We start from the raw sequence: 213682 nt of genomic DNA on the forward strand, positions 1-213682 counted from the left end.
CTGGAGTGCTGTGTCCAGTTCTGGGCTCCTCAGTGCAAGACAAGGAGCTATTGGAGAGGGCTCAGAAGGGTCATAGTGAGGGGTCCGTAGCATTTCTCTTACGAGGAGACACTGTGGGAGCTGGGCCTGTTTAGTCTGGAAAATTATATATTTATATAATTATATAATATATTTATATCTATGAATATAAATATATGGTGAGTCCTCTTGTGTTTATGGCTATAAATACCTTGGTGAGTGCCAAGACGATGGTGCCAGACTCTTTTTGGTGGTGCCCAGTGACAGGGTGAGAAGCAAATGGCCATAAACTGAAACACAAGAAGTTGCACCTCAGCATGAGGAAGAATTTCTTCACACTGAGGGTGGCAGAGCTGGGCTGGTTGGATCTGCCCAGAGAGATCATGGAGTCTCCCCTCTGGAGACATTCAAAACCCAACTGGACGCATTCCTGTGTAATGTGCTCCAGGTGACACTGCCTTGCCAGGGGAGTTGCTCTAGATGATCCCCAGTGGTCCTTTCCAAGATTAACAATTCTGTGATTCTGTGTTTTTTTTTCAAATCTTTTATCAAGTTCAAGAAAGATTTACTTCCCCAGACAACTGTTCATTTCTATTAGAAGAACGAGAGTTACAGAAGATGCTTTATGGATCCAAGCCACATACTGAATGTTTATGCCAGATCTGTTTAACTAAGACTTTTCTTTATAGGCATAATATTGTTTATTACACTCCCCAAAGCTCTTGCTAGAAAGATTTGTTCCTATTAATTTCTCAAATTATTTAGTAGAAATATGATATTGAGTTTAAAGAAAATCTGATGAGTTTTTGCTTTCCATTAAAAGCTAACTTTTTCATTGATTTAGTCTTATTTTCTTCATCTGAGCTGAAAAATGGAAGTTTACAACACCTCTTCTCTTAAATTCTGTCTTCCTTCAGTTTTTATTTAGACAGATAGTTTCCACAGTTCTTTCTCCCTCCTGACAATTTTTTTCCTACATTCTTTACTCAGATCACTCTAAGCAAGATACTTTTCAATGGCCAAAGCTTTCCACTAATTTAATTTTTTTTTCTGTCTCTCCCTTATCTATGACAGCGAAACTGCTGATGGTTCTTCAATCTGATGTGTACACAGAACTGAATTTCAGGATCTGCCAGATGCTTTGCAGCTTTTCTGCGTGAGCAAAAATATTTTAAGTCGAGCTTTGTGGTTCTGCAATCTGTCTTCAAGCCTCTCCTCAGGCATACAATTAGTTTAAATGTAATTTTAAATTCTTCCTCAGTTCTCTTCATAATTTCTCTAAGATGGTTTCAGATACTCTTTTAGGTTTTTCTCCTTTGGGAAGATTTTATCAATATTTGGACAGTTTTAGAATTATGAAATCTTATCTCTTTTATAAATGGAGTAGGAGCTTCACAGTACCTTCCACATGAACACTCTCCCTCCAACTAGATGAAAGCAGTCACAAACTTACTTTTCTATAATTAAGGAAAACTAGGTGCCAGAGGCTTTGCATTACTTTTCAATTTTAAATTATCTGTACAAATCACTCAGTAAAGCAGGTCACAAAAGAACACGTAATCCAAAGTCTGCTCAGGAATGTAAGCAGATGTGGGCTTAAATGAGGACATGGCATGTTTCCTCGCACCATAACATAAGAATTTGTTGACATTTCAGCATGAGACATATTATGTTCTTTATGCTCCTTCCATTTTCTACCAAGAGAATAAGAAATAATGCAGAACAAAACACTTCAGAATTCATAATCTGATGATACATGTGGCTGAACTTCCCTTTGGACTGTAAAACTTTAAAATTGAACTATGAGTAATTCAAATAGTTTGTTAGACCAAATCACCATTTCTAATGAAGTTCCAGTTTGAGAAGAAGGGACATGGAGAAATAGAACTAATTTCCAGGCTGCAAGTTTCTCCAAACAAATTGCATCCTTCAAATTAATCTTGAAATATGTTCAAGTTCACTGAATAGTGAAAGCTAATGAGACAAGGAATAATTTTGTCCCATAGAAATAGTTTGTTAGAATAAATTAAGGCTGGCCTTTTCAGCTCATACTTAGAAGACAGATATTATTCTATGAAAAAAAGGGGAATCTGGACCATCTCTTATGAATTAATCAGATTAAAAATTTGGATTTTTCGGCTCTGAAATAAATTTAAACACTTCAGCATTTACTTTTGTCCTAAATAATATTGAATTTTGTCATTGTTCACAGAATTCCAAAAATATAAGCATCAAGTGTTGAGATGTCCATTATAACATAAACATACAAAGCCAGATATGTATTTTTTTTTAATTTCTGGGATATGAAAATATGTTTGTCTTTACTTAATGCACTGAACTTTTTCTACCAATGATAAGATAAATTTAGGGATGCCATTTTGTATGTTTCTTTTTCCTCAGGAGATGAGGCTACCTGATGAAAATTCCACAAATTAACATTTAGATCAACCGAAGGGGAGACCAGTGTGTCAGAGAAAATACATTTCAAATGTAAATATTGGCTTAGAGAAGAGCCTGGAAACATGAGACAGAAGCTGGGGTGCTGTGACATTCAGGGGTTCACTGGCAGATTTCCATTTGATCAACTCTAGCAGATTTAAATTAACTAATAAAATATCTTAAAGAAAGTTAACCATATCAAAAATTAAAGAAAGTTAAAGACTGAAGAGGGGAAGAAAAAGTATTAAAAGAAGGTAGTAAAGCTTTCAGAAGTTATTTTCTAAGACTGGAGCAAGTCAAAACGTAGGATAAAAAGATAATTTTACTTTTTGATTTTCAACTGAGTTTACTTTTTCACTGAGTTCAAATGACTCTTTAACATAAACTTCGTACTGCTTCAAGTTAATTAACTGAATCTTATTGCAAGTGAAGTCAACATTTCAATGCAATGTTATTGACTGATTACCCTTCTAAGGAAAACTGACATTCTCTGCACAACTGGAAGCAGCTCAGCTCTCAAACAGAAAGCAAATTCTAGGTTTCTTAATATTGCTTAAAGTAATCAACAGTACAGATAGGAATATAGAGCACCTCCCTACCCCAAACAATGTCCATTAAAAAAAAAAGAATACTGATACATCATTTGCATTGTATAAAAAGTACAAACTGATATAGAATGCATTCAAATTCAATTTTTGGACTGCATGTTGCATACCACATGATTTTCCTTATTATCCATAACAATTTTGGGGGATAGCTGTAGTCCATGCCTAAAAAGTGATCCTGTTCATATTTTCATGTCAGCCCCAAATTTTCCCATGCCTTCTTCTTGTTCAGATGCAGAAGGTTCTGAATTTTGCCATTTGACCAGCCTAAGAATTAAAATTCTGGATTAAACTGTAAATAGTAAATTTATAGATATGTTAATTTGGAGTCCAGAGTGCTTTTGTCCTACTGTTCATTGATACACTTATATTATAACTTTCTAGTGGATGGTCAGAACCATAACCTTAGATGTAATGCATAATTCCATCAAAACCTACTTTTGTATTGACTACTTGCATTGATGATTGCTTGGGTTGTATGCAATTAAATGGGTGAATAAACCTTTACAGAAGCAAGACTGCAGAAGGAATGCTGAAGTAAGCATGATCTGAATTTAATAACCACAGTAACCCAGAGATTGTTAAACAGAGGACCACACCTCTGCCCTTCTAAAGTATTTACAAATAGAAATCACAGTTTTTTTTATTAAAATAATATTAGAACAATATTTCTTTGGATTTGTTTTCCCCATGGACATTTAGAGGGAATAAAGGTCCTTTAGAAAACTAACTTCTTAACAAAGTGTTAGCTTTCTCTTTCCAACACAGACATGTTGACATGAGTACATCAAGATAATTAGTAAGAATACTAATGAAGTGTATTAAAACCATTGATTGTATTCAAAGAGAAGAGGACAATGAATTTTGTGGCTTGATGACTGGGGTAAAGGTTTCCCATACTTTTACAAAAGCTCCAGTATTTACCTAGTACTTAAATTACAATATATCATGATTGATTAATCATGTTGTTATAAACCTATCATAACAGATTTTGAATTCTAATTTTGTCTTAGTTACAGAAAACCAGTTTAATGAAGTTATACTTTATGCTTAATTTAGCAATATTTTCATCTTACAGTCTTTCAGTTGATAGAATAACATAGAGGGAAAAAATGCAATGACTGAACATAGTTTGCAACAATAATAATTTATTAATTTCAACTTTTTTTCTTCTCTTCACTCATGACTTTGTTAGAGCATTACAGATCATGTAACAGTCTCCATAGATTTTTCTATCAATATTAATGCTACCTATCCAAACCACAAAAAAATGTTTTCTCTCTTCAAATTAACATTTTAAAAAATTTCTAATTTGAAAATTTTAATATAAGTAAATCAGAGATCTAAAGTCCTTTGACCTCACTGCTTAAAACTTACTATGCTAGAGAGTGCAGAACTTCAAGTATTGTAAAGAAAAGAAATTCTTGTATATTGTAAATTCTTTAGTTGCTTGTGATTACAAGGGTATTCACAAGTTGTTCAAGGAGGAGTAAATAATACAGGCCCTTGCTCCTTGTGGAATAAGAAAACGACATGCTATGTGGCAAATATTAGTAAACATTTAATCCTTATATTGGGCTTCCTGTTCTCTTCAGAAGGAAGTTACTTAAGAGAGTGACCCATTTAATTTTCTTTATGGGAGCAGTTTTGACACAATACATAGGCCAACTTAACCTCGGTGATACCTCCATGCTAAACGAACCATCAATCCTTTGGTTCCCCTTGCAGAGCCACATACCTACAACGTGAGGGCACCTGAGTGGTCACTGAAGAGCTACACAAGCTGTGGCAGGAGGGAACTATTTGCTAATTTGTCACCATTGCCCCTGTGATGGGAAGGAACTTGTCACCATTGCCTCCTGTCTCTTCAGGCGCTCACTGTGTTCAGTCAGGCAGGGTTACAGCAGCAAATCTTCCATGTCATGCATCCAGCTTGCCTCTGGGACCCATCCCAGGGAAAGCAGGACATGGTTTCAGAAGTCTCTCTGGCTCTCACTCCTTGATAGTGCTCGTTGTACTCATCCTTGACTCCTACAGCCAGCTGAGTCTCTCCCCGACAGGTTATTCTATGTTTTATTGCTACCCATTATCTACTTCCTAATCCATACTTAAAAAATCAACCTGATGGCTCCCAGAAAATCTGTGAGTAGGAGTTGACTGGTGCATGGTCATAAGTTTTCCTGTCAATTTCTCTCATATCTTAAAAAAACCTTTGGGGATAACATTTCCAATATTGGGAAAATAACAAATTCATTGCAGAGGTCAGGTTTTCAATCTTTGCTTAGGGTTTATCAACAAAGTGAACCAAGTCTAATATTGTCACTCTGAGAAGTAAAATGTTGAATAAATTTTATTTTCCTTTTTTCAATTATTGATTATTTTCAGTTCCTGAGTTCCTTTCTGTAATCTTTGAAATGAGGATTCATTATTTTAATGTGTCCACCTCTTAAACAATTTTCTATTTTTCAATAAAGAAAAAAATTATATAATGCAGGAGCAAGGTTTTTGAACTAGTGTAAAGCAACATAAACCTTTTCAACATACCTTTTTTGGAGGAAAAATAGAAAAAGTTTGTTCTAAACAAATTTTTTAAAGTGTAATTAATATTTTGTGTACCTAGAAGAATTTTTTTGGTTTTGGGTTTGGGTTTTTTTGGTGTTTTTGTTAATTTTTTGAGGTTTTTGGTGGGGTTTTTTGGTATTTTAGTTTGTTTGTTGGTTTGGGTTTTTTTGCAGATAGAAGAGGAAAATATTCTGGTCTAATTATAATGAATATATACTGTAGGCTGGAAAATAACCAGAATTATGTGCTTTACTTTGTCTTGGTATTATATCCAAAGAAAAATAGACTGGCATTAAAGGTTTTGTGTGATTTTTTTTTGTTCTAGTTTTACTTTTAAATATTCAGTAATTGAGCAGAATACTGTTTGAGACTGAACTCTTAAGGATTTTCAAATATATACATAAACTTTCTGCTATTGGCACTGAAAACTGAGAGGACATTGTTCTTCCCCTTTATGAAATTCAGTGACTGTGATTTTCGGAACAGAATGGAGGTGAGGAAACTGTGTGTTTGTGAAACTAAATTCTTTAATTTATTAGTTATCTAATACTTAACTTTTATTCTGCCAATGTGCTCTTCACATTGGTCCTGCCTCTCAAATTTCCTGTTTGCCATCAGCTAAATCGTGCTGCATATAGACAACTCTGAAATGTTGAGAGTCATGTAATGAATGTTATTTCAGTCCAAAATCAGGTCTTCCTACAGCAAAAAATATATTTTATAATAAAGAACTAGGCACCAAACCTTATGATGACCAGAAGATGGCTGTCTTTTGTATAACCCTAGGAATCAAACATTGTAATGAGCTCAGTTGGCCTCTGGATGGCATGATACTGTCACACTAAAAAGGACAAAAATCTTTTCCCAATCGGTTAAAAAATGGTTTAAAGGATATCTACTGAGAATGAATTGTAAGTTGGGTGGGCACGTTATCTTTTACATGATACCAGGGAATATTACACACATATTCTATATTTTTCAATTATTTCATAATTGGAAATGCTAAATATCTTTTATTTTTGTAGACCAGAAAGAGCCACTAGTCACTAATGCTTATGGGCTTAGATTCAATCCATGCAAAATATTGCTTTTCTTTTATATACTGTCGGCCAACATTGCAATACACTGGGTTTTCAAGCTAGTCCTGCATAACATTGCAGTGTATCTAAACCCAGGAAAATAATTTAAGGATCCTAGTACTCTGCTCTATGGACATAGTCCATTGATGATATGACTGGAGAATATTTTACTTTAACAAAGGACACTTCTCCATGAGAATACTAGACCCTTAAATGTTTTTCTTTTTTTCATATCCAATATTTAAAATACATATTTCCTCCTAACTCTGTTTCTAGGTGAATTAATGTCATATATTGCTCCAAATAAATCCAGTTTCTGCATCTCCATGGAAATGTGCATTTGCAAAAGCAACATCAGGTGATTTACTTAGGTTCTTTGTATCATATTTAGATTACAGTATGTTGCTATTATTAATTCAGTGCAGCTGTTTTAAAGGCAGAAGACCTGCCTCTCACATCGGGTAATAAATAAATGTTTTACTGCTCTGGTAAAGGTGTACAACTATTTTGCCTTCTAAAGATATATAAGCTTGAGGTAGAGAAAAGCTGTGGGCTATTATGAAAATGAGTTGGATGCTTTAATTTCATGCAATGCATATAACTTGGATGTCAGGAACTGGAAGGATTTTAGTAGCTCTACAATTTGTAGTCTCTGATATAAATCTGGATAACTATTGCTCTGTTATTTAGGTTTGCCTTGTAAATCTTACTGTAAATCTTTCAAAACTTGCTTTTATTTGTGATTTATAAATTTGGGAAGAGGTGCTTTAACTACACAGCAGACACTGTCTCAAGTTCCTATGGGCTGTACTAGCAAGCAAGACTAGAAATGTGTGACCTCTGTTCTAAGTACCACATAGGTAGTGAATGATCTGGTAATATTTCTGTAGCAGGCAGAGCACTAGTGAAAGGTATAAAGTCACCAGGAAAGTATATATAATCTCTACTTCTTATGTAGGGCTTCTGAAACTTGTTCCTTTATGTAGGACTTCTGAAACTAGGGAGAAATTAGGCAAGGGCACAGTGATATTGCTTTCTAAGTTTACAGAACTATGCAAGCACAGAGGAAACACCAGTTATTTTTCTTCTTGTCAGGTGACTAGAGGACTGGGGTATCTGCCTATATTTTAGTCACTCCTCCCTTTTGCCTTGTCCACCTCTTTGCCTGGTTTCTATTTAGCCTGGCCCTCTTCCTGTATCTGCTGTGAATGCAAGACAGCCACAGTATTGCAGACCATAAGAAGCGTTTCTTCTCTATGGAAATTATGATTCTTCACATAATCAGTTAGAAATTCTCCCACAAGATCTGTACTGCTCTCACTGTGGAGTGCTCTGGTTGTCCAAGGGCTTTGACATGTATCTCCAAAAGCAAGCTGAGTTGCTTTTCAGCAGGATACCTACTTCAGACACTTAGGTGTGTCCTTGTCAGCCAGCAATCACATCATCATCTTGCTAAAGTTTCTTGTGGATCCATTTATGTGCCAAACTGAAATTTTATAGCTTTGGATGATGTGTCAACTTCATAAATTGTAGTTAAGAGTATTTATTACTCTGCATACCTCACTGGTTCTGCATGTTTTCTTATAAATTAGGGCAACGGCAAGTGAACTTAAATGAAACATGCCTTATTCCAGTGAATGTTATAGACATAGGATATTAGATCACAACACTATAATATAATCAATCTTCATGCAAAGTGCATGAAAAGATTTGATGTATTAAAAAGATAGTGGGTATATAGGTATTGAACAGTTAGACACTGAAAAATCAATTCAATTTTTTTTCTTTAAAGAGAGAAACTTTTTTGCAAATTAAATATTAAACTAATCAGAAAAATTACAGAAATTTTGTATTTTTATATATGATACCTATAATCTGTAAATGCCTTATAATAATTCTACTGTTGGTCTGGTCCTATCTTTTGTGTTGTCCTTTTGAAAAGTCTGACAGACTTTCATTTATAATACTAATTTTTTGCCATAATTTAAAAAGAAGATAAAGATAATAATACAGTCAGGTGGAAACAAACTGGACTTTCTGGTTGTGCTCTGCTCAGCAAGAGTAGAGTAAAACACACTTGCTTACTCTTTTGCTTTAGTTCTTCTGTAGTCAATCCTGTGGCACTGACCACAACAAATGAATCAGTTCCACAATGTGACTTTGGCAGAGTAAAATGAAAAGTGTGTATGAAATTCATGCTTTGTGTTCACACTGTTCAGTGCCTCTAGTGACCTCTAGAACTGATTTATTGTGCCCATAATTGTTGCTCAGTTTGCCCCAGATCTCATTTGAGCACAATGCAGTTACCCTGTGCTCTAATTACTGTTTCTATTTTTTACATTTTGTACTTGGTGTTTTCAACAAATATCTAAGGTGGCCCGTTGTTTATATTTGTGTTCAAGAAACTGCTGACAGAATTTTTCCTCTCTCCCATTATAAGAGTTTATTTTCTTCTTCATCTTTGCCAGTGTGTGATATCTACATTGCCATCATGTTTCAAAAGGTTCTTGTCTGTTTGAAGCTCACCTTGTTACTAGTACCTTCTAATAGCATCATCAGTATAGAACCAAAATTCCAGTGAGTATGAACATTCATTAAAATGGGCTTCAAGCAATTTTTTACTAGCAAAAAGTAGAATTAGTAAAAAGTCTCTTAACCATATTCAAAACTGTCTGAAGGTGATTTGGATCAGATGTATATTACAATACTTACATTCTCTTAAAAATAATCCCAGGAGGTGAAGAAACCATTTATCAAAACATCAGTGAAAATATCTTCACCAGTCAGGATCCAAGGTTAGGAGGTTAATTACAAAGCATGGGAAACTAATAAATTAAAAGAAACAAAGATTTATAACTTAGTTGGACAGGTCGAAGCTTCCCACTAAAAAGAAGAGGAACAACAAGGAAACAGGCTTTGATGTTGTGCAAAAGCATTTGCTGATGGAGACAATTTTTCACTTAAATTAATTGCAGTGGGATCAATGTTTGATGTGTGGCACATGGTGATAACCTTTGTCTGTGTTATCACTGATAAGGCATTCAGCATTCACTTACTCTAAATACTCATCAGATGTGCTATTGATGCTATTATCCTGAAACATATTTAGCAGCATTTGAGATTGTTTTTTTCTCTCACAAATACAGCCTGTCTCACCACTTTTTTTGCAGCTGTGGAAGAATTGCCTGAATGAGTTTCTCATCACAATAACTATGAGGATCAAAACCGACCAGATGGTTCTTTCAGGCTCCTTAGGCAAATAAGATACACCATACTAGGGATATCCATTCTATAAATTCAGTTTTACAGATAGACATGAGACAGCTTTGCTCTCATTCAGAGCTGCCTAGGAGCCACTTACTTTGGTTAACCTAACACTGACAAGGTCTGGAAATTCCACATTCACAGCCAGCCTGTGGACAAGGGCCTATAGGTGAACCTGGAGCTAAAGAATTTTCACAAATATGTCTATTCTTGAAATAAATGCTTCTGAAGCACCATCCAGGTCCTTGCTGGAACTAGAGAGGAAGCTGACTGACAGTGTCAGGGAAATATAATGACAGTTTTATTATCTCCTTGGAGAGGCTCAAAATTCTGTTGCTTGAGGGGCTGAACAACCTGATCTAACTTTCTAACCAGATCCAGCATCTAAATTGGTTGTTAGCTCATACCCTGGTTACCAGAAATCATACACTAACACTCTCCTGTTGTAAGATAGTTCAGATTATATTAACCAAGCATAGAATTTTGTCCCAGTTCTGTTGTAAAAGACATCCTTTCTTTCCTTCAGCATTGTACAAATTCTAGTAAATTTCTTCACTCTGGAGGCAACTTTCATTCTGTTAGCTACTTTGATCTGTGTCTAAGAACAAAGACTTTGTAAAGGTAAAGATCAGGAGAGTTTACTACAGTTTTCTGAGACCAAATGGAGTTATATTGTTGCTCTAGTGACTTGTTGCTGGGAATTGATTGTCCTCAATGATCATGAATAGCAAACTTTTTCCCATACTCAGTTAAACACCAGATTTTGAGTTTGTGAGGAAAAATTTGTCAGACCACTTTTCTCAGAAAATGTCAATTTATTACAGTCAAATTCAGTGACACTGATGTCATCCAGCTAAATGCAAAAAAGAAAAAAACACTTTAATTTTGATATCTTCAGATTAATTCCACTCTAGTTTTTGAGTTGAAAAACATTATCCCCTGATACGTACTTAATAACCCATCTTCGTTAAATTAAAATAGTATTTTAGGTAATTTTTTATAAAAAAACAAACTTGATCTCTATTTCTGTTGTTTCAACAAATGCTTCAATTTATTGCTGGGTGGATAATTTGCAAATTTTAAGAGAATAAAATTTATCCGCTTAATCTTTTCTCTTAAATAGTTAGCTTTAATGCCTTAAATTGTAGTAAATGTCTTAAATATCTTGCAATATTAACAATTCCCAGCTTCTTTAATCTAAATAAAGAATAGTTTAATACTAAGAATGCATGAATCCACTTCTTAAAAATGTCACCAAGATGAATTTTTCCCATTAAAATGTTTCAGGCATGCCTGAAAAGAAATAATTGGCAACATTAAGTTCTTTCACAAGGACAAAAATAATCTTTAATTCAAGGAAGTGAAATCAATTTCTTCAAAAATTTGAAAGGATCACAGACATTAAAAATAAGGAAATTTGCTTTGCTATTCTTGTCTAATTTGCTGGTTAAACCAAAAAGCTGTGAAGCAAAATATTTCTGCTATTTTTGACTGGCTTCTTTTTGTGCATTGTAATGAAATCAGCGAGCAAATGTGAATCAGCTTTCTGCTTCAAGTTCTACACAAATAGAACACCAATGATTATTTAGGGCTTTGTTCCTGCAGAGTGCTCAGTTTCTTCTTAAATCCCAGGAGCCACTGATAACATTTATGTACTGTATATAAAGTATACAAGCCTTAAATCCACAGCTCAGCTGGAATGACTATGGGTAGCTCTCAGGTTCTTCTCTGGCTGGCTGTAACAATGATGGATGACTTACAGGAGCAGGATAGATATGCCCATGTCGACTTCTGGTTTTAGGACTGAGACTGAGAGACACCTTTGGAATTTTACTAACAGTTCAGTTGTTGTACATATAATCAATAATTCTCCTAGTCTTCACTGACCATAACATTCTGTTAGTTCTCTAGTGCAGCAACATGAACTCTATCTCCTTTATTTTTATCAAGCCACTTTCTGTCAAAATATGTAATTTATAATGTCAGCAAAGTGTTTTTTCTTATTTCTTGACATTTTTTTCTTGGAACAGTGGCCTCTTGCTTTTTTCTCGGTATGTCCCATTATTCTTAGGTGTTATGACTATTACCAGTGTAGCTCAGTATATCATCATTTATTGACATGAGCTGCATAGCTGCTGCTAGAATACAGATTGGGTTTTGATGCTTTGATTTGTTTTAATTTTTTTAAAAGATGATGTAGTATTTTTTTCCTTCAGTGATTTCCACTGTCATCACTACTGTAACTGATGAGCTGACTTCAGAACTAATGAAAGCTCATCTTGCCAGTGAGCAATTAACTCCGTGATTGCCTAATCTGAATGAAGAGCAAGAATGTTCTAATACTCTACAGCGTGAACTGCTTTCTAATGAGGTAATAATCTATTCCTAAAAATGGTCTGTTCTACATGCTCCCTGGTACTTATTTCTTGTTTGTAAAAGATAAAAATAGCAAGAACATTAGTTTTGATGGATCCATAATTGCTTAGAGGCAATTCACTTTGTAGTATTACTGTGAATTCAAGAACACAGTAATAAAAAATTTATAAACATGGCACGAATCTGGCCTTATCCATGGAGGTCAAATGCTTCTTTGTAGTCTTCTAATTGAACTTGAATAATTCCTTCCAAAAATGGCAAGTGAACGGACAAAAACAAGCTGGCATAGTCTGGAAAAATAGATGGCAGAAGTTTAGGGACCTGGTCACCTCTGCTGATTGCATCACACTAATGGCAGTACCACAGCAGACTAACCAGTGATGGCATGAATGACAGAGCAGAACACACCTGGCGCAAAAAGGAATAAGCAGCAAGGGGTAACTGTTTCCATGTAACACATTCTGCTCTCCTCTGTTGTAGGCTGATACACTGAATTAACAGAGATGTTGTTAGGTGCTTAGCTTTTCATCTTCTGCTTTTAGAAATTAGGTTAAAAATTGTTCTGGGATATTTTTTTGGGGGTTTCTTTTTGTTTGTTTTCTTTTGTTGTTGTTTTTTTTTGTAAGTCATTTGAAACAATAAATCAACAAACGAAAACAAATAGGAGAAACATCTGTGCTTGAATACATGGATTCTAAGTGCGGGAGTTGGGTAGAGTTTCTTTGCATTTGACATTATAGTAGACCTCATCTAGAGAGCCTGAGGATCCAGAACTGAGAACAAGGCTTGGAGAGCTCTTTATAAAGCACAATGACCTTGCTGCTCAACCTCAGCAAGCTGGAGCAGAAACAAATGTAGGGAGTCATTAACACAAGCCATATCTTTCAACAGAAGGATTAGAAGTTAAAGTGGGCATGATATTAGACAGTGTAAGTCCAGGAAGGCACAGGTGAGCAGCTAAGACTGCAGGTAGGGTGAAGGACAATTGGGATGCCTCGATAAAGGCAAGAGAGGTCTGGTTTAGATTTTGTTAGAGGGTTATAGGGTGGTGTTAGAGAGTTTGTGGTGGTGAGGAAGAAGGGAAAGACAGCACTGAAGGAAGTGAGGGGAAGGAGAGAAGGGAAATGGATAATAGATTTCTTGGAGAAAATTCACCCAAAGTCTACAGCTTTGCAACACTTGTGAGTACAACCTTATTGTAGGTAGAAACACCCCTTCCTAGAGAAATTCAGAGAAAATAAAAGGTTAGAGCTGGTCCCAGCCTCTCATCAGAAATGAGATGACTGCAGCCCAAAAATATTAGGGAACAACAGATAAAGAGCTGGGGTAGACTACTTGGGCATCCCATAGTAACCATGTTGTTAGAAAGTCTGCTGTTTGAAGCGCTCTTAAAATGCCAGCCAGAGCATAAAATAAGTATATGTAGGGGTCACCAAAAAAACATTAAAAAATAAAATAGCATTTCTGTTTGCTTGAATATTGTCTGCTGTATTCTGTAGAAGGTATGAACCAGACTGATACCGAGTATGTATGACAGTGTGTTTTCACACATATATGATAACTATGTTCATAGAATAAAAAATATAAAACTAAGTTTAAGGTTTAATTGTCACCAGGGACAAAAATGTTAAAGTACATGGAGAATACTACTCTTTCTTAGCCCAAATTTAATTGAAAAAGGAGAGTGAGGAAAGCAATGGTTGAAAGCATCAAAAGGACCTCATGCCTGGTCTCCAGATTGTCTTGCCACAGACAAGGTTAAATGGTAATGAAGGATCACAGAGGCGTCAGTTATGTTCTAGCAATTTAAGGAATGACACATTTTCTATAGTTGTGATTTTTAGTCTTTATTGGAAAGAAGTACATTATGGTGACTACTTTTTTCAAATAAAAAAATTACTATTTGTGCATATGCATCACATATCTGTTTAAAAATACAGTTAATTTCTGTGTGACACTTTAAATGTAATGTGTTTACTTTTGAGAAAGATGTTTTATGCTGTTTAACTCAGTTTAATTCTCTGTTTATTCAGATGTTATTGTGAAATTGTTGAAGCATCTCAGAATCTTTTCAGGAGAAATTCACTATTTCAACTCAATTTTTAAGGTGAAATAACACCTAGTTTTTTATCCAGAGTTCTGAAAATGTTCCATTTAGCAGTGTAAATTCAGCAAGATGACATAACCGCCAGACTTTTTTCTGTGATGTATGAGTTTTCTGTTTGATGCTGCCAAATAAACATAATGAGCAAAGTGGCTCATTAGAATTTTCGTCACCACCTAGCATCAAAATAGAGTGAATTCTGTTCAGTGGAAATGCAGTTGGTTTTATTGCACTTTTCAGCGTCGAGGAAGCGGAGAGAGGAACAAAAGATTCCTATTAAGGGCACACAGATAATCTGCAGTTCTATTAAGAGATTAGACTCCGTGAAACTCAGCAAAATTGCTTCTGAAACTCTGCAACACAGTGCTTTACATATAGTGCCATCTGGCTCAGCACTGTAAGCACAGGGAGAACTGAAGTAGTGTGTTCTCATACAATGATAGGGATTTGTGCTTCTTCATGTAGCATTTATTTTCTGTCTTAAAGTTAGTGGTTGAAAACAAGAAGTTCAGTTTAAAAACATAGTCGCTTTAATGGGTTATCAAAATCCCACACTTGAGACTTGATTCAAAGACCATTAAAATCAATACAAGGGCTGATTCTCACTGACATCGGTAGGCTTCACAGCTCATCTTTTTATGTAAAATCAGCTTCAAAATGTTCCTAAAGGAAGAGTTTTTTCTTTCTTCTTATGTTTTTGGACAGGTACTGAAGCTACATGTTTTTCCAGAAGCTTCTTTGCAAAGAAACTTTTATGTAATAAGTTCTATAGAAATGTATTTGTCGGTAATTATATTACATTCACAAATTGTGGCATTTTTGAAATTAACAGAAGTGGTTGGTCCCCATTAAATGCTGAGATAGTATTGAATATCTTTGGTACCCTTTGCTAGTAAACAGTATTGAAATATTATTGTATTACTGTTGTATGTTGGTGGACAATCATCTGTTAATACAATTATACTATACTATAAGAAACATGTTGGTATTCATATATATTCATATGTATTCCTGCTTCCAGTGTGAGAACTCTTTAGACAGTCTGTCATTTTCATAAGAAGATGACAGGCCATATCAGAGTGTCAGACTTCCTACAAAGTTCAGCCTTGACTGTCTGAGAATTTTATGGGAGAATAGGTGACTTAAAGCTATTTCAGTCTGTGACTATTCCTCTTAGGCCAGAAATGGGTAATTTTATGGGGTTGCTTTTTAGAGTTAACCTGCATCATCTTTGTGAGAAACTAGCAGGGAAAGATTTTGACAGTATATGATTAATGTCATGGGCTGAAGAAACAAATCAAAACGTGATTTTGCCACTGCTCATTGTGCCACATTTTTGAACGAAGAGTGCCAAGTGTAATAAACTATTATTTTGTTGCTGGATGAAGGTTGCAGAAGGCCACTGTGTCATCACTATTAAATTTATCAACCAGGGTTCTGCAGGTGGACGCTAAATCTCTTGTAATGTCAGCGTGAAACATCCATGATCTAATTGGCTTGACTGCAGACACTCCATGTAGCCGCAGCTTGGAAAGAAAGGTCAGAATTCAAAGAACAGATGGCAACTGGCTAAAGTAATTAAGTGCTGAAAATCCAACGCTTATTTACACACTTTGCACAGAATGTTTAATTGGAAGTTTGACCAATGAAAGCAGGAACTCAGCATTTTTTCCTCTTTTCTGACTCCAGGAATTCAATTTCTACTAGAAATTCAGTATTCAATGGAAATGAATATAAATTTATAGCATTAAAAAACATTGAATATATTTAGAAAAACTCTTGAATAGGACAAGAATCTTGATCTGCAAAAAACAACCATTTTAATTTAGAATGTTTTTTTCATTATGCAAAATATTCCTGCAGGGAATAGCAGAGCTGGAAAATGAATTTTCTCTTATCATTTGTCCTTAGCACCTTATTCCTCAGTTCAGATACAATAGATTATGGTTCTAGTTATAGCCACATGGTCAGCAAAATGAACTGTCAAATTACTGAGAGAGGAACTAAGTCAGGATAATTTAAATCAACGCATCTATGACCACTATATATCCTAAAACACCAGGGAAAACTGGTCATGTTAGCACATTGCTTTGGGCAAAATGGCCTTATTTTGAGTAAATTTACTTAATCTAATTTACTGACAATTAATGCAATGTTTCTTTATTGATTCAGAGATAAAATTACTTAGTCTGTTCAGTAAATATTTAGGAAGCCTCTTTCATCCCCATTTCCCCAGGTTCAGCTCCCATTGTTTTTGCTGCATTTTATACTTAAACCCCACCCAGGACTCACCCATTCAGGTGCATTTCTGTCCCAGTGTGGGTTATCCACAGCCAAGGTGGGCAGATATTAGACATAATATAGTGCCTTCCACTATGACTTTGAGAAAGACCATTTTCCACAAGAGGTTTTCAAATAACATTTTTTATTAAAAAAAAAAAAAAGAATGTTGGAAGGGCAGCTTACTGCACAATTTTGAGCAGAAGCAGAAAATTTACTCCTTGTAGTTTAGATGCTCCCATCACGCAGCCCCTGGCCTACCACTGTCCTGTGATTAATGAAGTGGAAGGCAGAGAGAACAGTGTGAGACAGCAATTAATGGCTGCTAAAAAATGCAGGCATGCAGGTTTGACTTCATAACACCAAATAAACAAAGCTGTTCAGACTGCACAAATTTGCATTTAAAGTTTTGAGGTAGACTTTTACCAGAGATCAAGGTATGACTTTTCTGCTATGACAAATATGTATTTGTCATATGTATATCAAGGCAGTGTATAGTCACAGTCAAACAAGCCTGACTCACAAAAAACTCAGCAACAGGAAAATTTCGAACTTAGATTGGTTTTGTGAAGTCGTAACAAAGGGTATCAGATATTCTGATGACTAATCACTTTGTGTAAATCTGTTAGAGTTGCACAAATATGCTAGACATCTTTTTTCATGCTTGAGGCTTATAAACCTATGTTCTGTAATGAGTTCTGTATTTTCTATATTTGTTTTGGATTTGATAATGAATTAAAAAACTAACTTAATTTTTTAAACCCTGAACTGTAGCACAAAAGTTGATCAAATAGTTGCAACTTCAAAACCTTTGAGTGCTTTCTTTATAGCTATTGCTCCCTATGGAGAAAGGGAGCATGCATGAACCAAATTCTCAACCCTTTTCTTCCTTGTTTCTGCTCCTGAAATGAAAAAAAAAGAGAGAAGAGGATGGGAGAAGGTGTGCATGCAGGAATTTGAAAATTTATATTAGTTTATACCACATAAATGGATTTATATTTCTTTATTGCTCACACTCAGCTGAGAGTGATTCCTGATTACCTTATGCCTAATGGGTGCAGTTCTTGCTTTTTTTACACTAGTGGATGTCATTGCTTGATCAAAAAAATTACTATGCATCAAATACTGATTCATCATAGTTGATCTGTAGATAACTTTTTGTTATCTATACTTCAGCTGATTCTTTTGGTTTACTGTGGCTTCACTTACTTATAAAAGATATAAACCACCACAGTCTTGCCAAAACATTGCTGAAACCTTGGAGAACTCTACAAAACTGACCTCTCTCAAAACTACAAGGAGAAAAGAAGTCATCTTGCTTCATACTAAGAAACCAATCAGTAACCTCTTACAACACCTAAACTGTGAACTACAGACTTTGACAGACAATTCTTATGGTTCATTCACAGTTTTTGCTCTTCTTGACATAATCATACTCAACTCTTTTAGGTGAGAAATGAGAATTGTTTACTCTTGGAATCTGAGTGAAGCTTAACAGTTTAAAAATAACAAAACCTTCTTTACTTTTGTATTAAATTAGAAAAAGAAAACTAAGCAGTAACATTTTGTCTTTTCAATCTGTTGCTCTGTCTCTGGCACATTTTGCATGAACACTCTTCACACTTCTTTTATTATTTGACTGTTTCTGTGCTTTCCAAAGTTATGTTTTCTTGGCAGTGAACACAATCTATCAGTATTATAAACATCATCCAGAATATGAGAATCATTATTTGAATAAAATACATAGGAAAATCAGTCTTCAAATAAAGTTTACAAAGATGCCAGTTCCATGTAAAACCAGTCTACAATTAGAATCTTTAGTATTCTCTCCAGGTCATAGAATCAGTTTAGTCCTTTTCTGGTTATATTTATTATTATCTTAGTCCTTTGAGCCTGATCTTGTAATGAAGCACTTTTAGGACACACTGACAGTTCTGTAAAACAGAATTATCTGGAAGGAGAGAAAATAAAAAACTTGTCAATATGTAACAGAGGAAAGACTCAGCAGCTGCACTTATCTAATTCTGTGGTTCAGAATCTACTGTGAACTGTCCAAGTGGCATGATAAATATGAAATAGTAAAATTGATTGGAACGACCAATTATTTGGTTCCTCAGTACACAGGCTCTTATATTACTCCACTGATCACCATTTCCTCAAAGCCATGTGGCCCACAAGGTGGGTGCAACAGGTGGCAAATTTCTTTTGTGGGACACTGATCTTTGATGTAAGTTAATTAAATTTATTTCTAGGACAGGACATTTTCAAAATGCATAAATCAGTATAGTTCCACTGAAATCAAGAGAATAATGCTGCTTTGCAAAATTTGTCTCTCCCTAATCTTATTTGTTTCTATGGGTTTCTTCATGTTGAATGTATGAGACACACATTTTACTCATCAGACTTTTTTATGTTGAAACCCAAGCATATGTAAGCAGACAGAAAGACTGTCAATGACATTCATTGTCTTTGAAAGAAATCCTAGATTAAAGGATAAAATAAATCATAAATATGCATTTTTAATAGGAACACATGTACTGGTGTTTTGGTTTTGCTTGATACTGTAGATAAAGTACTTCTGAAGAAGGATTATAGACCAAATTGTTGGAATCCTGATACAAAGAGATTACCAAATGGTCTTGCACTGTCAGACAGGTATGGAGAAGAGACAGAGTTAAATGAGATTGGAGAGCAGAGGTAGAGATGAGTCTGGGCAAAGAAAAACATCATGAATAGTAGAAGTGTAATGTGAGAAAATGTAAAAAGAAGAAAAAGAGGAAGAAAAGTCATTATATTATAATTTTAGACTATAGGATGGGAACACTCTTCACATCCCACTGCTGAAGGAATGAATTAGGAATGATCACAGAATCACAGAATCAGCTAAGTTGGAAAAGATTTTTTGAGATCATTGAGATCTTTAAGTCCATCACATTTTCGACTCCAGGGCTCTCCTGGACTGCCTAATCAGAGGAAGCTGACATTCCAGATCTCCTTGAGCAAAATAACACCAATCATTTAAAAGCTTTTATTTATGGCACAATGGTTGAAACCTTTTGATACATTAAACAACCTTTGGCAGCAACAATTTAATAATTTTTGGGCAGCCCATGGAGTAAACCTCCTGAACAGCACACAGTAACAGGGATTTCTGAACTGCCCCTGGCAGGAGCAAATTAAACTTTTAAGAAAAGGAAGAAAGAAAGAAGAAAATATAGGAAAATGGAAGCAGAATAAATATCCAGGTCACCACCCAGGGTTCCAGAGGCATCCCTGGTCCAGTTCCTCCAGATGCTGGGTACGTCCACAGCCCTTATCAGCTGTTCTATTTACAGACTCGTGAAGGCGAGTCTTCTTATTCTTAAACTTTACAGAAGAGGCTTGGTGGGAGTCTCATGATTTCAGTTCCTCTCCCAAAAAGCAGACCCAAATGCACTGCTGTCTCAAACTTGTTTTTAGCTACAGTCACCCAAGATAAGGAAGTTGGTCCCAGAAAAACGCCATCCTGCCTCGCCAGACGCTCTTTTCTAACCGCACCTTATCTGGTTGGCATGGTAACATTCTCTTCTGCCAGTGTTTGAGACATTAAGGGTTTCAGGTTTACGTTAACTCTTTCAGGCTTCTATTCTCTCACACCACCCCAGGGCTCAAGCAGTCATCTGAATCCTATTAATATTTCCATAAAACACTCATTTTAGAAAATGTTCAGTTTGAATTTTGATCAGCCTTGTAAAGGAACATATTCCTGTATACAATCCATAATAAATGAGAGAGTATTAGACCTGGCAGTGAAATGCAATGACATGTCTTCTAGGGGGTTTTGTAACAGACCTTATGAAGAAATGTAGTTATTATTTTCAGCATGTATAAATACTTCAGGTTTCTGTATAGATGTCAAATACTATTTCTATAGGGTATTACTTTTGAACTTTGTAATGAACTGGAGGCAGTTTCACCTTTAATGATTTATGAACTGATGGTATTGTTGCCTTAAATGTTCTCTTGTCTGCACCTATAAACACTTAAATTACTGCTTTGTCTTGAACTTTTTAGTGACTTGTGAATGCTGCTGTAAAATCGCCCTTATAGCACAATATATCACAGGAAGGTTACACTGTAACTGCTTCTGTGATTTGTTCTCCACTTCTGAAGAGCTCCAAACTGTCTGTGGATCACAGGCAAAGAAATCCTACATCAGAGACAAACTCATTTTGGGCTCAGGTGCATTGCAACCAGGAGTTACCTTTACACAGCTTACTATGTTTCCTTAGAGGCATTGGGAACGATTTTCCAAACTGCTGTCTGACTGATGCCCCTCACACAAACCAGAGTTTGAGTCAGGAAAGATTAAAGCAAACCCCTTGTGTTCAGGGCTGCTACGAAAGGAAACTCAGCACACCACTTCAGGTAGCTGGACCAGCATGTGGTCTGAGAGCAGGGAAGAGAAAACACATGCATCCATGTGCTCCAGAGAAATGCAGATACTTAATAATGGAAAATGCATTAAATACCTTTAGAAAGTTATTTTGCATTATGAAGATTTGCCTAAAGTTCCTGTGAAGGAGTATCTTTTTTCCTTTTCAACCTTGTGTGAAATTCTTTTTCTACATAAATGCTACATTACATAAACATTAAAAAGACTGATGGCAGAAACCCAGAAAAACAGATCTTTGCATAGAGCAATTGTTTTTCTATTGCTGAGGTAGAAAATCAATAGTGCATCAAATCTGCTTTGTTCTTGAATCATTAAGGGCTTCGGTTCCAGATGGGTACATAAAAAAATTACTTACCTCAGCCTGCATGTGTATATTACAAAGAAAAAAAAGCCCAGCCAGATAAACAAGCCTGCACTTTAAAGTATGTTCATTTTAAAATATTTTATTCATCTTCTACATTATACAGATCTAATCTAACCCCAGAAACACAGCTTCATTTTCCACCAGGAAAATGTCCATTTAACAGTGGCATATAATCTGGTGGTTATGTTTGAAGCACTATTTTCTCTGTCATTATTACATATTTCAACATTTAGCATGATTACTATAGAAATGCTAAGAAAGCCATCCTTAATTTTTTCCAGTGCTTCTATGAATACTGCCCTTCATAAATATGTCAGCTGGAGGGACAGAAAATTTAATAAAGAGCCTGGTGTGTTGTAAAACTGAAACTTGATTTTAAATTCATGAGTCTGTGTCCAATTGCTAAAAGCAGCTATTTTTATCACCTTGGTTAATGCACAACTGATTTGAAACACCTAACTACATTTGAATTGTCAGAAGTTATGTAGCTGATCTTTAATGGATATGCCAGTTCACTGTCCTAAACTGGGAACTCTACTGAAAGGACAAATATTTCCATTCACCACTGTAAGTCTGACCCTAATGAAAAAGCTTCAGTCTTGAAAAATAGCCTAAGTGTTTGGCTTCTTGTGAATATTTTATGCTTAAAAATGCTTTCAATCCCAAAGAATGTAACCATAAGGTTGATTTCATGTAGGAAACACAAATTTCTAGGAAAATCAGCAATCTAATAAGCAAGAGACAAATAGCAAATATAAAAATAATTTAGGAATGAAAACTATAGCTCCAATATTTACAGTGAATAGAGTTGTCTGGGATTTTTGTCTTAATTTTATCTATGATCTGACCTACTTTTCATGAATGTCAATGAAAGTAATTTGTCTTTAATTCAAAAAAGTTTGCACTTCAAGCAAGAAGAACTTGGACTTCTACCTAATGAATTGGCAAGTACGTGTTTATATGCTGGAGAAGGAAGAACCTAGATCTTTTTACAAACTCAGAGTAAATGCAATTAATACCCCTAGGTGAAACCAGTGTCCTATTGTTGGAAACCAAAAAATAGAAACTTCTACAGATGCTGAAGGGTTCAGTCTGCAGCCTTGGAAAGAGCTTGGATTGATGTAGTGATGAAGGTACATAGACACTGGGAAAAGAAACTATAAACTTATGTTCCTATAATTATAAGTAAGAATATGCCTAGAGTAGGTATGAAATTATATTAGGTAAAATAGTTTGAAGTTTAAGCTGTAAGAGTGTGAGTTATAGAGTAGGTTATAGAACTAGAAACTGTAACAGAGGTGTGTGTATGAGTACATGACTTGTCAGCTTAGTGGCTCATAGAGAGATGCAGTGCAGCAAAATTAAGCAAAGGTGATAGGTTAATAAGTGAAAACAAGCTTTGTGGCAACTGCCTGTTGGACCAAAATGTTATATATTGCTGTGGGAAGAAGAAACCTGTGTCTTCCTTGAGCTATGGCTGACTTGTCGCTCCTCTAAATCTCACTCCTTGAGACTGACACCTTATCTGGCTACTTGAGCAATAAATCATCCCAAAGCAAGGTGGTCCCGTCCCTTGTTCTTCATCTCAACACTATGAACACCTTTGGGATTTTCATTCTATCAACTTCTGTATATGTTTACTTTTTTTTTTTTCTTTCCACAGCTTTCTTTTCCAGCTAACAGTTATTTCCATTGAAACTTAAGTGCCATTCTCACCAGTGCTTCTGGTAGAGTTTTTCAACACCCCCAAGCAAATTTGCTGAAGGAATGTACCTCCTGGATGAGGAGGCAGCAGGTTTTTTTTATCTCATTAGCTGTAGCAAGGGCAACAAGATGGGATCTACTTCTTGTCTTTTCCACCTGAGATATAAATTTCATTTTCTTACAGACATTCTGTGTGTACTGTTACTCTGCAGTAACAAAATCAGATGTACACTCTTAGGTCACACAGCTCTATTTATACACTAGTTGCAATAATAGATAACACAGTTAGAATTGACTTACCTCTAACATAATCTGCCCAACAAATGAACTTCCTGCTGGTACTCTATCTTTCAGATTTCCCATGATTTAGTGTACAGCAAAGAGAATCATGGTTAGGTTTGTATTTAGACTTCACACTATAAATTCCAAGGGGGAAAAGGGTTATTGCCCAACAGGGAAGTAAGAAATTAGAAATCTGATATTTTATTTTGTGTGCTTTGGTCATCTCTTGCTTCCCAAAAACTCCCTTATCCCATTTTCAAAATCTATTTTTACAGAAATCCATATGCTTATTCATAATACTTTACTGCATCTTAAAGCCTAACATTTGCACACACAATAGTTAATAATGAATAATTAAAAAAGCCAATCTGCGTGGGAAAATACAAACACACTTGCAAAAAGGTGAACAAACACACGGGGAGGAGAGGATGGGTCACCACAGCATTATGTGAAGGAAGGGAAAGCCTGAGGAGAGGACTATAAAATCCTTCTGCTGAGATCATAGCAGAGAGAGGAATTTTTATGTTTATGTTTATGAAACATTAATGTTTATATTTATGAAACACCTTCCCCTCAAATATACACATCTTGACATGGTTTCTGACTCCCACTTAATTCTTTCTGCTCACTAAGGTACACTAGACTTTTCAGACACACTTCAGACACTGTTTTCTTTCTTCCCATCCCTAAGACCTCTCCAATGCTGGCAAATCCAGCCTGCTTTTAATGATTTTATCAGGATTAAAAACAATTAGATAAAGGAATAGAAATTACGAAGGGACATATTTGGTTAATGTTCCAGAGAATAGTGCTGGGGGGTGTGCAGTTAGGTCTGCTTTTAGCATTTGGATAAATGGCTGTGTTGACAAACATCGCAAATTTTCACGAACATCTCATCTTTACTTATTTTCTAGCAATAAATTTATGGAATAAAATGGAAATTACCAGTTTAAGGACACTCAGAACAAGAGATCTTGATAAATATGCAAATATTGCAGCAATTAAAAACAAAGGGAAAAGGGTATCAGAGAATTATAGAAACAGAATAGACTTCTGGACTTGCAGATAAAAATGTATTTGTATATATTAGTGAATATATGTCAGCTGGTACATAGACATAGAAGAGGATTACACATGTGCATGTGACGAAGACTTGAGGTTGGGCCTTCAGAGTAACTCAGAATAAATTCTCATGAATCACTGCCATGTCTGACACAGAAGAATTGTCATGTCTGTGAAAATACTGTCAGCAATTGCATCTGAAACATGGGCATGACTAATACAATCATAAGATAAATACTTCACCCTTAGAAAATGAAACAATACTAAGATTTTTTTTGTCTGATAACTCACTTTTTGCTAGAGTTGAGAACTCATTAACTTGGTGGATAGTGAAAAAATCCTGTGATTAAAGATAAATTAAAAAATTTGAATTCAATTTTTAATAGAAAGACAGAGACTTAACGCAGGTGTCATGCATCCAAGTTAAAGAGGACAGTTGATTTCTCCATTAGAGGGAATGAAAATTGAATATCAATGATTCAGCACAAGGAACGGAGGTAGAACTGAAGCAATTTGGACCACAGGAGAAAGACAGACGAAATTATAATGTAGAGGAAAAAAATTTAGCAACAGGAATATTTATTTCCCTATGCTGTAAGTACAGCAGGAAAATCTAAACAGACTCAATACTTGCACAGATGGAGGATGCAGAAATTTCCAGTGAATGAGAAGATATTTGTAGCATGTTTTCAATCTCTCTCATGACCCCCAAGGTAGGTAAAGGACTCTTTCATTACTCTCAAGGAAAGTAAACTGCATTTATTCAACTGTTGTTATTCCAACTGGGTGCATGTAGTCTTTCAGTAAGAAGGACAGGAAACAAGAGTTGTTATCCCTTTGTGTAGCAATTAACACACAGCAGTACCACACACTGCTGACAATACTTAATTGTCATACAGGGCCAGAATATTCTCAGTGCAAGGGGAAAAGATGATCAATAGTAATTCAGCTTTGCAACGTGGTGCCTTGAAGGGCAATTCAGGTGTGAATGATACGATGGCATCAGCTCTTAGGAGGAGCAATGCTTATAGTGAAAACATAATTAATTTCCACACTCTCTGCAGTGCCTGATCGCCTAATCATAATTACGATCACAAGGTACATGCACTCCAGACATGCAGACAAGCCATTGGAATGAGGATGGAACTGTGCATGGAAATGACTGCACCACTTGATTCTGAGAGTCCAGTGAAGCTGTGGCATGAGATATAGGTGAGGAATGACTGCTTACAGGTCCATCATGTCGGTAGCTTTCAGTCTAGCATCTCCTTAGGAGAAAGACATCTTTATGGACAAGTTAAGAACCAAAAAGAATAAAGAGTAGTCACATTTTGAATAATTTTTTCTTGAAATAACAAAGACCAATGTCATTGGAACTCATACTTTTTTACAAGAAATCAAATGAACTGCAAATGAAATTCAATGATTCCCTTTAATAGTTTTGCAAACCTAGGATGTGGTAAGTATTTTCACCACATCTGAAGAAGTGTGCTGGGCTGAGACATGCAATGGCTGTTCAAGAATTTATGTCATGTTCAACCATATATATGAATAATGAAATTAATAAGTGTTTAACAATAGAAGACAGTTTCATTGCAGTATTTAATATTCATATGTTTTGAAAATACAGGTTTTCTAAGGAAACAGATCAAAAATTTTTTTGTACACATACATGTGTGTTTTTGTAAGTATTGTGATGAGGCAAATTGTTAAAGAAATAGTTTCAGAAATTATGCTGGAGGAATTAATATTTTCACAGCAATAGAGAACACTGCATAAGAACTCAGAAATAAATATCAATGGGCCAGAATGAAACATAGCCTGCTCTGAGTTCTAGCTGCTGTTTAACTAGGAAAAGATCTCAATTCTATTAGTGAAGGAGAAAGGGCAGGCAAGGTACAGATATTTCTGGACTGGACAATCTTTCTAATGAGAATCTAAAACTTTCATGACTCCTTGACTAATAAGCACACCCAAGTTGTATATTAATAACCTTTATTGCTCAGAAGAAAAATTTGGTTCTTCATGGAAGACTGGCCACTTCGAAAATGCTCGACAGACTTTTTTAACTATACTCCAGTTGACTTTCATTTCTATGAGTAATATAAATGACATTGAAAAGTAAAACTTGCTGCTTAACAAGCTAAAGCAAGAATATCACGTCTTCATAATGCACTTAGTTCCATTTCAAATCCATTCAGTTAATTTGGAAAATTTATGGATTTGAATGTTTTTGCAAATGGTGGCAAGATTTCCTCAAAAAATGTTTTTGTTATCCAAAACAATTGAGCAGTTTTGCTTATTTTGCAGCACAGAAACCAATTTCAGAAGAATGCTTTCACAGTAATTGTGAGTTGTGCTAAGGAAAATAATTGCCATAGAAAGGAGTTAGGTTAGAATTAAACCTTGAAAATAAGCAATTTGATCTGCTGAGCAGCTTCATGGGATCAGAGAAGCAACTGCAACATTTGCATGGAGGAAATGCTCCAATCTTGCTGATACTGTTGTACACTCTGGGCTCTGTATTGTAACCTCAGATTTCAAAGTGGTGGATGCCACCTCCATTGCTCCATAGCACTGCATGTAATGCTGCTTATACACCCATACAGAGGTGGTATTAGATTTCAAAAAGTACTACTCTGCTTAGAGCTGGAATGAAAGTAATAAAATACCCTCTTGGGAAGAAGAAGTAAATGGAAAGATACGGACATACTGCGTGCTTTTAGGACTAAAGCTCAGGAGCCAGCAAAAAGGAACATAATGACATGGAAAACGTCTATTCAAAAAGAGGTTCCAAAGACATTATACTTATTCATTATTGTGCATTCCAAGGAGTTATCTATTTTGTATGCACAAATCATAATTTACTTGCATTGATGGTATGATTTGTGTTTGGTGTTTCCCCAGCCTCATTAATTACTTCACTTACTTAAACATGACTTAGATGAACAGCAATTGAATACAAATGTAATTTGTTAACAACATTCATTTTCATCCCTTCCTTTCAAGAAGATTATTTTACAATTTGACATCATCAGCAAGGTACTCTCAGAGCCTGTGAAAATGTTGTTTTGTGAAACATCCACTTTTGAATTGGATCCAGTTATCCTCTTGTACTTTGCTTAGAACTATAGGCTTAGGTTCTTTCCATGAGGTAGTACTCTTACTCTAGTAATATTATAGATTTGAAAGGGAGGACCTTTTAATTTTTCATAGATCTGTATCATCCTCTTTAATTGATGCAAGACCTCTTCTTTGTGATTTCTTTTCCTATTAAAATCATAACTGCCCAGACAGCTACATTTTACCAAGTGTCCAGTGTTTTTTCCAGGAACATTCCTTTGTTTTTGCTTTATTTCAAGTGTTGTACATTTACATGTTTAATTTCACTTCTTTGGCCTTCAAGTCAAGTATTTTGGCTAAGTGATTTCTTCTCTATCTCTAAGCCTTTCAGCTGAACTGAAATAAAAAACCAAAAGCTAAATAAGTACTCCCAAACAACGCAAACCAAATATTTTTTTAAGTCTTTAAAAAAAAAATCCCAAACTTTTTTCACTTCTGTTCATTTATTTTTTATTGGATATTTGTTTCATTAGTATCAAACCACTCTCTAATCCTCTTTTAATTTTCTTTTTCAATATTTATCAATTAATTAACAAAATAATTTCTATGTAAGATTTACATTGTTAGTCTCTAATTTCATAGAATGATAGAATTGCTTGGGTTGGAAGGGACCTTGAAGAACATCCATGGGCAGGGACATCTCCCATTAGACCAGTTTCTCAATATCCCATTGAACCTGGCACTGAGCACTGAGTGAGATGAAGAACCAACAACTTTTCTGGGCAAGATTTTCCAGTGCCTCACCATCCTCATAGAAAATATTTTCTTCCTAACAACTAATTTACCTTTCCCCACTTTCAATTTGTACCCATTACTCCTTGTCCTAGCACACAAGTCCTGATGAACAGTCCCTCTCTGGCTTACCTGTAAACCCCTTCAGATACTGGAAGGTTTCTATGAGCTCTCCATGTAACCATGGCTGAACATCCCCAACTTTCTTAGACCATGTTCTTAGGGAAGGTGCTCCTGTTCTCGTACCAACCTGGGGTCCCTCCTCTGAAGTTGCTGCAACAGTTCTGTGTCCTTCTTCTGCTGGAGACACCAGACCTGTACCTGCTACTCCCAGTGGGGTCTCACAAGAGCAGAGGAGGAGAGTCACACAACCTTCTCTTCTCCCGAAAATAAATTTAGAGAAATTTAATTTAACTTTTCTATTCACTCACATTCAGTCTTACATTGTCTATTCAGTATCTGTTCTCATGGGATATTTGCTTGTTCTGTTTTCAAGACTCCATCAAGAAAGGAAAGCAAAATTGAATGATTAAGATGCAAAAAAATATTGCCTCAAGTAGCAAAATTTAGAGTTTCATTGACACCTCCTTAAAGCAGTGGAGAGAATCACTGTTATCAAAAGTCTCTAAACTGAGTAACAAGTGGCGGGGGCAGTGCTCCTCTGTCTCAATATCATCACTTACCTGTGTGCTTTTGGCAGTCATTGATATATAACCTGTGGGTTCATCTCATTTTGGAGAATGAAGGGAGAATATAGCTGAGTTTCATCACCCACTTCATTGCCAGAAAGATGCATTACTGGAATTTATTCTCTGTTTCTCAGCCTGAAGTAGGCTTGTGATCCCTGCCTGAGGCAGGAGACCTGCCCAGTCTCATTTACCTGGGCTCCCCTACTTTGAAGGTAGTAGCAGGGATGTGAGCTCTGCCATCACAGCTGAGTTGCATTCAGATTCAGAGCTTTGGTTTCTTCTTGATTTGATACCTTTGAACTTTTCAGTCATGTATTTGCTAGGTATCTAAATTGCCTTCGCTAAATAAGCTTGCTCCCATCACTTCCAATGAAGCTGTCATATCACAGAATCCTGTCATTTCTATGCCGTTCAATTACATTCCAATTAATGTCCACACATTCAAACAAAATTTTTCTACTCTCTTTTTTTATTATTTAACAATCATGTCACACTTCTCCTGTTGCATTTTTTTCTGTTGCTCCATGTTTCCTTTCCCTACTCTTTTAAATTATTTTCATCTGTGTGGCCTTTTTTTCTTCTTGTCCTTGCCATGAAAGGTATCTTAAAATTAAAAGCAATATTAGAAAAGATGGGATTCATTATCATTATCTCCTCTTCTTATTTTCAGCTTTGTTTTACCCTACCAAGGCATTTTAGTCTTAAAGTCTGATGAGCCCTGGACTGCCGTCTAGAAGATGACACAGTGTTCTGACACTAGCATTCTGATTTTTGCCCTACTCCTTAAATTCAATCATTAATTCCTTGTAGTTCTGAAAACTAGTTCCCAACAAGCTAAGGGGTGAAGTTCTTTCATCTAATCAGTTTGAGTAGATGCTTTGCTGAGTTACCTCCAAGCACAGAAAGAAATGGAAAAAGGAGTGGGGGGAATGCTAGCGTTACTTTGTCTGATTATGTGTTTATCTGGAGTACCAGCAACAAAGTGTATTGGAAATAGTCCACCTAGGGTCAGCTGTCAGTGTAAGATAATTTTAGTAAGCCCCAAATCTACAAATTAGCCAGCCAAACTGGCCATTCTTATTTATCTTCTCTCTCCATTTTTATTGAGCTCAATAGCTTCCCTTCTGTATTTCAGATGATGTTTAACCCAGATGAGTAACCTATTGCACATAAACAGCACTTCCCTTTTCTTCCCATGCAATTGATTTTATGATTAAGAGAAGTATGATAACTGAGCACATGGCTATGTGCTTTCACTACAGTTCTCTGTATCAATGTTAGGACCAAAATGATAATCTAGTTTGTATACTTGTTAATATTTCTAATGAGGTGTTCATTAATATTACAAAGTCATTACCTAACACTTTAACCATTTTGACATTAATTAGATTTATAACCACATAAAGCCTGTGGCATCCTGTACTTTTCATAGTCAATCTTCATCTCAGATTGCATAGCAAATGGGAAACAAGAAGATGCTACACAGTCTGTAAAATCACTGATATAAAAGGTAGCATACTGAATTCTGAAGCACTGAAATAATGTTTTAATTATGATGAAACACTAATAACTTTCTCTTCTTGGTAGTGTTAATACATACATTTAATTTCTGTCTTTGACAAATGATAATGGATTTTCTCTGTAGGATAATTAGCATTTAACAACAATTAACAATAGGTGAAAAAGATATGTAATGATCCTGATGGAATGAAAACACTTGTTACAAACAATTCATGGGACAAAATGATATATGCCTGTTTGAAAATGTTAAAAAAAATGTCCAGCTCCTCTCTTTCTCACCCAAACATATTTTAATTTCAAATACTTATTTTGATAGTGATTGGCATAATTTCACAAATTTATATCATACACAAAAATTACATACACAGCACAGGAGCAGTCTTTTGTTTTTTTCAAAGTCCAGCTGTTTTTAACTGAGTACACAGGTTATTAGACAGGGTAATAAATCCCAGTCTGTTCTTTTTTTCCTTTTTTTAATTCCTCAAAGTAACAAATCATGTAGAATTTTTATTTATCAATTGTTGATGACAAACCACAAGTGCAAAGAACATGTAACTTAAATTGGGAGAGTTCAGGTGTAGCATTTTTGTGGGTATTATATATGGAGGCTTATTTCTTGCCAATATACCTGTAAGATTATAAATGTTTGATAAAGTTGAAGGTCATTTTTAAGACAAGTGAGATGTTGTGTCTGCTAATTACTCTGAGCTGCTCATATGCATGTCTTTTTAAAAAGAGTAAAAGTCAGGTCACTGTGAAGAGCTCTGAAATTCCACTCCTCTCTTATTTGCATTGGATGTCTGCTAGACATTTATAGGATTTAATCAATAAACTTTCAATTCCATTTTGTTCACATCACAGGTCATAATGACATTTACAGTAGCTAAAAGGTCACTTGATTTCTCTTCGTATTTTGAAGAGAAAAATGTTGAATTATGAGGGAATGTTTTTCCAGAGATGGGAAAATAGGAAATGCCTAAAGTATAAAAAACAAATAAACTTTTCTAGCAGCCTTTTAGTGATAGCTTTCATGCATTATTCTAAATATATTTTACTTACGTTTTTAACAATCCTATAGTTTGGCATACAAGATGAAATGTCAATGAAAATCACAACTATTTTTTTATATGTGCATATGGAGACTCTGTTAAATTAGCTAATTGGCCACCGAGTACCAAAATCTGACTTCTAATCTTCTGTAACAATTGTTTTCATTGCCTTCAATATTCTTTTCATTTTTGCTGGCTTTTATTCTTAATTCAGCAAGGATTTGTATGAGTAGCTCCCAAGAATGTTATTAGGAATTGCAAGAATTATTCTCATGCAACAGGATGAATACATATCCTTAAAAGTCATTATCCTCCAAAATAAACAAGCTGAAATAGTCTGTTAATAGCAGGTATAATAATGACAGGTTGTCTTTGAATGGTAGGAGTAAAATTTTATGAATACTAAGAAGCAAGTTTTAAAGTACCACTCTGTGTTAATCATAGCCAGATGTTTAAGTAGCTATCCTAAATTGTATATTCAGCTGAAAATTGTTCATTTCTGCTAAACTAAATATTTAAATCAAGTATAATTCAGGTCAAATTATTTTTGGCCTGATGAAAACATAGCACAATAATTCCCTGATAAGTTTGTATTTTTTGGACCTTATATGATCTTTCTACAATATATAGTAACTGATAAAAACACACTTTGATATGGATAAATGGCATTATTAAACCACCAGGCCCTCCTATGCTCAAACGTCAAATTTAGATTTTATTATTATGCAAATAAAAAAATTATTTATTGATTTATTTAATTAATTAATTAATTTCTTATATAAAGAACCAAATACCTGCACTATCTATTTGAATGATAACCATCATAATGTTAAGATTACAGTGTGTAAGTTTTCAATATGTATGTGTTGATAAGAGGCATATTTCATTAAATACGGTCATTAAAAATGCTCCAACATACCTGGCATGATAATTCTTTTTCATTTGTTTCTTTGTTTTGTTTAAGACAGAAGAATCAGAAGTCTGAAAGCAAACTGAATTCCAATATTTACCTGCTAATAGAAAAATTCTGATTCTCCATTACAGATAAAGACAAATGACAGATGGAAAATTTTCAGATGGCAACCAGTTAAGGGCAAAGAAAGTTCCTTTACTTAAGGATACTCATTTCAGTGAGAAAAAAATGAAAGTTCAAATCTCTTGTGAGGGGTAACAGCTCAGACAGACATTCAGCAATGGTAAAGATCCTGTTGTGGTCATTGCAGCAGTGTAAACTGAGGTGACATAAAAAGACTGAGGCACAAAATGTGCATCAGGCTACTGAGTCCACCAGGCTGAATTAATTTTCACTTTTTGTTTCTCCAGCATTTATGGCACCTTGAGAGTCATCCTGAATTCCCCAATGATATCAGACACTGATCAAAACATCTGTGGTATCATTTGCTTTTCCATACGTGTATGCAGGTATGTATGTATGTATGTATATTCTTTCTATTTGGAACAAGGATATGTGAAATGACAGAGGTTAAATGTTCTTCCATCAGTAATTAATGTTTTCCTACAGGCTGGGCTGTAAAATGAGCATTATTACAACAACTGTTTGATTAACTGCTACATTAATATTATTCAGCCTAGAAAGGAAAAAGCAGAAACAAAATCTTAATCTTTTGACTTTAGAAGGAAATGAGAGTCTTTCTCAGAAGGGCTGGGCAAGATGTGATATGATCTTCACATCTCACAATGTATCAAAATGATACATTTCTGTACTCTGGAGGATGTTTCATGTGAACAAATGAGTGGGGACAGAGACTGCTAGTCTGTATCTGTGGGATCTGGTGTAAGGAGTAAATAATCTGATGAATGAACAATATAAACATATACGGTATTTATCTTTCAACTTACTGTACACAATGTTGCCACTCTCTTACCTACAACTACTTGACTGCTTGTTGAATTAAGGCTTATGCTGTCCATACAGCAGCAATTGAAGTACTTGCCTCCCATGTAGCTGCTTCTTAAACATTAAATGAACTACATTTGCATCTGTGAAGAAAAAAACCCTTATATCAGGAAATGTTCAAAGAAACATAACACCATCGAGAATGGGAAAGTATGTGAATGAATTTTTATGATAGGATTAGATTTATGGGGAAATGTCATTAATTTTAAAGCTATGGGTTTATCTGTTTTTTTCCGATTTTAATAACTATTTTTCAGTCATAGTTCTTTTTTCCTAGCGTTAGCAACAGCTCAAATTGAGCTTCAAGCATTTTAATATATTGTCACATAGCTGAAGTATGAAACATTTAGATCAGAAAGACTGCTAACAATGGGATGAATATAGTGTTGATAAAGAGCGCTAATTTTCCCATCACTGATGCAATGTCAGTGACTAATACTTTGAGACAAATTCAATTATCAGTTCTAAACCAAACTCCACTAAAAGGACATATGGAAAATTAGAGTTGAAAACCTGGGAAAAACCTTAAGATCTCCTTTATAACTAAAAAGGTAAGTGACTTCTCTTTAACAGTTAATCATACAATTTTTTTTTGTAATTTATTACTGCAAGAGCAGCAGCTGAGGTTAAATATATTTATAGTGTGTGGTACCAGAAGAATAGGACTTTTTCACCTCTTCTGAAGAAGCCAGTTAATATTAACATTGTGCCAAATTAGAAATTTGTATTGCCGTTGTAAATCAGATCTAAAACAGATTTAACAGAATTTTAATTCTAGTAAGGAGAAGAATCATTTCAGTGGTCAATTTTTTTCACATACTTCTTAATTCTTCCCTGCATAAAAAAACCCTAAAAACAACTTTATGAGGACAGAAGAAAGACATCTTTCTAACCTCTTGTTCTAGTTTGGTTAAAACCAAGAACATTAATATATCTCTATTAGCTGGTCTGTAGCTAGGTATGGAAAGCAGCCAAGCAGGAAAGGACCCAGGAGTGCTGGTTGTCAGCTGGGCTGAGCATGAGCCAGAAGGCCAGTGGCACCCAGGCTTGGATCAGCAATAGTGTGGCCAGCAGAACTATGGAAGTGAGAGTTCCCCTGATGTCAGCACTGGTGAGGCCACAGCCCAAATCCTGTGCTCAGTTTTGGGCCACTCAGTTCAGGAATGGCATTGCTGGAGCAGGCCTAGAGAAAGGCAATGAAACTGGTGGAACGTCTAGAGGGCAAGTTCTGTGAGGAGCAGCTGAGGGAGCTGGGCTTAGGACAGCTTAGAAAAGGTAGTTGGATGCTTCAAAAGTTTTGATGGAAAATGAGATTTCATCTTAAAATGTGTTAAAGAAGTAGATTTTTTGCTAAAAGCACTACTGTAAGACATTACTAGCTCCACTGAGCTGCTTGGTATGAATGTGAGCAATACTACCATGATGATAATCAAACAAGAAAGAATGGAAATTACTTTAGTACTTTGGATATATAGACACAACTTAACCCTAGGAAGGTTGTAAATCTGAGGGCTGGGTATTCATCTGCTCATTCTATGAAATAATTATTGCCATTTCCAACTCGACCAATGTTTTACCAATTGCTGCTCATTTATCGAACTCCTTTCTAGGTCAATCATCATAAACATAGTATTTAGCACTAGGAGCTATACCCATTGTATGGGTCTGTGACATTCCTTTAGTGAGCATTGTGCTGGAAAATAAGTATTTCAGAGCCTTCACAGTTTATTATGAAGCTGTGATAAATTTTCATTCATATTTCCCAGCAGGGATCAGCAGGAAGATCGGGGAAGGCATTAGCATCAGCAGGGACTGCTTCGGAGTCACACTTACAGAGGTGTTTGCAATAGTGGGTGTTGTGTTTCCAGGTTTTATAGTAGTTTGCCAGCTCTGTCCTGGAAATTCTTAAATCCAGTATTTTTTTCAAGCACAGCCTTCTAACTTGAAAAAGAATAACTAAATTTAGACTCCTCTATTATATTCAGCTCTGCAATATTTAATTTTTCCTTATCACAGTCTGGTGCATGGAGCAAACACTTCCATTATATTGATAGGAAAGGAAAACACTGCCAGTTTCCTGTGAGCTGCTGGCTGGAAAAGAACCATTGTGACTTGTTTACAGTGGTCAATCTTTTTGGAGTTTGTAGGTCTCCTTGAAGTCACGGAGACCTACAAGCCTTTAAGTGGGAAAAAAATTATTGTCTCTGGACATCCAATATAAAACCTGTCTTCATCTAAGATGAAGCCAGGCTCTGAAATTTGGATCCAGATTTCAGCCATTTGCTCTCAATTACAAGGAGGACAAAACAGAAACAAAAAGAGTGCAAAGAAAGCATGGATCAATTTTGTTGGTCTCATTCAGATACAAGAAAAAAAATATCCAGAGAAATCAAAACCAGTATCTTTTGAAGAAGTGGATCTTTTGAAGTAGTATTCAATAAAACAGCATTTTTTCAATGAAAATTTATTTTGTTGAAAACTTTTTAAAAGCTCCAATTATTTTATTTACAGTGTTTTATGATGTGATTTTATGTGGCATTTCATTATAAATTCTATGCAGCAGAAGTATATTCTTACCTTTTTCACTGTTAAATATATATTCAAAGGCATTTATATAGGAAAATAAAGGTGGTTTAGAAAGCAATTGCTTTCTAAATATCAAAAAATAAAAATTAAACATATGTTTAAAAAGGCTTAAAATATGCATGTGAACAGATAACCACACATGTGTAGTAGGAATTAAAACTGACTTCAGTCCTAGATAAATGTGGATCTATTTATCATGTACCATAAGACTGATTCTGGGATGCAACATCCATGAGCTCCTTAGGCTAAGGTGATGATAATATCCTGCTGCACATCCAGAGTTATATTAACAAAAATAAGGCCAAGGAAATCAGGAGGAAACCTTAGTGCCAAGACTTTTTGGGAGTGTTAGGATGCTGAACTGCAGACCAGTGTACCCTAGGCTAGTAAAGTTTGACTTTTCCAGACTAAGCTTGGGATGCAAGAACATGTGAATTTGAATGTAAATTTCTAGGTAGTAAATGGGAAGAAAGACACTTAATATAAATGATGAGAGAGAATGTAGACAGATATTGCAATGAGCAATCTGCTCACTTCAGTATAAAGATGCAAATAAGTGGGCTAAAGGGAATGCAAGAAAGCTTTTTTGGGAAAAATAAAGAGGAGAGCTTATTGTTTTGTGCTTTCATGCTGTGGGATATTTATTGTGAAAACAATACATTAGTAGTCTATTCAGAACCTGTCTACTCGTAACTTTAATTACTCTGTTGTTCGTGAGGTAGTGGAGAGGAGAAAAAATGTAATGTTTGTGGTAAGAGAGTCTAATACATGTCCTCATTTACTTAATGTAAAGCTATGCAGTTCCAGATTTAAGGGAAATGAAGGCAGTCAGATATACAGCATACAGGCTTAAGATATATTTGAAGGAGTCTAACACCTGTGAAAGATAAAAATATATAGCTAGTCATCTGCAGCTCATGTCTTGTTCAACTTTTCAACAGAGTCAGGACAGTTTTTCTCTTGTGAGCAAAGATGGTGTTTTGAAGAGTTTTGAAGAGTGATCTAGGGACTGCTGCTATTACTGTCATTAGTGTTGTCATGACATGTGCTTCATGCTGTCCACAGACAGTGGAACTGGAACCTAAATTGCACTCTTCTGTGTTTTTGTAGTTCAGACAAGACCATCTTAAGCCTATCAGAAAAAAAAATTGATGAAGTAAAAGGCAGCAACAATAACCTGTTTTATTGGATGTTTTCTTCTAATACTACAAATCCAGAAGACATTCCAAATGAAGCAATGTAACCTTATAGAAAACTAAATTTCCTGCCTATTCATCCAAAATCCTATTGGAATTCAGGCTGAAAACCAATTTGCAGATACCTACTAAATAGGTATGCAGAGTCGATTGGCTCTTTAAGATTTGTTTTCACACCATGGCATAGTTCCTGTGGTTAATTCTTAACAAACATTTTTTTCATCAGTGCTTTATAAACTAAAATAAATAGAAATGTATTTATATAGCTGCATATATTAAATTTTTCTGTACCAACATTTTATCACATCACAACAGTGAAAATATCTACAAAAAGAAACAGCTGTATATAAAGGAGAAATTCAAAGGGGAAAAAAAAACCCCAACCCTGATTTCTTCAAGGCATTGTGTAAACTATACAAAACATTGGATAGGAAAGGTAAACTTCAACTTTGTCCTACAAGTGAAAGCTCAGCAGTTCTGTCAAGACAGTACATAAGGAGGAAGTAGATCAAGGGAATTTGTCTATTTGCATTTACATCAGCTCTTTAGAATCTGTTGTTTTTGTTAAAGTTAGTTGTAGTATCTGACTGAACAAATTAATTCATTATTTCTAGTTCTGCTGAAAAATTTTGAGGCCCTTATGACCTTATGGTGGTGCAAAAAGTGTTGTATGTGTCTACAGATCTCTGTCTTGATTTCTGCTTCAGTGTTTCCTTTCTCTCAGTTCCAACTTAAATTTAAAATTTCCGGTCTTGGAGTAACAAGTACTTTTTGAGTGCCACCAAATAGGATAAGAGGGGAGGGGAGGGAATGGCAAGGGAAGAGAGAGGAGGTAAGGAAAGGATGCCAAACTTATATACCTGACAGTAATTTATGAGGATAAGGGGCTTTACCTGCTGTTTATAATTAAATTAATATGCTGTTTATAATTAATTTACCTGTTGTTTATAATTAAAAACATTAAGGAAGTTGCAAAACAAATCTGGAAGTGGAAAAAACAGTGGAAAAAACACACTTAATCATATCATGAGCATGGTACCCACCCTCAATGAACTCAAAACATACCATTGGCTGTAGGCAGTACTGGTGCCCACTGTGAATCACACCAGTCTGTTCTTGTGTAGAGATCAGTATACATGGGAATGCTTTCTTCTTCCTATTCAGAAGCTCTTCTTCAAGGCATAAGGAAGAAAATTCTGTATCTCAACAATATAAAGTAAGCCTCAAGGCCAAAATGTCACCTTCAGCCTTTTAAAACTTTCTTTGAGAACTTAAGAAAAAATAATGTTTGATTTGTGGCCAAGTGTTCTGACACTGCTCAGTAGCACTGAGATGAACTGCAGGATGTTCAGTCGGTGTTCAGAACAGGGTCAGGAGTTCAAAAAGGTACTGGTGCTAGGGGATGCAAAGATTACTGGAATATATTTGTGTATATTTATTTTTATATGTTTATATATACACATACTTACATGTGTAGGCATATATAGTGTTTTAAAAATAAACAACCCGTCAACACTTATTGAGATTACTTACTGTAAGGAATAAAAATATAATCTGATTCTAAAATATGGATGATTAGAAAAAATGCATACAGATTTTTCTGTATGAATTAGAGTTACCCAAATGGTAAATGCAAGGAAGTCCCTTATGGTAATCACAAGGAGATAAAAAGCAGCTCTATAGCTCACAAGTCATGGCACATTAAATTTTGAGACAGCTTCTCAAGAGGTTCAAGGTACAGAATTGTACTTTTACAATCTCTGGTGAACAATAGCTCTGTATTTCATAGAATATGCTGAGTTGGAAGGGAACAATCAGGACCATCGAGTCCAACTCCTGGACTGCAGAGGACACCCCAAGAGTCACACCATGTGCCTGAGAGCATTTTCCAAATGCTTGTTGACCTCTGTCAGGCTGGTGCTGTGACCACTTCCCTAGGGAGCCTGTCCCAGTGCCACCCTCTGGATGGAAAACCTTTTCCTCATATTCAACCTAATTCTCCTCCAAGTCACCTTCATGCCATTTCCTCAGGTCCTGTCACCAGTCACAAGACCAAAGAGATGAGTAGCTGCTTCTCCTCTTCCCCTTCTGCGGAATTTGTAGACTGCAATGAGGTCTCCCCTCAGTTTCCTCTTCTCCAGACCAAACAGCACAAGTGACTGCAGCAGCTCCTCATGTGGCTTCCCCTCCAGAGCCCTCACCACCCTCACGGGCCTCCTTTGGATGCTCTCTGGTACCTTAATGTCTTTCTGACGTTGTGGTGCCCAAAACTGCACCCAGGACTCAACAGAACATTTACTCTACGTTCCTTTAAAATGGGAGAAACTTGTTTGGTAAAACTGTCTAAAAAGGAGGAGCTTTAACCTTTCATCCTTTCCTGGAAGAAAATGAATAAACTCAGACTTTCAGACAGCAGATTTTGAGACAGGAAGACCTAATGCAAGGAGTTGGAAGTTTTCAGCACAAAGAGAAATTGCTGAGGAGAGCACACAGCAGCTAGGAAAATCTCACAAGTGGCAGCAGGGGCTTTCTAAAGAATTTGTTGAAGTTTTTGCTAGAAAAGTTCATCAAAATTTTCTATTATTTCTTCCCTTACTTTTATTTTTCATGTTTTAATTTAAATTCTGATAGAGACTGTATCCATTGCTTAATTATGTAATTTCATCTTGGGGATCTCAGTATGAGGAAGAAGTTAGAACACATTCATCCCAAAACACCGGCTGACCTTAGTTTAGTCAGCACGCACCTTAAGGATTTTCATGAACCTGTGACTGCCAAAAAACAAGTTTTAAATTTTCTTATCTCCCCTATGCTATCTTTCTAGCCATATTCTTGTACCAAGAACCATCAGTAGTATCTTTGCCCCTCTCCCTGTTCTTGCTGTATAATGGTATGTATATAATATAAGAAGGCCTCAGAAATATTCAGAAACAGCATTTACTTTGGGTACTTGAAATTAAGAAAGAAAAAGTACTTGCAGTTAAACCATGACGTGCCCCTTTGAGTTTATATAAAAAATAACCTTTTTCATTTCACTAATGATTGATTCTGGCTTGGATGAAAGATTCTGATATTCCAGGATGGCAAGTGGCTTACAAAACAGCTAACAAAGGTGCTAAAACACTTAATTCCTGAGGCTATATTTTGCTTACACTGGACATTGCTCAATAAATCTAGAATATAATTTGCATAGGAATATAATATTTTTAAATCCTAAAATTTAAAAATTGGAAAAATAAAATGTGGGTCATTAGGTAAGAATAAACAACATGAATTGCATGATAATACTGTATACAATACAATTTTTCTCCAGTCACAAGTATGTTAGCTCTCACTTTAAAATTTAACATTTACAGATGGAAGGAAAATATCCCCACCATTGTTTTCTAGGCTAGAATAAGACAAACAGGATTAAAAGGCTTATAGGGAATAAAGATCTTTCAGGTGAGTCTGTTCTTTGACCACTGGGACAAAAAGTCAATATTAATGAAACAAAATTATATTCCTTTTCAAAATTAATGGCACTGGACTTGGAGAAGTTAACACTTTAAAGTGGACATTGAGGGTTTAATGATTACATCATTTTTCTTAAGCAGTAGTGCAACAGTCTTGCTCTAGGGACTAGAGTGGAGCTGAAAGCAAGAAAGGAAAAATGTTAGAGCTTGCAGTTTTCTAATACTTTATGCTATTTATTTGTTTTATGTTTAAGTCTGGCTTCCTGCCACATGAAAAAAAGAAATATGGTAGTTATCAGTAGCTTGAGAGCTATGAGAGTACACACCATCTATTGCAGGGCAGTCAAAGTGACAAGAATGTGGTAGCCTGCCAGAGGGTGAAAGGAAAGGAAGGAGACACTAAGAAGATAGTGAATTAAAGAACATATAAGGGGAGAAAAATGGTAGAATGGTTAATGTAGGTTCAGCGCAGTGTCAGAAATCAAGTCAAAAGGCTAAACAGTGAGTTCACTACCAAAAAATGAAATCCAGTAGCAAGCTATGAAATAAAATGGAACCTAGTTTTTAGAAACCAAGAGATATTGTGCTACTCAAAACGTCTGGGGAGAGATCCACCACTGGAGCTGGATAGCCAGATAACCAGTGCTATTTTAGCTGATCAGTCAGCCATAGTACAGTCCAATATTAAAAGGAAGATGAGAAATACATGAGGCATCAGTGATCCGTAGAACAGGTCCTACCAGACTGGCAGACCTGGTAGTCACCTAGGAAAGGAAAATATCAAGGGCAGCAAATATTCTAGTGACCATGTATTATGCCAGCGGAGATTCACTTGCGTGAACCTCCTCCAGATCACCCGTGGCAACAAAATTATGAGGTAGGTGCCCCTGGTTTCAATCAGAGATCATTACTAAAATCAGGGATGGCTTTTTCTGAAATGAAGGGAAACATGCTTAAATGACTCATAAAAAGTGAAAATGAGAATCATAGGAATTATTCCCCCAAATCCATCTAGTATGTCACAGCTGTAGCTGCCACTGCGCGTACACGTGTGCTCGAACATGCGTGTGTGTGTGTGCGCACATCCCTGGTTTTGGTTTGTGTGGTTAGTTATTTTTTTACAACAGCTACTCTGATGCCAGATCCTTGCTCCTGGAAAGGCTTATGTTTGTCTGAGTCCTATGCTCTTTCAGAAGTGCAGCCATCCTTAGCACTTTTCAAACCTTTCAGTGACCTTGGAATCAGATCAATACAGGCTGAATTAAAGCATTTAGGTTTTTGCATCACACTATTAAGTGTAAAAACCCCTGCTGTTTCATTATGCTGCAGCTTTGGAATTTGGAATTTTTATATGCAATGATTATGTTCAGAAAGGTTTTGGGTTCTAATTCTTTCCTATGTATTCCTATATATTTCTTATTTTCAAGGCTCAATGTGAGAAATTGCCTTTACGCTTGAAAATGAGTTTCTAATATTTTATTTCCACTTTTTTGCTGCCTTATTTTATTTTCTTCCAAGTCCAATATTAAGACTTTTGCATTATTTCAGATCAGAGACAGAATTTCTCGCTTTCTGAAACAGACTTGAACTGTTTATGAAATAATTTGCTGAAGATCATTGCAATAATTTTAAGTTTCAGTCTCAAAGATTATAGAAAAAAATACTTAATATTCCCTTTATCTTATACTCTGTCTTAAACAGAAGCAAACTAGCCAGCAATACATAGAGGCATCTGTTATAATGACATTTGTTTGTCAAATGACAGCTACATTGATCATGTTCATCAAATGGTTTCTCCTCACCAAGCTTTTGAAGACTTTTGTGAATAATTACAGCTTTAGGCCACATCTGCTTTCCTGTCCAATTCTATAGTTTGCACAATTTAATTAAGTAAACATGATAGACAATTGCTCAAAAGAAAAAAAAAACACCATTATTTTGAGAAAGAAGTTGGAAGAAACAACAGCTCTTATCTGTCATCAAAACTGTCAGTTTGATGCCCAAAGAGAAAGCAAAAGCTTCAGTGCTGCAGTAATGACCTTAAACATTATTTCTTTGAACTGTGAGTACTGCCTTTCTGAAACACTGTCCTTTGGTTCTCATGCAGTAGAGAAAAAGAAAAGATAAATAATGTGTGAATACTTAACTAATGTATGTTCAAAATTGATAAGGCAAATAAATACAAATTTGTTTTTCCTCTTTTCTTGCGCTGTGCACATTTAAGGTCACTTCAGCAAAGGGGAAGCTTTTTCTTTCCTTAGAGAACAGTGATATTCTATAAAAACATATAATTTAGAAGGATAAAAAATTATGTAAAATTTAAATACAGCAATCAATTAAGGATAGAAAAAGAAGTATAGGGAGTGGATACTTGACGAAAGGAATTGGTAAGATCTATCTTTTATATACAAGGCAACAAAGTATAAGAGCAATAACTGAGAATAAAGTAAGAATATTAAGTACAAACACTAGAAAACCATAATATTCTATGAAGAGAACATTGGGGTTTGTTTTCCTACCTCTTTTTTTATTTTTTTCAAACTAGATTGCTGTGTGCTGGAGCATATTTCATGCAGAGAATGTTTTCTAAATTATGTGATTTTTGTAAGCATTGATGTGCATAATGTGTTAATATTTGCTGTCATGGAAAGAAAAATCCAACTCTCCTATTTTTCCCCATCTGCCAGATTGATGAATGAATTGAATGAATGAAACATCACTGTGTTTCATTATATAAGAAGAGATTTCTCAGAGTAAGAAAAAGCATATGAAACCTATCTTTAGTGGTACAAATATATCTGTTTTATTCTTTTCTTATGAAAGATTAATTCATTTTAATACAATTTTCCCTCCACTCTTTTGAGTTCTTCACCATTGGCAAATCCTTGTTGGATCAACGGGAATTCATTTCTAATTTATTGCAGTTTGTCCTATTCAAGGAAGAGCTTTTAATCAGAAATTATATAAAAGATCCTATCACAGGTGCTGTTAACAAGCCTTATGAGTTTGTTACATCCTAGAGGCTGTTCTAAATAGTGCTGGGTCCTGAAAAAGCCTTTCTGATGAGATGAACACTGGCCAGACTCCCTGTGAAACAAGCTGGAGTGATTCTGCTGATTTAGTGAGCTAGAACATTGTTGGAGATTGTAAACAGCAATTTGCTGATTTTGCAAAAGTTTTCTGCTTTGTCTGCTTTTTTGGGAGTTAATGAGAATGTCTCTGCTAACATCCATGTAACTAGGCTAATAGTCCCTGGGTTGGGAAACATAACCCAACAGAATATGGATTATAGCAAACCCAGCAAAAATCTTGTGGAAGAAGTATTGCCAACTGCAATATATAATGGTTAACAAGCAAAAATATGGGCCAAAGCAAGATAATTTATCTGAAACCTCGAAGAAATCATTAAAGAACTCTAGAAATCAGACATAAAATAGGTCCTGTCTGAAATTCATGGGCCTAGAAATGACATCAAGCAAAAAAAATAAGAAGTTAGAACCAAAATGCAAATCAAAACATGTCTTATTGAAAGCACAAATAAAAACATAGAAGTCAAAATCAACAGTGAGATCCACACACATATTTGAAGCCCAAATTCTCATTAACAGGACAGAGGGCATCATTCTCAGCAGGTGCAGGATTGGAAAATATCTATGGTATACTTTTAATGAAATTTGTCCCCCTGGAAAGTTATCAAAATGACTTCAAGACCAATATCATATCTGGAAGAAAAAGGTCTAACTAAACAGAGAAAATAATAGCACTGATGTTCTTTAATTATCAAGAAGTGTCATACCAGATTTGAAGCAATTTTGAGCAGACTGTCAGTTCTGCTGGTCAAAAGACATGTGTGTAGTTACCTAATAAACCAGGACAATATATCAAAGACTGAAGGAAGGATCTTATCTGTGCCTCTTCGTGTTGTCATTTGAATTAATTTAATACTATTTTACAAGCAATTCAGCTCATATGCAATATTTAAATTCTTGTGTAATAATGAATTAGCAGTTTTGTTGCTGCTATTCCCATTCTGCCTTAATTAACTACAAGCCCAGCTCAATGCTTTCCATCTCTTTTATGGCCTGTCTCCTTTGAAAACAGTGGGTGGGTCTGCACCTTTAAGTGAAACCAGATCAAGTTATGAAATCCGTGGAGCTTCTTAAATGATGATAATTTAAATGTAAGTTTTTATAGACAAACATTTTTTAATAACAGTAATCTCATTCTGATTTGTGTGTCTAAAAGTCCAAAAAGACAAACTATCAAACCAATATATTTTTTCATAATTATTATATATTTCAGAATGTTTCTTATTTATTCCAGACTAATCCTTTGAAATGTGAAAACAAAGGAACATGAATCTTTGGGTAGTATCATGAAACTTCAAATATTTGCCATTAGACAAGGAAGCTGAAGGAAAACCATAGTTTCTACAAATCATTATCCCTTTTTTTCTTTTTTTTTTTTTGGTGATAGAGCATATATAAAATATGCAGCAAAGAAAAGAAAAACCTCCACAGACTTAGCAACATTTAGGTTTATTTCCTTGATGAACGTATTATTATCCCCAAAATTCACTTTTGTGTCTCTCCTTGCAATCTTTGCATCCTAATTCTATTTATCAAACAATACAGTTGACTAAAACTTCATCAGCAAGAACATGTTTTTTTTTTATTAAATCTCAAATCAAATTTTTATTAAATGTTAGCCTGTTATTTCTTTCACAGGTATTTGTAAAAACTTGCAATTTTGCGGTCTAATATAATGGCAGCATATTTTATTTTCCTTCATGTGGGAAAGGATTTTATTAGGTTTATGGTTTTTTGTTTTATTTAGGTTGAATTTGTACCCTCTGAGGATTGTATTTTCTTTGGAATAATGATATAGTTGCACACAAATCTCAGCATTAGCTGACAGACATAAAAACTGTACATCTACCACAGACTCAGCCTCAATCAGTAATTCTGTCACTGATCACTATATATTCTTTGAGACTGAAAATCAACCCAAGTTTTATATTGAAGATCTGATAAGGATTTGTTTGAAGACCTCAACAGAAAATCCATGGAATATTTCAGGATACCATGAAGAAAAGTTAACACAAGCTCCTGGCAAAAACTCAGCTGTGAGATACAGGCTAACATTAGAAGCAATAGCTCTTTTCAGGTGCTCTCTTTCATTCTAGGCTTGTTCAGCTTCAGAAGGCAACAAATCTTTCTGGATTTCTTACCAGAAAAACTATTGTGCTGTTGCCTTTTTCCCAACCTGGAAATTAAACTCAAGATAATTTTAGTAAGGAGGTAATATAAAAGGGGAATCTTTATTTGAATGCATTCAGAGACAGTTACGGAAAGATGTCCACAAAAACCCACCTTCCCAGGGGTGAGTACATTTTATAAGTTTTAGAAAATTAACATAATTGATAAAAAGCACCAGTTAGGAGGACAAGTGGTGATGAAATTCCCCCCCAGATCAAGCCACTTCTCTGGAACAGAGAAGTCCCTTGAGCACTTTGTATTTGTATTTTGTCCATGAAAATGTACCTCAAAGAATTGTTCTAAGCCTTGGTTCCCAGGAAGATCCAAGATAGCATGGAATCTTATACCTCCTGGGGCTTGCAGCTCTAGAATTTATTTTGTCTTTCTGCTCAAGGAACGGCCATGGAAAAATACTGAGAAAACTAGTCACTAATACAACAGACTACAGAGCTACAAATATATGTGTGAAAAATACAGAGAATATATAAAAGAAAAAAGAAAGAGCAAAACCTAAATGGCATCAGTGCATCTCTCAGCTCTGGCACTGAATTATTTATCAGATTTCCCAGTTAGATTTAATTGTATTTCATTCTTTACCAAAGTACTGTGACTACAAATTCAGTCAAACATTTTCCCATTTGTAAGGGTAAACAGAGATACTACTTTTCTTCTTAGTAATAAGAATCTAATTTAGAAAAGCTTTTAAAGAAAATCTTAATCGAGATCCTGGTGAGGATAAAGAGCAATAAGACACACAAAAGCTGAAAATGGATTTCAAGTACTTTAAAACTGTGAGTTTAAAACTCTGTATCACTAGCTACCAAACTTGGGAGATTTACAAATATCTTTAGGGCAACAAGTTTTACCTTACAGTAGACTTCATATTTTATCTTTGCCTGAAGTGAAGAAAGAAGTTCTTCTGCAGGCTGAATTATCTGTCATGTCAGCCTGGGCCATATTTAGGAATTCAGCTCTGAAAATTTATCTTTGAAAGGTGTCCATAGAAGTTGGAAGGAAGGGCCTCCCTTGTGTTTAGAATACCGGTAAACCAGGATTTCTTTCAGCAGGTAACAGCTTACTGGTGCTTTTCTCTTTCTTTCTTAAGCACCTATTATACATGCACACAGACACACATACATAAATGCATACATAGATATGTGTGTTGTACATATAAATATACATATATATATATATATAATATAAATAGATAACATGCAAAACTAATTTTTAAAAATTCTGAATTTAAAAAGTAGGAAATTATTTAAGTACTCCATCTCTTGACATCATATGTGCTACTACTTTAGGCCTTTCTCAGTTGATTTCCAGAGGTTAAGTGTCTCTACTGTGTAAATTTCAGATTGAGGATATGTTTCTTTATGAGGTGTGTTCTTTTTATAATTGTGCTGCTGTATTTTCAGAGCCTTCAATTTCAGAACAAAATATCTTACCATGTTTCTATATGTGCTTATATTTGAGTTCCAGGGTTCCACTCACAATGAATAAACACATGCATGAACAATTCCAAATATAGGTCTCTATAACTCCATATTAATATATATCAGTACTATAAAATTATATTTTTTCTAGGATTATAGGCAATAACTTCCATATCACTCCTGATAGCTTGTGGAGAAACTTGGAAATTAATATCAAATGTATGTACATTTTATAGCAATTGTTTTGCAAAAACTTACCACTATTGGCATCAGTCAAGAGCAAAAACATTCCTGGGGGAAGGAAAAAGCTAGGATAACTGGAGACAAAGACAAGGTTTAATGAGTGCCTTATTTCAGCTGCTGCAAAGTTGCAGGCAATTACTAATATTTACAGCTCCTAGTTTGGGGAATGGTGTATTAAACTAAAACCACTGAGAACAGGGTCCCTGTTCTAGCTGCTTTGCATAGCCTAAACTATCTAGAAAGTTGCCCTAAAACCCCATTCTAGGTTACATCTGAAGTATACAAATATGCTGTACAGACCTTTTGTTCAAGAGGCAGTGACAGCTCTAATGCTTTTTAACTAGGAGGAATTAGGAATTTTTGCAGTAGATGTGTGTGTTTTTGCATGTGTTTGCACATGTGCAGCAAAGAAAATATTTAAAGAAAAGCGATTGCACACAACAATAGTTTAAATCTTCAAAGACAGCCAGCAAGATAAAAATATCAGGTTTTAATAATTTGGAAATTTAAAAAATTAGATAACCATTACCTTTCTGTTTTCTCCCATGCACTTTTTTTTTTTGGTTTAGCCTGAATTGTCATATGTTCATCCCTGACACCTTGGCCATAGCAAGAAAATTCCTGAACAATGGCTACTGTGCAGTCACACAAATGCAAGAACTTTGAAATACATTTACTAATCCTGATTTTTAAGTCTGAAAAACCCAGTTCTTCATGGTTGTCATAAGGAGGCCTGTAGCATACAGCTACATAATGGGCTTGCACCACTCATCCTGTGTACAAAAATTGCAGGGCAGCTTGGATGCTGGAATCTTCTAACTTTCCACTCCATGCTGCTTTCATCCTCATGCTCAGTCATCTCATGCCCTCCTCTGTAACTTTGGCTATAACCAGAACACACTCTCCTGCCCTTAAAATACAACTGTGTAAAGAGGGTGATGGACTCAATGACAGACAGCATGTGCATGCTCTGTGCTCAGCAAGGAGGGAATTAAGGCCCAAGGAGTAGGAGAAGCATGTGTGTTTGTCTGTGTGTGTGTGTGCATGACTCTTACTGTCTTAAGAAGTCAGCCCACACAAACCTCAAGTTCAACAAATCCAGGTGCAAGGTGCTGCATCTAGATTGGGGTAATCCCAGAGTGGGAGAACTCATTGGGACCGGTCCTGTGGAGAAGCACTTAATGGTTCCCATGGATAAAAACATGGACATGAGTCAACAGTGTGCACTCATGGCCCAGAAATCCAAACACTTCTTAGGTTAAAGCAGGGTGGCCAGCAGATCAAGAGATTCTGCCCCTCCACTCTGCTCTCACGAGACCCTGCCTGGAGTTCTGCATCCAGCTCTGGGATACTTAACACAGAATAGATATGGTCCTGTTAGAGCAGGTCCAGAGGAGGCTATGGAGGTGATCAGAGGGCTGGAACACCTGTGCTATGAGACAGGCTGAGAGAGCTGGGGTTGTTCAGTCTGGAGAAGAAAAGGCTTTGGGGAGACCGTATTGAAGCAGTTCAGTACCATAAGGGGGTTTATTAAAAGTGGGGAGATGGACTTTTTATATGGCCAGACAGTGGTGACAGGACAGGGGCAATAGTTTTAAACTGAAAGAGGACAAGTTTAGATTAAATATTAGGTAGAAGTTCTGTGCTCAGAGGGTGGTAAGGCACTGGAATAGGTTGCCCAGAGAAGCTGAGGATGTTCCATCCCTGTCAGTGTTCAAGGCCAGGTTGGATGAGAAACATGAGCAGCCTGATCTGGTGAATGGCATCTCTACCCATGGTAAAAGGGTTGGAACTAGGTGATCTTTAAGGTTCCTTCCAATCCTAACCATTCTATATGTATGATTCTGTGTCTAAAGTAAAAGCTACCCCTCCAAAAAAATTTTGCAGCCTAATGGCCAGATCAACTCATGATATAAACTTGCTGGAATCTTCCACTGGCAAGGATATCTCAATTCCCCAGGAATGTCCCAGCCACTAGACTGTAGCACAGTGAAGGCAAGGTGAAGGAGAGGATTTGTCTTCTTATGAAGAAAAATGGCTCCTATTATTTTATGTGAAATATTTTCTCTCAATTATATCACCCTGAGTGCTCCTGAAGAGGAGGATGAATCATCTAAGAGTTTTATTCTTAAATCTTCCCCAGAAGATATAAGCCAAAGGGTTGAAAATGTGCCTACACAAAGTAGGATGGAGTTCTCTGCAGCTGAGCTTCTAAGTCACTTACATGTCTTGGACAATTTTCTTTAGACCATCTTTCTTTCAGAGTTGTTGACTGTTGAAGAGTATTGATAATCCATAATACTGAGAAATTTAACCCTATGTTTTTAATTTTTCTAATGGTATAATTATTAGGATGTCTTTAAGTATCTGTGCTTTGCAGAGAACATTTTTCTCCTTATATTTAAAGTGTCAAGTATTTGCATAGGGTATAGTTATCAACAAACTAGATATGGGCCAAAATGCTTGCCTTACATAACAGACTAAGGTGACTTACAGATTTATGCAATACATTTTATCTTATGGATAATTATAAAATCGTGTCCTCACTCAGATTTTTATAGTCTTTACCTATTAGGAGTTTTCCCACCTGTGTAATCTTTATGATGAAAGATCATGGTCCACAAAACCATTGTTAATAAAAACACAGTGATTTCAAAACTTCTGTTCATCTCAGTTTTCTCAAAGGTCTTTCTTTCTTTGTAATCAGACATAGGAGATTTAGATAATTGCAATAAAGTAACTGAGAAAGAGCAATACATTGATTAATGTAAATCCCTGTACTTTGGCTGACTAAAAATAACTGCCTGTGTGTCAGAGTATGGCAATTTGCATACTATGCTAAATTACTAAGAACTGTTCTATCATTATGCAAATATAAGTGCAAGAAAATGACTGACTAAGAAATAAGTATACATGCTAAGCTACATGGGTGAATCAATCAAAATTGTAACAGCATTCCTGGATTCTTACTGGCAGAAACATTTCCAATTTTGAAGCAATATGCTGGGAGAGTTAAAATATGCAGAAATATAGAACAGGAAGGGGATGAACAGAGCCTGGAACAGATTTCAGTGACTTTCCTGGAAGATAATTATCTGTCACTGTTCCTATTACAAAATGACAATAACATTTGTTCACCTTATAAAGATGCCTGGGTTGTTAAATTAGTAATGAAGCCAGAGACCCCTAAATGAAAGAGGTAAGCTGGAATTTTGGTGCTGTAACAAAGATTGTTAAAACTAGGAATGTGCTAAAAATTGCTGTTATTTTATTCAACTCGCATTTAAGTTTCTATCTGAGGAAAACTGTATTTTCATGACATTTGGAATTCATGGAATTTTGGCTATGTTTTGAACTTAGACATTAATTCTGGCTATAAATATTATGGTATGGACCAAAATGTATGATAGCAATGAGACTTTTCTTATTCTTTCTTCATATCCTGTTTAAAACATATTAAATGTTATGTTTAAGTGAACCTTCACTATGCAGTCTAGATATTCTAATTGTAAAGCAGGCCCTGGTCTTCTCAGATGAAATCATGTGGTAATTATTGCTCAGAAGATCAAACCTGTTATACATGATATAATGATGGGTTCTGGGAAAGGAATAATTGTGTTGACTTCTGTATGAGATTTTCTTAACATTTAAACAAAATTGTCATAGTATTAGTCTGCTGTTTGAGAATACATCAACAATATTGATCATTAATTAGACTGTATGTTTCAGCATAAAGTTTCCTGGCATCTAGACTGCAGGACTTCAAGGAATCTCTGTCTCTGGGAGATTCTCCCCTAATCTATTTGCTTGTTTCAGCAGCAGAACAAATAGCCAAACCCATAAAATCTCCTCGGACACATTAGCAAACACTAAAGGAACCAGTTATAGAAAACTGCGGAGAAACACTATTTATATCATTAACATCCTATATTTTAAGTCAGGTTTGCTTTGCTTTTCTCTATCCACTTTTCAAAATAACAATCATGATTTCACTGCCAGGAGCTATAAAGTATCACAATTAATTTTTCTTTGCTAGAATTGTTGTCCTATGCCGCACTCTACAGGGACTTCTCACACTTTATATCTGCACAGTTTCAGTTTATAAGCTTCTTATTGTAAAAGGATTTCCTCTTCTGAAGAAGAAACATTGTCTGAGCTCACCAAGAGGAGCTGGAAAGGGATAGAGATCAGGAGAACCAAATGTCTGTACATCATAGCACCCATGAAATGCTATCAGCTGGATCCTGTTGCTGCTGATTGTCATTGTCATGTCTACTGCAGGTCAAAACTGTCAAGTATTTTTCTGTCAACATGGCACTTTCCTGTTGCTTCTTACTTTCCCAGAGAAAATGACAGACCCAAACAAGGCATTACTGCAAGCAGCAGTCACAATGTGAAATGTTGGTGTGTTTTGCTACCAAAGCACTTCAAAAAGCAGCAGCAGAACCTGGAGTCACCAGTGTCTCTTCCTCCAAAGACCTTAGTATACAATTCACATAGTGATGTTAGTGATGCTTGAAACTGTCTTGTTTTTCAGCTGAAGTATTAGCAGGTGGAAATGATAAGGACATTTAGACTTCAAGGCTGATTTTTTCTCATTCTGTGAAGTGAAAAGAAATAGCTAGATGCATAACGATGAGACAAATAATCACTAATAATTTCTGAAAGCAAATGTGTAAGGACATCATGGGAAAGTGAGGATGGCAGTAGATTGCAAGAAAGATTAGAGGATAAAAATATTGAATATGAGAAGTTTAATTCCTCATCATATGTCTGTCTTGTCTATGCTGTTGGCCAGGGTAAGCTACATGAAATAGAGACCATAAAAAATAGAACACTTTAATGATTAACTTCCCATTCTGGAGTTTTGCAATAGCCAACAATGCAATTGCAACATTAAGACACTTGAAAAAAAATTTCTTCTACTGAAATATCTCTTCACAACTTTTTTTTCTAAGTTATACTGGAGGTAGGATTATATGAGAAAAAAACACACCTGCAAACATTGAAATTCAGTGATATTTTAATCTGAATTCCACTGATAATTTAATCTGAATAGCACAGTCATAAATTATGTCTGCTGCAGAAACCTTTAAAGATATGATCCTGGCATGCTGAAGTAACCCAACTTAATTGTTAAATATTAATATTTGAACAATATGATGTTTCAGATTTTCAAGCTTTTTAGTTTGTTTCTTTTTTTATTTGTTATTGAAGAGATATACACCTCTATGAGTATTTTTATAAATATGTATCTGTAAGTAAGAGTATGATAAATAAATGAATTCTAAGTTATCAAAAGCAGGGTTCAGGTCTAAAATACTTATCTTTCAAATTTTTGCTTCTTTTCTTAATTGTCAATATTTTAAAATTCAGTGTTGACCCTGTTCTCTCCTACCCAGTTTTGGACTTGGAAAGCATGGAGAGACAGTATAAGAAGATGCTGTGTTTTCACATATATTTGTCAATTCATCCCTTCAAAACAGCATTCAATGCATGTTGAATAATGTTAGGGCAGTGAACCATTGAAAGCTTTCCTGTGATGGAGACAGCTTTTCCTAACAGTGTATTAGATTCATTCTGACACAAAAGAAAACAAAGCAATTTTGTTGTCCTTTATTCTCACATATCATGGTGAGACTAAAATATTTGGGAGAGAATTGTCATGGGTATATTTCCTTTTTTGATGGCAAGATGAAATAATAATAACAGTAATTAAATAAATAATGATACACAGCATTCTGATCTACATCTCAGTTAACAGCAACACATAGATAGACAACAGGCAATTTTTAGACAAGCAGGTTGAAGATTAGGGAACTGTACTCAGTCCATAGGTTGAACTAGAGGAAAGAGAGAGTAGACAGCAGAGAAATAGTTAGCAGAAATAAAACCAAGGAATTTTCTTTCAGGAGACTGAGCTGGGATAATGGCTAAGGACGTGTGAGAGCAGTCTTCCTCGACACAGCATGGTTGTAAACAGTTTTGAAGCCAGAGACATTATGTTCCTGACAGTGATGTAACTGGAAACTTTCTATGCCGTATTTTTTAGAGCTGCAAGTCAGAGTACAGAAGTCTTCACATAAGTACTGATTGAAGGAAAGAGTTGTTTTGTATTAGCACTTTTGTGAAATGAAAGTTTGCCCCACAGGGCAAAATGTAATTGGCATCTTTCATATAAGCAGGGCCACTCTTTCTCTGCCTAGCACTATCCATCATGCTTGCTATTGATCATTCTTTAAAGCAAGGAATAGCAATAGCAATCTAATGTCCTACCTTACTACATCTAGGAGACAAACTGATGGCTTGATGAAATTAGGACACAATTTTCTGCCTATTTTCTGGCAAAGACTTGCTGGTTTGAAAATGCATTCCCTTTGTTCCTGCAAAAATGCACGTATATTTTTACTATTCCAAGTAGGTAGCATGTTTAATACAGAATTCAGACTCTTTAAACACTCAGCAGGCCATTGACAACTTTCTAGAGGATTGTTAAGAAAACTTTCCTGTGTGACTGTCCAGAAGCCACTCTGGCAGTCACAGTGACACCACCTGAACTGGGACTGAGGCCTCTTTGCCATGGCCAGCTCCACTGAGCCAACCTCACTTGACTCCCTACACACACAAATACACTCACATGGTCAGACCAGGATTCCTTACCAGTTCAACCCCAGGTTTCTCATGGCAGAATCTCAGATGTATTTATCCTTAAAATTATTTAATCATGGTGAGACAGCAGAGTAACAGCTCCGTCTGGGTGCCGCTGAGGAGGGACCCTGAAAAAAAGGAACGCCATGGCTTTTATCGTCTTGCTGTCCAAGTGCATGAAACTCTGGAGGTCCTTGGCTCCTACTGTGTCTCTTCAGTCCTCTGGCTGGCCCACAGGTCCCTGTGACATTTCTTATGCAAAGAGTCAGTGACAGGACTTCTAGTATGGATATCTGTCCAATGGCATTGTCAGAGTATACTTAAAATCCACCAGCATCAGGAATTTCTTTCAAAAGTACTTTCTTTAGAAATATTGCTTGAAATATCAATAAAACTAGTGTTCTTTCCACATTTGCTTATATAATTATTAATAGAGGAGATCATAGAAAATAAATCTTGTGGTCTAGAGGTAGAGGTTGGATACAAGAGGTGACTACATGAGTTGACAAAAGAGTTAAAGATGTTTATCTGGGCTTCTCTAAAAGCTTTGACTCAGCTCTCTCAACACCTTTTTCTCTGAATTAGAGATAAATAGAATTGATGCATGGACTGTTAGATGGAAAAGAAAGTGGTTGGGTGGTCCCATTCTGAGTGTGGTAATCAGTGGCTCAGAGCCATGATGGTTGTCAGTGACAAGTGGTATCCCTCAGGGGTCCATGTGGGACCAGTGCTGTTTCATCTCTTCATTAATGACATAGACAAAGGGATCAAACGCACCTTCACCAAGCTAGCAGACGACACCAAGCTGAGTGGTGCAGTTGACACACCTGAAGGATGGGATGCCATGCAGGGGCACCTGGACAAGCTCAAGAAGTGGGACAATAGGAATCTCCCAGAGACTTGCTGCCCAAAATGTCAAACATGTCCTGCGCTGCATCCAAAGCAGTGTGGGCAGCAGGGTGAGGGAGAGGATTCTTCCCCTCTGCTCTGCTCTGGTGAGACCCCACCTGGACTGCTGCATCCAGCTCTGGGGTGCCCAGCATAGGAAGCTCACTGATCTATCAGAGAAAGTCCAGAGAAGGGACGCCAAGATGATTAGAGTGCCTTGTACACCCCTTGTACAAGGAAAAGCTGAGACAATTTTCTTTGTTTAATCTGGAAAAAAGAAGGCTTTTGGATGGCCTAATTTTAAAATTCCAGTACCTGAAGTAAGCTTACAAGAAAAACAGAGAAACTTTTTACAGGAACATGTCGAGACAGGACAAGGGGAATGGCTTCAAACTGAAAGAGACTAGGCTTAGATTACATACTATGAAGAAATTCTTGACTGTGAGGGTAGTGAGTTACTGGAACAGGTTGCCCAGAGGAGTTGTGGAGGTCCCATCCCTGGAAGTGTTCAAAGCCAGGCTGGATCGGGCTCTGAGAAACCTGGTCTAGTGAAAGGTGTCCCTGCCCATAGCAGGAAGGTTAGAACTATATGGTCCTTAAGGTCCTTTACAACCTACACCACTCTGTTTTCTATGGAATATTTTTAAAAAACCAGTTCATATGGTGTTTTATCATTCTTCAGTTACAACTTATCTCATCATGTCCCTAGGAAAGCTCAAGAGAATTTTTAGTAACTCAAATAATAACTAAGATTTTTACCAAAGATAGATGATGGAAGTTTGCTTGGTATCTCTGTATTGGCATCTTAAGATCAACAGGGAAACAAATATTTTCACGTATATTTTTAGGAGGCAATACAAAATTTTGCTCCTTTGTTCTGTGATGGAAAGGAACAAAAAGATAAGAATTTCTGAAAAAATGGTACTTCTCAATCAAGGAGATATTTTTTGCATGTTAGAAAAAAACAGCCAAACAAAAAACAAACACTACAATTTACTGCATTTTTAAAGCCATTGAAATAAAGACAGAGGATATAAAATGTTCCATTTGTTTATGCCAATAAAAAGCTGGAAGTCCTGGGAGAATTACCTGCAGAGTTTCTGTCAATTTTAAGAGACTTATATGAAAGCAATATGTCATCATTTTTGTACTGAGACATCTATTTCATGCTGCACAAAGTCAATTGTCATAAATGGGAATCCGTATATGAATTCATATCCTCCTGACACTGAGCAAGGTCTGATTTTTTTATCTCTTAACCTCCTGTTGTTCAATGAGTTTTGGAACTGTGGAATTCAGATCATTCAGCTTACTGGGGCTAGGCAAAACTAATTTTATATTTCTATGTAGTCATAACAGAAATAAACAAGACTATGACTTAATTAAATAAATGTCACGGAAGTGATCTGGCATTACATATTTAAGAAAGGTCAGGTTTATAATTGAAATTTATTTGATCATTTTAATAGTTTCAAGGGAATGAAGCAGTCTTCACAATCAGTACAATTTCTACTTAAGAAACAATAAACTGAGGCTTACCAGGGGAGTAGAATCAACTGGCAAATATTGCAGACACTTGTTTTAAGCTTTTTATAAGATTCTTCATGAATATACAGGTTTCACCTGAATACTTTCTAAAAGAAACCCTCGTTATATTGTTTCTGTCAGGAATTGTCATTTTTAACGGTTAAACCTTGCCAGCAGTTTAATTGTGTTTAATTCATGTAGCAGAGACAGAGGAACAGAGCAATGTCTCCTGCTTCCTGCCTTGAAAATGTTATCCCTCTTCATTGGGATATTCAGAAAAGAGTTCATTTACAGGGCAGAGAGGGAAGTATTAAGTTCTGACTCAAGAAACAGGTTTTGAGCATTTTGCATGTTCATGCCAAAAGTGAGGAATATCGATACTGTCTCCTAAGGTCTTGGGAGTTAAAAGAGAATTATATTACAAAACCCTAATGCAAATCAGGCTTCATACAGATTACTGTAATGGAGAAATACTATATTACTGTGGCTGATGACATGTTCCACAAATGAATGTTGCACATGAAATACAAATCAATTTTCCATCTCCCCTTTAAATCCTGGAAGCTTGAGAGTATTTCAGAAATCAATCTAAGATCAGCTCCTTCCCTCTGGAGAGAATTATTTCCTATCAGGGGAACACTGAACTCTAATAGAAGGTGAAAAGGATATAATACTGTCGTTCTCCCTGATTTATGGTTTTATCATTAAATAAAACAGACAACAGTGTAGGATTACTGGCACTTCTATATTGCAGTTTTCAGCATGCTACCAGCAGAGGCTTGGCCAGAGAGATGCTCAGGAAGCTGTGAGATGTTGCCCTGACCCTGACTGGAAGGAAACTGACCACAGATCTGAGAGGTGGTGTAGGCTTCTGGCTGTATGTGATGCCATCTCATTGCCCACAGAATCCTGTGCAAGTTGCCCCTGACCTGATATATTTAGAGATGTTGCATTTTGACTAACAGCCCCCTAGGAAGTGTGTAGCTGCAAGCTGCTGTTCAGCCTGTTGTACCTGCATCCTCACCCTGTGACTGCAGTGAACACCCCACAGGCTGTCCAAACCTGCGGAGCACGAATGGCTTTCCATGGTGGGAACGGCTCCAAATGACAGAGGATGGTTTAGATTGGCTCTTAGGAAGACATTCCTTACTGTGAGCCAGTGAGACGCTGGAAAGGGTTTCCCAGAGAAGGTGTGGATGCCCAATCCCTGGAAGAGTTCAAGGCCAGATTTGCTAGGGCTTTGAGAAACATGGTCTAGTGGAAGGTGTCTCTGCCTATGGCAGGGGGGTTGGAACAAGAGGATCTTTGGGGTCCCTTCCAACCTGAGCCATTCTATGCTTCTATGATTCTATGAAAACCGTGTTCAGCCTTGTTATGGTCTGTGTCATGCCATGCTTACAAACTTAGAGGTCCTGAACTGAGGAAAGTGGGTAATTTTTAAACATGAAAACTGCCCAAATATTTATGATGCATATAATTTTAACTTTTAAAGGATATGCACTCTGCACAATTTTTCATTCTTATGAGCGAGCATCTGGATTTAAAAATTGGACAGTTCTGAGTAATAAACGCAACTTCACCATGTAATATGAAATAAAAAGATGCGATTTGAAATAAACATAATAAGTTTAGGTAATATTAACCAAAGGTTTTTGGATTTATAATAGACGTAATAAAGAAAAAGAAACACCAAGAATATTTTTTTAAAAATAACATTGGTACATTTAAAAAGCTCCCTATTTTCATAGGGTGCTTTACACCTAATTTTAAAGACACCTGCTGTGGTATTTAGAAGCCTAAATTATCCTATATCTAATAGAAGTATAGTTTTTGTAATGAATACAGAGTACAATAAGGAATTTTTTAATACTAAGAGAAACTAAAGCCAAATATTCTGTTTCTAATGTAATTTTATGGATAATTCAATAAAATAAAGCAGTGAAGCATTTCAAAAATGCAGAGAGAGAATATAAAAAATGAAAGGATTTCATAATTTATAAGGAATAATTCTCAAAAGAGCAAAAATTCTGTCTCTTTTTTTTCCAGGTTATACATTGAGGAATAACAGGAGAAATTAAAGTTCTCTTAGTATTTCTACTGTCAATTTGATATCTTTAGCACTAACTTTCAAAAATAAAACCTGACTGAAGTTCAGACTGGACCTCAATGATACCAGACTTACATAGAATATCATAATTCTGCAATGTTTCTTGTACAAGAAAACAGAAATGTCTAATTATCACTATTGTGTGGGACAAGGACTGAAAAGATTTTCTGAGTTTGCTCATCATACATAATCAGCTCTGCAGTACCATTGGAGTATTTAAAACTGTATTCTTTTAATGTCAAAAAGATGGTCCTACAACAACAACAATAAAAGAAGAGTACAAATATGAAAAGATTTTAGAATGCATGAAAAGCACTGATACAAAACAATCATGCTTTTAGAAAAATGTTACAACTAACTACATGTAGAGATTTTCAGGTATTGTAATGTCACAATAAGAGCTAAGCTGTGTCCAAAGAAAACTCCAAGAAAAAAGTCTCTACAATGTTTTTGCCTTGTTCATGTATCTAGAACAAAAATACTTCCCTTCTCTTTTGGTGAACTTTGAGTAAATCACACAGGGTGTTTTAGGACTCAGATTTTGACTGGCACTTGAAGTTACCATCTGGATTGCTATTGATGGAAAAAAAAATTAGCCACCTATATATATATATATATTTAAAGTAAAGCAACGTTTTCCTTACACTGCAATTCTTTGTGTTTTCTTGGTTATGTTCCAAAACCTAATAGACCATAGCTTGCTTTGATATACCAGCTGGATCCAAGTTATTAAGTTTTACAAGACATAGACTTGGCAACTCTATTTGCTGTGAATGAAAATATAAAAAATGTGCAGGTTTCTTCAATGATCATTTGCACTTTCTGCAAACATATTAATGAGGGTGAAATCTGGCTAATAAGTTATTATTTCCACAAGCAATAACTTTATGAACTTAAAGTTAGTTCAAAACTTCAACTACCCAGTACAGAATAAAAAATCTATTATGTAGCTAGCTTGCTGGTATTGATTTGGGCTTGAGATATATTCTCACTCACTTGATTGCGCCTCTACTATGTTATTTATGGTAATCTATACTTTCTGCTTCAGTGATTCCCATTTAATTCTCCAAATTTCTTCTGGTTTCAAAGATTGGCTTCTATTTCAAAAATAGCCTTTTAATGATGAGTTGAGACTACTATTTATACCTTCCTGGAGGAGAATTTACTCCTATTCTGTCAATCTGTAAAAAGACATAAAAATCCCCATCTGCTAAATAGACAGAAAGGGGAACTTATAGCTGGAAACCAAAGCAGGGCTGGTGATACCCAGTAATCTTGTTGCAGGAAATAGTAACCTATGTGGGGACTGTACTTAATTTGTACCTCTGTGAGGCTTACCATAGTTTTGAATATCTGGAGTGATGAGGCTTCCTTGAAATGGAGCCTCAATAGCTAATAAAAGCACACTGCTCAGAATGCATTAAAAAATATCTAGGATTTAAAAATTCATAGTTCTTATAGAAACAAGAACACAAAGAAAAATTAATTTCAAATCACACTATAATCCTTCCACTAGTTTTTATCCTATTAATATTCCACAAATATTAAGTACCTTTCTGTTACTATCTCACAGATTTCACAGGTCCTGTATGTACAAAAGAATAAAACAAGGCCAGATTTGAGATGGCCCCACAATTCTGGTCTATGATTGCACCATGACTGCAGTCTGTTGTGGTTGCTTTCTCAGTCCTTGGTCCTTTATGGCTCTGGCTACTGTCAGGTGGCACTGGGCCCAAACAGAGTTTGGCACAAATATCACATGAGAAGGACCATGTTTTGGTACTTCCCACTTCTTCTGGGGGACAAGAGAGTATAGATTTGTGAATGTGAGCTAGTCTATGTCATTTTGATCTCAGAGCCAGTGAAAAGGTCCTGACATCCTATGCACTTAGCCTCAGGGACCAATGAATGATCTCTGTCTTCACAGAGAAGAGATTTGTTGGCTCCTCAAATGTTAATAAAGCCTTTCTTTCAAGTTTCTGATTGATTAATGAAAATAAAACCATCTACGATTTCACAGATCTTTTGCAGCCTCAATGCCATGTCCTTCTGCTTTTAATACAACTGTTAGTAGCTACATGTTACAGACCCACAAACTGAAAATAAAATGTGACCATATTTACAATAGTGTTATCACATGAAGATCATTTGTGAAAAAATTACTTTTTCTGGGTGTTTTGATAAAGCTTTGGAGTTTGGAAAAGATGTATGATCAGGCTGCACTTCTCAAATATGTAAAGTGAATGCATTATTTTAGAGTCCTGGATGAAAAGGATAATGGCTGGAGCAAGAAAAGTCTGAAAATTAATTTGGATTTTGAATAGAGCAGTAGAACTCCTGTCAAAAAGGAAGGATATATATTTGTACTAATGGTGCCTTAAAAAGTTATGCTATAATGTAATTTATTCTACTGTGATTAATTCCTGTTTGCCTGCTAAGGAACACTGACAAAGAGCACAGTGTTTCTTTCTTCATTTCTTAATTTAAAATAAAGATCATATGAACAATTACCAGATTTGGTAAAAAAAGGACATTCCATTTAATAAAAACTTTTAAATTTAGAAAACAAGTTCTTTTCTGGGGACTGGAGGGAATGAAAGGTGTGCTGAGAAAAGGCCATACAGAGAATATAGCTCATGGCTTGGTGTTTATGGCTATCATCTACTCTGTGGGTGGCTGAGGTCCAGACCTGATTATGTAGGAAACATGCAGAACGTTTCAATGGATAAGCATATATTGAACAACTCCCAGAGGGCACCAAAGTGCCCTGTGTGGTTGTTCCCACACAGAGATCAATTCTCCTGCTGCTGTCTAAGAAGTAAAATGTCAATTTGCTGTTGGGTAAGATAGGGTTGATGATACTTTACAGCTCTGGAATGAAGATACAGAAGACAAAATTATTAATGCAAGTTTTTCTTTTCATCAGCCCTGTTGTTGGAGAGGCAGAATTCAGGTCTCTTGTGTTTCTAGTCACTTAAAAATATATTTGAATATTAAGTATTTAAGTATTATGACAACTTATTTCAACAGAGTGACTGTGTTCTGGATTTACTTGAGTCTGAAACTGTGGGTTATTTTAAAGCACAGAAACACTACACAATAACATACTAGGTTATTATGCAACTTATTAAGTTAAAGAGAAGGACACTGACTCTTTAACAGTTGAGAAAAGCCTCTTCAGCTTCATGAAGTCTCTTCTACCATTGGGAAAGGCAGAAAGCCTCTTCTGCCTCCATGGAATGGAAGGATTTCTTCAGAGTTCCCTCGAGAGCCAGAGAGCAGGGGTAGAGCACACCATTCAGCTCAGCAAGTCACTGCTTGACTTGCTGAGCTGAAGGCTGAGCTGACAGTGGCAGAGCCAGCTGTTTGCTGCATCTGATGATTAATCCTCATCTGAGATTCAGGGACATTTCAAACATGTCAGGAAACCTTTTCTGTTCACTCTACAAACTCAGGTAAACAATTTACTCCTAATATCCCGAAGGACGCAGAATTTCAGAGAGAGTAGATGCAGCATCCTTGTAGTTAATAGGACCATAGTACCACACTTTCCCCTCACTTGTATATAATTTAATATTATCATTATTTCTACATGTTTAGCTATAATATTTCTTAAACATCTTGGAGAACAGGAATCTTGGAACAGCGTGATCAATGCTTGCATTACATTATTGTGGCAGGAAAACAGTGTTACAGCATGCAGCTGGCTTGATGGATTACTGCGGTCATTCAATCACTTCCTATCTTTCCTAATACATCAGACTAAGCGCTCATATTAGACTCCAGAAGGTCTTGCAGTCCACATTTTCATCCCTATTCTAACACTAATTATGTAATACATAATACTTACATTTCGACCGATTTTTTTTTTAATTTTATGAAATCATTGCCTCACTCACCTTGTAACTTACCATGACCCCACAAGAAAGGGCAGATACTTGGTTTTAATTGTGAAGACAAATCTTTCATAGTCAATTGGTGGTCTAATAGAATGATGCTGTCATTCCTGCATGGCCTATATTATTGCTTTTGCCCACATCTAGTGTATTTTTTAGTCCTCCTCAGCTTTCCAAAATAAAATAAAAGGAGACAGTTCTTCTAGTCAAATATACCCACATTCTAATTTATACCCATCTCAGTAGCCCTTGACTGCAAGTGTCCAAATTTGAATTCTATTCTTCTGAATAACCAGAATTCTATGTAGCTTCATTCTGTATCCTCCAGTGCCTCTCATTATTGCTTCTTCTACTTACAGCATAGTACTTCTGAAACCTTATGATGGCTTTCTTTATACTTGAATATCTTTTAAAAATTGTGCTGAAAACTTTGTAACTCAGTCTGTAGTAGCTGAATACTGTTTTGCTAACCGATGTTGAGCCTAAAGATGAGCTTTAGGTAAGGAGAAAACTTGTCTTTTAAGTGATGTGCTTCTATACGCATGCAAACACATTCTCACACACACTGTTCTAAAAGCTTTTACTACATTTCTCATGGATGGAGTCCTCGTATGAGTAAGAACAGAGGCAGACAGGAGTTTTGTGAAGATAACAGATATATTTTGTTACATTTAAGTTCAGATGCATTCAATTATCCTTATGCGGTTCATCAAACCTCCTGCCTTAAATTATGCTAAAAGCATTCAGTATGGGATTGAATGGGACATGCTGGCTGCTGGAGATGATGTTCATTTCAAATATATTTGTGACTCTAGCAAGCCTTTAATTCTTTCTTCCTCACTATAAAAAAACCTCATTCTTTTTGCTAGGACTGCTGCAGTCTTTTGACTCATGAGTTTCCAGATTTTTTCTGTCTTTGGTGCTTGCCCTCCAAGCTAATGTCATGCCTTTGGTCAGGTGGTTTTGATATGCATAGGAAGAAATTTGCATTCCTGTATCACTTTATTACGATCTTTTCTACTTGCATGAAACAACACTTGCTTCTAAAATTCAATGTAAATGTATTACAAGTATAACTTTCAGTGATAAGTTTAGAAAATAATAGTCCTAAATCTAAAAGTTTGGAACAGAGAATATGGAACTTCTATCTTAAGAAGGCAAAACAGTGAACAACACTCTGTGAGATTCCCATTCAGCAAAAAATCTGTCATATCAGTTTCTCCTGGTCACAAAATTTTTGTATTATACCTTTAGCTTGAATAAAAAGTGAAATTAGCAGAATATTTTCATATTAAAACTCCTCAGTTGTTCTGGTTTGATTTTTTTTAAGTGCACAAAAGCTTTCCTAATGTATGATCATGCTGTACATACATTATACGCCCACCAAATCAATACACTGTATTAGTTTGATATGCTTAAACTAATAGCTGAGGTGGTTGCTACATCAAGACCTAAATTGGAAACTAACCTTGAGAAAAATCTATCCTTTGAAAATATTATAGGATCAATATACTTTTGGCCAAATCAAACAAAGGTACCAATTAAACAATGCTTGAAAAAATTGTGCTGTGAAAATAAAAATATTTAGCAAGGAAAGACTATTTTTTTTTTTATTTTTTACTGTGTGAAAATTAGTTAAGAGTAAAAAATAAGTCTTTCCTTGCCTTGTCTCTCCCACAGGGCACCATCTAAGGAAAATGGTTAAATCTTCAGCAGCCAAATATATCTTTTACTATGGGTGAAATGTTTTATTATGGGAAGTCAAGCCTGAAGAAATGGCAATTAAGGAGGACTTTGAGTTATACTGTGCATTAGTTCTAAAGTAAAATGAAGCAATTTTTTTTCCCTTTAGGATCAGCTTCAAGAGGGGGATACCAGTAACAGTAAAAGCTTTTTTTTTCACTAAGTAGTGATAACAGTCTTTAGTCAGCTCTTTTCATGTGACCCTTATGCAATGCTCATGTTTAGAAACTAATTCTTGTAGATATATAAGAAAATGTAACTGACTTAGCCAGGAGTTGATCTTTTTTTTATCTACTGTCCTGAATTGATGACTTTAAAAACAAAAATAAATTGTTTCTACATGACTCAGATTAGTTTGTAAAGAAATGCTTGGTAATGCAATAAAGAGACAGAAAGTTTTCAAGCTTCTAAGAAAAAAATACATGGAAAACTGAATCTGACTTTTCTATCACCTGTGTGGACACAAAGGAAAACTACAATGCCAAGCTTTGAAGGATTAAGCTACATCTTGCTGACAGGGCTGGCAGAGCTGAAATGTGATGCTTCTGTATATATGAAAAATATGTGAACAAATGAAAGAATGGAAAGAAAATTCATAAATAAAATATATCTTTATTATTACTTTTGTGCCAGTGTTGTACCCAAGAATTTTTGGGTTTTTTTTTCCCTGAAAAATGTTGGGTGATATTCTATTTAAAAAGACTATGAAAATTAAGTCTGTTTAAGAATATATTTTCAGTTCTATGAGCAGTATTTTCATAGATAAATAATTACAGAGCAGTCACATTTTTAGTTTCTGTTTATATTTCTTAATGAAAGATATTTTAAACCAAATTTTAAATAGACTTCCAATATCCATCCAGCTTATAAGGTTGCCTCTTTCCCTGAATCCATTAAAAGACTCTCATCGAACACATAGATAATATTTTCTCTTTTCCCTCTCATGTAGGCTGGAATGCAGATTGATGCAAACTGTGAGAATTTTAATGAGTTGAATTAATAAAAGTGGAATGTTTACTCCATTATCATTGAAGAACATGGTGATTTTTAGCTACAAGCTGTCTTGAATCTGACAAGTCGTATGTCTAGTCCTCATTCTCATCGAAGTCCTGGTTATATTCCAAAAACACTCCTTCATTTTCTGAAACATCTGAGCATTTTGTTTAAATTTAACCCAGAATGTGCAAAAAAAGCATGTCTATTAAAAACACAGCTAAGATTTGACTACTGAGATGCCTTTGCCTGAATTAAGGTGCAAAGGAGACCATATGCCAAAGTCAATAATATGGATTTTATTTAACAGTGAATGTGATGTAGAGAGATTGAAAGAAATATTAAAGAGAGCAAAGAGGGAGATCAAGCAGAAGACAGTCATCACTGTGGACTTGGTGATATGCTGTTGCTCCTTCTTCACCCTGGACTTCTTGGTGGTGAGGGTCCTGAGGTCATTCAAAACTTTTCATTCTTTATACATTTTAACAAACAAAGGAATTGATGTTCTTTGGTTGCACCAGTCTCTAATGCCAATAACTCCACCTGCTCAGTCTTTCTCATCTTTTGAGTCAGTGGTTTCTTGGGTCATTGGTCTGGGAGATGGTGGTCGCAGTCTGCCCCTGCCAGAATTAGATTTTGGCCAGTCAAACCTGACTTCAGCACAGCTGATGATCTGGCTTTACTTGCAACCCATAAATTCCACATTCTTTGAGTTCATTTTCAGTGATACACTCTCCTCCAGCTATGTTAAACTATCCCTAGGTCTGAGGCAACATCTGGACAATAGTACCCCTTTATCTTATCTACAGTTCCAGGTATGCACAGAGGAATATTTGCAGGGCATTCCAGTGGCCATTGGTGGTCAGGGATGCCATCTGTCCCATAACTTGTGGTGCTCCTTTTTTGACCAGGGATATGAGTATAAACAGGTGCTTCTTTGCACAGATTCTGTAATTCTGTGATTCTCTGATGTAACCTTTCCATACACCTATATATGGTAACTCAAAACTCACAAAGATGGCTAGAATTGGGATTCTTTGGTCTGGAGAAGAGGCTCTGGTGTGACCTTATTGTGGCCTTTCAGGACATGAGGGGAGCCTAGATGAAATCTGAAGAAGGATGGTTTGCAAAGGCATGTGATGATAGAACAGGGGTAATGGTCTTAAGACTGAGATTAGACTTAGACTGGATATTAAAAAGAAGTTTCTTGTTGTGAGGTTGGCAAGATACTGGTTGTCCAGAGGAGTTTTGGACGTCCCATCTCTGGAAATGTTCAAGGCCAGGTTGGATGGGGTTTTGAGCACCCTGGTCTAGTGTAAAGAATGGCAGGCAATGTTGGGGGGTTGTAACCAGGTTTTTAAGGTGTCTTTTAACCCAAACGGGTCTATGATTCTATGAATGATTCTATGAGTGGTTGTATTTTTATTAACAGAATAGAAACACATGGGATGTTTTTTTGAAAAATATTTTACTTTGCTAACAATAAACAAGGTCAAATTTCCAATGGTTATTAATCAAATTGTGTCATTCTTGTACTCTTTCTTTTACATTGCTAATTAGTGTAATGAATGGCAGTATTGGAAACAACTCATCACCAAAGAGAAGAACATCAAACTTGAACTTTTTGGAACACTTCACTATACTTCTGCATAGCCAGGTTTGTATTGAATAATCATGTATCCTGTTACACTTGTTTATAAGAGATCACAACAACAGAATAATGGTAGATTAAATCTGTTTAATTAAGAAAAAGGCATAAATTTACTCTAAGTTATTCTCTTTACATTGTTCTTGTTACTTCAGAACGAAGTGTTTTACTATTAGAATAAAAACCCTTCTGTTGGGGCTTTGTGGCAAGGTTTTGGTAACAGGGAAGGGGCTATAGAGCTGGCCTCCATGAGAAGATAACAGAAACTGATCCCATGTCAGACAAAGCCGGCTGCAGACAGCTCCTAAGAGATCCTGCCATTGTCAAAACTGTGCCCACCAGCTTCTACCTCCTCACTGATATACTTAAGGATGGGTAAAAATGCTGTTCAGAAGCTGTGACAAAGAAGAATGAGAAAAAGTGAAACAAACAGCTCTGGAGACATCAATGTCACAGAGGAAGGAAGGGAGAAGGTGCACTGAGCACTAGAAGAGAAGTTACCCTTTAGCCCCTTGAAGAGAAGTGTGGTGAGGCAGGCTGTCCTCCTGCAGCCCATGGAGCTCCATGGTGGAGCTGAGGTCTACATGCAGTGCATGGAGGACCCCATACTGGAGCAGGTGGGTGTCAGGAGGAAGGTGTGACACGTGGAGAAACCATGCAGGAGCTGCAGCTCAGAATTCATGCTGGAACAGTCTGTTCCTGGAGGACTGTGTCCCGTGGAAAGGAGTCTCACTGGTCATGAAGGACTGCGTGTTGCAGCAGGGGAACAGTGTGAGAAGGAAGGAGTGGCAGGGAGGAGCTGTTATGGGCTATGTGTTATACACACCCCATTCTCCACCCTCCTGTGTCACTTGAGGAAAAGAGGGATAGAAGTTGGGAGTGAAAGACTGAAGCTTAACCTGGGAAGAAGAGGAAAGGGAAAGTGCTTTTGGTTTAGTTTTTTATTTCTCATCCTCTTATGCTGTTAATAATTAGCAATAATCTGAACTCCCCAAGTCAAATCTCTTTTGCCCATGAAACTAACTTGTAAGAAATCACCATGTTCTTAGCTGGATTCTAAAGTTCTTTAATCTTATTTTCTCTCTCTATCCTATGGAGGAACATCTCAATGGGCACCTGGCAGCCAGCCATGGATAACAATCAACATTGCAAAAAGAGAATATGATTGATGATTATTTATATGTAATTACCTGCAAGCTTTCATAGGGTATTTGATTTGGAAAACGAATTATTTTTCCTTTAGATGTAGTAAAAGCATTTAAACTTCCTATTTCTCAACACAATTTTTTACAAGACACCTGACAATATATAATAGGAATAATGGTGCAGAATTAGTACACAGTAAGGAAAGAAGAAATGATGAAATTAATTATATATTTATATTCTAAGTAAAAAAAAAATTGGATTAATTTCTTTGTTGCTTGTAAAGGGGGATTTTCCAAAAATACATGTCTAAGATACATAAAAGTACATTAAATTAGTTCCTTTTTTTTTCTTGCCTCTAAGTTCAAACACCTAAAAGCTTAATACTTTTCCTTATTCTGAATTGTTTTCTTAGAAAATTACCATTTCACTACCTACTCCATACAGAGGTCTTTTTGTTTTCTCTTTTTTTCAAAGAGAGAGGTGCATGATTTCATTGAGCTGTAGTCAATGACCACAGGACATTAAGAAGCAACTAAGAGTTTCCAGAAATATGTTGCCATTTCAAAACTCCCAAAACTGTGCTTCTTATATTCTATTTGTGGATTTCAATAAAGTCGTGCAATGTGTAATGAGAAGCTGCGTAATATGCCAGCTTTTAAATCCGTTTGTATTTTTATTGATTAACTGACTGGAAGAAAAACATTAATTTGTTAACAGAAATAGAGTCTATTGTATGTACACCATGGCATTTTGTTAAGATGATTAGTAAATCCACTTTTATCTTCTGATGTGTTCATTGATTGATGATACGCTAAAATTTCACTTTAAACTCTCTTACAAAGATAAACTCCAAAGCTTAAATGGTAAATAATAGGGTTTTGTTTGTCCTGTTCTTATCTACATTCTTTTCCTTTCAAATGTTAATAGCTTTGAGAACTATTTTGTCCAATCTTAGCATAAGCAGTCATTCATTGCCCTTTTCTAATTATGATCAATAGATTCCTGAAATGGCATTACCTGGAAAATATTCTATCCGTGATTAAAGGAGGCAATTGAATCACATTTGCAGTCTTACATAGTTATATTTGTTGAACGCATTTTGAATAGCCTTTGAAATCGGTGTTGGACTTTAGGTGATTTTGAGTTAGACTGTACAAAATTATGAATAGACATGTTTTATTTCAATTGACTAAAATTCCCTGTCTTCTTCCTGAAGTCATGCGATAAAAGGCCTGTAATGGCAAAAGGCATCCAAGTATCTTCATGGTTTCTGAGAAATAATTGCTTACTGGCATATTTCAAATACAGCATTTAAGGTTTCTTTCCCTTTAAAGTGGGGAAAATAGGTTATTCTGAGAAAACCTTTCAACTGCAAAAGGCATGGAGACAGGTGGATTGGGTAATACAAGGGTAGAGATTTCAGCAGGAAAAAGTCACCAGTTCTCAATGAAACCCTGATAGCTCCCACCCTAATGAAGAAATAGCTCTGGACTGGTCACAGGCCCACCCAAGTTATTCTCTACTGTTAATCAAATAAACAGTGGAATAAGTGCACACTATTTTGGCATGTATCTTGAAAAGTGTTTCAAAGTACTCTAGAGGGAGAAAGTCCTGTGCAACTAATTTGATAGCTTTATACAATAAAGCCGTCTGCCTGTGTGTGGAGGGAAGGTGGTAGAAGTACTTTTTCTGGGTTTTACTAAGGCTGTTGATACTGTGCCTCACAGCATCCTTCTGGATGGGTTGACAAACTGTGGGATGAGTGTTTTTAGGGTCTGCTGGGTGAAGGACTTAAAGGGTTGTACTGAATGGGGCTACATCCGCCTGGCAACTGACCATCAGTAGTGTTCCTTAGGGCTCAATTTTAGGGCCGGTTCTGTTCAATGTATTTATCAATAATACATCAATATATTTATTAACTCTCTGGATGCAAGAGCTGAATACACTATTAGGAGGTTTGCTAAGATACCAAGCTGGGAGCTGCTGTCGACTCTTTTGAGGCATAGGATACCTTGCCGAGGGATAGATTGGAGCACTAGGTAATGATTAATAGGGTGAAATTTAACAAGAACAAAAAAACATATTTTCTGCTCCTAGGTTGGAATAATTTTGGGGACAGTAATAAACTGGGAGAGGAATGGCTGGAGAGCAGTCTTGGAGAAAGGAAGCTGGAGGTGCTGGTCTGCAGCAGGCTCAGTGTGAGTCAGCAGAGTGCCCTGGAAGTCCTGAGGCCAAATCCCATCCTCGGATGCCTGAAACAGTGTAATCAGCCAGTCAAATGAAGTGATTGTCCTCCTCTGTTCATATAAAGGTCCTTGAATGAATCAAGAGGATGAAAAAACAGGTGAAAAGGCCGGAGGGAATGTCCTTGGAGGAGCAACTAGGGATTTAAGGTTTGTCTAGTTTGGAGAAAAAGAGGTTGAGGGGCAGCCTCATTGCTCTCTGCAGCTTCCTGAGGAGGAAAAGTGGAAAGTGCTGAACCCTTCTCCCCAGTGTTCTGTGACAGCATGCATAACAGTGGTTCAAAGTTGTGCCAAGGGAGGTTTAGATTGGATATTGGGAAGCATTTCTTAACTGAGAGTGTGGTGAAAACTGGAACAGGCTTCCTAGAGAGGTGATCAATGCCTTGAGACTGTCAGTGTTTAAGAAGCATTTAGAAAATACCCTTAATGACATGTTTTAGCATTTGGTCAGCTCTGAAGTGGTCATGCAGTTGGAGTAGATGGTCAGTGTAGGTCTCTTCCAGTTGAGCTATTTTAGTTTATTTTATTCCAAACACAGCACTCCCCACTGTTTCCATATCAACTAGGACAGGACCAAAATACCACGTAAATCATTCTTTCTTATCCTTCTGCACATGTAACAATATTAAATAATGCACGTTTATAGTATTAAACAAGGTTTAATTGAGCGTTGTGAAAATTATTTTCATGTCTTTCTATCATTGTGTTTACAACCAGTTTGTAAAATTGAGCCACATAAAAGGTTCATACTATTTATTATCTTAAAAAGGAAAATAGGAAAGACTATTTTTTCTAGTGGCAAGCCACTGTTTTAGGCACCACTCACCTCAAAAGATAACAAAAACCAGCTCAATTGTTTGTAACCAGATTTAAGGTTCATTTTCTTGGCTTTCCCATAATTACGCTTGGTGACTTTGAGAAAATCATTTCTGCACAAATCTACGTATCTTCACTTCCCACATATAAACTGTGAAGAGGAATAAATGGAAACCTTGGTATATAGCAAATATCATAGGTGAATATTTAAGATCAGGAAACATTCCAGTATTATTATGGAAAGGTCATAAATTAGCATTCTCAAACATTCTCAACTGCAGCCAGGGTAATGATGCATCATCTTATTTTGACTCATTTTCAAGTGACTAATTTATGGGCTAACTTCTTCAGAGAGGCCTCTGAAGTTCCCTGTGTATGTAAAGATGAAATAAATATTTTATTTAGATAATGGAAGTAGCTGAGTTTTCTCTGTCTCAGGGAATAGGAAGAGATTATGAGAAATTAAGGCATCATGTGTGATCTATAAGAGGCAAGAAAGAAAACTTTAAAAGTGCTGTTCAGAAGGTGACTGAAGGTAAAATATGATCAATAAGTGATCAGAAAGATATGTGTGGGATAAATGTCAGTATTAACTATCCCAAAAGAAACTAAAATTTCCTCATGAGAAAGGATACTGTACTGACTTTGTATTTTATTGTCACCATGAGTTTTAGACCAGCCAGGTGCATCCCACCTGCTAGGTAGTATAATACAGTGGTCACATGTGAAAGGGTTTGTAGTAGAGTTAGAGCAGCAGAAACTAGCTTCTGATTTGATTTCCCTCAGTATCCATGTTACACTACCAAGCAGTTAGCACAGAAATGTTCTCCAGCACCAATTAAATGTTATTTGTTTTTCCTACAGATTTAGAAATAGAGACAGGAAAGACAAAATCCCAATTTTCCCAGTAATTCTTAATATCATTTGACTTGATTTTTAGCCACAGTTATTAGTGTGGTCTGAAAAGATACTCTAATCTTATAGGTATTTTGGCCAGTGCTGAAACCATGCTTTATCTCTAAAAGAACTATATTTGCAACCATAATGGCTTGTCAGAGGGAAAAAAAAGAGAAAGATTTTATCTCTAAAGCTTATCTGAATGATACAAGCTTTTATCAGTAAGCTGTTGTGTTGCCAAATTTTCAAGTGCTTCAGTGTAACCATAGAAGTACATTTGGCTGTTACAGCACTTGAAAATCAATGATTATGCACTTTCCATTTCTATTGTGCACATCAACATTTTCAATGCAGCCATTTCACACACTGTGGCGTCTTGAAGATGCTGGCATAAGAAAAGCAGACAGAGTTTTAGAGAAAGTCAGTGTGTCATTTCACAATGCATGGAACAAGACCAGAGATCTTTTGTCTAATACAAAACCTTGAGCCAGTGAGCTAATAAAGGGAAGAAGTTTGAATTACGGAGAAAAGAATTATGAATCTTATTGTCAACTATTGTAAGTTTTACATGTTGAAACTCCATTTAAAAATCAATTCTCTCACAGTATCTCTGTACCTTGTTGATGAATTTGTGAATTGGCTAATGGCAACAAAGACAGAACTCCCTCACTGTAAATCCCTTAGTGTGTCCTGAGGGGCAATGGCTGGGATTAGTTCAGCATTACAAACACGAAAGAGGGTTAAGAATGTATAAAGGTAGACAAAGCACAGATACTTCTGCTCTAGCACCCCATCTCCAGCAGCAACCTAAAGCTCAGAGAGGGTCAGAAGAACATTTTGTTCCCAGCTTCCAAGCGTCTTCAGCTCAGACAATTCCTGAGAAAAATGTGATTCCAATGTAATCAATAATCTTTTATACTTGTCACTTTTTCTATGGTCCTAGGTTGCAAAAGAAATCAAGAGATCTCACAATTCTTTAAATACAACTGGAGCCCTCAGGTAAGTGTTCAATTTATAGGGCTATAAGGAATGAAACAAACCTTGCTGAGCAATTACAGCAATCCTTTTGAAACAGAATCTGCACATACTCATTATCAATTGCACATGGCAAACAAAATTATAATTTATGTCTCATTTGATGGCTGAAAGTTACTGACATTTTTGTAAAGCGTGAATTTTCTAAAATTCTCAAGATCTCCTTTTCCAGTTTATCTTAACATATTTATTTCCTACATGACATTTACAATCTTTTACCTAGACAATTAGTAAAGTAAAATTTAAATAAAAATATGATATGTAAACGATAAGGTAAATGTGAGATGCATTAATTTAATTATATGATGAGTATAAGAAACACATAAGGAAAGGATATTTCTTTGATCTAAATATGTATGTGATACTATTTGGGTTTTTTTTAAAAAAAATATTCTTTTTTTTTTTTTTAATGAAAGAAAATGTAATACACATGTCACCCTGGTAGAACTGGGGGGTCCTCTGATACAGATATTTTTTTCACTGCTTTTACTGAACTTTACTGAAAATAAAACACACCAGCAAAACAAGAAACAAACCACTGACTTCCATTTCAGATTCAATGCCTACCCAGGGCAGAGTGTGAACCTCACTCATATACCATGCACATTCTAAAGTCCTTTTTCCCAAGGTAAAATATGGGACAATTTAATTAAAGTCCACCTTTTGCTTTAAAAGAGAACATTTAGAACAACTGGAAAGGAATGACAATAGCCGACATAACTTCTAAATAGGTGCACCCTGACTCTAACATATTTTCCTTGGCTCTTATAAAAATCAGGAATACACAGAAATAATGCATACAGTATTCCTATATCTATCTAACATGCCCTTCTTCAATGAAATTTTCTTGTGTTTTTTTATGAACAATGTTTGCTTCTCCTCTTTGCTGTTAATCTTGTTGCTGCAGGGCTTTTTTGGTGATCTCCCATATCTTCACTCACTGTCGTGGTAGAATCTCCAACAACAAACAAGGAACTTTGTCTGGTCCCAAATCCCGTGTTCACTTTCTTCCACCTCTTTACTCTGAAATGGAATTTTAAAAAAAGTGTGAACACAACATGAAACAGAAAAGTCAGTTCAAGTTTAAATATTTGCAGATCGAATTTCTTCTAAGAAAAAAGATTTCAATAGGGGACATTAGAATTTAGATGAGAAAATAATTCTGTATTGTACACGTTGGATATTTTTTCAGCTGATTCCTTAATAAGAAATGAAAAAGTGTAAGGTTTCAGAGCAATTACTTGGAATTGTCTTTTACAGTAAGAAGCAAGCTGCACTTTTGATGACTAGGAACCATTATTTACTGATTGGCAGTTCCGAACTTCAGTGCTACTGCTATTCAAGATCCATTTAAAGTACACAGTTTCAACTCAAGAGTCTTTTTATGGCAAGAAGGGAAAGTGGGGAACAGTTTAAAAGGTCAAAAGAGGTCTCAAACTCTTCATTTGACAGAATTCTAGCCACTAGCTTGGCATAACACCTTCATATTAAATTAATAACAATAAGGAGATACTAAAAGCACTATAATATTGCCAATGAACCATGACTATGCTAAAAGTATATATGTTTTTATATTTTTTGAGTTGATAAATCATATTCCTAAAAACAACGTGCAGTAGATCAAGAACATCCACTCAATCTGCATGCCAGAAAATGGTTATTACTCTCTGGAGAACTCAGAGCACAGTGAACAGACTTGCACAGAACAACAGAGATTTATCAAAATTTAGGATCTTAAAGTGCTCCCAAAGTAGCTACACTACAAACTGACTCAAGAAGCCTATATGTAAGAGTGAGGAAATCATGTCAGATCTAAACTGTGTCTGTATGTTACTTGTTTTCATCTCATCCATGATTAATTTATTGTGCTTTAAGCTTAGGGACATACATCTCCAATTCCATTCATATCATCTTTGCACTTTCATTCAAATCCTACCAAAAGTCATGGTGCAATTACTGTGTTTCTTGTCCTCTTTGTGTGTCCAGAATAGGTTTTCAGGAAAGGGAATTCACAAACACATTGGTTTACTCCTGATTCTGAGACCCCAATAGTCTTGTGAGCAAAGTCTGAATAAAACGTCAAGGAACCTGAGATTCTATCAAAATGTGGAGACTTTGTACCACAGGGATGGAACCCAGTTACTTCTTTGCAATTGTAATCCACTTGTTAATCCATTCCCTGGCAAGGTAGACAGTTCAGTTATGCCACTGTGCACACACATCTAATCTAACCTGCCTACTATTCATAAAACAACAATGTTCTTAGAAAAAAGCAGTGTCACTTGTCAAAAGCATTTAAGCTGCCAAAGTGTAAAAGCCTTTGAGCTGGCAGAGCAGTGTAATTGTTTATAGCGTCAGGGACCCCATGATGCTCCTGCCTTCTGATTAACATCCTCACTAATTATTCCAGATACAGACTGATTGCCAAGCCCTACATCAGTAAGAATCAATAAGCTGGCAAGTTCTTCACCCTGCTGGATACACAAGACTAGGCTATGCAGCAGCTTGGTTGCTGTTACTGAATTTTACTGGAATCCTTTTGAAAGAGACGTCTGTTTCCTTTTTAATTACCTTAATTTAATGATTTCCAATAATGACTTTTGCCTTATAAAAAAATCTAGGTAAGTTCTATGAACAACTCCTTATTAAAATACTTGTGCAAAATTACTCATAGTTCTATCCTTTCCCATTCATTTTCTAATCAAAGATATATTAATATAAACTAAAAATAGAATTACTAAAACTAACAACTGAAAAAGTTTTAAATTAAATTTAAAGAAAATAGACTAAAATATATGAAAAAAATATTAGGTGTAACTGATGGCTATGGACTTAAATTCTTGATTTCCTGGGAATACACATGGTAAATTTTCAGGACAAATAAAATAATTTGTTTTTAAAATATTTCTTGTTTAAAAAATTCAGAAAGAATTAGTCTGGCATTGCTAGATATCATGTAAGGTTATTGACATCTATAAAACTTTAGAAGACTTTCATTATGCCTTCTATTTCATATTTAAACTGATGCAGCTGCACATATAATGAGCTGCTACCAAAACTGTTGTATGAATATTAGAACGGTAAGCTTTGAATGTTTGGACAAAAGTACTCACACTTGCCAGAAATTACTAAATCTTATTTAAAAGACTAGCCCTGATATGTAATGACTTTTAAGAGTGTCTATTGACCAGCCTATGTACAACAATGTCCTTCTATTTCCACACTGGTTTAAACAGTCTTCAAACACCTCCAGTAAGAAGCCCTGCCACCACTGCTTTAATGAAGGGAACTTTTTGCCGGTGTATAACTGGAGTAAGGCACGTGTATGTCAAAAGGATTTGGCCCAGTTCTTCTCTGCTACATGATATATTTCCTCTGCCTACTTCTGTAACTTTGATGTGTGTATTCCATGTGATAGAAGCAATGAACAACCTATTTAAAAGTGAACATTTATGAAGACTGGGACATAAAAAATTCAAGAAACCTTTCCCTTTGGTATTCTGCATCTGCCAACCACGTGAGAGCACGTGGTATCCAGGAAATGATATTGCAAGAACTATTTTGTTCCTCATCTGTAAGGGTACAAGGAGCCAAGTGAAATGGGAAACTTCTCTGCCAGCTGGAGCTGGTTGAGGTTTCTTGGGGCAGTCAGGGAAGAGGCCAGTTGCATCAGTGATCAGGTAACAAGAAAAAAGACAAGGGAAAATAGCCTCGAGTTGTGCCAGGATATTGGAAACATTTTCTTCACTCAGAGGGCTGTCAAGCACTGAAACCAGCTGCCCAGGGATGTAGTTATGTCATCATCCCTGGAGCTATTCAAAAGATGTGTAGATATGATGCTTAGGGACAAGGTTTAGTGGTGCTGGGTTAACTGGTGAACCTAATGATCTTGCAGGTCTTTTCCAACCTAAAGACTTCTATAATTCTATGATTCCATGGTTGTACCATCCTGGTTGTGTGGAGCCTGGTGAGCTCTGCAGCTGTTGCTATTGCTTTAGCCATCTGTTTGGCCTGCACTGACAGTGAGTCAAAACCCATCTGCATGTGGAAGGGCTACTCAGCTGTATTCTAAATTACTGCCTGACAGGGACTAAGACTACAGAAAGCTTAAAAATAAAAGTAATAATCAGCTGCTCTTGAAGAAAATTTTAAAATGGAGCATAAATTAATAAACAAAATAAAGTGCATGTATTTCAAAGTCCAGATAAATGAGCAAAACATTTTAAAGCCCTTTTCCTAATAGAAGATAAACAGAAAATGCTATCAAAGTCAGCTAACAAAATCGTGGAAAGACACAAGCATATAAAAAGGCAGCATACCATATGTCCACCAATATCTGGTACAACAGAAACATTAAGAGAGCCATTAAGATAGCGTCCCCATTGCGCCCAGGTATACAATAACATATGGTACATTTCCTGCTTCACAGTGCATTTCCTTGCTTTTGTTGTTTAGCATCACTAATTTAGAGCTCAATTAATATAGTTTGTGCACGCATTTCTCCACAGAATGTTTTTAAAAATTTCACTGCTGTTTAAATTAATCTCTTTTTTAGCGCAAGTACACAATAAGTATTAATGGAAGGTAGGATTCTTTCCAAACCTTAATTAGATGGAAGAGCTAGATATAACTATTTTAAGGCAGCTACACATGATATTTAAATTATTATTGTCATCTTATTTAATCCTCACACAATTTGTTGTAATGATTCTACGGAGAGACATTACAAGGTTGCTGTTTGTTTTAATCAATGAATGACTTCCCAAGGACAGATGTGAGTATTTCTCAGGAGTGTAGATTAGAGGCAAAATCTTAAGGGATTAGTGTAGCAGTGTTAAAGAAAATACAGCAAGAAATATAAAGTGACTATATTCTGATAAATATCTGCCTGTACATATGGAGAGGAGAGGGAAATGAAGATGTATGAAATATTTTTCTCCTTTAAGGACATTTATTCCTGAAAAACTAAAGTTTAAGGAATTCCCGAGTTTCTAGAAACAAGATGAAAGTTATTTGTAAAACACATTGTCTCTCTTTTTGGAATTTACAGATTCTATATGCCTTTTAGATGAGCTGAATCTTGCCACACTACCTCAATACTACCAATGTTTCTATTTGAATTCAGGACTCCTATGGAAACTAAAACCAATTCTCAAATACTCTTAACCACCTCATGTGCCTTTTTGAAAGGAATATATTGTATCATGAGTTTGATATAGAAAATGAAATAAGAATGAAAATGAGCCCTTACCACTAAAATCTCAAATACTTGCATCAGAAATGTTTTGATCAAATAATTTAGATGAAATAAATAATATCTTGGATATGTAATTTTTAAATATAAAATATGAGAATTCACTTAGTAATAATCAATAATAAATTTCAGTTCAGAACCACTCCAATTTGTCACTTACTGTCTCAACAGTGGTGCTATGCTAAGCTATTTCCATGTGTGGATGTAGAAGGAAGGGATCTCTGGTATGAAATCAAATCAGTTAAGGAAGGAAATCACTATAAGCTTGAGCTAGCATCTACTGGTATAAACTAAACTACAATTTTAGACATTTATTTATGAATAAAATAATTAATATTCTGAGTGGAATTTCAGGCTAATGCCCAAGTTACAGAACATGGATTTATGTCAGATTCTGCTTTAATTAAAATATATTTGCCATTTAGCATTAGGGGACTGGGAAAGATCATGAGTGTATATTGAATTAGGTTTCATATTTTTACACTGCAGAAATTACTCAAACCCACTGTAAACTCACCCACTATGTCATTCTAATCTCTAAAAATACTATATGTACTCTCAAACAGCATGACTTTCTCTGTAAATGTTAAATGTTGTGTTTCCTTTGAGATAAACAAGCCATCTTTTTCTATTTTTCATTAAATTATTTTTACTCATTGAACTCATGAAAAATTATGCTTTTATTTTCCTTACAAGAAAATGTTTATGTTTCACTATATAATTATAACCTCTTTTTAACTTCAAAATTTATGTCAGAATAAATTTCTCAAGTACATTTTTGGGTACCGTGTACTACAATAGGTACCACTGAAATTCACTATAGAATTATATGTAATATTTTCCCTAAAATAGAATATGACTAAATTAATATTTTGATCAAACTCTTGCTACTAAACCAAACTCTTTACTTCTGTATCACAGTAGATGTGCTGAAATTTTGAATAAGTTACCCACTTTAAGAACATTTAGAATGGTGGAGGATAAACACAACTCAGTGGCTACTTAATAAGAAAGGACTCCTTTGAACAGTCTTTAATAAATTCAGATCTTGCTAACTGGTTTTCCAAAAGAAGAATCAGTCTCATTTATAACATAATTATTTTGCTGTTCTTGCTTGACATATAATTCTGACATACGCAAAGAATTAAAATGACCTTTAAATAAAGAATTTAATTAAAATAAAAGCTCTCCTTTTCTTAAATTTTTAATTCTCAGATAGTCACTTATTTTTGCTGAAAATAACTTTGAATGATAACATATTTCTTCAATCATAATATTTTAGGATATGACCATGGCAGGCTATGGGATGACCAAATAAGACAACTTTTCCTTTCAACTACATGATAGAAGAAAAATTCAATCTGTTCTCCGCAACAAAATTAAAACAAGAAGTAAAATTTCCACTTTAGGGGAGTGATACTATGAGGGGAGTAGTGGCCTTTCACCTTTGGTTTCAAGAATACTTTGAACCTCCTGGAATAAACCAGAATATCAGTATCATCTGCTTTTACAGTGAAAGTATTGAGAAAAAAGTACATTTTTCAAAGTTTTTCTGAAAATGCTTTTTTTCTCCTATGTCCATCTCCATTTATCACTCATGTAATTTTGTCAGTAAATATTTAATTCCTTGCATATTAGAATGAGATATCAGAAAATTTTGTTATGTTTTAAAAAAAAGCATGTTTCAGCATTTTTGCTTCTGCTAAGCATACATTTAGGCTAAATACAAACTGATTTTGTAATTTTTTTTCATTATTCAAAGCATTTTCTCATATTCAAAGCTTTACATTTGTATTGCAAGCACTCAAAATTTAAATACATTTGAAAGTAAAAACTGAAAGAGAGATATCAAGAAAATTGAAGGATGCAGATATAGGTGGCTGGTTTAGGACTTTTAAGTAGATACAAGAAGTCTCACTTGCATAACATTCTTCAATATTTCTTTTAAATTCTTTTATTATTTCTTTTTTTTTTTAAATGCCTTCTGATTTTGAACACAGGAATAGCTCTTCTGGTCCTACAAAGAAGAAGATATAAATAATGTATACATTCCTTTCTGTTTTGAGAGGTGTGATTTGCATAGAATATTTTCTGTGAGCAATTTTTTTAAGAATTAAATAAAGGCTAAGAAAGTTCACTTGGCACAAACCCTTTTCTCATTCATTTTTTAATACATTAAGATTCACTTGCCACAATAATATCTTCACCTACAGAATCTCCAGGCCAATAAAAATCATGGTCATTTCCCTTCCCAGCAATTACGTGGTTGCCAGCTTCAATTTAGTTCCTTTTACCCTTTCAGAATCTTCAACTTTTACCAGTTGCTCAGCATGCATCTTCATTGCTTTCCTCTCACCAGATAAGAAGGATATACATCTCTGAAGCAGACATTGACTTTCCTCCCCATGTCCCTTATTCACCTTCTATTTTCCATCCAAATGTGTCATGAAACTAAATTAGGTATTTTCAGAATTATATTGGGGAAGTTCTTCGTACTTTTCACAATGAAAACACTAAAGCATGCTAATATTTAGATTGAAAATCAAGTTCTCCTCAAAATAAGGAAAAAAACCCAAAACTATATACAATCAAGAAAATAAATAATTTAATTTCTGAAAAAAAATCTTAGTATATTGTGGTATTATTCAATATTATGCCTCCTATTTATAGTCATTGAATGAAAATTATATGAGAGTTCTGGGAAGCACTGGAAAGTGATGGCATAGACCACGTCCTGTCTTGGATCATTGCCCAAAACACTGCTCATCTTTGGCAGCATTGAAGTCTGGTATCTCTTGAACCGGCTGGAGTAGGAACAAACAGCGTAGACAACTGCTGTGCTGTGATTATGAGCTTTGTAACAGTGAAAGAATTTCTTCTAAAACTTGCAAAGCTAGAGATAGAACGTGAATGTGTGCATTACAATTAGTCATTCTGCTCTCTTCCATTCCTCCCAGCTTCAAATTCTGACATGATAGCAGCTGCTATCTCACCAGCTGTTAAAGATACTATGCAGCTAGAGAATCATAAAACTGGAAGGTGGAACCTCAGCTTTCAAATATCACAAAGCACTAATCTCCAGTTCTGTGGCTGTAAGGTTTTGACTGCTGAAATCATGTGGGAGCTGAAGCGAAAAGCAACAAATGGTAATGGTAATCTGGTGACATGAAGGTTTCGTTATCTTAGGACTTACCATGTCTGATAAAAAATGTACAAGGGCTCTCAGGACCAGTAAAATTATCTATGCAAACAGCAGGGGGAAAGCTCTGATGCCAAAATGGCAGTAAAGCTGACAAAGACAAAAAGCAGTGAAAAAGTAAAGCAGTTAAAGATGAGGTAAAACACAAATAGATAAGACACAGAGCATGCCATTATTTTTTCCCTTGTCCATTTTTTGTAACATTGTTTTATCTATTTACCAATGTGTTAGGGAAACAAATTGGTATTTGCCAAATACTATTCATAGATCTGGTAAAAATTAACAGTAATACTGTACTAAGTCTGAAGGGGATTTGGGTTTTTTTGGTAAGAAAAGATGCCTGAAAATTTCTATATCTCAATTACATTATTTATGTACCTAATTCACAATGCATTTCAGGGTAAGTTGACCTATTAACTACACAGTCCTTTGAAAAGTCTAATTTTAGTGTCTCTGGATTGCAAAAGGGCCAGGACAAAATCCATAATGAAATGATTGAGTTTTTACCATCTATTTTTCTGGTACTCCTTTAGCATCCAGAATCATTGCATCAGGAATGTCCGAGGATATGTTCCTGCTTAATCCTGCTTTCAGGATTCTCTTACTGTCCTGTTGCCCAGCACAGATAATCAATTCTGGATCCAGAGAATGCCCTTATTGTCCTCAGTATGCTTGGAAATGGTTTCCAGATTTAGCTGTTACCTTTTCAGGGGCTGAGGTGAGACTCGAGGTGTCCTTTGGTTTCCCATCTCCACCTTTTGTCCCTTTCTGTGCAAAGGGCTGTGGAAACTGCTGCCTTTGTTTGCTGTTCCTGTCACCTTGCTCTCACCCAGGCTTCAGAGACCCCAGTTTCTCATATTTGCCCAACAGCAGTGCCATGCTCAGCTCATCTCCTGCCTTCATGATTCTGTAAATCTCATTCACACCCCTCTCAGCACTCTGTCAACGAGTGGAACAGTTCAAGACTTTTCCCTTGCCAAAGACCCAATACCTTCACTTGACCCATTCAGCAGCTGGAGCATGCACAACTGTTGGTTCATTGCACATTTATGCTTAAAAGTTAAAAAAAACCCCACCCAAACATATATACATCAGGATGGAATATTGGTAGCTCAAATTGTGTATAATTGAGTTTAATTTCTCATCCTCTGAAATTTTACTTATAACTTCTAACAGTAGAAAGTGTTATATCTCAAACATTCTTTCTTTCAGTAACAATAGAGAAATCTTGTGGTTTTTTTCTTGTTTTTTGCTAAATTAATTTTGTTACTGTTATAATTCTGTCTGTTGCTTTGAAAGTCCTTGTTTTTTTCTGATCTTTAAATTTTTTGCTACTTCCAAAGATTATTCTTCAGGTGTCTGTAAATTGCTATTTTAAAATATATATATATATAAAATAAGTAAAAAGAAAGGTTGTAGTTCTATTTATGTCATTAAAGTCAATAGAATATTGGACTGACACGCTATGAATGTCTTCTCTGACCAGAAACAGAATCCAGATTTCTGCTATTTTTTTAAAACAGGCATAGCTGTTTCAATGTATTCTCTTTAGTTCCTGAAAATTATGAATCACAGCAGGGGACTTAGAGTGAGCATCATTCTACTGGGATCAGAAATATCAAAAACAATTTGAGAATATTGTCTGCATGGTAGATTTTCATAGACTTTAGGAATTTTTACAGCATTTTGTAGAAGATAGAGATGATCCATAGAATATGCAGAATTCAGAGGCACATGCATGGGCTATGCTAAATTTAAAGACCACAAAAAGTTAAACCAAGCAAGTTAGTTGTTTTGTCATGTGATTCTGACTCCTGCTCATATCTTTTATGTGCTGGTTTTGATCGGGTTTGTGCCACTATAGTTACATTAACTGCATAAACTGATGCACAGAGTATTAGAATTATTCAATGTGAAATTGCAATAATGTTTGGCCTTGCCATTTTGGTAACGTAAAGCAGCTCAACTCTTTCAAGTTATATTAGACAGAAAACTGAGCATAATACAATCATACATGAAAATAGAGACATGCTTGTTTCACACACCTGTATGTGTATGAGTTAATTTACCTCTGAATAAAAAGAGGTATGAGCACAACATTTAATTATTCATAAACCTGATGGGAGAAATGTATTTTTCCCCTGAAAATTGTGAAAGAAATACCACTGACAGCTCAATGTATCTCTAACATTTATAGAGCTATATTCACAAAACTAATACAGATCCTGAGCATTCATAAATAATTTCTTTGGAACAATTCTTTTTAGCATTAGTAAGAATTTCTAAGTTTTCTTAAGCCTCTCCTCCTTATAACTTAGAAATTTAGGAACAACATATGAAGAATATGAATAATCTTAGCTCAACTTTAACTTTGCAGTCTTTCAGTTTGGCACAACTATCACTTGAAAATTTTTTATGACAAGTGCAACTGTACTGGGAGGGGAAAGAAGCTCTTTAGTGGCAGTGTCATCTGCAGAATGAAGTACTTAAAGTGCCTCTAAGAGGAATACATTTGCATTCTCCAAGTGTGAGATGCTGTTTTACTTTAAAAATCTTATGTCTGGGGAAAGAACAGACTTCAGCTATGAATCTAAAACTGTAAGAACATTAGAATGCTGGATCTGCTTTTCTCTATTGATTTTCTAAATTTTGGAACACAGTTGAAGCACAACTACAAAAATGAAAAATAAGTGTCAAATATTTTACAGGTAACAGTAAAGAAGCACAAGCCTATAAGCCCCACAAATGCTGACAGACCCATGTTGAAAGACCATCCTTACTTGCTTCTGTCAATTTTGGTAGCAAAATAGATTATCTTCTTTTGTTTTTTAGTAAGGCACACCATGATGGATATAGAAAAATACATTATCATTTCTCTGCCTAAAAAGATAAAAGTTAAAAGTGCAGTATTTGGAGTTATAGGCTCAAGAAACAATTTTGCACAACATCATTCAGGATTTTTAAAGATGGTATTTTGAGATCAGTGAAGTGACAGTGAGATCAATTCAGTGAAAGGAATCATCAGACTGTCAGCATTCAAAAAACAAAGAAAGTCATACAGAAATAACTAATTTCTGGTCTTCTGATTAGTTTTAGACAAGTAGATTATAAATCGATATAATTTATTATAAATATTATTATATTAATATTAACTATATTATATTGTATTAATATTTTAAGACTATAATATAGTATAGTATAGTATTATTACATTATTATATTAGATTGTATATTATGATAATATATTATTAATAGTTATATATTAATTATAAATAGATTATAAATAATTACTACTACTACTACTACTACTAATAATAATAATAATAATAGTAATAAATTATCAGGAGCTGAAGTTGAAAACTTCTGAAATATTCCAGGAATGGCTTTTTTAGTTATCCCATTGTATTCAGTGAGAACATGCTGCTCCCTTCTTTGAAAGAAAAAAGTTGATCATTATGCAGAATTTGGAAAGTGATGGGATACTGTAACAATGCTCTGGAACACTAAAGTACCAAAAAAAAAAAAATAATATTTTGAACTGCTAGAAAATAAGTGAGTCACTCAATAATGCTACTATATTAATCCAATAAAACAACCACATGATGAATATTCAATACAATATTTACTGTACCTGACAAGAAATCTTGCCAAACCAAGGAAAGGTTTGCAGAACCATATAGACAAGTTAACACATATCTGCTCTGGCTTGAACAGCAGAGGTGGCTAAGCAAACTTCAGGATGAATCTGATGGAGTGAATAGGAACAGGTCACCACCTCTATCACCACTGACTGAATTCTAACAGAACACGAGTCCTAAGACCGCTTGTAGCAAACTGCTATAAGAGCTTTACAGGGGAGCAGAAAGCAACTGAGCAATTCAATAGAAGAAAAGGCTTAAAAGATATCTGACTGAGGAGTCCTTGATCTAGATTTTCCTGGAATCTTGTGTGGTGCTCCTGGGACACCTGCTTTGTTCTTAAAGTCTTGCAGAGACCTAACTTTTTCCATCCTAGAAAAAGGACACCAGTTTAGATGGAACTTTGCATGGTGCTGTTCTGTTGCACTCATTAGGCACTGTTGAGCATTCAGAATGACAAATGAAAACAAGTGGGTTTTTTCAGACCCAAACTTAAGGTGGCATCAGAAGAGTTGTAATGTGAAATGAACTCTGCTAGAACTTGGAGGACTTTCTGCTTCTGCTGGTTTTTTTCATCCAACTGAATTTAAGAAACATATCCTCACTGATCAGCGAGAAGCATTCTGATTTATAAGAATGGGTTTCTTTTTTACTTTAAAACACTACCAATGTCTCAAAATGCAACATAAGAAAACAAAAAGTTCAGTCTTTTTGATTTTAGATTGTGATTTCTCTGTGTCCAGTAAAACCCAGTGGATTTTGCCTGTATTATGATTTCAAGGAAAAGGTGAAATTACATTCTTCCTCTCTAGGAAGACTCTGGGCTATTACCACCTTTACACTTCATTGCAATCAGTGTTAAATTTCTTGTTAATGTTGATGAATTTAAGTAATTCAGATTTTAGTAATTTTTAATGTTGATGAATTTAAGTAATTCTACAATTACACTACAGTAATTGTAGTGTATTTCCTTTTTTTTTGAGATAAAAATGGCCTTAAAAAAAATGTTGAATTAACATCTCCATAGTTGTCATTTGAGAATTAAAATTGATTAGTTTAGCCCTGGACCCCAACAAAACTCTGCCTTATTAAAATATATAAAACTGAAAGCATCACAAGTCTTGTAATTTTTTGCTGTATGCTCCAGTTTTACACAGCTTAGCCTATTTGGCACCCATTTTGCAATATTGCTCCTCTTTCTCCACTCTTTCCCATTATCCCATTTGAAGATACTTAATTTTTCATATCTTATGAAACCAGCTTTAGCTGGCCTCCTTAAAAGGGACATGACTCTAAAATATGGAAGTAAATCTTTGAAACACTTACGAAAATAATTTATCATTCAAATGATAGGCTTCCAGGCCCTTCTGCAAAGTGCATTATTGCTTATAAATCCCAGCACCTGGTCATATATATCACTTTCTAATTACTTAATTTATACTACTTTCCACATTCTCTTTTTTCTATTGCATCTGCTTGTTTTGAATATGCAAGCTAATTTTTAAATTATTCTGAAGTCATATATTCTGTAACAAATTGCAAGCTTTTTAGTAGATAGAAGCATTAACTTTTCATTTAGATATCAAACCACAAAAGTTTTAGTGCTTCCGAAGTTTTTAAACATGTCTTTTTAAAACTCCAGTACACTGTGTATATTTGTGAATTGGTTTCTAAAGTGAAAAATACCATATAATCAAAAACTGATCTCTGTGTGTCAAATAAAGAGTTTTGCTTAAATATTGAAAATCTGTACTTCCTCAAATTCTAAATATTGATTTCATGATTTTCTCATGTTTAGTCTCATGATTGCAAATAAACTTCAGTTCATCTGCTACTGTGATGGAATGATGCCGCACCCTGAGGAATTTTCTCAAAAATTGTAGGTTGTGTTGTGTGAGACTTACCATAAAATTTTAATGGTGGTCACAGCAGATCTGTAATGGTGCTATGTTTTTTGTTTGCTTCTATGTTTTTAAACACACCTCCAGTGTGGGAAAGCAGACAAAATCTATTCCTTAAAAGCATCTCAGGAATTTCTTTGAAGAAAAATGAGTAACATGCACTAGTATTTTCTTCAAGTAACAGTAAATGCAAGGCACAGCAGGAGGCTTTCAAGTATGGAACTGATGGATGACAAACATGTTACCCTAAAAAAAGTGTATGAAATGTAAGCTTTAACTTCTTGGAAATGTTGTTGAAAGAATCTATATAATAAAAATTTTTCACATTGTTGTGTGAACACTAAAAGAAAGTGATTCTTCTGGCCCCCAGAATAAAACATAATTGAAATATGTGCTAAGAAGTGATAAGCACAGCTAAAAGATTTAATTAAAGCTCTCAGGAATAAAGAAAAGAGCTGCTGATACAGAAACTGTCAAGAAAAATTATCTTTTGAGCAATCTTAAGAATCAGAAAATGCACAGTTGACTATAGAAAATGTTTTAAAATTCTTGCTGAAGACCATTAGCTAAACTCATCCATGATACACATTTATGTTGTTCAACATAGAGTCATGCATTCAGAAAAGTCAATATTTTAAATGCTGTGTGAAAAAAAAGTGTGTTTCTTTTATAAATGTTTTGCAACTTGTATGGTTCTTTAAACAACTTCTGTAAAATCACATTTCAAGACTATGGTATTTGCCATCTCCAGTAAAGCACTTTGCTGTTTAATTATAAGTTAGTACTATATTTAAGAAAATCATTCAATACTTCAGGTTAGGTTTCAGACAAATATACTGGTTATTGTTACTGTACATATGAATTCAATGATATTGAAAGAAAATATGTTATTGCCATCATTAAGAAGATTAAGAAAAAAAGAACATACATTCACATATTGAAATCTAACATTTTGTTGCCTTAAAAACTATTAGTGATTTAGCCAAACTCTTTCTCCAGTAGTGACCTAATAATTTCTAAATAACAGATTGAAATAGAAAGGATGCATCTTGCCCACATATGTCAAGTTTTCCCTTTTGGAACATTTATAGAATGATATCAAAATGCCAATGCTCACAGAGGTGAATATTTCGTTCAGACATAAAACCCAAAAGAATATAATGTAAGAAAAATAACCTTTCAGATAATTAGATAATAATATATATATATACTGCTGATGCTGAAGGTAATCAGCATAGCATAAAAATATCCCTATATACTGAGCTTTTCCAGGCCTATAAGAAGCAATGTGGTTGATATTGTGGACATAGAACATTGTCAGTCACAATGAAAAAAAATTAAAGAGGACTTGAATGATTGCATTACTAAATCTTTTTTTCTAGCGTTGAAATTTACTTCTGTGCTGACATAAAATCATGAACATAAAGAATTTAGCAACTTTTAATGCTTTAAGTGAAAACCTCCTATGAGAGGGGCTAAATGCAGAGAAGCAGGTTGTAGTTTCAGCAGGTCATTGACCAAAGCCTCTTGTTTGGCTTTCCAATTTAAGAGAGAGAACAAACACTATTATACTGCAGTAAGCAACTCAAATGACATGGTAACTCTCCTTCTGCTATGTTCCTTTAAGTTTTCATAAATATCCACCTTTCACCATCTCCTCACATTTTCTTCTGTGTAAGTTCTATTGAACATGAGAAAACTAAAAAATTAGTGATAAGGAGAACTTTTCAGAGATGTATGCATGTAAACAACACAGTAGTACCTTATTAAATGACCACTCAAAATCAGCCTCCATTTTGAAATTTTAGAAATCTCAGACAAAAACATTTCTCACTAATGTATTTCTCAGTTTGAAAAACCTAAAGGTAAAAGCATTCAAAAGATAAGCAACTGAGAAACTAAGAAATTTTCCAATTAAATTGAAAATATAGAATAATTTGAAGAGAATCAAAAGTTACCATATAATTTCTTTAGCTGATTTTTAAAATAAAGACCTGGGAAAATGGATTTTTTCCATTTGCATGTCACAAAAGATTTCTCATAGACTTTATGAATGAAAACAAGTCATTCAAGGTCTTAACAAATACGTTATCAGATCATTCATTCATCATTCAGCTAAATTCATCACTGATGTCAGTTTAGAAAAAACATTCAATTTGAGAATGAAGGACATAGAAAATATATGTAATTATGAGTTTAAATTATCTGGGATATGGAATTTAAAGCTATAGAGAAACAATATTAGTATTTTCTTATTTTGCAGAAGATAATAGCATCAGGATACTGCACAAAAAATTTGTCTTTTGCCTGGAATTTTTAAACCAGATAGAAGAAGTATACAAGATCTTGTCTTTACAAAACTATTATACATTACTCAATAATCTTTTCCTACATTCATTTTGTATAAGACAACATAATAGCTCATGTTCATTGAAATAGTAGCCTTGTGATTCTTGCCTGCCACTTTGGTATAGCAAAAATGTGAATAATTTAAGCTCTAGATTAGAGGAAGGTTTGCAATGGTGCTAGAAGTTTAGAATTAATCAATCCCCACGAAGTGACTCATTTCCCAAGACCCACTGGTTCAGAGCTCTTTGAAGTGTCAGCTCTGCTATGAAAATTGTGCATATCCATTATAAAAACCAAACAAAAAAAAAAAGACAACCCCAACTTTATATCCTTGCAAGGTACTTAGTATCTCCACTGCAGAGGCAACAGCATCAAATGCAATTCTTCACACTTCTTTACTAAGGGGAAAAAATCTTTTTTGAGACCCAACTTTTAAATGGAAGTTCCACTTTGAATGTGATACAAGCATGAAAGTTTAGCAACGTTCCTGGTGTTGCAATATATTCATTTGTAGCTGTAATTTACTGCTCCTGCAGGATGTAACACTGTAGCATGCACACCAATCATATTTTACATCTTTCAGCTATGCCTGCTCCAAGTCCCAAGTATCTAGCTGTATGTAATTGAAACCTTCACCTTTTGTCACTCCCTGAATCTGCTTAAATACATTTTTATTTAGAAGGATGCATTACTGAAATTATTACTACAATACTTACTCTAAAAGTTTGTTGCTTAATGCTGTTGGTGAATGGATCCATTATAAAATTTTTATTTAAACATTTTTAATTTTTCTGTGTGTGTAAATATTTAAATATGATCTAACTCTCACCAAAAACTTCCATGTATTAAGTACAAAAAATGAAAAAGAAAGCAAACACAGAGTAATTAGTGCCTGAATATTGACTGAATATTTGATGGCTATTTGGGAAGGCAAATTCTCAGTGAAAGAAGGTTAAACTACATCAAAGAACACTGCCCCTGTAAGCATCTGAATAATTCATTTTTCATATCATCAGAAACCTGGAACCTTATTCCCAGATGTCAAATTTAATTTTAAGAAATGAAAATTTTATATATTCTTTTCAAACTGCGCTTCCATAGAGATAACTCATATACTTTCCAGAGAGAACTGAGTTAGACTGGATCGCTGCCTTGTAAGATCACAGACTGGAGGTTAGGAAGTCCCTTGATACAGGAAAAACCACCTACTTTATTTCTTTCAATCCTATATAAAGAAAAAGTTAATTTTATTCAGTAATGATCAGTAAAAATGGAGGTATTGATCAGTTTAGTCAGATACATCATTCTGAATCATTAAGTCTGCCTTCTCCTCCTCCCTTACTCTTAGAAAACATATTGTTACTGACAGAAAGGCAGACATTTTGGGTGCATAGAAGTGGTACAGAACTTCAGAATTTACTATCCACTGAGGAGAAGGAAAAACTGAAATATTCAAATTGTGGAGGAATTGTATGATGGAAAGGTAAGATTTATGGGTAGGGTCTCCTCTTGCCTTTTGCTACAAAATCCTTACAATTTTATAGTTGCAAATCTCATAAGCTGAAAATGAAGAACTGACATTCACAATTTTTTGGTGGACCCAATTTTTATTTAATATAGTCTTACATTCATAGTTGAGAATTGCATCTCTATTCACATCTGCACTGATAATCACCCTTTCTGCTCTTAATCTCCTTCTGTCCCTTCCCAGACTATGTGATACTCTTGTTTGCCCTTCCTATTTTATCTCTGCCCCCAGTTCCTTCGTTTTGCATCATGTCAAGCCCAGTCCTGCTGACCTTCTATCTCAGCATGTGGGTATCAGTGGTGGAGTGCTGCACACACAGAACAGAACCTGCCTCAAAGCACTGCAGATTCCACAGTTTCTCTGCAGCTGGAAGAAGAAGTTCTAGCTAATATTATATTACCTGATGATTCAGGATTGATGTACACCAGGTAAACTGAAAGCTATGAAGCATTTTGCTTCAAAACTCTTAACAAGTCTCCAATGCAGGAAATTGATTTCTGCAGGCTTGATCAGAATATTCCACTTTTTAACAGGGAAGACAAAAGGCATATATCTAACCGCAGAACAATCAATTCACCTGATTTAAAGTCTCTACTCTAAAGCACTCTAAAGTCAAAAAGTTTAAACTCAGGTGTTATTTTAAGCAAATATGTGTGTTTTCATGGAGGCTGCAATTTATACAGTTATATACACACACAGACACACACACACAGCTTCAGGCCTTCCCAGCTCTGCCATGGAAGTTTGTCAAATGTGCAATACAATAAGATGAAGTTTTTAGTTGCTATCATCATCACCATCATTATTGTATCCAGGTACAAAGGTTGCTATAAAAATAAGAGGTTTTCAAGTACAGCCATATAACATGTGGGTTTTTTTTTTATTTTGCTTTTTTTTTATTATTTTTTTGGTACAACTATCGGAGACTGTGAAAATAAGACTGTACTTTATGAGATTCTGACCCATCCAATATTCTGAACACCAAGACTGATGTCTCCTGCTATTTAAAAACTGTACATGCATGCTACTGTGCTGGAGCAGAGTTTTTCAGCATTCATGGGTGCTGGTTTACAGATGTCCATAGTATATTTTTAACCTTCTAAACACAGAAGTAAAGCTATGTTCCTTGCACAGTTGCATTTTGCATTAATTTCAGAGAGCTGCAGGTTTCTTAAGAGCCACCCAGTCCTCCTCTGGCTTATAGTCCAATGTGAATACAGGAGCTAAAAACTCGACATCTTTTCATTGTAAGCCATAGGACACAACATGAAGATATCACGTTCTTTCCAATGTGCAAAACCCCACACTTTAATGTTACACTGTTAAAATTACAGTGGGAAGAACTGAGAGAACAGAAATCTTGATTCATGTATTTCAAAAGAGACTAATTGATTTTGAAGGATAAAGATCAGAATTTTCTTTTAGAACAAATTCTAAATTCAAATGTAAATTATACTATATTCTGAAATATAATATTAAAAAGAAAAAATCCGCATTTTTATTGTATCATAATGTGCCTCTGATTACCATTCCAATTAATTAACAAATAAAATATTAATTAAAATATTTTGCTGTTATTTGATTTCAATCTTTTTTGTCATTGTCTTATGTTTTTAAGTAAATAGGATATATAGTAGATGAACAGTTTAACAAAAGGAATTTCAAAGGACAAGTGAGTAAAGAATTTGAAGTATAAATGAGATGGGGCTGAACAATGTGCTCACACAGCTCTGTAGCATTAATTTGTCCACTGCCCTGTTTTCTGGCTCCAAATCAAAACTCGTTCATTAAAAATGACACCCTGCATTTGAGGAAGAGCAAAAGGGTGGCATAAATGGTTTAAGGGAAAAAGCATAGCATGGTTTGAGTTTCCTTTTCCTCTAAGTTTTATTTGCTAATATTTATGCTTTTGTAGCAACTTAAATTAACAAAGTTCATAGGCTAGATAATATCTCAATCTGTCAAACCAGATAATTGACTAGAAGAAAATACATAAATCTATAGGTACATGAATCTTTTTTTCAGGAAAATTACATGGGTTATTATTCCAAGAATTTGAGAATCATTATACAATTACAAAATTTTTAAAAAATTTTCTACCATTTGTAGTATTTTGTATTTTTCTAAAACTATGTGCCTTATTGTACTTGATATTTTCCCATTATCTTTATATATATTAAAAATATTAACATAACCCCTATATTAAAATTCAATTTCTCAGGTTTGACACCAGCACCATGTCTGTAAAGGGAATCATCAAATAGTATGGATTTAACTGTGTTTCACTTGATTTATCAAAAAAAGTTTAATCTATTAAAAATGAGGGCTTTGAGTACCAGGATCAGTGGGTTCTGCCATCCCCATTAACCTGCTGACTCTTTCCCAGATTTAATTCCTTTTTGAGCTGGGTGCACTTTTACTTATTCTATCCCCACTGCACACAGAAAGAAGCACAGGATAGCACAGGCAGGATCCTGTGGCAGAGCTCAGGAGCCCTCAGGGTGGCAAGGAGGGAAGGGAGAAGTGGGACACTCATCAGCTGAAACATTAGAAACAGCACCGATTTAAAAATGAAATAAAAAGTAAATACACTGAATAAACTCTCCTGTTCAAGAATTCAAATGAAAACTTCAAGTTCTCTAAAGAGTAAATGAATTTAGGAATATCACCTCCCTTGCCATTTCTGGTTTTTGCTACAAATGCAGGTATGACTGCAATACCTGAATAATTTTTACTTTTGATAAAGATATTTTTCAAAAAATTTTGAAAACCTTAATTGAATTCCAGTAATATCCTAAACAGAATGAGTATTTTTCAGATTTTGTGAAACATTTCTTAAATTTTTCAATTTTTCATTACTTAGTATATTACTTAGTGTAAATATTGTGTAAACACAAGGAGCTCCAGTATCAGTATCCTGAAGGAGAAGTAGCCATGTCACTTGTTTTCCTCCAAAATGATTTTGTGTTTGAAAATGCAGCCGTCTTAAGACATGACAAGAAAGAGCTATACCAGATGTCTATGCTGTTCAACCCAAGTTTAATTTTAGTGTGAAGATACCTCACAATCCAGAGACTATCAGCCATTTTATATACATATATACATTCTACTAAAATTTGATTGAAAATAATTGAATAATCTACTTGTTTAAAAAAATATATTTACTTTTTCCTTAATCCTGGATTTAAGAGTATTATACATCCTTTCCACAATTTATTTATGTATGCTGACTGTGCTTTTATCCATGTGAGGCTCCAAAACCTTTTTAGTCTTGCAAATGCATTTGAAATTGTACTCATTAGTAACAGTGGTGCCACAGGCTTGAAAGGCACTTCCTAATGATTTACAATAGAGGTCAGGCAGGATAAAGATACTAAAAACTCAATTCCTATTACAGGTGCTTTGTTTTTGAGAAGATTCTTCATGTTCTTGGTGATACTATTTTCTTCTTATTAATTTTATCCACTGTTAAACAGACACACTATGAAATGTGCTGCCAGTCCATCATATTTCTCCAGCTGCTTCTGGCAGTTCTTATAGTTCAGATATATCAACAGCTCAGGATTACTGTCATTCATGGTTGCTGTGCTGTAAATGACAGTAGCTATCACATAAGTTGATAAAATTACATATAGTAACAAACCTCAAATTTTTATTTTTTTTCTGGATAGAAATGTGGTACCTTCTAAAACTGCTGCCTAAGGTCATTAAAATAACACAGCACTGTTAGAGAACATAGGTTTAAATGTATAATGCGTAACAGAATATTTTTCTATGGCCTCACTACATTGAACTAATATTTTGATATTTCTTTAAGCTTGGCTTTTCCAATTACAAGATTAGGAAAACTCCTTTTCCCTTATAGAGTTTCTTTTCTTTTGCCTCTAATGGGAGGAAGGCAGGACTATTATCTCAGTTTTTCCTCAGGCTAGATCTATAAAGACAATGTGGACATTATTTTGCTGTCACAGATGACAACAATCTGTCTGTAGATTACATAAAATACAAAAGAATCCCATACTAGAGAAGGGAAAATACTGGAGGATATGTAAGAAAGTTTTTCTGAAATACTAGTTGTATTCATAAGTCTATTCATACTGGTTTTGTCCTAAAAGATGGAACCCATTTAGTTTTATACACAAAAAATACTTATGCTATTACTCAGTGGGACATGAAACTTGGAGTCAGTGATCACTCCAGGGAAAGTCAAAACAAAGACAAAAGGAAAAGTAACAAAGCATATAAGAAAAGCTGAGGGCACCTCAGAATGCTTTTAAAGATATGTTTCCAAGCCAAGAAGAAAGTTTGGATAATACAAGGTTTGGACGAGTGCAGCATGCAGCCATACTTTGAATCACTGACCTCTGGGACCATTATAAAGAGATGATTAAGTTATCTGCCAGTTACGGTGTAAATCTCTTCACTACAGACATGAATACAGTCTAATGATGCATACAGTCTGAACAGTATTTTCTTCATTCATATTAATTAGAACAACTTGAGAAAGGTAATACAAAGCAAATCAGAACAAAAGATAAAAAATCAGGGGCTTTAATGTACGAAGAAATCAGTAAGACCACCCCTGGAAAATGCTCCTTGGTACTCTGTATGACAGCAGGAGTCAGTCAGTGCATATCAAAAAGGGATAGGAGGTGGAGAAGGAGCTACTGGTTATGATGCTTTGCATGGACTGTTCCATCAATTTGCCTTTGGCCATACAGCAGATGTGCACTCTGAGCAGTAGCTATTAAAATATATCATGGATATGACCCTACTGAATGTAATGCTCAACTCTCTGCAGAGCCAGCTACTGAGATTCCAGCTCTTCAAGGTGAGAATAGGGCATAGCCCAGGAAAAGCAGAAGTGCTGCCAGATGCAGTAAACCAACTTCAGAGCACCACACAGATGGCACTTTGGAACAGACACTCACATGATGCTGAATCTTTGCTTCTAGGTCTGGGAAGCCCACAGCTGAGACCCAGCTGAGCAGGATGAGATGCTATGGAGAGCAAAATAATTCACGTCCTAGTGCTTGTACAGACCACAAGTAATCAGGTCAAAAATCAGCTGTGAAGAAAAGTTGGAATTGCATTTACAAGAAAGCAAAGATTAATTCTATTATATGACAAAACAAAAAACAAAACCCAAAAACCAAACCAAAACAAACCCAAAGCAAACAAACAAAAAACCAAATGAAAGCCACAAAAAACCCAAAAAAAAAAAACCAACAACAACAACAACAACAAAAAACCGATTATTGAGAAGCTAAACTGCAACCACAGAGAGAATTCAGATCTGCAGACAGAGTGGATGACAACAAAAGACACTTTTTTGTATAAGTACTCAGGAAGTATCCAATAATTCTTCTTTCTGCCCTTCTGGTGCCTAGAAATGTATGAATCAGACAATAATAATATAGAAAGGAAAGACTCTAATACACTGTGTTAGTCCCTTTTGTACTTTGTTTACCAACAATCCCTTTGTGAAAGGAAGCCTTGACCTGGTAGAAAGATTCCACATGAAACACAAAGCTCACAAATCTTGCAATAACATATTTAGGAAATATGTTTCTTGTAATAACATATTTAGGAAAGGAAATTGCAAGAAGGGATTATTCATAAAATTCTAACATGTAAACAGTGATAGTGTATCATCACATCTATTACTTAAAAAAAGATATCAACCAACAAAGTTTATAGATGGCAGGTTTATTCTTCATTATTCTCTGCCTCTGTTATTCTCCTAATAGTTACTCAGTAACACACAATTTTAAATATAATAAACAATTTTTTTCAGAGGATTTTATATGATGAGTTTCAATTTACTGAAACTACTTCTACTGATTTAATTATATGTGGAGTTTCTATATCTTTGTAGAAATGACCAAAATGAAATGTTTTATTAAGAGAAATTATAGGCTTAAGATTAATGAAAGAAATCCTTAATAATAATACCCCTCATTTCATCAGGTTCCCCTCTTCAGCTAGAGTGTTATTGATTTAGAATACTGGTGTTATGGTTTTTCCCATGTATTGCCATGGAAGACTTGGAATAGTTAATGTCACAATTAGAGGAATACAAAAATGTTCTGATAATTTGAAGAGAAATATTGTTGGAAAACGACCGGCAGTGTGATGGCCAAGAATCATTAACAATCTGGTGCTTATTTTTGAACAGGTGTACAATTTAATTATCAAAGCCAATGGGCAATATTAATGCCAATTTTAGGGATGCAAAATACTGCTGAAGGTTCTGAGCCAACGAGCAAATAAATATCTCATTTCAGTCAGACAATCTAGGATAATCAGGAGTAGTCAACAGTGCTGTGGAAAATACTTCAGGCAAGAAATAAAAATGATACTTCAATTCTTTGTAGCAAAAATAAGCAGTACTTGTCATACAGACACATTCCTGCCAAAGTATTTTGCCCATCATTAGCTCCTGAGACAAATCCAGATCTCACGCAGAATTACAAGGGGCAAGATCTAAATAGATAAGATCGGCATAAGTACTGCATGCTATTATTTGGATTATTTTCCATGTTTATGTAATTGTTCTAAGTCACAAGCTTCTAGAAATTTTGGATAAGAATAATTTATCCAAGAAAAATATATAGGATATAGATGATGGAATTTCCTTAGTGTCTTAAGGAAAAACATTTCTAGATGCTGGAATGAAAGACCTCTTACTTGCAAACCAAGAATTTTTTTTTTTTACGAATACCATTACATTGAAAAGAAAATAATTTTTAGTTAACACTTTTTGAAAATTTTTGGTAAAAATAATATTAGTAGCTTTGGGTATTATTCATACCAAAAAGAGGTGCTACTAATAAGGGAACAACCTGATTAAATTATTTCCTCCAGAAACAAAAATCTTACTCTTACAAATTCTTCCATCTTAATTTTTTAAGATTCTTTCAAATTTCTAACTTACATTGTTCATAATATGTCAAATATTTTTGTACACTTTTTAATAAGTTATTATAAAAAATCACCCTCTCCAGTCTAGTTTCATATAAAAAAGTGAAAAAAAATCATTATTTTTACAGAGTGTTTTTTCTTAATTATATGTCTTTGTCATGTCCAGAGTGTAGAACTACATCTTCATCTAATGTATCTCAAATTCATATTTGAAAGCCTCACTGGAATTCTGGGGATTAAATAACATGAAATGTGTCTCTTTTATATTTCTGCTTAACAAAAAAGATACATCCTCTTGCTTTTATGGGCAAGACACATGGCACTTACAAGGTCCAGTCAAGGCATAATAAATTCAAATGACCAACCATTCAAACCAGACAGCATGGGTCTGGCTCTGAGGTCTGCATGAGCTTTACATAAACAGGGAAAAAGCAGCTGAATTAGGTACTCTGTGCTCTGTAATCTGATTTCCCTGTTGCCACCACAGCTGAAAAACAACCAGTACTGAAGCTGGTGATCCATGGTATCCAAAAATTTAAAAATGAAAAGAGAGAAAGACAGAGTGAGGAAGAGAAAGAAAGAGAGAGTGAGGGGAGGAGAATGATGGGAGGGAAGAGAGCTTGAGGTGAGCTTTGAGAGCTAGGAACGAGCTAATACTTCTCTCTTGGCAGCTTTCTGTTTTTGAATTCTTGCTTTGATCAGGCTGAACTGGGATTTTTCAACTTTCAGGACACACTGAAAAGGAAAATTTCCCCTAAATGTTCAGTCATGAACATTTATGAATCTCTGTTCTGAATTTATATGGCTGGTGTGAAACCTTCCTACATCATTACTATACTTATTTTTCAAAACTAAAAATATTCATAAGTGTATGTAGGTAAATACTTGTTTCTGCATTATTGCACAGTGACCAATTAAACAAATTCTTTCTGTACACGATATTGTCACGAAAATATTCCTAGAAAATATGTTAGAGGACAGCTGTCAGGTTAAAGACCAAATTATTTTTATGAGTTTGTCAAGGGTTTTGCTATCTTAAACAGCTTTGCTAAAGACCTGCAAATTTCTTACATACTTGAAAGATGGTTTCAAAACTGTAGCTAATAAAGTGCACTAACATAATCCTTACCTAAGGAATAGATCTCTTTCAAATCACAAAGAAGGTACATCATAGGATCACAGAGGTAGGAGGAATCTTAAAGATCAAGCAGTTTCAGCTCCCCTGCCCTGTGCAAAGACACCTTCCAGAAAGACCAGATTGTTCAGGGAGCTGAGATTTAGTGACAGGTTATACCTTTGTTCCAGCCAGACAAGCTGGGTCAAAGGGAAGGAATTAAAAGTAAAATGAGAGAAAAAAGTATTATAACAAGGTGATGACCAAAATTAGCCTCCTGTTCTCCCCTGACCACTAGGTTTACATCAAGGAAGGTTAGGGATGGTACTGTCATTGATGTATATTAGTTTTTGTGAATATCTGCTCCTCACGGTCATATACATATCTCAGTTCCTCATATATTCAAATCACCCTTTGTCTGCCATCAAATATTATTTATATAAGGACAGAGGAGATATATTAGTTTTAGGAAACCTGGAGAATATTAGTTTTAGAAAACTTTGAGAGCTATTTCACAATCTAATGTGGCATCTTGCCCTAGGTTTTTGTAAAATTGTGAAATTTCAACCCCAGTTTGCTTGTATATTTCAGAAAATGGACTGTTGTCTTAAATCAATTTTTGAACTACTGAGAAATGCACTTAAAGCAATTATGCTGTGACTGACTAATAAACTTGAGATAGAAAGCCTTTCTAATATTATTCTTTTAAAATAAATGTAATATGCTATAGTTGTGCCACTAATTGCTCTTTATACAAAACTATGTTTTATTTTAAAAAACAGAAAAAAACTCAACGACCAGACATTACAGATAAATCAGTTTGCTTTTATTATTGTTCACTTGCTGTTTTTATGGAAATAGACTACAGCCACTAAGTCTTAAGAGTTCAATCAAAATTTGATCCCAAACCAAGATAACCTGTTTTGTGTTATCTCTGCTATTGATAGCCTTGGCTGTAGTGATCACAGGGACTTGGGGATCCTGCTGAGCACACTGAAGGTTATTTCTAAGACAAAAGTTTCTGGATTTAAAAGAGGAGGCTTCAGCTTGAGCAGAGCTTGGCTGGGAGGGATTCTGCAGGAAGCTTCCGTGGAGAATAAAAGGGTTGCTGAGTACTGGTAGCTTTTCAGGAGCACTCTTCTGGCAGCACAAAAACAGTTCATCCTCTTTAAGGTAAGGGAAAGCAGGTAAAGCAAGAGACTCCCTTGGCTTTACTGAAAGCATCTGAGTCTGCTCAAATGCAAAAAATGAATCATGCCAGACATGGAAAAGTGCAAAAAAACCACATTGAGAACTACAAGGGCATTACTAGGGTATGCAGAGATGGACTTAGAAATGCAAAAGCTCAGCTCAAATTGAAGAAATTGATCAGAGATGTTAAAGAATACAAGAAGGATTCTTCAGGTATGTAAATAACAATCAAAATCAGAAGGAAAACATTAACCTGATGTTAAAAAGGAGATCTGGAAAGGTAGATGTCCTCAACAGTCTCTTTACCTTTGCCTGTTGGTTTCGTGGCCTTGGGAACAAAAATCCAGGTTGATGAAAACACACAGCTACTGTCAGTGAAGGAAGAGTTGCATGTGAATGATTACATGGGAGTGACCTCTAAAAACTGATGAGCCCTGACATTATCTATCCAAAGGTGTTAAGGAAGCTGGCTGACACAATTCCCAGGCTACTCTCCATGATCTTTGAGAGGTCATGGATGTCAGGGGACATCCTAGAAGAACAGAAGGAGGCCAATATCACCCCCATCAACAAGAATGTCTTGAAGGAGGATCCAGGAAATTACAGGCACATCGAGCTTACTTCATCTCAGGGACAGTTGTGGAATGAATGCTCCTGGAGGTCCTCAAAAGTCAGATGAAGCAGGGCATTGGGAAAAGCCAGAACTGATTCACCAAGGCCAAATCATGGTTGTCAAACCTGATCTCCTGCTACAATGAAGTAACCTGTTTAGTTAATATCGGGTGAGTGGTGGATGTTGTCTACTCAGTAATATCCACCTAAACCCTTCAAATAACTTACTCTGTAATTAACCACACAAGTTACTTAACAATAATATTACTTTTGTATGTTTTGTATATTATATTTTGTATATAGAGTGGTTTTAACTATTTTTCATGCTTTTTGTTTCCCTATGTTATATTTTCTCTGTGTGTTACAATGAAGTTCATTCAAAATATTTGAAATCTTGAATAAGATGAGCTTTTTAAGAGATTTTCTTTGTATTTCTATATAACCCTAAATAAAATCTTACTTCAATGGCCTGTCTTAATATGGTTTATATCTAGGTTTAATCTTTGTTCCAGGAATATTTTTCACAAGTCGCATTATTGTTCATGTCAGCACAAAAATTTAAGAAATTTTAAAATTTTAGGGACCATAAGACGTCACTAGAGGATGGCAATAGTGGAAGTTAGTCGAGTAGACTGCAGTATGTTCTCTCATGTTTTTTTAAGATCAAAAACTACAACAAATTCACAAAAGCTTTTCTCATTATGGTATGTAGATATACTTCCATAACCTCAGAAGTGAAGGGAGATGGAGGTTTGTTGCTTTTGGCATTACAGAAAAACCTAACTGACAATAAAAAAATATTAAAAAAAGTCTGCAACCCAGTTATTCCAAAACCATTTGGATCTGAAGAAGCCAAACTCAGCAATAGCAACTTAGACAGTCTGGCAGTTTAATAGATGAGCACAGCTATCATACAAGAAGAAAGGAAAAACAGCAACCCAAAGCCCAACCTTCTCACTCAGCAGGCTGAGTGGTGTCACTCCTGACAGTAATCATACAGTGCTCTGCTACATACAGCACATCATTCTGGGTTTAGTTGACCATTTGGGAATTACAAGAAAGCCAACCAGCAGCTATAGTTTTGAGTCATACATTTTAATCATTGTTTATTTCAAGAATTTTGGATCATATTTATTTTAGATAACTCATGTAAACTATATTCCTAGTCATCAAATGCTTAATTTAAAAAAGAAACTTAGCATATCTTTTTTAATTTTTTTTTTTTTTGTTCAGGCTTTGATGATGAGCTCCAGCTTATAAAAGAATCTCACTCTGAAACTTATACAGTGAGAAATCAAGGATTTAGGCCAATGTTAACTGAAAACTCAAGATGCATAACTGATTTTGCAAGTCACATAAGGCTGTCTAATCCTCACTATATGAGTCTTCAGTAAGCCAACAAAATATCACAATACAAGAAAGATAAAATTTTGACTATTCACAAGGATAGTGATACCCTTATAAAATATTGCCATGGATTTTTCTTAATGTGTCCAAACAATTGGCTACATGAGAATTTCTCAACACTACTAGAAAAAACATTGTTGTATTCTGATGATATTCCCACGTACCTCTTACATAAAAAAAGAACAAAATCCTCTAAATCAGAACTGCCGATTAACACCCTTTTAGCCCTGTGAATGTTTAAGAAAGGTCTTCAGCTTTTGAAAGGGAATTATGGGAAAGTTATTGGATGTTGTAGGTAATTCCTTTACAAATGAATAATTTCAACCTCAAATCAGAAGCCACAGAACATATGACAAGTGTTACATAAAGATTTGTTGATGAAGGTATCAGCTTATGACGAGAAGGTCGGTAGTCAGGAAGGATACACAGTTTTCCAATGTTGTGAAAATTTCATGTTGCCTAAACTTCCTTTTGCAACACAGTTCAGGCAGCCCATGGAGGCAATGCTATACTTTGACTGAAGTAAGTATGAAAGTCTTATTCAAGTCTGTTTTCCTTCATAACTTTATTTCCTACAGATGATACAATAGAAAATGTTCAACTTGTTTGTCCAAACACTAACTGAATCCAAAAACCTTGGACGAATTGGTTCTTGCCTATGTGTTCATCAAAAGAAAAGAGTGAAAAGAATGTGGATAGATTTGATCATTTATATTGTTTGAAAGCATTTGAAATGTATAGTGAGTATTTTGACATATAATCTATTATTTTATCTCAAATGAGTCTATTCATCAGTATTTTTCTAAAGGCTAAAATCAAGGAGGTTTGAAGATGACCTGCTGTAAGTGTGAAACCAAAAGGGACATAATACAGACTGTCATAGTGTGTATTTCTTGTTTTTCTCTTAGTCACCACAATACCTCTTAAACATGCCTCTAGTTAAATCTGCTAGTTAAATTATGAACTACAGCCAAACTTTGATCAGTGCTTGTCATGGAGCACCAGTATATGAAAATGTCTCTGTTTATTTATTCAATTAATTTGCTGGCAAGTAACTCCATTGTAGAAAAGATGAATTCAAAATAAACATGTACTGTTTTGTGATTGAAAAATACGACCAATGGCTGTAGAAGTGAACATTTTTCTATATCTGATGCATTATTACAATCACTAATTGCAAAATAAGTGATTTTCTGTACTTGAATATTCATGCCGAATGTGATTTGACAGACAGAAAATGTTACCATACTGAAACTGGAGAAATGCACTGAAGTAGGAGCTCAAATATTTGGGGGTTATTTTTGAGTTTTACAGCTGGAACAATTAAACTGCTAATCTGATTAGAGCAAAGTAGAAACCAAATCCATCATTTCCTGATGGTGATCCTCATCAATGAGCTATTACAAGGGGATGGGAACACAGGAAATTCCAGGGTACAATACATTTTAAAGGAACAGATATTGTTTAAGAACACTGGATGCAATTAAATTCAAAATTCCAGTTTAAAGCTGCTTTCCAGATAAGGTTATAAACACATAAATCTTATTTAACTAATGATGTGGAGCTGAATGGAAGAAATACAATATATACTAGCACATATATTATATTTATTATGATCCTGTCTGAGGCTGTTAACAGATTACATTTGGTTGTCAGTGTTATTTTTCTGAAATGTTACATGACATTTATTTACCTCTTGACCTTCAGAATCATTTATAACATTTTTGGGGTTCCAGTATTAATTTCCACCTTTATCAGCTCCCAGTTCTCTAAAGGACCTAGCCCTAGGTTACAGTTCCTTTTGAAAACCTAATTCTTGCTTTCTTTGCTTTATGCAGTTTTAAGCTTCATTTTTTGTTCTAATTTTGACATGAATAATTTCTCTGTACTTTTAGCTATAACTGCTATAGTAAAATGAAACATTGTGAAGAAACTGGTTGTTATAACTCCCATTATAAATTCAAGCTGAAAGTCCCTTCATCAATTCTTGCTTCAATTCACATAGAAAAAACCACAGTTTTCAGGTTCATGGCTACTCTAATCAGAGCGGAGCAGGAGCAAGAGAAATAGAACAAGACACAAAAGAAAAGAAAAAAGGTTCCTCTCAACTAGAGAAATGATGTGAGAATGAAAGTGAATTCAGAACAATTTTTCATTAAAAAAACAGAATAATAATAAAAATTATAATTATAATTAATTATAATAATAGAAACTTATAACATCATCTGAAAAATTCCATAGACAATATTTATGTGCATCCTTCTGCACATAAATATGCTTATATGCTTCCAAACTAGATTTCCATACTAGGTAGCTATTTGCTAGCAACCTTTGCAATGACACATCTAAGACTGAGGGATTAAACCTCCCATTGATACATGATGTAGCACTACATCTACTAATATGTCCAATATGTCAGTTTGGTATCTGTTTTTCCCTTCATCATTCTGGTAGTTGGAAGGTACTAGAAGACAGTTTTTCTTTCAAAGTCTTTCAATTTTCTCCACTTTGCAAGTGCAAATATTCAGTATGAATTATTTAGAGGACTGCATAGTTATAAATAAGAAATGCCAGAGCAAAGTAAGGTTATCAAGCTATAAATATGATAGTAGTGTTCAAATATCTAGCTGGATGTAAAATTTGGATGCCAGATCCTTCTCTATAGAAGGTAAGGACTGTTCTAAAATAGCATATTGCTTGCTTGAAACAATGAATAAAGCACTTCTAATTTGTCATTATCATATTCCTTGAATCACCACATAACCCTAACCTTCCTGTTTAGTGTGAGCTCTTATTTAAGTACTACAAAATTAATATCAGTCTAGGTACATGATTAACCAAAGTCTGACTAGATATGGAAAAATACTGACTGATGAAAATCTCCAATTTGCTTTTCCATAACAATTTATTCCATGTTCCCTTTCTCAGCAAAAACATCCATCAGCCCAAGTTTCCCTGCCATTACTTTATGTTCTGTGTAGCCCCCCTGAGCATGATGTATTGTCTGCTAAGCAAAGCAAAAGTTCTGAATATTGTGTCAGAGAAGTGCAGTTAGTAGCAACGAGACCTCAATTAGTCCTTTACCATATCCATCTATTACATTCCTAGAGAAAAGATTTTTGTTCTCCAAAAATCTGTGCTCCCAGTTTTGTTCCAAATGACAAGTGGGTTTTGCAACTGTTGAGAAGCATAAAACTCAGGAAATTAGATTGTTGGGGATTACAGCTTTTGAAATCTCAGTTCAAGGAGGATAACCCTGCTTGAAATCTCCCTCTGCTGAACTGATCAACTGTGTTTTAACAACTGATATCTCCCTACTAGATTGTCTGTTTTCTCAGGCTTACTCCTGAATAAAGATGTCCTTTGCCAGAATGCATATTCCTTCTGTGTAGGGGGAGAGTGGGGGCAATTTTTGTACTGTAGATTTGCATTTAAATTGCTGCTGTGGAATACAGGGAACACATTGTTATTAAATTTTTTATTCTTATTAAAAACTCATACTATCAATATTCATTTGTGCTTCCCTCACGATTAGCACAGCAGTACAGTGAGTTAATTAGTCATTTCAATAAAATGTGACTGTTCCCTAAAAGATAATTATTAAGCAGAAAATTGCAGCTTATCAGCAAAATACTGGCTTTTCTTCCTATAAATTTATTTTTAAAAATTGATTTGTCACTATAAAGATTATTAGATTAACTTTCTCATGCTTTTCCTTTTTTTTATGATAAAATTGAACAACCATCATTTTTCCAATCTACTCTTTATGGTTTATTAAGAATCTTTAATAGAAATAACATTTTTACTCATTAGTTATATATGTTCATTGAATCCTGATGTGAAAATGTTACTTCGGCTTTATGAAATCAGCAGAACTTGACTTTAATTAACATTTCATTGCACATATTAAGTGGGCATTTTTCTGCTTTCCAGTCCTGAAACAAACGTCCATTTGGCACTAGATCAGCCTTCATGTATCCCAATGAATATTGTCAAGAACTAGGAAGCAGCAGCTCTTTAATAATGCATATATAAATTTTGATGAAAATACTGCAGAGTGTTACATTTACACAGGTTTTTATGTATGTGTGTTTTTAAAAAATAACCTTCCTGGTTAAATAACCTTTCTGGAAGGAAAACATTGACAATACATTAAGACTAACCAGAATGTCCACCACAGACATATCCCTTTGCCCAGAATTTCTTACTTCTAGCCTTGCATTTAGATTAAAAAATGCAGATTATCTATGAATAGTTGATGTTGATTTTATGTCTGGTTGAAGCTAGAAACCATTATCAAGTAATAAAATGTACATCCTGCTCTACACAACCAAACTTTTCCCTGTCTATAATCCTATATTCTTTATATTTCCACTTCAATACTCAGAATTTGAGGGTGGAGGGGAGAGAAGGATAAGGCAAAATATAAAACACAGATAAAAATTATATCAAGTACTTGTCTATGTGCTCTTACTTTAACTTCAGGAAAGAAGTCTTTGAATTTTCATTCAATCAGTTTAGTAATATTCTTCTTTTTTCCCCATTTATTTTTCCTCTTTTTTTTTTATTATTTTCTGTGTTCTGTTCTACATTTTCAATGAGGATGTATATACCCACTATATTACTGCAAGCAATGATACAAAAAACCCACAAGAACATTTTGCTATAGAAAGCAGATATAAAATGCAAAATATCACCAGCTCAAATGGATTTGGGAAGCTATTTTGCCAAAGAGGCTGGCCACAAATGTAGGTTTATAAAACCTTCCATCCCTAACCTCATCACTAATTAGGTCACAGACAGAGAATATATCCTAAACTGTAGTGCAGAGGTTATACAGAATCCCGCCTTGCATATTTTGTGACAATAGCAAGAAATTCAACACTAATAAAACACAATTTACTGTTGTTATAAGGATATTTTTTTAAAAAAAAGATGAAATCAAATAATTTTAAGGTTAAAATATGGGTCATTCTCCTCTACAGTGTCTATTAACCATGTCCCAGGATTAATACAGTCTCTCTGAACATATATGGGACTTTTGTAAAAATATAAATGAGATGCACATGTTAAAATGGCCTTATTACAATTCTTTACTTCCTCAAGAGAAAAAATATGTTGACTTAATCATCAATATCCTAAATGTAACCTTATAAACCTAAAAACAGGTTGTCATGATGAAAAAATGTACTAAATTTTACTGATAATGGAATAAATTTGAAGCTTAAGGAAGGCTTCAGTTTATTGCCATCTCACTTTTAGTACACATTTTCTTGTGGAAATTATTGTAAAAGGCTAAAGCAACAGTGAAAATTAGATTTCACATCATAGAATCATAGTCTTTGTGGATTAGTAGATAATAATGTATATAGAAACATACAGTGGGTGGTTTGAGTTGGAAAGAACCTCAAAGATGATGTGGCTCCAAACTCACTGCATTGGGCAGAGACACCTTCCAGTAAGACCAGGTTGTCCAGAGCTGCATCCAGCCTGACCTTGAACATTCCCAGGAATGGGAAATCCATAAGTTTTCTGGGCAACCTTTTCCAATGCCTAGCAATTCTTACAGTAAAGGATTTTCTCCTAATATCTAATCTAAATCTATCCTCTTCCAGTTTAAAGACATTCCTCCTTGTCCTATCACTACATGGCTTTTGCTGTAAGTCCCTGTCCAGCTTTCCAGTAGGCTCTGTTTAGGTACTGGATGGCTGCTGTAAGGTCTCCGTGGACCTTTGTCTTCTTCATATTTCCCAAGATTTAATGTCCTCTATATTTTAAAATTATATTATACCAGCTCTTATTAACTTTATACACAAAAAGTTGGTTTTTTTGCTTAGCAGCAAATATTAAAGAAATTGTAGACACCATTCACAGAGTGAAAGGAAGAAAATTTACAGACAGTATTTCATGACTGCCTGAGAAGAACAGATGGTAGCTGCACACAGATGTTGCTGAAGGCAGATGACTACTCCACTTTCTTGAAGTAAACAATAGTCTAATTACTGACAATGGTTTGTCATTGTAATAGGAGCAAACTGTAAAATAAAATTGAAGCATCATAATTTTCAGGAGCAGATGCGTGCTCTGATCAAACTAAACAATACTAATTATTACATGTAAATTTTAATAGTGTTACTATTGACAAAATATAAGCTGAGCTGATAGAATAGAAACTACAAAGAAATATTTCCTCCCCTTGACTAGCTGACAGCAAAAGATGTTACTTGTTTTAAAAGGACACAAAAATTCATTGCTTACAAAAAGACCCACACCAAGAATGACTTCATGTTGTCATATCATGTAAGCTGTGATTACATATGAAGGAAAAGACAGACTTTTATTAAAGAGAACAGAAATACAGATATCTACTATGGAACATGAGTAGAAAATTAAATTAATTACATTAGGAAATAATATATGAGATCATATCATTCTGGGGATATGTATATTACTCACCAAATAAATCAGAAAGCCTAACAGAGGTATTTTGCACACTGTATTTACTGAAAATACAAATGTACTTGATGTTTGTCCTTTACTCTTTTTTTTCTTTCCACTGTCAGGGGGAAATTTCTAAGTTAAAATATAAGTCCAGTGGTGATATACAAATTGTCTTCTAGCTCACTTAAATTGTACAAGCTCAATGCTCATTTGTTTCTTTTGAAATATGAATTCATTGAATAGTCAATAGTTTGAGTTATTATTAAAAAAGAAAAACCCAAAAAACTGAAAAACCAACAAAACAAACCAAGAAAACCAATAAACAATGAACCCAGACCCTTCCTCCATGATTGTGGAAGTATTATAAAGAAAAAGGACAAGGGAAGGACATTATTTTGTTTGTGCTTCTTGCTTTGAATATTTGTTCTGTTGTATTTTCTCTTTTAGTTTGCCATGCTTTGACTGACAGGAGCAATTGACATAAAAATGTAACTAAGTATTTGATCAATCTGCTCTCAGTGCTCAATTCTCATTTCAAGAGCATCCATACTTATGAAAAATGAGTACTATGACATTCAGCTCTTCACTTTTGGTATCTCAATAATAGATCCTCATATTAATTTTGAATGACAGCCTCTAATGAAGGGCAACTCCATTAAAATGGAATCATAAATGAGTTTACCTATGAAATCCATTTAATCATTTTGCAGATGGAACATTTATTCTTGGACTACAGGGAAAAATGGTACAGTAAGCATCCATGATTCAGACACCTGCAGAAATGTTGTCTGTTTATTTTGATTGCAAGGTAATTTTTTTATTCAGAACACAAACTTCAGAATTTCATTTTTGCATCCTCTGGAAAGACAAATTTACTTTGGCACTGAGAATGTATATTGACCACAGAAAAGTCTAAACAGAGACATTGTATATCTAGCCTCTTGTTCCAGCCCTAGTCCTGATAGGAACAAATATATCTTGCCCTTTCCTTCAAAGAGAAAAATATCCTTCCTCCTGACTGTAACAGAAACAGTATTAACACTAATCTCATTATGTGGTATCAGGTATCTGTCTCTAAATTTGAGAGTTTCTTGTGAAAAAGGGAAGTCATATTTCACTCTTGCATCTTGTGGAAATAATGAAACCACCTCTTTATCAAAGATTTTTCTTCTTATTTTATAACACTGGGCTTGGAAGCCTTACAATGATTCATATTTTCGGTACATTTAATGAACAACAGTTGTCATAATCAGTATGAAACCAGTGCAAAAAAAAATCATCAAAATTATTTATATGAGTTAAGAGGTCTTGAATAAATAAAAAATAACATTAAATGAAGGAATATGTAGATGAAAAAACACAGAACAAAAATAAACTTAGTGTGAGATTACAACTGACAAGGTTTGAAGAAGTTCCTGGGCTGAGATATAAATGTGTTGCTCTGACTAAATCAATGGCATTATACTTGCTTAAAATAGATATGAATTTATTTATTTCATTTACTCTCTGCAAATCTTTGAGAATCCTCTCAAAAACTTTGCTTTATTACTGTAGAACTATTGCAAATATACAGATAGATGGCATCTCAGAAACACTCTGTGCTTGTTTCCTCAGAAAATATTTGCTAATCATTTATTAATCTGTAGTGATATCATATACTGTGATTGGGGGAATAACTCTTGTTGAATGCACACAGGTAAAGCTACAAAAATAGAGCTTGTCTTGATAAGTTGTGGCATCTCTGCTGCCTGAAACATCCAAGCATTGACTGACTCTGAGCAACCATATTTATCCTCAAAGTCAACTCTTTGAGCATAGGGTTGGCTGGATCTCCTCCTTTTCTTAGGTCCTTTCCAACCTAAATTATTCTCTGATTCCAAAATGCTACTGAAACTAAAATATTTATATCTGACTAAAATGTAGAACTTAATTTTTCAATTTTCCTTCTGATGAAAATGTAATGGTTGTTAAGGACTTGGAAAAGTTTTGAAAACACACCACGTTGTTTGATTTTCGTTACCAAATATTTTAATTAGAAATAAGAGATGATACTGGATTCTACAGCAGGGACTCTTAGGAACATTTAGCTACGTTGACTACTTCCCAGAGCATGATTAAGTGTAATAAGCACAAATATATATGAATTAATTTGTTTTAAAGAAATATATTGGATTGATAATAGAAAAAATCTAGATGATTAATGTTTCACAACTCAGTTACTGCTAAAGACTTTAGCTTAGGTACAATGTTTGTAGATTGAAGATAAAACACTATCAGTTTTAAACTCAGATTTGTGTCAGTTGCAATTAATTTGATTTGAAAAATCATAATTTCATTCTCTAATATCTGCATGCATTTCAGACTTCAGTAATCTTCCTTATTAATTTCTGAAAGAGAGAGGATCTAAATTTCCAAAGACACAAGGCATGATTATGGATTTGCTTATGTTAAGAAATATAATTTACTAAGAACAGTCAGATCTTCTGTTGTAAAAACCGAAAATAAATTATTATATGTATCAAATTATATGCTATAAAGTTTACGGTGTCTTTACTTCATATTAAGGAAAAATGGCAATATAAACAAAATTTAAAAAGTATAGAAAAAAGTGTGTAATGCAATTTAAAGTACAAAACCATGATATAAAAATGAAGACTTTTTCTTTTTTTCCTTCCTCAAAACTTTTACTAGAATTGTTATTTAATTCTTAGTCTCTTCTCCTGGATATTCTGAACTGAATTTACTTTTATGCAACAGTCAATTAGCCATTTTAGAGAAATGTATTCACAAAGCTGCCTTCTTTAAACAGACTAATTTTTATTTTTGCCAAGAAGTCTTGCAGACTTCAGTCATTTCTGGAAGTAACAACAAAGAAAGACTGATAAGGCATGATGTGCTTCAATTTCTACTGCAGACTTCACAGAATTTTTGGAGAATCAGAGAACTGTGAAACCTTCTAACAAGTACAGCTTGAAATACTAAACATGCCCACTTTTACCTAAGCAATTTCCAATAGTTATTAGACTAAGCAAAGTCCAATAAGGAAGAAATCTGAAGAAGGAGAAAAACCCACAGCTAATTAACCAAGAACCCACAGCTAATTAACAAAATTAATAAATTTAAAAGCATCTTGATGTTTACTAAATAATAAAAATGAAGAAACACTGGTGACTCATTTTGATCAGTGGATAACTCAGGAATTATTAATAAAGAAAGATATTGGCCAACAAGTAGGATTCTTCTCAGAACAGCAACATATACAGTATACAACAGTGTACCATTTTAATTATCTGTTTCAGAGTAAAATTGCATTTAATATCCTTCATCTATCCATATAATGGCAGCAGTTAAGAATATCCCCTCAAAATTCCTATGTTGCCATTTCTCTATATGTCAAATCTACTGCTAAGAGCATTAGCCCCAGGCTCACTGATGAAATTACCAAAAAAGTCCTACAGAAACAGCAAAATACACCACCACTACCACACACATAAAATAAAATAAACAATTCCAGTCCCAGTTCTATACATTTTACATTACAGTGCAAACATTTTCTGGTGTTATCTTTGTTGCAATAGAGTTCCTTTTTGTTCCTGTAACAAAAATAAGGCAAAAAATGTTAATGGAAATAATCCTCAAATGAAATGAGCAAAGAAATTGGAGTTCTGTATTTTCACTATGAAATAATGGGAATAAACACAGGCTCAGGCAATGATTCACATTTCTGGAGGGAGTGGCACACAGAAATGATGCAGGTAGCACAAAGCCAAGGGAGAAGACTTAAGAAATAGGTTTGTTCTGTCAGTGATTTCATGTACCAGCCTAACCTTGAACCTGCACCCTAAAATGCACTTTCTGATTTTGTTCCAAGCTGGAATTGCTGGAAATGGACTGGGTTTAGTTTGACTATAGAATCAGTGTCTTTTGAAGTGATAGAGTAGGCTCTCAGGAAAAGTATCAATAACCAATACTATTTTATATAACAGCAAAATACAGATGCTCTATCAAACAGAAACAATTAAAATTTTTAATAATAAAGTCCAGCCTTTTATTACATCTACAGGTTCAGGATCTACAGGTTCATACTGCCAAAATTTGAACTTGTAGAGTCATGAAAAAGTGTATTGGAATAGACAAGGCTCTTGAAGCACTCACTGCTTATAACCATTTTATCTTCACAAAAAATACAAACAGTAAAAGAAATCTGTCAGTGAACTAACAAATTGATATTAGAGCAATGAGAATAAAAATGAAATAAATTCCACTCCTTGGAAGCACTGTTCATACGGCCAAAACAAGAAGAAACCATGAATAGTCAAGCTGTACTGCCCAGAACAAATATTGAACTTGAAGATCTTGAACACAAAAGTCAGAGAAGTGTGGATTTGCAGCATTTTGAATAAATTATGTTTCAATTGCTATGCCATAACGTGAAAAGCAACATTGGTTTTATATGCAATGGGCAGATTTACATGAAACTAATGATCTACAAAGAGTGAGGCTTGAAATCTCAGATGGTGTGAAATACAGTTCAGTCTTGGCAACTAAGGCCATGGCATTTAATGCTTTATGAGGGATGTGATAGAAAACAAACAAACCTAGTAATCCCAAAGAAGAAATCACCAGAAAGAAATGGGAACCACCCTCCCTCTCACCCTGATTATTGCATTTATTATACAAGATAATGTGGTAAATGCACAATATGAAGAAATAACAATGATTACTGAGGTCTACAAACCTCAGTCTAAGGACTAGAATTGGAATTTAAAAGCACCCTGAACTATTCTGAATATACTGTAGAACATCATATTATTCTTTTATGCCAAAGAAGGTGTCACTTTAGGAGCAGAAGGTATTGGGAATATGAAAGGCACATGAATTACCACAAATAATCTTGAACTTCTGTTGTTAAACCTTTATATTATTACTTTTATTTGCTTTAAATTGGCATTTTCTGTCATTTACAAGCACCACATCAATTATTTTCTTTCATTATCCGTGTGTTCTGTTTACAAAACATTTCAGTTTTTCCTTAAATTTCACAAAATCAATTTTAAATCTGAAAGTTTTTAGAAATATCATATGCAAACTGAGTTTTTTCAAGGCAGAACACCTCAAAAATCTCTATATCTCATTAGAATTATGCTGCTAAATTATTTTTTATCGATAACAAAAAAGATGAATCATTTGCAGGATCAGACAAAATAAATTATTTCAAATGTAGAAGAACAGTGAATATAAATTTAAACATTACTGAGATAATTCAGCTTGTATAGTTCATGAAAATGCATCAGAGAGCCTAAATCCATAGGTCATAAATTCTTTTTTCTTCATGTAATTCTAAAAAAAATTATGTAAATATTTTGATACATGAAAGATAATAAAATGTTGAAAAGGATTAAAAATGCAACTCATTATCCATATTAGGGAACATGAAACATTATCAGACTGAGAAGTGTTCTGGTAAATGCTGCCTCATTGCAAAAATTATTTCAAATATCTTTGTTATCTTAGAAAAAATCTTAGAAAAAGCAATTAAGATTTAAATTACAACCTGATTATTCATTTATGAAGCTTGATTAAGTTTGATTTTATTTTAATTCCTTTGTGTAACAAAGAACCTAGCCAGCAGATCATGGGGTTTTTCTTTTTGTACTCTTCCCAGCCAACTCAGGCGATAAGGACAGAAAAACAGTTAAAAATTAAAAAAAAATAAAAAAAAAAATAAAGAAGGAAACCCCATCTCAAACACAATTACAAAATGATAGAAAGAAAAGTTTCTTTCCTGTTGACATTTCTGCTAATTGTGTTTCAAAGCCTCAGTCAGTAACAGATCTTTGTCTGCACGTAGAGATTTGTAGCAAACACTAAATAGAACTCCCGTGCACACAACTAAATCTATGCTCACCTACTCTGCCCAGCCACACATTTTGAAGATCAAGTGTATTCAGTGAAAATCTGCTCTATTTTTTAAAATTATTAATCACAAAGAGCTTTGAAATACAGAATATTCCATGCTCTGTCCTCACATTAAATAAACATCCACAGATTCGTAACAGCCTACTGACTGTGCAGAGAGAACTGTATTTGATTAATTTTCAAAGTATTTTGCTTTTTATTATTGTACTCCAGTTCTCAATTGTCTGACTTATTTATGAAAGATCTCAGTATGTCTATGATTTTTCATTTTAATATCACCACTTCATGGCAGCATGTTCCCATCTTTCACCAGAACTTTAATTACAATTGAACAGCAGTTCTAGATTCTAAAGACAATATTATATAAAACTTACAGTAAATTTAAACTTTTTTCTGTTAGGATAAGTCAAATGACATGTAAAAATTTCTTTCCTAAAATTTTACCTGAGAATTATGTCCAGACTGAGCACAGAAGCTAAAGAAAACAGGACCACTCATGCCTTTCTAATGATACAACACATGTTGCTGTTCTATAGTAGTAGAAATAAATTCAGTGTATTCCAATAAACAATCATGTTTATTGAAATACAGCAGTGTGTATTTGAACTCAGCTATTTTCCCCTTGACTTCAAATGCTATAGAAATGTTATCCAAGCAGATGCCACTTAGCATAATGGGAAGAATAAGATACCCAGAAATAAAGGGAAAAATCATTAATTTGAAATAAAGCACTCTACTTTGCACTGAAATATTCCATATTGTCATGGAGGAATTTGTAAAATTTAATTTTCAACTAGCAAAAGAGTTATTTTGGCAGTTTCTGTCTAAATTATTACATATTTTCTATAAAATTATCTAAAATAAATATTGCACATAAAAAGGCCGACATGAAAATACCACCTTCTTACCTGGCTCCACTACAGTCTCAAAGCATCAAAAGTTTGCCATATAAATTGAGCAACTTTAAAATAAACCCCTGTAAATAATGATTTCTTAAGTTTTTCTAGTGAAAATTTCTCTCCATGAAGATATGAATGGTATTTCTAAAGTCTGACTCCGAGTCACAGCTGCCACCTTTGTGAAAAGAATAATAAACTTGGTCCCAACATATATTTCACACAAGTGAATGTGAAATACGGCCAGTTGAACCATTTTTGTATGATTTGCCTAAAAATATTACACAGTTCAAATAGCTGTAATGGCAGGATTTCAAAAGTCAGACTCAAAATATATGAAGATACAGGGGCAACAAGTTACTGAGAGAGTCAGAGTACACCAAACGTCAACATTAAATTATACTGAAGTTCAGAATTATCACAGAGGGAACAGCTTAGCCAGTGCTCACAGATACATTTTCATGGACTCTGACCCTGAGCTCAAGGAAGGAAAATATTTTATATACATGTAAAAATAAATGAACGGTTGGCTATTAAAAAAAGGTTGGCAGAACAGTGCCGTAATGAGAAAATGGGAATAAAAATGTTTCTGGATGATTTACTATCAGAATCCTTTCTAAAATGAGATAAAATGCCTGGAGAGATGCACAGTCTACTCCCTGACCTTGCTGTGATATGTCATATGAACAGCAAAACCACAAAGCCCATTCTCTATGGAGACACATAACTTATTTATGATGTATTTGACTTTATTTAGTAGAAACATGGTCTCTAGGTTATCATCTTACCCTGTGAGTAAAGTACTTAGTAAAAGTAGTAAAACCATAATTTTTATTATTGATAGATGTAATTAATATGTGAGTCAGTATTACAAAGAAGACATCAAGTCAGGGAAAAATATTTAAACATATTTATTTCTCTAATTTTTATTCTAACTAACAGAGATATAGAGCAGAAAGTACACACAGAAAGTTTATATGCACAGACAAACTGAGCCATGATCAATTTGCAATATCACCTAGCTCACCTAGCTCTGAATTTGTACAAGATAGTACAAGATGCTGTACTTGAATAATCTTGAATATTTTTTGAATTTTATTTTGCAAACATATTAAAAATGAATAATTATTGTTAGACTTTATTCTATAGTGCAAGCTTTGGACTCTTTTCTACAGAAAAGTTAATGTTAGCTACAGATAAATACAACTCATACTGAAATGAATAAGTCAAAATATTTTTGGTCCTTGGCACCCTATATATTTATATGTAGCCAGATTATATTGTGTCAAGATGTTGAAATTAAGATAAAATAAGTATAAGATATCAAAAATAAGTATAAGATATTCTTACTAAAAGTATAATTTCTGCCCAGAAGATTGAATATATAAGAACTGCTGTGCTGTAATACTGTAATCACTGAGAACCATAGCAAGATTTGCACAAAATACTTCAAAATTTACCATTCTTTGAATATTTTGTGTGTGGTTTGATTTTTTTTTTTTAAATGAGGAGTTTCTATCTGAATTTTGTAGTTTGCATTTAAATACCAAAATTCTAGTTGACATAAAACATCAAAGTTCAAAAATCAGGACCTTTATTTATGCTTAGCATTACTCCAAATCAAAAATGAAGCAGCTTCCTTCTCACTGTACACTGTGCACGTCGTTACCTGACAGATTCTCATTTCCACCATGTCTAAACAAGTGCAGAGTAAAATATATGGATATTTTGTTTGCATTCTGTTCCCAGTTGGTTGATTTGGAACTCAGAAAACTCATAAAACTGGCAAAAACGTTTGACTTGACAGGGCTTGGTTTTATGCAGCTTAGCATTTCATTTGTTGTATGCACTGGCACAGCTATTCAAAGCCTGGTATCTGAGTGGAGTATTGTGGCATTCTGTACTTTGGAGAACATCAGTTTTACATTATCTAACTTCCAGCAAAGTCAAAATTCCTTTGACCAACAACATTGGTATCAAAAGACATCTCATAGCTTCCTGTCTGTCTTAAAGATAAAAAATAACAAGCCCCACAAAACAAGACTACCAAAAGAGTGAGACTGAAAGAGAGGACAAGGGATTAATACTTGCTGCCAAAACTCCATCAGTAAAGTAGAGGAATCAGTAAGCTACTATGCAAAAAAGAGAGAAGTGATAACAATATTCTTGCTCCTCACAAATAGAAATTTGCATTTGAGAAAGAAAAAAAAAAAAAGAAAACCAAGACAGGGCTAGCAGTGGGGGAGAAGGAGAGAAAGAAAAAGGCTGAAACAGTAGTTGGCTGCAATTTTTTTTTTTTTCACCCCAAGATGACAAATAAGAAAAGCAGATTTGGAGCGTCCTCCAACAATAAAATTAAGAGATGTTCTGAGACAAACTTCACGCTAAATATTTCAGAACTCAGCAGGCTAAATTTTTACAGCATTGACTCAGGAAAGTTATTTTATCTTAAACACTTCATATAATTGTAATTATCACAACCTCAATGATTTTAAAAGTCCTTCAGGAATATTTATATGCTGAAGTGCTAAAATTACAGTGGAATTTAGATCCCAACTGTTCTAGATGTTAGAGAAGTGCATAATAGGGAATATTTCACAGTCTAAAAAGACAAGAAATTAAAATTAAGCGACAAAGAGAGGATGCAAAAAAGAGACGAAGTGATTGATTCAAGAAGTGAGAATCACCAGAGAAGTGACTGATCTGAGATCTACTGCAGAGTCCCCATCAGAGAACAGCATGTCTCAAATCCTTGTCTAATCAGACAACTGATAACCCAGAGCAGCTGCATTCATGTCTCCAACAGAAAATAGTGCTTTCATAACATAATGAAGATATCCTATCCAGTAGACATATATAATTACACATAATAAGAAATGGGAAGAGTATTAGAGGCTTGTTTCACATATAGATTCTTTTCATTTTCTTTTTAACGTCACTACGTTTTAGCTGAATCTTTCAGAGCTATTTGGCTAGGACCCGCCTTTACCTAAAAGTCGCAGCAGATCTAAGGGAAGCTTTTTAATTTTATGCAGATTTTTTTGAGTTCAGACACTCTTCAGTACCATTCCCAATATAAATGTGTCATCATTTTGATGCCAAACCTCAAATTTATCACAGGTAGGCTGTTTTACATCTTTATTGGGAACAAAAATCTGTTTCTCTGAGTAACACTGAAGAGCAAACCGATCTTAAAATATTGACAGACACTAAATTAGACAATTACACAGTCAAGATTCTGACCGTGGAAAGGCTAAAATGCTGACACCTTGTGTCAATAAAAACTGGCTTCAATTGAAAATAAAACCCCCTTCAAATTAAATCAGTGAATATTTACTTAAAATTATAAACTTATTCTAGTTAAGAGCAATGTGCAAGAGTAGTGGTGTGTCAGCTTTGTCCCTTGCAATCTACTTCCTTGAACTGAAGCTATAATTTTACTAAATCAAGTGGGCATTAAAAGATACTTTTTTTTAAATATTCTATTATTTTAAACATAAATCACAAAAAAAATTAAAAATAAAAGGCAAAGTTGGAAATACCTCTGAAGTGTACACAAAGGGTTCTGATTTGCATAAAAAATGAATGACATTTAATCTAAATAATACCTGTATTTCTTATATACTGTAAAGCACCTTTATGATATTAGGTAGAACTATTATTGAAAGACAAAAAAATATTGATGCTGTCATAAAATACTCTTCTGAAGGTGTGAAGATTTTACTTCCAAAATCCATGAAGGCAGTTCACCTGGCTGCCCTTAAGACTGAGAGAGAAGCAGATTAAACATAATATTTTCATTTATGAACATTATCATACTTGTTAGGTTTCTGGACTTCTTTCCGACAAATAATCTTCTCCTTACTATTAATTTAAGATGCTGAGTAATTTTTACTTCACTGCAGGGCAACAACAGGACATTTTCAGTGTGAAAATTGTGGAAAATATCTTGGACTAGTTGGGAGTGTAGGAATACATTTTAAAAAATTGCGTATACAGGAAGATGCAGGCAAGTGTTAAACACAGTGCTTAACTGCAATAATTCTATTTAAGTGCATATTACAGTATAATTCATATCTTACAAATTTATTTTTTTTAGGCAAAATCAGTGCTGTACTATTACACATCTTTGTTTAATATTGTTTCATAGATGTAGCAGTATAAAATAAATAAAGAGCAATATACAAATATTTTTTTCAAAAGGATGTCTTAACATTCAGGGTAACCATGGATACACAAAACAGCTGGTCATTAAAAGCTCATGGAACTGAACAGCTCCAGCAGTAGCCGAAATTTTTATTGCAACCCTGCATTTTCAAACAAAATCTCATCTGCTGACATGAATATAGAGGTCTCCTAGGTGGTTTGGAGCTTTTCCAATATCTGCAGATTCTTTCAAAAGTACACTCAGACCCCACTAAATTGTCTGCCAGTTTTAGTATATTAGTTAACACTTTCTTGGTTTATTAAATACATAGGTATTCAGCTATCCTGAGAAGGTAGCCCCACAAAAGCAGGAAGAATATTACAATTAAGAGTTTAACAACTATTTACTTGTGGTGATCACTTTTTGTAATGCAGCTGGCAGAACTGACATTAGAAAAACCTTAGACAGCCAGCTGATCTGCTTTTTCATAAGGTAGGTCAAATAACTGAAAGGATCTTTAGAAATGGAGTAAATGTTAAATCTTTTGGATCTAACACATTGCTAATTGTCTCCTTCTTTCTTCAAAAACATTTAAGAACAGAATATATAGGTACAATTTGAATTTGCACAATTGGCTGTCCCTCATGAAAGTCCTTCTGCAGGAGCATGAGATTTTTTCCTTTCATCAGCAACACTGATTGCCTGTACTTTGTCTCAACATTGCTACATCCATCTGACCTAAAAACCAACATTTCAGATTTGAAACACAGATGCAGAACAGAGAATTAAAAAAAAAAGGTCACTTTAACTGTTGTTGTGAACTGCAAATCAATATTGTGAAAGCAAATCAATATATAGTGCATCTTCCCTTAATCTACCCATTTGAACACCACTGTTGAGACCCAACTGTTAATGTCATCTAAATATTTTTAAATGCCTAGACTGAATTTGCAGATTTTCTTTGGTGTCTGTTTAATCCAGGCACTGCTGCAGCTTTTGAATCTAATTTAGCAAAACACTATGCTCAAAATAAATAGACTGATTTTTAAATATCCTAAGTACATTTTTACTTTGATGTTGATTATAGTACAAAGTAACATCCAAGAAACTGCTCTCTATATATGTACATGTTTCACTTTTAGAAATGTTAAACTTCAAAGAGCAGCATTCTGCTTCTCATGCTTGAAATAAAAGTTGTCAGATCTTATAGCATGTTTTATTGCATACCATTGTACAGTATGTTCTAGGCTATACATAGAAATCCTGTTGTCTTAGCTACCTTGAAATTCTTCCATTAAAATGTTACATGACAATTTATGGACAACAGGACACAACACACATTTTTCCTTTTAATGAAAGACAAGGACATGTCTTTATCTTAATGTATTTCTCCTGTTTCTGTTTCAGTGACAACAAAACATTCACAAGACTGGAAATGCAATATAGTGCAGAGGTGGTTTAGAAATAGGTCACATATAACTTTCATTACAAGACTTTAATTTGAACCCTATGAAATCTCTCCAATAAAATCTAGTAATGGATGAAATTTTCTTTTTTTTTTGATTTTTTTTTGTTTTGATATGTTAAAAATCAATATATAACCATAATTTATTTTTTTTAAAGGAGTCATCAAAAAATGAACTGAGCCTGAGCTGCTTTCCATGCTCCATAACCCTTTGTACTTTCAGACACTGTTGATGGACTGAAGTAGGTATTCTTAGTCTCAAGAAAAAAAATGACTCTTGAAGGAAAAGTGACTAACATGTGTCAAGTTTCTCAAAGGCATAACCTGGTGGGTCAAAATCTTCCATTTATATTTCTGAAAATAATTTTGAGTGTATTCATGTGTATACATACCCATAATGAAAATATTTAATAAAATACAGGAAAATCTTTTAATGAGAGGGTTGATATTATGGCTCAGAAGCCATTCTGATTCAGAAGATTCTTTGCAACCAGTGGCAAGCTTATTGCAAAGTATTCTGATTCTTTTCTAGACAAAGGCACTAGTAGAAGATGGTGATTGATTGGCATACTGAATTATTTCTGTTTGGTTAACAATATGTCATAGTCTTTGGTTGCAATGCAAGATGTAATCAAAAGTATGTATCCTATTACCATCTGTTAAAACCAGGTGGGGCAGTGTTCTTTATCTCTTCCACAACCCATCCCTCATAACTCCAGGGGGATCTCTTCTGTTAATGTGCATTGAGTCAGTCGCTGCATGGCTGATAAAATGACATCACCCCATTGTGAGATGCTCCACATGGGGGAGGAGCCATGCATTTCTACCTGGATATAATCTGAGATTTGGAGCACTGCAGTCAGCCTTTCTCCACTGGATTCCCTGAGTGAGATTGGACCTATCTACACCATGACTGGATCTTCAAAGGAAAACTACACCCTTCTACAGGATCATTGCTTCAACAGGAACACATCTGTCACTCCAACACCCAAGAGAGTGTCAGGTTGTATTCTGACTCTGTCAGAATTTTTGTCAGACTCAGAATTTTTTTTGTACTACTGCATTTTATTTTAGTTTTCCTATTAAGTTGTAGTTTGGTTTTTGTTTTTGTTTTTTTTTTTAATGCATACTAGTAAAGAACTGTTAATCCTATTCTCATATCTTTGCCTGAGACCCCCTTATTTTCAAAACTATAATAATTCGCAGGGAGGGGATTTACATTTTCCATTCCAAGGGAGGTTCCTGCCTTCCTTAGCAGACACCTGTCTTTCAAACCAATAGTCATTTTCTCCAAGATAATGCAAAAGTCTTTCATAATTTGTCATACTACATAAAATGTCATAAACCACAATTCTTGAAAACATGTTCTACTGAAATCGAAACTGATATACAAAAAAAAAAAAAAGGAAAAGAATCTTAAAAGTTCTCAGAAAAGAATCAAAAGTTCTTAAGAATCAATACCAGTAAACAGGCCGGTTCTGAATGGGAGAGAGAAAGGAAACATTTGAACTATTTTATAGTTTTCTCAGTAAGAATGAAACTTACTTGTTTAAAAGGAAAGCAAATTAAATAAGCATGGGCAACCTAGACTTTAAAGAAAATAAATGTTTTTTTAAGAACCATTCACAGCTGTGTTGGGGAAGTCATCAGTTATCACAGTATGGCATTCACCAGACTCAAAACAGAGGAAGCAGGAAACAAATTGTTTGTTTGACGACCTCCAACTTCTTGTCTAGATGCAATGGACAAGTTTTCAGTTTTAAAGTTCAAATGCTCTTCATTTCTTAAACTAACTCCCAACGAGTAGAATGATTCACCTGCCTGTCCAACCATGCATGAACGTTACTGGCAACAACTGGTGACAGTAGTGACAATGGCTACTGTGCTGGTGGAAAGGGAAACCACATCGTCTTCTCTTTGTACAGTGTACTCTTTTCAGTGTACAAGAGAGTTCCTCCTACACATAATGCAGATGGGAAGTTTCATTTTATACAGAATAGACCAATAGTTTATTTCATCCAAAGGATGCCTGATCCATTTACTGCAAGTTCTATTCACACCAGGATAACATCATGAACTTACCTGGGGGGATCTAACTATTATTACATAAGGATTATTGTGAACAAAAGCCACAAAATGAGGCATGTTAACAAAGTCCCTCAGAAATAATAAAACATGTCTCAGCCAGATGCTTTAGTCACAGTAAAGGACTCCAGAGAATACAACTCTCTAAAAGAGAAGCAATTAAGAAAGCTACAGATATGTAACTGTCTTTCCTAATCATGACCTCTGGAATCCCTGAAGATATCCTGTGAATTTCCGAGCAGTTTCAGATAAATGGGTTCAATGGGAATACAGCATGTAACTTAATTCCTTACTCTAGTGAATCTTCATCTGTAAGGAAAGGAATGTAGTCATTCTTAATATCTCCATGAGCTCATATGTTGAACTCCACAAATTCATATTGTTTGCTTCAACTAAATGCAAATGTTAAACCAGAGGACTTTTGGTGGGTACATACTTCACAATAATTAAGCTAAAATTTGGCACAAATCTGCAGTTTTAAGCAAAAGTTCTTTTTTTTATTTTTATATCAGAGAGTAGAGAAAGAGGAGTGGGAATTTTTCAATGACTGAAAAGGGTGTTTCTAATGTAACATTAACAGGTATTACAACAGGGCCGTCACTAAATCTAGAATTAGGTCTAGTAAGATATGCAATCATTGTAACTACTTTTGGAAGTACTTCGCTTGCCTTTGCTTACATGCATAAACTTTTCATCACAAGAGATATTAATTTTCTGTACATGATTTATTCTGGGTATTGTTTTCCTATTTTTAGGCTAGAACTTGCAGCAGAATTTTTTTTGTTCCACATCTGTTGTTCTTAACCATAATTATGAAAAGAGTGAAGCCAGTCATTAGAAGTGCATTTTGGAACATAACAATACTTTGTTAATAAAAAGTGTTTTGTCTTGTTTTGTTCTCTTTTGGTTTGTTTCATTTCTTTGCTTGTTTGTGTGAGTGGTTTTGTTTGGGGGTTTCAGATTAAATAAATGTTGTTTGACGGCAAAATGATTTATTTATATTACACTACAAAGCACACCATCCTTAATTCAGTTTGCTTGCAGAACTGGAAATGGTGGTTTTTACAGTGGCAATACATTTCACATTATATAAACACAGTTGCCTGGCATACTTTAATATATTAGAGCTGTAACAATCTAAATGGACTCTAAGATTCTCAAAACCTGTATTGTGTTTGTTTCTGTGTAGAAAGATTCTTAGCATACTGCTTTGTTATAAATAAAAAATACTGTTTTAACTATAGAAAAGTATCATCTATGAATCCATAAAAAAATCCAAACAGGTTCCTCAAATATGAAAACTGCTCATCAATGAAGAGGATGAGAAATACTGAACTGAACTGAAACTGTACATAACTCTAGCTATGTAGAATGTAATTACCCAATTTGGAAGGAGGCCAGAGAAAGACAAGACAAATTCTGCCATCTGTTGAAGTCATATCATCTCAGTAAAACCAATGGGCAGAGCTTGGCTCAACACTGATTAAACCCTTTGAGCCATGGGTCATAATCACTGCAACTGGTCAACACCTTGGCCCTGTGCCTCTTTTGGAGGATTAGCCATTCAATAGATTATCTTTAAAAAACTGTCTCTCACAGAAATCCTCCCAGTCTTCTAAACAGTAAGAATCTTGAATTACCACTGAAATGAGTTAAAGCATGACCTGCCATGCTGGAGACGTTGGAAAGTAGAACCTGATATCACATCTGAAATGGACTATATTTTATACTGATAATCGTTATTTGGAGAATTCAAATTCTGAAAGAAAAGGAATCTGTTATTTCTAAGTTGGTTTTGTCCGTCTTTTGTAGTAAATTGAAATGATACATTGTAAAACATGAGTATATCAGAAAAGATCTGACTGGAGACATGCAATTATCTATTTTCAAGGCTGTCAGTTTGAAGTAGAGACAAATGACTCCCTTGACATCATGATGCCTCAATGGCAGAACTAGAATGAGAATTCAAGGTTTCTGAGTCTTAATTAAGTGCTTTATCATCTGTTACATGACAGTGACATCTATAATCTCAACTATCTCTTAGAAGTTTTTATGACATTTATCTAAAACAAAATATAATAAAATATTTGATTAATCTTACTTTTAATATCTTTCTAAAGTTTCTTTTTCAGTTTTAAATTATTTGTCTATTACTCTCTCAAGTGAGAGTATTGTTTTAAAGGAGTGATGGTTCAAGACTAAGACAATAAATTTTAATTCTACACAGACAAAAGTGGCCCTTTTTATGGGAAGGGATTTCACAAGGAGAATAGCCTTGCTTTATCCATGCAACAACTGCTTTGTTTTAAATCTTCATCCACCTTACCATAAAAATGTAACCTAAATTGCAAATGTAGAACAGTGCATTATTCTTGCACACATTTGAATACTGTTTGTTATTGAAATAAAGAGGAAGCTTGATAAACTGTATGCCACACTGACCATACATTTAAACTGTCTACCTTATGGCAATGTTGAACAGAAAATATATAAAATAAGTACATTGAGATTTTTTTTTTCTCTTTTCTTTTGCTAATATTTGTCTTAAAATGTACAGGGTATAAAATTATAATGGCCCTCAAGTCAGTGAAAAATAAAAATATAAATCTGTAAGAGATTTTGCTGTTTGATCCTAGTAGGTTTATTCAGATAACATTGATCTAAATTTGAGAGGTATTATATCTCAGGGCATGAAAGACAATTTTGCTTATTTTCAAGGACAGAAGTTAAAAATCAGAAACAGTGCCAACTTATTTTTTCACCTATAACAATATATGATTCTAGAATGTAGACAATTTATTGGTACTATTCCAGGTATAGACATGTTTTATTTTTTTCTTATTTTGCATGAATAATATTGATCTTAAGAGCTTTGTGAAGTGCCAGATATTAAGACAACAGAGTTAATTATAAAAATTATATCCTCTTAGTAATGTCTAAAATCACACAATCATTTCTTATGTTTAGATATAATATTTTAAATTATTTTCACTCAACTGAAGTCATGCATGTGTGGAGCAAGTTCCTGCTGGGACTTGACTGACTGTCACCTGGAACCTTACAGAAAAAAATTCTGATCTGTTGGGCTGAGAACATTGTTTCCTTTCAAATAAGTGCTAGCATAACACTGTACATTTAACTTCTCCTCAGAATTCATCAGCTCTCCTAACAATATCTGTGTTAGACATAATTTTGAAATACATGGATTTGCTATCATGTCTGTTCTTCACCACAACAGCTCACTTATAAATGGGATGGGTTGAAACTATGCAAGAGTTTGGGACAATTTTCACACATTTACATGGTCTATTAGTGCAGTCCATGATCCTAATAAAAATGAATAAAGAAAATAATTTATTTTTTTTTTAGTGTTATATAATATTTTAATTTTTAAAATATTATTTATTTCATTTTATTCCTTTCATAGACTTTCTCACTTAAAAGCTATCGAAAACTGCATTTTTTCCCAGTGATTAATCTGCATTTTTCGTCTTTGCATGATGCCGGCCAAAATTATTCATCTTTACTATGTCTTTCCTCATTTGGAGCCACAAAATCTAGTAACCAAACAGTAATCAAGACCAAAATCTGAAAATTATGAGTCTTGACTCTGCCTAATAGGAGTTTCATTATCTCATTTGCAATTGAAAGCTTCAAGGCTTCACCTTGAATGACTTCCCAAAAAAATCCTGTAGCACAAAAACCATCAAAAACTGTCCTGAATGAAACACCTACAAGTAAATATTTCTCATGCAATCCACTCTCTTTTCTCAAACATTTTTTATATGAAGATAACCTCACTTGCAATGCATATGCATTGTGTATCTCTCCAATTCAGATCCTAGTATTGATAAAATTAACCCAACAGGTTCAGCAGGTTCTCTCTGCTAGCCAAGCATGTGTTCCTGTTTTAGGGTCCATGCTGATTACACCCAATGAACTTCTTGTTCTTGCCTGGAAGCTATTTGCTCTATCACCTTTCCAGGGACCAAGATGAGGCTGACTGGTGTGTAGTTCTCTGTGTCCTCTTTCTTGCCCTTCCTGAAGAGAGGAGTGCCACTTCCTGAAGACTGGAGATCATCCAGTCCTTGAGCATCTTTCTCAACCACTATTGTTTTACAAAGATAATCAAGTGGCCTTGACAATGGCAACAACCAGCTCCCTCAGCACTTGTGAGAGCATCCCATGAACCCAGAGACTTATGTATGTCATGTTTTCTTATGTATGCCCAGTTTTCTTATGATTAGTTATTGACTGAACGGATCTGCTTCCAGCAAGTGTACATTTTTGTTGTTCCAGACTTTTTCCCTGCTATTTCTGAAAGCTAATCTTGCTAGTAAAGTCTGAGGTGAAGACACCATTCAAGAACATGGCCTTTTCCATATCCTTTGTCACTGGGGCCCCCACCCCATTTAATAGAAGACTGAAATTCTACTTAGTTTTTATTTTGTCTGCTATGCACTTATAGAAGCCCTTTTTTCTGCTCTTGTGATCCCTGGCCTGATTAAATTCCTCTTGGGTCTTGGCTTTCCTGGTTCTATCTTCTCATGCTGAGGCAATGTCTCATGTATGTATGCTTCCCAAATTACCTGCCCTTACTTCCACCCTCTGTGGAATTCCTTTTCACATTGGAGCATTGCCTGGAGCTCCTTGTTCACCCATGCAGGCATCCTAGAATTTTTACTCAGTTTCCTGCCAACTGGGTGGACCACTCTAGAGCTCAGAGAAAATCACTGAATATTAATTAACCAGATCTTGGGGTGATTGAAGTCCTCATAAGGACTAAGATCTGTGAATGGGAGACTGCTTCTAATGTACGTGGAAGTCATTATCCACTTGTTCATCTAGTATCCCCAGAGCAAGATTTTAGCCAATCTCCTTTTCCATCCATGGATTTAATGCTCTTGTTCTGTTGCTTCTTAGTTCTTAGAGTATTCCTTTCTTCACTATTCCCTACCATTCCAACCACCAGTTTTCAAGTGTAAAGAGTCTCATTTTTTGCTGTGATTAAATACAGTAATGATGATAATTAAGCATATTTCTAGTATTTGAAAGACTTAATTCAACTACTTCTGTGAAGCACAAATCTCACTGTATCCGTAAATGCAGACTATTGTCAGAAAGTACAGGAGATAAGCTTAAGATCACTCTTGACGTTTTCAGTCTTAAATTTTTTTGTGTTTGGTTGGGTTTTTTTTGGTTAAAGTGAAAACACAACCTGGTAACACAAGGAGTTTTGGAAATCTAAATACAGTTCTACAGTGACTACTAATGTGAATAAAATACCCCAATTATTTACTCATTCAGGAAACAACAAGACATTTCACAGAGTGGAGCCTAAATGAAAATCCCTACTCACAAGAGAAATAAGTTAATGGGGGAGTATCTTACAATGTCCTAACAGAGATTTTAAAAAATATAAGTGTTTCTGATTTTTTTTTTATTGAGAGAAAAAATTTATTAATCAAAATTCTCTTTGCTTATAGCCACATTATAATCAACGTTATGTTGTTTTGAGGAGAAACATTCTCTTTGTTTATAAATAAAGTATAATACAAATACCTTTATAAATACAAATACTTTTATAAATAAAGGTATTGGTAACACCTTATTGAGCATGCATACTCCAGTTGTATGTGTTTTTATACAGCAAAAGTTTTTGACATAAATCTTTAAAGGAGTATCTTTTTATTGTCTCTTGTGAGAAAAATATTTCTTTCCTAACTCATCGTAAAGAATTTAGTCCAAAACCACATGATAGGATTTAAACATTTACAGCTGTAGGAAAAAAGAAAACACACTCCATTGTACAGGAATATACTATAATAATGAGCTATTACCTCATTAGAAACAAGGAAATATTACTATTTGCAGCAGTGTCTACAGCTGTACACAAACATAATTTCACATACAAAACTCAAGTGCTACATATTTTTAACATGCATTGTAAAATTTATTTCACTTGAGAATAACAAGTCTAAAGGAAATATGAACCTCTTTATCCTTGAAATTGTAGACTTTACTATCAACTCACTGCCAGTAGTGTTTGGAATCACACTTACTTGCCTTGATCACTTCAATGATTCGTGTCCTAAACAGTGCACAAAATAATGAGAAAATCTGACAGCACATCAGATTGTTGCATTAATCTACATAAATCAGGTTGAATATTAACTGCATGTCAAATATATCTTCAAAACCTGCTCAGTTAGGGTACGGCTATATAAACGTACTCCTAAGAGGAGGGGTGAAAATTAATATGTATCATAAAGAAAAATGAAAAGTAGCAGGCTCAGAAAAACGAAGAACTTTTCATTTTCCTATGAGTCTCAGAATACAAATAATCATGTCCCACATTTCATCTGAATACACAAGATAATTTCCTGACAATGAAACAGAAAACAACAAACTACTTTTGTGGTATGTTAAAGACATCCTGCCTGTTCCATTAAATGCAATTCCTTTGTGCAACATATATTAACAGTGAATATGTTGTGGTTAAGTGCTATCTAAAAAAAATTGCATTAGCATTAGTTTTATCCCTTTATTCCTACCACTCAGATTTAAAGTGAAAACAAGATTTTCATGCTTTTGCTAAATCACTGATAAATGACTATGTTAAGGAAAAGAACATAAATAAATGTTCTTTTTAAAATACAAGTTCTCTTTCCTTTTACATGAGGTTTTTTTAAAGCTATATAGGAAAATATATTCTTCCAGTATCGTAGGCATTTTTCCTGTGTTTTACCTATTACTCCAGAAAGATCAGAAAGAAGGGGAATTCAATAGGTGAACAATATTATAGATTTGAAGCCTGCATTTTCACACCATAAGAAAGGTTCCAGATGAGTGGTATTTTTTATAAAAAAAAGTACTTGCAGTACCACAACATGTATATTTTAGAAAAGGAAGTTAAATTATTTTGTAGTTATTCCTTATATAAACCCTTTCCTGACACTTCTAGGAAATGTGCCAATTAATTTCAGAATCAAAAAGTCATAGAAGTGCTGAGGTTGGAAGGTACCTCTGGAGAAGATATACTATAGAGATCTCCAAACACTTTTCATCATGTACCCTTACCAATAAAATATGTTTGAACAGGCATACCAAATATATGTTTATTCATTCATAAAGTACTACTGTGCTTTATTGATGCTGTGCAGACACATAAAAAGATAAAAAGCATAAAGACAGGGCACCTAATGCATTCTGCAACTGGAGTTTTTTTGCTGGAAAGATATCACTACTGACTGTAGTGATCCTTGTTCTCCTACTTGGAGTTTTAAAGATCTTTCAACCTGTGACAGCTGAAGTCATGAGCAGTTGCATTTGTGTACTTAAATGACAAGTAACCTGTTGGGTCACCTCTTGAAGTGGTGGTGAGGTGCACACTAAGGCTAAGGAAAATTGTGAAAAAAGGAAGCTATGAGACAAAGTTTAGTTCTTCCAGCTTAAGTTTGAATTGAGACAGTTAATGTTTTTACACAGGAATATATATAGCAAGAGCTTGGTCTTAAAATAGACAAACAAAAAAGCCAAACTTAACCAAACAAAACACCCAAATCCAAAATACTCAAAACAAGCCTAAAAATCCTATCAGTGCCCACCATCCCAACCTATTTTCCTATTATTACTGCCATTTCCTATCTTTTCTTTGAAATCTCTTTGCTTTGGTTTGGTCTTTGTGTGGATTTGACTGTCAGAAATTCAATCACAGGAAATGAAAAAACCTAACAAAAGCTCAAGGAAAAATAACACTTATTCTTCAGGATAAGGGAAAAACTTGTTATGCACAGTGTTTTTTTACAAAGGTCATATTGTTTGATAAGAAAATGTTTATCCTTACACACTTTATAAGAAAGAAATACTCAAGGTTAATGGTAGTGAGAGGCCTTTACACTGTATCATGACTATGATTACAAAAAGGACTATTACAGGTTTCAAAATACAGCTTGTGATTCACCTCTCCCAGTCCCTTTCCATGAATTCAGAGAAGAGCAAACACAGAACTTCCATACACTTCTAAATGAAGAATGATCCTTGAAATGAAGTGTAATAATGGAAGTCCAGCCATTTTGCAGAGAATGAAAGGCAGCTACTTTCATGGTCTTATTAAGGACACTCTACTCACAACAACAGCAACAACAAGAAGCTTTTACTCTGAGACTGGTGTGAGAGCATTTATAAACCAGATTATTTTCAGAAAGAGGAAAGATGGAGAAGCAGGAAGAATAAATACCTTGCACATACAGATTTAAAGATAAAGATTGATTTCTTTCACATAATGTCTGTTTTGAGAGAATTATAAAATGAAGTATTCATGAGGATCTTATACCCAAATTAAAAAAACCCTTGCTAAGTAATTATTTACAATTAATTAACAAATGTGCATTGCTTCTGCCCAATACCATTTTCTAGAAAACTAACAATAGTTTAATTCCCTTTTTAATAACAATTTTATTTTATAACTCCTTCAGTTCTTCTCAAAGTAAGTATACCTGAGACTTGAGGAAATATCAGCTTCTTCTGATTTACACTAACATGAATGCTGAAACTCGCTTAAATATACTTTGAAAAGCATTAAGATTTTACCTTAAAACCATGCTGTGTTTTACAGATTACCCTGCTGTTTTCAGTGACTTATACAAATACAGACAATTCAAATTTTAAACATACATGCACACAGAGGCAGGAAAGCAAATATGTGTATAGAGGAAGGATATAGAAAGATGAGTATCAGCAATGGATTAGTCTGATCCTTGTGTAAATTCAGAGATAAGCCTTGATTAATTTCCAATAAATATATAAATTTTCCAAACCTTGCCAGCCATGTGCTTTGAAAGAACAGTATACCACTACTAACTTCTACTTTGATGTACCTCAGCTTTTGAATATTTAACTCCCTAAGATTTCCTGAGAATTATTAGTTTTTTAGCTTTGATTTCAAGCAATTCTGTTACTTTCTTTGCACATATCAGTTTTCCTACTTTTTCTTGATCCTCCATTTTTAGCTTGGTGTAAGCATGTTGTAGATTTTGGAGCTACTTTTAACTAAGAACAGAAAACAAACACAACCGGGACCCCAAGATTTTATCAAGTGCTATGCCAACGAATCTAATTACTGCTGGGAAAAAAAGCATTTTAATATTTCCAGTATGTATGGACAAAATATAATTATACATTGGTGGTTTTACTTTTACTTTTTAAGTAAGGTTTTACTTTTTAAGCTGTGTCTGTCCACATTTGCTATGTAGGGCAAGACTTTTAGAGAGAGACTTTTGAAATAATTATTAAAAATATTCTTGCTTTATTTGTACTAATAAAATGCATTTATAATTTCATGTATGTTTTTGTATTTGAAATGTAAGCAATGGCACAGCCTGTTAGGAAAAAAAATATATATATTTAAAAAACCCCACTGTGACATTATCACTATTATATTGTGCTAGCCTACCAATCCTGTGCACAATCTGCTATTTGCTCCTGAACATTAAATTATATATGAACATTGAGACAATACCATCCCTCCCTTATGTTAGCTGTTGGCACTTGGACAGAAATAATATTGTTGTACATGGAAAAATGACAGTATGGTTTATTTAATGTTTTTAGTTTGTAGAGGCAGATGACGGAACCAGCTTTTAAAATTAAAAAAAACCAAACAACAATGTAGCCTATAAATGTGTCAAAGTGACTTAAGAACAAACACTGTGCTTTTAATCACATTGGTTTTTGCTACCATTAGACTAAAAATGTGAGGTATCATTACACTCTGGTAAGAGCAAACAGAAAAAGTGACCATTATCCTAAACAACATAGAACAGAAATAAAATGAAACTTGACTGAAATTAAAATTTGAGGAAATCTGCCCCACCAGCTGCAAAGTTGAACAACTATTATTGACTACGATGTTGTTAATTTTTATCAGTGTAGAAAAAAGCCACATTAGTGATTATATGAAAGAAATGGTCCATATTTCCCATCTCCACCATCTATTACTGCAATTTTCAGCTCCTGTAGTTCAAAAATGGTCAACAATACGTCAGAATGACATTTGTAATGACTGAACAGAATAAAATTTGTTTTGAGTTTCTAAGTGCAGTGAACTAATAATTTCTAGACCTTGAACACTCATACTTCATCCACTATATTGATGTTGCATGTGTGACTTGTTAGATAACATAAATTTTCAGAAACATCCACTTTAGGATGAAATGAGCTGCATCCTAAAATAGCCCATTCTGTTAAATTAAGTTAAATGAGTTTCATTATTTGTATCCAAAGTTACATTTGAAGTCTGAGCTGCATTCATGCAGGCAGGAAAGTTGGAGACTGAAAGAAAGAAAAAATGGATGTTTCTATTCAATTCAAAGTAACTGAGAAATACTACATTTATTATAATACATTATAGTAAATAGTTATTACATAGTAAATGGCTTTTTTTAAATACAGTCTATTTTTCAGCTAATTGCAGTTACCAGCTCACATTCAGAAAATCAAGGTCACACAACCCACTCCCTTTCAGTTAAGGTGTAAAAAAATTCACCCTCTTTTAGAGACTAGACATCTATCAGTAATATTAATTATTTACAAACATAAGTTAGAATTCTTCTGTAATTTAGTATTAACGGTGCTTAATTCCCTCCCTTACCTCACACAGATAAATATATATAGACAATATTGTCAGGAGAAGCGGCTTGGAATACTCTAAGAACCTTGAAATATGTTATTGAGTCTATGACTCTCAAAGTTGACAAGATTTCCTCCAAAAACTTGAAAATACTTACATCTGATTCTTTAACAGAACTAGAGCACTTTAGAGAAAACAGTGTCTTGTAAAAAGCTATGATTAAGTAAAAGCAAAGATTAAAAATTGATTGAGCAAAAAACTAGTATACAAAATTTCAGTCTGTGAATTCTAAACGCTGAAATACGATTTTAAAAATTGTTTTAATTCCCTTACATATCTATAGTTTACCTGCTGCAGATTTCTTCAGCTGCTATAAATGCATGCATTAATATGTCTAAAAGAGTTTTTAGGATTCTCTTTATCAATTCTGCATTCCATAGCAATTGATGTGAGAATATTGTCCAGACGAGGGTAGCTGTCTTTATTTACCTAGGGACCTATAAATTAATGTTACATAGATGAATTGAATGCCACGAGACCTTCAAAGTCACCAGGAATCACTAAAATATCAGTCCCAGAAGATCACTGATTCTCAGAAAAGCAGAAAAATATGCACTAGAGACAAAGAAGAATTTCCTTATTATCTGGAACACAGTGTTTACTTTTGGGGTGACTGAATAAAACTGTATTTTTCTGATGGTGATGTCTCCTTTGCAAGTCCAGTTGATAAGAGAAGAAATGGGCAAAGCTTAATATTGGTATGCAGAGACACCTTTTATCCACACTAGAGTCTTTCAGTACTACAAACACGTGGCAAACTAACCTTAAAATTATAGCTGAAGGAGGAAATAGAAATGATTTCTCAACCTGTGTCTAACTTTCAGTCTAGAAATTACAGCAAGAACACCTTTTGATCTGTTCAAGTTTTGCAAATGTTTCATGCAATGCCAAGTATACTGCGCGGTACAGACTTGCCAAGTAATTGGAGAAACGCTCTTACTGCATTCTTTTGTTTCACAGGTGTGGGATTCAATTACATCAATCTAGACTGTGATAATTAGCCATCATGATAGCCTTAGATCTGTTATCTCCTAACATTTCTGAATGCCTTCTGTCAAACCAAGCTGTCGTTTTATATAAAGTGGTAAAACAGTGAAAAATACTAAGAGTTATATCCTTTTTACCTATCAGATGAGCCAGCACAGAAGGAATTTGACTACAGATAAGTCATGAAATGCTCAGTGCCAATATGCAAAAAGTACAAAACCTTAGAGGAAACATTTGCTTGAAAAAAAAAAATAATGAAAACAACAACAAAACCAACAGGACAGCAGCAGAAAAATTTGACTGCTAATTGCACTTATCTCTACCAAAACTCTTCATGGCACAGCTCAGTGTCACAAAGAACTCCGGGAATCCATGAATGCAAAGATTTGTTTGTGTGTATGTGTGTGTGTCCAGACAGTGAGCAAGAGCAGAAGCTATGTGGGAGTAAACCAGCATGGTCTGTATTACAGTATTCACTCACCAGAATATTGTAATTTCATTTTGAGCTGTGCAGTTCTTTGTAAATGCAAATCTGTACACACATTCTACTGAAATTGAAATCAGTCATTAAAACTTGTCAAAAATCAAGATCAATAGCTCAGCTCTGGTGCATTTAGATGTAATATTTGAAAATATTGTTCTTCAGCTTCACTGAAGAACACAGGTACACTTCCTAATCCTATACAGCATCCACTGTCCCCGTTCCAGTTAAGATCCAGCTGTCTGTCTCAGTCTGTTTGACCTTTTCAATGGTCAGAATATTCATTAAGACATTTTCTTTAAGTGCCTGACCATGAGTGTGATGCTTTTTCTTCTGGCATATTCCATAGCTAGATGATCCCAAAAAGATCTCAAGAAATCTAGTCAGAGGAAAAATAAAAAAGAGTCTGCTTCCTGAAATGGTTCTGCTGGCACATTTTCATAGTTCATTAGTGTGATTTTCACACATTTTCTCAGGATCCCTGTGATGTTTACCACATCTTCTGTGGCCCAGCACTGCTCTCAGAAAGATTTTAGCCATGATTGTTGAAGTCATTTGAAAGGAAGTCTCTTCTTAATTGTCAATCCCCTGAGAAATGTGCAATATCTCAACTTTATGTCTGGAATTCCCTACTAGACCAGCCTCAAGAGTGACAGGATTTTTATTGCATCAATACTACCACACCATACCTTGCCTGGCTTTAAGCATGCCATCAGGGTGATGTTAATTTAAAAGCTTGCTGTTAAATATTTTGTGTTTAGAGGATACAATCTGACATCACAAGAATGTCAGTTCAAATCCAGTACCAACTAGCCTTTGAATTCATACTTATTCTGCCTTAAGTAGCGGCTCTCACCTAAAATGCATTAGTTAGTAAAATATTGGTCACATGTTTGGTTGGATTGCACAAGAAGAAAATATTTCTTTCATCTGTGAAAGAAAAAGATTTTATATGCAGATGAAAAAGAAATGGCTATATTCTCCATCAAATTTACTGTCTCCTTGAGCTACAACAGTGCCAGATTTTGGTGCATTGAGACTGCAGATGAAAAAAAAAAAGTGAAAAAAAATCTTTGACCCTTCAGAAACAGAACAAAATTTCAAGACCTTCCCTCTACTCCAAACACTGGCAAGAACATAAAACTTTTCCAGTTTTTCCTGATAAGCAATATCACTAGTTGCTTTCCAGAAAGTTCTCTGAAAGCCATCACTTACTTTACACCCACTACCTGGTGAATTCTTTAAGAGGTTCAACAAAATGGCTCTAAGGTGACTAGCATGCTTCATGTCTACTTTGCAGGACAGTGTATACTTCTGAAGCCCTAAACAAGACTCCTTAGGGGAAGAACCTGCAGCAGTGTCTGCTTTAACCATCAGCGCTGTGTGGCTGACCTGAAGGGCTCATGTGCTTTAGTACGTAATACCCTGCAAGCTTTGCTGGGCAATGGCTCTATCAAATAATTATTAACTATTAAATAGTGAGGGGCAGGGCCTGGGGTAGGTGGTGCATGGAGCAGTGGTAGTGCAAGATGGGGTGACTCACTGCTAGCTTAAGATAGTGAGGTCAGGCCTAGGAGGTCCTGTGGGGTTTGGAATATAACTCATTTTACTCTCACAGGTAATGTGATAGCAGAGAGTGGGGATTGTGGATATTGGAGACATACCTCTGCCTGTTGATGCCCCAAGCTGGCAAAGAGTCAGCTATTGCTGAATTTCCTAAGTGTCACTGCTGCTACTGTTTCCCAAGGATGGAAAGTATTACCCAGCCAACCACAGATGGCTGAGCATAAAAATCTGATGAACAGGAAATTCCACCTGAAAACAAGGAAGAACTTTACTGTTGGTCAAGCACTGGAACAGATTGCCCAGAGAGGTGTGGAGTCTCCCTCACTGGAGATATTCAAGGCACATCTGGATCCAGTTCTGTGCCATGTGCTCTAGGATGACCCTGGCTGAGAAGGAAAATTTGACCAGATGACCCAACTGTGCTCCCTTCCAACCTAAGCCATTCTGAGATTCTGTTATCTGTTCAAGAGAAAATGCTCAATCCTATTGGCTGTTCCAGCAACCAGTTAGACATTAAGAACCTTTTAATTATAAGTTTTCCATTCTCCACATTTCACTGTTCTCTATGCTTATAAATTCAATATACAAAAAACCTTAATAAAGCTAAGACATTCGAGGTTACTTTTTTTCATTAGCTTCTCTAGCAGTTTGTATCTTACAAAATAGGTATTTGACTTTTAGGATATTTCCATGTTCATTGAGCTGTAATATTTTAAGACACAGGGTTTATTACTTTACTTCCATAAATGATTGTCTAATACCCAAGGAGGCCATACAGAAAGTACCCAAGCTAATATAGTGATAGTTTATAAACACTTTTCTTTTATTGCCTTAAAAACAGATAATAAATGTATTTTCCTATATTAGTATCCTGAGACCATCCTCTATGGACAAAATAAACTATTGATAATAATATTTAAACCACTCAATTTTGCACTTTTAAACTAAATATTTTTCAAGCCTCAATTTGAATTAAATAAATGATCGGTCTAGTTAATCTGAACAGTTTAATTTATGGATTTGATCTTTATGATATTTCACTGAATGTCACAGGAATATGCATATACTTTTTAGAAAATTGTATTTTTTAATTCACCCACCTACCCCCTTTTGATGTTGATGCTAACATGCAGCCTCAACTTTGTACACAATGAACTAATCAGGAAAAAATTCTTCTAACAATAAATGTAAATCAAACATGAAATTTTCCTGTTGAGCTAAAAATTGCCTGAATGCAGAAGACTGAGGAGAGCAGTGAAAAAATTAATATACAGAATCTGTAAACTAAAATATTGATTGATAATAGGAGAAGGATAAGATCTTAAATATCCAAGTAACTTGGTGGAGGTAATGTAAGAAGAAAAAGGAACATAAAAACAGTGACTTTAGTTCAAAATATCAGATGTCAAAGGACGTTTGAGAGTGGAGAAGAACAAAGCTGTATTTCATGGCACCATGTACCTCTGGATAGCAAGCAGGGAAACAGTCTTATGGGATAGGAAATGTGATGATTTGAAGGACCACAGATATTTTATGGGAGACAGAAGAGGAAGAAGATGGTCACTAAACTGGAGGGAAAATGAAATTTTATCATGAGCTCTTGCTTCCATTAAAGACAATAAATTTTACATCTATTGAATCTTATTTTACCACACTAAGGAAAGCTTGAACAGGCATATCCTTTCCCACCATTTGGAAGGCAGGAAAGGTAAGAAATGAGTAGGAGTCACACTGCTTGTGTTAGATTTTTTTGTGGTTTTTGATATTCCTCCCACACTCTGATACCCTGCAGGTAACACTATGGTATGAGGTCAGATCTTTTAGGAGGGCTAATGTAGCAATTGATCACAAAAGCCTTTGTAACCATTTTCTGTCCTTATGTTTGGCTAGTTACAGTACACACACCCATCAAATCACACACATTAATTTTCCTTTAGTTTTCTAAAGCATCACATAAAATATTACACAGTACATTACACATAAAAGTTTAACATAATGTTCGTGGAAGTTCCAAGTGCAGAAAAATTAATGGCTTTAACAAACTAGTTAATACAGAAGATATGTTTGTTTTAGAGGAAAATAAAAGCACAGAAATATTTCCATCACTGTTATAAATTTTCATGAGTTTATAAAATCTTATATTATGCTTAGAGATTCCCCAGCAATCTGAAATGAAACGGCCTACCTCTGAGGTGCTATTAGGATAAGAATAACTTACAGAATAAGCTTTACAAGACACGCAGAATCAATCATTTTTACTATAATAACCAAGACAAATTCCCATTAGAAACTATGCTGCACTTACAAGCATCTATTTTAAATTTTTATATACTTGGTGCACCCGATGTAGCAGCACTGTGTCTCAAATTACTTTTGTAAATCTAATTGATTTAATAAATTCACACTTAAATTGCTATTCAATTACTTACTCTTCTCTCCAGCAATTTTACAATCTTGAGCATATAGCAGAACGAGAACATAATTAAAGGGCTTATTCATTAAAGAAATTCTTCTGTGCTGGCAGATCACCTGGGTTTTTCTCAGGATATTCAAGCTATGGCACTTCTCTGCAAAAAGGTTAGCATGGAAAATTGGAACATTATAAATATTTGGCACTGCACAGAAGGAGACATGCCTTATCATGTAGCGAATATAAAGAATTTTTATGTACCTCATATGACCATATAATACAGAAATATTCATGATGTTTATTAAGTATTTATCTGTTGTCAGTTAGATCTACATATATTTTTCTATTTTTTTAAAAAAAATTACATAAAGTTGCAAAAAGGCACCAGTTTTCATATGTCCTGGGGTGACTTTATGATACTGGTATCCCCAGTCGTCTGGTTTATGTTATATATTAAGTTCTGCACCTTTAAGATTGGCTTTGAGAGCAAGAGAGGGGGAAGAAGAAGCGCACAGTGTGTTAAGGAAAACATCACTCCCACACATCTCACTCCTGGACTGTGGTGTCTGCAGCACGGACAGACAGCGGGACAGAGCTTCTCTCTGGCTTTTAGTTAGTTTTAGCTAGCTGAGGCAGAAGAGTTCCCTGGACCTTTGTTTTTTCCCTTTTTTTCTTAGATCTGTGCAAGCCTGCTCTGGACTGAACACCCAGCCTAACCCCGGGAGCTCAGGCCTGTGGCCCACCGGGGCCTGGGCCTCGGCACTTTCCAGCGCCGGAGGACTGATAAGAACCTGAGTGAGCCAAGCTACACCACATGAAAAGGACTTTTCTTCCTAGATTTGCCATCCCATCGAACAGCAAGAGGTTTTATTATTTAATATTACTCAATTTCTGTTAAATAAACAGCTTTTTCCACTTCTCTCCACGGAATTTTTTTTATTTATTTTTATTTATTTTTTTCCCTTTCCCAGAGCAGTTAGTGAAGAGGGGCATTTCTCATTTGAAGTTTTCCTTCCTGATTTGCCCTAAACTAAGACATCATATAATTACATATACGAATGAAGTACAGCTAAAATCAACTTGAAAACTTCATTTCCATGTATGCACATAGAAATGAAAGGCAAAGGCAATGTCACACCCAATTATGTGACACAGGCAAATTTCTCTAAATCCAAACAAACCAGGCGACAGCCACTTGGCAGAAGTCACAAGATATTAGTATGAAAGTATGTAGTGGTAATGAATATTAGTATTTTAAGTTACTCTCCAGAACTATGGACCCACAATACTAGAGCCCTTATGAGGAAGTATTTTCACTCATGGCAAGCTAAGAAAGTAGGAAAGTATCATCTGTTTTGATTGATGAGAAATTTGAAGCAGGGAACTGCTACCTGTCTTCTTCAAGTCTGTACAAAACCGAACATACAGCACAGATCAATTAATCTTGAGGACAGTGCTTTGATCAAGACAACCGCATCCTCTTTTTTTATATGTATAAAGAAACTGGTTTCAGCTTGAAGCTGCAATAAATCTTGCTAAAGTGAGATGTTACTCCTCTGAGCACAGACAGATTGTCTTTTCCCCACAAGCAAACAGTCTGCTTGCTCTGCATTTCCAACTTCCTGCACAGCATTGCTTAGAGTGGTTTCCCAAAAAGCTCTGCTACCTAGAGTAAATGTGGGCAGGGAATACTGGCACTACTTGTGCCTGAGGGCAAAATGAAGTATTCCAAAGAACAGCTTGACTCTGCTACTACTAGGCAGTGGATAAGGTAATTCAGTGTTCTCCCTTACTTTGCACCTTTCAAGAATGTCTGTGTATTATATGTTGTGCTCTTATAGATGTCCCTATAAAATTAAAGTCAGGGTACTGCTTTCTGCATTTGACTTTCTGTATTTTCTTATGGCACATAAAAAATTCAGTTAAATTCAGAAAGAATGAATCAAAACAGCCCTATATATGAAATATGACTTTTTCCTCTTAATCTACAAAACTTACACTCATAGATTGCCATGTGCCCTAAACTAGAGTGCTCAGCCTTTTAAATATGATCAATAGAAAAGAAAATCAACTAAAAAATAATTATACAAATTTACAATTGTATTCTTTTCAATTTTAATAAGGAAATACAAACCAGTGAAACATTACAGAAGTTTGTTTAGAGCTCTCCAAAGACACTGCAACTCTCTAAGATAGCATATATTAATTCTCTAATTATCATATATCCTAGTTTGCTTCAGCTTGGAAAAATAAAAAGTAAAGCAAATTTAGCTTTTGCTTAAATAAACCTTCTTAAGATTATTAGGACCTCTTTGGTTTTGAATCACTTCACAAACTATACAGACACTTACAAGAAGTCTGGATTTTAGGCTAGTAACAGGTTTAATGGTACAGTATTTAATCTGGGATTTTGGCCAGAATTGTGTGTTTGAATCATACCTGACTTCTGCACAAAGCTTTTATATAATAAATCTACTTTGGAAAATGGTAGGTTCAGGAGTTTCATATGTTATTATGAGGAAAAGGTTTACTTACTTTGATGTTATCAGTTTGAAATTTTGATGTGCCAGCATTTTTTTTACCAGACCAAACAAATGAAACTTTTTTATGTTCTTATCAGACTGTTAGACAAATCTTGCAAAAGCATTACCAAGGCTATTGAGAATGATGGCTCTGTGCTAAAAAATTCAATCTGGATTGCACCCAAGCATCACTTTTATGCATTTGAAGAGCTTGCAATGAAATTTGGTCTACTTGTAGATGGGATGCAGTCTACCAGAATTTTCTTTTTTTTTTTTCTTGAAGTTCTTCATTGATAACACAATAACACAATTGATATAAAACCATATATTTTTAATAAAACTTCAGAGGTGCAGGCAGAAAATCAGAAATATTCTGGCACTTTTGCATGAAAACTTTCTTCCAAAAAAAAAATCCAAAATATTTTGTATCACAATTTAATGCTTTTTAATTTTTTTCAGTTATTTAAGAAAGATGGGTTTGCTATCTGGACTAAAACATGACATCACCTACATTCAAAAATGTGTTTTTGGCATCATTGTCTCCGCAACGCTTTAAATAACAGAAAATTAATATTGCAAAATGTTAAGGACAAAGATCTTGAAAAAATATTCTGAAAACACTAATATCTTCGTTTTATCTAACATATTTCATCCTCTTTGCCTATCTTCATGAACAAAAAGTTATTTAAGTATTGTGAAGATGACAAATTCCTTGTTTGAATAAGTAAAAAAATGGAGAGAATTATAAATCCCTATAAGACCTATTCACAATTTTTCATTTCAAAACAGGGAACTGTAACTTAAATACAGAATAGGAATGCAGTTCCTTATCAAAAAGAGCCATTTAGCTAGGACTCAAACTGCTAAGTCATTTTAGGTCAAAGCAAAACACTTTAATCATCACTCAACAAATTGATTAGCAGTCAGGAGTGACTGAGAAACCCAGTGATCTTTTTGCCTGAAACACCGTTTAGTAATTGGACTCCCTCTTATTTTACAAATCTCATCAATCATGAGAAGCATGATGAAATCTCATTTTCATTTCTTCTCACATAAAAAGTGTTGCACAATTATATTCCACTGAGCTTCTGCCAAGTAAACTTGACCATGTGCAAACATGAATGCATCAGCAGAAAAAAAGCGAGATATAAACCAATAGGCAGAGCCTGAATATCCAACAATCCACATGTCAAGTCATTTTTTAGCCCCTGATTACCCCACTGAAAAAGGACAGATGACCAAATACAAGCAAAAATACCCACTGTTAAGTCTGAGGTTGATCAAGTGCAAAGCTCAGCCTTCCTGAAGTTAATGATTGCTGCTGCAGTTTGCAGTTTTGTCAGCAATATCTCATATTCGATTGTTCCTACGGTAATCATGGAAATGGTGGTGATAGAGCAGCATGGAATCATTTATCTTCTTTCAGGATAGCCATTGTTAGATAATCAGCAGTAGCCCTGCTGCTATTTATCAATAACCAAAAACATTTTTGTGACCAAACTGCCTGAGACACCTGTTAGTAGGGCAATACTTCAAGTTTCCACAACTCTACCAATTTTATCTTTCATTTTTCTTATCAACAGTTTGTTGTATGACTGCTTTGAATGGCACTTGAAAATGCCTGCACTCCGAATTGTATCCAGCCTAAATACCACAGGAAGATGATGTCACTATTCTCTCCACATTTCTTTTTAAATGAGATAGAAAATTAAGTAGAAAAATTACACTTTTAGAGAGAGAGGCTCTCCATATTCTTTGCTTCTAGCAGCTGTACTTTGGTCTGGAATATTCTTAAATATGAACAATATATTCTTAATGCTCACAACAGGTTAGATTAATTTCCAACTTCGGTTTCTTACAATTCATATGAAAGAAAAAAAAAATTTCAGAATGTGGAAAAATTCATTTGCTGATGTTAATTCAAAGACTCGCTTAATTTTTCAGCTTCATTTCCCTTTGTTTAAATTGCAATCTTTGCCACTTTATCAAGCTTTTTATATTCTCAGCATGATCAATATGCAGAAAGCAAATGAACCGTGTATTTCTTACAACTGAAAACCTACAGATTTGCAGCTTTATCAATACTTCAATTATTTTTATATCTCACTTGATGTAAAGATTGTTTTCAAATCAAAACAATGAAAATATGGAGACATCTTTGCAAATAAAATTACTTTAAGAATCGAGATATTGAAAATTGCCTCTCTGCCTAGGAGAACTTTTGGTGGAAACTAGCTGGACAAAACCAAAATACAGTAATTTCATAACCTATTCTATTTGGATAGTAGGGGATTTCCTGCTAATTCTTGTTGTAATATTATTCAGGTAGACTGATTTCTTAAGGAAAAAAAGTAATTGAAAATCTAGAAACTTTAAATCTGAATTTCTATTTTTACATATTTTTTTCTATTGAAATGCAGCAAGCTAAATTAAAGTTTTACTGAATATAACCCAGTATAACTAAAGTACTTAAAGTGAAAATTCTTCCTTTTTTTACTTTGGTAGAACATAAATATATATACATACTTATAGCTGTTACACCAAAAATCCTCTATTCTTTTATCCTATTTGTCTTTGAGTTTTTACAGCAGCACTCACAAAATAAACATGGAGATTAAAAAATTTCCCCATTTTTAAAGCAACTGTAGTAGTGAAACTATCTACACAACCAGAAGTTTAATGCTTAAAAGATCAGTACCTTGCAGAGACCTGCTGATTATTGCAGTTACTGACAGTACAGTATATCAACACCAAAGCAAGCCAAAAATCTTTCTTGCACTTTTATTCATATTTCACTCATAGTCATCTTTTCTTTATAATTTTTTACCTTTGCATGATTTCTCAGCTGCAGTTGACAGATTGAGTAAATATAAATCAATATTAACACCCCTAAAGCACAGAGAACTAAGCATAATCTCACAGATAAGCTTTATTTGTATGGATATTGATTTAAATCTTTATTCATATATTGTACCATGGAGTTAGAGTAGATACTGTAAAATGCAGTAAAATTCTTTAGCACTACTCATACACTAATATTGGCTGTTAATAATCACTGATTAACAATTAATTGAATATTTTATCTTCTACATATTTCTCTTAGGCATATTGCATTCATATGAAAATTTGGGAAGATTGAAATTTTTGACTCTGTAGTTAATTTTATGGGATGCAAATGTCCAATCACCATAATTTGAGGTAAACACAAAATACGAAGTTGTGCCGAATGAATGCTGTGCTAGAGATAGAGCAAGCAGTCTGTGTTGATCCTTCAGGCCATTAATGAACTTTCACAGAAATATGTTTAATTAGGATCTACATGTTGTTCAGGCTTAATCCAGCACTTTTTTCCTAAGTGACCACCTCATTAATGACTGACAAGGAATTGTATTCAAAGCTTTAAGGAGCAATTCCTGCAAGAAGCCCATTAGGTAGGGCAGGCAAAGGAGAAGTACCATTACAGAGCTCACCTAGAAGTTCTCCTCTTTAACTTCTCATAGTTTCAGAATTTTTGAAACATCTCTGCAGTATGGTTATGCCTTTCAAAATTATACACAATATATTATTATTATTATTATTATTATTATTATTAATACATTTATGCCATGAAGACACTTATGGCAAATACTGTTGCAACCTCCCTCTAATTCCCCCTGTTGAGGATTATCATTGTTTTCATGCTTGGTCAGGAGCAAAAAAAAAACAATAGTGAATTTTTAGAGTACTGTAATAAAAAAATTTAAAAAATAAAAGTGCTGCAAATAGTCTATTTATTGATGTAAGTTATGTGCATTTCTCTCACAAAGATTGAAAATTCTCCAGGGCAGGTATAAAAGGCATAAAATACAGTTTACATCCAAATCTTCCATCCTTATTGACTGTCAGTTTGGTAGATGCAGTAAATAAAAATCTCATATCATCATACTATTTACTGCCCTTGAGGCACTGAAAATTTTCTTAAGGTATTATTAATCAATTCCAATAATTACTTCTCCTAATTCCCAGACGTGTTTTCAGCATCATTAACAGATATGTCAAAAAGACCAACAAAAATCACTGAGCAGGAAAACTACTCAGTATAACTGTCTGTCCACAAAGGAGTGTAAGAAATGGATGTTACCACCCTTCTTTGCATAACATAAAATCTCTGAGCAAATCCACATACCTTTAATCTGTGTCAAAAGGCAGTTGCCTGTATTACTTTTATATTAGCAAATACATCTACACGGTGAATGAATTCAAGCTGAGACATTCCTAGTTTACATGTGACTTTTATTAAACAAGGGCAGGTCTCCACAGATTTAAAATGCCAAATAAGAAATTCTGCTTAGCAAGCATGAAGTATACCCTGACAAAAGCATTACACTTCTACCAAATTTACTGATTTACTGCAAACTTATGAGTTCCTTTCCCTTTTAGATGTTACAGAACACACAATTATGTTTCATTTAACTTCTTTAGGTCTGTGGCAGCAATTGTCAGAGGAAGAAACAACAAAAACAACAAAAACTCTTATACAGTCCTCTGACACATAGAAATAGAAAATAAAATTCAACAGCAAATGTAGCTTTGAAAACTTCAGTACAGACATTTATGGTGTACAGTGACCCACACCTGCAAATTTCAACAGGCAGAATCCAACATACATGACCTAAGTTATGTTTGTTGCCTTAGTTTTTCTACCCACAGCAGTTTGATGTATCAAGCACCAAGATTTTCAAGGTAGAAGATTTAGTATCCTCTCTGCTCAGAGGACATAAATAACTGTCAGTTTATTGAATCAAAAAAAAATCTTGAATTTTAATGAATTGGAAAGAGAAACTGGGGAAAGAAATTGCAATTCCTACAACCATTCTGAACAGAAATGGCACAAAAAGGCAATTCAGAGATAAATTTTACACCTAATAGTGCATATACACTGAAATTACATCCTTATTTTCTTATTTTTTCTCATATTTGTCTCTTAAAAACAGTAATTATTGCTCAAAGGTTTACATCCATTCAAATCCATAGGAATAGAGCCAAAATTAGTAGGCAAGACTTCTTCTTAACCATTTTTCTTTGTTTATTTTCCACATTTATCAATGAGCACTCTTAAATTTTCAAGACAAACTTGTTCTTTTGACTTTTTTCTCTAACCTCAGTCACAGCAAATTCAAGCAGTATCTTTGCAATATCTTAGAAAATGAATTAACTGTGTCCAGATGAACCTTTGCTTGTACTCCCAAGTCAATTACTTTCTCTTATGGGTATCAGCTGAACCACTTCACAGCTTTTATCGGTCACTGTGTGATCAGACTCTGCTGGGATGTATTATAAATAGTTAACTATGGGTTTAAGCAAGCTGCCTTCAAAAGAATCCATGGACCTCGGGCCATTCAGTTATAGAGATTTACAGCACTGTAGCAAAATTTTTTTAAGACCCCACGTTCCTCAGGCAGCAGAATTCTGAGAAACAGGAGTGTGGGACAAGGTACATAAAAACAACTAAATGCTAGTACACTCTGAAAGAAAGCATTTTAGACCAAAGGGAGAGATAATTTTTTGTTTGTTTTGTTATTAGGTAGGAGCTGGAAAAGCAAAACGTGAGAGAGGCAAGCTGTTCCACTGAAGCTGTTTAGTTTCATAATATATCTCTGGAGACATCACTTTCCACCACTCTCCTTAAATGAAAAGTTAAGAAAGGAAAAATGGTCATTGAGTAAGGCTGTAGAACATCAAACCTTGCATATTCTAAAGAACAGGAGCATGGATAAATACATAGGGGTCCTTCTGGTATTATATATTGAGTTGTATCTTACTTTCAATTGTTCAAAGATTAAACTTTTATTAGTCCTTTTCTCCCAAACACTTTTAATATATTGACAGCAAATATGATGTCTGATGCAACTTGATTTAGGACATTTCATAGTTTCTTGGAAGAGATCTTTAACATCATCAAATCCAACCCAGCTAAATACATTAAAAATTATAGTGTATCTTAGCTATAGTTACCTGTAAGAGGATCAACAAGTAGCTTTCCAACTAATTTAACTGATCAGCCCTAAAAGCAGAACCACCACCACACCCCACCCCCAAAACCATACTAAAAAACCCTAAGCCAAACAAAAGATAAACCCCCAAATTTAAAAATCTACACAGCAAAGGGTGTCTACATGGAATATATTTCAAATTTTAAATTGAAAATGTGGGGGTGATGCCAGTCCATGTAGTGATTTGACCTTACTCATGGAAGGCCACAGAATTTCCATTAACTTGGCAGTGCAACATCTCATGTCTTGTCTTGACCAGAATTGAGTTTAGCAATGTGAATATAATTTATGGCAAAGGTCTGACAAATCAATAAAGCTGATAAGTAGCAAACATTACCCCTGTTTATTACACTGGGGTTGGAGGAGGCCATCACAGAATGTAAACTAATAATTGCTAACTGCCTTCACAAAGGGGCAAACACAGTTTAGGTAGCAGTCAACAAACAGAAGTCAAACATTGGCAGGGTGTTTGAAAACATTTTTTAAAAAAAATAAAAATCCCATGACAGACTCAAATCTGAGATGAAAACAAATAGTCACCACCAATCATAAAATTCTTCATTTAAAAAAATCAGGACAGATAGCTTCCTGTAATCCTCGCCCTTACTCCATCCCTCCTGAGAATGTGTAACAACCTAAAATACTGGGCTGACATCAGAAAGATGAGCAAAATATCAGAGAAGTGGAAAATTGAGTCATTTATGTACCACAAATTTAACAGTATTTATACTTAAGTTTTTCTTTATCACATAGATATTTCAGTCTGTAAATATCAGTGTAATTGTAACTGAGATAGTAACTACCTATTTGGATTACACAATTAGACTTTAATTAGACTAACCTTTATTTCTACTGGTATTATAACATAATCCAAAGTGTGGATGTACTTCCTGAATTTGAACCAAATTCATAAGATCCTCCTAATTTCAAGATATCCTCATTATGAACTCCTTTAATTATTTTATATTTTCTTTCTTTGTCTTAGTCTGCTACTGTAACTACTCCACAGCATTTAATCAATCACTCAAAAAGAAGAAGCAACAAATCAGGAACAACTTCAAAGTTTACTATGCTTAAAACAATTCTAATAAACTACGATTTACTCACAGTAGTGAAGTCCAAATCTTAAACAGAGTGATAGATAATTTTCAATGAAGAATATGATTGAACAGCATTTAATTAATGGATTCGTCTCTAATGCCTATTACTATGCTAGTAAAATAAAAACCGAAAAGGATCAGGTTTTTGAAGAGACTACTTAATTTTTCATACTGCTTCTAATCCCTCTAAGATGAAAAAGAAAATCAGAGAACCCAGAAAAATTCCTATGAAACATTTATTGCTGTGGCTCAAGAAGTAAATGAAAATTGAAAATTAATGTCTTCACTGGTTTAAACATAAATATCCATTTATGGTGCACAAATAAACAAAAAAAAAACCCAACAATTTTCTTTCTTCACTTTGGATGGATATTCTATTATTAAGCTAATAATTTGGCAAATGGACCGATACTACAGACCTAACCAGATGCTTTCTGCTTTATTCCAGTCTTCTGATCTTGAGATGTGAAAAATAATTTTGCACACCTACAGAAAACTGCATTACATGACAACTGCATGTCCCTCAAAACACAGGAAGAGATGGGGTTTAATGCCTTGCCAGAACTGTTAAGACAAAAAAAGCCCATGAAGTGTTTTGAATGCTCTTGATACGTAGTGAAGTATCAACTGAAATAACAGAGATGAACTCTACTGGCATTTCATAGAATCTCTTTATGTTGATGGTAGACAGACAAAGCATAAAAAGATTTAAAAGAAAAATCTAAAATACCACAAAAGGACAATAATTGGCAGTGTTTTTATTTTTTTCTTCTTAATCCTGACATCAGAAGAAACAACCTTACTTCTAGACATAAGTTCCTGAAAGGAAATGCTGACATTGCAATTAAGACAGAACTATGGCAAACAAAGAAGGAATCATGTTGTAAATGTGAATCTTCAAATATGGTCAAGTAATTAGAGACAACGATAATTTAAAAAAGACAAATCAGAGGAATTGTTAAACAGGAAGGAAACCAATTAAGAGCAAGCCAAGGAGTTCGTAATAAATTACATAGTAAATTCTGTCTTTACCACTCTCAAGTTTGTTAGACTTTCAAAATACAAAATTCAGACAGAAAACAAAAATCTGTAATTTTTACTAAAAAGTAAAAAAAGCTGAAAGTAAAATTTCAGCTCCCTTTCCCTCCTCCCACCCTCAGTATCAGGCTCATTTAATCAGTATTTACAACTTTTGTTGTGCTATATTCTGAACATAAAATACTGAAGTGACAATGGAGATGCCCCACACAATTATTTATTAGGAGCAAGGAATTTTTGGTGTGGTGGAAAGGTGTTCTTGGATGAATCAGGAATCCCATAATAGAATTACTCCTCTAATATATTATAATAAATATGTCAAATATGCATTTTACTATTTAAATAGTAATAAATTCATTTACTAGTCCCTGTTTTCTTTAGCTTGCCCTTACTAAGACTGATTCAACTAGAATTATTATACTAGCTGTTTTCTAATGCAATCTTGCTCAAATCACAAAATTTCTCATGTTACTAAAACACGATCATGATATTACCACAAACACCATAGATACAGACCAAGAAAATATCTATTTTTTGCCTCTGTATCATATTGTAATGGAATGATAGTAACAATCTCACAGTATTATGCAGCGATCCTTAGCTACACAGAGAGATGATACTTTTACCCCTAGGTATTATTACTTTGTTCTTTTCACCATATGTTATGTACAAAAAAAGAGCAGATGGAACATTTATTTTTTAATAAAGATGGGTACAGGAATCCTGGTCCACCTCCAGATTATAGCTAAAAGGTGTTCTAAAGGCTGTGAATCTATATCTGACAAAACTATTAGAAGAAAATGTCCAATTAGAAATGCATAATGATAGTGTTTCTATTAGCATAATTAAATATGTATATGTAATTCACATAGTTTAGTTTCATCCACTCTTTCTGTTTATCGTCTACATTCTACCAGCATAAAGAAGTAAAATAAACTATTGAAAGAAATGCTTCAGACAGACAAATGATGTCTCTTTTTAAGCAAAGTAATACAGCATTAAATCATCCTTAGAAAAGAGATCAGTGTAACCTGAAGGAATCTTTCATAGCTGTACTTATTTTATTGGGATAGAGTTGATTTTCTCCATAGCAGCTCCTACAATGCTGTATTTTGAATTACTGAACAAAGCAGTGTTGGAATATGAGATGTTTCAGCTATTGCTGAGCAGTACCTACACAAAATCCCTGCCTTTTCTACTTGTGTTGCCTTGACAGCGAGGGGACTGGGGATGGGCAAGAGGCTATGAGGGGATGCAGCTCAGACAGCTGAACCCAACTGGACAGAGATATCCCATGCTGTGCTCAGCATGTAAAGCTGGAGGAAGAAGAGACAGCAGGGCATTCAGAGAAGGAAAGCTACATAAAACTGTGGTTTTGTTACCATTTACCTTTCTCAGGTAGACATATTGCCCTAGTGCTCAGCAACACATACAGATATCCTACTTAGCAAACAAGTACAACAAATCATAATTTCCAAGTCAGCTCTATTGAGTATGATATGCACAGATGATAGGAGCACATTCAGGGTAGGCAATACATTTTTCTCATGTCAAATTTACAGTGTGAGGTCAAACCAACAATGCAGAGCGCTGCAATGTGACTTCTGCTTTTCCCAAAATCACGGTACCACTGCTCAATTCTTATGAAGCAGATCTGCATAATGGACCTGCCCTGGATCCTCAGGTTTTCAGTTAGGAAGTTTTGTAATCAATTCAAGATTTGTTTTTTGAACAAGACCACCAAACATCTATGAACAAGACCTCTGAATGCCACTTGAATATAATTTCTGTGGGTGGGGGAGAGAAGAGATATGAACACCTTAACTTAAAACATCACTATGTTTTTTGGTTGCTTGTTTTTTATTGCACCCTTGTACTACATCTTGAGATGGGTGCTATCAATCTGACAAGACCATGTTTTTCCAGTAACAGTCCTTCTGTAAATACAGTCCTTCATATGTCATCATATGTACTTAATGCATACATTAATCTAGCTCAGTTTACCAATTCCACACAGCTGCTGTATATTTAATACATATGGAGAAGTCAAAAGCCACATTCCCATCTAGATTATCTTACTGACTTGCGTAAGCAATTTCATACAGTTGTCCTAAATGCACATTAGCAAGTCATGTTAACACAATATATTCTTATTAAGCTTTTGTTTCCAAAATAAACTTTTCTCTCTTGCTGATCCAAGGGTGAGTTTTTTGTGAACAATAGATCTCTGTAGTAACCACATGGAAATGCTACCTGGCACAAAGGATTAAAAAAACACCCCAATACCATATAATTTTGATTATGTTCCTAAAAGCTATTGAGTTAGCACAGTGTGGTGGAGAGAATTCACAATAAGTAATTTTCAGAGCACATCCAAAGCCACGGTAATGTTTCTATTTCTGATCTTGAAAAGAAAGTATGTAGCACTATTCTTCCCTCAGATCACCCAGAAGGAAACTCTAATATCTGAGCTATGAGAACTGTAAGGCATTTTTGACAAGTCTCCTGAGCAATTTATCTGAGGACTATTCTAAAGCAGCATAATTTTCCTGTCAACATTTGCTTGTGTCATCGGGTGACTTATGCCTGGTTTTGCAGCAGGGGTGAAAAGTAAGAGGACACAATACACAGAAAAAGTGAAAAAGTTTAAAGATGAAACTATCACAGCATTCTTTTTGGCTTGTGAGGACAATGCATAGAAAATAGTACTATATCATAAAAATCTGGATTTAGAAAATATGCTTTCCACCATTTCCCGTATGTTTCTCAAATCAAAAATTCCTGTTTGTCCAATCTAACAAGGCCTAATTTTTCCCTTCTCAGTGGGAATTGTTCAAACACTAAGATGCTGCTCAACCATTTCCTACCATGTTAATGGCATGCTTTCTACCATATATAAAATAGAAATCAATGATGTTGAGAGGCAAAAAAAGTAGATCTGCTTAAAAATATGTTGGGTTTTTTTTTTTAAATCATTTAAATATTAAAGACTCGAAATAAGAAACAGACTATACAACTACATAATTTCAACAACAAAAATTTTGAGTGAAAGGTTATATTTACCTTGGGATGTATTAGAAAAGGCCACCATATCACGGGTGACATTTCTAAATATCAATTTAGCTGATCTTATGAAACAGCACCTCTTTCTCTGCAGCCAAACTGAACAAATACTCCAGTACAAGTTCCTTAGCCCAGCAGCACTGTTTAAAAATAAGAAAAATACAAATTCATATCTTTTGTCCACAGTTCAAAGGTAGATAGGAAATACTGCAGCCTACATGCACATCCAAGCTGGACTGTATCATCCTGCTTTTACTAGTCCAAATCCACAGGTCAGTGGCTTAGACAGCTCATATAATTTAAGATACTGAATATCTTAATTTATAATAATTATTGTGTAAAAAGAAAAATACATCAGGTAGGTAAGAGATCACAGCAGGTAGACAAGTGATTGCATAGTATCTATTTTAGTGTTCATAAATAGCATCTGTAAAGACTTCTGATTCTCTTATGCTGATTTACTGCTTGAAGGTTTAAGAAAGTTGAATTCACATTGATGTGCCCGAGTTTTGGAACATTCCATGAACTGGATGGTCCACGATTTACCTATGATTCTCTACTACTACAAAACATTCTTGTTTCTATTTCTATTATTAGTGTAAAACCAAACTATATTTTCTGTACTGGTCTGTATTGGGACTAGTGTCATTTAATATATTCATGAATGACAAAGATGAAGGAATTGAGTTCACTCTCAGCAAATGTGCAGATGACACCAAGCTGAGCAGTGCAGTTAACCCACTTGAAGGTCGAGATGCCATCCAGAGGGACCTGGACAAGCTCCAATGCAAATGTCAGGAGATTTCACGAGACCGAGCGCAAGGGCTGCACCTGGGTCAGGACAGCCCCTGGCATCAACACAGGCTGGGAGATGAACAGATTGAGAACAGCTCTGCCAGGAAGGACTTGGGGGTGCTGGTGGATGAGAGGCTGGATGTGACCCAGCCATGTGTGTTTGGAACCCAGAAAGCCAGAAGTGTTCTGGGCTGCATCCAAGGCAGCATGGGCAGCACAGCAAGGGAGGGAATTCTGTCCATCTGCTCTGCTCTGGTGAGACCCCACCTGGAACCCTGCATCCAGCTCTGTATGAGAAAGACATGTACCTGCTGGAGTAAGCCCAGAGGAGGCCACCAAGTTAATTAGAGGAAAAGAGCACCTCTCCCATTTCTCCCATGAGGAAAAGCTGGGAGAATTGTGTTTCTTTGACCTGGAAAAAAGGCGGCTTTGGGGTGACCTAACTGTAACCTTCCAGTACCTGAAGGGAGCCTACAAGAAAAATGGAGAGGGCGTTTTACAAGGCTGTCTAGTGACAGGGCAGGAGGGAATGGCTTCAAACTGAAAGAGGGCAGGTTTAGATTAGATATTATGAAGAAATCCTTTACTGTGGCAGTGATGAGCCACTGGAACAGGTTGCCCAGAGAAGTAGTGGAGGTCCCATCCCTGGAAGTGTTCAAAGGCAGGGCAGATGGAGGTCTAATGGTCTATTGGAAATTGCCTCTGCACATGGCAGTGGGGTTGGAACTAAATCATCTTTAAGATCCCTTCTACCATAAACATTCTGTGACTCTCTAATTCTATTATTCCATATATGCTATTTGAGTGTATGTACATAGCTGTGTTTTTTACCACAGCTAAATTTTTTTACAAAAAATTAAATTAAAATTAAATTAAAATTTTAAATTTTAAATTCATATCAACATTTTAGGTTAAAAAAAAAAAAACAAAAAAAAAACCAGCCCTAAAATTTGTTCCCTCCTTGTCTCACCCCTCTTCAGATAAGTTATTACCTTCAATGCAGGAACCCTGTTTCTAACCCTAAAGAAGTTTATTTAAAATACAATGTACATTTACAATACACCAGCTAACAACTCTTTTTTCATAAAAGAGCCCAAAGTGTAATGTGCTTTCGATCCAAAAAAAATTCCAACCATTTTTAGGGCTGTGTGATTTTAAAGGATAATTCCATTTTCTTCTTCTTGGCTCAAAACAAGAAGCCTCAAATAAGTAAAAATTTTTTCTGTGTCTAGTTTTGTATGATCATTTATAGAAATAATGACAAGTGATCCTAACATAATTAATTTAATTTTTATATCCTTTTCAGGACAGAGAAAAGACAAGGTCCTGTATTTGAACATTTAATAATTTAGAGAACATACAAAGAACAAGTGAAGGTTTGCAAGATTGAACACCAATATTTTTAAAAACTCCTTTTTAAAAATCACATTGCTTTGATTATAGATATTTTGGGTCTTTATTTATCAATAGATTCTATTTTATCTTTTCAGTATGTGAACACATATTTATAATGGACAAAACACAAATGCATAGTATAAATATACCTATTCAGAAAATTATAGAAAATTACAAAGAACATACTTTATTATTCCAAAGTATTGTATGCAAGTTAGGGAATCATGTCCAAGATTTCAGAGCCAAGTCATGTTTTCATTACAAAGAAAAAAACCAGAGGTTTTATTCTTTTTTCCATATGAGGAATAAGAATTTGAAACTATTTCTAGACACGTCTCCTCATAAACTCCAGTTTTCACAACTTCTGTTTGATTGGCGTATGACCTTCAGCATTCCAAAGTGTAAAACTTCTGCTTCATGCACACAATCCTGATTGGTTCTTATGAAATTTAATATCCTGAGGCATTTGATTTAACATTTCTGTGTGAGTTGCATCCACTGTTCAGTGAAATTAACTTATCTGCATTTAGAAGCTAGTAAGCACCACACACTTGGAAAAGTCTCCTTGAAAACCTCTTGTGACTTGTCATCATGTATTTGGGTCACTAGTAAAAAATTCTTTATAAATAAGTTACAGGCTAAATTTCATGACCTGAAACATTTCAGAAAAATAAGCACTTGGAAGAAAATAATTTGTTCCTGGATAAGAACTAACTAATACAGTGAAAAAAATTATTAAAAATTAAAAAAATATTTTTTCTAATCCTTCATTACCTAATCAATTAGTAACAGAATACTAAATTGTAGTCACGATGGTATAGGGCATATAATTTCTTTAATATTTCTATCTTCCTATTTCAGGGAATAGATACATTCATCAAAAAAAAACAACCCATAAACATTCAAGGCTTTGTATTTTCTTTACTATCCTTCATTTTTCAGAGTAAGCACTGCAATTTTTTACCATTATTGAAGCTTTTATTACATCTTGATGGAAACAAACTGAGCAGTTTATAAGCTACGAATCTTTTGTGAAGTGTTGTGAAAACAGAAAAGGGTCAAATCTAGTTTCGTTGAGAATTAAAAAATTAAAATATGTCTCATTATTTTAGTCTAGGACCTTATGTTTTTTCTCTTTATAGCACACTTTCTAATTTTTTTTTAATTTTTGGAGTCAATATTTTCTAAATCATAAAGATTATTTTTGTATATAAAATGAAATAATTTATTTATTAGACTTAAGAAGTCCCAGTAAGGTCAATGGAAATAAAGTTTACTCTCAGCACAGCCATCAGTTTCTGAAACAAACAGAAACATCAATAGCTTGCTTCACCTAATCAATGCAGACAGATTGATTTTTCAGAAGGCAGACTATTATATATGTCTGAGTACTATGACCTTTCAGATTTTTCCAACAATATTCTTCATGTAAATTGATCTGCCTTATACCATGGGAGCCAGGGATGCAGAACTGCCAAAAGCATTCACTTCCACTTAGTTAGCTGGAAATATTACTTCTCACGAAAAAGCACTTTCTTCAGTCATGGTGCATTGTGTGATGAGTTGTAAATGTCTAAGACAATTCAAAACTGCAGATACCTTTACACCTAGTAATCATAAAACCACAAGAGTGTGAATGTAGAGTAATTGATTTAAACTTATCAGTTCTAGGCCATTAGATTTGGTAAAAGGTATTTCCACTCAACTATACAGGAGCCCATTATAGTCATTTCCAGTTGAAGGTCAGCAATCACCTTCAACATGACATAAAAGTTATTAATTGATTAGTTTACCAGAACAATAAATAACCACAAAATCATAACAAAAAACCTAAAACACATACAAAAACAAACAAAACCCCCACCAAAATAAAGCAAACAAACTCACAAAACAAAACACAATAAAAAAAAATAAAAACTAGCTCACATTTAATCAATCTGAACAGAAGAAACTTAACATTTTGGTGAAAGGGTGGGCTGAAACTAATCCTGTTCACCAGTTTTATAGCCTCTTAGCCAAGTTTTAATTCAGATACAGCCATTTGATACTAAGTGATGGACAGTGGGGGTCTAAGGGCAGAGATTTGGCTTCCTGGGCTTTGGGCCAATTTAGAGGCAGTATAGCTGAGGGCATGCCCCTGCTCCCCTTTTAGAAAGGACCTTAAATAAAGCTTGCACAAAATGCTCAGCTGGAAACCAAAAGTAAGTGCCGCTCAGCTCCTGGCTTTGCTTCCCTTGGGGAATGGGTGCCTCTCTGACATATTGGGGTAGAGGTTCACATACAGTTTTGATGCCGACACCAAAATAAGAGCAGCACAACGTAAGAGAAATTCTGAATTCTAAATACTTACAGCCATTACGTGCCCATACAACACTGTCAGAAAAAGCAGCCTCCATAGACTAAGCTCTTGCAAAATTACAGGGACCTCTTGCAAACTCTAAGAGAGAAAAATGTTTTCTAAGATAACATCTGTAAGGGTGTCTACAACCTGCTTAAACAAGGTGTACAACAGTGTATTAAATATAGTATACTATCTGGCACTAAGGAAATTGCATCTTCCAACATGGTTGCAACTCATTTGCATTACACATTTGGTAATGTGAAAATAAATGTTCTTGGTAGATGTATGGCTGGAAGTAAGAAATGTAAGTAGTAAGAAGTAAAAATGTCTGGATACCATTTATTATGGTATCTGAGAGATCCTGCTAAATGACCTCACGATTGATATTTCTGCTTGTACATAATAGGTAAAATAATGTTGAAGATTATTTATTTTCCTTTGAAATTATATGTCAACACAGCTTGAGAATGTCTTGAAATTGTTTTTTAACATATTCACTTCCCAACTAAAATTAAACAAAAATACTAGAAATATTAGATGTTATTCCCTTACCAAAAAACCAAAAAGGAATTTATTTGACAATGTTTTGGCAATAAGAAGTGCAGTTTTAGACTACAATAAAAGAACAGATTTAGCATCATCAAGAAAAATAAAATTCTAGTCAAAACATCTTAAAAAGAAAAGAAAAATAAAAATAAAACAGAAAAAAAGGATTTTGCTTTTAGGTAGAGAAATAGCTTTGGTTATCTTACATAAACTATTATTTTCCCTCATCACAAATTTTCTGGAACAGAGAAAGACAGAGGTCAATATTCCTAAACTGAGAAAAGCAAAGCATATGGGAAGGGATGAGGTCAGACAAGAGGTGTTCAGATCCATAGGTAAGTATTTATGCCATTAGGAGACTACATGTCATCAATGTGCACAAATAAGAGCTGTTTTTAAGAAACTGAATCTTGAGAAAATTACCTTAAATAATAACAAAATAAAAGCTGTTATTTCTGTTTTCTTCTTTGGCACAGGACTAAATTTTGATGAAATTCTTAAGCCTCGAAGTATTGTGCTCTTTTTTTTCTTTTTTTTTTTTTAAATAAGGTCTAATGAAGAAATACCAGACTATTTCCAGTTAGACTTAGATTACTCTTACTTAGATTGTTTAAAGAATTGAAATTTCCAAATGTCAAAAATGTTCAAATCCACGAGTATGCATTTTTAAGAGATACTGCTGAGGAATAATTCCTTTTGTTTATTTTCCAAGACTGTTGAAAGATGTCCCAAATTGAAGGCTGAATTAGCCTCTTTTTATCTATTTTTTAAAATTTTTCTTAAAAAGTAATTTGAATCACAGAATATCCTGAGTTAGAAGGCCCCCACAAAGGTAAGTCCAACTCCTTCTCCTGCAACAAGTGAATTTGAAAGTCTGCTACTTCAAAGAAGGTGAAATTTAATCAGAGGTGTTTTAAAATATTCAGAGACGGTAGCAAGTACCTTGCCAACTGAGACAAGCCTTCAGATATTTCATACAGTACCAAAATTTCTATATAATTGAAAAGATTAATCACTGATTACTCAGATTTGACAGGCTGAATTCAAAGGAATGAAACTTGAACAGAGCATTGACACACTTGGACGCAGATTTTCCTCTTTACCAAATGACAACTTAATCATGAGACATAAGAAAAAAAATGAGTAAAATTCCTGACCTTCTATCAACAGCAATAATGTTAAGAAAATACTTTAGGAATTAATAAAATGGGGGAAAAAAGATAATTGAAGATTGGAATTCTATCTTATTACAGATTTTAGGAACAATCTGAAAATGTGTTCAAGTCTGAGAATAGAGAAAAAAAAAGTTAAATCAGTTTCTCATACATATATTCTGGGGTAGGGTCTACAGTGGTTATTTCATAAGGGAACTAGATAAAATATTATATCACATAAATAATGTAACTATCTTTTTACAAGGGGGAAAAATAGATCTTAAAATCTGGCAGTATTTTAAAAAATATAACTAAAAATGCTCAAATAGGATATGAGGAACAACTTTCAGAGATTATAAAAGCTATTATTAATCCTTTTTCTAACAAATTGACAGCAAGAAACCTCATAGTCTATTGACATTTCTGTAAGCAATATCAAAAACTAAAGAAACAAGAAAGTCACTTGAGTTTCCTCTGTATTCACATGGGAGAAGCATGGAAATAATTCTGTGCTCATATTATATATATATATATATATATATTCCATCAGAGGATCTGTCTCAAACTTAACATTGTCATAAATCAAAGAGATAAAATGGGTAATTAGAAAGTCCTGGAACTTTAATGTCTGGAACCAGACATTAAAGAATTCAAAAAAGCCTAGAAAACAGTTAATACAAGGACAATTTTTAAAATCCTTCAAGAGGGTATAAAAAAGCCCAGAAAGAACTAATATTGACATTCTTAATTGCAAATAAGATGAGGCATGGGCAAATATTATTTATTGAAGAAGAATAAAAACAATTTTTATTCAGAAAAATCTTAGGTCTTACTAACTTATGCCAGTTTTCTGATGAGTCAATAAATTGACTCTGTTAGATCAGAGGTCTAGGCAGGACTTCAAATGGCATTTAACAAAGGTCTTCTACCATGATTCTTAGAGAAACTTAGTTGACACAGAAAAAGGCTCTTCCATACTGAAATACCTAGTTACTAAATTAGGAAACAATAAGTAAGAAGGGAAAGAAGAGAGGAATAATTGAGCAGTTTCCATGGTGTTGGAAGATCATATCAATGATGGTGTGAAGAAAGAGGGACCTGAATTAATTTTCTCTTTCAGTATCATGGAAATATAAAAGTAGATGTAAAGCAAACAGTTATAAAAAATTAACATTTATTATATTATTTATTTATTATTTATAACATTTATTATATTATTTATTTATTATAACAGTTATTAAAGCTATACCACTAGTCAGATGCAAATGAGAGATTAATTTTTAAACCTGTCCTTGGACTTTCAGCTTTTCTTGTCAGGAATTCGGAACTAAAAATATTTTTGAAACTGGGAACAAATTGGTGAGAAAAGTACAGTGCTGAGTGTTGATCTATATCAGCTTGTATTCCAGTAATTTTTTCCCTTTCTTTTATTAAACATCAACATAATTTTCTAGAGGAAACATATCTGCAAAACTCTATTAGTTTTAGCTCTACAATTTAATCAATTTTCTAAGGAATTTAGATTATAATTTCACCAGAAAGTAATTAGAAAACAAACATATAAAAACAACTGTACTCTATGTTGTAATTCTGACAAAATATATTGTGTTTTAGAAATCATTAGGGGAGCAAATTGTGCAGCCTGTACTGTTTTATCATTGCAACAACCAGCCCTAGTGGTTTTTGTTGAAACAAATATATTTCTCCACTGGATGAACAGTGCTAGATGAACATCAAAGGGCATAACAATATTACCATAATTACATCTCCTCTCATGTTTTTTCTGATGAAGAGTAAAAAATATATAAAAAATTTAGTCCAAGAGATCCATGACACATAACCAGCAATGAAACACATGGTAATTAATATAAGCCCTCAGTATTTCAATTCCTCTCTTATCATCTAGGCAAATTATAAAACTCCTCCTCTGTACTGTGGTGCCCTCTCAAAACACATCTGGCACTCCCCAGGCATTCAGAGAGCGTGCAGACAGATCACTGCACGCTCTCTGAATGTGCTCACTGTTGACAAGGAAGCAGTTTGCAACTCCTTTTGCATTTGGCCCTACTCACACCCCTAATTCAGCACAGCAGAAGTTTTTAAACAGAACAGAGCAGCAAATGTTGAGCCCCACACACAAACAAACACAGATTTTTTTCCTGCTCCCATGGTCCTTAATCCACATGTGGCATTAGGCCATACCAAAAACTGTCGGTGCTCCAGCCATATCCACTCTCTCAGGGCTTAGGGACTGTTAATACCTGAAGCAGAACTTCCCACATGGTTTACTTTTGAAAGAATTAATGTGCACAAAATCACTCTGAATTAAAGCAATACCAATTCAAGTGGGGATGATGAAAGAATTCGCCTTAAAGCCACAATATGTCTTTTAACCAAAATGTAAAGGTATGTTTATGCAGCTGCAGCAGTTTTCATCTTATCTTGCTCCATTTATTTTTCTTGACCATTTCTTAAATTTGATTTCTCAACTCTACTTGCAAAAGCTGTTCTAATTAATAACTTGTGATATGTTTCTGTGGAGCTCAGATTAATAAGGCTGTTTTTCATCAAATGTGTGCTACTGTAGTGGTCTAACCTTTATTAAAAAAAATCTGGAAGTGAGTATTCCTGTGTCATAACATCTTCTTTCGAGACGTGTAGACAAAGGATTTTTATTTTGGAATTTTTGTTAATTTGATTTTTCTAAATATTAAAAAAAAAAGGGAACATTTGAACTTTGATTTCTTATTCAACTAAAAAGATATATTTAGAGAGCATAAATTTAGTCTTATAGCCTTTACTAGTTTTATTATTTTTTAGTTAAAGTAAGGAAGAATGTCACTCACATTGTACCTACTCCTAAACCAAAACTTCCTATCCATAAAAATTAGAGTTTACACAGTAATACTGTTAAGAAGGAGGACTTCATGACTACAGAAGACTAATTATTTTCTGCATAGAAGCAAACCATCATCAAATACCTCATATAATTAGGAAGAAATACCCCTTTCACTTTTACTAAGGAAGGAAAGGAGAGGGTCTAAGGGAAAGGAGACAGTGGATAATGTTCCTGTATTTTAGAAATACAAAGAAAACCAATCTCATTGAAGTTGCATCATAAAAAGTAACTTTTGCCTGTGAAACGTGAGGAACACACCCACCTCTGACACTATGATGGGATGACCTTGGCTGAATTCCAGATTCCCACCCAGCTGCTCTCTCACACCTCCACAGGACAGGAGTGGAAAGGGAAATAGAAGGTTTTGTGAATTCAGATTTATCTCATAAGAATAAATAGACTTGACAAGGGGAAAATTAAATATATTATCAGTTAAAAATAGAGTAGGATGGTTAAAACCAGACAAAACTAAAATCATCCTCCTTCTCACCCTTCCTCTCAGGCTCAACATCGCTTCTTTACTCATTTTCTCCACTACCTCTTCCCTCTATGCACAGAAGGGCAATGTCAAAATATGGATCAATCTCCAAAATCCTCCACAGCTTCTCTCTGCTTCTCCTTCTTCCTCATGCTGTTCTCCTGTATCAGAGTGAGGAGTATCACTCCCATGGGATACGATCCTTCATGAACTGCTCAAGCATGGCTTCTTCCTGCAGGCCATAGTTCTTCAAGAATTGGTTGAGACTGGGAGCTTTCCATGCAGTTAAATCTTTTAGGAACAAATTGTTCCAGAGTGGGTCCCTCAGGGTCTGAGATTCCTGCCAGGAGCCTGATCCCGCATGTGCTCTCACAGGCTGCACTTTCCTTCAGAGCAAGTCCACTTGCTCCAGCATAGGGGCATCCATGGGCAGTAAGATGGCCATTTGCTCCACCATGGACCTCAATGTGCTGCAGGGGCACAGCTGCCTCACCTTGCTCTGCACCATGGGCTGCAGAGGAGTCCGTGCTCTGGCTCCCAGAGCACCTCCTCCCCTTCCTGTGTCACTGACCTGGGTGTCTGCAGGGTTGTTTCCCTCACACGGGCTCAGCTGTGGCCAGTGGTTTTCTTTTGGAGCCAGTTGGAGCTGCTTGTGTCTGGTATGGGGAAGCTCCTAGGCTCTTCTAACAAAGCCCATGGATATACAGATTTATTTTTTTTTGCTAACAACATGATAACCTTATCTTACTACAGAGAGAAATCAAACTTAAAATAAAAAAGTAGTTTATGCATCCACATGCTCCACAGTTCAATATTCAGGTCCACTACAAAACATATTCCATTATTTAATACTTCATAGCCAGCTGCTTACCATAATCATTAAAGATAACACTAAAGGATAGTTACTATTCCTCAAAATTAATTTATAATTTTGTTTCAAGTTCACAGATGAAAGAGAAAATATTTTTCCATAAACATCATGTTTTGGGTATTTATAACAGCAACAATGTGGTTTTTTCTTCATGTTATAACTTCCTAGATGAACAAGTTAGGTCCATTTAATATTTGTTACCATGATACTAGTCAAATAATAAATCTATTAATTTAAAATGTATTTTCCATTTCAAGAAGTACAATCAGTAAAACTGCACAGTAACAATGTCTGATCTCAATTGTTTCATCAATTCTGCTCATCTTGTACAACAGAAGTTAACCTTTTAAAAACTGCACATGGAAATACTTTAAATCAACATACTCCCAGCTAAGAATAACATTAATGATTCATGCTTTTTGAAATACATAATTAATATTAAATTTTATGTTCAGAACTTCAATCTACATGGTTTATTACTATGAGTGGCAAGAGATTGCACAAATTCTATGTCCTATGGAGGTATGTATACATATTAAAGAGCAAGATAACTCTCAACATGAAATCATTTAGACAAAGCATGTAAGGATTTAATTTTGTGTATTAATACCATGTTTTTAATGCTGCTAAAACTGTTACTAAACAAAAAATGGTGTCATTATTTGCTTATACCCTCTACAAGTATGAATCAGCTATATATATCAATTAAAAACACTGAATATTGTTTTAAACTACAATGGATGCTCCAAATAATCTCACAAATACAGGTTTTGGAAAAAGTAAGATACTAGGCAAATGTGTTTTGCTTGGGATTCATGCTGTAAAAAATTACCTGTATATCTCGTGTCTACTTGCTAAATAAAGCTATAATTATTCAGATCAAGATGCACAAAGACCTTTAATTTTTTTTTTTTTTTTGCTGACCTAGATATCTAACCATCACCCACATTAAAGGAGTTGTTATTTTTTACTCCTCTAACCTTGCATATAATTCTATTTTATTTGAAGTTGAAACTGCTATCCCAGAAAAAAAAGGGTTTTGAACTAGAAGTCAAAGTAATTGTTTTCAGGTTTTTTATAGTATTAGGGAAAATCAGAAATAGTCTGAGAATTTAGTAAGGCTCAACAGTGACATTAGGATGTGCCTACAAAGGAGTAGACAGGTTCTATCTAAATTGAGTTAGGCTGGAATCCTTGAAAAATGAACTATTTTCTTAGCACCTGTTTTGAATTTAATGGCAGCTGCAAGGTTAAAAAATATGCCAGCTAACCACTACCTTCTCCAGATATGGCTGACCAAGTCTCCAATGCCATGACTGACTTGGAGATAACTCATTGAAAGAGTAATTTTTTTCATAAGATTGTTTCCATACTTTTTCCAGCTGTGAAGGGTCCATTTTCTCATTAAGAGTTTGCCACAACACTTCAATTCTTTAATTTTACTCATCTTGTCAATGAGTGTTTGATGTCACAGAAGACTGTTTTTGGTGGTACCACTGCAGCCAGAGGCCAGGAGCCCTGGACATGCTTAGGGTACTGTGACAGACTCCAGCAAGGAGATCTGGCTGGAAATGCTGCTGAAGACTTCAAGACAGCTCAGCCTTGGGGTGGAGGCACCACAGAGCATGGCTCCCAGCCTAATATGGAGAGACACAGCACGTGCTCAATTCACAGCTCTGGAGGCAAACTGCTCCCATCAAGGTCCTGCTGTCTCCTTCCTGAGGATGGGGCAGGCAGAGGCAATAACCTCACCTGTAGATGGGATTTTGTTAAGCTGAAAGAAGGGGCCAACAAAAACCTTGTGAAATTAAGCAATGACAAAGTCCTACACCTGAGAAGGAAGTCCCTTTCAATGACATGGTGATGTTTTTATCTGAAGCAGCTGTTGCTTAGAGACTGGCTAGGCAATCAGTCTGTTGGTGGTGCTGGTGTTGTTTGCTTCTTCATCACGGTTTTTTTTCTCCCCTTCTTTTCCCTTCTCCCCCTTTCCAGTTATTAATCTGTCTTTCTCTCAATCCACAAGTTTTTTTCTCAATTTTGCCCCTCCAATTCTGTCCCCCAACCCATTGCTGGCTAGGTGGGAGCTTAACTGCCAGCTGGGGTCAAGCCATCACAAACCCGCTGCCCAGAGGAGCATGGATGTTTTTGAGACCTCACTGACAAAACCTTGAATAACTCAGGCTGATTTCGGAACTGATCTTGCTTTGAGCAGGAGGTAAAACTGAAGATCTCATGAGGTCCATTCCAGTCTGACTTGTCCTGTGATTCCACATTTTGCAGTTATTGTAAATCAGATATAGGGTTGCTTTATTAAAGGAGAGAGCTGATACTAACAGAGAGTATTGATCACAGATATCTAATAGTCTATGCAACTAATTATTTTTTAAAAGAAAAACCAAACCAACAATAAACAAGCCAGCACAGACATATAAGCAAAAGAGATTTGTCATATAGTAATATGCCTGAGCATATGAGGATGAGTCTCCTTCTGTCCTTCTGAACTTCTGTCCATATCTCCAACCTCAAGTTACTTGCATTACAAATAAATCAAGAAAATACAGATGTGATATGTATGTGTTATCATAAAATAAATAGTAGTAAAGAAAAGTTAAAACCCATTGTTATGTAAGATAGGTTAGAAAGGTAGCCTTATTTGCACGATCTTCCATTTGCTATTTGTCATGATGGAAACAGAAAAATCTTATGATCACATTTAACAGCAGACATCAAGAATAAAACCTCTCTCTGATTCTTTCCCAAGAGAAATTACTAGTTACTAAACCCTAAATCTAGTTACTTAGAATACCATTATTCAACAGCAAATGCACGTAAATTAGATAAAATTATTTGTTATTTAGGCAAATGAAGAAAAGTTACTGTTTCCCGCTACGCAACTCTTAGCATGGGATATGTACATTTAGTGATTGGTTGGTGGATTTGGGGGCCTTTTTGCTTTCTCTTTTTTATACTTTCAGAATCTCAATGAAAGTGGGAGCCTTCTGGAATACTGTTAATTAACAGCACAGGAAACTATAAAATAAAGGCTAAGAGTCTCTGAATAAATTATCAAGTCATTTTTAGCAGTACAATAAATGAACAGATCCTTGGAGAAACAAACAAACAAAAAAGAATGGCCGCTTCCTTCAGTTCTACTTCTCTTAAGAAGAGATTTGATGTTCAACAAGACATAGAAATTATTTCTCAGGTTTTTTTTTTGCTTTGATTTTCATCGGGACTCAGTAGCTCACAAAGCTTCCTTAACCTCTTCTGTTCCTCCTAATCTTCACTTTTGCTTATTATTCTTGTTATACTTGCAATTTCTCCCTGCTCCTTTTAAAAATGAACAGGTATTATTTTTTCTTTCTGTACCCAACAAAAATTCTAAGCCTCTGAGACCCAATTGTTCAGGTCTGGGATGCAGTAAGGGCTTCTTTGTATTGTATAATCTTTGTTTTAGTGATAATTTTTGACATTTTGAAATAGTAATTTTGGATGTGAATGCTCCCTAAATAATCCAACTAAGTAATATTACTGAATTAAGTAAAAAGAAGCCTATTTTTAACCTATAACCTACTTTGTGCATTTTAATGATCACAACTCAGTTTAGATAGTGTTGCTTTATTATTTTTTGTCTCCAGAGGTTCCTGGATTTCTTTTACCTGCATTTTTAGTTTTCTGGTCTCCTCTTCCAAACTTTGTTTTTCTGCTTCTAGTCGCTCTCTCTTTCCCCATTCAGAGGCACTCTCGCACTGCATGCTTTCCAGCTAGGAAGGTTGAGGTTAGGAGGAGGAATAACAAAAAAAAAAAAAAAAAAAAAAAAAAAAAAAAAAAAAGAAAGAGGAATAATCTGATTAAAACCCCCTGGTTTTCAATGGGTGAGGCTAATACCTTCACCTCAGAGTAAGGTGGCCACCTTAGAAATCAGCCCAAGGTGTAAGTTTCCCATGTTTCATGAAGTTAAATATTTGAATTTGAAAAGAAAACAACCAAGACAGTAAATTTTTCATCAAATGTACCTTCAAAAAATAAAGCATAGATAATTTTTTTATACAGTAGCTGGTAACAAAATACTATTCTTTTCCTGCTATTTATGGAAAGATAGTATTAAAAAAATAATGAAATGTTTTAAATAACACTGAGACTGATTTTGGCTTGACCATGTCAAAGTTCTCTTTTTATTCCCCAAAAGAAAAAAAGTCAGCATGATTTTCTATTCACAATTTAGAAAGATAGAAATAAATGGTCATTAAACTGAAGAGATTTTAAAGTATATCTTCAGTGCTACATACAGTTATCCTCATAATCAGAGGAAAGATTTTTAAGTTTTCATGATAATCTTTTTCTTGTGGTTATGATTAATAGTCTTAAGGGAAATATTATCTTTTATGGCTAATGCTGCAATCCTATTTTGGCGTAACTTTATGAATTTGTTCATCAAACCCACATATAGGGTGAATTAAATATATCAACAAAAAGACAAATTACTAAGTCATATAGAGTAATTATCAAAGAACTAATTTATTTTCAGAGACAACCACATAGTATTTTTTGTCACAGCTGCATTAAATACTTCTTAGACTTCAGATGAAAAAATGGTTAAGTGGATTTATGTTTATAACACAAACCAGGTACTTATCAGGAGTACCTGGAAATGGAACATTTATCAGAAGATTATTATAGGCAAGGACTTACTGTTAACAAGTGGTTATTATTAGGTGGTTCTTAACAGGAGATTAAAAAAGACTAAGATAAATTAAAAACTATGAAAATAAAAGGTTCCAGTTTTTTGAGGTGAAAAAAATAAGAGAATTGTTAATATATTAAAAAAGGTCAAAATTTTAAGAACTTTTTACAATTTTCAATTCTGTGGGAACCGAAATCGATTATTTGATAAAAATGGAGACTTAAAACATTGTGAGACACTTCTTCACTGAAAAAACAGGATATCTGTGCCAACAAGGCTTTAGAAAGAGCCATAGGAGTGTTCTTTTTCAGTTCTATTGGTTACTTTTATTCTAAAATCGATTTCTGGCAAATAATGAAAAGGTACTGCATGTAGAGCAAAGAGAATGAGCTGTTGCAGCATAAAAGAAACATAATTCTGATCCTGTGAATAGTAACAATGTCATTATCTAGCTTAATCAAATTGCAAACTTGTCTGTTCCCACACTGTTTCTGAGTAAATAAAAACAATTAGAAACCAAATAAAGTTAAAGAGGCTCATTCAGATTTTCAGAGGACAGTAAAAGTGATTGTTCCTCTCTGCTCTGTATTGGTGTGGCCTCACCTCTAGCACTGTCTGCAGTTCTGGGCACAGGTCATCAAACAACTAGAGAGGCTCCAGTGACAGACTGCAAGTTGCTAACTCCATCACACAAGTAAGTGTTCGATGCTCACGTGTTCCTAATGTGGTCTTTAAAATCTATCCACTGAATTTCTGTACAATACAGAAATTATTTACAGTTGGAAATTAAGGAATCACATACCCCTATTTAGCAGCAAATATTCTTTCTTCCCCAGCAAAGTTATGCAAATTATTTGAACACAGTCCACTGGACTACAATCACAAGCTCCATGTTTTTTCCTAAATAAATATGAAGGCATATTTATTATTACCAGCATCCATGAAAGTTCCAGAACATGAGAAACCTTGTCTTCTTGCAAAGTACCTGCCAAAATATACCGCTGAAATTCTAAGCCTGAAAGTTCACCTTTTCACAGTGTTGACACTAATCAATACAAATTCCTTTTTGTCAGCCATCAAATAGAGAGAAATCACAAAACCATCCAAGATTGAACTTCAGTTAAGAAATTAGGCAGAAGATGACTATCACATGAAGATCTGATGTCAAAGATAAATTTATTTACCGTTGCCTGTAAAAGTTCAATTCATTGCACCCAAGATGCAATTATGATAAATTTACATATTTAACAGTCCTGATTTCAGCTGGGATAGGAGTTTGTTTTCTTCCTAGTAGCTGGTACAATGCTATGTTCTGAATTTAGTATGAGAATAATGTTGATAACAGAGGGAAATTCCCATTGTTACTGAGCACTGTTTACACTAAGTCAAGGCACTTTCAGCTTCTCGTACTTCCCTGCAAGCAAGGAGACTTGGGCTGCACATGAAGCTGGGAGTGGACAGCTAACCCAAAGCAGCCACAGGGAAATTCCATTCTGTATGATGCTGTTGTGTGGAACTCCAGATTCTGATTTATAAAGAAAAATTAAAGCTTATGAAAAAATTTGCAACATGGGAAAAAAACTTGAGATCTTTAATTTTCCCTGAAAATGTGAATATTTTCTCGCCATAAAATATCTGTGCAGACTTACACTGAATTTTACTTTTTATTAGGAAGATCAGAATAATGGTGGAAGCATAGAATGAGGTCAAGGTAGAGTCAATGAAGTGGATAATTGCAAAGGTGAATGGTGGAAATGAAGTACAGAGTACTGACCTTTTGAAACTGGATAATTACATCTTAGAGCTAACCTACACCATTTTATGACTAACATGAAAGGCAGAACCCTGCAAAAAAACAGACACAGAGAAAGGAACTCCACCTTGTACAGTTCATTAGCAGGGAAATCTTAATGCCCTTGTTCAGTTTAAGGCAACAGAACAGCGGTTGAGGTTCCAAAAGTTTTATTTTTAAACAAGATTTTTCTCCTTCCCCTTAATCCAGAAGATAGAGTAGGATAAAGGACAGCAATTAAAGTGTAATGAATGCAAAAATAAATATGATGAAGATGAAATATAGTAGTCAACATGATTTCAGACAGAAAACAGAAGAAATTCCACACAGCCTTTACCTTTTTTTATGTTAGTGAAAACATTTGTTAGCCTCCTATAAAACTTGGAAAAGGTAGTAAGGTGTATTTAGAGAATTATGATATTCAGCTTTTTAAAGAAGTATTTAAAATGGAGTTGGACAGAACACAAGCATTATGTTAAAAAAAACCAAACCTGTACTTTTGATCTAATCTGATTTGTCAATGTCAGAAATAAAAAAAACTGTCAATCTAACCAGAAATTCTCCCTGTGAAATTTTTCTTCTACAAGACTGGGATTTTCTATATCAAATGCATGTTCTGTGAAAGATTACCTACATATCTCAAATAAAAGCTGATTTGACTGAGAATAGAGAGCTTATTTATTTTTTAAATTTCCAACCTGAACCTTACACAACCACAGCAAATCTTTAGCTTCTAATGCTTTCTGTCTTTATACTCGGAATCTATGGACAAGCTGAATGAGGCCTATGGACTTGTGACCCAGAGAGGCAAGAATTCCTCTTTAAACTGCTGACCTCGGGCAGCCTCACTCAAGTACAAATGCAAAACATCTGCTTTGGTTTGTGCAGATCAAAAATGGAAATTTAAAATCAATATGCTTTTTTTTTGTCCTTAAAATGACTATGCAGGGCTTTTTTCATGTTCCAAAGCAAGATAAATGAACACATATTTTCAGGATTCTTGATAACATCACTGTGTTGTGCATGGAGGTAATTTCCATTCATCTATGCTACAAATTATTCTACAGAATTTAAGCAAGAGATATATTAAACTGAAAATTTAATAAGCCACAAGTTGATTATGAATTAAGGACCATGGCATCCTGCTAATACAGAAAACCTATTGAAATAACCATAAATCTTCATAAAGTCACAAAGAATTTGATTCTTGCAGATTTCTTCCCCACAGTTACTCAGAAAACTCAGTACAAGAAGCAAATTTTCCTTTGCTTAACTCAGACAGGGGTACTGTCTCTCAAAAAATGTCATATCCAACAGTCTTTTCAAAGCCAGAGCCAAGAATCCAACAATTGTGCAGTTTTACCAACCATCTTCTAAATAATTGCACGTTGATAAGAAATGCAAGGACAGAGAATCTGCCCTTTCACAGTGGTAACTTAGGAGAAGTCATCAGCTTCTAAAGTATGGGATGTGTTTCAGCTGCTAGAAGGAATGGCAAACATGCAGCTCCCTTTAATATGGCACCTAGGTGGATGGGATTAAATTAATTGGAACCAAGCTCTGCCTGAAGATGATGCAAACATCAAGCAAAAGCATCACATTCCTTCATTGAATTAATTGTGAAACATCATTGCAATTCATAACAGAATTATGGAAATGTACTGGGTCTGAAGTTATTTTATCAGAGGTTCATCTGAAAGTAATGGTATCAAATGCTTAAAGATAATCTCTCAGCACAATGGGGAGAAAAAAAATCTGTGTTGTAGGATCAGGAAAAAACTCATGCAGCCAGAAGCAACATCAAAGAGATACACAAGAGAACAAAATAGTTACATTGATGAATCAGATTCCCTTAAGTCACTTCCAGTTTTAGTTCAGCTGTATCTACAGAACTTGGAAGATGACAACGGTTCCACTCCACTTCTCACCTCTCTTGGAGAAAGGTTTAAGAGGAAGATGATTTCACCATAGCAAGACAATCATATGCAACTGGATAGAAAACAATTCCAAGAATCTTTGTTACTTGCAAAGTAACTGCTATTTTGCTATTTTGTTGAGGATAGCAGAGTCCATTTTTTTGGGGTTTTAATTTTTATTTTTTTTTTTTATATTTCTGCTGCTTGAAGTCTGTAAGAACATGGGAAAAACAGCCAAAGCTCCTAAGGTCTTAAAGAAAACTCATCAACTTTCCTGCTTCCAAGATTAGCACTGCTATACACAGGCATGATGTTTGCTGGCAAGAAAATTATTTAGCATGTGTGATGCTGGGCAGTTTTGCAATGATTATTTCCAGTATGTCTGAAATTTTATAGAATTCTTTTTTGTTTTTAATCTAAAAGGGGCAAAGACTACCAGAATCCATAGCACTCCTTCCAAAGGAAAGGGAAGACAAATGTTGGCTACCTTTTTATTTGACAAATGCTTCAATACAGTAAAAAAAATTTACTCTGTTTTTTTTTTCTTATTGTATGCAAGTCTGCCAAGAACACCATTTAGTCCATCAGCAGCTATACTGAAAGCTTGATAAATGTTATTGTGCCTGACAATATCTTGAGACACCAAGCCCTGCAAGAAATGGAACTTTTTAATGAATGCTTATATTCATAACAATGCGTAGCACCAGCATATTTAGTAATCAAATATTTCTTCCTCCTGGTTCTACTCAAATCCTTAAGTCTTCTGCAAGCTGATATCATTGCACTATGCTGACATTAAAAGGAAGGTTGATGATCTACCATTATGCTTTTTTCCTAACACCCATGTCTGCATAGCGAGAAAACCCTTTTGTGTGTTTGACTAATTTAACAGAAGTGATTCATGCAGGAATAGAAGTTATCCATAGATATATAAAAAGTTTTAATCATGAGACTTTACAACAATCAGAAATAATATATGCAGAGAGGCATAAAAAATAGGAACATAGGTGGAGAAAATTACCTTTGATCATACAGATCTTTCTTTCCATCTGAATCTGTCACTGCTTTTATCAGTTTCTTGTGAGCTAAATTTCATATGGACTATGTATTACATTAAAATTAACACCTCCTGTTCAGGAGAATCTACTATTTATTCAAGAGAAACACATTTTCTATAAATGTCTACCATAGAAAATTATCCATAATGCCTATCCAAAATTAAACTTTCACCAATTATTTGTATATAATTAAATACTTCCAAGGAACTACCTTAACCTATCTAAACATTTCAGATCAGTAATGAGAATACCAACACATCATGCACTTATTTCTGCTTTAAAATCATGAAGGGTGTTTGTGTTTTATCTTGTTTTAAACAAGAGATAGTTGCATTTTTTATGTGGAAAAACAGGATGACTAAACAAATACTGGAAGTTAGTTTCTTGCAGTATCACAGAATGGATAAGGTAGGAAAGACCACAGTGGGCACCTGGGCCAACATCCCTGCTCAAGCAGGGTATGTTAACCTTCTTCATTGTGATCCCAATTCATAACAAGATTGAGACTAGAGAAATGTACAGTATCAGTGTCAAACCAAGCCATACAGTGCTGCTTGTTTAGTCAACATTTTCATGTGTCAGAAACAAGTTTGAAAATTATATAGGAAAAATGTTAAAACTAGAAAGGACTGTTATAATGAAGATATAAAAACACATGCTATAAGTAAAGTATCTGATGGCCATAAGCTGTAAGGACAATTTTGTCAAGTAGACATTCTTGTAGGCTTGTCAGAAAAGCATGAGTGTTTTTATTTAAAAAAATGTTTTAATTTAAAAACAAATAAGAGTGTGATTATTTTTGTGATAGATTTTGTGCTGTTCTACTGTTCTCAGTGTTCTACTAATATATAAGCCAAATGTAAAACCATTTGTGAGCTGTCTTGAAAACTAAGGGACTTCTATCCATTGTTTAAAATGAACAAATACAAAAATGCTGTTTTCATTTTTATAGCCAGGTGATATATTAAACATGTCCACATGTCCTGACCAGCCAAATCACCAATGCAAATAAAAGATTAACCATGTACTTTATTATCTTCCAGAACCAAATGCAACAATCTGCAGTTCAAAATGCAAGCCACATGGACTGTGTTACCAGTCCATACAAATATCTTCTATTTTTGTTATGAGTAAAGTGTGTTTCAGCTCAGAGAAACAGAAATAGAAGATTCCTTCATTTTTTCACTGGAAAATGTACACTTGATAATTATGAGGAGTAATATATCTTCTATATGAAAATTTAATTAATGAAAACAGTAAAAATTATAAAAATTAAACATCAACATCTTCACCTACCTTTCAAATTAAATCAAAGTATCAGTCTCATCTCAGTATTTACTCTTGATGCAGCTTTGTCTCATATTTGCTAGTATGAATATATCAATATTCTACCACCATTTCTGGTTGGGGAGCCCTCATATTGTCCAATAGGTAGGAGGCCATATATTTGCATTCCTCAGAATAAAATATTTGGGTAAGAACCATTCCTCAGTTTCGTCAATTATATTGGTATTGACTGAACTTCGACATAGCTTAGATAAAATTCCTGTGAGGACATTTTCCAGGCTGAAGTTGAAAGTGCTGTGGTTTAAGTCTCTTCCTGCCTTTCTGGGCATCCTGTCAGAGATCATTGAGGGAGTCATGGGAGTCCTCTGAGATACTTGTGGGTATCTGCTGCTGCCACACAAGGAATCATTGAAGTAACTGCCCCTTCACAACCAGAACCTTGTTTGCTGCATCTTAGACAGAATAAATGCCCCTGCAGGAAAAATGAAAACCTAGATTTCTAAATTAGGAAAAAAGGATATGAAATCTATTATCTGCTCCTCTTATATTTTGAAAAAAAATCAATAATAATTAGTACTATTTTTTTTTTCTACAGGTGGTTTCAGATTATCTCTCATTTACAAATATCCTATCTATCAGGATACTGGGAATTTTCCAGAATTACCCTGAAATTCTTCCCCCATAAGATGAATGCAGTAAGTGACAGCTATTTACTCGCTGAATAAAAAATTAATTACAATTAAATTGCCAATCATTCATCAAATCATTCTTCCTTTACTATTGTTTAGAAACAAATACTCATATTGTCTTATTTTATATATACCCAAGCCATAGGTATCTTCGTGCAGACCTTATACCTATATTATAATATGGACAACAGTAGAAGGACTTTATTTTCCATCTCTGTCTGTGAATAAGATCCTCACCTCTGGCTCATACCACAAAGATCCTCACAGTACAGACTACTTGGCTCTCCTAACCTTCCTTGGACCACTGCAACAGTACCTGTGAGCATTCTCTTTTGCTCAACCCTAAGACAAACTTTGTCTGGGGCACAGAACCTCACCCAGAATTTCTGTCAGCATCATTCACAACTTCTCTTGCTCTGTATTACTCATTTTAGCTGCTGTTCAGCTATATTCCCCTCCTACTTCTATGGCTTGCTGTACATCAAAAGTAACACTCATGGTATAAAATATACCAGCAACTGCACTAAATGTAACTTACTCAGCTGCACCAAAAAGAAGCTTCACTAGCTTACTTCAGTCATTTGACTACACAAATTTACTAAATGTTCCCTTTCACTATGGTCTTTCAGACTATCCAATATCAGCTTTCTATCTGGGTTCTTTTCTAGCCTATTTAATACTAACCACTTCCAAAAGTTTTCCCAGTTTCTGGAAATTGCCCATAAGTCACATACTTTTCATTCTTTCCTTTAAAAATCTGAAGAGAGTGGTTCTCAGAGTAATTCTTGGCTTCAGAAACAAAAGTTGAAGCATTGGTTGAAACACAATTCAAGTACTATTTAACCATATCTTTAGTATTAGGCACCCTTTAAGCAGCTTTTGACTCGAAGGCTATTTTTCTTAATAATGACAAAAGCAGTCAGATTCAAGTGGCTTCTGTACCTACTATAATTAGAAACATATAAAGTCATTTGAATGCACTGGGCATCTTTTTGCAGCATAACTTTTACTGCAGGCTCTTCAAATTATCTTCTTCTTGTTGTGTTTAGCAAAATATTGGTGCTTAGATAATCATGACCTTTAAAAATAGCATGTATAAGATGCTGTTTGCTATATTCCTAAATTTCTATATTCCTAAATGGAAGTGATATTTGAGATGGGACTAACATGACTAAATTATCAAACTACTTTTCCTACTTTTCCTTTTTTGACTAGAGATAATTAGAGTTCTAACCAAGATTAATCTAAATGAACATTATACAGTGGTTTAGGTGAATTTAAAATGTTCTCTAATCTCGTTCAAGGAAATAATTCACATTTCAGCAAATCATTTGGAAAATACTGCTTGAAATTTATAAGGGACACATGCCAACCAAAACTCTCAAAGCTTGACAAGCCATCACTTACGCAGAGAGTGAGAATTTCAATGTACTAACAAACTACTTTTTCCTTTTGCTACTATGCATGGAAACGTCAAATTTTTAGTCCAGGGAATTAAGAAGCAAAAATTCCTATATTAGGTGATAGTCAACTGACCTAATAACTGTAGCTTAAGAAAAATTTAAAAAATTAAAAAAAGTAAAAGTAAAAGAAAAAAAAATCACACTTTAATATTTGTGTTTCACTAACAAACAAGGTAAAACTTGAGCTCTTGACATTTACAATGAAGAGTTTGATTTGTTTTATTTTACAAAGAGTAGCATGCTTTTCTTGCAGTTGATTGGATTATGACAGAACACAGCAGGGGTGACAGTGGTAATAGAATAAACAAACTGCATTAAAAATCCTAAGTAAATGGCAAAGATTGTTTCAGGAATAGGATTACAGTAAATATTTTTCCTAATGTAATTTTAAATTTCAAAGGTCAGATGATTTGGGGCATTCTTAAGCAAAAAAATATGAAGGAAAGCAGAAACTTTCACCTCATAATTTTCCCCACTGATGTCTTAGCTTTATGAGAGGGGGAGAAGGAGGGGAGGACTCCTCACTGTGTGCTGAAAAGTTCAATTCCAGACATTCTGGTTTATATTTCAAAAGAAGGTAGAATAGGCCCCTGCTGAGATTCTTTTTTCTTTTTTTTTTTTTTTTTAAATGACACCTGAAACTTCTTATTAAACTCTGCTTAATTCCCTTTTCATTCAAGTATTGTTGCAAGACTGAAGTTTCCCAGTTTAAGAATTTTTATGATCTGCATTTAGCTTACTTCTGTTACTACTGTTCTTATCAGGGGGAGGGGACCATGTATGTATGTGGATTTTTGGTTGTTTTTCCTACTCAAACCTAATGCAACAAGCATCTTCCCAAAATAAGGAGGACAAACTAAGCCCTGGGAGACCTGAAAGTGACTAATGCAAAACCTCTTTTTAATAGCAAGATGAAAAATAGATTTGTATGCCTGTGAGTAGAAATACATTTACAGTCTTTAATGGAATCAAAAATGAGCTTCTATTGCACTGGAAGAAATGACCAGACCAATTAAATTTTCACTCTTTCAGAGCAAAAACAACTTATATATCATTTATAGAAGATAATTTTTATATTTGATATTTTTACAAATAAACAGCCTACAAATATAATTGCAGTCCAGACTATAAAACCTTGCTTCCTGTTACTTCAAAAAGTTATCTGCTGCTGTGTGTTTAAATAGTTATTATTAGTAATTAATTTAGGAACTAGAATAGACTGTAAGCCATTCTAGGAAGTACTGTAAAAGGAAGATGATAACCCTTCTTCAAAAAATACAGGGATTTTTCATAAGAAGATGAATGCAGACATGTAGAAAATCATCTGGGAGAAAAGAGTAAATAGTGCAATGGGTAATATATTTATTTGTTTGTTTGTTTGTTTTTGAAGTGTTATTTGCTGTACAGAAGGTCAATAACTCTTTTGGTTACAACCAATTTCTTAGCCAACTTTCCATCCTCACTTTATATTGTTGAATTGAGAAAAACATATATCTAAATAAAGAATTGTAAGGAAATAGGAAAATCGATAATGGTCAGCATGATTAGGAAAGATTCAAAACAAATTCAAATTGTCCTCAGTCTCAATAGTTTCCTAAACTGTATGGGTATTACATGTTGCAGATCAGAACACTGTTCAACCTAATTTTATTTTTTAATATGAAATTATTAAATTAATAATATTAAAGATATAATAGGAAAGATAATTGGTAGATTGTAAAATAAAATACTAACTAAAATTAAATTAAAGTCAATTTTTTAATGTAACTGATAATGAATCATAACAGAAATACATCAAAATTACAGCAACAGTCAAAGCCTCTACATTTAACTTAGGGACTACACAAGTTCACTTATCTTACAGATGAGGACTGTTGACTTTTCAGATTAATAGTCAAGGGATGCTGGGAATAGGATGTTTTCTGTAGCTGTAGGTCTCTACAAATAAATACATGTCAGATTACTAGAATACTAAAGAGTGTGAAACCACACCAGAATTTGTAATCATTATTTTCCTGTAGGAAAAGCATCCATAACAACATATTTAATTAAAATTTGCAAGTCTGATTTGACATAATGTGAAATATTCAGGAAAGTCAAAATGGCATCAAGGTTCCTTGATGAGTACCAGACAATTATACCAATGTTACTTAAAGTGCAGATAAATTGCACTATAATACACCAGATTCCAAAAGTTGCCATGTTCAGATGCAGTGAGCTTTATCCTTGAACATTAACAACCTATGCTAAAAGGGACAAACTAAAATAGTATTCATTCAAGCTTGTTTTCTCTTCTGAACTGTAAGTTCAACAGGATTCAAGAAATAGAGGAGATGACTTTGTTCAAAGAAGTTTAAAAGTGTTTTGCTGCTTAGAGTTCAGGTAAATATAGCATAGGACATTTCTCCATACAGCTCTCCTTTCCTGAAATATACAGCTTTAGTCACTTGACATGGATAAGTAACTACATAAAATAATTTCTGTAGAGCAGTGGTCTGGTGCCAGGTGCCTGGTAGTAATGGTTCTACTGCTTCCAGTTGACGTGGTATGTCTTCTGTTTTATCTGAGCCATACCCACAACTGAACATCATACTGGTACTCTGAAGGTACAAGTGTCCCTGAAGAGTCTTCTGTTGCAATTCCTAATCACCTGTTACTACTCAGTTTAGGAACTGCTGCAAAGATCCTTGACATCAGCAGATAGACGTCTGACTTGGAGGTATCACTCATGCTGTTACTTGAAGAAAAATGCAGTGCTTCAACAATGTAAGCACGGAAAGCTTTGTTTCAAAAACAATGGAAGAAAATTATCTAAGGCTGTTTTCCCAATCAAGCCTCCTCCCAAATTAGATTGCTAATTTTTAAGTGACTCGTTGCTATCCTTATCCAGGTAAGGGTAGAAAAAAAGAATGGAATCACTAAGAGCAAAATGCTTGAATAGTTAATTCAATACCTTCAATGTCATCAATTTTCAGCATTCTACCTGTTGTTACATTTAATTCTTCAGTGGTTGGTAACTTTTTTCAAGTAGTTTCAGCCCAAGTTGATTTTATGTGACTGAATAACAAGCAAGCACACTAGCAGAAATATTTACTTTAACAACTAAATGGATGCTAAAATATAGTATCAAAACATAAATTCAGGATACTTAAACACATATTAAAAATTAGATATTAAAAAGCCTTTTTGTTTGTTTGTTTTTTGGTTTTTTTTAACTATTCACTGCAAAGAATTAATTTTTGATATAGAGAGCCATATGGTCAACTGAGCACACTAATACATTATTAAGAAGCAACCTTGTAATAAATTTGGGCCATTCAATCTGAACTGTGAAAAATTCTTCTCATTAAAGATGCAATCATGGAATCATAAAGTTACCTGAATTGGAAAGAACCTCGAAGATCATCTAGATCCAACCCCCCCTGCTCTGGGAAGGAGCACCTTAACTAATCCCTAGGACCAAGATTTCTTCATGTACACAAACATAAAAAAACATACATAAGCACATATCTATAAGTGTGTGCATTTGCACATTCCTCCCTCATCTTCTTCATTTCATCACCACGTTGTACTTTGTGCCAGTGGCAGAACAACAGGCTAAACAAATCTCTTCAAATAGTGTCATTTTGGCATGGTGTTCCTTTCACAGAAAATCTGTGTGCAGAAATATATTTCAGTATGCACACACATGTTTCTTCTGAACATACTTTCTCACAGAAATAACTTTTCATATTTCAGTTTTTCTTAAATAAATAAAAAAAAAAATCTTGGTCTTGATTGGTGTTTTCAATGCAAAATGTGTAATGAAGAAAGAAAATAATGGCAAGTATGACTCAGTGGAGATTAAATATCTTGTCAGAAGCCGGTATGAGCAAAAAAGTCAATGAAACTGTAGACTTATCCTGCATTTTCCAAATTAGATTTGTGGGGAAATAAACAACAAATGGAATCTTAATTTTATGCAGCATGACAAACGATACTTTATGTTGGACACTAAGAACATTAAGTATGTAATTTCCAGAGATAAAACTAAATATAAACAGGGATGTGATTTATGAAAACAGCAGAAAGAATAGTTAACTATGCAAGAATTGCTGCTGAAGAAGCAATACACAATTCTTTCCTTACTCTCTAACCACCTGTCAGTTATTTTAATTTACACAGGAAAGAAAAAAGTGTATATTGAAAGTCATTTTTAAAGTACTTTTATCAAACCACAAGTCAGATGCATAGCACCATTTTCATCCCATTTCATTCAGTCTGAAAATCGCACCAGCCTCCCAAATAAATGAAGCATTGAAACCAGTAAGGAACACTCAAAATTCTACACCTAGTCTAAAAATAATGAGATTTTATTACAGGAAAATTAACTGCACCAAGATTCCATTCTAGAAAGTAATTTGCATTCTCAAATAATTCAGATGTTGTTTACAGAAAATTGCCTAATGATATTTTAAATCTCAGCCTTGAGGCTTCTTGATATCGAACTTTATAAAAACTCCTTTAGCATACTAAAATAGACTACTGGCTATTCTCTAGTGTATAAAAGTGCTATAAACTTTTTTTTTTTACATAATTTTGTTCCTATGATAACCATGCAAAGTACTCAACATTTCTGGGCATCTTAGCTAAGAAATTAAATAGAGAAATTCACAGTAGCCAGTATAGCTGTTGAAGCTATGGGGTTATGTCTGATAATTATTATGCTTTCTGCAGGATTCAGGGGACAGTCAGAGCTGTGTTTTTGAGTCAGATGAAGAGTATGGGACAGAATGGATGATCTTACTATATGTATCTAAATTTTCTGTAAGGTTATGAGTATCACTTTTTCTATTTCATATATGTACTAAATGAATAAAAAAAAAGCAATTTCACACTATAAGGTAATTTCAGAATAAAGATTTCTGGAGGACATAGAAATCATGCAGAGTCCTTAACAAGATCTACATGTTGGCAACTTCAGCCTCCAAACAGGCTGCTCCATTTTAAATAGCATTTAAATGTTTACAATGATAGCAGAAGACTTGATTTATCCAGAAGCTTCACTCACATCAGTGGAGCTTCCTTCACCTGGGAACAACAGCTAGGGAACCATTCACAGTCTCTTAAAGATAGTAATGCTCCTAGGTAACAATACATAGATTGTTGTAATATAGTGTAAAACATCTATATACTGAGAGAGAGAATGGAAAACATTTGTTTTAAAATATGTTAAAAGATGGGATTTTTTTGGTTCTATTGCAAAATCAATAGCTGGTGTCTTACTTTCACTTGTAAAAATAAACAAAGAGGAAGAACAAAAATGTCTCTGCCAAATATACAAAATGCTCATTTAGCCTGTTTTCCTTTTTATCTAGGTATACATTTTTTTCACTGATGTTCCAAAAAGATTTAAGTACCAATTAGTGTAATTTTTGCCTCACATCCCATAAACTGGGATAGGAATTTCCCTCATTAACTACCAAAGCACAAGATAATATAGAGTAAGAGTAAATTCTGCACTTCAGCCAACAGCAAATTCTTTTAAACAACAGAGAAGTCTCTGTCTATAGTAGCATTTGTAAGTCTACAGTGCACACCAGTGGAATATAGTAGTACATGCATTTTTGTACTATTTTCGGTATAATGTAAAATTGTTTTGTAAATATTCCATCTCATTTAACTATTAAATGACCAGAAAACACATCCTTCAGGATTTATAAAGATGGATAAAAAATTATGACTATAAAAAAGAATGGTTTTTTGTACATAAGATAAAATGATCATTCTAAAATCTAAAACTTCAACAGCCTTGCTCACTCCAAACACACTTCTGTGTTTACAAAAATCACAGCAACTCACCAAAGATTTGCTTTGTTTTCCAGAGTGCAAAGACCTAACTAATCAAATTCAGACATACTTTTTGATGGTTAATTGATCTATAAACTAAACTGTATCTGAAAAAATTGGATACCCCATTCCAGGGGACATTCAGCAAGTAAAGTTATGGATGTAAAAATTTTCATTCTCTTCAGAGAACTTAGATTCCTACTCTTTTCAACAAAGTTTACTTTAAACCCAAGTATATATAATGTCAATACCCTTTATTTACTTAATAGGCTTACAAAAAATTTTTGCCTTTCTGTGGATACTCATGTAAATACAACAATAAGTACAATTTTATATTGAGTGCTTTCCTATTTTAAAAATAACAAAGTATTTTACAACTTTTAATTCTTAGAACAAAATTCTTTGAAGAAAAAAGGAAATGATCAGTTATGACACCAAACGCAAATTCTGTTGTATCTGTTAAAATGGTCTAATTTATGACCCCAAATAGGGCAAGATCAATGCTAGTGTCACACAAAGCTACCTATAATGCTCATGGTTACTATGATCATAAATTGTCACTTTATTGCTTTTTTTAATTAAGTCAATACTTTGAAAATTCATTTACAACTTCCAAATTGATGATGAACACATAATTTTTTTTAACTGATGATCAGCAAGATCACCAAGGCTTTCCATATTTAGTTTATTCTGAGGTGAGCAAATACTTTTCTTTTAATGAAAGTAATTCAAGAAAGTGATTGGTTATTTGGAGCACTAATAATCAAGTCTTGGCAGCTGTGAAGCTTCTAACATTCCCCAAAATCTCTCCAACTTCCAAAAGGCTAGCAGAGCTATCCATTCCTAAAAGTGGTTTGATTTGCAGTAGCGCTGTCACTTGCAGACCAAGCACTTTTTTTCACATTCACAGTGGGACTGTTAGGCAATTTACCAAAAGAAATTACAGATTAATTTAGTCAAGGACATGAAAATAATCTAGATATACTGACTGATCTGCTATTAATCTAGAAATTCCTTTGTGGTTTAATATTGACTATATAAGTTGGAATCAGGCTCCATGCTTAGCCTAGTAGATGCCTGCACTTTCCTTTATTTCACTTTCAAATATTTCACTGTCAAAAATCTTGTCTGTTGTTCCAGCTTCCACTTCTCAACAGTAATATATAGCGAGTAATATTCACATCCATGTTGTCAACACATAAGGTTTGGTTTATTTCAGTAGAGGGAGAGTTTCCACTTACAGAAACCCTCCTCTACTGATACAAATAATTTCTTTTGCATTAGTCAGATTCATCCAGACCTGTGTTTTTCTGTAATTTAAAAATGAGATTTACGTTATAAATATGAGAAGATGAACACAGTGCTCAAAATATCACCTCCTGTTAGCAATTAAAGTAATTGAGCATGTTCCCAAGAAAAAAGCAGCAACACATATATGCAAGCATTCACATGCATAAATATTGTTATCGATCTCCAATGAATTCTCAGAAAATGTTTTACTTCCTGTTGTTCTATTCCTGATGACAGCACCATAAAGTATTTCATAAAGATTACATTTCTTAAGCAAAAACTATTAACTAAATCTGGACCTCCTCTGTTTTGCACAAGTATAACAAGCTAAAATCCTACTTAATGAGCATGCAGAAAATAAAGAACTAAAATCTAAAGAAACTCAAATATGAAAGATAGATGCTGGTTTGTTGCTGTATTGCATATGCATCACCTATTAACTAGAACTTGAGACTTAATAGACTGCTTGCAATTCTTTCCAGAACATGAAAGAAAACTAATTAAATTCCCTCCATTATTCCAAATCTGAGGTGTTAAATTCATAGGATATTTTTAATTCACTACCTATGTTTAGTTATAGAGACATGCACTTTGAGTTTTGTTGGATCAAAGAGGTCCTCTATCCATTGTCCTGAAAGCTAAAACCTGTAAACTGCAGCACAAATATTTCTTATTCTTCTAGTCATGAATGCAGATTGAAAAGAACATGTGTTTCCTAACACTAATCCAACACAACCAGGCAATATTCTTAAATTGCTCCTTCAAAGCCGATCTTTGTAAAAGTACATTGCTTTCTGGCATCAGAACTCCACCATGTGTGCCCTGCTGAGCTAAATGAGTCTCCTGATACACCTACCTGTTCTCCTGAGTATCAGGACAAACCTTGGTTGTACTCCAAGGCCTGACAGCTTTGTTGACTCCTTTGTTTACCTATCAGAGTTGCCTCCCATGGGACCCTTCCCAGCAGTTCCCTGACTAAGACAATATCCTGCTCTCCTTAGATTCAGGGTTTGTACTTGGCTGCTTGTCTTTCTTCTTTCAGGATGACCAACACAGCTATTTCAAAATTACCACAGATGAGGAAATTATTCATCATCACATCCCCAGCTAGTTTCCTTCATATTCATCAGCAGCAGATCCAGCTATTCACCACCACTTGTTGGCCCTTTGACTACCTTCAACAAGAATTTATTCCTGAATCCACACTGAAATATCTTTGATTGCAGCAGCTATTCTACCTCTCTAGCAGCTGTAGTCACCCACAAGAACTGGGGTTTACAACTCCGAGATCTGAGTTCTTTAAATGCTTTTGTTTGATTCCTCATCAGGTGGTCTGTAACAAACTCCTACCACAATGACACCTTTACTGGCCTCTCCTCTGATCCTAGAGTCACAAGTCTGATTATCCTCCATCCTTCTGGGGACCTAAAAAGACCTGAGCTGCTTATGGGTCTGAGGGCAACTTCCATGCCCTCAGCCCTTCCTTGCCAGTATTTATGGAAGTCCCTCACATTACTCCAGTTGCATGGACTCGGCACAGTATTTGAGTTGTTCCAACAATATTGTAGTTCTGTAACCACATACAACTCTAATTCTCTCTGCTTGTTTCCTAGGATGTGGGCATTTCTTTACCAACATTTAAGATGGGTGTCGCTTTACATTGTTTTATCACTCCTGAAGTCTTTCTTGTTCCTATCAACCTGTGGCCTGAGCTTTCCAGCCAACCACCTGTTCTTCATTTCACTGTGGTCTGAAATCTCTCATTTCCTAGTTGAAATTCTCTTTCCTAGTTGAAAGCTCTCCTCGTTACGTTACCCAGCTGGTAGGATCAAGGAGCCCAGACCTGGGTCCCCATGACCTCAACCCCAAAGCTTCGTGATCATTCCCAATACACCCCTAGCTGCTGCCCATGGGGATGAGTAGTAGTGTAGCAGTCTAAGGACTGGACAGATCTCGGCAATGTCTCTGTAATGTTCTGGATCCTAGCCCACAGCAAGCCTCATAACCCTCCAAAAAGCATGTGGGGAACAAGAGGTTTCTTTCCCCACAGGAGCAAGCCTCTTACTACCACCACCCACTGCTTCCTCCAGATGTTGATGCATGGCTTGTGTTAAAGCTGGTTCTGATGCTTCACAAGTCATGGCTTTCTTTTCCTACTTCACCACCAGTAGAACATTTTGAACTGCAGATCTGGAAAAAGAGCCATCCTCCAGCTGCTGGAGAACATATCTTTCCAGTGCTCCTACTGTGGGACTCTATTCACTGTGAAACTCAGCCTCTGGCTGCCTCTCCCATGTGAGAGAGGGAGCCAGAGGCTGGCTCTTCCTTATCTCTGGGTCTCTGTGGAGACCCTGTTAATCTCTTTGCATTCTCAGATCTTGCACAGCCTTACTTCCTTGTCCAGGCTAATGGGGGCAACACATTTTTCCATCCAATTTCTACACCACTACTGTTCTATTGTTCCAGCCTCACAGGAAGGGTGGCAGGGCTTTCCTGAACATCCCCTTACCCCACATGGGCCCTTTCTCTCTGAACACAAGCCCTGCTGGACCCTGACCACAGACTGCTGTACATCAGGACCACCAGACCCACCACACATGGGGATGGGGCATCAGAACCTGCCTCCTGGAAGCCAGTGGAGCCATCCCAGTGCCACTTCCACAGCTCCTGAGCACCAGTGCTGCCATGGCAGCATCCACACACTCCCATCAGGTCCCTTCCATCTGGGTACACAGAATAACAATTGGTAAATGGTGAATTTATCACATTCATAAACCATGGACACAATTTTACTCTCAGTTACAACACAGGAAATCAGAAGTCTAAATTTTCTTTCTTACTCTATGTGATAACAATGTACCGCTAACATACCTGTTTCAGACTTTCCAGCTTGATTTGTCTCAGTTCTTCATATTTCCATTTCCAAAGAAATAATTCATTTTCCATCTTTTCCATTTCTCTCTCCAAAAATACATTCATTCTAGAAAAGCATTTTAAAATTTAGCATTGCACAATTTTGAAGCTGACAGAAGAAAAATTACTTTGAATTTCCTTCTCATAGTTTGAGTTATATTCTGCTGCCTTTGTCAATGGTATATCTTGATTTTCTAAAAACCTATATTATCATTGCATGATTATTCCAAAAGATTCACCAAAAATAATAGCTAAAGAGAAAACAGAAATCCAGTAGTACAGAATTAAAACTTTAAATGAAATTTTTGGGATAAACTGAAGAAAATTTGACTTCAGTTGCTGGTTCAGGCTTCCTAATTTATCACATTTTCTTCACAATTAGTGAAGATCCTCAAAGAAAAGGTATTACATCACTTGTATTTAGCATAAACAGAAGATTAAACACATGTATACAGGGGGAAATATACACTATAAAGACTAGAAACCAAAGACGATTTTTGTTAAATGTTAAAAAACATTATTAAAATATGCATATTTCACATTTTAAAAAATTGTTCCTGGAAGAAAATGCTAGAAGAATTTCGGGAAAATGTATTATTTAGTGCAGAAGTACTATGCCTATACAATGACAAAAATATGATATAGTTGAAAAGAAAATTCTAATACTGGCAATTAAAGAAACTGTTGTGTACCACAGTAGTTATTTTCTATTTTAATGGAGGCTAATGGAATTTCTCAACCTTTTTAAAAAAGATATTATTGCTGGGCTTACTAGAACTATATTTTGAAAATTTCGTTTAAATAGTCACCTATTAAAAGAAAGTGTATTGATGGAATTTGTCTGGGGCATTTCTTTGCTTGCACAGAGCCAGCAAAAGTTGCCACCGACTGGACTGACTCATCCTGGAAGCAAGCTACACTAACTAATCAATCCTTTATAGTGAAATATCTTCTCTCTTCTTTTATACCTAAATCTGATGCTCTTGAATCAGGGATCTCCTTTTTCTGCCTAGATTTAGCATATTGCACAGCTTATATTAGCAAACACCTAAAACTCCCATAACATTATATTTATTTATATTTATATTTTATTATATTTATTTATAAAATAAATACTATTATTTACAGAGCAAAGTAGAGCAAGATGTACTTCATGCATTTCAACTCAACAGTTTTTCTTTCAAAGTAGTGGGCTATTTCATTGGAATGGTATCATGATCTCATTGGGGAACTAAGATAATTATTAGTGGGACATTTAATACAGTAAAAGGTGAAAGTATGAAAGATGACTTTCTAATACTTTGAATAATAGCCTATTGACCTTACTGAATGCAGTGAGAGTCCTCAGAAATGGTCTAATCTGAAAAGTAAAAGAGGACTGTCCAGTATGTTTTGTTTATTTAGAAGACACTAGCTTTGTTTTTTGTTACAGTACTTCTTGAGACCAGCTCCCTCCAATACCACTAATTGAAAGAAATTATTCTGATTACATAAAGTTTACTATTTAAGCAAAGAAAACAAAGAATGGAAGAAAGAATATAGAATATAGACATCAGAAGCAGCTTACTACTAGGTAAAATAATCAGGTTTAGAGAATTATTCATGGATCTTACAATGACACATTTTAACTCATTATCTAGTTAAATCACAGAATTACACAGAATGGTTGAAATTGAGAGGGACCCTGAGGAGGTCATCTGGTGCAAACCCCATGTTCAAGCAGGGTGGCCTAGAACTGATTGCTCAGGACCATGTCCAGATGGCTTTTGAATGTCTCCAAGGATGGAGACTCAGAAACTTTTCTGGGAAACTGGTGCTAGTGTTCAGTTCGCCTCACAGAAAAAAAAAAGGATTTCTTGTTGTTCAGGCAGAGCCTTTTGTATCCATGGTCTATGTTACCCAGCCAGTGTTATGCAGTTCCTCTTTGGTATTATCAGCTAGCAGTGAGCTAATCTGTGGCCTTATGGTTTTAGAGGAAATAGACACTTTTAAGTTCAAAACAGAACAAATTACGATCTTAAAACTAGAAGACATTTAGATGAGAAAACTGATCCAAAAGATTACAAAAGATAGCTGTTTTAAGCAAATGATTATGTAAAATTCTGAGCCACTCACAAGGTTTGTAATTTCCATTCATACTAATAGGACCTCAAATGTGTAATTAATATGAGCCATCAGTACCAAGTAGAGAATGTTGGTGTGTAATTTTATCAGGCAAACCCAAGCCTGATATTTTTTGAATGTCAAAACATAAATTTTCATTTCTTTACTTTTATTTTTTTTTAGACCTTCTTTCTTTTTGTCCTTTGCAAAGCCTGGTCTGTGTGCATAAGGCTGTGTCAACATCACTGATGATAGCTCTAAGCAGAATGCAATAAGCAGAATTTCTCTCAGAGTGAAGAAGCAAAACATCTTATGGAAAGATTAGTTAGGAAACCAAGAAGGTTACTAGTTAGGTAACTGTTAAGTAACTTAGTCAGGGGAAAGTTCAAACACTGGATTTGCATAAGCTAACTTGACTCTAGAAAAAATGCAGTCAAGAGTTCAGAGTGCTGCATGTAAACCAGGAAACTGCTGAGAAGTCTTCCTCTGTATGAGTAAGATCATACTGACTGCTAAAGTAACCTTTGGCCTTGGGGTTCAAGCTGTCTATGATCTGTTTGGTTTTGATGCAGTACAGCTGCGTGTCCTTGGCTCGAGTTCACTGAGAAAATTGCTAAGTTGTGAGAAAGAAGCTGTGAGAAAGTACTTAAGCTAGAGCCACACAAGATAAGTGGAGTAAAAATGCAAACAGGGGTGAGATTGTTCAGATAGTCATTACTAGCAACTCCAGAATACACGAGTAAAAATACTGACATGAGCAAGAATAAAAGGGAGAAAATTTTAAATCTGAAGTTGGAAATTCAGAAAAATCAGCCAATTCTACTAAGTGGTGGAGACCAACCCTTTCTGAGATAGCAGGTGACAGCCTGCCCAGCAAAGATTCATCAGCTGTCTCAAGGGACTGGTGACAATGATAATACTTATCCTAGAAACATTATTCCTAACTATTTACAGTCTGCATTGCCAAATATAGTTGCTTCATACTTATAAGTTGTCTATATTCTGCTTACGTAACATCTCTGCACGTAGGAAATGCTGCCCTCCCGGAGAGGAAATTGTTACACCAATCCCAGCTGTTGTGTGGAAATCACTGCTCTGCAAGCATTTTTGATGCCTGAGGTTTGCATTATCACATGTTGCATGTTCTAGATGTGCCCCAATTCTTACCATCTGCCAGTAAATTTACTGCCTTATACCACAGTCAGTATATATCTAGGCATAAATCGAAAAATCTGTCTCTGAAGTACAGCTAAATATTGGTTAGAGAGGCATGTGAACAAACAGACAAACCAAAACCTATTAAAGTTTTGCCTGAGAAGTGACTAAAAGTGAGTTGAAAAATTATCCAATTTCTAAAAGAAAATAATTATATATGTATGTATACTGTAATTGTTAATGAAGTACCTAGGCCCCTAAATATTTCAACCCCAGGAAAATAGGTGAGGTGTCAGTATCGTAATTCACATATATACTTGCTGCCACAGAAAAACTAAATACTTTTTAAGGAGAGAGAGCATAGACATTTTCTGCTATATGATTCAACTAAAGAATTATTATATGCTTTCTACAACTATCAAATTCATATAACAAAACACATTAAATATTAGTTAGGAATTGAAAGGATTTTTTACTTCAGACTTGTACTATCTACATGACAATTATGAAATAAACTGACAGACAGGAAATGTGAAATAAACTGACAGGAAGGAAATTCTTCAACAAAGTTTACCATTACAGACTCCCTGAACTGAAAGTGTTGAATATATTTGCAATATACAGGGAATTTTATTCCTTTAAATTTCCTAATTAACTTCAACTGACTTTTAAATTACCATCACCTGTAATTACAGCCTGAAGTCTGCTACCACGTCATCATGCATCCCATGCTGCATATTTTCTTAAAAGGCCTTTTTGGTGACATTCAATCTTTGTCAGTATTGACCATTTATACAACATAAAACTTTTAGGCCACAAAAATGTACCAAAATAATTTATGTGAGGCAAATTTGATAAGCTGCATAAGTGTACAATAAATGTGTTTCTCCCTCTTTGTTACCAGCTTTTAACACAGACTTTGCTACAAGTGAAGAGGTTAAGATTAAAAGCATTTTGCATCTGATTCAAATATTTTGAATTCAAAAACAGCCTTTGTCATTCTGCATTTGGACTCTTTCAAAGGTCTGCCAGTAGAGTATATGAAAATTTGTTATTATGCACAAAGCACTTCAATAACTGGGTATAACATACATTAGATATCACTGTATCTATACCAGATTGTTATTAAATACATATTTGTATGGAACACCTCTTATTTAACTGACAAACAGGCCAAAGAAAACAATAAACACACTATGCTGAATTGTTTCTCTAAATTCTTATTAAAGTCTTGCAAATAGCTATGAATAAAGCTTAAAACATATGAGATATAAATGCAATCATATCTATTTTAGAAACTGTCTTCAACATCTCTATGAGAATTCCACAAATAGGATATATTTTGCACTTACTCTCTTTCCTTCTGTAAGATTTTTCTCATCTCAGCCAAATGCAAATTTAAGACTGATACATGTATTAAATCATTCTCTGTTGTCTTAGCTGTAGTGTCCAAACTTATTTTAGGTTCCTCCAAATAGATGCTGGGAAGTCCACTGGGGAAGAAATCAGGAGGCTTTGGACTGAATTTTTTATTGTCATTGTTTTGGTCTTTGTTTACATCCTGAGAAAAAAAAAAAAGACACCTGAGAAAAACATAAATGAAGGAAAAAGTCTAACATAGTTCCATAGACGGACCTACCAAGGCTCTTCTAGACATTTAAGGAACATAGGAGAAAAAAAAAGGAAATAGGTAAAATCTTGGACAGTTGGACTGTATATGGGTAGAAGATGCAGAAAATGTCGGTATATTATATATATTATATATAATATATATAATGAACAACTGTCATTTTATGATATCTAACAGCTTTTGTTATGACATGCTTCATATATAAAATATTTCCAATGTATCTTTACTAAGGAAATATATTCCATTTCTTTTTTTTGGCTATAACTCTGGTGAAAACAGAATCCTGGAACTAATAAAACCAGCAGTGCAATTTATCCATACAAATAATGTATGGACTCATAAGCCTTTTATGTAAAGTGCATTGAAGCAGGTTGATACAAGTTTTTCATAAGGAACAAAGTACATAGATATCTATTTTGAAGATAAATGTTTTGCATGCAAAACATAAGAAAACTAGCATCAAAATAGGAAAAAAAAAACCAAACAAATTACACATTTTTGAGAAAGACTGAATGTCTCTTATAAACAAGTTTCCCTTAGAAAGGTATTTGCTTTACCATATCTGAGGAATTTTGTTTAAAAGCTAATCTCATTTTAGCAGTTTACTGACAATCATCTCTCACATCAACCTATTCTTTTGAGTTTTTAGAATACCCAAAATTTGCATTAGAAAATACTAGAAACAGAAAAGATGTTTCTTATTCACATATAAAGTTTCAGTTTTCAAGTGGAAAATATTTTATGCTAAGGAGAAATAGTTAAAGTATATTTTGTGGTATTTCCTTCCAATGGTACATTTGTCTGCCTGAAAATATGAAAGGCATGGTTTTTTTTGGCAAAATTATTCTTGCTACTAATATTATTTTTTTTTCTCCCAGATTTCATAGGAATATAGTATCATTAATATTAAGAGCATAAAACATTCAGATCTAAGATCTTGGCAATTTCCCTTGAATTGAAGTAAAAATTTTCCTACTTTCAACAATGCAGGAGAAAACATTTTCCTGTAATGTGTGAAAAAAATTACCTGTATCTACAATGACTGCCATCTCTCAGAAAACAAATAAGGTTTTTACATGGTGCTGTCTATGGAGACTACACAGTGCATTCCAAGGCACGGATTTAAAGTTAGTTAAACATGAACAAATACTTTAATTTTTGATGAATATAACTGGATCTTTTGTGTAGAGCTAGGAGCTGTTTAAACAATTCTGAGACTCAATTTTTTTATTCTATATCATGACTTAATTGCTCTCCTTATCAAACAAAAAGTCTTGCAAATTTGCAAAAGAATTGCCTTACCTCTTCCCCTGCTTTTGAAGTTCAGAGAGAAATAAATGATCTTATTTTAGAAGCCAAGAACCTAATTTGCTTTTTTGAAGGAGAGAACGAATGTAAGTATACAAAACGTGGTTAATTCTGATAAGAGAGTTAACCTGTTACTGTTAAACATGAGAGAATCAAAACAATATTGAAAATTATTTTCTATAACCATCTGCCTCTGTTCCTTAAATGTCTAGTCATAGTGCAAGGTTATGAATTATTTTCTGTATCTTTCTGTATTAGAAATATTTAGGTGGGGGCAGGCAGGGGGCCATAGGGTTTTGTTAGTGAGTGGATCAGGCATCATTTTGGTCAAAATTCTTGAAAAATCCCATTTCTACATGCACATCCATACTGTGCCACTTCTTCATGAACCACAAAAAATATTTCCCATTCTTTACCTTCTCTGTGTCTTCTGCCCCAGGAATTTTGATGATTTTGTTTAGGTCTTTTGTAGGTTCTGGCTCCAGAAACATTAACAGGTTTTGGTCCTTTTTAATACAGGATATTTCTGAGCAATGGCATTCCATTTTCCAGGCAGTTCCATTTTCTAAGTTTTCTTTCTCAGTTACTAAGTCCTGATTTATTTTTTTAAGCACACTTAACTCTTTTATCATACTGTCTAATTTGATTCTCAATTGTCTTGCTTCCTCTCGTGCTTTATTTCTTTCCCCTCTAACTTTGCTCCATTTCTCCCTCCAGTTGGCGGTGCAATCTGACCACCAGCGCATGGTCTTCTCCATTTGGGCAGCTCTGGCTTTGACTTCCTCCAGTTCCTGAATTTTTACTGCTTCAAAAATTTCCCAATCACTGCTGTAACTTGCATGCATATGTGCATAATGAGGTGAATTTGGATGGAAACTTTGAGATGGAATATTTGAATGACAGAGATGGTCACCTGGTTGCCAACATCTATCTAATTTATCAGGTTCTGTTGGTTGGGTCCCAAAAGCCTCTATCTCTTCCATTTGTTTCTGAGTGGAGTCTAAATTCATGTTTTGATTCATCACTCAATTTCACTCCTAAAAAAAGACAGACAATAATTCATCTTTTAATTTATTATATCATATGAATAACCTTCAACAGTTGGGGTTTTTACTGCTGCAATAGTGAGTTAATAATGCTGCTCACATTTTAGAAAAGTGCTTTATCAACAAGAAATAGCTATTCAAATATCTTTTATTTAATACTTTTTGGGTACAGCATAAACAGACACACTTATTACTTGGCAAGGATTTGCTTGCATAGAGTCATTAAATTATCATAGTAGTCTCAAAAATGTTTGAGTCTAAAGAAAACAGGATAAAAGCGTTCTTCCTTCAAGACAATATTGAACTGAATCAATATATATTTTAAATATCTAGTAAGAGAATGTTATTTGTCTAGGACTACAATCAGAAATCACTTGACTTCTTTCCCAGACTTTGGAATTTTATGTTAAGCAAAACTTACCTTATAATTTTCATACATTAAAAAAAATAAAAATATCAAAACCCCTGTGACATTTGGATTTCCTCTTTTTCCAAGAGAAAAATCAAGCATTTTTCATAGGGGGCTTTATTTTCTGCATTCCAGAAGATTTCCAGGTAGTATATTTTTATATTATTCTTGAAAGTGTAGCACTATCTTCCTGCACTGTACAGCCTACCTCATAGTGGTATGACTCATCTAGTAAATCTTGTTGCATTCTTTTTCATTATTTATCTTTTGATTATTTATTACTTATTTGGCCCAGAAGAAAAATGATTTCTCAGAAATTGCTTCCCTACCCCAGTGCTGAGAAAATGCTGATGTGGACAGTCTGCAGTGACTAGCCACTTACATCTCCTTTTTTTTTTTCCTCTTGGTTATGTTAAAAACAAATCAGAGCAACCAAGCAACCGAAATTCAACAAATAAACAAACTTAAAAATCTTGCAACTTCAATAAAAGACTAAGTTGTTTCAAGTAAAAAAGAAAAATTGTTTTTATATTGTGATGTCCATTTGCAAAAAAACACGTTTATATGTTACAGCAATTAGTGGTAACACCTGCATTTGAAATGCAGAAGGCCAATGCTGCTAACAAAACACTGAGGAGTAGATAGATTTGGCAGTATGATTCAGTTATAGCTCATTTCAACTGAATAGAAGTTTTTGCAGTTTTTGCTCTGGTTTGCCAGCTGTTTTTTAACTTTTCCATGATTTTCAGGACATTTATTTGCCATTTGTTATAAGCTTATGCAGAACTGTTGTAGTGGAGGACGGATATGAGAGGAGGAAAAGGACAATGAAGGACTCCCAGTTCCCCTCATTATCACTGCCTGATGTAGTACCCTCAAGCCCCACAACAACACCACACAGATGTAGCAGAGCTGCTGCCAAAGCTTCATCAAAGCTGAGTCTTTCTTGTTTCTTGACCTACTTCCAGATCATTTAATTTGAACAAGCCTTATGCAAAATACATAAATTCATTCAATTTGAATAAGCCTTATCCAAAATACAAAGATATTGCAACCCATAATCTTGTATGAGGCCAAATCGAGTAAAAGTAACTAAATACTAAACTCTTGCAGTCAGTTGTTAATTTATCTTCTAGGTTGTGGTAATTCCTTTATTTCCTAAAGCTTTAATTAAAAACCAACCAAACAAAACCACAGTAAATTTTAGATATATAATAATATATATAAAATATTTTACATAATTTAATAAATATATAATGAAATCATTGAAACTTTTGGATTTTTAAGAAGTACTTTTCATGCATTAATTTTTTCTTACTTTTTTTGCATCTGTCTCAAGTTAGTAGATATCTACAGAAATGTTTATTACACTTTTCATAATCAGTATTTTTTTCAGTGGATTTTGCTAGCTTCTTTGCATATTCACTTAAAGAAGGGAGAACTTGGAGAAGGGAGAACTTGGAGAAGGGAGAACATAACTTACAAATCTTAAAAGATACAGAAATAAGAATGGTAATATTTTTCTTTGACAGAAAATTTGAAAGACTTGAGAGTTATTAATGAATCAGAGTAGCCTGCTACCGATATTTTGTTACGAGTTTGAGGTGACTTTGTCTTTTGACATTCAGTAATGTTTCCAAAGCTGGCGAAATGTTATGATCACAGATCACAGGATGCTAAAAAGGAAACATTGGTCATGAATTCTTGCTCTCCTCCACTGTGATGGCTCAAGGGTTCTCGAGGCTGGGACACTGCCAGTCAGATCAAACTTACAGCTGTAATAATTGAAGTAGGCTTGTACAGTAAGCTGGTGGTTTCTTATGTTTCTAACCATTTTATGGTAGGCTGAACTTTGCCTGCACTTTTCAGCATGGATAGATGATCCCAGCTCTGTACTTAAAATTCAAAAAAATTAAGAATAAAAAGAATTAAGAATTAAAAGAAGTCATTCCTCCTTCAGAAAAACAGAAGTGCTGTCTCACTCTTAGGTGGTAAATAAAAGGAGGTGTTTCTATTTGTATTGACTTCCGTATGTCCTTTTCAGAAAATTTAATCTAAACAGTTTTTTTAGATACCCCTTTATGATTGCAAGAGGTAGAATAAAATATCATTTTTTCATTAAAAGAGACAGATCTCAACACAACCCATTTCAGTGGCTGGGTGACTCAGGATAGAAACAAAAAATAATAGAAATATTTGCTGGAAAGTAAAGCAGGTAACAGGATTTTTATTAAAAGTATGAATTATGAAGATTTGTGCTTGTACCTATTTTTAAAGAAGTGGACTAAAATATTGGTTTGAAAGAAAGCAAAGATTTAAAAATTAGAAAAATTTGTTGATTACTGTAAAAGTTCTGAAACTGTCAAAAATCTCACAGTTCCAGAGGGATGATTAGGAATGGATTTATCTTATTTATAGTTCATATCAATCTACTCTTCCATGTTCACAAAATACTGCACTGATGAAATTATAATAAAAACAAGTCCAAGAGTCCAACTGAAGATTGTTGTAATATTGAATCTGTTGATACTGACTCTTTAATCATCTCTATAGTTACAGTGGTATTTAAAAAAATAATACTTCTCTTCTCTGGTATATGACTACATCATAGAAAACATCCTATATCTACATTGAACTCTGAAAACTCTCATCTATAAAATATCTATGCATCATATATTTTCCAGAGGCAACAAGAATAATTTTTAACTTGTATGTTAAAGATAATTCAAAGAAGAAAGGTTTATATTAATGTTCTTAGACACAGATCTCTTAACATCAGAAATATCACAAGTCTAAAATCGACAAAAAAATTACTGTGTGGAGCTAGTTTTAAAGGACTTGAGTTTGCAACAACAGACTGGCTAGCACAGCATATGGAGCTCAGTGTACATAATTACTTCATGAAAGATAATTGGATGGAAGGATAAAATAAACTTAGGGAATTGGATGTAAATGGGGTTTTCTGATCAGTGAAGCCTTCTGATAGCTCCACTTCTAACAGCTGAGTGATAAGAAGGAACACAACATCCTTTTTAAAGTTGTTTTTCTTAATGGAATAATTTAAAATAAGTATGAACAAAATATATGAAGCAACATTCATTGCAACGTGTGAGTGAGGTGTGATGATAGTGAGAACAGAGTGATGATAGCTCTCAGAGGAAAAAAAAGACATGTGGTGAACATAGCAAAGAACATAGGTCTCAAGCATATTTAATTATATTGCAACCTTTCCTATTTACCTAATGATCCTGAACATCAGTAAGAAAGAGAAGAGCTCTTCATTTATTTTTGCCACCTATTGTTTTAGGTAAACAGCAGTATATTTACCTTTAGTGGCACCATTAACAAAATCACCAGGAGAGAAAAGAATTATTGCACTTTCCTCATGTTAATACCTGCTCACTGGACTCAGCTTTTTCAGTCAGTTCAGTAGTTAGAGAAATGTTTGAAGATACAATTTCAACATCCTTTTACTGTATGATTTAATCCTTAGTTATACATCTCTTAATTATTAACACCTCAACCAAACATTTTCTAAGGTATTTTTTAAGGTATTCTGTCTTTAGAGAAAATATCTGCTTTAGATTAAACCAATTAATTTTCTTTTGTCTAATCTATGAAATTTAATAGGACAAAATGAATCATAGAACTGAATATGTTGTAATATATATGTTGTAATATATTGTAAATGCCACTGAGAAGTCAGAAGTTTCCATGTTATTGCTGCAGTTCACTCATCAACAAACCCTGACAAAGAGAGAAGGTTTCAGAAAATGGGCAGGGGTGACTCGGTCATTATGGGAAGAATATAGGAAGTGATTTAACACACTCCCTGAAAATGTGGCTGTTTACTAAGGGCTGCTAACTACCAGGCTCTCAACTCAAGAAAGGGAGATCAAATTTTGTGTGTCTGTTCCTGTTGTAAAGTTGGTTTTAATTAATAACCCTTAGGGGTCCCACCCAGTGGCTAGATGAAAAAATACTGCCAAGTAAATGATTGATATATATGGTGAAAAAAACATCACACTGGAAAAGTGATTCATTATATAGCTCAGTCTAAAATAATACCCATACAAAATTGTATCTATTTACCAAAACCCAAAAAATCTTGGCAACATGCAGCCAGGAGGCTGACATTTGGTTAGAAAAAATACAGCACAAAACTCTGAGGCAGAACAAATACCTGGTTACAAGAGTGGCATAGACACACAGGGTCATAGGATTTATTTCAACAGCTAATAAAACAGGATGTCAAAAAAGAGGAGTGCCAAAAGTTCTGGTGAAACGAATTGTGTATTTGTGCCACTTCTTTTAAACAATGATACAGAACATCACCAACATTCTACCAGCTTCATAGGAGGTAAGGTAATCTGGGAAACATCTCATGTGTATTACAACACCTGAAGGGTGGGAAGAAATCCTTACAGGAGCAGAAACAGTGATGTCCAGAATATATTCCCTGCCTAACCTATCACTGGTCTCACAACTGCTTTAAGCCAGTGGTTTGCTTGCTACTTCTCCCTTATCTAGAGAAATATAATCTTAGCATCAATAACATTTTACGAATGAAGTAGGACAAGCTTGGTTTAGTTCAAATCTTGTAGAATGGATTTTCCAGCTACTGCATCGATCTCAAAATAGTGGGACAGCAGATCAATGGAATAAACTACTAAACCAGGTTTTTTTATTTTACCTTATTGTGTAAAATACACAATAAGGGATCTATTAATACTGTGTGGGAATCATATTCATGAGAGCTTGTAAGCCGGCTACACCAGTAACAAAATCTCACAAGAAGAACCACAGATAAGGAATTCATATCAGTAGCTGCCCAAAATCTTGTTCAAACAGAAATAAACCCCTCTGAAGTCCATATAATGAGGTTAAACATTCAGCTCAGGAGTTATCCACGAGCCTCTCCTTCCTTTTGCAATGGGAAAGGGAACAAGTTAAAAACAACTGAGGTTTGGGTTATGTCCAAGACCTGAGTGTCTTCTCTTGCAGAAAGTGTCACTCTCCTGCATCACTGTGGCAACACTGCTAATTGGAACATATACCTAGAACTTATCTACAACAAATCCTGCATTTTGGAACAACTCAGGTATTGCAGGTCCATGATCTTACACCTTTAAACTAGTTACAGAAGGAATACCATCTGCAACATCACAAGGACAGGTATTGACAGTGGGTAATAATGTTCCATGAACACTGAGATCTAAAGTTAACCTGAAATTACCTACATGTAGTTTACACTGGACATGAAGCTGTATATGATTGTGACAACAACAGAGTGAAAGGGGTACTACAGGCACATAAGGGAATTAATCATATACTAGTGGCCCAGAACACTTACAGAATATGTACACAATGAGAAAATACACAGCAGTTATTTCATAAACACTCCTAATAATCACTGTGTTAATCTATGTAAATGGACAAAATTAAGCTACCATTGTACACGGCTGTGTATCTTAAAAAACAATCCAGCCTACTTCTTCTTACTAAAAGTGCCCTTCACTTAATGTGGTTGCATTATGTACAAGAGCCTATGATTATGGCCCCAAAATTAATTACAATGAACATTCATTGAACATAACCAATGTATACACTCCTGCATGGAATGAAACCTGTACTGATTACAGCGACCATCTCTATCATTGTGGCTGCGAAGTCATTGGCCAAAAGGACGTGGACATTAATGAGATATTATTCAAAACCTACTGGGTGAAATTGGTCTATCAACTGAATTAAATTGATACTAAATCCTACCAAATAAATTTCAAGACACTGAAGCTAGGATAACCACAATGACTTGGAAAACTCTTGGAGGAAAGAAAAATGACAATAATGAACATACAGCTGATCCTAAAGTCTGACATATGCTGAGAGCAGTGCCAATGTGAGTGGTCAGTGGGAGAGCAGCCTGTTCATAGGACTCAGTGGATAAAGGGCTGATATTACCTGCAGCCAACTCCTGCATCTTCAAAAAGCAGCTACCTGCCAGTTTCTTCAGGTTATGCTAACTCGTGGAAGTGCTACAGGCCAAACTTCTGAGCTGGAAAGTGCAAATGCCTAAGCTTACCCCCAATATTTTTGTTGCAGATCCAACAGCAGGCTGACTAATGAGACCTTTGTGTTTTTCAGTGTGGTATGGGTGGACAGTCACTCCTCCACAGGGGAGAAAGAATGAGCACTGGCATTGACAACTTAGTAACTAGTTTGTTCATAGAAAAACACCATTTAGAGAACTAAATAAGAGAGTTTGTGAATTAGGGAATGAATTTGTGAGTTCCTGTGTTGGACTAGTCTTTACAAAGATGATTCCACCATTGTTTGATGTCTTTAGGTTTTGGTGGCATTTTTTGAGGCAGATGATTTTTTTTTAATTTTTTTTAATGAGCTCATAAGCTCATAAAATAAAGTTACATTTACAAAGTACAATGTGCTGTAAAATTGAGAGATCCAAACAAACCATGACATCATATACAGATTATCTTACTTCATGAAAATTAAAAGATAGTTTTTTCAAGATTTTTTAATGCATAGCCAAAGATGATTCAGTTTGTTTCCACAGCTATAAAAAAATATTAACAGTATTAAACCATATGACATATTTTTAAGCTATGTTGTTTCCAAACATTGTGTTCCTTACATGTGTCATAACTAAAAATCAGCCAAAAAATGGCTTGAAGAGACAAAAAATACTAGTTGTTTACTTCCTATTAGGAGTTATGTTATAATTTTCCCTCCTATTCATACTTCTCTAGTTTCCTTTTAACATAAAAATGTCAATAAAGATCTAATTTATTTCCAAAGCCTGTTTTCTTTCCTTCTCATATCCAGTAACTAAAACCAGTTATGCTATGAAAACAACAAAGTATAAAGTTACATTTTTAACTTCACAAAGAGAAATGTTTTATTTCAGTGAGATATTGTTGTTCTTTTGAGCTTTTTTGATTAGAGAATCTTAAAAATGCCTGAAAAAACCTAGTCTTCTTAAGACAGCAATTTGGATAGTATGATGTGTTAAGTGTCTCTTTGAGAGAAAATAAAATCACAGCGGCAATTCATGAATGTCCTGATACATAAGGCTAAAATTATGCAACCTCATGGTCCTTCTACAACATATCATCTTCCTCAATATTTTAAGTGCAAGAGACTATGTCAGGCCTAAATCTTAGTTTCCAAGTTGTTTAATCATCAAAGTTCCTAAAGGCCAGGATAAAGACTCAAGTGCTTTACCATAAAAAAAACAAAAAACTAGATAGAACTGAAGAACATAAACACATTTTTTGGAGAGGTTTGAGAGGAAATAGCAAAGAGAAAAGTGCTAATTAGTGTTCCACATTTCTTATAGGTCTGACAAAATTTATAATCCTGGGAACACAGAATATCACTATTTTTCTCATTATTTCTTTATGGTATAGACACTTTTGCCTTGAAAACAAATTAATAAATTTAATCCCAGGGAACACTAGAATACTCCAGAGGCAGAAAAAGTGTAGGACCAAATGAAAGTAAGCCCTTGATAGCAGAATTTATGCAAAACTGGAGTCTGTTCCCACTTCTGAGTTGATCAACACTAGATGATATGATGGAATAATATGACAGAGAGGGAAGGCAAAAGCAGAGACCCAAGTTTCAACTTGACCTTCTTTTTAAAAATCCATAAACAAAGTTTGCCAGCTACTCTATCAGGCCTAAAGAGTTAAGAGCTAGGAAGTAACTTTAGGAAAATAGTAATTCCTCAGGGAAAATTGAATTTTACTGTGATACAAAACATTGTGACAGACAAGGCATTTCTGAAATACACTCAGAAAATGCATCATTATATTAGTTGTCCATGCCTAGCTAAATTCCCAGGAGAAGAGGTAAAGGATGAGCAGTAAAGATAGTGACTGAAAGACAATTATCCATGGAGGAAGCAGTAAGTGAAAGGAAGAGTCAGAAATGGTTTAATCTTTTTTCTATTTTAGAAGACTATCCAGAAACCAAAGGGAAATAAAACTATCACCATAATGCAGAAATAAGCATTATATACTATGCAACAGGATTAAGTATATTGTTTCTTGATATTCCAGTATCCCTTGTGATAACCAAAATTCTCTGACTCCAGAGGAGGAATCCTTTCTATTATTAACAGTAGTTTGCTTCTCCTGAAGGTTTTAATAATTCACATGAAAGCATGTAGGGTAAAATTGTATACATATAACTTATATATTTAAAAAAGTTAATTTATATATTAATTTATATCTTTAAAAAAAAAAAGTGAAGTAGCCTTAAGTGACCCTCAGGCTGGCTATGCTAGTCACATTGCCAGTTTGTTCTCATTTGCTATCCTTTTCCATAGCCTATTTCAATCCTTTGAAATAAGATTTACAATTCTAGGTGTAAGTAGTTCCACTCATATTAGAGAAAATAAAAACTCTAGTATGACAGAAATTCTTGTGAAACAAAGGCATGCCACGTAGAAGTCATTCATATGATGCTGTGAGCAAGAGGGATGATCTCAAAGGTTCCCCCTAAGATGATTCTCTGAGCAGTGTGATTCCTGAGGCGCTCTAGAAGTCTGTTTCTCCCAGCTTTAACAATGTTGCCATGACATCCAGGAAATGAGACAAAATTAAGATCACAGATTGTGAATCTCAGAATATGTAACTTTTAGCCAAATGGGTCACAAAACACCATGTAAGTACAGAAGAGCCACAAGAAAGAAGCCCCTTTTGTGACAACATTGAACTGCCTTAAAAACAGCAATTCTGCACTGTTGTCAGGAATCAGCTGTAAGGAACATGGAAAAAGTAGAAAAAAGGCTTTATCCCCCAAAACTATTCTGCCAAAAGAAACTGCAAATATGAGAACACTGTGTATGAAGGACAGGGATGAACCATGTAATCAAGCATTCCCAGATATTTCCCAAGCGGAAGGTTAGTTCTTAACACAGGGGGGAACAACCCAGAAAAAATATGCTGGTAACAGCAACAATTAGTGTCTTGCAGGAAACATTTACTTCTTCATGAAGTTTCTCAAAATTTTATATTTGGACTGATACTTTTATTGAAATGATTGCCTACATGATGGTTCATCTAACCATGAGGTATTGTGTATTTCTCTAAATGTGTGAATTGCTTCTGTAAAATGAAGTGAAACTTTCCATGACAATAGGAGAATTTAACCCCAGGACTAGTATAGCCAACGTGGCTCAAAGCTTTTAAAAACTGAGTGTTTATTTCTTTCCACCTAGCACAAACACCTCTAGGTAAAGTGATTCTTTTCTATTAACTTATAATATGACAAATATTGTCAATAATTAAAAGCAGTTATTTGGTACAAGATTTCCTTCACAGAGTATTTTACTTTATTGTTGCAGGTGGTGGGGTGGTGTGGGGGTGGTCTTAAAACTTGCTCAAATTGAAATGCTGTAACTAGCTCTGAGAAAAGATGCAGCAAAAAAAGGTCACGGTCCACTTTTCTGTGGTGCTATGTATGCTTTTTTCCTTTTTTTCTTTTACCATCTTCTCTCCAAGTATCCATTTTAAAGTAAAATCTTATTCAATGTTTCAACTTTTTTTTTAAACACATGCATATAATAGATCTTGTATAATATTATACAGACTATATACATACTCTACATACTATATATACATACTGTAAACATATGCATTCATAAAAAGAACAACTTGGAAGGTAGTCACAGATTACAATAAATGTAAAGAATAAACAAATGTTACTCTTTAACTTTTTTGGGGTGTTTTTGGCTGCCAATTTTAATAAACTCTAAACAGTTTGGAGACTATTTCTTCAGATGAGAACCAGAATTATATACTTACTTTGATTTAGGTCTACTGGGTAATACAAGTGATTACATATCACTGCAATATATTTCAAAGTCTTTTACAGCAACAAGCTGATGTTTCTTCACATCTTTGAAGTTGTATTCAAATCCTTAGGGTTAAATACGGGTAACATAAATATTTGTACATAGAGATGTCGCCATTTACTACCCATAAGGCCAAAAGAAGCTCTGAAGTACTGCTTTAAATATAAGTTACAGTGACTTCATTCCCCCAAGAGTGTTTTGTTTGATCCCAAACTTTCATAATATTTCACCCATATTTTTTATACAATCAACTCTGTAGTATTGACACTCATTCCTCAGCCACTGCACTTGGAAAAAAACATATTGTATAATCAGATTATGCAGGCAGGGAAGGGAGTGTTTGTGACACCAACAACTTTCCCAGAGAGTCTCAAAAGGAACTAAGTATTAAGAAGAAGCTAAACCAATCATTACCCAACCAAATTCTGTAGCTGTGGCTTTTGAGACAGTTTGCTTGGCTAGCTCCCTTTTGAGATTTGATTATCACTTTTTACTAGGCTATGATCAATGAAAAAAAGGCAAAATAAACTTCCTAGGTAATTAGGATAACTATGAAGTTTTAGATCCTTTCAGAGTAAAATACTTACAAACAGCTTACAAAACCTAGTGTAAAATTCTGAGTTAAACAAGTAGCCAAGTCCCCTAAATTCTAATCTAATTTCAGTGATTCTATGTGAAGATTCGTATTGTCCATTTGTCTGAGTTATTATTAGGAAAAACAGGTAATGAATCAAAATATTAATAACAACTTCAATTGAGAACAGATTCAGAGTGTATTTAAAATAAGGCAAGGGTAAATTCATACAAAATAATTCCTATCAGTTACGCTATGGTACAGTCTAATAGGTATCTTCTGAATAGCATAGAGAGATTTCTCTAGAACAAGAGTAACCTGTTTTTCAAACTTGAAACAGGTAATAGCTTCAGAAGAGTAGGGTTCTCATTAGTTAATACTAGTTCACTATACCGACACACTGTACTTTTTAATACTTATAGCTAAAGATACGAGTGAACACTTCCTGTGATTTATGGAAAAAACTATAGACATCTTGTTCTGCAAGCACAATGAAATTTGCTCTTAATAACATTAAAATGGCATACTGTTGCTATTTTTTTTTATTTTTTTTTGGTTTGTTTTTCAGCAGTTCCACTGCTAAGACTAAAAATAACCCATGAGTCTTCCTCCTGTTTACACAAAAAGCAGAGTAAGTTAATTTCAGTGAGTGTTTAGCATGACAAACATTTTTTAACCCACACTGAAATGAGCTGCAGTGCTAACAGGATCATTCCCTTTACTGGGAACAACTAGGGTAAGCAGGTAGCTTCTTGCACCACTCAGCTTAGTTACAAGAGAACCAGTAGTCAGTCATAATAGAGACTTTCAAAAACTCAGCTTGATCTGAGTTGTCAGCATGTTATTACAGGATATGAGCTCAGCCAGTGCACACATGTCTTGCTTATACTTACAGGCAGCCCTTTAACAACACAGAGGAGTGACATGGAAATCCTTGCATGGATTTGCTCTGAACTTTTCAGAAAGAGGGAAGACTATAGAAATGTAGGGAAATAATACCCAAGGTATACATCATCCATAAGCTTGGATCTGCCTTTGAGTATGTAAGTCATAATTGGTCTTCAAAGTTTTTACAAGCATTAAAGCCAGCTGGAAGTTTAAAGTCAAAGAAGACAAAAAAACTAGAAACATCTTATTCAGTTGGTGATTTTCATCCAGGGTATTAGTTAAGCAACTTAAGCTATATGAAACACAAATATTTGGAAATAAGATATAAATAAACTTATAGCACACAATTAGGACACAAGACCATTGAATCATGTCCAATTCTCAAGGGTTAAATTCCTTTCCTAGCTATTGATAATATTAGCATTCTACTATATCTTTTTTCATCTGCTTATATTCAAAAGTCAAATTCACCTCTTTGTGGGAGCCACTGTAGTTTCTTATTGCATATAGTTGGGGAGGCTCAACTACTCCCAAACACAACTGAGGACTTCATAGATCTGTGGGATTTTTATCACATTTTTAGACTGGGCTATAGGTCAGGTCAGCTGGGCCTCTTTCAGCCTCAAAAGGAAGTTAAAAAAAGGAAACTGAAGACAAATTAACCATTCTGAGAAGCGCTTTACTGAACAAGAAATAGGTCAGATGCAATGCTAGAACATGTTAATCCAAACAGTAGAGGTCACTTAAATGTAGAGAGAAGCTTCATTATTTAGACAAAATCATCCTAAGTTTATTTTCTAGAGTTTGTACCTCAATTCTATGTCACTCATTTGCAAAGTGACCTTGAATGGGATAGCTTCACTTTCATTTACAGGTTTGTTTTTTTTAACTAACAAAACCCACTGAGTTTGGGGGCTTGTGGTTTGTTTTCTCTTTTTTTATGTGTGTGTGTGGTTTTTTTCCTTTATTTTATTTTCAATAAAACATAAATACGCAATGGCATATCTCAGAAAAAGTTTAGTTTCTAATCCTTGCTTACTCTGAGAAATTCTTCAGGTTTTTAAAGATCTTGACAGTGTTTTAAAACCATATGCTTTATGATATGAGAGATCAAGAATTTTCTTGTTAGAGTTGAAATCATTTATGATGCTTTCCTATTCAAAACATGACCTACTTTTAAAGAAAATTTCATAACACTGGGAGTAGGGAAAATTAATCACAAATATCTGATGATTTGTTTCAGACTAAGATATAAAACATTCCAATGCTTATTAGGACACAAAAAAATTTTTCTTCAAAACACTACTCATAGTCTAGAAACAGTGATTTTCCCACATAAGTAGACAATTATGCACACTCATGAATATTTTGTTTTCTCTGGGTCAGAGCATATCCTTTTGGCTGGTTCAACTACTCTGATATAGTTGTGTCAGAATTAACAATTCTGTTGTTGTGAAGATGTTTTTGGTTTTATCAGAACAGTTTTCGAAGCTGTATCATATATAATTAATTATTTTAACAATGTTCTTTAAAAAATATTGCTATTTGGACATTTATAGGTAATTATTCCTATTTTTCCCTAACCAGTCTAGTATTTTGACACCATCTTATGTCTTTCAATAGCTCAAGGACTGTTATTTAATGTTTGTGTGATTTAATGGGGTCCTGTGATGACCCCAACTCCACTTAATCATCCCTGAGGGAAATTAACAAAGGAATAATCCACATTGTGACTTTAACCTGGATTCCACAGTTAGTAGAGTGATCAAACAAAATAAATCACAGAGTATCATCTGTTGTATCCTAGATGTCACTTAAACACACAGAGAAGCAGGACTATTTTTTCTCTCAGTGCCCATTCACTGTAGGCCAATATGTAGTCCCACTAAAAGAGAAGAAATTATTTGAATCGTTGGTGACTACTCAGCATGGCAGAAGGGAAGTTAGCATCCTTTTGCAAAAATGGACACCTACAAAAGTTATGGAGAAACATCCAGGATAACTAAAAATACATTTTAAAAAATACTCAAAACAATAGGAGCTTTCATGAAAATTCCTCCCTGGTATTCCTCCAGTAATGTGTTGATGTTAAATAAGAATGTGCTTGGTAAAAAAACCTAGTCTTATTTAACCCAATGTAAATCAGACCTAGATTACTTAATTAGCATGAGCAGAGAATCAAACTGCTCAGGAAGGATCATTTTCATAATGAACCAGTCAATTAAAGATCATAATATGGACTAGAAAGAGAGTAGGAGTGAATAGATTAGGTAAGCCATTGGAACTGGCTTCCCTAAGAAGTTGTGGATGTCCCATCCCCAGAAATGTTGGCCAGGTTGGACGGAGCCTTAAGCAACCCGCTGTACTGGGAGGCTCCCTGTCCATGGTGGTGGGATTGGAACTAGATGACCCTTAAGGTTCCTTCCAACCCAAACCTTTCTAGGAATCTGTGATTCCTTGAATATCAAATTTACACAATTCAAATGGTTCCAATATCTACCCCTTTTGTGTTAACAGTAATTTAAGCCTGCTTATTAACAGCTCCTTTAGCACATTCATTTTCAAGTGATTTATTTTTCAGCTTTACCTGAGGTTGCCATTACTATTTTATACTTAAGGTGAGAGTGGCCTCAATTAAAATCTGGCTACATGCAAATACACAAGAAAACATCCCCAGATATCTAATTTCACATTTTTCAATTTCATTTTTTTGTAGGTGTTTGTGGAAGTGACTAGTTCTATTAATGATACCTAATATATTTTGGAAATTCATTTTTCTTCATTATATTATACAAAGAACTGCATTCAGAAACACATAAGTAATTTTTTTAACAACACAGGAAATCTAAACCAAAAACTAGGAGTATAGCTATAAAATTATTTATAGCAGCCTGCTTCATAAAATGTTTGTATGAATCAGTGAGAACGAATACAAACAAAATGCAGCTATCTGGAGAGTCAGTACAAAGCCAATTAGTACTATTTGCTATATCTGCTTATTAAACTCATGAACATTGCTTTTGAAATTTGACCTTAGTTCTCTTTGTTGAAGGATCATCCACAATGTCTCACACTATCTCTGACAATTCCCTTTAAAATAATGACAGACTGAATATATTTGTCAAGTATCAAAAAATCATAGTATCAAAAAAATATGTTTCATTGCATTAGAATAACACCATACAGCTAAAACCACATTTTTCTTATCCCATCTTCAGCTATTTTCTGAAGGAAGTTAGGATTATACAACTAACTATTGAGTTGCATAATTTATGAAAATAGAAACGCTGTGAAAACACTGCTTTCCAACAAAAAAATGTGGTACGAACTTCTGCAAACTCATAACAATATTTTCATGACACTTATATCCATAATACCACACCCATGAAAAGGTACCAAAGTTTTACTAGTTTATGCCACTACATATGCATAAAATCACAAAGTAATTTAAAAAAGGTTTTCAGTAGTAAAACTCTAATCTGTGAAATTTCTGGATTTATACTAATTTCTAATCAAACCTAAAAAGTAACTTTTTAACAAACTGTCACTTAGAAAATTTTAAAACTTACCTGGTTATGGTAAGTAAAAATTCTATTACACTTGAAACACAAATTATGTTTGATGGGATTTTAGAAGTAGCAAAATACATGAAGAGAAGAATCAAGCTAGACATAACTTAGCCACATACTTCAAATACTATTCTCTGATCTTCAGGACTTTTGCTGGGCATTTCAGACTGTTTTCCTCCTTTCCATCAGCATGTTACTAACTCATACTTTGTCCCTCAAGAGATTTATAGAAAGGAAACATTAAACCCACAAGCTTAAGACCCCTTACCCTCTCAGTTTGCTGGGCTTCTCTTGCTTCTCAGTGTAACAGACACATGTGTAAACAACAGAATTTCCTGCATCCTTTTCTCATCTGCACTGTACTGGGACTTGGCCAATTGGATTATTTACAGCATTAAGGCCACTCCACAGAAACTTGAAAAAGATTCTCATTGGTCAGGCATTATCAAAACTAAAACCACATTTTTAAGTACAAGTCATTTATACAAAATAAAACATTCTGTCATACTGTTTGTCAGTAAGCATTATTTGTTCAGTTTTTATTTTTCCCTCCTTTTCTAAACAGAAGATTGTGATTATGTATAAAAAAAATTATGTATAAAATGAAACTAGCTATTTGAATTACAGTAGTTAAGCACAGGTCCTAGTACTCATACAAATTCGTTGGATTCTTATGCCAATACCTGCTCCTGCCATCCCTCCTGAGTTTTAAATAGCCTAAAATAAGACTAGTTTTTCACTCAGCTGGATGATATAACCTTGAAAATACATGTACTTTCATAATTAGCTCTGAAATTAGCCAGGGGCTCTTGGAAGTTATTACAAAAAAACTAGAATATTCTAGATTATCAGAGAGGTGAAAGACCAAGGCAAGGAAAGTTAGCAAAAACCACCCAAAACTTTGGAAAGCTCTTTTTGCATTTAAATTTACAGTTACATATTAAAATATAAGGTAAGAAATATTTCTTTCTGGAATACAAACTCCAACATTTTTGTAACCAATATGACAAAGCATGACACCAGTGTCCCAAGCCTGATATCAGAGGCTACAAAATTGGCAGTTCCTCAAGGAATAAAACTGATATAGTTAGACAGAGCTGGGATGGTTTGCCATAGCTGTGAAAAGCCAAACATTTCTCATTAAAAAAAAAAACCCTCATAATGTACAGAATACTGACAGCTCCTATGTCACAATCTCAGACTGAGAAGCCAGATTTCCTTTAGCTTTAAGGGACATTTCTCTACTTCCCTGATAATATCCCAACACTTTTAGCAGCATTATAGCAGGTAGTCTTTCCATCAGGAATATTAGCTATAGTTGCATGACCCTTCTGTTGTCTGCAACTAGGACTTTCAAATTTATTTTTTTTTAAATTATTTTAGGGAAATGAACTAGCAAATCCTCCCACTCTTCTATGACTCATAAAATCTTTTCCACTGCCAGGAGACAAAAGACATTGCCTCCCAAAAGACCTAAGTAAAATAGATGGAAAAAAGATATCTCTATACATTTCTGTTAAAAACCCAAACCAAGCAAAAGCCACAAACCAAAGCAAAAAGAACCCCAAAATCCAAGGCAAAAAATATGACTCCATACAAAACAATCCCAAACTGAAGCACAAAAACCCAAACCAAACCTAACACCACAACAAAACCAAACCACAAGTCTGCATCATATTAAAAACACACACACAAAAATAACCCCACCCCAACAAAACCCAAATCCAAAAAATAAAATAAGGCAACAGCTACTTTATGCATCTTGCATGGCTCTTTAGCAACTAAATAGACCCCATCTCCCACTAGAACACTCTCTGGCTACATTCCATTACCCCTACTGAGGGAAATTGCTTCACATTTTAAGAAATCAAATTATACACACATCATAACTTAAGCTTCTAACAACTCATATTTGAACCCATTCATGGGATTTCCCATTCATTTTTCACCATTCTTCACTTGCTACGATCTCTGAGTGCATCCAAGAAGGCTGTTCCATTGCCCATATCCAAACAAATTTGTGGTTTCTAAAGAAATTGATGCACATTTATTTTGTCTGAAAGGAAGTGAAGAAACTTGGTCATGCAAGTGAAGATATGAAATGGACAATTTATCATTCAAAAATAAATAAGCACAAAGAAAAAAAGTGTCATTACAGCATGTGAAGGAACTAGTACTCCTGGAAGTGTAATTTGATTACCTTTTGGGAAGGAAAACTGTATGCTTTCATGGAAAAAAGGCAAAAAAAAAGAATTATGTATAATAGACCAATAGTAAATAGTAAAGCTATAAAAATCCCTCAGCATCTATTCTGTTGCATTCTGTTGTAATCAGCAATTCTTGGAGGAATCTTGATTTTATACCATTGTTAAAAATGCATCCAAATTTAACTAAAAAAATTACAGCAAAATTGGGAAGTAACCATGCTATTTTTGTATCTTTATTTGCAAATAAAGTCTTGGTTTTTAGTCCCATTTGACCATTTACCTTGAAGCTGTGTCACTGCAATAACTGCAGAACAGATGTTGCCAGTATGCAAGTTTGCTAACTCATCACCTTCACATACGGAGTTGAATTATCTTCCTAGAAGACTCCATGTATGTAAACAATTCTTAGTTCATACTAAGAATATTCATATATGCTCATGAAGAGAATGATGAGAAACTCTGTTTATTATTTTTGTAAGAATATTGTACTGAGAAAATATGATAAAGCCTATAGGCAGCATCAATAATCTAGAACATACGTTTCCATGTATGGCCTTAGTTGTCAATTGTGCTGTTGCACTCTTGATTAGGGTGGGATAGACTCCCTTCACTTTGAGTCCATTTGAACTTTGGCACCATGCCTGACCTGCTTTTTCCAAGATTCACAGAGAAATATTAAGAGAACATGAAAGCCAAATTCTGAATTTTTAAATGTCAAGGCTCATCCCTTTGGGGGGTCACAAAGGAAGAGACCTGATCCTTTTCAGGATCAATGAGCCAATGAAGAAGATTAAATAATTTGTCTCAGAGGAAAGTTAGAGCAAGTCTTTCTCAAAACATGGAAGTTTACAATATTTACTGTATTGATGCAATTTCCTTAGCAGATATAAGAAATTATCATTCAAGCCAAAAACAATAAAGCACTTCAAATACAAATGGCAATAAACCAGAACATTCTTACTATTGAAATTGGAAAATGGATAGGGATATGAAGCACTAAAATTGCAACCTTTTGAAACTGGGCTTCCTTAAGTATTTTTTAAAAAACACATATATATGCCAGTTCTTTTTTATTGATAGAAGTAATTTTTAATCTTATTATTTCATAATATTTCACACAATTTCCTACAAGTGAGACAATAAACATCACATTTAATTTGAATATATAAGAATAGGAGGTCATCCTTTACTGTACCTCAAGCCAGACACACTGCCTTAGGTGATAGAGACACATAAAAGACAACTTGACGTAGAAGGTACCTTCAAGGCAAGAAGAAGGAGAAAATAGAGGCGAAAAGTCATATAATTTTGAATCCCATATCTACAGCAGCAGTAGGAAAGCCCAAACAATATATATAACAAAAAAATTATAAAACAAAAAAAGCAAACCTGTGAAGATATAAATAGTTACAGAAGAGATAAATCAATTAAACAAAATGACCAAAAACTGAGACTCCACCAAATCTCATGTACAAAATTAGGAAAACATCCTATGGTTCCATTTGATAGACAGACTAGGAAAAAGGCACAGGGTAATTATTTCCTAGAATATCTCTAAAATTAGAAATGCAATAAAGGGATAATATTCTCCTCCCATTTTCTTTTAACTTCTAACATATTCTAAACAAGTGATCTTAGCAAAGCTTTGCTTTCACAAAGTTTAGGTTGTGTATGTATTGAGGGGAGCCCTATAGGGATGGCTTCTGTCAGAAGCTGCCAGAAACTTCACCCAGAGCCAAGATGGACCCAATGCTGGCTAGGGCTGAGCCCACCTGTGATGGTGGCAGTGCTTCTGGGATAATGTGGTTCAAGGGAAAAAACCCCACCCTGCACAACAGCAATTTGCACCTGAAGAGAGGAGTAAGAATAAGTGAAACAGCCCTGCAGACACCAAGGTCAGTAGAAGGAGGGAGAGGAGGTGCTCTGATCACTAAATCAGAGTCTCCCCTGAAGTCTGTGGCACAGACCATGGTGATGAGCAAGGTGTGCCCCAAAAGTTTGCCAAGGTCCACGGTGGACCACAGATCCAGCTCCAGGCTGTGGAAGATCCAATGCTGGAGTAGGTGGATGTGTGAGGGAGGCTGGGACACTGTGAAAAGCCTGAACTGGGGCAGGTTTCTGGCAGGACCTGTGGCCTTGCAGAGAGAGGAGCCCATGCTGGAGGAGGTTTGCTAGTAGGACTTGTGA

General features: G+C 34.7%; 1 protein-coding gene across 3 annotated transcripts; it reads right to left on the reverse strand.

Moving 5' to 3' along the window:
• Positions 1-71116: 71116 nt before the first annotated feature.
• On the reverse strand, positions 71117-209650 carry CCDC102B (coiled-coil domain containing 102B). Of its 3 annotated transcripts, none has more exons than XM_015620210.2 (5): positions 209557-209650; positions 193339-193959; positions 191337-191545; positions 186685-186793; positions 71117-74390 (listed from the first exon to the last, which is right to left on the reverse strand). In XM_015620210.2, exons 2-5 carry the CDS (start codon positions 193942-193944, stop codon positions 74301-74303), a joined length of 1014 nt encoding a protein of 337 aa, XP_015475696.1. In that variant the 5' UTR covers positions 193945-193959; positions 209557-209650; the 3' UTR covers positions 71117-74300. The 3 variants fall into 3 exon arrangements, with proteins under 3 accessions (XP_015475696.1, XP_033368086.1, XP_033368085.1); XM_033512195.1 differs by lacking the exons at positions 71117-74390; positions 209557-209650 and adding exons at positions 166815-167569; positions 209289-209477; XM_033512194.1 differs by lacking the exon at positions 71117-74390 and adding an exon at positions 166819-167569.
• Positions 209651-213682: the final 4032 nt, after the last annotated feature.

The sequence above is a fragment of the Parus major genome, chromosome 2 (assembly GCF_001522545.3).
Source record: "Parus major isolate Abel chromosome 2, Parus_major1.1, whole genome shotgun sequence".
Classification (NCBI taxonomy): Eukaryota; Metazoa; Chordata; class Aves; order Passeriformes; family Paridae; genus Parus; species Parus major.

Excerpts from the sequence above, each read along its gene's own strand:
- CCDC102B (XM_033512195.1), bottom strand. The coding sequence starts at position 193,944 with ATGAATCAAAACATGAATTTAGACTCCACTCAGAAACAAATGGAAGAG. Across the intron at positions 191,546-193,338 it reads GGGCAGAAGACACAGAGAAG|GATGTAAACAAAGACCAAAA; the intron begins GTAAAGAATGGG and ends TTTTTTTCTCAG. Across the intron at positions 167,570-186,684 it reads AGCTGGAAAGTCTGAAACAG|CTGGAAAGCATGCAGTGCGA; the intron begins GTATGTTAGCGG and ends CAACCTTCCTAG.